The 288,358-nt window shown below is 40.6% G+C and overlaps 2 protein-coding genes and 2 non-coding genes across 8 annotated transcripts; 3 read left to right on the top strand and 1 right to left on the bottom strand.

Moving 5' to 3' along the window:
* Nucleotides 1-69,567: 69,567 nt before the first annotated feature.
* On the bottom strand, nucleotides 69,568-69,675 carry LOC125126641 (U6 spliceosomal RNA). The gene has a single exon (XR_007134736.1). It is a non-coding gene; the product is annotated as a U6 spliceosomal RNA (small nuclear RNA).
* Nucleotides 69,676-92,361: 22,686 nt separating this feature from the next.
* Nucleotides 92,362-239,650, top strand: HSD17B12 (hydroxysteroid 17-beta dehydrogenase 12). The gene is made up of 11 exons (XM_047775945.1): nucleotides 92,362-92,663; nucleotides 141,447-141,493; nucleotides 144,795-144,870; nucleotides 184,661-184,768; nucleotides 200,026-200,090; nucleotides 200,861-200,905; nucleotides 219,131-219,165; nucleotides 227,404-227,485; nucleotides 230,114-230,179; nucleotides 238,188-238,337; nucleotides 238,606-239,650. The coding sequence occupies exons 1-11, from the start codon at nucleotides 92,504-92,506 to the stop codon at nucleotides 238,708-238,710; spliced, it is 939 nt and encodes a 312-aa protein (XP_047631901.1). The 5' UTR covers nucleotides 92,362-92,503; the 3' UTR covers nucleotides 238,711-239,650.
* Nucleotides 212,921-213,024, top strand: LOC125126560 (U6 spliceosomal RNA). The gene has a single exon (XR_007134671.1). It is a non-coding gene; the product is annotated as a U6 spliceosomal RNA (small nuclear RNA).
* An 11,010-nt stretch (nucleotides 239,651-250,660) lies between the features above and the next one.
* ALKBH3 (alkB homolog 3, alpha-ketoglutarate dependent dioxygenase) lies at nucleotides 250,661-287,713 on the top strand. 5 transcript variants are annotated; one of them, XM_047775944.1, is made up of 10 exons: nucleotides 250,661-250,805; nucleotides 252,868-253,017; nucleotides 253,385-253,485; nucleotides 254,308-254,342; nucleotides 255,742-255,789; nucleotides 258,055-258,158; nucleotides 259,925-260,013; nucleotides 267,876-268,085; nucleotides 286,214-286,312; nucleotides 287,665-287,713. In XM_047775944.1, the coding sequence occupies exons 2-10, from the start codon at nucleotides 252,939-252,941 to the stop codon at nucleotides 287,671-287,673; spliced, it is 774 nt and encodes a 257-aa protein (XP_047631900.1). In that variant the 5' UTR covers nucleotides 250,661-250,805; nucleotides 252,868-252,938; the 3' UTR covers nucleotides 287,674-287,713. The 5 variants fall into 5 exon arrangements, with proteins under 5 accessions (XP_047631900.1, XP_047631896.1, XP_047631898.1 ...); XM_047775940.1 differs by having other exon boundaries at nucleotides 287,343-287,713; XM_047775942.1 differs by having other exon boundaries at nucleotides 250,661-250,830; nucleotides 287,343-287,713.
* The last annotated feature ends 645 nt before the right edge of the window (nucleotides 287,714-288,358 follow it).

Below are 288,358 nucleotides of genomic sequence, written 5' to 3'. Positions count from 1 at the left end.
AGATTTTCTTATGTTAGGTCTTTTAATACTTTTTCCCACTTTATTTGTTGAGTTTGCTGCTTTAAAGATACCAATTATTATTATTTTTATTATTATTAATCTTTACCCCCCATGTTTATTGGCTTCTCCCTGACTTGCTTTAATTTGTCTTTTCCACATACATTTACTTTGATTATTTCAACCTTAATTCTATAACTGTGATTTATTTTCAGCTCTGTCTATTCCATCCCTTTGGTATTTTCATCTATCTGTATTTTTTTAATGATATTGTTTTAGCATTCATTTGTGCCCTTTGATCTGCTGTTTTCTTTTTACATCTCATTCTGGTTTTCTCTTAACTTTTCAAAAACAGCTTTATTGAGGTATAATTGACCTAAAATGAACCACACATGTTATATTATAGTTGATTTACAATGTTCTGTCAATTTCTGCTGTACAGCAAAGTGGCCCAGTTATATATATATATATATATATATATATATATATATATATATATTTCTTCACATTAGCCTCCATCATGCTCCATCACAAATGATCAGATATAGTTCCCTGGGCTATGCAGCAGAAGCTCATGTCTTAACCATTCCAAATGCAATAATTTGCATCAAACCATGCATATTTTAAGTGTGTGATTTGAGAAGGCAGAGATTTTATATATATGTATGTGTGTGTATATATAACCATCAACATTGTCAGGATAATGAACATATCTAAAGTTTCTTTGTGTGCCTTTGTAATCATCCTCTCCTGCTCAGACCATTCTCTGGATAACCACTGATCTATTTCCTGTCATTATACGTTAGTTTGTCTGACCTAGAGTCCTATATAAATGGAAACATATGATATACTCTGTCTTCTTTCATTCAATATTGCTTTGATAGTCTTCAATAGTATAACAGGTATAAATTATTTGTTAGCTTTTTCCTTAGTAAGCAGTACTACATTATATGAATCTGCTACACTTTGTCTATTCCTATGTAGACGATGTTTAGTTTCTTTCCAGTTTTTGGCTATAACAAAGAAAACCTTTCTGAACATACTGGAGAAGTATTTATATGCATATCTCTGTGGGTTTTCATTTCTCTTGAGTAAATAGCTAGGACAGGAGTGACTGGATCACATGGTAGGTGTAATAGTTCATTTTTTAAAAAGAAATTGCCATTTTTCCAAAGTAGTCTACTACTATACATTCCTCTATCATTCTGGTGTCTTCGTTTTTTTATTTTCTTTCTTTCTTTCTTTCTTTCTTTCTTTCTTTCTTTCTTTCTTTCTTTCTTTCTTTTTTTTTTTTGGCCACCTGTGGCGGCATATGAGTTCCCAGGCCAGGGATCAGATCTGGATCATATTTGTGACCTATGCCACAGATATGGCAAAGCCAGATCCTTTAACTCACTGTGCTGGGCTGGGGATTGAACCTGCATCGTGGTGCTGCAGAGATGCCACTGATCCTGTTACAGCACTGGGGGAGCTCCTCATTCTGCTGCTTTTGGTCATCTTTATTTTATTGGGGTATAGTTGATTTGCAGTATTGTATTAGCTTTAGGTTTACAGCTAAGTGAATCAATTATACATATACATATATCAGTTCTTTTTTCCCATGTAGATTATTACAGGCCATTAAGTAGAACCCCCTGTGCTAGTAGGTCCCTGTTAGTTATCTACCCGGTATATGGTAGTGTGCATATACCAATCTCACCCTCCCAATTTATCCCTCCCTCCTCAGTTTCCCCTTTGATAACCCTAAGTTTGACCTCAAAATCTTTGAGTCTATTTCTATCCTACAAACAAGTTCTTTTGTGTCATTTTTAATTAGATTCCACATATAAGTGATATCATATGATATTTGTCTTTCTCTACCTGGCTTACTTCACTTAATATGATAATCTCTACTTCCATCTATTTTGCTGAAAATGGCATTATTTCATTCCTTTTTATGGCTGAGTAGTATTCCATTGTAGATCTGTACCACATTTTCTTTATCCATGTCTCTGTTGATGGACATTTAGGTTTCCTCCGTGTCTTGGCTATTGTGAATATGGATCCTATGAACATTGGGAACACATGTATCTTTCCGAACTATGCCTTTCTCCAGATATATGCCCAGGAGAGGCATTGCTGGGTTATATGGTAGTTCTATATTTAGGTTTTTGAGGGACCTCCATACTGTTCTCCATAGTGGTTGTACCAATTTACATTCCCACCAAATGTGTAGGAGGGTTCCTTTGATCATCTTTGAACTCGTGTTCTTATTCAGTTATTCTTTAGTTAAATGCACATGTGAGAAATTTTTCTTTTCTTACTTGAGTTATATTTTCTAGGTTGATTATTTGCATGCCGTATGGTATGTGTGTCTCTGTGTGTGTCTTGTATAGACTTGTCTTGTTGCCATTCCATTTCCTTTTTATCTTGGTCATGCTTTGGGAGTTCTATCTATATTATATTTTCTCTTTACTTTTACAGTGTTAGTGATATCTTGACTCTCATCTCACAGTATCATTTATTTTTTCCTTAAGGTCTACACTTTAAGAGCTATTCAGTTCTGTTTTTTTTTTTTTTCCTATAGCCTGAGAGCAAGGGAACAGAGAGGACTCACCTAAGGCAGGCTTTGTTAAAAGATAGCTTGGGCTCTGCTGTCCCTTCAGAAGTTTTATTAGTTGTCCCAGACAAGTGTTCACACCACCTCGTTTGGGTGGAGGATAGGTCTCTTTTTGCTGGATAGGTAACTTCTGGCCTCTGAGCCATGCCACATTCAGAACATACCATGAAGTCTGCAGTTCTGCCAGAGGCAGCCTCCTTGTCCACTTCCTCTGTTTCTTTCAAGCAGCTTGTGGCTATTTCCATTACTTCCCAGTAAAGAAGGAAAACGCTAGGACAGCTTCAACCTTCTTCTTACCAGGTTTGGAATTTTAGGTGAGAATTCTCATGATTTCTGTGACTTATCACCAGAGATTTTGAGAAATCAGGATGTAGTTAATGGCCTTGCCATTCTGCTGCTCAGTTCCATCCCAGAATTGACTTCCTTTTCTAGCTGTCACTTTTTTTTAAATTGCCACACCCATAGCATATGTAAGTTCCAGGGATTGAATCCCAGCCACCACTGCAACCTACACACACCAGTGGCAACATTGGATCCTTTAACCCACTGCGCCAGTTAAGAATCGAACCCGTGCCTCTGCAGCAACCTGACACACTGAAGTCAGATTCTTAACCCATTGCAGCCACAGCTGGAACTCCTTAGCTGTCACTTTTTGAGGCTTGCTTCCTGTATTGGCTGTGCCCCTACACTTGTTAGTTGCTAGTAGCAAACGTTGTTGTTATTGCATTAGATACTGGGGAAGGCGTTTATGCGAGGCAGTTCTTTTCTCATAACTCAGGGTCTTTCTCTGGACCTCATTCATTTCCATCCGTCTTGCTTTTGTCTCTCTGGAATATTGAAGGATTGATGGTAAAGTTTAAAAAAACTTCTATGGAATTATATTTAGTTACAAAACAAATACATGTTCATTTAAACTAGTTAAATAATACAAAGATGTATAAATACAAAGTTCATAGTTCCTCCCAGCAAGTGCCCATTTCCATTTCTGTGAGATGACAGCTTGGGTGTGGGAGGTAATGTCTTTAGAACATGCCTTTAGAATCAAGGTACAGTGTGAATCTGCTTACCAATGATGTGCACACACAAATTTGGTCCTTTTGTAAAACTAGCTAATTTGGTGGGATATTCCCAGTGTGGTCTTGGGAGACAACATGGAGAAGGATAGAAACTCCATGACAGCAGGGATTTGGGCTTTCCTAACCTGACACACACTGCAAATCCTCCATGCCTATAGCAGCACCTGGCCCATTACAGCACCCAGTTCATTTTTATTCAATAAATAAGAGAGTGGATGCATAACAGTCCTCAGATGTTTTTGTTTAGAAAGGCATTTATGCCATTTGTCTCAGTCAACATAAGCTGCTATAACAAAATCCACAGACTGGGGTGGCTTAAGAAGCAAACATTTATTTCCCATAGTCCGGGAGGCTTAATGTCCAAAATCAAGGTTCTGATAGATTCAGTTCCTGGGGAGAGCTAGCTTCCTGGCTTGTGGACAACCCCCTTCCTCTGTGTGCTCCCATGGCCTTTCCTCAGCAGGTGCGCATGGAGAGAACAGGCTCTGGCTTTCTTCCTCTTCTTATGCCATCATGGAGCTCTACTCTCATGACCTCATCTAGACCTAATTACCTCTGAAAGGCCCTGCCTCCTAACACCATCACATCAGGGGTTAAGGCTACAATATATGAATTGTGGGGGAACACAAATATTCAGCCCATAATACCATTTGAGAGCAATAGGTAAGGACTGGAAAATATGGCTCTAGGCTATTTGAGTTAATATATGTCATATGGCTGTGTCATCTTTTTAGTATTTATTTTTTTAAATTAAAGTGTAGTTGGAGTTCCCGTGGTGGCTCAGTGGTTAATGAATCCGACTAGGAACCATGAGGTTGTGGGTTCGATCCCTGGCCTTGCTCAGTGGGTTAAGGATCCGGCGTTGCCGTGAGCTGTGGTGTAGGTCACAGACGCGGCTCGGATCCTGCGTTGCTGTGGCTCTGGCGTAGGCTGGTGGCTACAGCTCCAATTCCACCCCTAGCCTGGGAACCTCCATATGCCGTGGGAGCAGCCCAAGAAATGGCAAGAAAAATAAAAAAATAAAGTGTAGTTGATTTATGCTGTTGTGCCAATTTCCACTGTGTGTGTGTGTATGTGTATAATGTCTTTTCTTGTATTATCTTTCATCATGTTCTATCTCAAGAGATTGGATGTAGTTCCCTGCACTGTATAGTAGAACCTTATTGCTCATCTATCGTAAATGTAGCAGTTTGCTTCTGCCAACCCCAAACCCCCAGTTCATCCCATTCCTTCCCCCTCCCCCTTGGCAACCACAAGTCTGTTCTCTATGTCTTTGAGTCTATTTCTATTTTGTAGATAGACTCATTTGTGCCATATTTTAAGTTCCACATATAATTGCTATCATATGGTATTTGTCTCTCTGCCTGGCTTACTTCACCTAGTACGAGAATCTCTAGTTGCATCCATGTTGCTATAAATGGCATTATTTTATTCTTTTTAATGGCTTAGTAGTATTCCATTGCATATATGTGCCACATCTTCTTAATCCCTTCATCTGTCTTTGTATACTTAGGTTGTTCCCACATCTTGGCTATTGTGAATAGTGCTGCAGTGAACATAGAAGTGCATGTGTCTTTTTGAATTATAGTTTTGTCTGGATACATGCCCAGGAGTGGGATTGCTGGATTGATTATTCTAATTGTGGTTTTGCATCAAGAGATGGATGGGAAGAAGCACAGGACATGGATCTAGGAAGAGAGTTGAGTCTGGGTATGGGTTTTCCCTTGTCGAGCAGAAAGGATTATTTCTTCTCCGGGCTAACCTTAGGGTTCACTATGTTCCAATCCTCTCGTTAAGGGTCAGGATTACAGATGAACCCTAGACAGGATGTTTTATTTCAAAGACAAGACTTTCATCATAGAAGCTTCCAGAAAGCTGTATTGCAGACACATTGAGGGTGGGGGTGAGATTGTGGAAGGTTTTGTGCCCACCCAGCTCCTGACAGAAAAGCTCCATGCATCAAGACTGGCAGAATTCTAGTTTGGTCAGTTTAAGAAGGCGGGAGTTCCCGTTGTGGCTCAGTGGTAATGAACCTGACTAGTATCCATGAGGATGTGGGCTTGATCCCCAGCCTCATTCAGTGAGTTAAGGATCCAGCATTGCCATGAGCTGTGGTGTAGGTCACAGACACTGCTGGGATCCCACATTGCTGTGGCTGTGGTGTAGGCCAGCAGCTGCAGCTCTGATTTGACCTCCATATGCTGAAGGTGTGGCCCTAAAAAAAGACAAAAAAAAATTAGAAGGTGAAGCTGCAATTGACTCCACTTGACGTTTTCTTCTGAGGATTCTTTTCAATTTTTTAGTCCAAAAGGACAGTACAATTGGAAGTATACTTTTGCTGTTAATCACGTTCCACATTTCCTCCGCAGGGATGAACACACATCAGTAATGAGTGAAACGAATCTTAGTTTGGTAAATTTTAAAATCCTTTTGAGTGAAAAGATGCTGTAAAATGTGACTGTGTTTTTATTAAAAGTTTTAGTGTTAAAAAAAACTTAAGATGTAATTTTACTTTGTGTGTATGTGGTTTCCAAGCATCTTGTCTTATTAGGATGCTGTCTTTTAAAAAAAAAAAAAAATATATATATATATATATAAGAATCAGCATTTCCATTGTGGGTCAATGGGTTAAGAACCTGACTAGTGTCCATGAGGATGAGAGTTCAATCCCTGGTCTGCTCAGTGGGTTAAGGACTTGGTATTGTCACAAGCTGCAGCATAAGTTGCAGATGTGGCTCAGATCTGGCGTGGCTGTGGCTGTGGTGTAGGCCGGCAGCTGCAGCTCCAATTTGACCCCTAGCCTAGGAACTTCCAAATGTAGATTTGGCCCTAAAATAGAAAAAGAAAAAAGGAAAAGAAAAATATAAAAAATTTATGTTAATTTGAGAAGAAATTCATTCCAAGTGGAAGAGTGGTACAGAGGAGACATATAAATTTGCTGGTATTTGTAAAGGACACTTTTGTTGGCCAGTTTGAAAAAAGATACTGTAAATGATGGGTTTTAGAAATGAATTTGGAATAATTATTATTTATAATTTAAAATTCCTTGGCTTCATCTTTCAAAAGATCTTATTTTGTTTTTATTTTATTTTATTTTGGTTTTGGTTTTTGGTGATTGAGTTTTTGTTTGGGGGAGTACATAAATCTATGCCCCGATTATGCCGAATTAAGTTTACATAAAGCTTTATTTTAATATGTTATTTCTAATTAAAAAAATCCTTCAAAGAATTGGGCCAATATTTTCTCATATTTATTTTTAGCTCAGTGGTAAAGTTATATAAGAATTTAATCCAAAATTGTCTCTGAAAATGTAGATGTAATCTGTTAACACAGAGGAAGACATATAAAATTGATGTACCAACCTGATAATTTTGTAGCCAACATTTAAAAATTGTGATGCTGTTTGAGCAATATTTGAAATAAATGAGATAACATGGAGCTTTTGTGTTTAAAAGTCATTATTATGTAACATAGGCTTATTTTGCATTATAATATCTCAACTACATGCTTTCATTCTCCTTATTAATTCCCAGATATATTTTACCTTATAATATGCACTGTGTATGAATAAAATGTGTATTATTTAAAAATAAACCATAATTGCAAATATTGAATAATTTCTTATTTCTCTTTGTTCCATTATTGAGAATTTATTATATGGAGATACATACTCATTTTGGCCTAGACTGGTTGAGTTCTTTGATGCTCAAAATTTGCCAGGCAAAAAAATCTTTGATTGAAGTAGAGATCCTTTATTCTATAAAGAATGGCAATGTTAAAACAGCATTAAGGGGCTTATATGGGTCAAGGTCCATTTTATTTAGATTTACTGTTGGTGAAAGTTGGCGATTTTGTCAATGTACACCTATCTGAAAATTCTATACTTTATCTGGGTTTTGTGATTTTTAATATGCTTTAATGTTTAAGTGCCCCAAACATCATCTGAAGGTAGCTACTATTGTTAATAAAATAATGGTGTCGAAAAAAATTGAAACACAAAACAAGAGAAACAGTTAAAGCCAAGGTTGCCATCATGATCTGTTACCCGTAGCAGATACAGGATTCTTCTAATGAGTTAGTCTCTGTCATGGATCCACAGCCCCCTGAATCTGGGTTGTGTACCAGCTCACATTGTAAGACAAATCTCAGCTTCCTATGTTGTATGTAGTTATGTGATCTTCCTTCTACCTCTTAAATGTGATTTGAAAATTGCTTAAAGTTGAGGAGTTCCCATCGTGGCTCAGTGGTAACGAACCCAACTAGTATCCATGAGGATGCGGGTTCAATCCCTGGCCTCCCTCAGTGGGTTAAGGTTACGGCGTTGTGGTGAGCTGTGGTGTGGGTCGCAGACACAGCTAGGATCTGACGTTGCTGTGTCTGTGGCGTAGGCTGGCAGCTGTAGCTCCAACTGGATCCCTAGCCTGGGAACTTCCATATGCCGAGGGTGTGACCCTAAAAAGACAAAAAAAAAAAAGAAAGAAAGAAAAAGTTGCTTACAGTTGAGAACTTTCCAATAACTTCTTAGAAGTTCTCATGTACTCCGCAATGACGCCGTTTTCTACTTTCTGTCACATTGCAACTGCCCTTCTGCAACCCTCGCCAGCTGTTAATTCTGTGTTTAGGCAGGGTGGAAACTTGGGCTTCCTGGAGTTAGGTCCTCCATCCTGGAGTGTCTTTGCAAGAAGATTCCAGGATTTGCTGTTAGGAGCTGCTATGTATGGGAGATTCCCATATACACAAGAGTAATACTTAGGTTTTCTGTGGTCAGAGTGGGTAGAATATCTAATTCCAGAAAAGCAGGTCTAGCTTAGAGAGAATTACCTGGGATGGGATGAGTAAATACCTATGTGAAGACTGGCCTGGAATTCCTTGTCCTGTCTTAGCTGTTTCTATTGTAGGTGGTCCATGGAATGAAAGTGGATTTTTTTTTTTCTGTGAGTGCTGGAAAATGCTCTGGATCTAGACGTTAGCTCAGCTACTAACTGACTGTGTGGCCTCAGGCAGCTTGCTAAACCTCTGTCTTCAATTTGTCTTTTGTAAAATAGAGTGTAATAATTGCTTATCTGAAAGTTCCCATTGTGGCTCAGTGGAAACAAATTAGACTAGTGTCCATAAGGATGCGGGTTCAATCCCTGGCCTTGCTCAGTGGGTTAAGGATCCAGTGTTGCCGTGAACCATAGGGTGGGTCACAGACTTGGCTTGGATCTGGCATTGCTGTGGCTATGGCCTGGGAGCCTCCATATGTCAAGGGTGTGGCCCTAAAAAAAAAAAAGGAACTGCTTATCCGTATTACAATAGTATCTCTAAAATCTAATGAAATGGAGTAGACTGGAAGGTATAAAGCACTATACAAACATGATATTTATTATCATCATAAGTGTTAATTACAGACTTTTCTGGAGAAATTTAGTGCCATAGTACCTTGTACTCTGAGGTATGTAAGAGTCAACATGTGTTCTTTGGAGACTGTGCTTGAAAACACACCAAAGAAATTAGACAGTCCTAATGAGTTACCTTTGGTATTGTGGATGCAGCTGATTTCATGGACAAGGAGCCCAGAACATCTAAATGAGGATGCTTGGCCACACCAAGGAAAGGGGTCTGATGCTGGAGCATCAGGGCCACACAGAAGTAGAAAAGATCTTAGGAGGTCATTTCATCCAAGCCTCTACCTCTAGTCAGGCCAATTCTCAAAACATTCAAGGGAGAAGGATCTATTATATTTTAAAATATCTCTCAAATGGAGTTCTCAGAGTCATCTACTTAGTGTAGTTCTTCCTGGTGTCCGACTATGCCCGTTACTGCTACAATTCAAGCACATCTCTGTACACTGGGTGCTTTGAAGATATGGGGGATGGCATAGCTGCATCCTGATGAAATCTGACTCTGGGCACATCACTCCCAGCGCCACCCAACTCAGATGTTCTCCGAGTGGCATGGATGGCTAAGGTTGCTGTTCGTGGAAGTGGAATCAAGCATCACTATGCATTTATAGCTGGGGTTCCTCAGTAGGACATTTTAGGAGTTCCCTTCGTGGCTCAGCGGTTAACGAATCCCACTAAGAACCATGAGGTTGTGGGTTCGATCCCTAGCCTTGCTCAGTGGGTTAAGGGTCCGGCGTTGATGTGAGCTGTGGTGTAGGTTGCAGACTCAGCTTGGATCTGGTGTTGCTGTGGCTGTGGTGTAGGCCAGCAGCAACAGCTCCGATTAGACCCCTAGCCTGGGAACCTCCATATGCTGCGAATAGGGCCCTGAAAAAGACAAAAAAAAAAAAAAAGAAGGACATTAAAAAATTATTTTATTATAGTTGATTTACCATGTTTTATGTTAGTTTCTGGTATACTGCAAATTTCAGTTATACCTATATATACATATTCTTTTCCATATTCTTTTCCATCATGGTTTATTACAGGATATTGAGTAGAGTTCCCTGTGCTATACAGTAGAACCTTGTTTATCTATTCTGTATATGAGTTTGCATTTGCTAATCCCAAACTCCCAATCCAATCCTCCCTAACCCCCTCCCCCTTGGCAACGACAAGTCTGTTCTCTGTGTCTGTAACAGGAGGACATTTTTTTCAATAAACAATCATCCTACCTCCTGTCTGTGGTTCATTATGGTTTACAGGACACTTTCTCAAACATTAGTACATTTAGCCCTAACAGCAAACTTCTCTGTCACTCTTTCCACTTTGACTATAAAGGACGTGATGCTTGAAGAGTTTAAATCAAATCACTGTGTTCACCCAGCAGCAAAGGATGAGAAGGCAGGAATCAAACACAGGACTTTCACCTCCAAGTGCAGAGCAGTAATTAGGGTTCCCTGGGGAAGATTCTCCTGTCCCCAGTAATTCCTGAAACAAATTAGGAAAGCCAGTGCTCTATGCAAAAGAGAGAGGAAGTAAAACTGGGACCACCAGTGTCTTCTAGTTTGAGACCAAGCAATTAATGCTCATTCTTCTAGAGATTACTCCCCTCTGGGAATTACACGCACCCACATAACAATAGAATGACTTGAAAATGCATATCTTCCCAGGACTGCCTTGGGAGTCAGTGGGAATAGTGCTGTGTGACCTTGGGCAAATTACTTAGCTTCCCCAGACCTATTTTCTGTATCTGTAGGCAGGGAATCTCAAGAGTTGCTATTTCAGATAATTCTTGTAGAAGTTAAATGAGTTAATATACATAAAGTGTTTTACTCAGATGAGAGCATATTCAAGGCATAGTATGTATTATCTTAGTTACTATTGCACTGAGACATTTTCTTTCATTCTAGAAATGTCCTAGTTATATCTTAAATCATATTGCCTTCTTCTGCAATTTTTTTTTCTTTTTAGGGCTGCACCTGCAGCATATGGAAGTTCCCAGGCTGGGGGTCAAATCAGAGCTATAGCTGTTGGCCTACGCCACAGCCACAGCAATGCCAGATCCAAGCCTACACTACAGCTCATGGCAAGGCTGGATCCTTAACCCACTGAGCAAGGCCAGGGATCCAACCCTCATCCTCATAGATATTGGTAGAGTTCGTTTCCACTGAGCCAAAATAGGAACTCCCTTTTGTGACTTTTTGATGATGAGAGTTCAGGGAATCAGAGGAGAGAAGAGGAAGGTGATGGATGAACTGACACGTATGAAGTGTGTGAGTGTGTGTGTGCGCGTGTGTGCGCATGCATGCATGTGCGCATGCTTGTGCACACACATGTACGTGTGCACCATCAGGTATAAAAGGCCTGAGAACCACCAATTAAACCAGGAAAGTTTCCAAGAACAGAAGATAGATGTCAAAGATCATTCCATAAAGCTCAGGCACTTTGTTCATGTCAAAGCCCTTCAAACTCTGATTCAGAACCCACTTGTTTTTAATTAACTCTAATAATTTTTCATTTTTCTTTAATAAGCACTTACTCATTACTTTATATGTGCCAGACCCTGGTCTATGTGCCTTACAAATAATAAGACCTTTGATTGTCACAACAAGAGTATGAGGTAGGTACATTAATATTCCCACTTCCCAGATGAGGAAACTGAAAGAGAAATCCTATAAATGTAAATCCATTCATAAAATAATAGAAAAAGCATAAAATAATTGGAGCATATATATTTTCAGAGTACTACATGCTTTCTAGATGGTTTTCATATGCATTTCATATGATGATTAATTTCCCACCCCACTTCAGATTAGAAGGTGTGGGCTAGAAGTTGAGGGGAGGGTGGCACTGGTGGTGACAGGACAAAAGAGCTGATCTTGAGATAGCAATTGATGGTGACAGGATGGAAAAGCTGAATTTGAGATAACCCACAGAAAGACTATAAAGGCAGTCTTGAGAACTCAAAGAGCACACTGGTCCAAGACTGTTTAATGTAGTGGAAACAAACACGCCACATTCCAGTACATCTCGAGTACATACCTCCTGTCTGGGGCAGTTACAGGGTCATGCTGATGACTGAGCCCTCAGGAAGGTGAAGCGACATTCCTCTGAAGATGAAGGGAATATATATATATATATACACACACTTTTTAGTTTGTCAACGTGACTTTTAAAAATTGAGCTATAATTGACATATAGCATTAGATTAGTGTCAGGTGTACATGATTTGCTCTATGTCTATGTTGTGAAATCATCACCACAATAAGTCTAGTTAACATCCATCAACACATAGGAATTTTTTTTCTTGTGATGAGAACATTTAAGAGCTAGGCTCTCAGCAAATTTCAAACCTACCACATGTTATTAACTGTAGTTACTATGCTATATATTGCACCCCAGGACTTATTTACAGTTGACCCTACAGTTGGCAGGGGGCAGGGGTGTTAACCCTCTGTGCAGTGGAAAACCCACAGAACTTTACAGACTGCCCTCTGTACCCATGGTTCTGCATCTGTGTGTACAGCCAGCTGTGGATTTGTAGTGCTGTAATATTTACCACTGAAAAGAATCTGTGTAAAAATGGACCTAGGCAGTTCAAACCCATGTGGTCCAAGGGTCAGCTGTATTTTATAATTGCTAATTTGTACCTTTTAACCACCTTCACCCATTTTTTTGCCCACCCCCACATCCCATTTCTGTATGTCTGAGTTGGTTGCTATTATTTTAGTTTGGATTCCACACATAAGAGAAGCCATACAGTCTTTGTCTTTCCTTGACTTACTTCACTCAGCATAATACCCTCTAGTTCCATCAATGTTGTCCCAGATAGCAAGATTTACTTCCTTTATGATTGGATTATATATGTATTTTTCTTTATTCGTTTATCCATAGATGGACACTTAGGTTGCTTCTGATATTGACTATTGTAAATAATGCCGCAGTGAACATAGGGGTGCACATATCTTTTCAAGTTAGTGTTTTTCATTTCCTGAAGATAAATGCCCAGAGGTGGAATTGCTAGATCATATGGTAGTTCTATTTTAAAATTTTTTTGTAATTTTTTTTATGGCTGCCCTGGTGGCACATGGAAGTTCCTGAGCCAGGGATTGAATCCAAGCTGCAGCTGTGATAAAGCCAGATCCTTTAACCAACTGCACTGGGCCAGGGGTCAAACCCACACCTCTGCAGCAACCCAAGCCACTGCAGTCAGAGTTTTAACTCACTGCACCACAGTAGGAACTCCTATTTTTTTTTTCGTCTTTTGTCTGTTGTTGTTGTTGTTGTTGCTATTTCTTGGGCCGCTCCCGTGGCATATGGAGGTTCCCAGGCTAGGGGTCGAATCGGAGCCGTAGCCACCGGCCTACGCCAGAGCCACAGCAACAGGGGATCCAAGCCGCGTCTGCAACCTACACCACAGCTCACGGCAATGCCGGATCGTTAACCCACTGAGCAAGGGCAGGGACCGAACCTGCCACCTCATGGTTCCTAGTCGGATTCGTTAACCACTGCACCACGACGGGAACTCCAGGAACTCCTATTTTTAATTTTTAAAAGAAGCCATACTGTTTTTGAGAGTGGTTGCACCAATTTGCTTTCCACCAACAATGCACAAACATTCCCTTCTCTCCACATCTTTGCCAACACTTATTATTTCTTATCCTTTTTAATAACTGTTCTAACAGGTGCAAGGTGATAGCTCATTGTGATTTTGATTTATACTTCCCTGACGATTGGAGATGTTGCACATATTTTCATGTACCCGTTGGCTATTGTACGTCTTCTTTGGAAAATATCTGCCCATTTTTAAATCAGGTTGTTTGGTTTTTTACTGTTGAGTTGCATGATATATGCATTTTTAAAATGTGACAATAGCATTTTCTTAATTTAAAGAGCAATTTATTTTCTTTGGAAAAAAATTAGAATGCACACTCAACCAAAAAGAAGAAAATATACCCATCATCCTAACACTGAAAGAATCTTAGGGTGTGCATCTGTGTATGTATAGTTTAGTTTTACAAAAACAAGCTTATGTATAGATTTTTCACATAGCATATTGAAAGCAGGTTTTCATGTAATATCTATTCACTATAACATAATTTTTAAATGGCTGAATAGGGAGTTCCCGTCGTGGCTCAGTGGTTAGCGAATCAGACTAGGAACCATGAGGTTGCGGGTTCGATCCCTGGCCTTGCTCAGTGGGTTAAGGATCCGGCGTTGCCGTGAGCTGTGGTGTAGGTCACAGACGTGGCTTGGATCCCGTGTTGCTGTGGCTCTGGTGTAGGCTGGTGGCAACAGCTCTGATTCGACCCCTAGCCTGGGAACCTCCACATGCTGTGGGAGTGGCCCAAGAAATGGCAAAAAAAAAAGGACAAAATAAATAAATAAAATGGCTAAATAGAACTCCAATACATGCATGTTATCATGATGTAATTAACCAATCCCTTATTGTTAAAAAATTTTTCAACTTAAAATTGGTGGGGGAGAGTTCCTGACGTGGCTCAGGGGGTTAAGAATCTGCCTAGTATCCATGAGGATGCAGGTTTGATCCCTGGCCTTGTTCAGTGGGTTAAGGATCTGGCATTGCCTTGAGCTATGGTGTAGGTCGCTGTTGTGGCGCAGATCTGGCATTGCTGTGGCTGGGGCTGGGGCCAGCAGCTACAGCTCTAGTTCAACCCCTACCCTGAGAACTTCCTATATGCTGCAGGTACGGCCCTAAAAAGAAAAAAATATATATATATTGTTGGGGCAGCGGGGGCGGGGGGGGGGGCAGGGTGATTGTAGGTAATGCAGCAATGAAAATATTTGTAGCTAAATTTGTGTGAACATTCCTGACCATTTCTTAGACCAAATTATTGACAAATTGCTTTTCAGGAAAGTTGTTTCAAATAGTGAAGCACTTTGGAAGGTCTTAGGTGAATAGCAGTTGAAATGAGAGTTAAAGCAAGGGGGGCAGGGAGGCTGCATAAATGGCTGTGCTTCAGTTAACTGGGAAAGTCCCTCTATTGAGACATGTCTCATTTCTAAATTAAGCCAGATACCTAAGGTCCTGCTACTTTTCTAAGGCCTCAAAGAGCAGGAGTTTCTTGGTATATTATTCTGTTTCTCTGCCTGCCTCACACTCAGTGGGTAGGAGTTGTAAGATAGTAGATCGGAAAAACCCAGATAGATGTTCTGTCTCTGCCAAGTGCTGTGTGACATTGAGAAAATAGTAATATTCTGCTGAGTCTCACTTTGCTCATCAGCAAAGTGGGAATAGTAGTTTCTCCCCTCACTGCCTCATAGGGGTCTTCTGAGATTTTAAAAATCTCAAAATGATAACGTTCGTGTATCCCCTTTTTTAAAAAATGAAAACCTTTACACATGTAAGATATGATGGATGTAATTTAGTAGATATTAATCTCCTGCAGACCCTGCACCCCTGTTGAAGGAGGAGAACCCCCAACCTAACAAGGAGGCATGGGTTCTGATCCCACTTCTGCCATTAGATAGCCCTGACAGTTACTTTAAGCAAGTCACTTTCTCTCTTGGGGACTATTTCCCCGTTTGTGAAAAGAAGGGGTTGTACCAAATAGCTTCCATCAGCAAGATTTTGATAGGATCCCTATCAGTGAGTCTGATATATATTATGGACAGGAAATATTAGTCCCATAAAGAAAACAAGATCTAGAAAGGTTAAATCTATTATCTATGGTTGCATAGTTTATGTTTTCATCTGCTCCTTCCTGGAAGGCTAGTATCAAGAGCTAAAATGAAGGTGATTTTCCCTAAATATTACTAGAAAGAAAAATTTGGAATATCGTTTTCCCACCCCTTTTCCCTAAAGAATTCCTTTTTCATTGTATTTTTTCTCTTTTAGCCACTTGGATTGTCCATTACCACTTGGCTAAATTCAGATATAAACGGTTCAAAAATATATTTGGTTGCAAACATGTTGCTGCAAATGGCGTTATTTTGTTCTTTTTACGGCTGAGTAGAATAAATGTATCACATTTATATGGTATATATGTACTACATCTTCTTAATCCAGTCATCTGTCAATGCACATTTAGGTTGTTTCCATGTTTTGGCTCTTGTGAATAGTGCTGCAATGAACATAGCGGTGCAAAAATTCAGTCGTTTTGAATTACAGTTTTGTCCAGCTACATACCCAGGAGTGGGATGGCTGAATCATATGGTAGTTCTATATTTAGTTTTCTGAGGAACCTCCATAATGTTTTCCATAGTGTTTGTACCAATTTACATTCCCGCCAATAGTGTAAGAGGGTTCCCTTTTCTCCATACCCTCTCTAGCATTTGTTGTTTATAGACTTGTTAATGATGGCCATTCTGACCAGTGTGAAGTTGTACCTCACTGTAATTTTGACTTGCATTTCTCTAATAATTAGTGATGTTGAGCATTTCTCATGCCTACTCACCATTTGTCTGTCTTTGGAGAAATGTCTGTTTAGGTCTCATACTTAGTAAATGAAGTCAGAAAGAGGAAGACAAATACCATATGATATCACTTGTACGTGGAATCTAAAATATGGCACAAATGAACTATCTTCAAAACAGAAGCAGTCTCATGGACGTAGAGAACAAACCTGTGGTTGTCAAGGGGGAGGGGGGAGGAAGTGGGATGGACGGGCAGTTTGTGGTTGGTAGATGCAAACTATTACATTTAGAATGGATAAGCAAAGGGAACTCTAATCTCGTGGGATAGACCATTATGGAAGATAGTATGAGAAAAAGAATGTATGTATATGTATGACTGGGTCACTATGCTGTACAGCAAAAATGGACACAACACTGTAAATCAACTATATTCTAATAAAAATAAAATATATGTGGTGTTCAGGTACCCAACATAAAACTGACTTCCTTAATACGTGATGAGATCTTTGAGACCAGAGATGCCTTATACATTTTCATATCCCCAGCATCTGATATAACGTTTGGCACATAATTGGTGATTAGTGATGATTGTTATTAAAGGCAGGGTGATGGGCAGACAGGAGTCCGGACAGAATACAAGGTATCTGGCTTCTAGTGGATTCTTGGTTTCTGACAACTAGCTCAGGAGGTGTCTTAGGACATATGTAGAAGGTACAGGAACTTAGGAGGAAGCCAAGTGAAGATGAGGATGTGGACTGAAATTCTGACTCTGTCACTTACTAGCTGAGTGGCCTGAACCTCAGTTTCCTCATATGGAAAATATCGGTAATATTGCCTACCTCACTGTCATGGTTATTTATAGTAGGAGGATATAGTAAGGGCTCATTACAGAAGGGTAAATATGCTTTGGTGGGGGACTATGAACAGCAGGAGATCTTTGGAAAATTTTGTTCTTGGGCATCTTCAAACTAATACCACTAAAAAATGGTGTTTTTCATCATTGCTCCACTCACCAGTGGAATGCATGCATGAACCTGCATGAATACACTGATGGGTGCACCTACTCTTCAATCTCATGGATAAAATGATACCTGGGGAACAGATAAGGTCTTCTGAAGGAACCTGATATTTTTCCTCCTGTGGGCATACTTTTAGCACTTCAGAGATTGCTACTCGGCAGACAATGAGCACATTTTCTTGGAAATCATTAGGAAAGTCCAGTGTTTCAAGAGCTTTAAATCTGGTCCTTCCTCAAACCCAGTGTATTTGATTTTCTGTTATCTGCATGTGGACTGCCTATTTCAGCTGTAGTAAACTCGGCCAGGCATCCAGCCCGTCTTCTTTCTGACACGTTAAATAACTCCAACAAAAACCCTGGATAGGAGTTCCCATCGTGGCTCAGTGGTTAAGGAATCTGACTAGTATCCATGAGGATGCAGGTTTGATCCCTGGCCTCTCTCAGTGGGTTAAGGATCCTGTGTTGTTGTGGCTGTGGTGTAGGCCAGCAGCTACAGCTCTGATTTGACCCCTAGCCTGGGAACCTCCACATGCCACGGGTGAAGCCCTAAAAAGCAAACAAACAAACAAATCCTTGATATCTTTAATTGAGTTGCTCAGGGAACATGTTATTTTATTTTATTTTATTTTATTTTATTTTACTTTATTTTACTTTATTTTGCTTTTTAGGGCTGCATCCATGGCATATGGAAGTTCCCAGGCTGGGGGTCGAATCGGAGCTATAGCTGTCAGCCTACACCACAGCCACAGCCACAACCACGACAGATCCAAGCCATGTCTGCGACCTACACCACAGCTCACGGCAACGCTGGATCCTTAACCCACTGAGCAAGGCCAGGGATTGAATTCACATCCTCATGGATCCTAGTCGGGTTTGTTAACTGCTGAGCCATGAACGGAACTCCTGGGAACATGTTATTTTAATATAATTTTTTTTTAAGGAGAGCAACAACAAAGAAAATAGTACCACAAAGAAAATCTTACTTTAAAAATGTGTAGATGGGATCCCAAATATTTGGGGCTACCCTATGCTTCTGAATTACTCATCCCCTAGCTGAAATCTCATTACCCCACAGGAGAATGTTACCCGTCCTTCCAGATCTAGCTTGAATGACACTTCCTGTATGAAGACTTCCCTTCCCCCAACTCCAGAGTGGTCAATTAATTCTTGCTTAGGGCCAGTTTTGTAGCAACTCAGAGACTTTAATTTGTTTAATGTGAATAAAATATTACAAATAAAAATTTACAGAAAAGGAGGGTGAGTTGTTCCCTGGTGGCTCCTGGATTAAGGATCCAGCATTGTCACTGCCGTGGCTCTGGTTGCTACTGTGGTGCAGATTTGATACCTGGCCTGGGAACTTCTGCATGCCAAGCATGCATCCAAAAAAAAAAGAATTTACTATATAAAATTTATGTTTGAGTTGTTAGTGCTTTATTTTGTTTTGTTTTTGTTCTTCAAAACAGCAGACTCCCAGATTGCTTATGGAGCCTCACTGGTTCTGGCCTAAGAAGGATATAGTTTCCTCAGTGATCAAAAAAGCTCTGGACATGAGTTTCCTTGTGGTACAGTGGGTTAAGGATCCAGCATTGTCACTGCAGGGCTCAGGTCACTGTTGGGGCAACAATTTAGTCCCTGCCCCTGGAAATTCCACATGCCATGGGTGTGGCCAAAAAAACCCCAATAGTTAATATTTTCAGTTCCTTCTTATCGTATACTAGCTACCCATTGTATATTATTTCAAATTCTGACAAAAACTGTGTAGTAAATTTTCACCATTTCAGGGACAAGAAAGTGAGGTCTAAAGAGGCTAGGTTATTGCTGTACAGCAGAAATTGCCACAACACTGTAAATCAACTATACTTTAATAATAAAAAAAGTCTCAAAAAATACAGAGAGGCTAGGTTGCTTTCCCAAAGTTACCTCGTATATACTGATTCTGAGTTAATTGTCTGGCATAACTTAGTCTTGCTTGGGCTCATAATAAGTTATTAGTAAATAGTGGTTGTTTTGATTATATTTTAAAGTGATGAACATAGGTCTTCCAGAGAATTCCAAATCCCATGTTCTTTCCACAATGTCAGGGTAATGCTGTTGCTTTCCTATGTCTGACTCCTTTCTGGAGAAAATAACAACAGAAAAAGATGGCTCATCTCTTGGTATCGGATGATATAATTCATAGGAAAGTGCTTTGAAAACTAGAAATTTTAGGTATTAAAATGACAACTAATAATTACAAGACTATTACAATGGTTTAATTATTATTATTGGTCTATCTTTATCGTTATTAGATTGTGAGTCCTGCTTGCGTAGGAATCTTGCTTCATTCTCTGCATCCACAGAGCGAGTAGTTACGTGATGCTTAGTATATTGTGCATGATCCATGCATTTTACTTGCTTTAGGATGTAGGCTGGGATCTGTGGACAAGTCTAAGTTTGGTTTGGGCTGATGGAGAGGTAGGCTGGTTCAGTGGCCTGATGGGCTCATTCACTCCTTCAAAAAGGTATATTGAGCATCTCATCCCTGCCAGGTATAGCTCCAGACGAAGGGAAACAGTTGAGAACAAGAGAGAGAAAGTCTGGCGAAGGAAGCAGATAATGCATAAATGGGAAAATTACCCACTGCACTGAGGAGTGAAGAAAATGAAAATGGCTAAAGTGAAAGAGAGTTTTTGCAAAGTAGGGCAGAGGATGTGTCTACTTTAGATAGGGTGGTAGAGAGAGGCCCCTCTGACACCTGGGTGAGGAGAAAGTATCAACCACGTGCAGATCTGGGAGGACAGTGTCTCCGTCAACATTAAGACCAAGAAGCAGAGACTGGTTTTGCGCACTTGCGGGACAGTAAGGCCAGGGTGGCTGGAGTGTAGTGAGCAAAGTGAGACAGAGGCCATAAGATGGGTCAGGAAAGTAGTCAGGGAGTTCCCATTGTGGCTCAGCGGCAGTGAACCCTACTAGTAACGGTGAAGATGAGGGCTTGATCCCTGGCCTCACTCAGTGGGTCGGGGATCTGGTGTTGCGGTGAACTGTGGTGTAGGTCGCAGATGTGGCTTGGATCCCGCATTGCTGTGGCTGTGGTATAGGCTGGCAGCTGAATCTCCAATTTGACCCCTCACTTGGGAACCTCCATATGTCACCGGTACGACCCTAAAAGGCCAAATAATAATAATAAAATAAAACAAGAATTAAAAAAAAAAAGTAGTCAGGAGCCATGCCATTTAGACCTTGTTAGTCCCAGTCAGGAACTGGGGTTTAATTCCAAGATCAATGAGAAAGCCAGTGGAGGGATTGAAGTGGGAGAATGACGTGCTCTGACTGACTTATTCTTAAAAATATCTCTTTGGTGACTGGTGGAGGATGGATTGAAGGAAGGCAAAATGTAAACAGGAGGACCAGGTAAAAGGCTTTTGCAGGTGAGAGAGGACAGTGGGAGATGGTGAGGAGCATATGTGTCTTTGGTCTTTTTTTTTTTTTTTTTTTTTTTGGTACGACTCACGGAGTGCAGGCTCTCCGGAACCTGGGATGGCGCATGGCTCCCACTACCCTAATTTTCTCTAAGGCTTAATGAACAAATATCTGCCTATTCAGGGCAAAAATTGGACTCTTAGGATGGAAAATGATTAACTTTCCCATTTTACAGATGGAGATAGATGATGGTAAAGTGACCCGTCAAAATCGCAAGGTTTTTTACTGGTGAATCAGGCAATAGGGCACTTGTCTCCCAGAGCTCTTCCCATAGCAGAAAACGATTCCTCCAGAGCAGTGCTCTTTGTCTCTGTTTTGGCCTAAACCTGAAAGGTCAGGGGATATTAGGGGGATTTCCTGGCAGTTGTCTACATGGTTATGTGGCTTGGTGACTGGTGATGCAGTCAGCAACCTCACTGGTCCTGATCCTGTTTCTAGTACAAATGTCACCCAGGAATAAAAATAGTTTTGCTGCTGCTTTTTTTTCCTCTCTCTTAAACTTTATGGATTCTGTTTCTTTTTTCTTTCTTTCCTTCTTACCCTGCCTAGGACATTCGGTACAAGGTTGAGAAATGGAGAAAGCAGACATTTTCACCTTGTTCCTGAACTTAATGGGGTGGGGGAAGTTATCCGTAAATGCCCTTTATCAGGTGAAATAGGTTCCCGACAGTCCTCGTTCACGAAAACTGTTTTTGTTTTTTCTCGATTGGTCATTGTAAGTTCTTTTTCTACATATGTTGAAATGATTGTGTTAGTGTTCTCCATTATTTTGGAGATGTGACCAATTACACTGATTTACAAATATTAAGCCAACATTGTTCCTGAAATAAGTTTTACTTTGTCATGATATATTATGATTTTTATGTATTGTTGGATTTGGTTCGCTAATATTTTATTAACTATTTTTGTCTAGGTTCACGAGAGATATTTATTATAATTTTATTTCTATATAATGTCCATGACTATTATCAGTGGCATTATAATGCCTCATAAAGTAAATTGGGAAATAGTTCCTCCTCCTCTGTTTTCCGAAAGAATTTATATAAAATTGTTATCATTTCTTTTTTAAGTGTTGGTTAGAATTCACCAGTGAAACCATCTCAGCCTGGAGTTTTGTTTTTTTTTTTTTTGTCTTTTTTGTTGTTGTTGCTATTTCTTGGGCCGCTCCCGCGGCATATGGAGGTTCCCAGGCTAGGGGTCGAATTGGAGCTGTAGCCCCCTGCCTACGCCAGAGCCACAGCAACGCGGGATCCGAGCCGCGTCTGCAACCTACACCACAGCTCACGGCAACGCCGGATCGTTAACCCACTGAGCAAGGGCAGGGACCGAACCCGCAACCTCATGGTTCCTAGTCTGATTCGTTAACCACTGTGCCACGACAGGAACTCCCTGGAGTTTTCTTATAAAAGGTTTTTAATCCCTTCCCAGAGGTAAAAGATACAGAATTATTTGGATTTTCTATTTCTTCTTATATCAGTGTCTAAGACACGAATTCTATTTCAACTAAATTCTCAAATTTATTGGCATAAAGTTGCTCATAATCTTTTATTATCCTTTTAATGTTTGAAAGATCTGTAATGATATCCTACTTTTATTCTTTATATTGTTACTTTGTATTTTCTTTCTCTTTTTATTTCTTTCTTTTTTTTTGTCTTTCTAGGGCTGCACCCAAGGCATATGGAGGTTCCCAGGCTAGGGATCCAGTTGGAAGTGTAGCCACCGGCCTACACCAGAGCCACAACAGGGCAGGATCTAAGTCATGTCTGCAGCCTACGCCACAGCACTCACGGCAACGTCAGATCCTTAAGTGAGGCCAGGGATCGAACCTGTGTCCTCATGGATTCTAGTCAGGTTTGTTAACCGCTGAGCTACAATGGGAACTCCCTCTTTCTCTTTTTCTTTATCAGTCTCCATAGCAAAATATTAATTTTACTGATCTTTCTCAAAGAATCAATTTTTGATATTGTTGCTTATGTTTTTCTGTTTGATCTATTATGATTTATGCTCTTTATCATTATTTTTATGACATATTTTGGCCTAATTTCCTCTTTTTCCAGCTTCTTGTATTGTTTATTTCAGTTTATTTATTTTTTACTAAAGTATAGTTGATTTGAAATTGGCAGTAATACTGTGCCAATTTCTGCTGTACAGCAAAGTGACTGAGTCATACATGTATACATTCCTTTTCTTTTATTATCTTCCATCATGGTCTATCCCAAGAGATGGATATAGTTCCCTGTGCTATACTGTTGGACCTCATTGCTTATCCATTCTCAATGTATAATTCCATCCCACTCCCTTCCCCCTTCTCTTTGGCAACCAGTCTGTTCTCTATGTCTGTTAGTCTGTTTCTGATTTGTAGATAGACTAATTTGTGCCATATTTTAGACTCCACATATAAGTGATATCATATGGCATTTGTCTTTTCCCTTTCTGACTTAACTTCACTTAGTATGATAATCTCTAGTTGCATTCACATTGCTGCAAATGGCATTATTTCATTCTTTTTTACAGCTGAGTAGTATTCCATTGTACATATGTACCACATCTTTTTTTTTTTTTTTTTCGTACCACATCTTTTTAATCCATTCATCTGTACATGGACATTTAGGTTGTTTCCATGAAATAGTGCTGCTATGTGGGAGTGCATGTATCTTTTCGAATTACAGTTTTGTCCGGAGCGAATGTGTCTTTTCTAATTATAGTTTTGTCTGGATATATGCCCAGGAGTGGGATTGCTGGATTATATGGTAGTTCTATAGTTAGTTTTCTGAGGAAACTTCGTACTGTTTCCCATAGTAGTTTTTCAAATTTACACCCCTGCCAATAATGTAGGAGGGTTCCCTTTTCTCCACACCCTCTCCAGCATTTGTTATTTGCTGACATATTAATGATGGCCATTCTGACCAGTGTGAGATAGTACCTCACTGTAGTTTTTTTTAATTTGCATATCTCTAATACTTAGTGATATTGAGCATTTTTTCATGTGCCTACTGGCCATCCATATGTCCTCTGTGGAGAGATGTCTATTTAGGTCTTCTGCCCATTTTTCAATTGGTTTGTTTGGTTTTTGTTATTAAATTGTATGAGTTGTTTATATATTTTGGAGATTAAGGTCTTGTTGGTTGCATCATTTGCAACAATTTTCTTCCATTCCATAGGTTGTCTTTTCATTTTGTTTATGACTTCCACTGATGCGCAAAAGCTTATAAGTTTGATTAGGTCCCATTTTTTTTTTAAATTCAGCTAAGACAGCAGATAATTTATTGTACATGTGTTATATTCAGCCACAACTGAGAATAGAACTAGTCCAGAATGTCACAGGTCCAGGGCAAAAAACTAAAAGGGACCATTTTGATATGAGCAAGGTGGGTCTCAAAATGGTTGAGGCCATCAGAATGGCAAAAAGTTGTTCTAGATCCATTGAGAAAAGTTCTAGACAGAAGGCATGCAGTCCAACAAATTGTACCAGCGTCCCTGGCCTCTGGGGTTTTCTGGTTTCTGCTCCTGTGGCTTCCATGGGTGTACAGGTTTCCTTGGACCTCTGCCTCATTGTTCGTTTTTTGTGTACATTTGCTTCTTCCTCCACTTCACTCTCATGGAGCAGAGGTTTCTCAGAAGATGGCACTAAGGCCGAACAGGTCCCATTTTTTAATTTTTGTTTTTATTTCTATTTCCTTGGGAGACTGACCTAAGAAAACATTTATACAGTTTATGTCAGAGAATGTTTTGCCGATGTCCTCTTCTAGGAGTTTTATGGTGTCTTGTCTTATGTTTAAGTCTTTAAGCCCTCTTGAGCTTACTTTTGTGCATTGTGTGAGGGTGCGTTCTAGTTTCATTGATTTACATGCAGCTGTCCAGTTTTCCTAGCACCACTTGCTGAAGGGACTCTTCCCTATTTTATTTTCTTGCTCCTTATTTGAAAATTAGTTGATCATAGCAACTGGGTTTATAACTGGCTCTCTATTCTGTTCCATTTATCTATATGCCTGTTACACACTGTCTTGATTATTATAGCTTTGTAATATTGTCTGAAGTCTGGGACAGTTATGCCTCCTGCTTTGCTTTTTTACCCCACCTCAGGATTGCTTCCCCCTCACTCTGGGTCCTCTATGGTTCCATACAAATTTTTGGATTATTTGTTCTAGTTCTGTGAAAAATGTCATGGGTGATTTGATAGGCATCACATTAAATCTGTAGATTGCTTTGGGTAGCATGGCCATTTTAACAATATGAATTCTTCCAATCCAGGAGCATGGGATATTTTTCCATTTCTTTGAATTCTCTTTAATTTCCTTGATTAATTTTTTCCCCAATATTTAGGGCTGCACCCACAGAATATGGAAGTTCCTAGGCTAGGTGTTGAATGGGAGCTACAGCTGTTGGCCTACACCATAGCAACAGGAATGCAGGATCTGAGCCATGTCTGCAACTACACCATAGCTCAATGGCAATGCCAGGTCCTTGACCCACTGAGTGAGGCCAGGGATCAAGCCTGCGTCTTCGTGGATACTATTTGGGTTCATTTCCTCTGCACTACAATGGGAACTCCTTGATTAATGTTTTATACTTCTCAGCATATAATACTTTCACCTCCTTGGTCAGGTTTATTCCTAGGTATTTTAATTTTTTGGTGCGATTTTAAAAGGTACTGTTTTTTTAATATTCTTTTTCTAATATTTCATTCTTAGTATACAGAAGTGCAACTGATTTCTGAATGTTAAGCTTGTATCCTGCTACTTTTCTGGATTTGTTGATCAGTTCAGTGGTTTTTGTGTGGAGTCCTTAGGGTTTTCTATGTATAGTATCATGTCATCTGCATGTAGTAACAATTTTACATCTTCTCTTCCAATTTGGATACCTTTACTTTCTTTCTCTCCTTCTCGATTTCTCTCTCCCTTTCTCTCTCTCTTTCTTTCTTTCTTTCTTTCTTTCTTTCTTTCTTTCTTTCTTTCTTTCTTTCTTTCTTTCTTCCTTTCTTCCTTTCTTCCTTTCTTCCTTTCTTCCTTTCTTCCTTTCTTCCTTTCTTCCTTTCTTCCTTCCTTCCTTCCTTCCTTCCTTCCTCCTTCCTTCCTTCCTTCCTTCCTTCCTTCCTTTCTTTTTTCTGTCTGATTGGTGTGGCTAGGACTTCCAATACTATACTGAATAAAAGTGGTGAGAGTGGGAATCCTTGTCTTGTTCCAGATTAGGGTGGGAAAGCTTTCACCTTTTCTCCACTGAGTATTACATTGGCTGTGGGTTTGTCATAAATGGCTTTTATTATGTTGAGATATGTTCCCTCTATGTCCACTTAGATAAGAGTTTTATCATGAATAGCTATTGAATTATGTGAAATGCTTATTCTGCATCTGTTAAGAAAACCATGTGTTTTCTTCCTTTGTTAATGTGATGTATCACACTGATTGAGTTACATATGTTGAACCATTCTTGTGTACTTGGGATGAATCCCACTTGGTTGTGGTGTACAGTATTTTTTATGTGTTCTTGGATTTGGTTGGCTAAAATTTTGCTGAGAAATTTTGTGTATATATTCATCAAAGATATTGGCCTCTAATTTTCTTTTTTTGGTAGTATCTTTGTCTGTTTTTGGTATTAGTGTTATGGAGGCTTCATAGAATGTCTTTGGAAGTGTGCCTTCTTTTTTCAATCTTTTGGAATAGTTTAAGAAAGATTGGTATAAGCTCTTTGTATGTTTGGTAGAATTAACCTATGAAGCCATCTGGTCCTGGACTTTTGTTTTTAGGGAGTATACTATTATTATTATTACATATTCAATTTAATTTCTAGTGATTGGTCTGTTCAAATGACCTATTTCTTCTTGATTCAGTTTTGGCGGACTGTATGTTTCTACAAAGGTGTCCATTTCTTCTGGGTTGTCAAACGTATTGGCATATAATTGTTAATAGTATTCTCTTACAGTTTTGTGTGTGTGTGTGTGTATTTCTTCAGTATATGTTGAGATTTATCCTTTTTAATTTCTTATTTTCTGGGGGGGTTTGCACTGTTTATTTTAAATCATTCTTCTTTTCTAGTAAAGAAAAATATATAACATCCTAAATTTCCCTCTGAGCACTGCTTTAGCTGATTCTCATAGATTTTCAGATGATATTTTAAAAATTATTATTTATTTCAAATTCAGTTTAGGAACAGCTTACAACTCTTCTTGCTAATGATTTATAATTTAATTCTTTTGTGGTCAGATAACATACCATATGTGGCTTTAATCCTTTGAAAATTATTGAAAATGGTTTTATATCCCTATATATGTTCTATCTTGTTGAGCATTCCCTGTGCACTTGGGGGAAAAAAAGTGTATTCTTCAGTTGTTGAGTGGTGTTAATTAGGCTAAGGTGTTGATAGTATTGTTCCAAATCATATATTCTCACTAATATTTTGTCTGCTTGTTTTTTCAGTTACTGAGACAGGAGAGTGAACATCCTACAGTAATTGTGGATTTGTCTGTTCCTCCCCTTAGTTCTGTTTGTTTTGGTTTATGTATTTTGAATCACTGTTATTAGGTGCATACTCAATTAGGATTGTTATTTCTTCTTGATAAAGTCACTCATCATTATGAAATAATGATTATGTTTATGCATTATATCTTTTCCCACTTTTTTGTGTGTGTGTGTATGTGTGTGTTTTCTAGGGCCGCTCCTGCGGCATATGGAGGTTCCCAGGCTAGGGGTCTAATCAGAACTGTTGCTGCAGGCCTAAGCCAGAGCCACAGCAATGCAGGATCCAAGCCGAGTCTGCAACCTACATCACAGCTACATCACAGCAACGCCAGATCCTTAATCCACTAAGCAAGGCCAGGGATCGAACCTGCAACTTCATGGTTCCTAGTTGGCTTTGTTAACCACTGAGCCATGACAGGAACTCCTCTTTTCCCACTTTTTAACTCGCCTGTTTGTTATGTTTAAAGTTCAACTCTTGGGAGTTCCAGTGATGGCTCAGTGGTTAACGAACCCAACTAGGATCCATGAGGATGTGAGTTTGATCCCCAGCCTTGCTTAGTGGGTTAAAGATCTGGCATTGCTGTGAGCGGTGGTATAGGTCACAGATGCAGCTCAAATCCCGCATTGCTGTGGCTTGTGGTGTAGGCTGGCAGCTGTAGCTCCCATTTGATCCCTAACCTGGGAACTTCCATATGCTGCAGGTGCAGCCCTAAATATAGAAAAGACAAAAAAAAAAAAAAAAAAAAAAAACAAAGTTCAACTCTTTAGCATAAAGTTAGGTGTTGCTTTCTTATGTGGCCTGATAACAACTGCCTTTAATTGGAGTGTTTAATACATTTACATTTAACATAATTGTTAATATAGTTGGATTTAAGTCTACCATCTTATTTGTCTTCTATTTGTTCCATCAGTCTTTGGCCTTTTTTTTTCTTTCTTTCACAGTAATTTAGTATTCTATAGCACTGTTTTATATCCCCTATTAGCTTTTAACTATTTCTATTTTGTTGGGGTTTTTTCCTTGTTGGTTTAGGAAGTATTATTTGCATTTTTAACTTATCAAAACCTTCCATGAATTTGCGTCATGCCATTTCATGTGTATTGTAAGATGCTTACAATGTGGTATTTTCATGTATTTTACTTTTTCATGTATTATAAACCTTACTTTCACACAATTACTTTTAAGGAAATTATAAAATCAGGAAATAAAAATTCTTATATTTACCTACATATATAATGATGTTCCACTTTGTGCAATTTTTCCTTCAGCTCAATGGACTTCTGATATTTCTTATACTATTCTAATATTTCATACTGTTAGTGATGAATTGTCTCACTTTTTTTGTTTATCTTAAAAAGGCTTTATTTTGCCTTCACTTTTTGAAGGAGATGAAATTCTCAGTTGGCAAGTTTTTCTTTTTTCTTTTTTTTTCTTTCAGCATCTAAAAGAGATCATTCCATTTTCTTCTGGCTTTCATAGTTTCTGATGAGAAGTCAGTATTTAAATTTTTGTTCCTCTGTATGTGATTGCCTAATTATTTAACTTTTTCTATTTATTTTTGTCTCAGAAATATAACTACAATGTGTCTAGGTGTTGGTTTGCTAGTACTTTTGCTTCTTGAGAGTGACTGAATTTCTAGGAACTGTGGGTTAATATGTTTCTTCAATAATAGAGGAAAAGTCAGCCGTTGTGTCTTCAGATAATTTCTCTGACTCAATCTGGCTTCTCTTTCCTTCTGGGACTCCAGTTACACTTACGTTAGACCATTTTATATTGTCCCTCAGATCCATGGTATCTATTCATTTGTTCAGCCTTTTTGCTTTCTGTACTTCAAGTTGTTTGATCTCTTCTTCTGCAATGTCCAATCTGCAGTTTAGGCCATTTGATAAAATTTTAATTTCAGATACCATAATTTTTACTTTTGGGATTTCCATTTGGTTCATTTTATAATGTCTACTTTTATATTAATATTTCATATCTCCTCACCTTTATGTCTAGTCTTTGCTTAAAGTTCTTGTTATGTTTTAAAGTCCTTCTCTACTAATTCTAATATCTGTGTTATCTCTGGGTCTGTTTCTTTTGATTGTTTTTCCCCCTTGGTTATAGGTCACATTTTTAAAATTTCCTTACATCACTAGTGATTTTTTTCATTGTATATTGGAAATTGTGGTTTTACATTTTTGCAAATGGTTTATTTGTCTTCTTTTGAAGAGTGCTGACTTTTGTTCTATCAAGCAGCTAGCTAATTTACTCACAGATTAGCTTGATCCTTTCAAGACTTGTTTTTAATTTTTATTTGTTTTTTGTTTTGTTTTGTTTTTAATTTTTTAAGAAGAGTATAGAGTAATTCTTTTTCTATAGCTAGAATAGACTTACTCCTAAGTCTTTGCCCTTTCACAATCTGAAATGAATTCCCAGTATGTACAGCGAAGTCTTTCTATTCTGGCTTGTCAGATGTCGAGTTTCTCCAAGCACTATGCGATGTCTAGTATCTTTGTATGGTTCACAGTTTCTCTGAAATTATTCTCTGCCATGGCTCACAGAGCCTTTTTCTGTACATGAACAATTTAGTGTCCAGTGAAAGTTTCAGGGAGAATTATGCATATTTCAGGGTTATCTCTCAATATACAGCCTCTTTCTCTCTGGTAATCAACACACAAATTTTGGCCTCCTAAGCAAACCTAAACTGCAATCGTTATCTGATCAGCTGTGTGGTATCATTGTGTTTTCAGTTACCCCTTCAGAAGGTGCTTTTAGGCAAGAAACTGAAGGTAATTATGGGGCTAACATCGTGTGTTTTCTTTCTCTTGGGGATAACATTCCTTCTCTGATTGTTGTCTAAAGTGTTAAAACTTCTGTTTCAGTTTTATATATTTTTTGTATCAGGAGAACTCATCTGCTACTAATTATTCCATAATAGCTGAAGATGGAAGTCTGCGAATATGACTGGTTCATATTCAATTGTTCATACACCTCCATCTTAGATGGCTCTAGTTTGTTTTGTTTTGTTTTAGTCGTACTTGATTTACAATACTGTGTTAATTTCAGGTATACAGCAAAGTGATTCAGTTTTACGTGTATATATATTTTTCAGATTCTTTTATATTACATGTAAGATGTATTATTCTTTTATATTATGTATTATTCTTTTATATTACATGTAAGATACATGTAAGATACTGAATATAGTTCCCTGTGCTATATAATAAATCCTTGTAGTTTATCTACTTTATGTATAGTAGTATCTGTTAATCTCATACTCCTGATTTATCCTTCCCCACCTTCTTTGCCCTTTGATAACCATAAGTTTGTTTTCTACATCTGTAAATCTCTTTCTGTTTTGTAAATAAATTCATTGTGTTGTTTTTTAGATTCCATACATAAGTGCTATCATTTAATATTTGTCTTTCTTTGACCTACTTCACTCAGTATGATAATTTCTAAGTCCATCCATGTTGCTGCAAATGGCAATATTTCATTCCTTTTTATGGCTAAGTAATATTCCACTGTATATTCCATATACACATGTAAGTGTATTCCATATATATATACTACATCTACTTTATCCATACATCTGTTGATAGACATTTAGGTTGCTTCCATATCTTGGCTATTGTAAATAGTGCTGTTATGACCACTGGGGTGCATGTATCTTTTCAAATTAGCTTTTGTATTTTCTAGATATATGCCCAGGAGTGGGATTGCTGGATCATGCAGTAATTCTATTTTTAGTTTTTTAAGGAACTTACACGCCGCTCTCCACAGTGGTTGCAGTAATTTATATTCCCACAACAGTGTAGTTCATTTTTCTCCATACCCTCTCCAACATCTATTATTTGTAGACTTTTTGATGATGGCCATTCTGAGCAGTGTAAGGTGATACTTGAATATAGTTTTGATTTGTGTTTCTCTAATAATTAACAATTTTACAGGTGGCTCTATTTTTACCTTTGAGAAATGGGATGTCTCTGAAAATGCATGTGAAGCTGTATATATTTTACAGACAAAGAGCATGGCCAAGGTGATATGTGGAATTCAAGATGTTGTTTACAAGTTCTTGTTTAATGTTTTTCTTGTAAGTGATTTTGTATATTTGTGTGTGATAAAGTAAGTGTTCGAGAAAATGAGTATTAGAAGAAGAAAAAGAAATCAAGTAAATATAAAAGTAGGGAAGACACACTGGAAAGTTCAAACTCTTTATATATATAAAAAATAGGAGTTCCCTGGTGGCTCAGCAGGTTAGAGATCTGGCGTTGTCACTGCTGTGGCTCGGGTTTGGCCCAAGAACTTCCGCAATTGTGGGCATGGCCAAAACGAACAAAGAAAATGCTATGTTTTAAACCTGTGTACTCCTCTCAGACCAGAGAAGGATCTTGTTACTCTTTCTTCCCTTTCCCTCCTTCAAGTCCATGTTCCCAAACTAAAAAAAAAAAAAAAAAATCCATGTTAGGTTTTAGTGAACTATGAAAACCTCACTAGGATTTGGTGCTGATGAGAGAGGCTTGACAACTGAAGAGACAAGCATTCTGTTGGTCCACACATTTTTCACTCTGGACTCTGAGCATCTTCTGTTTCATCAGCTTCAGTAACCAATATCTCTTTTGATATTTAAGTGACCTTCAAATATGGGCAAACATTGATGAGTGACTCAGTGAGATTTTTTAGTGCCTTATTTCTTAATGTGGACTGCTTGAGAAACCAGGTGCCGATTGCCATGACCCATCTTTCTTAAGATATAGGAAGTTGTTGGGGAAAAATCACTTCCCTAAATCATTAGTAATTCAGATCTGGAGACTTTGACTCTGCTTCTGACAGGGATGGTGAGATTGGGAGGGTGGGTTGGGATCCTGATCCAGACTCGAGGCTCTGAGGCTCTCTTGGATTTTGGTTCCACTTTTCTACCTGAGAGTTGATATCTTCCTGGGATGAGTTCATCCTCTGATCTTTGAGATTTCAGGAAGGAAGAGGATAGCAGATTGCAGGCTATTATTATGGCGAGATCAGTTCTCTTAGGCCACCAAACAGTTGTTCCCTGAGTCATAAACCACTCCGTTCTGTGTCTGTCAAACTAAACTGCCTTTGAAATTTAGAGGAGAAAGTCTGTGTGTGCCGAAACGAAGCCCCTGAGTCACCCAGCACCCAGCAGGAAGACAGCAATGGATAGGGTTGGAAGGAGTGCCAGGAACCACGCCTTGCATCTAGCGGGGACCTTCGAGTGCCTACTCCATAGATGTGGAGGATTTCCAGGTCACAAAATCTCAGGTCCTCACAGACATGAGGTGCCATTGTCTACTCTCTGTGCTGTCTGGAAGGGTCCTGATTAATGAATCATCTCCCTAAGTATCTTTTTACACGGATTGAGTCGTGTACCAGGGAGATCATATTTTATTTGTAATGTCTAAGGAAACTGCATTAGACATTACAGTTTATGAAACAAAATAAGGGGAGTTTGTGTTCGGAAACATAACATTTTATATACTAGGAAGACCTGAATTTGGACAGATCTACCTGGGCCCATTTGAAAACCAGAAAACTAGTGTCCTTTTTCTCTTGTCAACCAGAGTTCTGCAATTATTCTATATAATTGTTATTTTTCTTTTCTTTTCGGAAGGAGTCTCCTGCTGAAGAAAGAATCTAAAGAGATGCCTAAGTTCCAGGGAATTTTCCTCTAAGACTAATAACATCAAGATAGCTTTGATTTTATTTATTTATGTTCATTATTTTTTTTCCACGAGAGAAATATATGTCATCTTCAGAGATCCTGGGTTAGATTTTTTAATTGTCCTTGTGCTGATTGAAGACGAATCTCAAACCCTGATGCTGTTTTTTGTTTCTTTCATGAAGAATTTCAGATGGTGCATGACAACTGATGCCTCCTATAAAACCAAGAAAAATTTTCTTACATTATGTGTATTAAAGAGGTCTTCCAAGTGTCTTTTCATCAAGCAAAGAAATGGAACCACCTTGCACTATACATTTTTGGTTAAATATTTAAAAACTATTATTTTAAAAGTTACCTATAGTAATCATAGCCAAGTCAAAAAAAATGCCCCACAGAAGGGTCAATTAAATTTGGGCTCTACTTCTACATTTATACCCCATCTTCTCCCTCTTTATTCTTCTGGAAACAAAACAGAATAGCCCTCCTCCAGCAAACCACTTGCAAAATTCCACGTAAGAAAATGCCAAACTTCAAACTGTGAAACATCCTCATCAGTTTCTGAGGATTGCAGGACTAGAACTCAACCAGAAACTTTGTAATTTAGGATTCAAGAACCTAGAACATTAACTTCTGAGTTGAATGGTATTGGCTCCAAGGTTAAAAATAGAGACCACAGTTTATTGCGTGTGATCATGACAAACTCCCCATGAACCTCAGTAGGGCTCAAACGTGTACTGAAGACAACCAAAGGGTAAATAAATTAAACAGAAGTGACTCAGAAAGCACCTATGGGGCTGGGAAATGCTGTGGCAATATGGGACTTTGTTCTTGAGAACAGCCCTTCTCAGAACTCAAGGAAGGAGTTCCCACTGTGGCTCAGGGGTTAATGAATCTGACTAGGAACCATTAGGTTGCGGGTTCAATCCCTGGCCTCGCTCAGTGGGTTAAGGATCCGGCGTTGCCATAAGCTGTGGTGTAGGTCGAAGACGCAGCTTGGATCTGGCCCCGGTGAAGGCTGGCGGCTACAGCTCCGATTAGACCCCTAGCCTGGGAACCTCCATATGCTGTGGGTGCAGCCCTAGGGAAAAAAAAAAAAAAAAAAAAAAAAAAGAACTCAAGGGAGAGAGACTCCCTAGAAACCTCAAAGAACTATAGTACTAAAATGAGTTTCATTTATAAGCTTTTTCTACAGATATGGAAAAATATATATATATGATGACTTAAGGGGAAGACTATTATGTTTGGAAGTAATAGGCATTTCCCTACATTCAAGTCAATGCACTTTTCCTTTTAACCCAACAGAATAACTAGATCACACACACTGTGAATGTCTGCTAAAGAAGAGAGACTAAAATATGTTATGTTAAGACCTTGAGACTTTCTTCAATTCCTCTTACCAGCTTGCTTCTTGAAATACAATGAGCTACTCCTGAAGCTCATCTTTGTAGCATTATTTTTTTTTCTCAGTGAGTTGCCTTTATGACTTAACCTTGCTACATTTTTCTATACCAAGACAAGACCCTAGTCGTCCATGGACTTTGATGAAGGCATCTGTGGAAGGTTTGAAGTCCACTGGTTAAGAGGAAAAAGTGCTTTTGTGTTTGATCAGTAAGTGGGCAGAAGGTGGTTGGGAACAATGCTGAGTCACACTTTAAAACTGCTGCATTGCAAACAAAGTGAGAAGACTCCGTCGTAGGCTTTGAAGGCCGCATGCCTGGGTACTGCTCTGTGTCGCATCAAGGGCATGCCTCTCAATGTCTCTCAGCTTCGTTTACCTTTTTGTTAAATACCAACATTTACTGAGCACTTACTCTCTGCCAACCACTGTACTCAGCACTTTTATTCATTTAAACCTCACAACAATCCTGTGTAGTAAATGTTATCATCACCCCCATTTTACAGATAAGTAAACCAAGGCTCAGAAAGTTTATGAAGCTTATTCGGCATTATATAGTTAGAAAACTAAGAGGACCAAGATTCAAATTCCCATCAGTCTCATTTCAGAGTCTGAGCTTTCAACCATCCTGAAATGGATCTAATAATAACATCATTATTGATGCTGTGAGGATCAAAAGAGAGAATGTTTGTAAAAGCACCAAATTCTTATAAACACAAGTAAGGTGTTATAATTATTACAATGAGGTCGTTTAAGAACTAAGACATAGTTGTATGACATGGTTATGGAAAAGTCCTTTCAACTGTCTATAAACCAGAGCTTACCTGTTCTACATAAAGCAAATTAGAATTTCCTAAATACATTATTTTTCTTGACTGTACCCCATCAAAATATTAAATATGATATGTTACATAAATCAGGTATGATGAATAACCATTCCACCTTAGATTGTATCTGTTTTTAGAAATCTGGGCAACCCAAAAGGCGAAGAGAAGCATCTCTGGTCCATTTGTTACCTCCGAGCCAAGCTGCACTAGTTTGCTTATTTGTTTAAGTTATGAACATTTGCACAGAAATTCAGCCCCAAACACCCCAGGAGCAGTAATGTAGGTTACCAAAAGTGCTATTTGTTTGCTTATAGGACATAAGAGGATCAGAGTATATGGGACAGAGACATGGTGCTCCTTAAAACACCACCACAATAAAATATACAAAATACCAAGTTCTTTTACTTTCAAATAGAAATTTAAATGGGAGTTCCCATCATGGCACAGCGGAAATGAATCTGACTAGTATCCACGAAGATGCGGGTTTGATCCCTGGCCTTGCCCATTGGGTTGGAGATCTGGCATTGCTATGAGCTGTGGTGTAGGTCACAGAGGCAGCTCAGATCCCTAGTTGCTCTGGCTGTGGTGTAGGCTGGCAGCTGTAGCTCTGATCTGACCCTTAGCCTGGGAACTTTCATATGCTGTGGGTATGGCCCTAAAAAGCAAAAAAAAAAAAAAAAAACAAGAAGAAGAAGAAGAAATTTAAATGGACTCTTAAAAATAGTAAATTTAGAGACAGAGTGATCAAAAATGTTTTGTAGATTTTCGGTTTAAAACAACCCAAATGGGAGTTCCCTTGTGGTCTAGGGATTGGGATTTGGCACTTTCCCCTTTATGGCCTAGGTTCGATCTTTGCCCTGGTCTGGGTACTGAGATCCCACATCAAGCTGCTGTATGCTGGGACCAAAAGAAATTTAAAAAAAAAACAAAACCAAAATCCACAACCACATTTACAACCCAAAGAAACAACAACACAAAATCCCAAGGATTTTGAAAAAATTTATTTGGGTTCCATATGCTCTTTCTCAGAAATTTATAAAACCCAAGTGTTTGGGCCACAGAGCCAAAATATACTCTCTCCTCTGTGGGATCCGTTGGTTCCTCAGATCCAACAAGCCCTCGGCTTCTGCTGTCTGGGCCTGTCTTCGGCGCTCAGAGCTCTGTTGACGTGTGGCCTGTGAGGTGGAAGAGAAGGCTCAGGTCCTTCCTTCCCTTCCTCTGTTGACTGCGTCAGGGACTCAACAGAACCCTTCAGTCATCGGGAGGAGGTCACGGCTGCATGGGCCAACCAGGAGTCTCTAGTGCAAACTGCCTTTCAGAGTCAAACTACTGACTTGCCTTTTTCTAGTTCCTACAGTCCTGATGGAATTGATTAAAGTGACTGGTTATTTTAGGGTTATGTAAACAGATATGAATGGATAATAGGTGGTCATGAGTATGTTTCAAAATAAAAATATAAACCCAGGAGTTCCCATCATGGTGCAGCGGAAATGAATCCAACTAGGAACTATGAGGTTGTGGGTTCGATCCCTGGCCTTGCTCAGTGGGGTAAGGATCTGATGTGGCTGTGGCTGTGGTATAGGCCAGCAGCTATAGCTCTATTGAACCCCTAGCCTTGGAAACCTCCATATGCCACGGGTATGGCCATAAAAAGCAATATATATATATATAAACCCATACCCTTTGGGGAGCCAAAGACTGAAAACTTAGAATTCACGCTTATGTCCTTTATAAAGATTTTTTTGTTCCAAATTTTTAATCTTGATGGTGACAATAATTCTCCAACTAGAAATGGGGATTATTTTATCTGATTGATGTCTTTTTCCCGAATTATGGGTCTGTTGATAGAAAAACTCTTTCAGAATTATAAATTTGCATCCCATTTCGTGCATGTTTAAGAATTCACTTTTACTGAAAAGAATAACATGTTCTGAAATTGGGGCTGTACCAGAAAAGCCACACAGAATGAATGGTCTCCATACTTATGGGTTATGTTAGCTGATCTCCATCTGCTGGGTTGTAGAGGCTTCTCTTCTGAAAACCAAAGCTGCCTATAGCTGAAGGTTTAGTTGAGTCATAGCTCCATAGCTGGTGCTCCAATCTTACCCTTTTTGTCCAAAAATAGGAAAGGGTTTGCCCCCTAAACAAGCTGAAGTGGTTTTGTAAAGTTTCATGAGCACTGTCCTTGGAGAAGGTGAATCAGAGGTGGATTATCCTAGGAAAGAAGATAAAGGATGAGATAATTGAATGTACTGTATGAAGTTTGAAGGACAGGGAATTTTTCTCAGTGTTTTGATCCCTATGGGACCCTGCTGTCTTCCAGAGCCCTCGGCTCCCAACCATTCAATAATAGCTGTTATTATCTGAGGTTGGACCCTCACTTTCATTGCATCAGGCAGAATATTGAAAATTACTTTTAGGAGTTCCCATGGTGGCTCGGTGGGTGAAGAACCCAACTAGTGGGAGTTCCCATTGTGGCAGAGCAGAAAAGAATCTGACTAGTATCTACGAGAATTCAGGTTCAATCCCTGGCCTCGTTCAGTGGGTCGGGGATCCAGCGTTGCGGTGAGCTGTGGTGTAGATTGCAGACGCGGCTGGCAGCTTGCAGCTCTGATTTGACCCCTAGCCTGGGAATTTCCATATGCCATGGAAGGAAAGAGAGAGAGAGAGAGGGAGAGAGAGGAGGAGAGAGAAAGAAAGAAGGAAAGGAAAAAAAGAAAGAAGGAAGGAAGGAAGGAAGAAGGAAGGAAGGAAGGAAGGAAGGAAGGAAGGAAGGAAAGAAAGAAAGAAAGAAAGAAAGAAAGAAAGAAAGAAAGAAAGAAAGAAAGAAAGAAAGAAAGAAAGAAAGAACTTTCAGAGTCAATAGGAGAGGATATGTGATAAAGAAGGTGACCAGATTTTACAAAGACAAGATTTGCAGCCAATCGATGAAATTTGCAATTTAGGGGGAAGGTGATTGTGTAGACTCAGTAGCCCAGTCTCCTCTCTCCTTAATTTGACTAGTTCATGCACTTTAAGAAAAGATGGCATAGGTAAGGAACCATCACAGGAAAAATGAAGAAGTCAATCCCCTAGGGAAATTTTTTTTTTTGGGGGGGGGAAGGGAAAGTCCTATGAGAATTTATCTAGTGCACCCAGACCAAAATGGCTTAAGAAAGGACCATTTTCAAAAGGTAATCTCATGAATTTTAACATCGGGATAGAATCTAACAGTTCCATAAGGTTTGTGATGAAATCCTTTTTTGCTTTGCATATGTTTTGTCCATTTGTCAACTTAAGCTCAACTTGTTAATAGTGAGGAGGTACCCAGAGTTCCTGTTGTGGCTCATTGGGTTAAGAACCCAACATAGTATCCATGAGGATGTGGGTTTGATCCCTGGTCTTGCTTGGTGGACTAAGGATCTGGCGCAAGCTTCGGTGTAACCGCAGGTGCAGCTTGGATCTGTCATTGCCGGCTGCAGCTCCCATTCAGCCCCTAGCCCAAGAACTTCATGTGTCACAGGCGTGGCAGTAAAAAGAAAAAAAAGAAAAAAAATAGTGAGCAGGTACCCTTTGTGATGTTAAAGAGCTACCTTATGGGTTTCAACAATAACGACAAGGAAAAAGAATATTGCTAGAGTAACTTGTTAAGCCTAATTGATTAACAAAGTTCAAGTGGTTGTATAGTTTGGGACTTTGTGGCTAATGCTCTACTCCCAGGTTTTAATCTGGAGGGAGAAGGATTAATTTTTTAAAATGGCTGAAAATAGAGAGTTCCCATTTTGGCTTAGCAGAACTGGAACCCAAGTAGTATCCATGAGGATGTGAGTTCTATCCCTGGCCTGGCTCAGAGGGTTGAGGATCCATCGTTGTAGTGACCTGTGGTGTAAACACAGACACAGCTCAGATCTGGAGTTGCTGTTGCTCTGGCTGTGCTATAGGTCGGCAGATGCACCTCTGATTCAACCCTTAGCCTGGAAACTTCCATATGCCCCACCCATGGGCCTAAAAAGCAATAAAAATAAAATAAAATAAAAATAAAATGCTTAAAATGAAGGATTCCATGCAAGCTCTTGTTCTGTCAATATAGCAATAGCAATTATTGGAGCCCTAAGCTGACAATTATTAGAGCTTCCAAATTGATCATGTTTTTAAATTTTTTATTTCTTTTTATTATTTTTATTTTTCAGTTTTATTGAGTTATAATTAACATACAGCACTGTATAAATTTAAGGTGTACCAGCATAATGATTGACCTACATATATTGCAAAATGATTAACACAATAAGCTCAGTTAACATCTATTACCTCATAGTTATAAAAACTTTTTTTCTTGTGATGAGAAACTTTTGAATTTATTCCCTTCGCAACTTTCAAATGTACCATATAGCAGTTAACTACAGTCATCAGGTTGTGCATTAATTCCCAATAATTATTTATCTTATAACTGGAAGTTTGTGCATTTTGACCATTTTCATTCAATCCCATTTTAAACTCTTTCCAATCTGCTTTTAGCCATTTGAAAAAGCAATGACTCGGAGTTCCCACCATGGCACAGTGGAAAAGAATCCGACTAGGAACCATGAGGTTGTGGGTTCGATCCCTGGCCTCTCTCAGTGGGTTAAGGAAATGTGGTGTAGGTCACAGACTTGGCTCAGATCTGGCGTTGCTGTGGCTGTGGCGTAGGCTGGCAGCTGTAGCTCCGATTTGACCCCCAGCCTGGGAACCTCCATATGCTGCAAGTCTGGCCCTAAAAAGAAAAAAAAAAAAAAAAAAAGCCACAATGATTAAAACTTCAGACTTTTTTGCTTATTCTTCAAACAACATCATTTTTTAAGTAGCCTATTTTTTCTTATGAAATGATCAATAAAGTTTTAAAAAAGGTTTTCAGCAAAATGTAACTGAACAAATCTAACAAATTAAACCGTTGCTACATTTAGGTTTTTTTTTTTTTTTCTAAAAAAGAGTTACCTTTAAATAGCCTTTTAGCAATGTGTTTAAAAAACCCCACAAATATAGATTTTTTTTTCCATTTGTATAAAAAGGTAAAATACTTGTATTTGTTCATGAAAACGGGTAGGGAGGAGAGATGATTTATGTTTTCCTGCATATATATCCCTCATATACATGCATATATATTTCTGGATGACTGTTTAAAACATCACGAGATTACGAGATTTTCGGAAGGCCTCAGACAGTGAGGTTGCGTATGGGAGATAGTAAGAAATAGAATGCAAAATGCAATTTCAAAAAAAAAAAAAAAAGGCAGTTTCAAAAATCATAGTCCTTCCAAGCCTTATTCAGTGTAGTTTCCTGTCTAGACATGCAAATTGAACTGAAGAGTTGAAGCAATTATTCAGATAATTCAAAGGAAAAAAAAAATCTCCTCCCTGAAAAAAGAAGATTTTGAGGAGCCTCAACTAAGTGAATTGTTTGTCCTCACTGATCAATTCACCAGATAATTGTACTTCGCCCTGAGAGTTTGAAAAAGGCCATAGGATTTGAGCCAGAAAGAAATTTCATGAGCATTTCTTTTTTTTTTTCCTATGCATTCAACCTCAATGAAATGTGTATAATTTATAGGAAAAGAAAATAAAGCTCTTGGAATATCCTTTTTCAAGAAAATCTGAGGTTATTTTGTATTGATAATGATATCCCTCTCCCCTCAAAATTTTTTTTTCTTTCAGGTCTAACCTTCTAAGTACCTTTCTTTTTCAGATGAGATGACAAGATTTAACGAGAAGACAAAAAGAAACTCATTACTCTATCTTCACCTGGGTGTGATACCCTTTGGTTCTGTTCATGTGGTATTTGTATGTTCTTGTGAATTACACGATTTAAATAAAGGAAGGAATTATTACCAGCATCTAGTACACATCAAGATTTTTATTGATAGATGCTAAAATAACAGCCAAGCCATGTAATTATAAAGGTTCAGAAATTCAAAAGTAATTGCCTTAATCTGGTCAGCTAAAGAAAGATGATCTTTTAAAAAATATTTTAAAAAATACATGATCAGTATATTTTAAAAATTTAAAGAAAATGTACACATAAAACTGAACTGGGCTGCAAATTTCAAGGTAAAAATAGTCCATGAAATATATCAGATATTTAAATTAAAACAAAATTCAAAACCCATTTATGCCAGAAATTACTCCTGCCAAAGCCTGTGTATGTCCTATTAGAAAATTAGACGTATAATATTTAAACCAGGAATAGTTAAATAAGTATTAAAAGGAAGCTTATTATTCATCTCACTGTTCTTCAAATATAGATAAATGGAATATAGTCAACAGAATCACACTAATTCTAATACTGGTTTAAAGAAAGGTTCAGGCATACAAAATTTCAAAAACAGTTCTGCTACAAACAAAAGGATCAAAACAGTGATTTCAAATATCAGACATGAAATGGCTGTTATCTGTTTGCAAAAAGCCTAAATTATATAGATTGACGAAATATAAAAAGCGAACAGGACCAAAAATTAAAATTTCTCCAGAATTAACTTTTAGGATCTTTCATTACAATTTTGTAACATTTGAAGTTTTTTTCAAGATGGCCTAATTGTTTTAAACCCTTAACATAAAGCTCTTATAAAGCCTGCGGCCAATACTGACCTTAATCACTAAATGTTAAACTCATATTTCCTGTTAAAAACTATGTGCATATTTTTTTTAAACTTCATGTATTTTCAGGATTAAAGTAAAAATAGATAATTCTAAAATAATCTGAAAAACTAAATTTTGTTTATTAACAATCAATTTGACAACTGATTTATAGTTTAGAATAAAAGAAGATATGATTAAAATATGTTTTCTTGGGAATAAAAATCTTATAATCATGTTGTAAGCATGTCTAGGTGAACCTTATTTTAAAAGAAACAATCAAATCATAGAAAAAGGATGTTATCTTTATAAGTTACATTGTTTAAATTTTTGCCAAGTTGGAACATTTTGATGAAGGCATAATTGATAACTATAGAAATTCATTGTCAGCACAGTCCTGAAATCTGTCTTTAATAATTCAAAAAAATTATAAAGACCAAAACAAACAATTTTGGACAAATAGTTAACAGATGAACAGATGATACTGTTAAAAACCAATATAATTCTCTATCTTTTCCCATAAGAAATCACTGACAATTTCTAAATTTTAATATGAATTATTTTAAATTCACAAATATTTTTACTTAGGAATAAAAATTGTGAATATTGAAAACCCTTCTCATGTTTTTAAAAGCTAAAGCTTAAATTCTTGATATTTGAAATACTAATATTTGAAAATCTAAAAGGAAGATAGCTTAATTTCATTAAAGTTTTATTTCCATGAAAAGCAGAGTTGCTAAGAAAGTATTAATTGCTTAAAATTTTTTTAATTTAAATTTTTGAAAAATTGAATTTAAAAACTCTGCATTATATCTATTTGTAAAACAATGGAAAAGTATACATTCCGGGTAAAAAATTCTATTTAAAAACATTTGCTAAAAACCAAAAGTACTTTCAACTAAATAGTAACAATTTTTAATTATTTTAGCTAAGCTCTTTTTAGATTTGTAAAGCAGAATAACAAAATTTAATTTTGATTGCCAAACATTTAATTAAGTTGGGATTTTATTGCCCAGATTTTTGTACCCTTTAGTTGGAATATGAACCTTCTACTTACTTCAGTTTACTTATAAATTCTAAAGATAAAGTATATATTTTAGAATTAGCCACATATTTTTTTTACTGGTTTTAAAAATGCATGTAAAAATAAGGCAATTTTGTTTTTACAAATAAATGAACTAGTAGCCAGAAACAGAAACCATATGGCATATCAGAGATTTCTTACATTTTATTTTTTTTTTAAGTTACTAAAACAATTATTTCAGAAGAAGGATTATTTTTATCTGAGACCTATGGTAAAATAAGTAACATTTACAAAGGAAAATAATACCATTCTTTCTAAACTTTCCATTTTGCCAACTATTAAATGATGCAGCAGATTACAATTTCGATGCAAAACATAACTCAAAACATGGTTCGTAATCATATCTAATAAAACTAAGTTTTTACATTGATATAGTAATAAATATTACATGTTGTAGGGTATAAAAAAAATAAAATGGGTATTACCCAGCACGTAAGAACTACTATAGAAAGAATCCATGAGGAGGGAGATTGTAATGCAGTTTTAGAACCTTCAAATCCAGGACTAACCAGTTGCATTTACTTTGCTTTACTTTCTTAATGAATTATCTTACAATTTTGAAAGCTACAGAGGGATAGCTTGGCTTTAGAAGGTACACAAACGTTATATGACTCTGTTCTAGCAACTGAGGTTTATACACATCCAGTTCTTAGGCAACAGAGTCCTGTGCAGATTTTTGGTTTTCATACAGACATACTGACATTATAAAAACACAGTAATGGGTTTTCTAATGATTATATGGAACTATATCAACATTAAGAGAAATGTGAGGGATAAGCCCTACTATCTCCCGAATGTGCTATTTAAATGTTTAGGTATTAGTCCTTGATTTAAAAAAAAAATCAACTCAATTGCAATGAACTGCATTTAAGAAAAAAATATATATATATTTAAGTTAAAACAAAAGGATATGATTTAACAAAAAATGTATAATGATATTAAATAGGAATCATAGATGAAAACCACAATGGCATTTTACTGTTTTACTATTTACTATTATGCATTCCCTAGATATTAAAAACATTCAAAAAATAGTGATATTGTATCTGTTAGCATGTAATTTTTAATTAATTTTTTAAAATTTCATAGTATTAAAAAACTATATTCTGATCTCAAAGTAGTTACCAATATCAATGGAAGCTTATAAGTAAATTGTTTCTATTTCTAAAACATATTTTCAGATATTCTAAATGATAATCCTCTCTTTAGTTTTTGATCAAAGTCGGATCTAAAGCTAACCTTTAGAATCTTAAATATGATAAATAAATATTTAAGAAGTTTCATTTTACCTAATGTAAAAAACTTTTATCTGTATTTTAAAAGTATTTTTAGAAAAAAATTGAAAAGCAGTGGTAAATTTTTTTTGCCAGTTTTAATGGAGGGAAAAATAATGTTTTAAAATTCTCAGTATTCGTCCAGAAGTTTTTGTCCTTATGACTTTTTTTTTTTTACAAAATATCACATAAGAAGAAATATAAACAATAAGGATTTACTATATAACACAGGGAACAATATTCAATATCTTTTAATAACCTATAATAGAAATAACCTGAAAAAAAAATGTATACAGAACTGAAATCACCTTGCTATACGCCTGAAACTAACACAAATTGTAAATCAACTATACTTTTAAAAAAGGAAGTAGTATATAATTATGGTTTAAAATGTTTGCAACATGCCACATAAAGTAAGTATTACAAAGCAATATTTTTTTAATTACTAGAGAAATTGGGTCCCATTTTAATGAAACTTTCTTTCCTTTTTTTAAATAATTTTTTTTTAATTTTCTTTTTTGGGGTCAGCTTCTCACGTTTTGTTTTTATATAAATATCTCAATTTCCTAAAGAACTTTCTGTTTGAAACTTAACCCCCCAAAAAATCAATGTGAGCTTTCTCTGCGACATTATTGGTTCAAGCTTGGCAGCCAGGGACTACGTTTCTTTTGCTATCCAAATGTTAACAAAAACAACAACAAACAAAACCTCTGGGCTTGATCACTTTTCACTGTCACTATTGACTAGAATTTCAGAAGCATTTTTAATTCTCAAGATTTGTTATATATTCAGGTGAGCACCGGCTCACAACTCAGATGAAAAAGAAATCTGCTACCCAAAAAGAATATGCCGTGCAAATACAAACATTAATGAAAATGGACAAGCAGATCACTTCCCCCCTCACAATTTTTTATGATTTGCTGTAAAAACATTGTATCCTAATACACATTTGGCTGGGTTAGAACTAGTCTCTAGAGCCGTGTTAACTTTCTAAAACTTTTTTTTTTTTTTTAAATCTGCATTATAGGCATAGCCAAAAAAAACAAGAAATGAATGGATGTATATGTATAGGCTCCCCAAACGTACCTCTATGGTCCCCAAAGAATATAGACTTTTGTTTTTATATATTTATTGTATTCATGGTTCTAACTCAACTGTCATAGAGCTATCCCGAAACTCTCTTAAAAAGCTCTGAGATTCATCTAAGTCATTTTCAAACAAGTCCTGTTGACTTTTGCCATGTCTTTTGACTGGCTTAATCAAATGCGTTATGAGCTATTCAAGTGAGCATTTAAGAATGTCAATCATCTTTACTGATAATCTATATCATTAATTGCAGGACTACATTTCACCCATTGCCTGGGTCTATATTTTAAATGATGCAAAGCAGTTACATGGCCAAACATGATACTACCCCAGCTATTTTTTTTTTTTCATGTTGATGGAATTGGAAGTTGATTTATTACCTAGGCCTATTTTTCCAGGGAAACATAGATGAGGAGTGGGGAAGAGGAAGAAGAAACATCTTTATTCCTCTCTGTCTACAAACCTGGAAAGACCTAGTTCATTGCCAATTTTGCAACCCCTTTGCATTGAACACATTATCTGGACTTCCTGACAAAATATAATCATTTTTATAATATCATAATTTTCCAAATGAGCAGCGTCAAATCATTCTAATGCGGTCCTGTAACGTCTTGGTATTTCAAGTTGTGGTCACACGTGGCATTTCTCTTCATAAGAGGAGTAAGTCTAGTTCCTTATTTCTGAATGTACCTTGAGAAAGCTACTATTATATCTTTGTTTGTCCTTGGTATCTGTTCCATTTTCTCTCTTTCTAAGCTTTAAATGTATTGAATGATGTTAACCAACATAGATTATGGTGTCCTTAGAAGAGCCCACTGGCAGATGGTTCAAATCTCTGACGGTCCCATTCATGGAGTTTATTGAACCTACCTGGTGAGATTGCCTCTGCAGTTGTCAATGCTCTCTAGCTCCAAACAGGAATTGCTACCTCGACCATAGGCTCAATGGGCTTTACACCAATTTAATTTGGTAAATTCCTGGTGACCACACTTTCTTTTTTTGTGTTAAATGATTGCTGTGAAATAGGAAAGCCATAGGATTGGACTTCCCTCCCAGGTATGGCAAAACCAGACGTTAGGCCAGAAGGTAATTTACAAATCAATACATTCTCCATAAGTGTTCAGTGGGTAGGAGGCAGTGTTGAAATTCATTTTCTTTCTTTTTTTTTTTGCTTTTTAGGGCTGCACCTGCGGCATATGGAGGTTCCCAGGCTAGGGGTCTAACAGGAGCTACAGCTGCCAGCCTACGCCACAGCCACAGCAACATGGGATCCAAGCCACATCTGTGGCCTACACCATAGCTCACGGCAATGCCGGATCCTTAACCCACTGATCGAGGCCAGGGATTGAACCCATAACTTCATGGTTCCTAGTCGGATTCCTTTCCACTGCGCCACAACAGGAACTCCTGAAATTCATTTTCTTGAGGGAACTATTTGTATTTAGCCTGATCTCCAATTCAAACAGGATGGGTTTAATTGTGCTTGCTTTTTTTAAAATTGCTTTTTTAAAAATCATAATATACAAAGTAGGAATGTAGACCCTAAATAAACAGAAACTATTGTTTTCAGACCTCAGTTAAGGAGAACATCTGATTCAATGTCTAGGAGATCTGACTTTAATTATGATTCTGGCAGTGACTTTTAGTATAAACTTCTATGGTAATTTCTCTGTCTGGAAAATAGGGATAACTCTATAACAGAGATTTCCTTACAGGATGAAATGAGGTCATGAATGGTTAAATATTTTGGGAAGGTGAAATCCGGTGCAGAGAAAGCAAACAGAATTGGATGGGCAGGCGGAAGTCCTGGATTTTTCGACCTGTTGGTTGTATGACTTTGAGTCCTTTCCCTCTTCGGATCCCAGTTTCCTTATTTACAAAATGTGAAAGCTGAACTAGAAGAGCTTTAAGTCCTCTCATAGCTTTGACAACCTGTCTTAGAGGATGACAAGGAACATGAGGGCAAAGGTCTGTTGACAAGATAGCAAGGTTCCAAACTACTCCCCAAATGGGGGTTGCCAGGGTGCTTTTTAATTTTCCCTGGGCTCAGGTTAATAACACCCTACATTTCTGTTTGCTTCTCGTGCCTCCAACCTGTTTAGGGGATACGGCCCTGGAGGGTATTAGAAACCATGACAAGCCCATGGGCATCCAGGTATCTGTGAAAAGCAGAAGAACTTTGGTCCAAATGCCCCACATTGGGGTATCTTGCCACAGACTGAACTGTGGACGAAGGCTGGCTATTCAGCCACCTCAACTTTTGTGTCTCTGTGACGTTCATCTCGTTGTAACCACCTGACTAGATGGCTCACTGAATGGGTAGAGAGGATGAAGGTTCCAGATGGTTGAGTTGTTACTGCCTTAATTAATACATCACCTCTATCAAGCTTCCCCAGCATTGGCCTTCATGCCCCCTAAATGGAATCTTAATAGTCCAAGAGGTTTCCTTTCTTTAGAAAAAATAATGTACCTTTGTCTGTCTAAAGTCATTTGCTCAGACACATGACTTAGACTACAAAGGAGATTTAGGTTTGATGCAGTTCGAAAACAGATGGTGGATGGTGTGGCCAGGGGTTAAGAAAAAAAAAACCTATAAAATGTTCTTGAACAGATACAGATTGGGTAGAAAGTAAGAGATCTCAAGTGTCTCTTTATATGTATTTAACAAGAGAGCTCCTCTTATTGTAAGAGGATGTTCTAAAATATATTTTAGAAATAAACACAATATACTTGTTAAACTTTCATTGTTATTGGCAAGTACTTTAAGAAGCCAGACTCTAAGTTTTTAATACTATAAAAAATTAAGTTAATTAAAAGTTATCCCATGTCAGGAGACTGAATGAACCACCACCAGAAAAAAAAAAAAAAAGAAAAAAAAAGAAAGTTTCTCTTCTTTCCCCTTCCTTTCTTTCATTTGTTAAGAACTGTCCTCTATTAACCCTGAGCTGCTTGGCCCTCAAGGTACCATGCAATGAGCTATGGAATCTCACAGAAAGAACCCACCTTATCAATATTTGATTTGCTGCTGACTCTGTAGGGATCCTGACATTCTCTGAACCGTGGCTTGGACTGTGTATCAGGTAGCCTGGATGTCCTATAGCCAGGTCCTGCTTCCCCCGCCCCGTCCCCCCATCTCTCCCTCTCACCACACCTGGGCTGGAGAGGATTCTGGGAGGCAGCTGGTTGACCCCTCCACAGCAGGGTGTGTAGGTGAGGGAGCGGGAAGCGAGAAAGGAGGGATGGGGAAAATGGTCAGAACCTTTCCTTCTTCTGAAAAGCTGTCAGAAAGGACAATTCTTCATGTTTGAGCTTTGCCAGCTCTTCTCTAACATGCCCCTGGCTGTTCCTTCCTTTGAGCTCTCGGCTATCCTTTGAAGACAACGAACGGTTCGGGAAGCCGTGTGACCTTGGTCAGTCATTTTACCCCTCTTGGCTTCCTCTGGAGAGCACGGACATTGAATTAGATGATCCTATGGACCCTTCCATCTTCAAAGACCAATCTTTCTATTACCAGGCATGTAGAGGTAATCAATAAGGATTTATTAGATGAGTAAGTGATGCCAATATTCTGTTTCTTGGACATTCTGTAAAGGACGGTATAATACAGGATTACTTATACTGTAAATTTCACTTAGGAAGTGACTTTGTAGAGGGAAATAAACTCCTTTCTTGTGAGGCATTTAAAGTCTTCTGGGGGGTGTGTGTGTGTGTGTGTGCGGAGGTTGTTTCTTGTAACATCCTGTTGAGTGAGGGCAGGAAGGCATCCATAGGGATGACCACAGGGCAAGTGTGGTCACGTGGGCAGAGCCCGTCTGTCCATCCGTCCGTGTGTACATTGAGTGGCTCTGCAGGCAGTGTCACTGGTCAGGGATGGATTTCTGAATTTTAAATCTCCACACATCCTTTACACCTTTTTTCTTTTTCTTAACTTTGTGTGTATTTGCCATTTTCCTTGCCTTACAGCCTTTATTCAGGAGAGTGGTGAGGGGAGGTAGCCAATAAGTAAGTTATTTATTGTTTTTTCTGAAAAGCTTTGTGTAGCCAAAGGAGAAGACTGAGGACTGTCTTTGGATTCTGTTTTCCCAAACTGGTTTTTGGTCCCATTTTTGGAAACAGTTCACTCTGGTGTTGTCCACTTAAATTATCATATCAGATGTAAACGTATCCACACATATATTTTTGTAAATGTACACATAGGCATGTTGGCATGCCTAAAAGAACGAGGTTCTGGGAGTTCCTCTCGTGGCTCAGTCGTCAGGAATCCGACTAGTATTCATGAGGCTGCGGGTTCAATCCCTGGCCTCGCTCAGTGGGTTAAGGATCCGGCGTTGCTGTGGCTGTGGCATAGGCCAGCAGCTGCAGCTCCTATTCCACCCCTAGCCTTTGGACTCCCATATGCCACAGGTGCAGCCCTAAAAAGACAAAAAAAGAAGGAGGTTCTTCAGAGAGCAACACATGGCTCAGTGCTAATGTGCACACCTCACTCATTTCTGATTTTATCTAAATAGCATAGTAAATACTATTTAGTATACTAAATCCTAAATTTTTCTGCCTCATACTTTTCTTATAGTTCCCTTATTGAAAAAGAAAAAAGAGAGAAAAAGAGTACTATGCTTTTGATTACATGGGAAAAGGAAGCTATCTTTATCTTTTTCCCACAGTTTTACCTCAGTGAACAAACCAAAATCTGTTATTTCCTTAACCAGTTCAGTCAGTCATAGGTAAACCAACAAAAAGGCGAATTTAAAAATAATAGGGAAGGGAGTTCCCTGGTGGTCCAGTAATTAAGATTTGGTACTTTCACCGAAGCATCTTGTGTGGATTGGGCCATAAAGACCTGTACAGAATGATCAGGCAAAACAACCCCATTTTAAACTGTGTGACTGTATTTAGGGTTTGTGGTCCTCTGTCTCACTCTCTTTGCTCCCCAGTGCTCACTGATTATTGAGGGGAAGCATATGTCTGTGATTCCACAGGATTTTTTTATCTGGTTCTCATCAATGTTTGATTTAATGTGACATCCCCACAGGCCAAAGAGCAAGAGGAGAAGGTGCCTGCCTGATGGTTCACCAGATAACAAGCTTGGAGCAGTTTAGGGTGGGCACTGCTTCCTTAGAAGAACTGATTGAAATTAGCCACTTTAGAGGTGGCTTTTATTTAAGACATGTGTATACTGTCACTGATGACAGAATAGAGACTTAAGGATATTATCAAGAAAATTAGATTTCAAGTGGAGAAATTAGAATATGGCCTGGGTAATAGGGAATTATTTTTAATTTTGTAGGAGTGGTAATGGCATTCTGGTTATGTAGGAAAATGTCCTTACTTTTTAGAGGCGTACGATGAAGTATTTGGAAGTGAAATGCCATGATGTCTGTAATTTCCTTTAGATTACCTCAGCAAAGAAAAAAAAGGAGGTGGGGTTAAAGATGAAGCAAATATGCCTAAATGTTAATAGGTATTAACATTTAAATAGAAATGATGTATGCATGGACATTTATTATACTCTGTTTTTCATTGTTTGAAAATTTCCATAAGAAATAGTTTAACACAAGCCAACAAACAAAAAACCCTCAGGATCCAATATTTTAATGTTACAAAAATTCCATATAAAATCTTACTGAGATAATATTTTTGCACATATGCAAGAAGGGAGCATGGACTTAAAATTTCTGTGAACTAACTGATAGGCAAAGGCAAATTTAAGGTTCTGAGATGGGGCTTCAGTTCTGAGAGTATGGTTAGTAACACATAAACTAGTGTAAAAGGAAAATCCCAGGTCGTTCCCATGGTGGCTCAGCAGTAATGACTCAGATTAGTATCCACAAGCATGTTGGTTCCATCCCTGGCCTCACTTAGTGGGTTACGAATCTGGCATTGCCACGAGCTGTGGTACAGGTCGCAGACAAGGCTTGGATCCCGTGTTGCTGTGGCTGTGGCTCTGATTCAACCCCTAGCCTGGGAACTTCCATATGCTGCAGGTACAGCCCTAGGAAAAGAAAAAAAAAAAAGAAAGAAAGAAAAGAAAGAACAAAAGAAAATCCTGGGCAAGAATGCTATTTATTGAATTTTCTTAATGCATTTAAAATTCAAGAATTGAAACTATACAAAAAGCACAGTAGCCATTTAAAAATGAAGAGATGTTTGTTTTTATTTACCTGAGCTAAATGATGAAAAGTGTGGGATTCTGACCTCAGGGCATGGTAGAATGTTGCTTGAAGAAGGTCACAGAAGTAAAAGGGATTGAGGAACTTGGATTCTTGGATAAGAACTTGAGAAGAAATCAGAGTAGCCAGTATCATGGCCATATAAGCTAACTGAGAGTCTGATGCTAATGATATAAATTATGAAATGATAAACTGTACCGATATGATTTCTTTCGAATTACCAGATTTCTGTGCTTCTTAAAAATGCTTCCTTTATTTTTTGAACAGTAATTTTATTTTTTGAACACAGTAACCACAGTAGCTGTGTTCTACCCAAGTAATGTAATACCTTTTTGGTATGTTAGTATAGCACTTGTTTGGCACAAAATGTGTATGTTTATTTACTGCCATGAGGACACAAAAAGAAAACATACCTCCAGCAGCAAAAGGGTTGTTTCTACATAAAATTCTAGAGTACAGAGCTCAGCTTCAGCTGTGTTGACATCAAGCCCTTTGATTCTTTGCTGTACACAAACGCATGTCCGAAACTACAGGCATCATAATTAATATGTCACATTGATTTAAAAACATAAATATTACCCGCACAACCTTTGCAAGTCCTGGTTTTGTTTATACAGGGAAGGAGATCTATCCTTCTGAGTACATTTTTTTTTTTCAGTTGATAAATATAAAATGGGCTCATTTTCAAGTATGGGGCCTCTGGTGAGAAATACATTTCACCAAATCAATATCACCATTTGAAAAGACTTTAAACCCATAGTCAAGATGGAGGTCATTTGTAAAAGATACAAAGCCTCTGGTGAGCTTGCTCATCCAAAAACTGTTAGCTGCTGCTGACTTACAGGTTAGCAAAGCCTAGCTGTGCACTAAGAGGTGAAGACAGGCAAATCCAGACGCTTCGAGTCCCTGGAATTTGCCTTTTAGCAAGAGCAGTGTGGTTCAATAGCTAAAGCCCTGGACTAAGAAATATCAGTCGTGGGATATTTTAAAGTCTTAAAATTTAAGTGAGTCTCTGTGGTTAGCCTTGCATTAGGCAAATGGTATTTTTCAAAAAGAAGCAGGTGCATTACTCCGGGGTTCCAGTCCTAGATTTTCCACTAATTTCTGACCTCGGTGTCTTAATTTGCCAAGTGAGAGCTCCCCCATTAAATAATTGCTGATGTTTTTCAAACCATTTACTCTGTGCCAGGCACTGTTTTGCGTGCATTACGTTACATGTCCCCAATTCTCACAACTCTATAAAAGTAGATATTCTGACTATGCCTCAATCATCAGTTAAAAGATTAGATATTCTGAGATAGTTAATGCTGGGTAATCAGAAGCTTTTAGAGTGGGACCACCCAGGGCCGTTATTTACGCAGAGAGGCGGTGCATCGTGGTGGTTAAGGGTGCAAGTTCTGTCCCCAAAATGTGTGGTTTTCCAACATGGATCCTTCACTCATTAGGAATACGCCTTGGGCACATGCCTTTGTTTACCTCAAGTTCTTCATCTGTATCCTGGGGATGATAATAGCATCTTCATTCTAAGGTCGTGAGGGTTAAATGTGCAGTGCTTAGAACAGTCATTTGTCTTCTAGGAAGCTGTCATAAATGTTGTAGATGAGGAGGAGGAGGATGATAGTAAATACACAATATTGGTTGACTTAGATATGTTACAGTGTTATTAGGAGAACCTCAATCAAGTCAGAAAAAGGCTGCCGGTGGTAGTGATGGTCTTGATGGGAAGGATGGCGTTATCACTATCAGTGATACGGATGGTTTCTTAGAGAAAGAAAATCATTACAATTTGAAGAAGCAAGGAGAAGAGCCCAGAGGGGCAGGAACATGTGTGTTATATTGTAATTCAGCAAAAAGTTTATAGAAACATAGTGACAGCAGGAACACACATAGAAAGGAGGCCCAAATTTGGGTGCTTGTATGGAGTTGTTCCAGTTTCTCTGGATCATCAGAGACACATATAGAATGTTAGAGCTAAATGGGACCTTGGAGATGGTCCTGGACAACCCCCTCATTTTCCAGCTTACATTTCTATGAGAACAGAGTTTGCAGAAATTTGGCCAGGAGTGCTGTACAGTGAAGCCAGGGAAATTTGTGGTATGTTTAAAGAGGGATGTCAAGTAAGGATGAAGGGAAAGAGGGAGGAAGTTTTTTAGTTTTAAAGGGATCACCAGGTAGAAGAGCAAAGTAGAGAAGGGAGTGAATTTTCCCAAATTAAGTAGAAGAGAGAGGGAAAGAAAGAGGAAAGGAGGGAAGGAGAGACAGAGAGAGACTCTAATTTTATGCTAAACAGTGTTAGACTGGATTCGTGGTTAATGTTTAAAAGCCCATGATAAAGAAAATTTAAAAAAAATTATTTCTAGGAACGTGGTTTCTAAAAGGAAAAGGAAGTTTGGAGGAGAGTTTTGCAGCATTGATGCTTCCAGCAAATGAAGAATCAATCCATTTGCAGCTGGTGTTGAAACTGCTAAGCAGTTCATGTTCATCTGTTACTATTTAGGATGAATCTCTCGTGGCTTTTTTTTTTTTTTTTAAATCACTTTTAACTAAGTTTAAGCTTAGTGCTTTCTCTTAAATAATGGAGTGTCTCAATAGGAGCTAATGAATCAGATTAATCTGGCGTGGAGTTCTGAACAGGGGAGAGGGCAGGAATCCTCCTAAACACTCATAATGCTTTGCTGAGTTTCCTTACAATTCGCTCAAGCCAGGGTTGGGTTGGAGGGAGTTTCTCTGAGGGGTTTAAATGCTCCCCACTGCGTGTGCTCCCCCAGTTACAATAGCGTTGGTTACTGAATGAGGACTGGTTTGCCTGTTTACATGGAGAAAAAGAAGCCAACAGCCCTGAGGCTGAAGCAAAGATAAAGGTTTTTAATGGCTCTGAACCCACTTGTAGATTCTTCTTTACAGAAAGCATTTACCTTCCATGTCAGTATTTTAGACAGAGGTTTTTGGTCTGAATTTTTTTAATTAAAAAAAGAAAAACATTACTGTTATTTCTGATCATAGTATTGTCTGCACTGTTGTAGGGTTTAGAGATATTGGTGGCTCTCCATTTTGTACCCTTCAACCTCAACCAAACCACAGACCACCTCCGTTGCTGGGAAGCTTCAGGAAAATGGGTGGAGCTGAGAAGTAAGGCCAGATTAGTTTAAGTCTGTCTTCTTTTGATGCTGCCTTCCCTGGCTTGTCCCACTGCAGCATCTGCTTATTGTCCTGGGTCAGGAAATCAAGTTGGAGATGAAGAAACTGAGGCTCAGTGTAGTTATATGCTTATCTGCAATCCCTCAGGAGCACAGGACACGCAAAATGAGGGGCAGAACTCAAGCTTTTATTAGGCTGGGTGGAGACCTCATAGGTCACGTTGCTTCTGCCCTAGAAACTGGTTGGACCTGTGAATGGCCGATTCACCTGCCCTCAAAAGAAATCTTGGCTTTGCAGGTGCACGTTATACCACGAAGGTGACATCCTTTGAAAAGATGGCCAAGAGTAACATAAGGAAAGGAATTTTCTAGTGCTTTTGCATGTGAATTTTTAAAGCTCTAAAGCATCAAGGTAATTATGAGCAAGACACTTTCAGAGATGTGACTAGTGATGTCTGTGGTTGGCATTCTTTCTTGAGGCTCTAACTCATCCATGCTCTCCAATAACTTCATTCATCCATATGTGAATCCCAAATGGGATGTCCTGGTGAAGAACAAGAAATTGCTAGGGTTGGAGTTCCCCTTGTGGCTCAGCGGAAACAAATCTGACTCGCATCCATGAGTAGGCAGGTTCGATCCCTGGCCTTGCTAAGTGGGTTAAGGATCCAGCATTGCCACAAGCTGTGGTGTAGGTTGCAAATGCGGCTCGGATCTGGCATTGCTGTGGCTGTGGTGTAGAGGCCAATGGCTACAGCTCCAATTTCACCCCTAGCTTGGGAACCTCCATATGCCATGGACGCGACGCTAAAAAGACAAAGAAAGAGAGAAAGAGAGAAAGAGAGAAAGAGAGAAAGAGAGAAAGAGAGAAAGAGAGAAAGAAGAGAAGAAGAGAAAAAAAAGAAAAGAAAGAAAGAAAGAAAGAAAGAAAGAAAGAAAGAAAGAAAAAAAAAAAGAAAGAAAAGGAGAGAGAAAGAAAGAAAGGGAAAGAAATTGCTAGGATATGGTAAATGAAAGCCCATAAGTCCCTAGTGGGGAAGGAAAATATTTATATTTGGAGTGTGAAGACGTACCATTAGCCAGACTGTGATACATGCATCAAAACACAAAAACAAAATTAGAATATGTCCTCGAATGTTGGGGAAAGAATTGTTAGACAAATCTTGTTAGTGTTTAAAAAAAACTAAGTAGGGGTTTTTTGGAACAATACAGAAGGAAGAATTAGAAAACAGGCCTAGGAAAAGAAATTCAGGGGAGAAACGCATAATTAATACTCATTAGTACTCACTTTGAAATAGTAGATCCTTATGTGAAAATAAGGGAAAATGCAAGGAACCTGAAAGTTTTCCAAGCAGAAGGTAATTTTTTTTCTTTGGAGAGAAGGCATGTGAGTTAATGAATGTAATCCTGAATTAAAGTGGAGAGAAAATTATGAGCACAAAGAAGAGAAGGAGGAGCAGGATAATTGTTTTTTAAAAGTTCAGCCTAATCTTACTCTGTCTTAGAGTAATAGTATATCAGCCACAGAGCATGTAGCATTTAAACGTCTCTTTGGGGGGGAATTGATTTGAAACTAGAAGAAGCCTTTTGAAAGTTAGAAAATGTAGCATTTGGATTTTTTTTTCTTTCACATATTTATTTGAAATTTAGACAAGAGAAACTACATATAAAGCAAGCATTATTATGAACTAGAAAACATCTTAAAACAGATAAGGATAGCTAGTGACTTCAATATATTGAAAGAGAATTTAAAATACTGAGTCTTACATAAGAACTACAAAATATTTCAATGGCAGAATTAAATGCAGAACAACGAAGCATAAGAAACTATTACCTTGTGATAGTTCTGTGATGAAGTTTTGTAAAATCACAAAAATTTTTATCACAAAAATTACAAAACAAGACGATTTTGAAATGGATGGCATTGATTTAATTAAATTCTATTAAGGCCCTGCTTTCTAAAACCAAGACTCAAAAAATCCAAATACCCATCACATTATTATGACTTTTCACAGAGTAGAAGTGATCATAATCATTAACCTGTATCTTTTTTATTTCCGCAGGAAAATAAAAGTTTTATCTCCTGAGGAACCTTGAAGATTCTTTTAAAGGTGAAACGTTTCGTCTTTCGGTAAGGAAATATTTTCCATTATCTATCCACCTGTTGAAAAGAGAGCATTTGGACTAGAGGAAAGAAGTAACATGTATTTAACCTTTGCTCATCCTAACTGATGTCAAACATTATGACGAGGAGGGAAAGCAAGGTTTTTAAGTTAAATAAAACAAGTTAGGTGGACAAGTTTCATTTAAAAAGGTCAATTTGTTGGGGAAAAAAAAAAGAGAGACCCTTTTTTGCACTTTCTCATAGACTGATATAATAGGATTCCCATCATCCAGCTTTTCTAAATAGTTAAGACATAAATTTAAAATTATATTTAGCAAAATCAGAAACTCGAGATTTTTCAGACAACAAGAATACTCCTAAACATAAATGTAAATGTATGGTGATAATAAAAAGTAGACTATTTTGAAAAATTTGAGAAACTGGTCACTGCTTTAAAAGCAGGTCAATGAATTAAAGTTAATTAAGGTTTCAGCAGTAACAGAGAAGCTTAAACGCTGGGATAGACTCACAATATTGCTTTGTAGGATTATAACGTAAATGTAAACAATTAGTTTAATCAGGCAAGAACCTATCCTTTGTGTGTGACCTCTTTTCAGTTTTTGCTTGTGTCATACCGGTAATGTAAGAAAAGATAAGAAAAGATGAGACAGGCTAACTTTTTGAGCATAATAGAGTATTAGCAAAGTCATTCTATTTTTGGCAGTAATTCTATTAGTGAGTTTACTTGCATGAACAGTATAAATTACATATATGAAAGTCAGATGTTTTAAAGCAGATAAATTAAAAATACAGTTAAAACGTCTAAACAAGCATTTAGAGATGCTTTGAAGTATGTTATGAAGTTTAAAGAATAAAAGAAGCAGTTACTGAAATTATATATAGAATCTTTTATAAGGTCTACAAGTCTGTACATTCTAGCTTTGTCACCAATATCACATTTGGAAAAAGAAATAGATTGCAATGTTTATCTTCTGTTAACATGTATTCTCAAGATTTAACAAGATTTCTCCTAATTTTAAAAACGATAATACAATTACATATGAATATTTTAAAAAACTGTAGTAGAGAGCTTTAGGTTTTTAAGAAATAGATGTAAAAATTCATGTGATATAATATAAAAATTTGGGAAGAAAAATACTAAAATTTTGGTATGAATTTGAAGATTTCATTTCTAGAATACCTTTGTTTTCTCCTTATAAAGAAACTTATTATTAATATTAAGTATATGGATTAAGACGTGCTTAAATTACTTAATTAGGGTATACCTAACTTTTCAGGTTATTTTTAAAAGAAAAATTATGGTAACCTGGAAAAAAATAAAATTACTTTATTGTAATCTTTAAATGAAGCTTTTTATATATTATACCAATATTTAAATCTTATATTTAGAAGGATAAAAGAAAAAGATGACTAACCTCCTAATGGAAAATATAATTTCATAGCACTGAGGAGAGAGTTGTAAGCCTGTGGTAAATAGACGAGGAGTTCAGTTTCATTTCTGACTTGCTTTTGAGCCTTTCTTTATGAATCATATATTTTAACATCAGAAGACTAATATATAAAACATGCATTAAATTTTTATGGTCCGGAAGCTATTTTTAAAATGGGGGGAAAAACAATGAAATTTTTCCTAACTAAATTCTAACTAAAATGTTAAATGAAAATTAGAAAAATACAGAAGCTAAAATACTACAATGAACTAAAATTCAAAATATATTTGTATGTATAATTTTTTAAGTCTCGGTATGTAGCATTTACCTTAATTGTTAAGGAAACGACATGCTGTAACATGAGTGAAAAAAATGATGGAGAAGTATTTTGCTCATTGTAGTTTGCTAGATCAAAAAATTTAGCAATAAGCTAAAGCAATATTACGGGACACATTTAAAATAGAATACTGTAGAATAGAGTTTTGCTGAAGACGTTATCTTTCCACAATGTTTTGGGGGTTTTTATGTGTATTAGGATTTCTGTGGTCTGTGATTCGAAATTCCTGATACATTTTGACTGCTCTTTCAAATGGCAAAATGTTTCAGTGGAAAAACCAGACACTGCGTGCATTTTATTTTATATTTGGGCATGAGAAAAATAGCAGATACTTTAGGAGAATTCTAGAGGTTTTTTTAGTGCATGCATCAAATACCAGACAATTATTTTGCCTGTCAGTCAGATAAACGTCTGAGCAAGTTAGTTTGTGTACGTACAGCTTAGATATTTAATTTATAGTGATGATACAGTGATCTCTAAATGTGATTGTCATCCTTACTGAAATTATGGGCAATATATTTAAAAGCAATGTATTTTAAACCTTATTTTTAATTAAAATAAGAAAGACTTTGAAGGAGTTCTTCGTGAGTAAAATGTGCTTGTGCAGTTTTCTGAAAGAATGAAGTCTTTAGTTTATTTCTCAAATTATATTAAAATGTTTCTTTACCTATTGTTTGCTGATATTTTAAAGTCGGAAAGGAATAAATTAGCAGTAAGTTATATCGGATTATCCATAGAGAAAAAAGAAAGCAAAGTATGTTGGCACAGAGGGTTTTCCCTTAAAAAAAATTAACTTGAAATTCAAAAGATATATTGCCCATAACTAATTTGTCTTATTAGGACTTATTTGGAGTTTCATGAATTATCTGAGTCAGATATTTGAGGAAATTCATCTTATAAAGTGGAGAGATGTGGAATATTGTGGTCAGTTATAGGATAGTCTTTCTCTCTTGTAACATGCCAGAACTTTAAAAACAGATTTTAAATTAATAAAGTTAGTACCAAAACCTCTAGGCTATAATAACTTAGAAAAATGCCAGAAAATTATAAAGGCGACAGGGAAGATTAATTGAAGTGAAATATCCCCTTAAATGATAAACATTTGGTACTGTAAGGCGAGCTCTGGAGATAACAAAAAGTTCTCTGTCAGGGATAATTCTCTCGGCAGCTGAGGTTGCTTATGAGATAGAAGGAGGCGCCGAGATAGCATAATTGTAGTTGCTGGACAAAACTTCCAAAGTTAGTTTCGGATCGTGAAGATAAAAGTAAGTGCAACAATTGGGTGTCAGGAGGGGGAGGGAGCAGCGCCAAACCCGGCGCCACGACAGGGTTAACGGCGGCGCCGCCCGGTGCACTCTGGGAGTTGTAGGCCGCGGGCATTGTGGGAGTTGTCGTAAAAGTTCGCTTTCTTGCTGTGATGGCCGCCAGGGAGGCAGGAGTTGGAGGGTTTTGCCTTTTTGGACGGCTTGGGGGGCTCTCTGTACCGTTAGAGGGCCACCAGCAGCCCCCAGGTTGCCATGGACCTGTTAGTCGTGTGCTTGGGAGGTGGGAGAGCGGCCTGACGAGTTAATTTGGGGCCCTATTGCCGTTAGAAAGGCCAGGGGGCCTTTGGCGGCTACCGGCTAGGTGAGGGGCCTCAGCCTTCTGGATCCTGACTTTCTGGCCTTTTGCCTCTGGAATATCTGTTTAGCTAGCACCTAAGCGTTTTGGAGTCTGCATTATTTTGTTGTGGTTTGTGACCTGAGCCCCTACCCCCTTTCTTACAGCGTTCGACTCTGTCCCTGTAGTTGTTGATGCTCACTATCCTGTTTGGGGTTGGGTTGGGTTCGTTTTCTTGGGTCTGGTGGGCTTCTTTACAAGAGCTGGGATTTTGGAAAGTGTAGACAGAATATCAGGGTGCTGTGTTTCTTGTTTTAGGTGTGGGAGATTGCATGAGTTATCAGCCTGCGTGTAATTCGCTTTCTTTTCCAAGTAGTGAACTTGCCCTTGTTTGCCAATGCTGAGAAACAGTGGCAGGCAGTTTCTGCTTGTGAAATGCTTTTCTGTTAACTTGGATGTGTTCTGAAGTTTTTGGAGCCTTCAGAAAAGTGTTTTGCAGTTGTTTGTAGAAAGGTATTGTGTGCAAAAATGAGTTTAAAACAAATGCCAGCTTCACAAGTACATGTAGTTCTAGGGAGTAAGCCTCTTTGGCTGCTCAGATGCTGTAAAGTTGTTTGGAAACTTTTGTGGGAATCAGACTTGCTTGTAGGTGTGTTACCTTACTCTTGGCTCACAGGTTTTTCTGCATGTCAGGACACTTTGATCTTTGTTATTGAGTACTTTCTCATGGTGTGGCAAAAATGCAACACTGTACAATGACATGCGTCAGCATCTCAAGATAACACCAGATTGCCAAGCAGCTCAGTACCTATCTTACCGGTGATTTCCAAACAGGTCAGCACCTGCCTTACTTATATACTTGGACCTCACTCTTTCTCCTGCCAGGTATTGCTCCATAAATTTTGCCTTATTTCAGTAGTCTGGTTGTTGTCTATGTAACTGAGGCCAACCTGGCCATGAAAAGGCATTTCTCGGACAGAGTTATTTAAAAGCTCCCCTACTCCCCGCCCCCCAAGTAGAACTGGTGTCTAGAAAGGTTTTACACTCAAGTTTGGTGAAGTAGGGATTTGAAATAATGCACAGTAGGTGTTTTGGAAATCAGCCATCAGTTTTTAGTTTGGGCCTAATGACAGAAATGATTTATAGAGAGAGAGTAAAGAAAATTGTGTTCCATTTTTTTCTGGTATTTTGGTGTCTAAAACCTATTTCTGTGTTATTGCCTTGGACTACTTCATATATCATTGAAAAGCCATTTGATGCTTTGTGGTGAAGTGAGTTTTCATAATTCTCTTGCTTAGGTTTCCTTAGCACTTGACAATTTGAGAGTATAACAATGGTAGAAAAAGGAGCAAAGCTGGATGGATTTGTATGTGCATTTCTATTGAATGTGATTTCAGGTATTAATTGATAGACTGACATTGTTGCTTGCTGATCAGGTCACTTCCTTTCTGCTGCTGGTATAAAATGTGTTTTATAATACATATAAGTCATTTCCTTTCCTCTGACCTGACCCTAGTGTATCTCAGAATATTTACCAGTTTTCCAGTTGAAAAAAAATTGGGAAACATTTTTAAATGATCTATATTGTCCATATTTGTTATGGTTTGGTGATGTAGTAGAGTAACTGGTGAGATGGTTCTATATCTCAAGAAGACTGGATAGCTGGAAGCTGTGGATTTTAGAATCATTCAGGATCATTCAAAACCCACCATAATCACAATTTGCTTTGAAAGAAGGTGCATAAATTTTGAATTGCCAAGTTACCTCTGACTTAAGCAGAACAAATGGTTCATAAGAAAATGCTTTGAGAAAGGATGAGTATATATAAGTTTAGAGGCAAACTTATCAATGCATTTGCAGAGCCCTTCTGGACATGTATAAGTAGACATATCTCTTGACAAAATGGTGACGTTTTACACCCCAAAATTCTGACATTTGATCTCTGAGGCCTTTATTGTGTACTCTGCTTTCTGTCTCCAACACTTCAGTTCTGCTGCTGGTGTAAAATGTGTTTTGTAATGCATAAAGTCAACAGTAGTTTTAGGAAGGATTAAAAACAAAACCGAAAAAACATGACAAAGTCCACTACCTTTTGGAGAAGATGATCCCTGAGATTATGTATTGCCTACATGTGTCAAAAGCTGTCTTTTTGAAACTTAGACTTCCCATAGTTTGATGAAACTCCTTTCAATGAGATAAAGCAAAGAGAAACTTTCCTGACCTAGGTGTTATAAGTGAAAGCCTTTGGTTCTGCTGTTCTTTCAAAAAAGAAACACAAACTTAGTTCCAAATATAGGCATACTTTGTTTTATTGTGCTTCACTTTATTGCACTTTGCAAATGCTGAGGTTTTTTGTGGGGTTTTCTTTGTTTTTTTTGTTTTTTTTTTTTTTTTTTTTTTTACAAATTGAAGATTTGTTGCAACCATGCATTTAGCAAGGCTGTCAGTACCATTTTTCCAAATGCATTTGCTTGCTTTGTGTCTTCGTGTCACACTTTTATAATTCTCACAGTATTTCAGACTTTTTTAATGATCGTTATGTTTGTTATGGTAATCAGTGATCTTTGATGTTACTGCTGTGACTGACTGAAGGCTAAGACGATGGTTAGCATTTTTTAGCAATCAAATATTTTTTAGTTAAGGTCTATACATTTTTTAGACATGTTGCTATTGCACATGTAATTGACTACAGTACAGTGTGAACATTACTTTTATGTGCACTAAGGAACCAAAAAAATTTGTGTGACTTGCTTTATTATAATATTCTCTTTATTACGGTGGCCTGAAACCAAACCTGCAATATGTTCGAGGTATGCTATAATAGAATTTGGAAGATAATAAAAACTTAAGATTTCATTTTAGATTGTAGCCAAAATTTGGTAATACTTGGCGGGGGGAAGGAATATTTGTTTGAGGCTTTTACTCAAGTCCTTTCTAATTATTTCCTATACAGAATTGTTCATTTTGCTGAAAGTAAGCTCTCCCTTTTTTTTTTTTTTTTTTGTCTTTTTTGCCTTGGGTTCCCAGGCCAGGGGTCCAATCGGAGCTGTAGCTGCTTTCCTACACCAGAGCCACAGCAACTCGGGATCCAAGCCGCATCTGTGACCTACACCACAGCACTCAGCAACGCTGGATCCTTCACCCACTGAGTAAGCTCTCTTATTAATGTATTTCTGTATCTGTGAACATTTAGGAGAGGCAAAACTGCATATAAAAGACAACAAATCACTGATTCAGAATTTGCCCTTATTTTTCATTTACATTATTTGAAGAGGAAGAATTATTGATTGTAGTTTATGCCCTTGAATGTGTATGTTGTTTTTTGAGTTTAATACATTTGTTTTTAGATTGCAAGACTCTTAAACATAGAGTATATCTCCACTGCTCACCTCCATTTTCTTGAAGGATTATAATGTTTCTGGGAGAAAGAGGAAAGGTATTTAAATTTTTTCCATGCCCGTCAATGAGTTTTATTTTTTGATTCTTCTTCCTATATATATTTCCAGGACAGAATATATTATCTCTGCTCTCCTGGACCTTATTTTTTTTTTAAGCCAGAGTGTTAGGCACATGATTTGTATGGGCAAGACACAGCAAACCCAACAATTACTTGAAAATACTGTGTCTAGGGGTTCCCGTCGTGGCTCAGTGGTTAATGAATCCTACTAGGAACCATGAGGTTGCCAGTTCGATCCCTGGCCTTGCTCAGTGGGTTATGGATGCGGCGTTGCCGTGAGCTGTGGTGTAGGTCACAGACATGGCTTGGAGCTGGTGTGGCTGTGGCTGTGTCGTAGGACAGCAGCTACAGCTTCGATTGGACCCCTAGCCTGGGAATCTCCACATGCCCCAGGCGCAGCCCTAGAAAAGACCAAAAAAAAAAAAAACAAAAAAACAAAATACCTGTGTCTAAATGTTAAAATACTAATTCATTTCAGTTGGGAAGAAAACAAGATCATGCGCGTACATGGTCATATATCCTGCCACTTAAAAGCATTCTAGCTACATGTTAAAGCTTCAGAAAACCTTAAGAGATCATTTGCTCTGTCCTCTGTCTGCCTTGTTTTTCTTTTTGTTTAACTTTCTGTCTCCGTGTGCCTTTCGGTTCCACACTTAAATGACACTTTAGTTTGGAATTTGTTTTTCCAAATTAATTTGCTTCAACTTTAAAAGCGATTTTTTTATCTGAAATAGTCATAATAAGGACATTTTCATAAAGGATTCTTGTCATATTACAGTTTTTTAATAAAAATGCTATACATATTATATTTTCTGTGCTGGGGAAAAGTGAGTTAATAACTACCTTAAACCTGAGCACAAAGTGCCTGAATTTGGCCTGCAAAAAAGTCCAGGGCATATGACTTTAATTTGCTTTTCTGTAATTAATAGTCTTTAGTTAAATGAAGAGATGCATGACTTGTATTTCAAACAAGTTTATCTGAAAACATTATTACTTCTTGCTTGACACTCATGAAATACATATTTGTGAGAAGTTTTACTGAGACTATTAGAAGTCTTTGAATTCACATAACAGAATAATGCAATTCTGTGTGTTTACTAACCCCCCAAAAAACTATTTGTATACGTCTTTCATAGTTTGCTTTTTTAAAATAAGTTTTTTGAGGGGGTGAGAGCCATATTGTCAATGAAATTGTATTAAAAGAGTGGGCGACGTGTTCCTTTTTATTTTAGTATTGTCCAAAGGTATAAAGTATATGCAGTTTATGAGGGAAAAGAAAAGGCCCATTGTACTAGAAAGTTAAAATGAAGACATCAGTGATTTTAAACTTTTTGTGCCATTTCTTATAATTACTCTGTTGTAGAATTTGAATTTTTAATGCAATAGGGTTAATCTAAAGTTTTTTTGGTTTTTTTTCCGGGTCTTTTTAAGGCCACACCCACAGCATATGGAGATTCGCAGGCAAGGGGGCGAATTGGAGCTACAGCTGCTAGCCTACAGCCATAGCAACGCCAGATCCTTAACCCACTGAGCAAAGCCAGGGATCAAACCTGCATCCTCATGGATGCTAGTCAGATTTGTTTCCACTGAGCCACAACGGGAACTCCCCTTAAAGATATTTAGGAAATGGCTTATTCCTTGGTAAGATCCTATAAGATGTAGCATTAATTTTTTGACACACACAGATTGAAGTAATTTTTTTTTTATCATAACAAAAGGTTTTTGAGAGTTCCCATTGTGGCTGTGCGGGTTAAGGTCCCGACGTTGTCTCTTTGTGGGTGTGGGTTTGATCCTGGCCTTGTTCAGTGGATTAAGGATCCAGTGTTGCTGCAAGCTGCAGTGTAGGTCATAAGTGCAACTGTGATCTGGTGTTACCGTGCCGTGGCTGTAGTATAGGCTGCAGCTGCAGCTCCAGTTTGACCCCTGACCTGGAAACTTGCGTATGCCATGTGGCTGTAAAAAGAAGAAAAGGCGGGGGCTGTTTAGAGGGAAACTAATGGTGAAGTAAATGAAGCTGTTATATTTTGCTACCTGAGGAGAAAAACTTGGAAAAAACGTAATTTTTATAAATGAGAAGTTTTGCGATATGTGACGTAAGTGTTTATAAATCAGTAGGAAAAGATGGAAAGGCTAAGCCATGGTTTGACAATTCACAAAAGAAAAAAAATCAATTAGTAATGTGGCAGACTGTTTTCCAAAGTTGGCCACAACATCTTCCAGCTCGCATGCTCTTCTGCAGTGTGATATCACTCTTTCATCAAAAGGTAGCATCTCTCTACTTCCTTGATTTTGGGTAGGGCCTTTGACTACTTAGACCAGGAGAATATGGTAGAAGTGATAATGTGCCAGTTCCAGTTGTTGCTTTTATCTCGCCTGACAACTTCTGCTTCCTGTCTTATGGAAGCCAGCCACTATGTAAGAAATGTAATTACCCTGAAAGCACTACATTGTCAGAAGCCAAAGGTCATGAAAAGAGGCCCTGGAGGATGAGATAACAAGTAGAGAATTGAAGGAGCACCAAGAAACCAGAAGTGAAGTGTAAGTGAAGAAGACATTTTGGAAATGGATCCTCCAGCCCCATTGCCTTGACTATTGCTGCGCAAATCAGGTGAACTGCCCAGTTGGAGCCCCTCCCAATTTTTGACCAATGACGTGATGGGCAAAATAAAATGGTTTTTTTTTAAACTTCTGAGGTTTTGAGTGCTTCATTATGCATCTGTAGATAACTGTAAAAATACTGAGAAACAAATTTCATAATTTATGATAGAAAAGAGTATTGAATACATTTGCAAGTCAATCCAATAAGGAACTAGTATCTGTGATACAACAAGGAATGCCTAGATCATCAAACAAAAAAACAAGACCAATAGAAAAATGCACCAAGATTACAACGTAGAAAGATGTACTCAAACTCATTAGTAATCATAGGTGTTCAGAAAAAAAGCCACAGTAAAATATCTCTATACCCAGAAGACTAAAAAAGTTTGAAGAGTAAATAAATCAAGTGTTGATAGAGATGAGAAGGTAGGAACCCACGTACACTGGTGCTGAGAATATAAAGTGGTAGGACCATTCTGGAGAGCAACCTGGTGGAGTTCAGTTAAATGAATACAGATATTAATAAACTGTTTCTGGGTATGTATGACTTAACACAGGGCTCCAAAGGGACAAAATTGTGAATATTGATCTCATTGTTTTTGGTGGCAGATGCTTAGAGCCAACCTGGAATGCTTAATCCCTTTGGGGAAGTGGGAGAATAGGTAAAATACGGAGAGAGCACATATATAGAACTATGCTTTAGATAGAAGCAAAGTACTATGTGTACCCACCATGTAACATATTTTTTTGAAAATACGGTATTTAGTGAAAGTAATAATGAAATCTATAATGTAATAGCATTTGTATGCATTTAAAAACATGTGGACAGGTGTTCCCCTTGTGGTGCAGCAGAAACAAATACGATTAGTATTCATGAGGCGGTGGGTTCAACCCCTGGACTCACTCAGTGGCTCAAAGATCCCACGTGGCTGTGGCTATGGTGTAGGCTGGCTGCTACAGCTCCAACTTGGCCCCTAGTCTGGGAACTTCCATATGCTATGAGTGTGGCCCTAAAAAGCAAAAAAATAACAAAACACATGGACACAAAAATGTCTTATAAGAAAATATTCAAAAACATGTCATACATATGATGGTTTCCTAAGGATGACGGAAAAGTTGCCCATAGAAGGATAAGGAGAGAGAACAGGAGTGGGAAATGAGGTGAAAGAAACTAAAAGACCAACCATTGCATACGATCAGACTTTCTGTGCCTGAGGTCCAACAATAAATCTTCCCCAAAAGAAAACATAATTCTCCAATAGTTAAAGTAAATTGAAAGAGTAGAACTATCTTTTAAGTCTATCACACTTGGAAAAAATTTAAACGAGATCAGCACTTAAAAAAGTGTGGTCAAACAGGCATTCTCATATGTTGTTGGGTATACAAATTGGTATGACCTTTATAAAGGACAATATTTAGCAATAGCCTTAAAAATGCTTGTGTCCTAGCAACAAATTGTAAGTTGAAATTAAGAAATAAAAACATTTAAGTATCACCAGTAAACATGAAATACTTAAGGATATATTTAACAAGGTGTGTGCAAGACCAATATGCTCAAGTTGCTGAGAGAAACTGAAGAATATCTAAATAATGAGAAAGTTACCATGTTCGTGGAATACCCAATATTGTTAAGATTTCACCTCTTGTCTGCAGATCTAAAGAAATCCCAATTACAATACCAGTAGGGGTGAGGCCTCTCCCCCCTCCCCACATAGATAATTCAACAGGCTAAAATTTATATGGACGTACAAAGGCTCTAGAGCAGCTAAGACAAGAAGAACAGAGAATCTGCACTATGTGATTTTAAGAGACTTACTTTAAAACTACAGTAATCTAAGTATAATTTTAACATAATGAAAAGTCAATGAGACAAAGTGGAAATGTACACAAGTAACATTGAGTAACTCTCAATAAAAGTATCAGGCTAAGTCATTCAACAAAAATAATCTTTTCAACAAACAGTGCTGGAACAGTTGGGTATCCATATGCAAAATGATGAGCCTTGTTCCTAGCCTCATTCTACTCACAAAAATTAATTTGAAGTGGGTCATACATCTAAACATAAGAGAAAATTGCTAGGAGAAAACAGAAGAAAAATCTTTGTGATCTTGGGTAATTCAAAGACATCTTAGATAAGACAAAAAGTAGGAAGCATAAAAGAAAAAAATTGATAAATTGTATTTCATCAAAATTAAAAACTTCCTCATCAGAATACACTCTGAAGAAATTCTCTTGTGACACAGGGGGTTAAGGATCTGGCATCACTGCAGCAGCTTGGGTCACTGCTGTGGCGCGGGTTTGATCCCTGGTCCTGGAACTTCCACATGCTGCAAGTGCAGCCAATAATTATAATAATAATACACTTTTAAAAAATGAAAAGGTAAGCCAAAGTCTGGGAAAAAATATTTGCGACACATCTCAGTAGTTGTATTTCTAAGAATTTAATATAAAGAAATAATCAGATGTGTATAAAGATGTACTAGAGTGTTGGTTTCAGCATTATTTATTATTTTTTAAATGATTTTTTATTTTTTCCATTCTAGCTGGTTTACAGTGGTCTGTCAATTTTCTACTGTACAGCAAAGTGACTATATATATTTCCCAGTGCTATAGAGCAGGATCTCATTGCTTATCCATTCCAAATGCAAAACTTTGCATCTATTAACCCCAGATTCCCAGTCCATCCCACTCCCTCCCCCTCCCCCTTGGCAACCACAAGTCTGTTCTTGAAATCCATGGGTTTCTTTTCTGTGGAAAGGTTTATTTGTGCCATATATTAGATTCCAGATATAAGTGACTTCACTTATTATGAGAGTTTCTGGTTCCATCCATGTTGCTGCAAATATCATTAATTTCGTTCTTTTTTATGGCTGCGGAGTATTCCATTGTCTATATATACCACTTTTTCTTAATCCATTCATCTGTTGATGGACATTTAGGTTGTTTTCAGGTCTTGACTATTGTGAATAGTGCTGCATTGAACATACAGGTGCATATATCTTTTTCAAGGAAATTTTTGTCCAGATATATGTCCAAGAGTGGGATTGCTGGGTCATGTGGTAGTTCTATGTTTAGTTTTCTGATTTACTTCCATACTATTTTCCATAGTGGTTATACCAATTTACATTCCCACCAACAATGTAGTAGGGTTCCATTTTCACCACACCCCCTCCAGTATTTGTTATTTGTGGACTTGTTAATGATGGCCATTCTGATTGGTGTGAGGTGGTACCTCATAGAGGTTTTGATTTGCATTTCTCTAATAATTAGTGATGTTGAGCATTTTTTCATGTGTTGTTGGCCATCTATATATCTTCTTTGGAGAAATGTCTGTTCAGGTCTTTTGCCCATTTTTCCATTGGGTTGTTGCTTTTTTTGCTGTTGAGTTGTATAAGTTGTTTATATAGTTTAAAGATTAAGCCCTTGTCAGTTGCATCATTTGAAACTATTCTCTCCCATTCCAAAAATATAGAACGCTTCATAACTTTACGTGTCATCCTTACATAGGGGCCATGCTAATCTTCTCTGTATCGCTCCAATTTTAGTATATTGTACTGCAGAAGCAAGCACGAGAATATTGTTTAGAACTATCTATGGTATATCCATACATAGAATCTGTCAAGCCATTAAAATTATATAGAAAATAGAACTTGTTTACTCTTTTAAGTGCAAAAGCAGATTACAATAGAGTATACACTAATTTTCTTGCTTTTTTTTGAAACTGGCAGTTAAAAGAATAAATTATTCACTATCTCATTGATAAATGAGGGGTGAAGGGGATTTTTGTGATCTTGTGCAAATGAGATCTAAAAATCTACCACCTCCATGTCTGTTTTCTTCTCATCAGAGATGGAAGTGATTAAAATTTAAGACCAGTGTTCTTTAGCACCAAGGTAGACTAAGTTCACCATTTCCTTTTACTATAAAACAGGGATTATACTCACCCTGAAGGATATTGACTAATGTTTACAAATCCCCAAACTGACACCCTTCGGCTTGACTTATTTAAAAAATCTCTCTAAATCAGATTAGGAGGACTGTTACTCATTTGTATCTCAAATCAGAAGAGAGTTGAAACGAGGTGTCAACAAGGGCAAAGTTATAATTAAACATGGATCCACAGTACATTCCCTGATGTACGGGAAGGGTCAGAATATCTCCTCTCAGGTATAGCCTGCACATAAAATTTCCCATCTTATTGGTTGAGTAGCCCCAGAGCAGGAGTTCAGGGCCGCTTAGACTCTTGAATATTTCCACCTTGAGGCAGGGAGGATAATACAGGTCTTCTGATTAGTGTTTGAACCCATATTCCATAGGGAATAAAGAGCCTATGAAATTCTTTCATTCATCTCTATCTTGGTGCCCTGAAATTTTCATTTCATGATTAAAAGAAAGAATGGGAGTTCCCGTCGTGGCGCAGTGGTTAACGAATCCGACTAGGAACCATGAGGTTGCGGGTTCGGTCCCTGCCCTTGCTCAGTGGGTTAACGATCCAGCGTTGCCGTGAGCTTGTGGTGTAGGTTGCAGACGCGGCTCGGATCCCGCGTTGCTGTGGCTCTGGCGTAGGCCGGTGGCTACAGCTCTGATTCGACCCCTAGCCTGGGAACTTCCATATGCCGCGGGAGCGGCCCAAGAAAGAGCAACAACAACAACAACAACAACAACAACAACAGACAAAAAGACAAAAAAAGACAAAAGACAAAAAAAAAAAAGAAAGAATGAGTTAACTCCGAGGTCTCCAACTTTGCACTTCCAAATTTGACCAACCCTTAAAACATCAAGGAAGTATCCAAACAGGAAAAAGAATTATTAAAATAATTGTATAGATTTTCAGTATCAGTTAACTTTTTGAAAGTAAAGTATAAAAATGTTAGAGGTAGTGTTCAAACATTTTAAAACCATGTCTTCTATATACTTGGAACCTGGATTCAAAAATTATATTCTTGGGGGTTCCCGTGGTGGCTCAGTGGAAATGAATCCAACTAGTATCCATGAGGATGAGGGTTCAATCCCTGGCCTCAATCACTGGGTTAAGCATCCAGTGTTGCCGTGAGCTGGTGTAGGTTGCAGAAGCAGCTTGGATCTGGTGTTGCTGTGGCTGTGGTGTAAGCTGGCAGCTATAGCTCCAATTCGACCCCTAGCCTGGGAACCTCCATATGCTGTGGGTGTGGCCCTAAAAAGCAAACAAAACAAAACAAAAATTATATTCTTGGAGTTCCCTTGGTGGCTCAGCGGTAACAAATCCAAATTGGATCCATGAGGATGCAGGTTGAATCCCTGGCCTCACTTATTGAGTTAAGGATCCAGCATGGCTGTGGCCTGGGGTGTGGGTTACAGATGAGGCTTGGATCTGGTGCTGTGGCTGTGGTGTAGGCTGGCAGCTAGAGCTCCGATTCAACCCCTAGGTGTGGCCCTTAATAAAAGACAAAAAAAATTTATAATCTTGTCCACGATTTTTTTGTTTTCCTCTATAATATACAATTAATTGGATTTTTAAAAACAAGGTCTTTTATGTTCAGCCCAGTTTATTAAACACTTTACATGAATAATATATATTCTTAGTTTTAGAAATCATCTTTTTCATATTCCCATTAAAGGATTAAAATACCTCATTCATGAAATGATGAATGAAGTTTTGTTTGGTGTTTTGCTTTTTGGGGCCACACCTGTGGCATATGGAAGTTCCCAGTCGAGGGGTTGAATTGGAGCTACAGCTGCTGGCCCACACCACAGCCACAGCAATTTGGGATCTGAGCCTCGTCTGTGATCTACACCACAGCTCAACACAATGCCAGATCCTTAACCTACTGAGCAAGGCCAGGGATCGAAATCTCATCCTCATGGATCCTAACTGGGTTCATTAACTCTGAGCCACAAAGGGAATTCCCTGAGTAGCTTATTTATGAGGGACTTGTGAAAATATTAAAACTGAGCCCTTTGGTCTCCCTACGAATTCAAACTAAAAAGAGACCTATGTTAAGTAACTTATAGAAAGAGTGAGCATTTGTGCATATCTTTTTTAAACACACGCACATATATATGTATGACAAAGTGCAGAATATTGTTACAGTTTTTTGTTTGTTTTTTTTAGGGCTGCACCTGCGGCATATGGAGGTTCCCAGGCTAGGGGTCTAATCAGAGCTGTAGCTGCCGACCTACACCACAGCCACAGCAATTTGGGATCCGAGCCTCATCCTCGACCTACGCGACAGCTCACGGCAAAGCCAGATCCTTAACCCACTGAGCGAAGCCAGGGATTGAACCCACATCCGCATGGACACTAGTCGGATTTGTTAGCCACTGAGCCACAGTGGGAACTCCAGAAAATATAAATAAGACAATTCGAAGGAAAAAAAAGTCTAAGGGACAGTGAGTGTATGATTTGGTAATAAAAAAAACAGAACCCTAAGGACTACACATGATCTCGCACAAGGATTATTTATTTATCCCTAACAAAAAACTCAAGTTTCTTTTCTTTTTCTTTTTTTAATTTATTTTTATTTTATTTTTTTGCTTTTTAGAGCTGCACCTGCGGCACATGGAGGTTCCCAGGCTAGGGGTCAAATCAGAGCTACAGCTGCTGGCCTACGCCAGAGCCACAGCAACGCAGGAACTGAGTCTTGTCTGGAACCTACACCACAGCTCATGGCAATGCCGGATCCCCGACCCAGTGAACGAGGCCAGGGATGGAACCTGCATCGTCATGGATCCTAGTCAGGTTCCTTTCCTCTGTGCCACATTGGGAACTCCCCAAAACTGAAGTTTCAAAATTTTATTTTCAGATAATTGGCGTCAAAGAGCTATTCTCATTTGCACCCATATTTTCCCTTCCCCTCTGAATTTCATTTAAGACAAGTGTGCTTGAACCAAGCGCAGTTTTTTCCCTTTGTGTCTAACTATAAACAAAGTGCTCCAAGAAGGAAGCTATTTCACCATAAGAATATTCACATTTTCTATTTCTTTTTTTGTCTCCCTGGTGGTATTCAGAAAGTGGAATATTTTCTCCTAAACGGACCTGGTTTACACATATTTCTCATGACTTCTTTGTGGTCAGTCTCGTGGCTGATTTTACATACATTTTTAGCAGTAGTAGTTCTTTGGGTAGTTACCTCAATAGCCATTTTCGCAGCTTGTAAACTTTTTTCATGTAATTCTACTTTCTTGTCTATTTTTCCTGGTCATAAAAGTGTTCTCAATTTGATGAATCTTCCATGTATGTATGCTTGAAAATTTCAAAGATAAAAAACATTTGTGCTGTGTGATTTAGTAGCATTATAGTTTTCAAAAGAGCTGTTCCAAACGCCAGGTTCATGTGCCAGAGGCACAGTGAGGCCAAACAAAAACATCAGCATTTGGAGCAGAGAAAGGTTTATTGCACAGCCAAGCAAGGAGAATGGGTGACGAATGCTCAAAAAAACCGGGTTTTCATGGAGGAGTTCTTATAGGCAAAGTTAGGAGTGAGGACTGCAGGGTGTGAGACTTTCTTCGGATTGATTGACTGTGAGGTGACAGGATGGTGATCCAGGATTGTGCTCAGCCTGCTGTACCATCTTCCACCTAGGTGGGGCCTTGGTTTTGGTAGAAGCGCTCAAAGATATTGTATATCCCTTGAGGAGGAACCAGGACTTAATTGCTGCACTATTGTTTATTTTTTTTTTATTTTAAAAAGTTTTTTGTGTGTCTTTTTAGGGCCACACCCTTGGCATATGGAGGTGCCCAGGCTAGGGGTTGAATCAGAGCTGTAGCTGCTGGCCTACACCATAGCAACAGCAACGCCAGATCCCAGCCATGTCTGCGCTTACCCCACAGCTCAGGACAATGCCGAATCCTTAACCCACTGAGTGAGGCCTGGGATTGAACCTGCGTTCTCATGGATACTAGTCAGATTCATATCCACTGAACCATGATGGGAACTCCTGTTGTTTCTTTCTTTCTTTCTTTTTTTTTTTTTTGTCTTTTTGCTCTTTCTTGGGCCGCTCCCGCGGCATATGGAAGTTCCCAGGCTAGGGGTCGAATCAGAGCTGTAGCCACCGGCCTACGCCAGAGCCACAGCAACTCGGGATCCGAGCCGCGTCTGCAACCTACACCACAGCTCACAGCAACGCCGGATCCTTAACCCACTGAGCAAGGGCAGGGACTGAAGCTGCAACCTCATGGTTCCTAGTTGGATTTGTTAACCACTGTGCCACGACAGGAACTCCTGTTGTTTCTTTTTTAAAAAAAAAAAAATTTATGGCTGCGCGCCTGGCACATGGAAGTTCCTGGACCAGAGACTGAATCCAACCTATAGCTGTGACCTACACTGCAGCTGCCGAAACGCTAGATCCTTTAACCCACCTCACCAGGCTGGGGATTGAACCCTCTCATCAGCAGAGAACTGAGCCACTACAATTGTATTCATTTTTTTGTTTGTTTTTTGTTTTCCTAATGGAAAGGAAATTTCCCAGGAAGTTCCCAGACTAGGGGTCAGAATCCGAGCTGCAGCAACCAGCCTATGGTGTAGCCACAGCAACGCCAGACCCTTTCACCCACTGAGTGGCCTCACCAGGGGTGGAACTCACATGCTCCTGGATGCTAGCTGGGTTCTTAACCTGTTGAGATACAGTGGGAACTCCTGCAGTCAGATTCTTAACCCACCCTGCCACAGTGGGAACTCCCACACTATTATTTCCTGATTTCTTCTCCTTTGTTTCTGCATTCCCTCACTTCCCGGATTAGTAACTATTTGGATCTGCCCCTTGGAACTCAGGGAAGGTCTTAGGAGGCTGAATGAAGCCTATTTCCTACAAACAAGAAACGGGGGACACAGAAAAATTTGTATTTGGGTGGGACCCTTCTCAGTTTCAGAGCCAGTATAATTTTAGATATACATGCTGAAATACTTGACAGATAAAATGATGTTTCCTGTGATTTGCTTCAAAATAATTCAGGAAAGGGGATGTGGATAGTGGTATAGATGAAACAAGAGTGGACATGAGTTATGGAAGTTCATATTCTGTCTTTTCACATGTTTGAAATTATCCATGCTACACCAGTAAATGTATTTTGAGAAGGGTTAATCACTGTATACTAATAACCTTGTAATAACATTTTACAGATTATTAAAATAAAAAGAATTATACCTGTGAGCAAAGACATGAACAGGCAATGCACAAAAGCAAAACGTATAAATGGCAAATAAACATTGGAAAAAAAACTTCAGCCTCAAAAAAAATCCAAATTAAAACTGTTGCAGGAGAAGGGAGAACAAGAGAATTGTCATACTCCAGGTCTTGGGCGAATTCCTGAGACAGGCCCCCAAGTGAGGGTCCTTGGCTTAGCACAGGAAAGAATTCAAGAGCCAGCCATAGCAAAGTGAGAGAGAGTTTATTTAAAGAGATAGAGGGAGTTCCTGTTTGGCTCAGCGGTAATGAGCCCAAATGGTGACCATGGGGATGGAGGTTCGATCCCTGGCCCTGCTCAATGAGTTAAGGATCTAGTGTTGCCATGAGCTGTGCTGTAGGTCACAGATACGGCTTGGGATCCTGTGTTGCTGTGGCTGTGGCATAGGTCAGCAGCTATGGCTGCAATTTGATCCCTAGCCTGGGAACTTCCGTATGCCATGGATGTGGCCCTAAAAAAATAAAGAGATACACATTTGGAGTTCCCATTGTGGCTCAGCAGGTTATGAAACTGACTAGTACTCATGAGGATGAAGGTTGATCTCCGGCCTTCTCTTATTGGCTTAAGGACCCAGCATTGCCATGGCTAGCTCCCCCACTTTGACCCCTAGCCTGGGAACTTTCAGGTGTGGCCCTTAAAAAAAAAAAAAAAGCAGGGAATTCCCGTCGTGGTGCAGCAGAAACAAATCTGACTAGGAACCATGAGGTTTCGGGTTCCATCCCTGGCCTCGCTCAGCGGGTTAAGGATCCGGCATTGCCATGGGCTGTGGTGTAGGTCTCAGATGTGGCTTGGATCTGACCTTGCTGTGGCTGTGGCTTAGGCCGGCAACAACAGCTCCAATTAGACCCCCAGCCTGGGAAGCTCCATGTGCCACAGGTGCGGCCCTAAAAAGACAAAAAAAAAAAAAAAAAAAGAAAGAAAAGAGGAGTTCCTGTCGTGGCGCAGTGGTTAACGAATCCAACTAGGAACCATGAGGTTGCAAGTTCGATCCCTGCCCTTGCTCAGTGGGTTGATGATCTGGCGTTGCCCTGAGCTGTGGGGTAAGTTGCAGATGCGGCTCGGATCCCGCGTTGCTGTGGCTCTGGCGTAGGACAGTGGCTACAGCTCTGATTCGACCCCTGGCCTGGGAACCTCCATATGCCTCGGGAGCGGCCCAAGAAATAGCAAAAAGACAAAAAAAGTAGTAATAATAATAATAAAATAAAAGAAAAAGAAACAAATGAACAAACAAATAAATAAATGAAATAAATAGAGAAACATTCCATGGGCAGAATATGACCATCTTAGAAAGTAAGTGAGGCCCTGAGATGTGGGCGTTGTTAGATTTTATTTATCCATTTACCTATGGGTAATTTCATAGGCTAACAAGTGGGCAGATTATTCCAATTATTTTCGGGAAGGGGTGAAAATTTATAAGAATGGGGCCACTGCCCACTTTTTGGCCCTTTATGATCAGCCTCAGAACGGTCAAGGCTCCTGTAAATGTGTATTTAACATGCTAATATATTACAATGGATGTATAATGAGGCTCAAAGTCTACTGGAAGTCCAACCCTCCGCCACCGTGGGCCTACTACCCCATTTTGAGGGGGTATCCCCATCAGCTCTGTCATTCTTCTAAATGTTCTGCCCAGACCCCTTCCTGCCTCAAAACAATGCATGATATTGTGATTTACAATGAGAAACATATGTTTTGTCTTCCTCCGCTGTTCCTGGTTCACTGATTTCCAAGCTGTTGGAATTTCCTAGTTGAAAAAAACAATGGGAGGGGGCATCGTTTGTTGTAATATCCACTCTTTCGTGATCAGTTCCTGAAATAGCTCCAGAGGCATAAAGGTGAAAGGAGTGTCTGGTTATTCAGGCCAAGCCCCATTCAGCCACTGCCGAGTTTATGTTAATGAAGTGGCTTTTGGAAAACTCCTAAAGATGGGTGCTGGTTGCCAGCAGAACCAACCATGACTAGAGTGTTGAAACGTTCAGTCGCAACCCTCTGCCCACTTCTGGGGAGGAGAGAGGGCTGAAGGTTGTGTCAGTTGTCAGTGGCCTGTGGTTTTTTTTTTTTCTCCTTTTTCAGCCACCCCATGGGCATATAGAGCTGCCAGGAACCTCAGTTGTAACCTATGCTACAGCTTAGGCAATGCCAGATCCTTAACTCACTGTCCCTATCAACACCATCTACTGGCAGATAGCATCAGGCCCCACAGACTGAGTCCCACAAGACAGCCCCCACTTCGGATACCAAATACAAGTCCAGGTTGTTACTTCTCTTCTGACCACCTAGTTACAAATTGGAGGTTCCTATTGATAGGGATGGAGTAGGATAGTTACACAGGTAGTGGTAGAAGTCCCAGTAAGGGACCACAGATAGAGAGGGAAACCTAGGGAACTTTGGAAGACCATTGTAAGTAAATAATTGCTCGAGCCATCAGAATGAGGCAGGCTCGCTTGACTAGTGGAGGTGCCAGATATGCCTCAGATCATTGGGTAGAGGATGGGGTGAGGCCAGCATTTAGGGTCAGACCAAGGGCAGGAGTTTTTGGGGGGGTTTTTTTAGGGCTGCTTTCATGGCATATGGAAGTCCCCAGGCTAGGGATCTGAGGCATGTCTGTGACCTACACCACAGCTCAGGGTGATGCCGAATCCTTAACCCAGTGAGCCAAGGCCAAGGATCAAACCTGCATCCTCATGGATACGAGAAGGATTCGTTCCTGCTGAGCCACAAGGGGAACTTCAAGGGTGGGAGTTTAAGGACCACCCTTCTGCTGATTTGAATAAGCACTCTGCACTCCTAGTTTGACCTTACAGAGTCAAATACTCTCTTAACATATACCAAGAAGGAGCTACCAGTCAAAGAAAAAAGAAGAGGCAATCTTTTCCCACCCCAACTCCCCCTTGGATGATAAAACTGTAGCCCACCTAATCCTCAGGGCAGAGCCTTCTTGCCTGCCCACTTGCATCTTTCACGAGTGTCCTACCTTAATAAGCCTATTTCTTACCTATTACTTTGTCTCTCACTGACTTCCTTCTGCACTGAGGCACAAAGAACCTGAACCCCAGTAAGTCCAGACAGTGGGTGAGTGATTCTAATTTAAAACCGTGGGTTCAAGTCCCAATCTGGCTGGGTTCAAGTCATAGTGCTGTCAGTTTCAGCGTCAGGGTTGAGTTAATCTAATTGCTTATTGGTGTTAGTAAACACACATTTGGAAATGTGAGACTTTTTTCACTTGTAGGATTTAGACATGCGTTGAATAATGACAAGGGCTGTTGACAAGGGTGAGGTGAAGCCAATAATCCACCCACCCCTAGTGGGCATGGGAATCCAGTGGGCACCCCAGGTTGTCATCTCTATCTTGTCAGGAAAGTAGGCATTATTTGCCATCCCCAATGTACATGGAAGCTAAGTACTAGAAAGGCTCAAGGTCACACAACTTAGGGCTTGTTCTTTTCCTCATACCACTGAAAAAGGAGACCCTTTTGATGAAATATTTTTTCAATATATATGATAATGAGTTGTTTTCTGACCTGGGTGATCCAAGAGGATTGTGAAACAGAGCAAACATAAGCCCAGCCCATGGGCTGGAGCCAAACCTTGTCCCCCCAGGGATATGAGAGTGAGACATCTGTGTAGTTAATCACACACCCAGGAGGCATTGTGGGTTTTTCGCCTCACCTCCCTTTCATACCCTTTCCTGCCCTAAGTCCCTTGCACACCAGTGACCTACTCTCTCTTCCCTGAACTCTTCAGACCTACAGCCTTAGGAATAGAAGGGAGCTAGAAATAGGAAAATATTTTAAGTCCCCTTTCTAGAAAATGTGAACACAGTTCCCTCATGATGAACAGAGTCATAACCACTCTTCTGATGTCTCCACCTCCCCTGTAAACTGGGTAGCAGGGTGGAGGTGGTATGCCTAAGATCTAGTCACCTTGGGTAAGAGGTGACAGTGAAGTTGGTAGACCTACCGGAGGAGCCTAAAATGAATCTGGCTAGTATCCATGAGGACGCAGTGTCACTCTCTCTCTCTCTCTCTCTCTCTCTCTCTCTCGAGAGATACACACACAGAGAATTTTTTTCTTAAAAAAATTGAAACGAAGGAACAAACAATAATACTGTATCCCAAAACAGCTCTTTTTGGCCAAGGATAATTCCCATAGAAGGAAACAGCTATGAGCCCTCAGCATCTGTTTCTCTCTGCAAATGCAAGTGTTGGTCCTGGGGTGGGTATCTGGGTTTCATGTGCTAGCATTTGTTTACACTGTGGGTTTTTTTGCTTTTTTGTTTTTTTGTTTTGGTTTGGGCTTACTTTGGCCAGGCCTACTGCATGCAAAAGTTCCTGGACCAGGGATCAAAGCTGCACCACAGCAGCAACCCAAGCCACTGCAGTGACAATGCCCAATCCTTAGCATGTTATGCCACAAGGGAACTCCCTCACTATCATCTTTTTAAAGGTATGTTGAGTGGAGAAAGGAAGTGGTTGGCTTATGTTTGCATGATCTCAGCTTTTACTTTTCCCCCCTTTTTTTATTGAAATGTAATTGGTGTACAGCATTTTAGTAGTTTTAGATGTTCTACAGAGTGATTTGCCAATTGCATATATTATGAAATGATCACCCCAATAAATCTAATATCCATCTGTCCCCACACAAAGTTACTGCAAAATTATCGAGCATATCCCTTATGCTGTATATTAAATGCCTGTGGCTGATTCATTTTATAGTAGAGTTTTGTACCTCTTAACTCCCTTCCTCTATTTTCACCCACCATACTCTCCTCTGGCAAACACCCATTTGTTCTCTGTATCTGAGTATCTTTTCATTTTGTTTTATTTTTTGTTTAGTTTCTTAGATTCCACATTTAAGTGATATCATACCTATTTATCTTTGTGTGACTTGTTTCATTAAGCATAATACCCTCTGGGTCCACTCATGCTGTTGCAAATGGTAAGATTTCACTATTTTTTATGGATGAGTAATTCTTATATATATGTTATGTATATCACACCATCTTCATTCATTCATCTGTTGCTGGATACTTAAGTTCCGTATCTTGGCTTTTGCAAATAATGCTGCTATAAATATTGGTGTGCATGTATCTATTTGAATTGTTTTCATTTTCTTCAGATAAATACCAGGAGTGGAATTGCTGGGTCATATGGTAGTTCTATTTTTAATTTTTTTTTTGAGGAACCTCCATACTCTTTCCTATACTGGCTGCACTGATTTATAATCTCACCAACAATGTATGAGGGTTCCCTTTTCCCCACGTTTTCACGACACATGTCATTTGTGGTCTTTTAGTTGATAGCCATTCCGAGGGAGTAAGGTGTTTCTCATTGTGGTGTTGATTCAAATTTCTTTCCCTGATGACTAGTGATGTTGAGCATCTTTTCAATTTCATTTGCCTGTAAAAATGTCTATTTAGGTCCTCTGCCCATTTTTTTAATCGGGTGTTTGTTTTGTTTTGTTTTGTTTTGCTGTTGAGTTGTATGAGTTCCTTACATATTTTAGATATTAACACCTTATTGCACGTATTGTTTGCAAAGATGCTCTCCCATTCGGTAAGAAGCCTTTTTGGTTTTGATAATTTCCTTTGCTGTGCAAGAGCATTTTAGTTTTCTTTTTCTTTTGCCTTTTAGGGCCACACCCTTGGCATATGGAAGTTCCCGGGCTAGGGGTCAAATTGGAGCCACAGGTGCCAGCCTACACCACAGACACAGCAATGCTGGATCCGAGCTGCTTCTGTGACCTACACCGAAGCTCATGGCGACACCAGATCCTTAACTCAGCGAGTGAGGCCAGGAATTAAACCCGCATCCTCATGGATACTAGTCAGATTCATTTCTGATGCACCACAACAGAACTCCCAAGAGCATTTTAGTTTGATGTAGTCCCATTTGTTTATTTTTGCTTTTGTTTCCCTTGCCTGAGGAGACATTAAAAAAAAAAAAAAAAAGGGTACAAAGATCAATGTCAAAGAGCACACTTTGTCTGTGTTATCTTCTAGAACTTTTATGCTTTCATTGCAGGAAGATGGGGTGCAAGAGGATGGTCATGTCCCAGGTCTCTGGAGAGGTCAGGATGCCACCAGGTGAGGATCCTTGGCTTCGGACAGGAAAAAATCCAAAAGTGAAAGCTGGTTTCTTTAGAGAGATACACACCCCATAGGCAGAGTGTGGTCTGTCTCAGAAGGTAAGAGTGGCCTTGAAATATGGAGTAGTTAGTTTTCATGGGCTGAGTAATTTCATAGGCTAACAAGTGGGAGGATTATTCCAATTATTTTGGCAAGAGGTGGGGATTTCCAAGAACTGGGCTATCACACTTATTTTTCTTTTTTCTTTTGGTCGTCTTAGGGCCACACTCACGGCATATGAAGTTCCCAGGCTAGGGGTCGAATAGGAGCTGTAGCTGCCCACCTACATATACCACAGTCACAGCCATGCAGGATCCAAGCAGCATCTGTGACCTACACCACAGGTCATGGCAATGCCAGATCCTTAACTCACTGAGCAAGGTCAGGGATCAAACCTGAGTCCTCATGGATACTAGTCGGGTTCTTAACCTGTTCAGCCATGGTGGGAACTCCCCATTGCCCATTTTTTTGACCTTTAATGGTCAGCCTAGGAGCTGTCATGCCTGTGGTTAAGTCATTTAGCATGCTAATGTATTATAATGAGTGTGTAATTAGGCTCAAGGTCTACTGGAAGTTGAATCTCAGGCCATCTTGGGCCTAGCATGTTCTACCAGATTTGGTTGTGCCCTCAAGGGCTAATGGTTGTGCCCTTCCAGCTTCGCTCCTGTCTCAGTTTCAAGCCTTACGTTTAAGTCTTTAATCCAGAGTTAGAAGTGCCTCAGTGGAAACGAATCTGACTAGTATCCATGAGGACGCAGGTTCTATCCCTGGCCTCGTTCAGTGGGTGAAGGGTCTGTGTTGCCGTGAGCTGTGGTGTAGGTCACAGATGCGGCTCGGATCTGGAGTTGCTGAGGCTGTGATGCAGGCCAGCAGCTACAGCTCCTATTTGACCCCTAGCCTGGGAACCTCCCTATGCCGCAGGTGCGGCCCTAAAAAAGACCAAAAATACATACATACATACATAAAATAAATCTTTAATCTACTTTGAGTTTATTTTTGTATATGGTGTGAGAAAGTCGTCCAGTTTGATTCTTATGTATGCAGCTCTTTGGGGCTTGGTAGCACGCTCCTCTCTGGGCAACAGACCTATGTGCTCTAGGGGTGCCCCTTATGTGAGCTGTGTGCACCCTTCTGCTGTGATCTGGTGGACTCCTGTGAGCTTGCTGGTGGGGGGCTGGCCCCTAACCAGACTGGCTTCAAGGCCATGCCTCCTGCTGTGGGTGTGGGCTTGCTGGGGAGTGGATATGAGGCAGGAGGTACATGGGCCCCTGGGCTGAGAACAGCTGGGACTTGTTAGGCCAAGTAAATTGGGCCTTGCTTCTCTTCGGCACTTCAAGGAAAAATGCAATGATGGAAGCTGAGCTCTGCTGGCATAGAAAGATAAGATGACCCCTTCAGTCACTCTGGGGGTCAAGGAGACCTCCCTTTCACACATGCGCAGTAAGACTCCTAGGGGTCCAAAAGGGAGGGGTGCCAGGACGCGATAATCCTGATACTGTCCCGGCACACGTGGCTCCGGAATCCATCTTTGCCAAAATTGTGCACACACATATCGGGGAAGGTCCTGTGTCATCAGGTGTGAGAAATAAAACAAGGTAATTGGCCAAAGGAAAGCAGAGACGTGCAAGAACTGTGCCATATGAGTGATTTAAATCACTTCTCTGGCACGCTCCTCATTGGGGGCGGGCACCTGCCCCCACACACCTCTTTAGGGTACGTATTACTTTTTTGCTTCTGACTTAAACTGCTTCTCTGCGTGCTCTCCCATGTGTGGTGCTCTGTCTCCAACCATAAACTTCATACCTGTTTTCACAGTCTTTGCCTCCTTGAAACATTCTTGCTTTCAACAGGGGGCTAGAATCAGGGCAATTCTGCTTTAAGCCTCAAGCTAGTCTAGTGGTTGGGATTCCTGGTTTTCATCCAGGCTGCCCAGGTTCAATTCCTGAGCAGAGAATTAAGATCTTACTCCAAGCCATCACTCACTGCTGTCTCTCCGAGATCAGGTAGGCTTCCCTTGAGGCTGTCTGCGTAGCCTGGGGTCTTGGGGCCTGGGGCCTGGTGCTCATAGGCATATAATGGAGAGTTACAGAATGGCACTTACCAGCACCAGTGTTACTGAAATAGAGTAAGCTTCTCAAAATAGCTGCCACCAATGTCTCTTTTCCCCGGGGGAATTCCAGTTGCCTCCTGCCTCTCTTGAAAGTGCTCCAAGATCAGCCCAAGGGTCTGACCCAGGCTCTTTTCAAACTCCTGCCTCTTTGCTGGGGCTTGGGGCATGTGAGGTTTTGCACACATCCTTAAGAACAGAGTCTCTGGAGTTCCCGTTGTGGCTCAGTGGTTAACGAATCTTACTAGGAACCATAAGGTTGAGGGTTCGATCCCTGGCCTTGCTCAGTGGGTTAAGTATCTTGCGCTGCCGTGAGCTGTGGTGTAGGTTGCAGATGCGGCTCAGATCCCGCGTTGCTGTGGCTCTGGTGTAGGCTGGTGGCTACACTCTGATTCAACCCCTTGCCTGGGAACCTCCATATGCCTCGGGAGCGGCCCAAGAAAGAGCAAAAAGACCAAAAAATAATAATAATAATAATAATAATAATAAATAAAAAAGTAAAAATAAATAAATAAAAACCAGAGTCTCTGTTTCCCGTAGGTCCCTGGCTCCCCCAAACATAAGCCCTGCTGGTTTCCAAAGCCAGATGTTCTGGAGGCTTTGTTTCTGTTTTTTTTAGGGCCACACCGGCAGCATATGGAAATTCCCAGGCTAGGCAGTTGGAGCTGAATCAGAGCTACAGCTGCAGGCCTACACCAGAGCCACAGCAATGCCAGATCCAAGCCACATCTGTGACCTGCATTGCAGTTTGCGGCAATGCTGGATCCTTAACCCATTGAGTAGGGCCAGTAATCAAACCCGCATCCTCATGAATCCTAGTCAGGTTCGTTACTTTTGAGCCACAACAGGAACTTCTGGAGGCTTATTTTTCTGGTGCGCCACCCCTGGCTGGGGAGCTGGATGCGGGGTTTGGACTGTTCACTTCGTGGAGAGGACGGCTGTGATGTGCTGCTTCTGCCGTTTGTGGGGTGCCCAAGCAGGGGTGTGGATAGTGACTATACAGTGTCTCCACTCTTGCCATCTCTCTCATTTTGTTTCCTTCTTTATGTTTTCCGTTGTGAAAAATCTTTTCTGCTAGCATTCAGGTCATTCAAATAGGCAGTTGCTTTGTAAATAGTTGTAATTTTGGTGTGTCTTAGGCAAGAGGTGAGTTCAGAGTCTTTTTACTCCACAATCTAGGCTACCTCCTCATCGTTTTTACTTAAAAAAAAAAAGTATGTTGTATATATCATATACACAGAAAAAGAAATGGAAGCCTGCACTCCAAACTGCCAGCTGCAATTAATGGGAATAAGAAATAGGATGGGATACTTTTTCATTGTATGTAGTTCTGTGAGCTTTTGAAACTTAACAGTGAAATACTAAAACATATTTTTAAAAATCCCTTTTTTCAAAATGATTGATTTCATTTTACATGTTTACAGAAGATTGAATGAAATGTGAGCAGAAGTTCGCTTATAGGAGTTCCTGTTATGGTTAAGTGGTTAACGAACCGGACTAGTATCCATGAGGATGCTGATTCAATCCCTGGCCTTGTTTAGTGGGTTAAGGATCTGGTGTTGCCATGAGCTGTGGTATAAGTTGCAGCCATCTGGAACTCAGATCCCACGTTGCTGTGGCTGTGGTGTAGGCCTGCAGCTACAGCTCTGATTCAACCCCTAGCCTGGGAACCTCCATATGCCGAGGGTGCAGCCTTAAAAAGACTAAAAAAAAAAAAGTTCTCTTATAAAGTAGGTGATACAGTAGGAAGAGCCCTGGATTTTTAGCAAAACATCTTGGCTCTAGAAATAGGCCCATTGCACCAGTGTGGTTCTTAGGCAAGAAGTTCACCTCAAAGAGTTTGCTTGTTGGGAAAATGAGTGCTGTTGTGATATTTGAATGCATGATGTGTGTGACATCACTTTGAACATGATAATGCAACATCGAAGGGTATAAATGTTCACGTTCATATTCTATGGTGATACTGTTTGTTAAAGAAATTAACTTTTAACTTTTTGGAAACCTCAATTTCTAATGTCAAAGGTTTGTTTATCATTGCATTTTTTTCCCCTGGAATTGCACACCTTCTCATCTGAGCTTAAAGGAGACGTTAAGTGCGATATTTTGAACTATGTTTAAATGAAGATGAGATAGAAGACAATAGAACTGTTAGAAATACGTAAGTTTTATTGTACAGCCAAATGAAGGATTCAGCTGTTGTAGCATGTTCTTTAAAATTCCTAGTTTCTATGTAATTCTCTAATTTTGTTTCATTCTATTGAACTACTCCTGATTTCACCCTGAAAATCTGACCTGAAACTCAATTACAGAAATACTGCCAATGAATTTAAAATCAAACGGGAACATTTGTATATTAATACGATACAATATTGTTGATTCACATTTTTTTTTCCATATTAAAGACTATTCTGAACTCTAAATCTTTTAAATAAATGAGACTGAAATCCAGTGTGGTGGTGTCTAAACATGTTATTTGTGTAATCAAATATTTCTAGAGACTATTCTGTTCTCCCTTAAGCACTTTTTTATTTTTATTTAAAAAATTTTTATTTTATTTTATTTATTTTTTGTTTTTTGTCTTTATAGGGCCGCATCCATGGCATATGGAATTTCGAAGGCTGGGGTCGAATGGGAGCCACAGCTGCTGGCCTACACCATAGCTCACCACAAAGCCGGATCCTTAACCCACTGATTGAGGTCAGGGCTCAAAACCACGTCCTCCTGGACCCTACCTGGGTTCATTAACCGCTGAACCACTAAGGAAATTCTAAATGTGTTCATTTTAAATAAGTACTCCTGTTGGTTTCACGGCTAGTGCCCAGTCTTTATAGAAAAATTATTAATACCAAAATGAGGTGGTTTCAATCTTCAGTGTTCCTTGAGTTAAAACAATATACTTAACATGAGTTCTAACAGCAAGGGTACCTGTCCTTATTTATTAAAAAAAAACAACAACAATTATTTTTTAATGCCTGATTCATTTTATGTCAAGTGCTATGGTAGGTGCTAGAGGCATCTGTATGTATTCTTTATTTTATTTTTTTGTCTTTTTGCCTTTTCTAGGGCCGCTCTCGTGGCATATGGAGATTCCCAGGCTAGGGGTCTAATCAAAGCCGTAGCCACTGGCCCATGCCAGAGCCACAGCAACGCTGGATCCAAGCCTCATCTGCAACCTACACCACAGCTCACGACAATGCCGGATCCTTAACCCACTGAGTAAGGCCAGGGATTGAACCCTCAACCTCATGGTTCCTAGTCAGGTTCATTTCCGCTGTGTCATGTGGTGGAACTCCTAATGCTCTATTCCTTTCTTTTTTGTATTTATTATAGTTTTTATCATGTATTTAGTTGGACTTTGCCTAATGTTGTCTCTCCTGCTAGACTGTTTTCCTTTATTCATTCATCATTCATTCATTCAACAGGTTTTTATTGAATACCTACTAAGTGTTAGGTACTCTCAGGTACACATCTGAGGTGGAGAGATACAGTGGTAAATAAGAAAATGTCACCGTCCTTAGGAACTTAATGTTCTATTGGCAAGATAGACAAAAATTAAACAAAAAATTTGAAGGCATTAAATATAAGGAAAGCGAATTAAGGCAAAAGGACAAGCAGTGACAGGGCAAAGGAGATGAGGCCATTTGGTCTGTTTATGCAGGACAGTCAGCGAAAACTACTCTTAAGTGGGAGGATGCGTGAGCAAAAGCATAAACGATGTAAAGGAGTGAATCTTGGGAAATGGAGGGTAAGAGATGCCAGATAGAGGGAACAGAATATAGAACTGTTTTGAAGCTGCAATGAACATGACATTTGAGGAACTGCAAAGAATGTGGCTGGAGTCAAGTGAGCACAGGAGGGGTAGTGATATTTTTGTAACCACCAGGGCAGATAAACTAGTATTGGAGGATTTTCTTTTTCATGTGATATAAAGTCCTGGAAGGGATTTGAGCAAAAGAAATATCTAACTATTGTTTGTTTGTTTGTTTGCTTTTTAGGGCCGCACTCACAGCATATGGAGGTTCCCAGGTTACGGGTGGAATTGGAGCTGTAGCCGCTGGCCTATTCCAGAGCCACAGCAATGCCAGATCCGAGCCGAGTCTGCGATCTACTCCACAGCTCATGGCAATGCCAGATCCTTAACCCACTCACTGAGCGAGGCCAGGAATCGAACCTGTGCCCTCATGGATGCTAGTCAGATTCATTTCCGCTGAGCCATGATAGGAACTCCAGTATCTAACTAGTTTTAAAAAAATTCTAGTTGCTTCATGTAGAACAAACTTCCAGAGAGGCTTCAGGGAGACCAGTTAGGAGGCTATTGCTATACTTTAGGTAAGGAATGCTTGTAACTCGCATTAAGTTGGTGGTAGCAGAAGTGAGGAGAGTTGGCCCATCGAGATGTATTTTGGACGTAGAGTGAACAAGACTTGCTGAAGATTTGCATATGGGAATGAATGGAAAGAAAAGAATTAAATTGAGGTGGACCTCTAGGTTTTGGGCCTTAGAAAGAGGGCATATAGTGGTACCTTTAACACAGATGGGACAAAGAGGGGAAAGGAGGTGTGTGTGTGGTGGGGGTAGAGTTCTGTTTGGAAGATGTGAAGTTTGAGATGTGCATTTTTGTTGTACATCTGAGTGGAGATGTTGAGTAACTACTCAATGTAAGAAAAGGTCACTGACCTCAGGAACTTAATGTTCTATTGAGAAGACAGACAGAACTTAATTTGAGAGTTCCCCTTGTGACACAGCAGAAATGAATCCGACTAGGAACCATGAAGTCGAGGGTTTGATCCCTGGCCTCGCTCAGTGGGTTAAGGATCTGGCGTTGCTGTGAGCTGTGGTGTAGATGGCAGAAGTGGCTTGGATCTGATGTGGCTGTGGCTGTGGCAGAGGCCGGCCAGCTGTAGTTCCGATGGGACCCCTAGCCTGGGAACCTCCATATGCTGGGGGTTTGGCCCTGAAAAAAATAAATAAATAAAATTTAAAAATAAATAAAATTAAAAATAAACAATTTGAAAGTGTTAAATATAAGGAAAACAAATTAGGGCAAAAAGATAAGCAGTGATAGGGCAAAGGAGATGAGGCTATTTGGTCTATTTATGTAGGATAGTCAGCGAAAACTACTCTTAAGTGGGAGGATGTGTGAGAAAAAACTAGGTGGAGATAATGTATGTGGGGTGTGTGTGTGTGGGTGTGTGTGTGTCTGTCCAGAGACATTTAGAAGTTATCTGCTTACAGTTGATATTTCAAAATATTTTAAATATTTAAATATTTAAAAATAAGGAATCTGGAGTTCTCATTGTGGGGCAGCGTATGTGAATCTGACTGGTTCCACGAAGAGGCGGGTTTGATCCCTGGCCTCACTTGCTGGGTTGGTGATCCTATAGGGCCCCATCCAAAGCTCGGGGTGGACTTGGAGCTGTAGCTGCCGGACTAGGCGAAAGTCACAACAACGCGGGACCCCAGCCACATCTTCGACCTACACCACAGCTCATGGCAACGCAGGATCCCCAACCCACTGAGCAAGGCCAGGGATCGAACCTGCGTCCTCATGGATGCTGGGCAGATTTGTTTCCACTGAGCCATGACGGGAACCCTGAAAAAAGATATTTAAAAATAAGAGACTAAGAGTTCCCTGGTGGCACAACAAGTTAAAGATCCAGCATTGTCACTGCTGTGGCTTGGGTTGCAGCTGTGGTGAGGGTTTGATCTCTGGCCCCATAATTCTGCATGCTGTGGGCGTGGCCAATAAAATAAAAACAAGAGACGAGATAATGTAGGTAGACTGTATTGCAAAGTAAAGAGAGCTGGGATCTGAGACCAAAGGCACTGCATCATTTAGAGGCCAGCAAGAGCATTGACCAGCAAAGGACACTGTGAGGGAGCAGCTGGAGAGGAAGTAAATAAAACTATTATTAAAAAAATAGGTAAAAGAAAAAATAAACTGTTTGAAAGCATTAAATATAAGGAAAACAAATTAGGGCAAAAAGATAAGCAGTGACAGGGCAAAGGCCACCTACTGTCGAATGGTAAAATTGTTCACTATTGTATACCTGGTACCTAGCTCAGTTACTGGCACATAATTAGAGCAGGATAATATTTGTTGAATGAGTGAGTCTTTACTTCTACTTACTTGGTAGCCATTTATTGAGTGGCTCTAGTTTCCAGATACTGTTCTAGGTCCTATGGATTCACTGCCTAGTGTTCCCAATTTAATCATAAATCCTAGTGCAGGCTGTACATACATACATACAAATGCAGCAGAATATGTATTTTTAGTTTACATAACTCACTCCTTCTCCTTCCACCCTCTTCTAAGAAGAATGGGATTGAATATCTGGAGGGCCCTTTGTTGGTGAGCAGTGATGAATAGGGATATATACATTTGGGGCTGAACGGAGGCAGAAATCTCGACAAGAGAGAGAAGAGGAAGGTGAGGTGGAGGGAGAGGAGTGATGAGACTTCGGCTGAATTGGACAGAATAAGATATTAAATTCAAATAAAATAAAATATGAGATTTCCTGTCGTGGTTCAGTGGAAACGGATCCACAGGTACACAGGTTCAATCCCTGGCCTTGCTCAGTGGGTTAAGGATCCTGTGTTGCTGTGAGCTGTCATGTAGGTCACAGATGTAGCTCAGATCTGGCATTGACCCCTAGCCTGAGAACCTGCATATGCCATGGGTGCAGCCCTACAAAAGACAAGCCCCTCCACCCCCCAAAAAATACACACCAGCTCAACTCACATGGCTGAATTTTGCTGGACAATTGACAGTTTATGAATAAGTAACAGACCTAGGGGCATATCCAATTTATCCTATAAGAGGAAGTGGAGAAAGAGGGAAGGGGTTGGGCAGGGAGAGGGAAGTCTCTTTAAATGTTAGAAAAATTTGAATTTAGCTGCAAGATATGTTGAATTGTTGACCCTTAGAATTATTACCCTTAAAATTTATTACCCTAATTGTTGCCCTGCCTTTTAAGAAACTTTCTCAAGTCTTGAATCAGCAGCCGCTACTGACTAAGATAAAATTTTAGGTATCTTTCTATGAGCCCAAATCCCTGCCAGAAAGGAAACAAAAAGGAAACAAAAACTCTTGATGGGCGTACGAAAGAATATGTGTGAAGCACTTTAGGGCATTACACAATTTCTTTAAAAAATTCTTTTTTTTTTTCTTTTTGCCCTTTTAAGGCCACATCCACAGCATAAGGAAGTTCGCAGGCTAGGGGTCGAATTGGAGCTGCAGCTGCTGGCCACAGCCACGCTGGATCCAAGCTGTGTCTGTGACCTATACCATAGCCCACAGCAACTCTGGATCCTTAACCCACTGAGTGGGGTCAGGGATTGCCCCAGTCCTCATGGATTCTATTGGGTTCATTACCGCTGAGTGACGACAGGAACTCCTAAAATTTTTAAAAATTAGAGTGTAGTTGGTTTATGTTGTGCCAATTCCTGCTGCATGACAAAGTGACCCACGTAGATATACATTTCTTTTCTTATATTATCTTCCATCATGGTCTATCTCAAGAGACTGGATATAGTTCCCTGTGCTGTACAGTAGGACCTCATTGCTTATCCATTCTAAACATAGTAATTTACATCTACTAACCCCAAATTCCCAGTCCATCCCACTCCACACCTCCCTGCAACCACGAGTCTGTTCTATATGTTTGTGAGTCTGTTTCTGTTTTGTAGATAGGTTCACTTGTGCCATATTTTAGATTCTACATATAAGTGATATATATCATACAGTATTTGTCTTTCTCTTCCTGACTTCACTTAGTATGATATCTCTAGTTGCATCCATGTTACTACAAATTTCATTCTTTTTAATGGCCGAGTAGTATTCCATTGTGTATATACACCACATCATCTTAATCCAACCATCTGTCAATGTACATTTGGGTTGTTTCCATGTCTTGCCTATTGTGAGTAGTGCTACAGTGAACATAGGGGTGCGTGAATCCTTTTGAAATATAGTTTTGTCTGGATATAAGTCATTAGACAATTTCTTAAACTTACCTTGGACTCTACTCCTCTGGAACTTTGGCGAGGTGGTTATACATCTACTTGGACTGTACACTTTTGTGTGCCTTCATCATTCCTCCCTCTATAGCCCTTTAAATCCCAGTTAAAACATGGAGTCCTCCAAACTAATTGTTCATCAAGCTGTGTTCCCATAATCTATTTTTCATTCATTTTATAGATCTAAAACCGTTGGGTATTATAGTCATTTAACTCTGTGATCCCTCTTATTTACCTTTCAGTCTAAGACATTGGGAACTATGTTGTTTAATGCCCAGTGAGGGAGGGAGTCTGACACTTAGAAAGCCCTCCATTAGGATGTGTAACCGGAGCGAAGGTGTGCTGTGGGGACCGTACAGAAACAGGAAATGAAAACATTTATTCGGAAAAGCTTATGGGAAAAACGACACCACACTTAATGATGCACAATTGTTTAATAAAGACATGAAAATAAAACCGAGGCTCCCCGTCCACTTCTTACTACAATATTTCCTTCCATTCACCCATTTCCTCCTCAAACCCAGCTCAAAGCAGGTTGGATCTGATTGGCCAATCCGAGCACACGCTACCGCTGTGGCCAGGACTCTCCAGCAATGAGAGACCCGGGCAATTTGGTGAGGGTGAGATGTCCTGCGCTCTGGCGGAATCCTGCGGCGCGTTGCCGCGATGCACAGGGCTGAAGCTTGATTGGCAGGTGAGCGATCAGCCGCCTTAGGACGGAAACGCCAGTGGGCGACAGCTAAGGGGAGTCTGGGCGGGGCAGCGCAACTAGAATCAGCCAATGGCTGATGAAGTACGCGCAGCGAGACCCACAGATCCACCAATGGCGGCACGGAAATGGTGCCATAGGCGGGGTTTAGGCCAAAATCTTTGTAGGAGCAGCGCCTATTGCTGTAGTCTTCACCGTCACGGCCGGCGCTTCTTCTTGGATTCATTCATTCGTCTTTTTCATTCGCGAAGGTAGTGAGGCCCGGTTGAAAGCCATGGAGACAGCTCTGCCTGCAGCGGGCTTCCTGTACTGGGTGGGCGCGAGCACCGTGGCCTACCTGGCTCTGCGCATCTCGTGCTGGTTCTTCACGGCCCTTCGGGTCTGGGGTTTGGGTCACGAGGCGGGGGTCGGCCCGTGGCTCGGTGAATGGGCAGGTGAGTCGGCTCCAGCGCCGCCATCCCCCTCGCTCCTTCGGCGGCCCGCGCGGCTCCCGGCTGGGCCTGGTCTGCGCTGACCAGGTCCTGGCCCAGCGCTTGGCCTTCTGGTTCCCAGCTCCCCTCTCCTCCTTACTGAGACTCCTTGGTTCCGCGTACCCGCCTGTTCCCTGAGCCATCTTCCGGCTTGCTTAGACTTGTGGAGTTTTTAAGTACTTAATACATTGCTGGCCTAACTCAGAGAATCTGAAGGGCCACTTGGTGGGTGCGGGAGAAATCTGACCCCAGCTCCCTGGATCTTGTGACCTTTAAACCTTTTCCGGCTTCACCGACTGGAGTTCGTCGCCCGGCTGCTTGCTCGGTCACACTCTCTCCACATGGCTAGTCCCTTATGAGTATTTTTAAAATAAAGTTTTTGGCTTGAACACTTGCCTTGTGCTAAAGATGAAAAGCATTCTGTTGCTTGTTTGGGGTGAGGGTGAAGGAAGAGGACAGAGAATTTCAGAAGACTTTCTGCTCTTTGGAGCCTTGGGTTTGGTCTATTTCATATAATTTACTTTTTTTTTTTTTTTTTAATCTTTGCTAAATTGGTCTGGAGTTCTAATGGGTGGCAAGAACTGTTGCTTTTGCAAAAACGGTAACTCTTCAAGTAGAATTCAGAATTTTTTTTTTTTCAGGACATTTGCAGGAAAAAGTATTCCCATAAAGAGTGAGCTAAACAAATGGATCTTGTTTATCTAGTTAGAGGAAAATGGAAGGGAAAGGTCAGATTAGAGAAGTTGAGAAAATTATCTGCAGGGAAGTTTTGCGTGTGCCTTTTTTCTTTCTCTGCCTTTTTTTGTTGATTTTCTTTCCTTATTTTTCTTTTCTTTTAGGTTTTTTTGTTTTTGTTTTTGTTTTGTTTTAACTGAGTGAGGTACAGATCAAAGATGTGATTATGTGTTCTTCAGTTTTGTTTTTTTTTTTTTTTAGGGCCTCCCACAGCGGCTTCTGGAAGTTCCCAGCTAGGGGGTCGAATCAGAGCTATAGCTGCTGGCTTACACCATAGCCACAGCAACGCCAGATCCCAGCAGTGTTTGCGACCTACAGCGCAGCTCAAGGCAATGTGGGATCCTTAACCCACTGAGGGAGGCCAGGGCGAACCCACGTCCCAATGGATACTAGTTGGGTTCATTACTGCTGAGCCATGATGGGAACTCCTGTTCTTCAGTTTTATAATAAAATGTTCACAAAGCATTTTATGGAATGCTGGGTGGTTCGGGGTTGCATTCAGACTAGGCTCAAATAAGATGTGCAAATAATGGTACTCTATATTCTTTATTCACTTGAAAACATTTCAACAACTTGGTAGGAAAAGCAAGATAAGTTACACTTTGGGGATAGCAACATAAAGAGAAAACATCTCAAGTAGGAATGAATCTGTGAAGCAGCTATTAACATTATAATATGTATTTTAAAAAGTCACTGATTTTCTTTTTTTTTGGTCTTTTTTTTGTTGTTGTTATTGTTGCTATTTCTTGGGCCGCTCCCGCGGCATATGGAGGTTCCCAGGCTAGGGGTTGAATCGGAGCTGTAGCCTACGCCAGAGCCACAGCAATGCGGGATCCGAGCTGTGTCTGCAACCTACACCACAGCTCACAGCAACGCCGGATCCTTAACCCACTGAGCAAGGGCAGGGACCGAACCCGCAACCTCATGGTTCCTAGTTGGATTCGTTAACCACTGCGCCAGGACGGGAACTCCAAAAAGTCACTGATTTTCTAATCGTTGAGAAAGCAAGTGATGTGTAATCAATTATAATTTCACAGTTGGTTTGCTCAAGTTCTTAGTTGTTTGGCTTGGAAAACTTGCTTGTCGACTTTCAAAATAGTTGCATAAAACTCCAGTGCCTTAGGAAATTATATATTAAGATGGATTAGTTTTGTAATTTATAAGTAAAACTCTTGGCAGTCCCTGTTGTGGTACAGCGGAAATGACTCCGACTAGTATCCATGAGGACTCGGGTTCCATCCCTGGCCTCGCTCAGTCAGTTGATCCTGCATTGCCATGAGCTGTGGTGTAGGTTGTAGATGCGGCTCAGATCCCAAGTTGCTGTGGCTGTGCTATAGGCCGGCAGCTGTATGTAGCTCTGATTCGACCCCTAGCCTGGGAACTTCCATATGCTGAAAGTGTGGCCCTAAAAAGCAAAAAAGACTCTTGGGAATAACTTTTTTTTTTTCAGCTATCTAAAATTGACTGTAGTTGCTGATAACTCAAATGGTCCAAGTTGTTTCTATATGAATCCATAGTAAAAGCCAAGTGATGTGACATTGTCATTTTATGAGTAATACTTATATTGAAAAGATTTGGCCCCAGAGGAAAGATGTTTGATGAATTAAGGGAAATACTGACAAGATTTATAAGTAACATTTAACCTAGAACAATAGGATATAGCAGAGAGGCTCACAGTGTGGTAAAGTGAAATATTGTTCAGTTTGTGTTTTGGGGAATCTCTTTTCAAGTATGGAAGCAGAAGAAATGATCAAGTTATTTGTAACACTACACACGTGTGGTGGCCTGGATATTAAAAGAAACTACTTCTTGCTTTCTCTCTCCCAATTCAGGGACTCTTTGAATAACAAAGAAAAACTGAAATTTTTGGAAAACAAACCAGCGGAGATAACACTTGCATAATTACGGTTAAATTTTGATTAAAAGTAGGTAATTTGTTCAACCAAAGTTTTGGGATTTTAGAATTAATGTTTGTATGTAATACTGCTAAGTTTTCTCCTACAAACGCCCTACAAAACTTTTATCATAATCTTGTGCAACCTTTGAATAATTGCTAGTTGCAGGCCATATTAATGAAACCAAGCCAGGATCTTGTGCCTGTGGCGCTGAACTCCGACAACTGGAGTGGGAGACAAGTCTCAGATCCATTCCAACTTGGTCTCGAAGTTAGGATTTTTGTTTTTTGTTTCTTAACGGGGAAGAATAGGAGTTCCCATTGTGGCTCAGCAGATTAAGAACCCAACTCTACAGGAGGATTCAGGATTGATCCCTGTTCTCACTCAGTGGGTTAAGGGTCAGGCTGCGTTGCTGCGAGATGTGGGCGTAGGCTGGCGGCTGCCGCTCCCATTCAACCCTTAGCCCGGAAACTTCCATATGTTGCAGGTGTGGCCCTTAAAAGACAAAAATAAATAAATAGGAAGAAAGAGACTGGGATGATCATCATCTACTTACATTTCTATGATTTTTTTTTTTTTTTTTTTTGCCGCATCTGCTGCATATGGAAGTTTCCTGGCCAGGGATTGACCTATGCCACAGCTTCAGCAATGCCAGACACTTAACCCACTGTGTGGTACTAGAGATTGATTCCAAGTCTCAGAAGCAACCTGAGATGCTGCAGAGACAATGCCAGATCCTAAGCCCGTTACACCACAGCAGGAATTCCCCTGTGACATTTCTTAATTACAGTTTCAGGAATCAGGATATCTCTGGTTTATGATTCTTAGGCCAAGTGGTCCATGGCTTGGGGGTCTGTGAGCTCAGCGTGCCCTGGAGAAACAGCCTGAGTTGGTATGTTAATGACACCTACAACAGCAATTTTAGTACTTTAATGATGTTATTGGCAATGGCAGTTTTAGTCACCTGGCTCTGGTTGATTATTGTTCAATTAGCACAGGATTGAGGTCAATGGGAAAAAGGGGATAAAGTTTTGGATAGAGAGAGAATAATCATAAACTCTATCAGGGAACTCAGTTTTAGGGGGACTTGGTGTCATTAGGGAAGCACTGCCTCTTTTTTTTTGATGGCTGCACTTGCGGCATATGGAAGTTACCAGGCTGGGGCCTATGTCACAGGCACAGCAACTTGGGATCTGAGCCACATCTTTGATTTACGCCACAGCTTGCAGAAGCATCGGATCCTTAACCCCACTGAGCGAGGCTAGGGATCGAACCTGTATCCTCATGGATACTAGTCAGGTTCTTAACCCACTGAGCCACAGCAGGAACTCTGGCATTGCCTACTTTCTAATACTGATGTTCATTTAACATCTTCCTGTCCATAACCAATTAGTTTTAGCATTATACAATAATGTTAAAGTGTGTTTGACTTGGTAGTATCTTTTTATATCAGTAATTTCTTCCCCTCAGATTTTAGAATCTGAGAGGCAGGGACTGTGGGTCCTCATTTTTTGTCTTTTCCCACAGTAACTGGCACTTTTATCAAAAAAAAGCTTGGAAAATCTCTGAAATACAGTTGTGCTTTGCAGTCTGTAAAAATATTCCAGACCATAGAGTCCTTAGTCTAGCGGGTTTTTCAGACCAGCCTTAACATGGCCCATCCTCTAATTTATCTACATCTTATCAGGACCTGTGTCAGCCCTTCCCTAGTTTTCTCCAGTAATCATTCAAGTGAATTACGCTGATTTCACTAGGCCCCTAGCAGGTGGATTTAGCCAATTTAGTAGGTAAGGGTCTCTTGCCAGCCCATTGTCATGCAATGCTTTGTGCATTTCTTCTGAGAGCAAAGAGATCCCGCTAAAGAGGATCTTCAAGTTGTTTGCGGGTCACTGTAGGAAGTAATGAACAGAAGATTGCGAATGAAGTTGGTCAATTTGTTCCAAGAGAACCATCATTGGTGTGGAGGAACAAAGAATGTAATCTGTAGACTTTGGTTGGAGTATAGACACATTTTGCATTTATCTGAGCTAGTTTCCATCATTGGAGTTCATCTTAAATGATTGGTATTGAAATAAAGTGGAGATGACAGGTGCAAGGGCAAGGTAAGCGAACTACCAAAGTCATGGTATTTTCTCTTTAAATCTCAGATGGCAGTCCGAGCTCTTGGTTTTTAAAGGAAAGGATATTGCTTCAGGCAGCGAAGAATAAAGGATCCACTAAGAAGTTAATGAGTTACATTTTTAAAAAATCTTTCTTAGGGCCGCATGCTCAGCATAGGGACGTTCCCAGGCTAGGGATCAAATTGGACCTATAGCTGCTGGCTTTCACCACAGCCACAGCAATGTGGGATCTGAGCCACATCTGTGACCTACACCACAGCTCATGGCAACACTGTATCCTTAACCCACTAGGCAAGGCCAAGGATCAAAGCCTCATCCTCCAACAGTGGAGTAAGTTAGATTTTTAAAATCTGCTTTATTGGACTATAATTCATATACCGTACAGTTTACCCATTGAGAGTGTACAATTCAAGGTTTTCATGTATTCTAAATGGTTGTGCAAACACCACTGCAACCTAAATTTAGAACATTTTCATCTTCCTTAAAGAACCATGAACTGATCAGCTGTCACTCCCTAATTCCCATCCCTTTGAACCCTCCTCAACCGTTAATCTACTGTCTATATACATTTCCTTATTCCGGATATTTCATGCAGGTGGAATGCTACAGTATGAAGTTTTTGGCAGCTGGCTTTGATTTAGCCCTGTATTTTCCAAGTTCATTCATGTGGCATATTTCAGGGCTTCCTTCCTTTTTATGGCTGAGTAATATTCCATTCTGTGGAGCGAGTTCTTGCAAAGCGTCTTTACCTTTGCATTTTGCCCTCTGCACATCTGCATTAGCAGATTCCTGAGATTTTCCAAAGCTCATGAAACTCATTTGGCTCTGTAGTGTTCTAGGGTTTCCCTAATTCAGTGAGGCCTTAAAAAGAGTATGAGGTGCTGGTGTTCTCTTGTGGAAAGGCCATCCATCCACATGGGCCCGATTTAGCCAAGCTTTGGGAATCAAAGGATTCTCAAAATCAGGTGTGGTTCATAATTTCTGTTTTTACGTTGGACAGCTATGCAGGAGTGGACTAGTTACCTCAGATACTTGAAGGCTCTTCGAGGGACCAGGGCCCATTGACAGCAGGTCTGTTTCTTTAATTGGGCTTTGAGGTATCTCATGAACTATATAGGTACATATGAATGTATGAAATGTGAATTACTTAATTTGGAAAATCCAGAAGAAATATTGATCACTACCCTTTATTGAATGAATGAATTGTTCCAGGTACTTGACTTAGATTATCTTTAATTTCTCCTTGAACTGTGCTGCATTATCCATAGTGTATAGAGGAGGAAATAGAGGCTTCCGTAAATGACTTCTCTTGTCTGCAGTTCCACACCTCGTGAGTTACAGAATCAAGATTCGAAGCCAAGTTGTCCCTTATGCCACATCTACAGGCTGTGTGTGGTGGTGATTGGCTTACAGACTGCATGGGTACTTGGGGGTGGATTTCTTTATACCTTAGGAACTTAATTGCTTTTTGATTTAAGGCACACTTTCAAGTTTGGACGTGATTGGTATTTCTGGAAGCATTGCATAATAGGTAGCACATTTTAGAATCGGATAGCTCAGGATTTTCTTCAGATTTGCAACAATGAATCTTGATGCGTGGGAACACACTGCAAAACCACTCAGGGTGCTTAACAAAGGAAAGGGTTTGACTGTCACCAGTATGGCTGAGTCTGACCTTGACTGCTATTTTCTGTTTATCCCTCTGACATCCTCCAGTGGTTTTAGCGACTTTCTGGAGGTCCAGCTTGGCAAGCGTAATATGCTCCCTGTTGACGTTCAGGAAACTAGTAGACCTATTCTTGCTGGTGAGTTTGTTCTTGATGTTGATCACAATAGTGCTGTATTTTTTTTTTTTAAACTGGATTTTGTGTGTATGTGTGTGAGTTTATTTTTTTTTTTCTTTTTAGGTCCGTACTTGCAGTATGTGGAAGTTCCCAGGCTAGGGGTCAGATCAGAGCTACAGCTGCAGGCCTACACCAGAGCCATAGCAACTTGGGATCCGAGCCGCTTCTGTGACCTACACCACAGCTCACAGCAACACCGGATCCCCAACCCACTGAGAGAGGCCAGGGATAGAACCTGTGTCCTCATGGATACTAGTTGGATTTGTTTCCACTCCGCTGTGAAGGGAACTCCATGTACTTTGTGTGTGTGTGTGTTTGTTTTAAAGATGGGCAGGTGGTAGAGGGTAGAGAAACAGATGAACTTGGTCATAAAAGTTCTTGAAGATATTTCTGCACTTCAGCCCTGAAAAGGGAGTCCATAGGCCTGAATGGAACAAGTTCTCCAGACTGGAGTTTGCAGGGCAACCCTAAAGCACTGTTGCTAGAGCTGTGTGAGAGGAGGCAGATGCAACTGGAGAATCGGACCTAAACGTATGTCCTGATCTTATCTGGAGGGAAAAACCAAAGGGGGTGGTTTCTTGGAATTAGAAGTACAGCCTCTGTGCTCTGAGCTGGAATATCTCCCCATTCCCTCAGACCAGTCCCCATTGTTTCCTGCTTCCTCCTTTTATTCTCCCCCGTACCCCGTTCTTCCTCTTTCTTTGCAATATTGTTTCCTATTTAAGGATCAAACCTGAGACCTTGGAGACTCAAACCAAGACTTGGATTCTAGTTCCTCTACTTAATTAGAGTGTGACCTTGAGTAAGGCAGTAAACAGCTGTGAGCCTCACTTTCTGCATCTGCAAAATGGGGATCATACCATGTGTGTCCCACAGGATTGCTGCAAAGGGTAAATGAGAATCCTCATTCTGTGTGAAACAAATGGAGCAGTGCCTGGTACATAAATGCTTAATAACTTCTTAGTGATAGTGTTAGCCTCCGTAGCATCATACGCTAATCACTTCAGCTAATTGACAAGGTAAAGCTCAGTAAGAAAAAGTTACTGCTTGGGTGGCTTCATCGTCAGAAAACTGAGATTATCTTCGCTAGTGCAGTTGAGAGTGATGAGCTTCAAGACGAATTTTTTGTTTGTTTTTGTTGGTTGAGAATAATTTGTTTCAGTTTCAGAAAAAAATTTATTGAAAGATTTAATGAGCAGAATCCATGGGTAAGTGGATTTGAACAGATCAGTTCCAGTGCCATTAAATGCCATTCGTAGATAAGGGTAAGTTTTAAAAAATTTTTTAAAAATAGTATGTCTTAGTGCACTTGGGCTGCATAACAAAAATACTATAGACTAGGTGGCTTTAATAACAAACATTTGGAGTTCCTGCTGTGCAGCAGTTGGTTAAGATATAGGACTGCAGTGGCTTGGGTTTTTGCAGACATGTGCCACCTGGTGCATTGGGTTAAAGGATCCACCGTTGATGCAGCTGCAGAGTGGGTTGCAGCTATGGCTTGGATTCAATCACTGGCCATATGCCATGGGTACGACCACAAAATAAAAATACAAAATAAATAAAAAGAAACATTTATCTCTCACAGTTCTGGAGTCAGATCACGGTGTTGGCAGATTCTGGTGAGGACCTGCTTCCTGGTTTACAGATTGCTGTCTTGCTCCGTCTTCACATGACAGAAGGGGCCAGAGATCTCCAGGGTCTCTTACGAGGGCACCGATGTTGTTTGTTAGGGTTCCATCCTCATGACCTGATCACCTCCCAAAGACCCCACCTCCTAAAACCATCACACTGGGGGTTAGAATTTCAACATATAAATGTCGCCTCTAGCAAATGAATTCAGTTTGTAGCACAGTGGGCCCTTTATTCCATCTCTCTCTTGCTCTTCCTTCATGAAAATAACAATATTAAAATGTCACAGCCATTTGTATCTATCTCTGCCTTCTGGGATCGATCACGATTAAGGCTGAGAGGCAGGGAGGGTAGAGTCTTCACGTTCTTGGTGGAGAGTGTGATCCAGCACCGTCCGTGTGTCTACCCACCATCCAGATCCTCCTGAGCACTGGCTGTGGCCTTGCAACAGACCGGTGGGAGGGAAAACGGGGGTCAGGTACCAGCTGCCCTGTTAAGGGGTGGGAAGCAGACACACTTGGTTCTATGAGAGCTTGTGATGACTCAGCTGAGGTCTGAAGGGAAGTGAATGAAGAGCAGCAGACAGAGCAGAAGGAACAGCAGGTGCGAAGCTCCTGAGATGGGGAAGAGCAGGGCCCCCTTAAAGCAAGGCCTGAGGGCCTGGAGCCCAGAAGGGGAAGGCCTGATGTCAGATGGGAGTGGAGCCGGGAGAAGGAGCCAGGGAGCAGGGCTGTTTAATGGAAGAACATCAAAAACAATTGTCAGGGATTTTAAGCAGAAGGGTAATGCTGAGTTGAGCTTTAAACAGAAGTCTTTGTTTCCTCCTGAAGTTGTTGCATTGCCACAGAGATACACCAGTGCATGTTATTCATATAATTTCAGTTAAAATTGCCTTTTAAAAAATTGCAACTTTATACTTGATAGTAAAGGGAGGCCATTTTTGTGCACTTTCTGGTTATCATCTTTCAGAGACTGCTTCTCTCTGGGGTAAAATCTAATCACTGTGGTGTGGGAATTTTTACTCTTAACTAGGGACTGGGTAATAGCATTGCTGAGTGACCCCTGAAACTGGGTATCGCTTTCTCGAGGTCACTCCGTAAAACCACGGTGTGATAGTTGAAAAGCCGCCATACATTGCTTATCAGAGGCAATGCGTTGTTTCATGATTCATTTTGTCTGGTGCAACAGTGTGTTTGCCTGGTCTCTCACCAGCAATTCCAGGGAGACGATCCAGTCTCTGAGAAGCTATCCTTACCACTTTTAAGCGAAGTTATTTCTCTTCAAGTGATCTAGTCTTTGGCAGAAGGGATGAAAGGCTAGAAACGACAAAGTTTTGAACCAATTACTGCCTCTCAAGAGTGTGACATTGGGGACAGGAGTGCTAATGGGAAGACTGGCTTTGGGGTCAGTGCAGCAAATGTGAGCTTTGCTACTTGCTAAGCTGCTCGACCTTGGGTGAAGATCGCTAACCTCTGAGCATAATTTCCTTCAATTATCAAATAGGGTGATACTTTTCAGGATTATTATGATAGTGATAGGAGGTTTTCGTGTGCCCTTTTGTGTGTTCTTATGGATACCAAGTAACATATATTTAAGAACTTTTTTTTAATTTGTAGACATTGCTCTTATTGGATGCAAAGGATTGTTGAAACCAAGAAATAATGTCATGGAGTTCCCGTTGTGGCGCAGTGGTTAACAAATCTGACTAGGAACCGTGAGGTTGCAGGTTTGATCCCTGGCCTTGCTCAGTGGGTTAAAGATCTGGTGTTGCCGTGAGCTGTGGTGTAGGTTGCAGATGCGGCTCAGATCCCGCTTTGTTGTGGCTCTGGTGTAGACTGTTGGCTGCAGCTCCGATTTGACCCCTAGCCTGGGAACCCCATGTGCCGAGGGAGCGGCCCTAGAAAAGGCAAAAAGACCAAAAAAAAAAAAAAAAAAGAAAAGAAATAATGTCATTCACTCAGTAAGTAAACTGTTGGAAATCTGAAGTTAGGAACAGATTGATTAGGAGGCGATATATGCGACCGCAGGAGAACTTCTTGCTTTGTGAAAGGACTTATTACTAAGTGGCTCCTTGAAATAGAGTTTTCCGTAATGAACCTAAGATATGATAGACTTAGAAAAATTGGGTTCTATGCAGCGTTTCAATGACATGGGTCAAAACCTTGGGTCATCTTCACCTCTTCTTCTTTTACCCCATATACCAACCCTTAGGAACTCTTCTTGACTAACTTCAAAATATCTAGAATCCAGTCCCTTCTCCCATTCTAGTGTAAGCCACCAAAATCTCATGTCTTCATATTATAACAGCCTTCTGTCACTCTGATTCCACCTTGGCTCCCCTGCAATTGATTCTTAGAGAGCAGCCAGTGGTCCTTGAAAAACTCTAGTAAGATCGCGGGATCCTTTGCTCAGATCCCTCCAGTGTCTTCTCTTCCTGTTCAGATGGAAACCCCCGCTCTTCCTGTGGTTGATGAGGCCTTTAGCTACCTGCCCCCTGCCTTCTTTTACCTCTGATCTCCTCTCTGTCCATGACTCGCCTCCCTCTCTCCCTCCCTCCGAGCCACACTCCCCTTGTCCTTGAACTCGCTTCCTTGAACATGCTTGGCATTGCTGCCCTGGCTTTTGGTCATTCCCTCTTCCTGAGCGCTCTTCCCCCAGAAATGCAAGAGGCTAAGTCTTCTTACTTCCTTCGAGTCTTTGCTCAGAAATCACCTTCTCAATGAAACCTTCCCTCCAATCTCCTCCTCCCCTCTTCTGATTCCTCTTACCTTGCCCTGCTTGTCCCTCTTGTCATAGCACTTGTCACCATCTCCCGTACTGTATACTCTGCTCCTTTATGATATTTTTTGTTTATTTCCCTGTTAGAAGGGAAGCACCCTAAAGCCAATATCTGTCTTCTTTGTTCACTTATGTATCTCAAGCACCTAGATCAGAGCCTGCCTGTAATAAGTGCTCATACATAACTGTTGAATGAATGAAAATATTTAGGAATTCCAGTATTTTTGAGGGATCATATTTTTTTTTTTGAGGGCAATTATCTTCTCTTTCTACATCCTCTTAAATCATGAGTTAAAAATCTAAGATATATTAGCAGTCTCCCCACCTCAAAAAATGAAATTATTTAGTCTAAAAACAGGAGTTCCCATTGTGGCTCCATGGGTTAAGAAACTGACATAGTGTCTGTGAGGATGTGGGTTTGATCCCAGGCCTTGCTGAGTAGGTTAAAGATCCGGTGTTGCCACAAGATGTGTAGGTGGACCATGTGGCCCAAGTCCGGTGGTGCTGCGGCCGTGGTGTAGGCCTGCAGCTGCAGCTCCGATTTGACCCTTAGCCCTGGATGACTTTATGTGTCCCAGACATGCCTGTAGTTGCCCGCTTCTTTCTGCCTCTGTGTCTCTTTGCTTGTGCAGAGATATTTAAAAGTTTCAGTGCTTGTTGAATGTTGATCTCATTCTGCCTGGCATTCTCTTTCTTCTGTTGCTCACTCTTTACTCCTTCTGTTCATGAAATTCTACCTGCTTTTCAGAGTCCAGATTATGAATTTTTCCAGGCAGCTGCCCAGCTGGAAGTCGTCATGTTCTCATGGAAACTCTGATAGTGCTTGTTTTGTTCTTTTTCGTGGGCTTTTTCACACTTTACCGTTTCAGTCGTGCGTGTGTGTGTGTGTGTGTGTGTGTGTGTGTATGTGCACGTGTATGACTTTGCTCTAAACTGTAAGCCCCTCCAGAGTTTACAATAAATAATATGTAGTGAATGAATATATTTCCTTTGAATTATATGGGGTGGGGTGTTCAGCTTTGGTTTTATAATTTCTTGGTTATATTTCACAAAATAATTTGTAAGCTGTCTTCCTCTTTGTTTTAAAACCTCAAGTGACACTCAAAAAGCTAGATTCAAATTAAACCAAGGTTGGTTCAACAAAGACTGATTACAGGACTTTTATAGTGAGGCTGGGATAATAGTTTTGAAAGTGTGAAATGCAGTGGTAGAAATCTTTGCATAGCAAGGGTAATAAGTTAATCTTCCTTCATACACATGTGAGGAAATTGCTGTAGGAAACCGAACACTTTGCCGGATTTAATAAATATTTTGGTAATATATTTACTATTCATCCTCAAGTCTTTGTAAAATTGTTACAAGTAGACTTTCTTATAGTAAGAAAGACTTCCAATGAAAGTTTCAGTAAAGCTTTTTAATTAGTAAGGCTGAGGTAAACTGGTGAAAAGAATTGAATTCTAGGATGTGTTGACAGAAATGGAGTTTTGTTGTCTTAAAGGCCTGATAGAATGAACCCATGCCTTCTAGAGCCTTTGGGGTTTTTGAATCGTTGGGGACATTGAACTGAATTCCTTGGAAAATCTTTGGTAGTAAAGGCATCGAATGGTCAAGGGGTATAGTGAATAACTGCTCTAGCTAACCATGCAGCATTGAATATATGGTTTGTTTTGCTATATGGAAAGAGAATGAATACTATGATTGGTTGATAATCTACAAAAGTTTAGTTGGCCATCTTGTAAGGACCTTGAGAAAACTGAAAACTCATTAGGAGGCAGAAGAAACTAATGATAGACTAACAAAACTGGAAGAGCTGTTGGTGTCCTCTTCAGTGGACCCATCTGGGGAACATGCTGGAAGAGGGACTGACTTGAAGTTCATGCATCCAGTTAGAGCATGGCTAGGCAAGAAGGTCGGTGGCAAAGGACAGGAAGTGGGGGAGATGCATCTGTGATGGGGCTGATTAAAAGCCCTGGGAGGAGTGATGAGCAGCAGGCTCTGACCGCAGAATAGAGATTTGTCAGGGATGAATTAAGAGAGGAAAACCCGTGAGAGGGACAGGCAGAGGTGATAAGTGGTCACTGTGAGGAGCTGGCAGAACTGGACTTCATCACACATTTCCACAACTGGTATGGGACAGAAGCCCTCTGTTCAAGAGCCTGAACTCCTGAAGACATGCCATTCATCTCTGTAGCCCCCTAGAGTAGCAGTGTGCCATGCTCTTGGTACAGTCCTACGTGGACATTAAGACTTTTTCAATGTGTTACAAGCTAAGTGGCTCGATCCAACATCTCTTACCTATAGTCGTGGCTGTTCCTATAGCCCTAACTACAGATGATGTTGAGAACACTTAATGGCCAAGGAAATAATGCACAGTTTTAGGATCTGCTCCTCAAGATGGCCCGGAAAGGGTATAGTATCCTTTAGAAGTTTCAATTCCAGTTAAAATTCCTTTAACCTTCCTAATATGTAGAACCTCATTCTCCAGATTGGTTTTACTGTAATGCCTGGCAGTAACAGCTCACCACCAAGCTCACTTCCAGTAGAAATATTGCCAGGCTTGCTTTAATGATCACTAAAACTCCTGTCTTGTCACATAAGCAGAGCTAATAAAGTAAACAAGCTCCCCTAATCTTGCACATTCAGTCCAATGATTCCACCATGGAACAGGGAGCCGCTGTGGATCTGTGTGTTCCAATACGTATCATTGCCTGTCATGTGAAAGGGATGATCTCTTTCTAGATAATGTGAAGAAAACACAACGGGTTAGACAATGATGTTCACGCCTTCCGAACTAGAGGAGGCCGAAGTAATGAAATTTTACTGTAACGATGACATCTTCATTTACAAATTGCTTTCGCAAGTATTCTCAAGTGGTTTCCACAACCACCCTGCGGTTGTTACTTCCACGTCCTATACCGAGACCAGAGGGAGCTGCAGTGACTGGTGTAAGGGTTGGTTACACAGCTAGTAAATAACAGAAGAAATTGAATCTGGGTTTTCTGACTCCAGGTTCCTGCCAAATTTCCTGCCAAAGCCTTCTGATAAGGGTTATTTTAAGGCAATTTGCTATACCTGTACCAGAGCTTATGTGTCAGAGAGTCCCTCAAATACTGTCTGAAAGCGAAAGGTCTCTTTATGCCATGACAATATCCATGGGATGTAAGAATCAGTCGGATGTTCTTGTTAAAAATAGGGTCTAGGGCTTCACTACAGACCCACTAGATCAAAATCTTTAAGAAAAGAACATGGGAAAATGTGTTTTTAACAAATTAAGTTGAAGATCACGCATTTGGGGAAACACTGGGCTGTGGTCAGGCCAGCCCTCGAAAAAGGCAGTGGACTATACATTCAGGCTTTCTAGCCAGATAGCTATTCTGGGTACCAGGGTTTGGTTTATAATAGTGTTAAGACTTCCCATGATTTCTCTACTAAATATTTACTTATAATTTTGACAGTTAAATAGAGATTCTATTTTAGGCTAGTTCTGTGTTTGTGCATTTGAAATAGATTAGAAAAAAAGAGAGAGAGAGAGAGAGAGAACATTTGAAGCTTCCCTATGTTGCTATGCAGTGAGCACCACAAGCAGCACATCCAGTGTCGCCCAGTTTTGACTAATTGGAGGTCAGGGGGTGAGGGTAGGGGAGTCAAAGAAGAATGGTTTTTGGAAGAGGCAAATCATGGGAAATTTGCTTTGCTTTTGGTAAAACCATAGGAAGGATAGCCTATGAAATAAGTAACATTTAATACAAGGTGTGGGAAGATATAACATTTGATCTAAGGTATGGGAAGAGAGCCTATGAAATAAGTAACATTTAAGCCAAGTAGACACAAGATGATGTTAATAATGGTAATAAGACACAATGTTTATTGAAAAGCTTACCATGCACCAAATACTCTTAAATACCTCAGTGGATTCTTTACTCCTCACATGATCCAATGAGATAGATCCTGTTAATATCCTCATTTTACTGAAAGAAAGCTAAGATAATAGAGAGGTCAGCACTTTGTCTGAAGTCACATATGAGTAAATGGAGGAGGCCCTGGGATTCAAACTCCTGTGAACTCCCTGCAGACTGCATTGATGCGTGAGAAACAGGTGCAGGTGAAGGGGGTGGAGGGAGGACAGGGGAGTTTTTGCAGCAGAGAGGACCCTCTGGGTGAAGACCTTGAGGAAAGTGAAAACCTTCGGGAACTTTGGGCAGACAGTCCTTGGGAGGAGGGAGGCAAGAGAGAAGACTAGAGAAATGGGCAGAGGGCCAGTCCTAAGGGCCTTTGAGGCTGTGTGGGGGTCTCGTTTTATCCTAAGGGCAGTGGAAAGTTGATTTGAAGCAGTAGATGTTATGATCAAGTTTGTAATTTCGGATAGTTTCCTTTGGCATTTTGGAGGTGGAGCGAGCAACCCAGGAGGTTGGGAGACCAGCAGGAGATGGGTGTGGAAAGCTAGGCGTGGGATGACGGCTCCGATCAAGGCCATAGGCAGGGAATGAATGAGGGGGTCAGACATGGGAGAGGTGGGAGCTGGAAGTCGTGGGCCCTCGTCTTACTGATAGGCTGTGAGAATGAAGGCAGTGGCAAAGTCAAGGACTGCAAGGTGTCTGGGCAGATGCTGGCACTGGTCACTGACTTTGGGAAAAAAAAGGTGGAGCAGGGTTTGGGAGGAAAATAATAACTTCTGTGTGGTTCTCTGTGGGTGTCAGGCAACCTTCCTGTCGATGAGCATCGGGCTGAGCCTGATGTGCTAAGTCCCTTTCCAGAACCCTTTGGCTCAGCAATCATTTATGGTTGTCGCAATTATATGCTCCATCTTATAGTCCACAGAAAATTTGGAGCCCCAGCATGTGATGTTTCAGGAAAAGGAGCGCATTATTTTTGAGTGGTTTGAGTGTATTCCATGCAGTGCCTGAGTTTGGTAAAGGTTTGTTATTTCCATTTTAGGCAGAAAAGCAGGGAAGCAGACTCAGAAGACCTGAGTTCATAGACCATCTTCCCACCTTTGACAGTTACTAGCTGTGGAATCGTTAGTCAACCACTCCGTTTATCTCATCTATCAAATATGTCTAAAAATACCCACTTTGTCTATCAACAGGGATACTGAGTCTCTGAATTGTGTTTAGAAGCATGTGTACAAAGTACAAAGCGGTTATGGACAAACAAGACATCAGGCCTTCCCCCCCTCCCCTTCCATTTTCAATTAGAAACCTAGAAGTAGAATTGCCTCCTGAGTTGATCAGATCCTTTGTGTGAGGTTCAAATTGCTTCAGAGATTTATTTTGGGGTCTGTTGCACCTTTATCGGGACCAACACCTAAGTCTCTTTTGATGTGATTATCTAATGCATGTCCATTTTAGAATGTACCTAAAACTGTTTGTTTGTTTGTTTTGGTCGTACCCATGGCATGTGGAAGTTTCCAGGCCAGGAATGGAACCCGTGCCACAGCAGCAACCCAAGCCCCTACAGGGGCAATGCTGGATCCTGAACCTGCTGTGCCACAAGAGAACTCCTAGATGGTCTTTTTTGAAGACTTAATCCCACCCAAGTTATTTTGTCCCATTTGCTACTTTAAAAAGTTAATTTGGTCTATCTATAATAAAAAAAACTATCATCCTTTGTTATTTGACCTAATAAAACATGACTCCCTGGGTAATATCCATAGAGTTGTTCTCTATCACTTTACTTTCAACACAATAAAAGCTTGGAAAGCTTACTGATAAGTTGAAGCCTAGAAATGGTTTTATTCAAAAGCAATTTTTAAAACTACAAAAGACTGTTGTTTTATAATCTCCTTTGAAAGCTGTACATTTATTGACTTTATCTAGAAGTGCAGTTTTTAATGTGTCTTTTTACTAATCTTCCTAAGCATATTGAAACTGCACCCTCCTCATTGATTAGGTTTGTAAAGCAAAGGCAGCTATAAATGAATTGCTGACTAGCATCCCCTATTGGCTTATCTCTAAAATGATAATGCAAAAAATAAAAAATAAAAATAAACTGGTTTCGCTGAGCATATGATTTATGTTATCACAAAAGAACGGAGTGATTCACGACCTCACCGTGATGCCTTGTTGAGGCCGCAGGAGTCGTGTATATGCTTGTCGAAGAGGAGAATTTCTGTTTGCACTTACTCGTTAGATTATTCTGTACCTAAAGTGGGTCATTTTCACCATTTATTTTTAAAAAATCATTCTTTGCTTTCTGGCTCATCTTTTATTTATACTTTATAGACAGGGGTGTTTGGGCCATAGTTTTTTGTTTTAGCTGTTAACCAATTAGTGATTCTCTTTTATAACGGCTTTCAAGAAGAAGGAGTTCCCGTCATGGCGCAGTGGAAACGAATCCAACTAGGAACCATGAGGTTGCAGGTTTGATCCCTGGCCTCGTGTGGCCAGCAGCTACAGCTCGAATTAGACCCCTAGCCTGGGAACCTCCATATGCCATGGGTGTGGCCCTAAAAAGACAAAAGACCAAAAAAAAAAAAAAAGAAAAAAAGAGAGAGAGAAGTCAAATTCAGAAATACTACTGAAACATCCTTTATGAGAGCAGCTTTAACCTCATTTACCACCCATACTTTTTCTGGAACTGTAGAACAGACCAAATTAGGTTTCACCAAATTTTCTTTTAGCTAACTGTGCCCTCCAGTGGAGAAAACACAGGGCAGTGAAGTAGCTCAGGTAATAAGCAGCAGAGAGGAGATGATGTAACATCCAGGTAAAATCCGAGGTGCATAGCTAGTTTCTACAATGAAAGAAAGAGCTTATTTTCACACCTCGTAAGCAGGAATACTGTACATAAGTTCTCCTTTTTATGAGTCTGTTGAAGATCCAAAAAGAGAATTATTACTAGTGCTTTGACGTCATTGCTTTAACAAAGTGGTTGGTGCAATTCTTTTTCTTTTGTCCCCTCCATGATGACGTATTCAGTTTATGAGACATCAGGCAAGTTTAGAAAGAGTTGAGAGAGGGAGTAAGAATTAACTCAGTGACTTTTTTTTTTTTTTTGCTTTTTTTTAAGGGCTGCACCTGTGGCAAATGGAAGTTCTCTGGCTAGGGGTCGAATCGGAGCTACAGCTGCCACAGCTAATGCCAGATCAGAGCCATGTCTGCAACCCACATCATGGCTCACAGCAATGCCACATCCTTAACCCACTGAGCGAGACCAGGGATCAAACACGCATCCTCATGGATACTAGTCAGGCTCATTACCACGGAGCCTCAACAGGAACTTCCAAAATGGAGGCTTTAAAAAAAAATTTTTTTTAAGAGGCAAAAGTAAAACTCCAAGTTAGTTTAGTGGGTGTAAACAATAAACATTATGCCTCTGTATAGCTATGAATATTTAAAGCAAAATAATTTAGTGGGTGATAGCTAAGAAATAGTAGAAACTATTATTCTATTCATAGTCTTTTTCTTGACTGCTAAAAAACCTGGTCCTTACAATGAATTGCCATTTGAAATTTTCAACGTATTCAAAAAATATAAGCTTCCTTTACCTTATTCTAATGGAGTATATATTGTGTGAACTTTTTTTACACAGACTGGTTCTTAAAATTTAGGCATAAGGAGGACAACTAGAAATAAAGCATGTGACTTAAAAATCTTAATATATGTTTTGAGTAAAGATCTTTGCATAGTATCTTTCTTCAAACTTCAAAAGGCATAGTATCTTTCAGTTGAACCTTTTTTTTTTTTTTTGCAAAACAGTGACTGAAGAGGCACTGCCAGACTGAGCTCAATTTTTTTTTGTCTTTTTGTCTTTTCTAGGGCTGCACCCATGGCATATGGAGGTTCCCAGGCTAAGTACAGGTCTAATCGGAGCTGTTGCCGCCAGCCTACTCCAGAGCAATAGCATCCTGGGATCTGAGCCGTGTCTGTCACCTACACCACAGCTCACTCACAGCAACGCCGGTCCTTAACCCACTGAGTGAGGCCAGGGATTGAACCCGAAACCTCGTGGTTCCTAGTCGGATTCATTTCCGCTGTGCCGACAGGAACTCCTGAACACATTTTTTAAAAAAGCACACGTGCACTTTTAGAGGGGAACTTTGAAAATGTTGGGGGGAAATTATGCTATGACTGTGATTTAAGTTCTTTAAAAATTCTTTACCTTTATCACATTTATTTTAAATAGTGAATTACTATGTTTTAAGATCTGGTTCACGTTGAAATGTAATAATGGACTCTAGAGGGCGTTGTTGAGCACAAACACTTTCTGAAAATTTGTATTGAAGGTGATATTTATTAAAGTTTCCTTTGTTTTTTAATTTTGCACTTGAACATAAATATATTTTTGCCTCCCAAGAAAGCCCAAAGCAAATAATTACCATTATACTTTGAAAGTCTTTGAAAATTCCATTCAATTTGTACACTTTCTGTAAACTGCTTTGCATCCAGGTTTTAAAAGTTTAATGTGTCAAAAGAAATATTTGTATTTAATAGCCTACTTAATGGATATAAAATACAAATTTTAGTACTAGATAAATTTTTCATCTTTTAAATTCGGATACAGAGACATTTATTTTTATTTTTATTTTCAATTTAATTTTATTTCTTTGTCTTTTGTCTTTTTAGGGCTGCACGCGAGGCATATGGAGGTTCCCAGGCTAGGGGTCTAATCGGAGCTGTAGCTGCCGGGCTACTCCACAGCCACAGCCACACCAGATCTGAGCCTCGCCTCCGAACTGCTCCACAGCTCACGGCACTGCCTTAACCCACTAAACCAGGCCAGGGATTGAACCCTCAACCTCATGGTTCCTAGTTGGATTCGTTTCGCTGCGCCAAGACGGGAACTCGCTATGTTTTTATTTTTTAAAAATGATTTTTATTTTTTGCATTATAGTTGGTTTACAATGTTCTGTGAGATATTTATTTTAGCTTTAGCAAGAAGCCATTAAAAACATGTATCTAAAATTGTATTTTATAGAATTAACACTTAAGCTATTAGAGTCCCAAATAAAATATGCTTTATATATTTTAGCAGATAAAATACTTTAAAACTATAGTGTGATATATTAAAAATATGAAGAAAATGATCTTTTAAGATGGGAAGGTTTTTAGAAGTTTGCTCCTTTTACCTGAACTCCAAAAGTGATGGTGTTGAACATGTATCTTAAGAAAAAGATCTATGTTACAGGGAAAAAATTTTGCTAAACAGAATGAATTGTCATTGATGGAAGAGTAGTCACTTCAAAGAATGAATTTTTATGGAAACTTCTGCATCCTATCAACATATGAAAAAAATATATTTCCTTATTTCCTTTTTTCCTGACTACCTCTTCTGAAATATCACACTGTTTTCATTACTTTAGTCCGAAAGCCATGCTGAAAGAATTCTCTCACTAATCTGATATGAAACTTTCTTTCACTGAAGGCAGTGTTGTCCAATAGAATTTTCCATGACAATGGGGACATCCTATGTCTGCACCCTATGATTTGGTAGCCACCAACTGCATGTGACTTTTGAGCATTGAAATGTGGCTAGTGTGACTGAGGGACTGAATTTTTAATTTTATCTAATTGAAATTTCATTTAAATGAATAGCCATGTGGTTAGTGACTGCTGTGGTCAACAGTGTAGATTTAAAATGCCTCTGCTGTTGGAGTTCCCTTGTGGTGCAGTGGGTTAAGGATCTGGCATTTTCAATGCAGTGGCTCTGTTTATAGCTGTGACATGGGTTTGATCCCTGGCTGGGGAACTTCTCCAAGCTGCAGGCGTGGCCTAAATAAATAAAGAATAAATAAGTATCTCTGCTGGGTGATAGATGTATATCAGGGATTGAATTATGACTCTGATGGTATGTATCTTTATCTGTTCAGTCCTCTGCATTTTTATAATCTTGTCCGAGATACTATAATATGTGAACATCTTGCTTTCAAATAAGCACATTTAATGTGGAAAGAAGAGGAACTGTGTCCTGAAAACTAAGCTGATGCTTCTATTTAGGTCTAGAATTCTGTGCCTCTGAAAAACCCACAAACTAAAGTTTTTTTGCCCTTTGGATGTAGCACAAATCATGAAGCTTTTCTTCATGTTAAATACAATTACATGTTAAAATAGAGTTACACAGGCTATGGCAGCTGACTGGAAAATGGAGTGACTGATCAAAACAAAGCAAAAAACATAGAAAACCCGAACAAACCAGAATTCACATGAACCTGCATAAGAACTTGAGTTTTGGAAAGAGGAGATTTGTGTTCATGTCTGGTAAATAATGTTAAAAAGTTTGAATGATGCTTTATATCTTCCCAGGCAGTTGCAATTCTGTCTTCTCCTTGTATTATTAGCCCCATTTTACAAGTGAGGGAACCATGATTTAATCAAAGTTTTAAGGCTCATTCATTCAGTAGACATTTATTGTTCCTTTACAATTATATATAGATTTCTAGGACAGAAATGGAAGGAACAGTCCTTCCCTGGAGGAACTACCAATTTAGTGGGGGCAATTAAATGAATGAGTAAGAAATTATAATATGGTATGTTCAATACTATGCTCTATATATGCAAAGGATGCAGTGAAAGAGCAGGAGAAGCACCTGACTGATGGGGGCATCAGGAGTCATCCAGGTGAAGAATGTGAGAGAAGGGCACTCCACAGAGAGGAGACAGACAGCAGGAGCAAAGGTGTGAAAGTGCGCATGGTCTAATCAGGAAATAAATTTAGTACATTGAAGATACCTGAAAACTCAGGTGTATAAAATTTACCAGTGGTATTGCATCATCTTGACCTTGTTTTTCTTCTATCTCAGCCTGAAGAAGGTCTGGGCTAAAAATAGCTCCTGATACAGTGATAAAGCATCTAAGTAACAATTTCAAGGAGAAAGTTAAAACTCGATTTAGTTATTTGACAAACAGTAACTTATAATATTGATGTGCTAACTAGGATAATTTTATTTATTAAAGCAGATCCCTAAAGGGCTCTCCTTGTTCCCACTTTTCAGACCTTTGCATCTGCTTTCTCCACAGGGCTTTAATTCACTGCTGTTTTCCAAGGGCCTAGAACAGTGCCTGGCACTTATTAGATACTCAGTAAATATTTCGTGAGTGAATAAATGAATCCTAGGTTATTATCCTAAAGTTCACTGTGAATGTTTAATGGCATTAAAATGTGTTTTTTCAAAATTGAAAAATTCAGACATTTCCATTATTCAGACTGCCCCTCCCCTAATTTTCACCTACCTATTGTATACGATGAACTATCCTAAAACTCAGACGTTTAAGAAAACAACTAGCTATGTTATTGCTAATGATTTGTGAATCAGAATTCAGGCAGGGATCAGTGGATACAACTTGATTGCATATAATATTGGCTGGGGCAGCTTCACTGGGGCTAGAAGGTTCAAGATAGTCCCACCTGCATATCTGGGGCTCTGGTACTGACTGAGGAGCACCTCACTTCTCTATGTGGCCTCTCTAGATGGTCTCTCATCATTCACTAGACTGGGTTGAGCTTCCTTACATGGCACTGAGATTGTCCCATGAAGGTAAAAACAGAAGTTGTGGGGTATCTTAAGGCCTTGACCTGGATGTCATACAGTGTCACTTATGCCACATTCTTTTAGTTAGAACAAGTCACAGGATCCTCCCAGAATCAAGTGGAGGGGAAGTGATTCCACCTTATGATGGAAGAATGGCAGATTCCTATAGCAAAGTGGCATAAGGTGGGAGGTATTGTTGCAGCCATCTTTGGAAATGATCTACTACTGTCGGCCCTCTGAACATAAGAATTCACATCTGTTCCACATGCGAAGTACACTTACCCTTCTCCCAGAGGGGCCTGTGAACTCAGACCTCTGGAAGTCTGTGAACCAAGAAGACTAGTTGCCCACCCGACCCACACCCAGCATACCCTTGTGGGACAGGGACAGAAAAAGTGCTATAGGTACTCCTATTCGAAAAAAAAGAAGGGGAGTTCCTGTCGTGGCTCAGTGGTTAAGGAACCCAACTAGTATCCATGAGGATGCAGGTTCAGTGGAGTTAAGGGGTTAAGGATCTGGCATTGCCATGAGCTATGGTGTAGGTGGCAGATGCAGCTTGGATCCCACATTGCTGTGGCTGTGGCATAGGCCGGCAGCTACAGCTCCGATTCGACCCCTAGCCTGGGAACCTCCATATGCTGTGGGTGTGGCCCTGAGAAGACAAAAGATAAAAGCCAAAAAAAAAAAAAAAAGGAAGGCTGAAAAGAACATAGCCTTCACTGGTCCATAGCAATTTTGAAATCCAGCTGGGCATTATGTTGCCAGTTTTCTTAACTGTACATATTGACCATGTTCCTTGATTTTTGCCCATTTCTGCTTGGTGGGAGTTGTTCCCCACTGTATTGTTTTCTGAGGCTTTTAGCCCCACTCTTTGGTCTTTTGGTTTTCTCCTCTGCTGCTTTTGTTTTTCATAATGAATGAGTTATATTTGCAACTGAGTAGCATTTCCAACCTGCTTCCTATGTATATATGAAGTTGGGACCCTCAGACACTTCTTTTTCATTTTGAACTGTTTCTTTCTCTTTTAGTTCAAGATGGTAGTACTTTTAGCATTACAGTCCTCTTAAAAACTTTGAGGGTTTTCTATAAATTTTATTAAGAGTTGATTTTGTGTCCCCAAAGTTACATCCGTAATTTTTTTCCAAGACAGACTTGTCTTTGCTTTGCATCTTTAAGACAAGTTCTTTAAGATTCTTAGAAGTTCCTTTGTATAGGTGAGAAGAGTCTTCTAGGCAATACCTTACATCTTTCCAAGGTCTCAACAAAAGATTTTAGGGACAAACCCTTGATTTTAGGGACAAACCATCTCTTAATTCAAGAATCTTTTGCCAATTGGAGAGTCTGTCCCATGCCCTCTATATCCTTGGTAAATTTAGCTTGAAAATTAAACACGTCCCTATTTAGTTTATGTCTTTCTGGAAAATTTCATCCAGGAAGTTGTATATCTGACCCCTCTTCAACAATAGTAAGCTATTGTACTGTGCCTGCATTTCCACTGGAAATTGCCTGCTTTACTCACTTAGGCCACCTGCCTGCTTCTTTGGTATTTGAGTTTGTATTCTTTGCTGCTGTAGATGATTGATTTATATGGTAGGTTGTTAGGAGGTACAGTGATGTGTAAGACAGACATAGAGATTATATTCAAGAAGGGAAAGTTGGGTAATAATAAGCTCCATAAATAATAGAATCACAGATGTGATAAGTGCTTTCATAGAATAAAGCAAGGATAAAGAGGATAGAAAGTAACTGGTGTGTGAATGGTGGGACTATTTTAGATAGAGTGGTAGTCGAGGAGGCCCTCTGAAGACATGATATTGAGTGGAGACCTTAGTGATGAGAAGGAGCCAGTCTTGTGAAGCTCTACAGTAAGGATGTTCCGAAGGGAACGGCAAAGTAAGAAGACCCAGGCATGAGACCGGGCTTGGTGTGTTTGAGAAAAGGCAAAGCCTTTGGCTGAGTTATGTGAAGAGGTGGGGTGTGAAAGGTGGGGAAATGGTAGTAGGAGAGGTAGGCATGGATGAAGTCATGAAAGATCCCATAGGACCTGGAAAGGACGTTGGGTTTTATTCATTCTGAGGAATGAGACGTCATGGAGGAATTCAAGAAAGGTAGGGCTGTAATGTGATGTCATTCCTTTGTGTAAAGATGACTCCGGCCGATGTATGGTGAGTAGGCTGGAGTGGCCAAGGGTGCATTTGTTTAGGGGAGCTATGAAGCGTGGTGCCTAGGACTAAGGTGTGGTGCTTTAGGGAATGAGAGGTACTCATACATGGTGTGTGTATATATATATATGGCAGAGAGCAGACAAATCTTGTGGGTGGATTGGGTGTGGGATATGGGAAGGAGAAATCAAACCTGACTTCTGGGCTTTTGGCTTGAGCATCTGAACAGGTGGTCCCATGGGGAATCTGAAAAAGGAGCAAGCTTGGAGTAGGAATCAAGAGTTTTACTTTGATCACTATGCAGTTTGTGGTAACTACTATGAAAATAATATTGCTTGTAATAAAAACTCCTAAAAATGAATTTTTTATAGCTGTTTATATGTGCTTTTTTTCCCCTTCTTATTCATTAGGAAACCTTGCTGTTAATTTAGATTGAGAGGCAAGCTGCAATGGAGCATATGGATGTGTATTGGAGGATGTATACTTTTTTGTTGTTGTTGTTGTTGTTGCTATTTCTTGGGCTGCTCCCGAGGCATATAGAGGTTCCCAGGCTAGGGGTTGAATCGGAGCTGTAGCCACCGGCCTACGCCAGAGCCACAGCAACGCGGGATCCGAGCCGCGTCTGCAACCTACACCACAGCTCACGGCAACGCTGGATCGTTAACCCACTGAGCAAGGGCAGGGACCGAACCCGCAACCTCATGGTTCCTAGTCAGATTCGTTAACCACTGCGCCACGACGGGAACTCCAGAGGATGTATACTTTTTAATGTGAAGCCATCAGTTGACTGAAATGAGTAGCACAACTGAATACCTTCAAGAGTTAGGCATTGTTTGTTGTACTTTGTTGTGAAAACTTCATTGATCCCTGAAGAAATGTCAATTTCTTTTTTTCCCACCTATTTATTCCAGCTGGGTATGGTCGTAAAGGATCATGTGTCGTTTTTGTAAAATTCTTTTTGCCTTTCTTTTTTAGGGCCACACCCATGGCATAGGAGGTTCCCAGGCTAGGGGTTGAATTGGAGCTACAGGTGCCAGCCTCCTTCACAGCCACAGCGATGTGGGATCTGAGCTGCGTCTGCAATCTACACCACAGCTCACAGCAACGCCAGATCCTTAACCCACTGAGCGAGGCCAGGGATTGAACCTGCAACCTCATGGTTGCTAGTTGGATTCATTTCCACTGCACAACAGCAACTCCTTTGTGTTGTTTGTTGTTCATGTTTAGTGTATGGGGAATTCATTCATCTTTACTATTAAAAATGGTGGCATGATAGTTCTGGGAGAGCCTTCCAGAGATTTGCAACTCTTAGCATTGAAACCAGCATTTAGCTGAGACCAGAATCATAACTATATAAGGCAGGATTGAGGAAGGTGAATGGATTTGATGAATTAAAGTGCTGCTTGTGAAGGACAGTAACTTCACTTTTCCGTTTGAGCTAATAGCTTTTTATTGTGGAATTCAGATGCAAAATGAGATAATAGGTTTCTCACCCCATCTCCAGAGTCATTTGGAGATAGCATTTTGACTAGATCTGCCATTGAAGTCAGCATGCTTTAGAAATAATTCATGATTTTATTTTATAATTGCGATTTTAGGCTCTTATCATGAGATGGCCATGATGCCCCTCTATTTCACTGTAATTGGTCTGGGAGGAAATACTCTTTTATATAAGGTACATTAATGGTTTATTGCTATTACCACTTATTTTACTCTTTTTAGTAAATGAGAATCATTTAAACTTCAAATTCAAATGTATATTCTATAAGTGCATAACTGATTGAAAACCACATAAAATGTGTTCTCTTGCTAAAAAAATGAGGTTTTTCCAACCCTGAGTCAAAATGTACTAGTGAGTGAGGGTGTTTTTATTCCAGTGGTGTAGCTGAACCAGACAGGTCTGCAGTGCAAAGGGTTATTTTTAGACACTGGGTTGCCATTTTTATCCTGCAAAAATATTCATCAGTATCTTGCTGACAGGCCTTCAGTTTTATAAATGTGTCACACAGACCAGATTTTACTCTTTGTCTCATTTTCCCTCCAACTCTTTTCTTTTCCCTTTGCTTTGTTCATACAACTGTTTAGAGAATTTTTTTTTTAAATTTCAATTCATGTATCAGATACTTCAAGTCACAGATTTTCAGCATCACATCATTCATTCATCTGTCTGCAGCTGCTTATGCATCTCTGCTTATTATCTAGTACAGGAAAATGGTTCCAGATCACTGAGCTGTAGGCAAAGGAAAGAGGAACATATGGGTTGGAGGCTCTCTTCATGGCTCCACTCAATTGTTGGCTGCCTTTGCCAGATATGTTACTTTATGTATGTATTTGTATGCAGTGTGGGTGTTTATTTACTTGTCCCATCCAATTTGGGACTAGCATTATTTTTGCATGAGCAGCAGCCGCCTGAGGGCCTAGGGGTCACCATATGTGGCAGAAAGCCTATTGATATGTGTTGAAAAAAGTCCATCATTATCTCTAAATACATACAACACCAATCATTTAATTTGTTAGGAGGCCCTTTTTATAGTTGAGATAGTTGAGTGGCAGATGCAACCACAGCAGAAAGAGAATCCCTGTAATCAAGAGAGAGCAAGGGGAAACTCATAAATAGAGAACATTCATTTTTTAAAAATTATTTAATTTTTATTTTTACGGTTGCACCTGTGGCATATGGAAATTCCTGGGCCAGGGATTGAATCAGAGCTGCAGCTAAGGCCTATCACACAGCCATAGCAAGGCTGGATCCGAGCCGCATCTTGAGACTTATGCTGCAGCTCACGGCAATGCTGGATCCTTAACCCACTGAGCCAGGCCAGGGATTGAACCCACATCTTCACAGAGACAATGTTGGGTCCTTAACCTGCTAAGCCACAGCAGGAACTCTCACCCCCCCTTTTTTAATTAAAACAGGCTATATTTATGTTTCATTGTTATGAAAGTTTAGCTTTCCAAAGTGGGTGTGGTATTTACTTGTCCATCTTTCTAACAAATGTTTACCAAGTATATTCTTCAGATCCTAACACATTAATTGTCCTGGTAGATACCAAGGCTTGGAAAACAGGCTTCTTGACATGTAGAGCTTCTAGTTATTTATTTATTTTTAATTAAAGTACAGTTGATTTACAGTGTTGTGGAGCTTATAGTTATTTTAAGGAACGAAGATATTTCACAGACATGGCTTGTTGACCGGGTAAGAATGTAGGTGCAGGAGCCAGAAATTTAGGTTTACAGCTTGTGCTTGTCATTTCGTAATTCTCTTATCTTGGGCACATTGTTTAGTTTCTCAGAGCCTCAGTTTCTTCCCTTAGAAGTGTTTGACTGTAAAAGTTAAAGAAGCTGGAGCTTATTTAGCAGTGTGCTAAGAATATGGACCATCTTGCCTAGAATATAGTAAGCACATAAATGCTATTTAATTTATAATAACAGTAATGGCAACAACAAGGATAATAACACATAATTGATGAGTATTATAGTGCTTTTTAAAAAAATTTAATTTTATTGGCGTAAGGTTGATTAATAACATTGTATTGGTTTTAGGTGTACAGCAAAGGGACCCAGCTCGCAGCAACCTTAACCCATCCTTAATCACATCCTTAACCCATTGACACAGGCTAGGGATCAAACCCTCATCCTCATGGACACTATATCCAATTCTTAACCCGCTGAGCCACAACAGGAACTCCCTTTTTCTTTCTTTCTTTCTTTTTTTTTCTTGTAAGAGTTCTAAATTTAAAAGTTTTTCTGGGAGTTCTTGTTGTGGCTCAGCGAGTTAAGAACCCGACATAGTGGCCGTGAGGATGTGGGTTCCTCCCTGGCCTCATACCGTGGATGAAAGGTCCGGTGTTGCTGCAAGCCGCAGCTCAGTTCTGATCCCTGGTCTGGGAACTCCATGTGCCGTGGGGCGGCCAAAAGAGAGGAAAAAAAAAAGTTTTTCTGTGTTATTGTTATTATTCTCACTTAATGTAACCATTAGCCATCAGATACTTCAGACAACAATAATGATCCTATTATAATAATGGACTTTGATGTCAAACACTCTTCTAAACAATAATGCTCATAAAAGATCAGGGCTGACACGTATGATTAGCACATATAATGCTCATTATGTGCCAGGAACTAGTGTAAGGATTTGATACCCACATTCATGCTCTAATTCTCTGAGTTAAGTACTATTACTTTTGCCATTGTATAGACGGATGCATTGAAGTGATTTAGGAACTTGGACCAAGATTATTCGTCTTTGAGAACGAGGAACGAGGCCGCCAGAGAGATGGCATCTCATTAATGCTAATGGGGTACAAGTAGGTTAATCCCTAAATCCTGAGCAAAGGAACAAAGGAGAAATTGAGGGCATGAGTTGGCCTGAGATGGCTCGCACAGACACTGCTACCCCTGATTTCTACACTTCAGCTTACAAAGTTGGATGCTATTTGGTCCAGGACACTTCATCATTCGCAGGTAGTCTTCCCACTGCTAAGCCTCAAGCTCATACCTTTATCAACAGGTACCATTAGCATCCTTTGCTCATAGAGTGTCTTTTTTTGTTTGTTTCTTTACTTGGTTATGTCTTGAATTAAAGGAAAAAGGAAATTTCCTAGCTTCAACGTTGGCCTTCTGATGGACTGCATTTCCAAAATTAATTAAGTACATTTAGGTAGTATTTGAATAGCTCTTATAGAACAAATGTTATGACATGGCTTGTCTCTTAAATTTTCCGTCTGTTTCTTATACACATTGTCCTAAATTAGAAGCTGCCAGTCTGTCAGAGTACAGGTGTAGTTAGTTCACTCTTAAGAAAATCTGGTGTAAGGAAATATAAATTTACAAAAATAGCTGAAGTAGGAGGGGATGTTTGCCTTCCAAAAAAGATTCTTAAGGCTTCTATTAAGTTAATTGGGGAGTTTCGCTTTACATAATGATTCGAGGCACAGATTTTATTTAGACAGTGTATAAATATGAGACCACAGTTATTACCTAAAGGGTAAACGTATGTGTACTTCATATTGAGGACTCGGTTGTGATACAATGTCAGGCTTATTCTCAGGGGAAGGGACCGTTGTGTAGCCAGGTAGGTCATGCAGAGAAGACTGTGGCCTGTCAAAGGCCAAGAGGCAACAGATTCAATGTGAAATATTACAGCCGTCAGTCCTTGCTATTTTCCGTGGATGTTTCCTTAATCATTCTTATGTTATATGGTATCAGATAACTCACCAAAAGTGGCTTTGTTGCCTTTTTTTTTTTTTTTTTTCCTTTTGGCTGCCCAGTGGCATATGGAGTTCCCTGGTCAGGGATCAGATTTGAGCCACCGCTGCAACCTGTGCTGCAGCTGTTGGCCTCGCTCAGTGGATTAAGGATCCAGTGTTGCCCTGAACTGTGGTGTAGGTCGCAGATGTGGCTCGGATCCTGTGTTGCTGTGGCTGTGGCGTAGGCTGGTAGCTGGAGCTCTCAATGGCCCTCTAGCCTGGGAACCGCCATATGACACAGGTTCAGCCCTAAAAACCAAACTAGAGAAAGAAAGAAAAAGAAATCTGAGTAGAAGACTCCAGGCCTGAAACATCCAGTTTAGAGGCAACTTTGTCGGAACTTCGGGTCTGCGTCTTCCGCATGCTGGAAAAGTCACTCATGACTGTAAGGCACTTTGTTGGTATAAATTACCTTACAGAAGAAACCATCATCTCTTAATGCTGAATTTTATGACTCTCTTTCTTCAAGGACTTGGTATTGTGGTAAAATACTAGAAAGCCCACAGTAATTACCTTCTCTCTACCCTCTTACCCTCTGACCTTTGGCCAGTCCTGCTTCTCCGTATTTTCCGTGCTATACCTCTTTGGGTCTCAAGTCGAGAGAGATGGACTGAAGTAAAGAGTTTCCAGTGGGTGATGGCTCTTTACTTCGTTAGAAGTGGTAGGATAGGTTCAGTTCTTTATTTTGTTTCATTTCTAGAAAGCCTGAGTTTATTCAGTGCTTTCTTATCCTAGGCTTTAAATGCTAACTGAATCGAACAGACCATTTCACTGTGGTAATAACCACGCAGGAGCTTCCATAGTGCAGGTCTGTTTAAGTTGACACTTACAGAATATAATTTTATTTTGAATTTTAAACTTTATAAAAAATTATATAAGGAAGTTCCCATTTTGGCTCAGCGGTTAACGAACCCAACTAGTATCCATGAGAACATGGGTTCGACCCCTGGCCTCGCTCAGTGGATTAAGGATCCAGTGTTGCCGTGAGCTGTGGTGTAGGTCGAAGATGAGGCTTGGATCCCGTGTTGCTGTGGCTGCGGTGTAGGCTGGAAGCTACAGCTCTGATTTGACCCCTAGCCTGAGCACCTCCATATGCTGCAGGTGTGACCCTAAAGAGAAAAGACAAAAAAATTGTATAAGAAATATATTTAATTATTGTAGAATAATCAGAAAATACAGCTAAGTAAAAAGAAGAAGATAAAAATTAGTCTTCTACCTAGAGGTACCTGCTGCCAACTTCTGGGTCTATGTATGACTTTCTAGACTTTTCCCAACATAGACACACATTTTTACAGCTGCACTTGTGGCATATGGACATTCCTGGGCTAGCGGTTGAATCGGAGCTGCAGCTGCCAGTCTACACCACAGCCACAGCAAAGCAGGATCTGAGCCGCATCTTCGACCTATACCACAGCTTGAAGGAACACCAGATCCTGAATCCACTGAGCGAGGCCAGGGATCGAACCCACATCTTCATGAACGCTATGTCATTTTCTTAACCCGCTGAGTTACAACAGGAACTCCTAAGCTAGGTTTTTGATAAGCTTTTGTTGGCTCATCATTAGATAATGATCATCAGAAATTCTAATTTCTCTTTAGGAGAAATAAATAGCATTAAAAAAAATAGCCTTTTTTTGTTCCTCATGGTTTTTTCCAATTTGTCTTCACTCAGGAGTATATCATAGGTACTTTCCACTGTCAATAGCTGTTCTTTGGTGCTAGAATTTTTGATAGCTGTATTGTGTTTCCACTGTATTGATATTCTGTCATATATAATATAGATACTGTATATTTAATATATATAGTATACATATATGTGGATATACTGCATGTTACTATGTATACTGTAGTTATATACTATATATATGCTATATGCATATACTCTATATCTATTCTTCAATTATATATTATATGTAATTTATTTAGTGCTCCCTTATTGTCGAATGGTTTCAATTTTGCTCTTGCAAACAATGCTGCAGTATACTAGCATCTTAAAAGTCATGTTCATTCTGAAAAACTAAAAAGCAAAGGCAATAGAGCATTAAGTTAATAAGGGCCAGCCGATAGCAGGGGAAGGCGTGACATTTAAAGAATTGCTTCAGATGCCCTCATTTCTTAAGGATCAATGACCAATTAGGAAAAACAAGGGCTACTGTAGATCTATCAGAATCTAGTAGAACACTGACATTCGTGAGTTTAACCGGGAGGACTCCTAATCCAGTGAGGAACTGAAGGTGTTTTCAAAACATTAAAGAGCAGATAGTATTAATTCTTCCATCATACCTGTAAGGTAGGTGAGTTTTCACATCAGGCATCCTTTTTTCTTTTCAGCTCTAGTTCAGATAGTGAGACTTTGTCGAATAATTTACATTCAAAAAAGTGGAAACTTTCACTAGAGACCAGTGAGTTTCCACAATCCCTATGCAGAATAAAAACAGGTAAAAGTAAATAAAGGCTGCTGAAAAGTACATAAGATGGCATTTTAATCACCCTTCTGTTAGAAGGTCTTTATTTATGTAAGAGGAAGCTTTCTGAAGGGAGGAGAGCGTGCTTCCTTTGATTCCGTAATGCTCCCAGACAGCTGTCCGTGCCACCTAACCATTGCATCTGGGACAAGGACCTACACCACAGCTCATGGTGATGCCAGATCCCTAACCCACTGAGTGAGACCAAGGATCGAACCCACATCCTCATGGACACTAGTTGGGTTTGTTAGCAGTGGGCCGCAACGGGAACCCCTTGAAGTTCTTGACCAGGCCTGGGTCAGGCATGACAAGTAGATGAACTTGATTTCTCCTAGGGGTAAATTACCTAGGAATGTGGTGAGGCCTCTTTGGCTGAAGCACTAACATTTAGGCCTAGGAGGAGTTCCCACTGTGGCTCAGCAGGTTAAGAACCCGACATAGTGTCCAGAAGGATGTGGGTTGGATCCTTGGCCTCACTCAGTGGGTTAAGGATCTGGCATTACTGCAGGCTGTGATGTAGGCCCCAGATGTGGCTCAGATCTGCCCTGCTGTGGCTGTGGGTGCTGCTATAAAAAAAAAAAAAAAAAAAAGAGAAAAGCAAAAAAGCATTTAGACCTGGGGAAGTATTTGGTCCTTGAATTAGAAATTATTCACTGGGAGACTCTGGCTCAAAGTACAACTTTATTGTAGTGTTACTGTGATAAACCTGTGGCTTGAAAGCAGAATAGCTTCTTAGTGGGGAAGACTTATTTAATCAGTGTGACTAAAATCCAAGGTGTTTTTGTTGTGGAGGAAACGATCCACTTCTTATCTGAAGGATATTGTTCAGAGCTTAAAACTGGATGAGTTAGGTTGAAATAAACCAAGTAATCTTCACTAGACCCTCCTTATATATATTTACCTTGGTAGATAAAAATTTGACCATTCACAAGAAGTTAATTATTGCAATTACCAAGTAGACATCATTGTTAACTTTCACCTTTATCAGACCTGAGTTATATATTATATGAGGACACTTGTGTGATAGACACTGTTGTCCTACTAGTGTGTTTGCTTGCTGTTTGTAAGCTAAGGAAATGTTTGATTTAGTTATTACTCTACCAGTTAAATGTATGTAATCATGAGATATGTTATATTTGGGAAACACTGGAGAGATTGGCTGGAGTTAATAGACTGGTTAAGGACTTTCCTGGTCTAGCTTTTGGTGAGAGTCTAATTTTTATTAACTTTTTTTTCAAAAGAGATTTTTAAAAATTGAGGTAAGGTTCTCATAACAAAAAATTAACCATTGACTTTTTTTTTTTTTTGGTCTTTTTAGGGCCGCATCCACGGCATTTGGAGGTTCCCAGGCTAGGGGTCGAATTGGAGCTGTAGCCACTGGCCTATGCCACGGCCACAGCAACGTGGGATCTGAGCTGCATCTGCGACCTACACCACAGCTCATGGCAACACCAGATCCTTAACCCACTGAGCGAGGCTAGGAATTGAACTTGCATCCTCATGGATACATGGATACTAGTTGGGTTCGTCAACTGCTGAGCCATGAGGGGAACGCCCACCATTAACTATGTTAAAGTGAACACTTCAGTGGGATCTTGTATGTTCACAGTGTTGTGCAACCTTCACTTTTGTCTAGTTTCAACATATTTTTCTCATCCTAAAAGGAAACACCATACCAAGTAAGCATTCACTCTTTATCCCTCTTTCCCTGGCTCCTGGAAACCACTAATCTTTCTTTTCTGTGGATTTACCTATTCTGGATGTTTCATGTAAATGCAGTCATATAGTGTGTGAAATTTTTTTTTCTTCTCTCTCTTTTTAAAAAAATTTTTTGATAGAAATATAGTCAATTTACAATGTGCTAGTTTCAGGTGTACAGCAAGTGATTCAATTATACATATAGGTTCTTTTTTACATTCTCTGCCATTATAGGTTATTATAAGATATTGAGAATAGCTCCCTGTGCTATACAGTAGGTCTTTGTGGATTATCTATTTTATATACAGTTGTGTGTATATTTCAATCCAAAATTCCTAATTTATCCTCACCCCCGCAAGAGTTTGACCTTCGTATCAGGCTTCTTTCACTTTGCAAAGTGTTTGTACTTCATTCCTTTTCATGGCTGAGTAATGTTCCATTGTATGGATAGATCACATTTTGTTTATCCATTCATCAGTTGATAGACATTTGAGTTGTTTCCACCTTTTGTCTATTGTGAATAGTGCTGCTATTAATGTACAAATTTCTGTTCCAGTGCCAGTTTTCACTTTAGGTATATATATTTGAGTATATACCTAGGAGTGGAATTAACGGGTCACATGGTAAATCTGGGTTTTATCTTTTTGAGGAACCATAAGCAGTTTTCCTCAGTGTTTGCACCATTTTGCTTTCCCACCAGCAATGTATGAGGGCTCTGCTTTTTTGACATCCTCACAAACACTTGTTATTTTCCATTTTCTTTTTTAAACTATGGCCAAAGTTGTTTATCATTTTGGATATTGGTCCCTTATTAGATATATGATTTGCAAATATTCTCTCTCATTCTTTGGTTTGTCTTTTCACTCTCTGATATTGCCCTTTAATGTACAAAAAAAGGTGTTTTGGTTTTTTTTTGGTATTTTTTTTTTTTAGGGCCGCACGTATGGCATATGGAGGTTCCCAGAATAGGGGTCAAATAGGAGCTGTAGCCCACTGCCTACGCCAGAGCCACAGCAACGCAGGATCCAAGGCGTGTCTGCAACCTCCACCACAGCTCACGGCAACGCTGGATCCTTAACCCCCTGAGCAAGGTCAGGGATTGAACCCGAATCCTCATGGATACTAGTGGGGTTTGCTAACTGCTGAGCCACGATGGGAACTCCAAAAAAGTTTCAGTTTTGATGAGGTCCAACTTACCTTTTTTTTTTTTCTTTTGTTGAATATACTTTTGGTGAACTTTTGGTAGCTTCTTAATTTTCCTCTCTATACCGGCATATGGAGGTTCTAGTACTCCTTGTCTATAGCTAACATTTGTTGAGAATTTACAATGCGTTAAATTCCATGCTAAGTACATTGTATTCATTGGCGCTGTTTAATTCTCAAGCAATCCAGTATGGTGGGTACTATTACTAATATTGTTTTTGGGTCTTTACAATAGCTCTGTGGGACGGATGATGTTTTCACCTCACAGAGAAAGAATCTGAGATGATAGAGGTTAACTAGCTTTTGTGGTAGATGTCAGAATTGCATTTGAACCTAAGCTTGAACCTTGATGGTCTGAGTTTAGCACCCTGGTTCTTAACCACTTCACATATTTCCTTTGTATTAAAATGGAAACAGCCTAAAGACTTTCTGCTGTGGTTTCTCACTAGGCCTGTGATCCAGAAATGGTAGGCCCTTTCTTCCCACTCAGAATTCCAGGACCTCCCCTCCTGTGTTACCCTCACATTTTGGGTATTCTCAAAGGAAGCCACAAAGCAGTTTGAATCCACTAAATCACACTGAGGCATAAGGATTGATAGCCTTTTAATTCTTATACAAGGGTTTGCATTTTTAAAGAGGTTGTGGTATTAGCCGAAATGAATCATTATCTGGAAAGGTTTTCAGTTAACCAAGTAAAGTGAAAAAATCAAGGCAGAAGGTATTTTCAGGTTTTGGTGCCACCAGAATGTATTACATGGCCTTGCCTGGAAGTCAGCCCACAGGATGAGCTGCTTTAAGTGGATCCTGCTTTTATGCAGTTTCTTCCTTTTCTCTATTCGGAACCTGTAGGTGCTTTGAATGTTGTTTTGTTCTGTTTTGGTTTTGTTAGTTTTTTAAGTGACAAATGATCCCTGTCTGTAATATTTGGTTGGGTTAAGAGAAGAGGAGGACAAGATAAGAGGGAGGGCTGTTCAATAGGGAACCCAAGAGGACTTCCTGGGAGAGCTAGCACATACGACACTGGGACAGCATGTGTATAAATGGGGCTTTTTCCTTCCATAGTAATATACTTCCCATGAGGTTGTGGGAAATGCCCACCCTATCAGGGTCGATGCATAATTGATTTTTTTCCTGTAAATTATTTTTTATTAAAATAAGATAGGGGAGTATGTTGGAATTGTCTTTTCTAATTTGCATCACTTTTACACTTCTCTTTAATCAAAATGCAGGAAGTTGCCACGGTTTTATTAACTTGCAGGCTGCATGCCTTCTCTTCTTTGTTCTTTGTTAAATATGAGCTGGCATGTGTTTGACTGCCTTAGCATTTGCTCTCTGGGACTTCAGTGGTTTCTAAATTCAGCCCAGCTAAGCCAGTTCCCTGTTTGCCTGAATCAATTGAGACTGCTATTTTTAGCAACAAAAGGGAATTGAAATAGCAATTTTCTTTCCATGTAATAGATCCCCAAGAGGAATACTGATGCAAGCTCTCTATCATTTTCCATTCTCCCCACCCCCAAAAGCACTCAGAGGAAAGGCAGCTGTCATGGTTTGCGGCAGTATTAATCTTTAATCAATCGAGTGTTTTCTGCATTCAAGTGTTCAGGGCCAAAAAAAAAAAAAAAGGGGGGGGGGTCACAAGAAGGTACCTGCCTGGAATAACTAAGCTCTTATGCATAGGCTCTGCAGTCAGAATTTGGTGGGTAGTGGCAGGGAATAGACAGAGGAGCTAAAAATAGCATGTTTGCTTCTAGTGTTCCTCTAGTCTATTTTTGATGTTTGCTTTTGATAAGGTTGATTGGATTCTTACTAAATATATCTGTTCCTAGCAAGTTGAGGACAAAAAGAGTAGAATATTTTTAACCTACACAAACCAAAGCATTTTTGTCGACTGTATAAAATCTGGAAGCCGAGCCCTGGTCAGTTGCCAGTATTTTATATAATCTGTACCAAGCTAGACACTTCTGGATGCCAAATTGGGATATTCTTTATGGTTGTCAGTTTCCATCTTCTCAAAGGCTTGCAAATGTGGTTTCTGGTGTTATATTTATATATGAAAACATGAGCCTTTTTAAAGCTCTCCTCCCCTCCCTCCCTTCTCTTCTTCCTCTACTTCCATTCTGGTCCTGGCCGTCTTAAACACTCTCCCAGCCTGTAGGGTTGTAGGTAATACCCAAGGCCATTGGGTTATGAGCGGCCGTCCCTGTGGCTTTTTCCTGTGTACTGAAAACTCCTTTAACTTTGCCACTCGCTTATTCCATAGCAAAATGGAATCTGAGAAGGGTACGTGTTAACTGAAGAAGCCCATCTCCATGACAAGAACCCCAAGCTGTCACTACTTTGGTCATTTGGCACACTTGGTAAACCAAAAGGATTCACCTCCCCTTCCCCTAATTCTGCTGTGGATTCATTCCCTTCCCATCCAGCCTGGCACCTGAGCAGGGAAGTAGTTTTCGCTAGCATTGAAAGTCGTCTCTTTTTAGGGACAGTCTCCGAATCGTGGGAAAACGTGTATCTACAAATGCGTCATAAACGAAGTTAAACTTCTCTCTGTAAGATTTCCTTAATTTCTTTTTTTACGTATTGAACTGCACCCGCGGCATGTGGAAATTCCCCGGCCAGGGACTGAACCCGCGCCAGAGTCACAATCCGAACCGCAGCCGGGGCAACGCCGAATCCTTAACCTGCTGCCCCCCAAGGAAAGTTCCTCTTACTTTTTACTTTAGATCACTGATTCTTGATGTCAAGAGGGGCTGAAGAGTATGTGGGGTTGTGTACAGTGGGTGATGAGGTAGTATTTCTAAAAAAAAGTGTGGTGAAAACCATGGGGGGTGTCACAAGAGGCTAGTTTTCCATTCCTAATCTCTTTCCATTCCTTGACTCCTGTATTCAGCCCACAAAACCTCATTCACCATCTACTTTTTGCCGGGCCCCAGGAGAGCACTTAGAGGGTGGTGACCCAGACGCTTCCGGAAACCTACAAGATGAATGTCACATGGGAGAAGTACAACAGAGTGCCATGGGGCCAGGCAGCTACGAGAGCCTGTTAGGCTAGAGGTCAAGGAAGGGTTAAGGGAGAGGAGATGTCAAGTGAAGACCTCAAGGATGAGGGACAGACACAGGTGGAAGTGAAACTGGGAGTAGAGGGAACAGCATTGGTGAAAAGAGAGCATGTTACCTTGTAGGAACTGTGAAAAGGTCAGCATGACCTGGACAGTGGGTGGTAGGAGGAAAGTGATGGACTGTAAGGTCCGCTCAGGAAAGACCTTGTAAAGAATAAGGGCAGTGGGAAACCAAGGACAGATTTTTGAGCAGGGACCTGATGGCAGATTTGCCCATGGGAGTGATCACTTGGGCTGCAGTGTGGAGGGTGAATTGGAGAAGAATAAGAAAGGGAAGAGGTGATGTGTTAGAAGAAGACTGTCGCAGTAGTTCTTGGGGGAGATGAATGCTGGTCGCCCTGGGTGGTGGCGGTGGGGAGACATGGATGGATGTGTGTTCCAGGTTTAATGTAATTGGCCATAGGAAAATATCGTCACTTCTCGGCAGAAGAATGAGATCATAAAAACGGCGTTTGAGAAAGATAGGTCTCAGCTGTGTATTGCATGAATCGAGCGAGAAAGAGCTGAAAGGGTCATTGCACAAGTCCTTGTGTGTTGGGGTGATGGCTTACACTGTGGTGAGAGCTGTGGGGAGAATTAACTGGATGAAATCAATGAAGCACCTTGAGCCAACATTCCTATAATGACGTGAATATTCTTGATGAAGATAATCAATAGACAATCACTAGTAAGATTAGAAACAGAGTTTTATTTGAACCAAACTGAGGACTATAACCCAGAAAACAGCCTCTCAGATAACTCTTGAGAAACTGCTCTGGAGAGCATGGTTTTCGGCAAGGTTAATTTTTTTTTTTTTTTTTTGCCATGCCCATGACATGGGAAAGTTCCTGGGACAGGGATCAGACTGGAGACACAGCAGTGACAATCCCAGGTCCTTAACTGCTAGGCCACCAGGGAACTCCTCAGCACAGTTTTATAACTTGTCAGAAGAGAGAACATTAAACAGGTCAGAGATACATTTTGTCAAAGTTTCCAAAAAAACAGACTAGCACATCCACAGGGAGTCAGTGCGGCCTGGGCACCTGCGAAGGAGCCTTATCTTCAAAGGAGAACTAGCCCTGGTGTCCCAGGAAGGGAGGCATTTCATCTTTATTTTTAACATGGACATTTTTGCTTCTGGTCAATGCGCCCTTTTCTTTAATAATTAAAGCAGATGTACAGTGTATGCTTGATAGGCCACAAACGGGCTGTTTTAGTTAATGTAGAATTCAAGTTAACTCATATAAAAGCCAGAATGGCTCCCTCATACCTCAGTATGTGAAAGTTTGTTTTAACAGTGCTAAATATTTTATTTTAATAATTTTACTTCACTGACCGCTTCCTCCTGCTTTTCTGGGTCTATACCCGTGACTTTAACAGTGCAGTTGTTTATTTTTCACTCAATTTAAAGAAGACTAGAGAGACTTTGTGTATGTTTGATTCTCCATAGTAAGCAGTAAACAAAAGAAATGATTGGTTGATAAAAATCAGCATAGACATTCCATCGAGTCATTGGAAACGTTGATTTCCATGAGTCTGTTCCTTCATTTTAGCCCATGGCTTCTACCGTCAAGGTTACTTCATGGTTTCAAGACTGCTGGAGCTACAGCCATCGCTTTTGAATTGACTAGATGGAGGGCAAAAGGGGCCTTCCTTCTGCTGAGTCATCCTTTAAGCAGCATTTCTTAAAGCCTCTCACAACACTGCCCGCATCTTATTGCCAGGGTTTAGTCACATGGCCACACCTAGCTGCAGGGAAGTTGTATTTCAGGTTGCAATTGCTGCAAAGAAGGAAGGGGAAGAATGAGGACTGAGGAAGGCAGTTAGCAGGCTCTGGCCCATGTGTGGATTTAACGTAAGAAGGACGGGTCCCCAGGGTTGTTTTTGCACATTGCATCTTTCGGTGTGGCTGTGAGTGCCTGATTTTTTTCATTTTAAGAAACCACGAAAAACAAGCAGTACTTCTAATTTGGATAGTTTGGAAGCTGGTCTTTTGGGTGCAAGCTGGTAGGTATATGAGGGTGATGGTACCTAGACACAGTTTCCCAAAAGACCAACCAAGAGGTGATCTTAGGTACTGCACTGATGAATAAATTTTCTATATACATAGTTTACATTAATATTCTATTTATATTAATTGAAACTGGTGGTCTTTTACAGTAATCAGAGAAATAAAGAGTAATCTAGAAATAAAGAGTAACTTTCCTATTAAATATTATTTCTGAAAAATCGGTTTTAAGGAAGTAGTAAGTGACTTTAGGGCAACACTGATTTAAGCAAAGCTACACTGATTTTGGGGAAACTGGCATAGATGAAGAGTCTGCTAGATCAGTTTACACCACCTCTCTGTTCTTACTAGGAAAGGATTTGGTTTTTGTTTTTTTTTTTGGAAAGGCAATACATGCACATGGTTAAAAAATACCACCGGTAAGAAGAATAAAAAATAGTAACCTCTTTCCTGTATGTCCCCAATGTCTCAGAAGCAGCTGCCAAAAGACTTTTGATTAAAGAGGATATGCTTGGAGTTCCTATTGTGCTGCAGTGGAAATGAATCTGACTAGGAATCATGAGGTGCAGGTTTGATCCCTGGCCTCACTCAGTGGGGTAAAGATCCGGTGTTGCCCTGAGCTGTGGTGTAGGTCGCAGATGTGGCTTGGATCTGGTGTTGCTGTGGCTGTGGTGTAGGCCAGTGGCTACAGCTCCGATTAGACCCCTAGCCTGGGAACCTCCATATGCCGCGAATAAATAAGAGGATATGCTTTAATTAGTCTTCCTAAAGACTAAAGTTAATGATGAAGGGTTGACTACCTGGACAATAGAGTATCATCTTAATAGCAGAATCACACAAATAAATAAAATTTATTTGATTTAATAAATTAAGTACAAAAAATTATTGAACTTGATTAAGGGATTTTTTTTTTCTGTCCAACTACAAGTTGCTGTGTCTGCTGCTACTGTTGGAAGATATGTAGCTTTAAAGCAAAGAAAATATCTTCATTTATTTTTATTATTATTATTTTTTTGTCTTTCTGGGGCCGCACATGTGGCATATGGAGATTCCCAGGCTAGGGGTCCAGTCGGAGCTGTGGCCGCCAGCCTGCGCCACAGCCATAGCAGTGGCAGATCCAAGCCACATCTGCGACCTATACCACAGCTCATGGCAACGCCAGATCCTTAACCCACTGAGCAAGGCCAGGGATCGAACCGCAACCTCATGGTTCCTAGTTGGATTCGTTTCCACTGCGCCACAACGGGAACTCCAAAAGCAAAGAATGTATCTTTAAAAGCAAGGCAGAACAATCCTTGACCCCATCCTCCCTGTCTTGGGGTTTTTTGTGGGGAGGGGCATCAAGTAAAACGTTTATCCTTGACTACGTTTGACAGATGACTGATGGCCATGTTTGGACATTACTACAAACACATTACCTACCATTTGACTTAGAGAACTCAAGAATTTGTCATTTCCTTCTATGGGGAAATGATACTCCATCCCCCATTGCCTAGCCATTGTAGATGACTCTGATTGTTATAGAACTGCAGTGGTGCCTATAGAGATGACGAAGAGAGGCTCTGGGTTTCTAATTTTATTCTTTATTCCTTTGTGTCCATAAAAATAATTTTTGTACTTTTCTATTTTCTCAGAAAAAAACGTATTCGTGAAGCAGGATCTAACTTATGTGTAACTCTACAGTGCTGGATTCGGTGTTGAGAATTATTAAAATATGGAGGAATGAATTTGTATCTATCTAAAAAGATCAGAGGCTAAATTTTTAATATTTATACAATTTAAAGTCATTGTTTCTGCTTCATATTTAAAGTCCTAACCACGAAATGGGCAATTTATGGAATGCCTTATATCCGCAGTGGATCTTATTCATCATTGTATTCTGTAGTTGTGCACATAATAGTTTCTAAAAACTGTTAGTTTGATTTAAATTTGATAGTAATGGGAAATGATAGAGAAAAAAATGTTCTTGCTAGGAGCATAAAGCTCAATCCTTTTGAGAAACGGGCTTAGTATCTTAGTCTCAACTAAAGGTAGTCCACTTTAACATATGTTTAAGAGGGACCTTAGGGAACTTGCAGTTTTAAAATGGACAAGTAAGAGTGTTTCTGGCTTTAGTCTCTTGGAAGTCCTTTCAAATAATTAGGAGAATAAGAAACAGAAAGCATCATCTGATGAAGCTTGGGAACTTCTGAAACCGCTCATTCCCAGTCACAGCACATGAAGTTGGAAGAGTGGTAACTGACCTCACAGAGCAGACACCTTGGTGGTCCCAGATGGTCCACAATGGGAAGCAAGCAGGTTTGCCTTGGGCCCCAGAAAAGCACAGGCGTTTGAAGTACCTCAAAAGACACGGATAGGGAAGGGCCCTGAGCCAGATGTGCTTGAGATCCTGGAAAACTGGGCACAGACGAGGCCCGACGTGAAATACTTGACTGAGAACAGGGATTAAGTGGAAAGTCTATGAACTAATTGCGGCCCAACTACCCAGCAGTGGGAAGACTGGAAATTGGAAACTGCTGAAGAGATGGGAAGGTTCCCAGAAACAATACAGATAATGACTTTTGTGGATTTCCTACCCAATGAGCTGGTTTGCGCTTTGATTATCCTATGGTGAGGGTCGCAGTATCGCTGTCCCACCCAGACGCACTAATCGCACTAATCGCCAAGTTATTGCCTCCAAGATGAGACAGATCGAGACAACCAAAAGGAACTTAGAGGAGACAGAATAAAAGAATACAATAAAGTGTAACTAAGTCTAATTAATGGGCTCAGAGATAGGAGAAGATAATGGATTTATAGGAAGAACAAGATGCTGCTTTAAAAAGAGAGAGTAAGAACAATCAGAATAGAGAAGAGCTCTTCAAAATTAAAAAAATTGACAACCTAAGTTTCAGAAGTCAAGAGAATGTTTGGAAGATGAAAGTTGAAGAAATTGCCAGGAAAGTAAACAAGAAGAAAAATAAGATTAATAGAGAAACTGTTATGTCCAAAGTCTGATTAATAAGAAATTTTAGGGAAAAATGTGGGGATTAATTATCAAAGAAATAATACATTAAGAAAATTGCCAGGGAGTTCCGTTGTGGTGCAGTGGAAAAATGAATCCAACTAGGAACCATGAGGTTGCGGGTTCAATCCCTGGCCTTGCTCAGTGGGTTAAGGATCCAGCGTTGTCATGAGCTGTGGTGTAGGTCGCAGACGAGGCTCGGATCCTGTGGTGCTCTGGCTGTGGTGTAGGCTGGCAGCTGTAGCTCTGATTGGACCCCTAGCCTGGGAACCTCCATATGTTGCAGGTGTGGCTCTAAAAAGCAAAAAAAAAACCCCAAAAAACAAAAAAGAAGAAAATTGCCAAGATTGAAGATCATGAATTTTAAGGTCCTTCAGTGCCTGGCACCAATGAATGGAAAAACACCCCCTGCAAGGTCTATTATCATGACAGAGTACTAAAAATTAAGCAGAAATCCTAAAAGCCTCAGTGACCAAAAAGCAAGTCATTTGCACATTGTCTGAAATCAGAATGATGAAACTTTTTAAAGCAATACTGGTGCTAGAAAGCAATGGAGAGTTGTTTTTACTTTTTTGTTAAAAGTGGTCTCCTGTGCCTAGTGTCATCTGGAAAAAAAGGCACAACGTAAAATTTGAGAGTTATGTTTTATTCAGTGGTTATACTGAGCACCTAAGCCTGGGAGACAGCCTCTCAGATAGCTCAGAGGGACAAGGGGGGAGCCAGGATATATAGGCGTTTTTGCCACAAAAATCAAGTAATCACATGATTACTATTAATTAAAGAAAACCAGATAACTCAAGTTAATGAATATGATATATGGGAAGTTGCAAGAGTGGGCTTACCAAAATACTTTGAAATGTACCCTACCTGGCCAGCATCCTCTTTTTCTCCACCCTGAATCCCCTCGGGGTGCACAGTCAGGGGTGGCTGTAGCGCATGGCTTGATGTACACAACATCCTTTGTCCACACTAGCTAAACTCTTACATGTGAGGTTAGACTATAGACTTTGTTTTTAAAGATATACACAATTTTAAAAAATTTGTGTCTTACCACACGAAGAGATGTGATAACTAAATTTAATATGATATTCTGGAGGGCATCCTAGAACAGGATATTCAGTAACAAGACAGTCTGAAAAAAAAATAGTAACTTTAGTTAATCATCATGTATCATTATTGCTTCATTAATTGTGGCAAAGTTACCCTACTCATGTTAGGAGGTTAGTAATAGAAACTGACTTGGCGTATAGGGAACACGCTATATTAGCTTCACTTTTTTAAAAAAATGAGTCTCAAACTTTTAAAATTTAAAAGATTTTTTTTTTCTTTTGTCTTTTTAGGGCTGCACCTGTGGCATATGGAGGTTCCCAGGCTAGGGGTCCAATCAGAACTACAGCTGCCGGTCTACACCACAGCAACTCGGGCTCTGAGCCGTGTCTGCCACCTACACCATCCCTCATGGCAATGCCAGATCCTTAGCCCACTGAGCAAGGCCAGGGATCGAACCCATGTCCTCATGGTTAGCAGTTGGGCTCGCCATCCCCTGAGCCATGACAGGAGCTCCTAAAATTGAAAAGATTTCTTAAAAAAGGTACACAAAGTGTGTCTTCACACATCCTATCTTGGAAGCTGCTGGTGGATGCACCCTGTGATGAGGGAATAGAACGTGGTCTGGAGAACAAGAGCTTCAGCATGAGAGTCCCAGGGAGTTCCCAAGATTTTGTCTAGAAGAATAGCTGTGCCACAGAATATCCACTCCAGATTGGAGTAGGATAAAAGCTGGCGTGCTCTGTGACGGTGATTGCTGAGGGGGAACAAAACAACAAAGAAAGGGAACAAACTGATGGGGTTGATTGTGCGGAAAGTTGTTTTGCGAGGCTGTTGGAGAGTGGGGGAAAATTTTAAAAGAAAACTACACAAGTGCAAGAAAAAGGCAATTTTAACTGCAGGAAAAGAAAAATGTTGATTAGGAAAGGAAATGTGATTCTATACTCTTTGGTTCAGTAGTGGGTAATGTATTTTTCTAGCCACAGCGATTGTTGTATATTAAAGAACTTGACTGGCTTTTGTCCCTGGTTCCTGGGAGAGAACATCTAAATCCTTTGAATTTAGAGATTGATTGGAGTGTCTTTTTTATTCATGGTGGGCCCTGATAATTTATGTTAGGATCACTCAAGGTGGGTGGGACGCCATGGAGCTTCAAGTTGGGACTGGTCCTGCCAGAAACACCAGTGAAGACTGGAGGTGTGTGATAACCAGCTCATCCTTCCATCCTCTGGGGAGGGAAATGAAGGAGGGAGATTGGGTTCAGTCACGTGGCCAATGATTCAATCAACCACACCAGGGTTGTAATGAAACCCTGTAAAAAGTCTAGACCCTGGAGCTCCAAGTAGCTTCTTCCTCGTGGGTGAACACATCCCTGTGCTGGGGGGAGGGGTGACACACCCTGATTCAGAGAGGGTGTGGCAGCTCTGCCTTTCGGACCCTCCTAGACCTCACCCTGATTGGCTATTCATTGGATTGGCCCTGATTTGCAGCCTTTATTACAAAGCTGTAATCATGAATTTAAGTTCTCTGGAGTTATCTAAGTTATCCTGAGTCATTCTAGTTAATTACTTATTATACCTGAGGTGGTATGGGAACCTGGAACTTGGTAGCCAATTAGTCGTAAGTGTGGGTGGCCTGGGGACCTCCGAACTTGCAGCTGGTGCCCACATGGTGGGCAGTTTTGCTGGGGACTGTCTTTAACCTGGGGGATCTGCTGTCACTCTGGGTGGTTAATGCAGAATTGAGTTGCAGTATTATAGTGTTGTGAACATTGACTGTTGACACACCTTGTGCTGTAACATCATTGGAAGATGGGGGAAAGGAAGAGGGGAGTGAAAGTTCTCATCAACCCGAATGAGTCAAGTAATATAAAAATTGATGAACCAGGAAATCACAGTGTAACGTGGGATTTAGAAAATGGATGTACAGATAAAGAAAAATAGTTAAAAGCAATGAAAATGGTTGCTTTCTGGGGTTAGACTAGGAAGGTGCGGAAAAATGGGGTAAAGGACTCCGGGGGTTGTTTTCGATGTTTTGGTTTTGGTTTTGGGTTTTGGCCATGCCCAGGGCATGCAGAAGCGTCCGGGACCCGAACCACAGCAGTGACACAATGCCAGATCCTTACCCTGCTGAGCCACAAGGGAACTCCAGTGTTGCTGTTTTTTGGTCTAAAGCTTTTATAACTATTTTCTTTTTCAAACTAAATTATGTATTACTTAGATATAAGTACAATCTCTTTAAAAAGAAAGGAGCTTGACTACAGGCTCTTCCATCAGAAAACGGACTCAGACAGTGAGATGTGCGTATGTGGGGTATTTGGGAGATGCTCTCAGGAATGACACTTGGGAGGAAGCAAAGGAAGCAGAGGAGGGCAGAGGGACAAGTTGAACTGTGATGCAGGAGTCACAGCTAATGCCATGGGCAGCTCTGAACCTGGGACGGCCCTTCAGAGAGGCTTAAGTGAGGTAAGGGAGCTGGATCTTTGTGTGGACCAGTCACACAAAGGCAGCTCCCTTTGGCTGCGGGCAGCTCCTGGGAGAGTGTCTCTTGTGAGCTGACCACACTTGACACTCCTGGCAGTTGCATGAAGGTCTCTGTCCTGGAAAGGAGGATATGGTTGGTGCTCTAACAGTGCTCACTGCAAACTAAAATCTGGGGAATCTGGAAGAGGAAGATTTGATATCCATTAGGCAAATTTTATAATCTTTAGTCTTGGTATATTCTGGGCTTTCCAGGACTTATTTTTTTGGCCTTGCTTGAGGCATATGGAAGTTCCCAGGACAGGGATCAAACCTGTGCCACATTGGTAACATGAGCCACAGCAGTTACGATACTGGATCCTTAACCTGCTAAACAGTGGAGTTGGTTGGTGGAGTTTGAACAAGACCTTGAAAGGAGAGCGAAGGAGGTGAGGTTCTGGGGATTTTGGAGCGAGCAGAAAAGTTTAACACAGGAGGAGGAAATGAGAATTAGAAACAGAAAATGTTTATCCTTCATGTATGAAACATTAGTGCATCGGTAACAGGAATACAGTATAAAATTTGAGTCTCCATACTTCCAAAATACTCAGGAGATGAAAAGTTACAGAAATGTGCAACTGAGTTGACCCTGAGGCTGGAGGAACTTTCCTAGGATACTTAATTTCCTATAGATGGCTTCTGCTACAAATGTTCAAATCCATAATGTTTCTTGTAAACAAAACCACAATCATAAAAACAGGTGGGTTATTTTTGGGAGATGCCAGAGAACCAATTTATTTTGAAAATTGGTAAATAAAGGAGAAAAAAACCCAAACATTTATCTTGTGTTCCTGTGCAAACTCTGTATCATTGTAAATAAACAGCTGATGAGGAGTCATTTCTCTATGGAAATATTCCATAGATGAAATGATGCTGGGATTCAAATCAAACATCACCATTTTGCATCCATGTTGCTGCAAATGGCTTTATGGCTGAGTAGTATTCTATTGTATATATGTACCACATCTTCTTAATCTGTTCATCTGTGAGTCTTATTTCTAATTTGTAAATAAGCTCAATGTATAATTTTAAAAAATTCCACATAAAAGCGATATCACGTATTTGTCTTTGACTTACTTCACTTGGTATGATCATCTCTAGGTCTGTCTGTGTTGCTGCAAATGGCATTATTTCATTCCTTTCTATGTTTGATTAATATTCTGTTGTGTACATTGACTTGTATATCATTGTCTTGTAGATTAATATTTTGGCATGTTTACCAGCTATGGATAAATAAAGCTAACATGGACATGCTTTTGGTAGACATGGTGTTTTTAACTTCTTGGGAATTATTAAGTCATAGATAGGTACAAGTTTATTACTGGACATACTGCAAAATAATTTCCCCAAAATGATTGTCAGTTTACAGTACTTTCCAGCAATGTATAAGAGTTTCAGTCGCTCCACGTCCTTGTCAACACTTGGTTTTGCAGCCTTTAATTTTAGCCATTGGGATATTCATTCCTAAATTTGAACCTCTGGCAATTGCTTCAGATTTTATATCAAAGTACAGTTGATCCTTGAACAACTCAGGGACTGGGACACTGACCTTCCACGTAGTTGAAAATCGAAGTATGATTTTACACTTGGCTCTTTGTGTCTGAGGTCCACATCCACTGATTCAACCAACCTCAGATTGTGTGGTACCGTCGCATATTTTTATTGGAAAAAATCCTTATATAAATGGATCCGTGCATTTCAAACCTGTGTCGTTCAAGGGTCACCTGTTTTACACGGGTCCTCTTATGTCTAATAGGTGAGTCCTAACTATGATCAGTTCTACATTGTAATTCCTAAACTAAACTGTTACCTTTTCCTTTTCTCAGTTGTCACAGGTGGTACTGATGGAATTGGAAAATCATATGCAGAAGAGGTAGGTAATTTTCAAATCGTTTCTTTTTGGTATAAAAATATAGGAACATATATAAAATGATCTCTTACACTTGTTTTGATTTTCAAAATTAAAAACGCAAATACAGTGTTATACAATATAATAGATGTACTTTGTTTCTCTCTTGCTGGAACTACTATGCTTGCTTAAACACAATTTTAAAACAAATTTTTGTGCGAAGTACGTGTAAAACTTTTTATCCTGGTAAGTTGGAATTGTCAAAAATTTAGTGTAATTTTATTTTAGATTGTGTAACCGTGGACAGTCCTCAGTTTTTAAAGTTAATCGTTTTGAATTATTTTCTGAAAGGTAGATAGATTATTAAAGAGTGGTTACACTCTCCAGATAAGTCCATGGCCTCATTTTCACAAGGATCATGATTGACAGACTCTGACAGACAGAGACAAAGGATTCTAGTTCTCTGTCATGTAATTGAAAGATAGGAAACCATAGTAGTTTGATGATTATTATACAAAGCAGGAGCCTTGGCAGAGCTGTTAAGGCGAGCTTCCCTGCCTTCCAGCTCCACAGAGGTACCTGTAGCCTCTGAGCTTGCTCGGTTGTGTTGAAGATCCTGGCAGAGATCCGCTGAATCTCTCCTTTGTCCTTTCAAAAGAGTGTTTTTGTTTTTTTGTTTGTTTTTTTGTTTTGTTTTTTTTAAGAAAATCCTTTATTTCCCCATCTTTTCATTTTGAATATTAAAAACTGCAGAAAAGTTGCAAGAAGAATTCAGTGACTATCCATATATCTTTCACCTGAATTTACCAGTTGTTAACATTTTGCCATGTTAAACTTTATCATTATAATTACTCTTTGGCTGGACCATTTAGGAGTTATGGATATTGTAACAATTCACTCCTATATATTGCAGCACAAATCCTCTAAGGATTAGAACATTCACCCTTATAACCGCAGTACAGTGGTCACACATAGAAAGTTTAACTTCACACAATACTATTATGCAATATACAGCCCTTGTGGAAATTTCCCAGCTGTCCCCATTGTAGACTTGTCAGTTAGGATATGTCTGGTCATTTCCTTATGATTAGATTCAAGTTTAACATTTTTTAGTAGGAATGTTATACAGGGCATCCTGTTTCCTTTCGAGTTAATATCTTATAAGGAGCCACAAAAAGTCCATTTGTTGCTTCATTGATTATGTTGAGATAAATCACTTATTAAGATGCTGTCTCCTACAAGTTTCTGTTTAAAAGGTACCTTCCCCCCTTTGTAATTAATAAGGAATCTGTGGGATGATACTTTGAGACTGCATGAATATCTTGTTCCCCAATAATTTTCCACTCAACATCTGTTGCTCATTTTTGCCTAAATTAGTTATGACTGGGTGGTTTAAAATGGTGATTTTCTAATGATATCTTTCCTTCTACATTTATGTTAGTTGCTATTTTTCTATAAATAGAAGCTTTTCCTTTTTCTTCCTCCCCCATTCATTTTTAAAAAGATAATAAGGGAGTTCCTGTCGTGGCTCAGTGGTTAACGAATCCAACTAGGAACCATGAGGTTGCAGGTTCGATTCCCTGGCCTTGCTCAGTGGGTTAAGGATCTGTCATTGCCGTGAGCTGTGGTGGAGGTTGCAGATGTGGCTTTGATCCCGTGTTGCTGTGGCTGTGGCGAAGGCTGGCGGCTATAGCTCCAATTAGACCCCTAGCCTGGGAACCTCTATATGCTGTGGGTGCGGCCCTAGAAAATAAAAAATAAAAAAATAATCAGTATATTTTCATGAGTTCTTTAGTGGGTTTTTTTTTTTTTTTTTTTTTAGCAATTTAGCAAATTATTACCAACCTTATTATGTTTTTATTAAAAAATTCTTCCTTCTCATTTGCAGTAGCACTCTTTATTTAATAAAGGTTGACTTTAGGATTTAAGACTGGAAAATTAGTTTACTAAATCACTTATAGTTCATAGCACCTAATTTATTTCCATTTACATACCGTCTGGAATGGTTCACTGAAAAGTTTTGTATATATCAGTGGTTCTTTTTCCTCTCTATCTATTTTTAGGGGTTTCTGGGGTAGAAAACCCATTCATGTAAATCTTACTCATTCTCGATAATGCTTATAGAGGGGAAGCACAGAGAGGTACTCCTCAGGAAATCGCTATGAATTCATCCAGTTAACTTTCTTAGTTTGCCTTTCTTGTCATAAAGTGTGATGTATAAACATTTAGTTTATTTTGATTTTTATCTGTTTAGGGCCTCACCCATGGCATATGGAGGTTCCCAGGCTAGTGGTCTAATTGGAGCTACAGCTGCCGACCTGCACCAGAGCCACAGCAATGCCAGATCCGAGCCACATCTGCGACCTACACCACAGCTCACGGCCACACTGGATACTCAACCCACTGAGCGAGGCCCAGGATCAAACCTGCGTCCTCATGGATAGTAGTCAGATTCGTTTCCGCTGAGCCACGATGGGAACTCCAAACATTTTTAAATCAATTCTGTTTTTAGGAATTTCTAACATTTTAGCATTTTAACGGGCACTCCCTTATTTATTTTTAAAATTTATTCTATTTTTTATTTTGGGCCTCATCTGTGGCCTATGGAAATTTCTGGGCCAGGGATCAAATCTGAGTCACAGCTTCGACCTACCTAGGCCATAGCCGTGGCAACATGGGATCCTTAACCCATGGCACCACTGAAGGAAGTCCTAAAGTTTTAATTTTAATTTTAAAATTAAAGAAATGGAGTTCCCGTCGTTAACGAATCCGACTAGGAACCATGAGGTTGCGGGTTTGGTCCCTGCCCTTGCTCAGTGGGTTAACAATCCGGCGTTGCCGTGAGCTGTGGTGTAGATTGCAGACGCGGCTCAGATCCCGCGTTGCTGTGGCTCTGGTGTAGGCTGGCAGCTACAGCTCCGATTGGACCCCCAGCCTGGGAACCTCCATATGCCGCAGGAGCGGCCCAAAGAAATAGCAAAAAGACAAAAAAAAAAGACAAAAAAAAATTAAAGAAATGATAGATGATACTGACAATGAAAAAAACTATGTATGTAGACAGGTACAAAATAAAAGTAAGTCTTCCTTCTTCTAAAACCCTTTGACTTTTAAATACTAGCTTCATTTAGAAAGATAACCCTTTGGTGAATATTTTTGTAAAGTCTTAATTTTGGCTTGCCCGTTCATTACACTTGGGTTTATTTGTCTTTTAACTTGGATTGTCATATGGTCAGGTTTTCTTAAAATGGGACTGTGTCTAATTTATGTTTTCAAGTGAAACGTGCGGGTGTGATGCAGCTGTTTGGTGTCTCTTTTATTGTTTTAGTTAGCAAAGCGTGGCATGAAGATTGTCCTTATCAGCAGATCCCAGGACAAACTGGACCAGGTTTCCAGTGAAATAAGTAAGTTCTTATTATCCCTGTCCATTACTTTTATGACCGCAAAAGGAATACAGCTCATCTAAATTTAATGTTTCCAAGCAGATATCTAGTACTGATACATTTATTTATAGTTCAGAAAGCTGCTTTTTCCTGCCAGTAATGGGATGTTTCAAAGATGGATCATCAATTTTTTTCAAATTAATACAGGACTATTGTCATTTCCTTAAAATGTCTTTTACTGACTCATTTCGGTTCTTTTGTGAGGAATCCAATTCCTGATTGTTTTATCACGTGCTCTTTAAACATCTGAACTCCTTTTCTGTTGCTTCTTTTAAATACTTTCATTTTTTCTCTTTGACTTCTTGTCTTTGAATATCTATCATATATGATTGAGGAAAAAATGCAAAACGGAGCATGTATATGTGGGACAGGGAAACTATTTTGAACTGTCTTCTTAGACTGCTGTGCTGGAGATGTGAATTCTCATATGGCCAAAACTCTTTCAAGTGATATCCAATTAACCAACCAGGTGGATAAACCAGTGCTGTCCATTTCCTTGGTAAAATGTGCTGACTGATATCCCCAGTATGCTGACCATTTGTGGCCGAAAGGCTTCTCAGAATGATACTTATGTACTTTTATTCCTATAAGTCAAACGGTTTACTTATTACCAGTCAGCTTTGCTAATTTCCAAATGTACTTATTCTTGGTGCATTCGTTACTAAATATTCTGTAAATTGATGCAATATTATTGTAAAAAGGGGAGTAGAAATACTAAGTTAAGCACTTTGAACAAAATGAGAAAAGGGAGTTCTTTTAGAAATTGGCTGTCAACTTTGGGGTAAACAAGAGAAAAAGCAAAATATTGGGAAAAACTGTGAAAGGTAAGAAGAAGTTTGTTTTGGTTGCTTCGTATGTGTTGAAGTTTTTGTTGCTTATTGTAAGAACTGAAACTGCACTAATAATGTATTAACGGGGTGGTTCATGTAAGAAGGACTGGAATTCCAGGCTGCAGATCTAAACTCAGATGAAGCCTTGGCCCTACACAGAGGGTGAGTGGATGAATTACCCTTATTCATGGTTTAAAGGAAAATAAAATGGTTGCAATGTGTAGGTATCATTTTCTAGGATTCCTTGCTTTAACTGACTGCTCTGAGTAGCCGGCTAACAAACTGCCCTAATTCTTTCAGAGGAAAGAGGATTTCAACCGTATTCTTCTCTTATTTTTTTCCCCAGCGTAATTGAGATGTAATTGACATATAAGTTTAAGGTACACAACATGCTTTACGATTAACGTTACCCCTGACTCCTCACATTTATACAGTGTGTTATTATCTGTTTATTCCCTCACAGGTATTGTCCTCTTTGATCCTCCAGACATCCTTGTGAGGTGTATATTTTTGTTATTATTTCTACCCATAGCTGGTCCTGCTGCACAGATTACACATTGATGTACTTCATCTTTAGGTGAAAAATAGATCTTCATAGATTCTTAATGTAAAATGTTAAATTTTTTTTCTAACCCTCTTGAGAGCACAAATCTTTACAAAGGGGAGACATACAATAAGCTTTTGGCATATAAGGATTTTAAGTTTCAAGATTTCAACCATGCAAATGCAACCCTGAGGTTCAAGACATATGATATCTTGCAGATTTGCTAAGGTGTGAATTTGAATTAAGCTGTGACACTAATGAGCCTGAAGTAGGTAGGTAATAGGTCAACTTAACCTACTGCCAGGATCTTAGTGCTGTTCCTCTCAGTTACTTGTAGTCATGTGCATAATAACTTACAGGTTAAAAATGTTGCGTGTGTGTGTGTGTGTGTGTGCGCGCGCGTGTGTGTGTAAAGCTGACTGTTAATGAAAACACTAGTTGCTAGGCATAGAGGTTCATAGGCAGAAAATAGAAGCTTTTGATTAAACAGAACATTGATTTTGAAATGCTGTGCTATGAATGAATCCACCATCTGATACAGAAACAAGAAAAGCTACCTCATGACACTCACAGCAAGTGCTCCAGCCTGTGTGAAAATTGCCCAATGAGTCAGAAGATATACTTTAATGATATTTGAGAATTTGGTTAACTTGTGATACAAGGTGACACATGACTGTGGGCAGAAATGTGATTCTGGAGAAAGACAGGATCCTGTTCAAACATTTTTCATGAAGGAACAGATGGTGAAGGCACTGAATTGACCTTTATTATGAGCAAAAAAACCAAACAAACCTGTTTTTAGTTGTTGAAAATTTTGAGAAATGTTTTTCTGGGCATAATATAAATTTAATGGAAGAGGATATCAGCAGACTAGGTCATCCATTCTAAGCTGAAAAAATAAATACGCAAAGGAGATTTATAAGTTTGTACAAGTTTTCAACTCAGATGTAAATCATCTTTGGGAGGGTAATGTTTTCATGAACATACCTATTCGAGGAGAAGGAAGGACCAGAAGTGAATGTTGGTGAAGCTTCGGCCCTCTCTATGGAATGCCTGTGTACCAGGTACCTGCTAGGCAGTCCAGATGCAGCAGTCCTTGCCCTCAGGGAATGGATATGCAGGTGGAGGAGACAGGAAACGAATAGGTTAAAAAAATAAATTAACCCCCCCCCCAAAAAAAGACAAATAAGTTAAATAATTGCAGTTGGTAGTAAGTGCCAGGAAAGAAACAAATCAGAAGCCAGAGAGAAATCGGGGAGGTTCTTAACTCATAGCAACATGTTTAATTTTATAACTGGCAGAGTGCTAAAGGGCCAGACTAATGATCTTGCCCATGTGATGGACAAGCTGGCGCCTTGGTGAAGAGCTATGTGCAGGGTCTGCTTGGGGGTGTAGTGGTAGAGGGATTGTGCGTGCAAGTTGCAATGATAAAGGCACTCTAGCATTTCTATTTTCTTGTGCCTCTGGGTCCTTGACCCTACATTATGCTGTGGGAAGTAGTGGCTTCCCTGGTTTATTAACTGGGCTATCATGGCATCCAAGTTTAAGTCAGCCAACCAAGTTAACTCTTAGAGCCCCTTCTAGCTGTCTAAGCTAACTATTAAACCCTAAATCTCTACTAAGTGACTCATATAAAATACGGTGGTCCAATCTGCTGTTATATTTTGTTTCCCTCAGTCTAACACTCTTGGAATCTGTTCTCACACAGATTTTTCCAGGTTTCTACCAGCACAAATTAGCAAAATTTTACAGTTATTCTTGTGTCTTAAGTTATTACTGCAGAGATCAGACCTTGTACCTGTACCCCAGAGAATGCCAGTACCTGACCCTGTTGTGAGGGGTGATAAGACATGGCCCAGCACCGTCTTGAGGAGAAGCGGAATTGCCTTGTAAGCAAATCGCCCTTATATTTATGGTGATGTTATTACCGGATTTTCAAGCCAGGGAAAGCTAATCTCTTCGGACACAGACAGCGGACTATTTCTGTTTCCCCAGGCAAGGAGTAGCAAGGGGGGCAGTATCCAAGATTCTTAGCTTCGGCAGAGTCCCCTCAGACATCCTTGTCCCCGGTCTCGGGGTCTCATTCTTCCTCCTTTGGTTTCACTTTCATGTGTGACATGTGGTGGGTCTGGGATTCAACATCCATTGTAATTCTGCAAGTGGCACAGTTAAATCTGATGTTAGCCAGGTGAGCTCTGTGGCTGGAAGACATAGAAGTTTTTATTGCGGTTGCCGTAGATGCTCTCTGGATCCTGATCATAACCCTAATTGTGAAAGCTTAAAGACCCAAGCTTGTCATTTTCTTTTGGTAAGAGCTCCAGTGTGTTCAGAAGAAGCCACAAACTACAGTCTATTTATTGTGTGTTTGTTTTTCATTGAAGTATAGCTGATGTCCAATATTATATGTTCCAGATGTACAGTACAGTGATTCACAATTTTTAAAAGTTATCCTCCATTTATAGTTGTTATAAAATATTGGCTGTATTCCCTGTGTTATGCAGTATATCCTTGTAGCTTTTTTTTTGGGTTTTCTTTGTTTTCGTAGCTTCTTTTATATATAATAATTTGTATGTCTTTATTCCCTACCCCTGTCTCACCCCTCCCCTCTTCCCTTTCCCCACTGGTAACCACTGGTTTGTTCTCTATATCTGTGAGTCTGCTTCTTTTTTGTAATCTTCACTACTTTGTTGTATTTTTTAGATTCCACATACAAGTGATAACATACAGTATTTGTCTTTCTCTATCTGACTTATTTCACCTAGCATAATAGCCTCCAAGTCCATGCATGTTGTTGCAAATGGCAGAATTTCAGGGTTTTTTTTTTTTTCATAGCTGAGCCGTATTCCATTATATATATATGCATATAATACATATATATTTCTTCTTTTTTGTCCACTCATCCGTTGATGGATACTTAGGTTGTTTCCATATCTTGGCAATTGTAAATAATGTTTCTATGAACATGGGGGTGCATGTATCTTTTCAAATTAGTATTTTTGTTTTACTGGATATACACTCAGGAGTGGAATTGCTGTTTTTGGTCTTTTGAGAAATTCATACTGTTTTCCACAGTGGACCACACCAATTTACATTCCCACCAACAGTGTAGGAGGGTTCCCTTTTCTCCACACCCTCACCAAGATTTTTTGTGTTCTTTTTGATGATGATCTTTCTCTTAGGTGTGAGGTGCTATCTCATTGTGGTTTTGATTTGCATTTCCAGTCCTTGTATTCATCATTTCTTCCAAATTCAAATGAAGCCGTTTACTGGGTCCCTTAAGGCCCTTCAATAGATTCTTTGCTATAATCAGCAACTACCATTAATTTGATTACTAATGCTGCGGCGTTAAATCAAACCAAGATAGAAAGATTTGAGGTCTCTATTTTGGGCTTTCACTCCCAATACCAGTTTCCCTATCAGCCAGAGTTCAGTCAGGAGACAGAGGTCAAGCAAGTTTGTTTAACGGGACCAATTTGTGTCTCCTAGTCCAGCCCTTAAAACTCACCACAGTGGGTTAAACTCATCCCTCTTTCTTCCCTATCTCATTGAAAGGAGAAAAGGGGAAAGGAGGAGATTGAAAAGGAAACAAAGTGCCAACCCAAGAAAAATAGACTCCTCTCACCTTCTCTCTACTCTCATGGCCTAAACTTGGGGACTCTGGCCTTGAGAAGTAATTCCTTGTGATTGAGGGGGGTAGCCTCCTCATCAAAGTTCTTCAAAAAAAGGTTAAAAGGATACAACTTCGTAGAGAACTAAATGGTTTGCCAACCATGGATAAATGCTTTCTCAGGATTGACGGCTTTGATGAAATTTCGCTTCTTTGTAAGGATACCTGTCACCCATTGAATTAAGACAAGCTGAAAGTCATCACACATATAATAAGCTTATTTTACTATCATTGTTAGCCAGGATTATGAACATGTTAATTGTTTTGATCAATTTTGATTTGTCAAAGAAAAACACTCCTGGAAAACTTTTGAGCTCTGAATTTTTACTTGCAAAAAAGCACAATGCAAAGGAGGCTGGCTTTCAGAACAACCCATTCTGAGTAGAGTATAGAGATGGGGATGTATTGTTATGTGACAGAAATTCTGATTGCGTACAGTTTAATCAGCTTTGATTTTAAAAACACATTTCTGTCTTCGATTTAAAAAAACAAACATGATGTTTCTCTTTTCTATAACTTATGCCAAGGAGAGAACCATTAGGATGGCCCTGAAATTCTATGGCTTTATCTCTTGAAATGCAAAGCTTTGAGAAATGTCAATCTTACCGGTCTATAGTTGACAGAGGAATAAGTTAAGATGAAAAATACCAGTTTTACTTCTTCAGTCTTTACCTGTGATCATGTCTGTGCAGTTAAGATGTGGCTTTGACCAAAGGGGTTTGTTCCACAGTTTTCTGATGCCCTCTTGGTAGTGTTCATATGATGCTTTGTTGTATTTAGCTTATTTTATCTACATAAGGACAAGGAGGCATTATTGAACCACATGAAGATCTTTTTGTTCTATGTTTAATAAAATTAAAACCACATGATAGTAGGATCAGCGAATTAATCTCATGCAGCCCTAGAGGCATATCTTTTGGGGGGTTATTTCTATAGTATTAGAAATGTTCTTATTGCTCTTAGAATACATATATTTCAAGGTCGGGAACCAGGAAACCATCTGAGTACCTCTACTGACTTTGCCTGTGGTACTTATGACTATGGAGGTATCTTTTACTTCAAGATCCCCAAATTCTTCAATGTTTCTGGCCTTCCAGAAAGTGACCTTCTATGCTCCCTGTAAGACTGAGACTCCTCAAGCCGTAGAGCAGGAACCAGGAGAGTTACCTGCAAAGTCTTTGCAGACATTGTTTCTCCATGTGGGAGTGTAATCCTTGTTCCTCACTGGTGAGCTTGTCATGCCTAATTAAGTGAGATTTACCATTAAATGAAACATTTCTGCCATGGTCATAGTTACAGATTTGTTTTATGTAATTATATCTTGGTTGGGAGAAGGATAGATTCTTACTGAGCCTATGCAAATAATTATATTGTCATGTAAAGTAAAAGAACTCAGTAAAGACATGTTTTTTAATCATTTAACTATTGTTCTGAAGGCTAATCAATATGTGTTGTATTTTCTACCCAATTTCCCTCTTTAAAGTGACCTAACTGTTTACTAGTTATGATCCAGTTATTCTCGCTGCATAACAAACACCCTGGACTTATGAATGTAAAATAATAACCATTTTAGGTGCTTATAAATTCTGCTATGAAGGAATTTTGCTAAGGCTCAAGGTGACAATTCTTTTGCCCAGCAGGGCATGCCCAAGGGCACTCAGTGATACTCAGAAGGTGGATTATCTGGCCTGGAAGATCTGAGATGGCTTGTTTCACAGTTGGGTGCCATGGCGGGGAGGGACCAGAAGACTAGACTTGGCTGGAGATGTTGACCACCATGTGTCTGCGTCGCTTCTCCAGCATGTCCATCTCAGGATAGTTGGATTTTTAACATGGTAGCTGCCTTCTCCCAGAGTGAACGTTCTAAGAGAACCAAGCAGAAGCTGATGTATTTTAGTGAGCTACTCTTAGAATTCAGATGGTGTTGCTTTTACCATACTCAATTGGTCAAAGCAGTGATTAGCCTGCTCAGATTCAAGGGGAAAGGAAAATACACCTTTTTTGTGTGTGTGTGTGGCTATGTCCTTGACAGCCAGGGATCAAACCCACAGCAGTGGCAATGTTGGATCCTTAACCTGCCAAGGCATCAGGGGACTCCGAAAGGGTGCCACCTCGCCGCCCCCCCCACACTTTTTTTTTTGGCCATTCAGCAGCATTTGGAGTTCATGGGGCAGGGATCAGATCTGAGCCACACTTGCAAACTATATGGCAGCTGTGGCAATGCTGGATCTTTAACCACCATGGAAGGCCAGGGATCAAACCTGCGTCCTGACGCTGCAGAGACGCTACTGATCCTATTGCGCTGCAGGGGAATCTCCCCGTTGATGAGGGAGTGACATGGTAACTTTGGGAAATATGTGGGAAGGGAGGTTTTTTGTTTTTTTTTTAAAAGAAATAAAATCTGGGGAGTTCCCATAGTGGCTTACTGGTTAACGAATCCGACTAGGAACCATGAGGTTGCGGGTTCGATCCCTAGCCTTGCTCAGTGGGTTAAGGACCCAGCGTTGCCATGAGCTGTGGTGTAGGTCGCAGACGTGGCTTGGATCTGGCCTTGCTGTGGCTCTGGCGTAGGCCGGGGGCTACAGCTCCAATTCGATCCCTAGCCTGGGAACTTCCATATGCCCTGGGAGTGGCCCCAGAAAAGGCAAAAAAAAAAAAAAAAAAGAAAGAAAGAAAGAAAGAAAGAAAATCTGGATTTGGAAAATACTTTCTACCACATTTTATCAGCTATATTAGGATTTCCCAGAGAATATTTTTCCTGAATTCAGAGGGATTGTAGGAACAATGTATCATTCGAAGAGTGCTTCACTCCAGTTTGCCCAAGTATAGCCAGCCACCAGAAGACTTTGGAAGATTAAGGAGAAAGATGTTTTCTCAAAGCCGCTATTAAATTTCCCTCATTGGCTCCATTCTGTCTTGCAATTTTTTTTTTTTTTTTGGTTTTTAGGGGGATATGGAGGTTCCCAGGCTAGGGGTCAAATTGGAGCTACAGCTGCCAGCACATGCCACAGCCACAGCAATGTGAGATCCGAGCTGCGTCTGTGACCTACACCACAGCTCACAGCAACGCCAGATCCCCAACCCACTGAGCAAGGCCAGGGATCGAACCTGCAACCTCAGGGTTACTAGTCGGATTCATTTCTGCTGTGCCACAATGGGAACTCCCTCTCTTGCAAAATTAATTCTTGTTCCCACGATCTAACTCTGGATCCTGGGTCAGCAGCGTGAATTTACAAAGTGATTTTCAAATAAGAGTCTTGTAAATACTGACTCAGTTTCCTGGTACAGTCTGTCTAGTAGTCTTCTCTTTGATGGCACTGTTGGGTTACACTGGGAAGGAAGCCTGACCCATGTGTCAATAAGTTACGAGTACTGATGCAGGTCTTCAGAGACTTTATTTTTCAAATGTTTCTTCCTAAAGACTCAGTTTTCTCACCTGCAGCTTATGGCTTGGCCTTTTAGCATACTTGAAAGAAAAGTAAAAACCATGTGTTAATAAGATTGATAGTCTCTGGTTAATATATTACAGTAATTAACAGTGTCAGGATGAATTCCCCTATTGGGGTACAATATAGAGCTAATTAATGATTTAGTCAATGATTATCCTTATGGCATGAGCCTTATGATGGACACTAAAGGCATTGGTAAGTAAATTTCTAGGGGCTTTTATAAAGTATGTGTTAAACCTGCCCCCAATTAACCAGAGTATTTAATACTTAGAAACAATCTTAGAAATCATTTTGTTTGCATTGTTGTGCGGTCTTTGCACAGGATCACGAGACTGTTCCATTTACCTTGAAAGGTAAACCAATGTGGAACCATATTCGTTATTAGTTACACCATGGGTCTACCCATATTATGGGCTTGATAAACAGGGCAGCTCTCCTAATAGAGATGAACTAATTAGAGCTGTGGAGAATACACTATGTCTAGTTCTTCCTAATATCCTCTTTGCTTAATAGTGCTACCTAGTGGCTGTCTTGGAAATACCAGAGGTAGTTTGAGTGTAAAATATACCTTAATAATTTTATTATTTTTAATCTGTGACCCAAATTTGCAAAGACAGTATCATAAAAAGTTCCATTCTACCCAAAAAGTTGCCAGAATACTAGTGATTACAGCAAATTATAAGCATAAGTCATAGGTGCCCAAGACAAGAAATGATCACCATCTTGGTTTAGAGTGACAGTAATGAAAACACAGCATGGCTTCGGGAAACAGTAATTATTATGAAATCCAGCTCTTTAAGAAACAAGAAACTTTTGTTAAAAAATGAGTCAAGGGCATGGCAAAAGTCTACACTAAAGCTCAATAAGTTAACTGTATTAGGAAGTGAAATTGTTCCGGGAAGAAAAGGAACCTTTGCTGGCCAGGTTAAGTACTGGCACAGAATAATTTTTTTTATAGCTTTCTTGTTATGTGAAGACTATATTATCAAAGATCAAGTTTCTTAACAACTGGTTTTAAGCTGTTTAACTCATAAACTTTCTTTGTAGATTTTAATAAATTTTATACACCCACTTACATGTATATTTAGATAAGTTAACACTTTCACCTATAACTTAAAATGTATTAACTTTGTGTCCTCTTATTACAAGATGATGCACATTCCACAATGAATTTGCTATCCTATTTGGAATTTTCTTTAAGAATTTTAGTCTTTAGAAATTGGCCAGGTAACCAAAGATTCTTCCTTATTTAACTATAATATTAGCGTGGCATCTTAAGGCCAGGTAAGAATTAGAGAAATTTAGAGTTCCCGCTGTGGTACAGTGGGTTAATGATCCACCATTATCTCTGTGGCAGCTCCGCATTCCATCCCTGGCCTGGAAACTTCCATATGCCGTGGGTGCAGCTGAAAAAGGAAAAAAAAAAAAAAAAAAGAATTAGAGAAGTTTATTTACCATGATGTTGCAGAACAATGCAGGTATTATTGATACCAAATTTATCAGTGGTGGCATTTGAAAGGTTTACCCAGAAGATAGGAAGAGTGATTAAAACAAATGATTTGTGGCATTGTCTGTAATTTAGAAGAGCTAATTGCCCTTTAATAAAGACATTGATTTTTAAAACATTAGTTTGCCAAAGCAGTGGTGATACATCTAACTGGTGAAACCTATATAGAACATTTAAAAATTCAAAGAATGAAATGTTTCAGTGTATTATATTTTGTACTGTGATATGATAATTAGAAAGAAGACATGGAGCTATTTTAAAAATTAAAGTGATCAAACCATTTCTAATTTAGCCAAGGATTTACCTTAATTAGGAGTTATGTACAAGTTGGAGTCTTAACAGTTGTTAAAAATATCTCAAAGAATTATATTAGTGCAGTTCTAAATAACTATTAATTACTAGCTAAATGTCTGTTTGACTTTTTAAACTATCACTGCTTAAGCTGATCATTTCTTTGAGAATACTTTTTCTGAAATTTCCTGCACGTATAAACATTAGAAGTTTTGTGTGTCCTTGTTTGGTAAGTTTTGAGTCTTCTCAGATGTGAGTGAGCACTTATTCGTCTCTCTAAGCCAGTAAGAACAGGTACTCTTTAAAATTTAAAACAGACTTGCTTGGTAGTATTGTTCCTTGCACAGAAATCTACTGTGTCCACCTTTCTTTTGATCAGTGTTAGCATGGTTTATCTTTTTCTGTATTTATTGTTGGTCTATATGCACTTTATCTTTAAAGTGGGTTTCTTGTAGACCACATATATTTGGTCTTTGGTCTTACTTTTTATCCCATTTGATGATTTCTGCTGTTTAATAATATGTTCAGGCCATTACATTTAATGTCATGATTGGGTTGAAATTTACCAATTTACCCTTTGATTTGTTTGTCCCATCTTTTCATTTCCTTTTTTTTTCCTGCCCATAATTGGATGAATAGCACAGTTTTCACTACTCCATATCATTTTCTTCCTTGGCTTACTGGCTGTCCATCTTTTTTGTTTCCTTGTTTTTAGCGATTGCTTTTGATTTTGCTGGGTACATCTTTAACACATCACAGGGTTGTACTTCGTGTGTAGCATACGAACCTGATAACCCTATACTTCCATTGCGTATGTTCTATTTCTCTGTTAGGAACTATATAACATACAACTTTTGATTTAGTCAGCTATATTTTAAAGAACATTTAAATTTATTTTTTAAGTCTTTTATATTTACACACGTATTACCATTTTTGATGCTCTTCGTTCCTTTGTGTAAATAAACACTTCAATTAGGATTTTTTTTTTTCCTGTCCGAAAGATGTCCTTTAACACCTCCTGTAGTGCTGTTCTGCTGGCGATGAATTCTTCTTGTATATCTGGGGAAAAAAAAAAAACCAAACCTTAATTTTTGAAATATATTTTCTCTGGGTATAAAATTTTAAGTCGACAGGCTCCCCCACCCCCACCTTTTTCCCCTCCTCTAGTTATTTAAAGATTTTCCTCTTTACCACTGGCTTTGCATAATTTAGTATTTTTGTCTCAGCATAGTTTTTGTTTGTTTCTGCTTCTTGGAGCTTGTTGAGCTTAAATGTATGTATTTGTAGTTATCATATTAGGAAAAATTTTGGCCATTAGTTCATCAAATTTTTTTCTGTCCTTCATCCTTTTCCTGGGACTCCAGTTATGCATATATTAAACCAGTTGAAATTGTCCCTCAACTCACTGATACTGTGCTCTATTTTTTTTCAGTCTTTTTCTCTGTATTACATTTTGGATGGTGTCTTTGCTCTGTCTTCACATTCACTCACTTTTGTCTGCAGCATCTAATCTGCTGTTAATTGTGATAGTGTATTTTTTCTTGTAAATCCGGTCGTTGTATTTTCCCTCTATATAAAAATTTAGGTCTTTTTTATATCTTCCTTACCTCTTTTTAAAATGTTCACTCCTTACATTCTTGACTACATAGAATGTAGCACGTTCTCTCTCTCTGCCTATCACCCTTGAACAACACTCGTTTGAACTGCATGGGTCCACCTACAGGTGGATTGTTGTCAGTGCCATACTCCATGATCTACAGATGCACAACCATGGTTACGGAGGGCTGACTGTAGAGTTGTATGTGGATTTTCAACCATGCAGGTGCCCCGACCCCCGAATTGTTCAAGGGTCAACTCTATGTATATGTGCCTGTTTTTCTTGCTCTTGTTCACTCTCTCTCTCTTTAGTCCGTCTGCTAATTCTACAGACTCTGTCTCCCCCAAATGCTCAAGTCTGTTTCCTCAACTCAGGGGTACTGTTAATCTCCATGTGAATTCTTCCCTCTTCATCCCAGTTTAGAAAATAGAAAACCTAACTGGGCAATACGCTAGGGCAAGCATAGGGGTCACTGTATTTCCCTTCTAGTAAGTGTTGTTCTCCTGAACTGTATTGTCCAGTGTCTAAAAACCATTGTTTCATATATTTTGTCAGTTTTTGTTTGTTTGTTTGTTTGTTTTTTAGTTTAAAGTGAGAGTAAATCTGGTTTCTGTATCACCATCATGGCTGCAAGCACAAGGCTCCCCTCCCTGCCTTTTTTTTTTTTTTTTTTTTTTACAATTATAGATGTCCTGGTAAATATAATTACTGTCTTTACACATGTCTGGTCTGCATTCGACTTCAAAGAGAGAAAAGGACTCAATTCTTCTGCAAATGTTTGCAAGGGGCCTGCCATGATTAAGGGGAGGTGCCCATTTAGCAAGTATTGTTTTGGTGACTGAAGAGTCATTATGAAACCTCATCGTATTCTTAATATTGCACAGAAAGATGCTTTTGACATTTAGCGGGTGTTCCAATTTTGGCACAAGTGTTTTTCTAAGCTAACTCGGGATCCTGTTGTAAAGCTGTCCAACCAAGCAATTTCACCAAGTGTAGCTTATTTCAACTTCATTACTGTTTGTTACCAGTCGTTTACTCTGACAGAGAACAACATCTGTAATATGGGTGGATATTTTGTTAGAAATGTAGCATACCTACCAATTAGTTGGCCCAGCCAAATTAGCATGTGTTGGTCTGCATCTCCAATTAAGGCAGCTGCTTGAATATTGTTATTCTACAGCTGGCATCAGGCATGTGGGAGTAGACTGCACCATGGCCAGACACTAGCTATACCTCTTAATTAAGATATTTGCTTATGTTTGTATGGTTTCTTTAAAACAGTAAGTGGTCTTTCCAATTGGATTATTGATGGTTCAGTGACTTTTGTGTAAAACACTTTTTTTCTTTGGTTGGGGAGATGTGGGACCAAGGTGTTCTGCAATGGCTTTCTTTTAAATAGATGATTGGCGTTTCTCCTCTCACTTTTAAATTGTTAGTTGTTGTTTTAAGTGGATAATTGTAATTTGGGGTACAGCCTTCAGCTTTGGTAAAAGAATTTGTAGAAAGGCATATTCTTTGAAACATTTATAAAAGTTCACTGGTTTTATAGGGGGATTGCTTTCTTTTATATGGGGATTGCAAAGTGTTTTTGAAAGTTCTATAGCAAAGTTCCACTTTATCTTGATTTTTCCATCGGTGAAGTTATATGTTTACTTAGCAATTACCCATTGTTTTAATAATCACTTTAAGCCATCACTTGTTACTAAATGCTTACTTTATGTTATATGCTAATATTTACAATACCTTCAAGTCAACCAATTTAAATGGCATGCTGTTGTATCTAACCCTAGAATCTAAGAGAAGATGAATCCATTAAAATTGACAGGAAATTTCACAAATTTTGAATTATTTTATTCCTTTCCTATTAAAAAACAATGGAATTAATATTTAATGAGAGCAGGCTACTAGTAATAGAAAGAATATTGATAGAGTCAGCTATTATTGTGGTTCCATTCTTTTTGTTGTTGTTGTTGTTTTAGAGCCACACCCACGGCATATGGGGGTTCCCAGGCCAGGGGGTCTAATCGGAGCCACAGCCACAGCAACGCCAGATCCGAGCCATGTCTGCGACCTACACCACAGCTCATGGCAACGCTGGATCCTCAACCCACTGAGTGAGGCCTGGGATCGAACCTGCAACCTCACGGTTGCTAGTCGAATTTGTTTCTGCTGTGCCACGATGGGAACTCAGACAAATATAAATATTTTCACTTTTGTAGAATACATAGAATCATGTAGGCATGTGTAGTTTGAAAAGCACACTCCACGCAATTTTAAAAGGGCCTCTCTCTTTAGGAACTACTGATGGACTAAAAGTCTCAATTTATAAATAATGAAAACGAAGTCTGAGAAGCCAAGTCATACCTCGTTAATGGCAGAGGTGGGCAGAGTTCAGATCTTTGGCTTACTGTGCTGTGTTTTCTGTTAACCCCATCCTCTTACATATACTGGACATATTATAGTTGGGTAATGGAATAACTTTTGAGGAGGAACATTCCAGAAACGTAGTGTCAGAATTAGCATCAAGAGAGTAAGGAACTAAGTGAAATTTGTGCTATGACTATTTTTTTGATTATTTTTGAATGCAGTTGCCTATTGCAGTTATTATCATTGGATCATTTAAAGGACATTTGAGCATTTGGATTAAATGGATGTACTTGTTCTTTTCCTTATTTTAAGATGACTGTGTCCAACAGTGTTAAGGAGGACTTCAAATTAGTAAAACTCTTATGTAACTAAAAGTATTTACACTAAAACAAGCTTTGATTGAAAGCAAATAGGAGTTCCCATCGTGGCTCAGTGGTTAATGAACTTGACTTGAGGACATGGGTTCAATCCCAGGCTTTGCTTAGTGGGTTAAGGATCCCTCATTGCCATGAGCTGTGGTGTAGGTCATAGATGCCACTTGGATCCTGCATTGTTGTGGTTGTGGCATAGGCCAGACTCTACACCTCTGATTGGACCCCTAGCCTGGGAACCTCCATGTGCTGAGGGTGCGGCCCTAAAGAGACAAAAAAAAAAAAAGAGGAAAGAAAACAAATAGTCTTCTAGTAATATGTGAGATAGTCCCTGAATAGATAATGAAATAAATATTCATAGTTGATCCTTAGAACAATTATGAGGATGACCTGGCAAGGTTACCCAAGATGGCATCGTAGGCAATATGATCTTTAATTTCAGGCCATCTATCTATAGATCTAGTTCTCCTTCCACTCCTAGGTGATACTTCTCATTATTCATCCCTCTTCCCCCAAGTTATCCTTTATGGTGTTAATCGAGATTCCCAAGGTGTCTTTTTTTTTGTCTTTTGTATTTTTAGGGCCGCACACATGGCATATGGAGGTTCCCAGGCCAGAGGTCTAAATTGGAGCTACAGCTGCTGACCTACCCCATAGCCACAGCAACACAGATCCTTAACCCACTGAGCGAGGCCAGGGATCAAACCCACAACTTCATGGTTCCTAATCGGATTCGTTTCCACTGCACCACCATGGGAACTCTACAAGGCATCTCAAGCGTGTGCCTTTTTTTCCAGTCTTGAATCACTTAGAATCTGTGTTTTAGACTCCATTTCTGAATGGCATGGAGGAATGCTGCCGTCACACTCAATTCTAGAAGGCCATTATTCATCCTTTGTGTGTATTTCGGTAGTGGTCTGCGTGATTGGATGTTGGACCTCTGCCAAGGTAGGGGGGGCACTCTGATGGGTTGGACTCCTGCTTTCATTCTGCTTTAGTATTGGCCAGTCTGCCTTGATTGGTTTTGTACATGGAGTTTTGCAGTCTTTTGATAAAAGGGCCTGTTGCTGTGAAGTTTGGGAACCATTGCTATAGAGATCTCCCCACGTTTTCTCTCTGCCATTCTTTATTGTTTCCTTCCAACAAGGGACCCGTTTTACTCAGCGTATGTCTCAATATGCCTAGACTTTTTTAAATTTATTTTTTATTAAAGTATAGTTGATTTATAATGTTGTGCCAATTTCCTCTGTACATCATAGGAATCCAGTCATATATATGGAATATATAGCCAGGAATATATATATATATATATTCCTTTTGTTATATTATCTTCCATCATGTTCTATCCCAAGAGATGGTATATAGTTCCCTGTGCTGTGCAGTAGGACCTCATTGCTTCTCCGTTCTAAATGTAATAGTTTGCATCTACTAACCCCAAACTCCCCATCCATCCCTCTCCCTTCCCCCTTGGCAACCACAAGCCTGTTCTCTGTATCTGTGAGTCTGTTTCTATTGTGTAGACAGGTTTGTTTGTGCTGTATTTTAGATTCCACACATAAGTGATATCATATGGTACTAGGACTTTGTCTTTCTGACTTACTTCGCTTAGTATGATCGTCTCTAGTTGCATCCGTGTTGCTGCAGATGTATACTCCTAGATTTTTATCCTCTTTAGAGGAAGAAGTGTTATCTTCTCTAAAAGCCAACCTTTTGCTGATATCTTGAATCCCAGTCTCTTGCTGGTATCTTAAGGGCTCCTTCCCATAGCAGTCTTCTCCTGTGATATCTCAAATATGTATCTTTTAGGTAAGTTTTATGAGGCTGCCTTTTCTTTTAAGAACAGCATGTATCCCTTAATTATGTAAACCTTCATTTGTGTCTTCTTTTGAAAATCCAAATGATCTATTAACCCTAAGTCCCACATTCCTCTAAGGCGTCAATGAGCCGATGCGACCCACTTGCCGTTTAGGTAGGGACTGTCCTGTCAGGGGTGTCCCAGCCCCTCCCCCTTGCACAGTCTATGCAGATACACTTTTATTAGGCCCTCTTCACATATGTGAGCAACATACTTGGCCCCTGAGGACATTTGAGTTTGCAACTTCTCTTACCTGTTATCGTCTTTCTAAAGCAAGCACATCCAGAGAGACATTCTCTTTTATTTGCGGGGTGTTGCAGAACGTTTGCAAGACGTGGAGAACATTTGCATCACGTGGCTCTGCCTTACTGTCAATAAAATATATTTCTTGTAGTAAGGTATAGGTACACCCTGTAAATAGTCTCTGTATTAATTTTGCTTGTGTCTTGTAAAGAAACATACCTATAAATGTGAGTACTGGAAACAACATAAACTTAGGATGTAGGCAAACCATCAGATATACTCACATAAAGGCCAGTGAGTGATCAAAACATTGAGGGTGTCACACGCTCCTTCCCAATTACTATGCCTTCTTTCCTCCCCTGAAGGAACCACTCTCTTAATTTCTCATATTATCATTCAATTTTGACGTCGTTGGGCTTTATGTACCTTGCATAATACAGTATGTGTTTTTTCGAGTTTTGTCATCAACTCAGCATTATGTTTGTGCGTGTCGTCCAGATGTTTACACGTAGCTCGAGTTCTTTCATTTTCTTTCATTATTGATGGACATTTGGGTTATTCATACCAATAACGTTACAGTGAACAATCCTGCGCATGTTTTTGGAGCACACGTGCATGTATTTCTGTTGGATCTATACCACAGCAGACCCGTATTCTTGACAGCCTCTTTGTCGTACATAAGGCATAGCTATTTATTTCAAGGTCTTTGGTAAAGCGGTATCAAATACATTTCTTAAGATTTTATGTTGCAAATACAGCTGCAGACTCAAAGCACTGAAGACCTTGATTCCTTCTGTGCACTACCACCTTAAAAACAAAAAAAAGAAGGAGTTCTGATTGTGGCTCAGCAGGTTAAGAACCTGACATAGTATCCATGAGGATGCAGGTTTGATCCCGGACCTCACTCAGTGGGTTAAGGATCTGTGGGTTAAGGATCTGGCGTTGACGTGAGCTGTGGCTCAGATCCTGTGCGGCCATGGCTGTGGTGTAGGCTGGCAGCTGCAGCTCCCATTCAACCCCTAGCCTGATTCAGCCCCTAGCCTGGGAGCTTCCATATGCCTCAGGTGCAGCCATTAAAAGAAAAACAAAAACAAAAGTGAAACAAACCAAAAAACATCTAATGAGAACACAAAGAGCACCTCTTTATTTTTATTTCTTTAGTTTGGGTACGTTTTATGAATACACACACACACACACACACGTATATACATATAAAGCTTGAACATCTAGCCATTTTACTGAATTGCTTTAAAACTTCTGAAACCTAGAAGGATTTTATAAGTTGGTTCATCTGGCAGTTTGCCGTCATAAGGCATGGCTCCAGGTACTCAGAAGTTACAGTGAGGAGCTTAAAGTGCATTTTAAAGATCATGCTAGTGATAATGGAGCCCGACTATGTGGTAAATTACTGCCTTGAATGAAAGATAAGAGTTGTAAGCTCTCCACCCCCGCCCCATGCCTCACCCGTTTTCTCTTAAAAGTTCATTCTTAAAAATGTTGCAGGACAGATATGTGTATTCATATAATTTCGCATGTACCATCCTAATCAAATCATGAATTAAAATACTTTTATTTTTCGGCTTTGCCTTTCCATCACCCTTTCACACACAGAGCTGAAACGTTATTAATTGAATTTTCTCTTGGCACAACTACAAGATGATTTCTGCAAGAAGGGCTTAATGTTATTTAAATCACCATTTTACACAGCAGCATTGCCTCTGGGGCTTTTGTACAATGCAGCTGCTTTTGGTAGATGGAGGAAACCAAGTACTGCTGCACAGACTTTTAGGAATATTAATGTGTTTTTAAAAGCAAGTAAAATAGCCTGTGTACTAGCTTGTGGACCTTTATGAGTGGAGACTACATCCATAGGACTGGTTACTTTTTCTTGAAGAGCAGAGAGCATCCTGGGAATGTGGACTGTTTCCAATCTTTTTTTTTTTTTTTTTTTTTTGTGAAGGGGTTTTAAGTTATCAGATTCTTAGGAAGGATTTGGGGAGGAAAGAAAATACTTTCCAACCATTTTGACGATGTTGAGAAAAATTGAAGATTATTTTATGAAGCAGACATTATCTTACTAGATTTAAAAAAATTGTAGTTTATTTTTTAAAATAGGCGTCATTCTTTAGAGATGGTTTTGGAGTCACAAACTGAATGGATGGTACAGAGATTTCTTATGTACACATAGCCTTCCCCACTATCAAAATCCTACTCCAGTGGTAGCATTGTTACAGGTAATCAATCTGTGTGTTGATACAGCATTATAATACCAAATCCATAGTGCAGTATAAGTTTTTCATAATCTTGGAAGGAAGAAATTTAAATCTCAAATTTGTGTTGTTATATACTGCCTATAAAATGTTTCTCTTAGATGTCTGTGTTTGGATTCCTAGGCTTATCTTTGGCTTAAAAAAAGGGGGGGTATGGAAAGCAAATTTTTTGCTTTTCACTGTTTTATATTTTTGTAAGTTCAACATTTAATGTTTTCAAAATAAATATTTTACTATGTGCCTCTTTTCTGCTTGTATATTGTACACTGGGCATAGGCTGAAAGGGATCAAGTTTAGACCCCAGGTCACTAATACAGATGCTTATGGAAACCAGGAAGGGGTGGAAAATGAATCGAGTGGTCTAAAATGAGGCAAGAGGGAGTGGTGAGGCCTGGAGAACCAGAGAGCGCTTGCTCCACAAAGATGTTGGTGCTCGATAGTTGTTACTATGTGCCAGTGCCACATTTTCTATTATTTAAAAAGACTTTTTTTTTTTTCCTTTTTTCTTTTTTGGGCTATACTTGCAAGGTATGGAGGCTCCTAGGGGGTTGAATTGGAGCTGCAGCTGCTGGCCTACACCACAGCCACAGCAGTGCAGGATCCAAATTGCATCTGCAACCTATACCACATCTCATGGCAACGGCCAGATACTTAACCCACTGAGTGAAGGCCAGGGGATCGAAGCCACATCCTCATGGATACTAGTCAGGTTCTTTACCACTGAGCCACAGTGGGAACTCCTAAAAAGAATTTTAAAAGGGAACTAAGATTTCTTACATAATAAAATTTTACAATTTTACATCAACGTAGCCCTAACAGGGACCAAACAAAATTGAAGAGGCCCCCTACAGTCAATGGGCCACTGTTTTCATTTATTTATTTTTACCAAAATACTATTTGTGTGATCATTAAATGTACTGGTGACTATTTCAAGAGCTTTGTCGAAATTAGCTCATTGAATCAAACAGCTCTCTGAGATTGGTACTTTCATTGTCCCCATTTGAAAGGCAACAGAAGTCAGATACAGAGGGGTAACTGTCTGTGAGGAGCAAACTTCTAAGATGCTCCTGTCGATTTGTGCCATATCCCCCATGGTGTCCATCCTCCATCTCATTCCCTCCCCTTGAGCAGGGCAGGACAAGGCAGGACATCTTGTGATTAGGTTCCCTTATATGGCAAAGGTGAAAGGAGTTTGCAAGTAGACGTAAAGTCTCTCATCAGTTGCCTTTGAGTTCATCAAAAGGGAGATTATCCTTGGTGGGCCTGAGCTCATTAGGTGAGCTCTTTAAAAGCTGCCTCAAGCCTTCCCTGAGGTTAAGAGAGTGGAAGCTGGAATCCATGCCTTTTAGAAAATGTCCCATTTGGAATGTGACATCAACTGACAACATTGTTTTTAGCCAGCACGCTCTATTAAATACCAAGAACTGCTAACAGCGTATGTATGATCCCCTAACCATGGATTAGCCTTAGGTGACCTGGATCCATCTCTGGTTTTCCCCTGAGGACCTTTGTCCCCTGAGGCACCTGGTTGCCTATTGCACTTTGCTAGGACAGGTATATTCCCATCTATGATATTGATATAAGAGCTGCTTTCTGTAACTTAGAGGATTGTTGTAAGGATCAAACAAGATACTATACTTGAGAAAATTTTGCTTGTAAGGGGAAAGCTTAAATTACAGTCTTTGCCTTTCTAGGTATAATATGTTAATTGATTTCCTGGAGCAGAATGAGAAATATATCTGCTGTTTACCCAGGACCGTCTGCAAAATGTCTTCCACATGATCCACTACTGCCTTCCCTTTGGGCAGGATGCTCAAGGAAAGCTCATGAACTTTTGCTTATCTTTCTGCTTTTCATCATCCTGATCTCCAGTACCTATAGAAGAAGAAAACTTTATCCCATTTGTGATCCCAATTGGCTGCCACCTTAAGAGTTGTTGGAAACTGACGTTAGAAAAATAATTTTGCTGACTTGGATATTTGAGAGAATAAAGGTTAGTGTCTCTGTCACTTCCTGGGAGACTTTGGTAGCAGGATATGGGTGCTCCATCCCCCGGTCCTCTCCCTACTTCCTTCTGCCCCATATTCTATGCTCCACACTCTCCATACTCTGCCCCATACTCTCTGGTACATTTGTGACATATCATACATATGTTGCCTAATGATATATTAAGGATATGATCTCATTTGTATCGTCTTAGTCTTTGTAAGGAAGATGCAGAAATTTCTTTCCCTCCTCCTCCTCCTTTAACAAAATTCTGCAGGGAACTGGTTTTCATGACTTTCCACTGTAATGTAATTCATTTACATAGCTCTTTCTTTAAAGTTTTATTGACGTATGATATATGATTGATTTACAATTTTGTATTAGTTTCAGATATATAGCAAAGTGATTCATTTATACGCATTATATATACACCTATTCTTTTGCATATTCTTTTTTTCTTTTTCATATTCTTTTCCATTATAGGTTATTATAAGATATTGAGTATACTTCTGTGTGCTATATAGTAGAACCTTTTTTATTGCTCTTAATTCTTGTTTATTGGTGGCATTTGATAATGAGGAATAGGAGAGGATAAAAGAAAGATAAAAGATGTTGGCCCTTGCCCTTCAAGTTAACTTTTCATGGCAGTGGCACTGTGGTCATTATTGAATCCTATAAAGGAAAAAGGAAATGGTGCTGCAGAAGGATAGTGACTGCGGGACCAGTTCAGTGACTCCCAAGCATCTGGCTGGGTTTATTACCTTTAGGATTTATGAATTGGTTTCCTCAAAATTGCAGGTTAGACTTCCACAAAATTCAACTGGAAATGCGTATATCAAAGCATGAAATTATTGTTATTATTATTTTTTTTGGTCTTTTTGTCTTTTTAGGGCCACACCGGCAGCACATGGAGGTTCCCAGGCTAGGGGTCTAACCAGAGCTACAACTACCGGCCTATATCACAGCCACAGCAGTGCCAGATCCGAGCCACATCTGCAACCTACACCACAGCTCATGGCAACGCCAGATCTTTAACCCACTGAGCAAGGCCTGGGATCGAACTCGCAACCTCATGGCTCCTAGTCGGATTCGTTTCCACTCCACCATGACGGGAACTCTGAAATTATTAGTGATAGATACATTGTGCTTTATATTTTACATTAAATTGTATAACATTTATCAGTTGGAAAAATTTCAAGCACTCAGTTTTTGCTTAGAAATAATCAAAAGGTATAGCAAATACAAGTGAATAGAAACTACTTCTTGAGGATTTCGCATTCAATCAGTTGTATAATTTGATCCATTAATTACCTGTGATACTACAAATCTGTTGCACAGTCAGGATTGGCACAGAAATTTAAACAGAATGTTGTACCAGTTTAATATATTTGGAATAGACAGTTTCTTAGCTTCCAAAAGCATGCTCATTTTTGAAGAATTGTTGTTTTGTCATTCCTTTTCCCTCTTACCTAGGTTTTTTTTTTTTTTTTTTTTTTTTCCTTCATGACATTTATTACCAAACTTGATGCATTGTATTTTTACCTGTTTCTTTCCTGGTTCCCTTCCCACCTCCCCCCACTCTCTGGCAATAGATAAGTTTCAAGATAAGCAGATTGGTTTGAGTCGTGGCTGATGTTCCCACACATTGCAGGCACTCAGTAAATATGTGTTGAGTGAATGAATAACTGTCCATAGCAGCAACTGCCTTATAGAGAAACGTTGGAGGGTATGCTTTTTAGGTGCCGAGACTATCCAGCTTTGAAGTAGACTAGCCCGACTCAAGGTGTTCAGGGCCATGTTTTCAGATATTCGTACCCTGAGAGTTTCAAAAGTGAATTTATGGGTAATTTAAATGTATGGGTTCCCTGTAGCAGTAACCCTCAGCAAGGCAAGAGTAATTCTGAAACTGAAAACCTTGTTCATTTTGTTCCTCGCCAAAATTTGGATCTAAACGTAAGGCTGCCGGCCTCGGGAAATAAGGAAGCCACGCTGGACATCATCAAGCGAGAGCGGGCTGTGGGTAAGGTGCCTTCTCCAGCGCCGGATGCCTGGCTTCCCCTCTGGTCTCCAACAGAACTTTCTGATGTGAGACAAGCTATTTCCCTCCGTTTAACGTGGAGATAATCCTAGCACTGTTTTAGGATTGCCCTGAGAACTCAATTAGATGATTCATGGAAAACACTTGGCACAGTGCCTGGCACGTGCGAAGGACTCAGAGGTTGCCATTGTGATTTTTTTTTTTTTTTTAAGAAGCGCACTGAGAGATGAGAGAAATTTTACATCAGAAATAGAACAAGAGAGTTCCAAATTGTAAGAGGCATCTGGCTGTGGGCGGGCTGCTGTGGCCGAGGGGCCGTGTGCCTGGAGTGGCACAGTATCGGTTGCTGCCAGAGCTGGGGTGGAGAGAGTCCATGTGCCTGCGTGCCGAAGACTGAGAGCTTACATTCCACAATGTTTCGTGCAAAAGGAAACTCCTGCAGAATTGGTGAAGATTTAGAAATTGGCACATGCATTTGTCGACCCCGAAACCTGATTTTGTCCGAATGAATGTGCCTTTCAAGGGTAAATGACCTGAAACCGAGTTTAGTAGCTGATAAACAAAATCAAATGCCCAGCTTTATTTTTTTATTTATTTACTTATTTATTTAAAGGAAGTATAACTACGGTAGAGGCTCTCATACTCATCAGTGTACCTACTCCCTGTGGGCAGATGTACAGAGGAAGGCAAAATAAAAACAGAAGTTCCCTTCATTGGCATACCGTCTATCGCGCAGAGAATTTGTGTGCGTAGGGGCATCAGGTGAAGAGAGTCTGGTGTCTCTGTTTCCACAATGGGAGCGGCCTTGCCCGGAGACCTAACTCTTTGCTGCCTCTGGCTGATTCCCCTCAGCCTGTGCCTGGGTGAACATTTCTCTGACTTGCCTAAGTGACTCTCATTGTTCCTACCATTCAGATCTTTCCAGCATTCCCCTCTTTCTCCTCAACACTTCGTTTCTTTCTGTATTTGACGGCTTGCAGCCCGGGTCTCTTAAGAGCTGTGGTACACCTGGGAGCCAGTCTTAACCAAAGGAAATATTTTCTCTTTTAAAGTAAGAGACGCGCCCCTGGCTTTCTGAAATTCATCAGCTAATTAATTCAAACTGTAAATAGTGAGAGTTGATTCCCCTTTCTTCTGTACTCAATCTAAAAACACATATACCCTTTGATCTGACTGTTCTACATCTAGGAATTTATCCTGTGGAAAAGCTTAAGTAGCTGCACAAAGATTTATGTACAGGCTATTGAACACAGTATTATTTACAGTAGTGAAAAATGAAAAACTATCTAAATGTCTATCAGTGCCTCCCTCATCCATTCTCCTGTGTGAGCAGAGGCAGGGCCCAACCTCTCGATGGAGATAGTAAGAGCTAGATTGCTCCGTGTTAACAGACCAGCTTAAACACAGGGCAGTGGAAGCATAAGCCACCTCCTCTTGGTCCACAGTTCCTTCCAGAACTGCAGCCACGTGATTTGTCTTGACCAGAGTTACGAGGGTAAAACTGGTGATCAGAAAGTCCACAAGTACCCTTTGAATGCTTTGTCTCAGTGTAGCTTTTTAATATATGACTCAGTTTTTTTTCCTTTATGACTTCATGCCTTTGTTACCTTTTTGGTACAGCCTTTCCCCAATTCTAACCCAGACCATTCGTCCAGGTGGCCTTAACTAGACTATAAGTAGCCCTGCCTTGAATTATGATTTATTTTCCATACTTAGTATATGTATTTTTTTTTTCTCTTTTATTATCACGACTTTGGCCCGGGGCAGGGTCTCGAAAGCTGTGGTGGGTGTGTGTAAGGAGAGCAGCCTTGGTTGCAGCCATAATTCCTTTTGGCCAAACTGCTTTCAGCTTTGGTGTTAACAAATGCAGACATTCTGTAGTTTCCTGGGTTCTTATTTTGTCTTTTTGTACACGCACGTATGCACACACAGGTACAAGATCCTGGTGACCTACCAAAAATCCCTCTGAATTCCCTGACTTTTCACATTCTGTTATTATAACTTGCCAGGATACATTCTCCTTCCATGATACAATGAATTCTTCCTTTGATCTGTGCTGGCTCATATGATGTTTTGAATGGCTGATTAAATTATGGCTTAGCAATTAGATGCAATTAAAAATGTCTCTCCGTATGTCCTGACATGGAAGGCCATCTTTAATGAAAAAAACAAGGTGCATAGTAGCATTTTTTTTTTTTTTGTCTTTTTAGGGCCACGCCTGTGGCACATGGAGGTTCCCAGGCTAGGGGTCCAATCAGAGCTGTAGCCGCCAGCCTACGCCGGAGCCACAGCAACGTGGGATCTGAGCCACGTCTGCAACCTACACCACAGCTCATGGCAACGCAAGATCCTTAACCTACTGAGCAAGGCCAAGGATCGAACCCATGTTCTCATGGATACTAGTCGGGTTTGTTAACTGTTGAGCCACGATGGGTGCTCCTAGTAGCATGTTTATAGAAAGTTTGGTCTTAACTTTAAAAAAAAAATGCCACATACGTACAAATACTAAACTCATGAACCAACTCTGTGTGTCTGTAAGTTGATATGCATCAAAAAGGTCTGTAAGATCACAGCTCAGACTGTTCACGGTGATTATTTCTGGGGAGCAGTTATACCAAAAATGTTTACTCTTTTGAGGGTCATGGACCATTTGGTGATTCCAAATGATAAAAACCGTATTCCTATAAAAGTATTTTTATATACAGAGTACTTTGCCTACAATTTTAGGGAGTTTAGGGACTCTTCTGGTAACTGCTTTTGAGTCAACCAGTGCATATTGGTATTACAGTCTAATATCCATCTTAGTTTGTCTGTTTTTAAGTACTGAGAAAACTCCTGCTTTTTGCCTTTGTGATACCCACATTCTAATAATATCTGTTGAGGTTCTGTTATAAGGGCAACTATAAGGTCAATGGAAATGACACTGCCTCTGTCTGCTACAGAGACATGTGTTAATTAATTTGTTAATCGAGCTCATATTTCTGTGACCTTTTTTTTAAAGGCCCATACTGCCCAAATCATTTTTGCAGATTCTAAGAAGGCAGTTTTTATTGTATATTAAGTGGGACTCACTAACATGTTTTAAGGCCAAATTTATGATATGATATTTACTTTTTTATATGCTAAATATATCCTTTTAAATTGGGTCCCTAAGACAGTCAGTAATTGGGAGCATAACTGTACTGTTTTAAATTATTATGGGGGCTAATGGTATTATATGTTTATGTATTTATGTTACATTATTGGGCTTAGCTACGATTGACTGCAGTAACAGAAATTCCAATTACAAAATTGTTTTTGTGGGCAAATAGGATCGACTTTTCAATAGCTATTTGGTATACTTTCTGGAAATGCTTTGAGCAAAGTGTGAAGTGGTGTATATATATCTTTAGCCTGGAATTCCATAAGTAACCAAGAGCTTGTTTGCCCTATACAGCTCAATATGTTTTTAGACTTAACTATCAAGTGAAGGCCACAAATAAAGCTATTCCTTCTTAAACTAAGGCTTAGATTCCAGTGTTTTATCAGCCTTTATTACACATTAAATATCAAATCCATTTACATATGTAGTATCTAAGATGATTTACAATGTTCCAAGCTCTGGAGAAGAACCCCCAGGCCTAAGCACTGCATCTTTGCCTCCTCCCTCGAAGCCTCGTAGGTTGTGTCTCTCAGCGGCAATTAAGTCCTCTGTGGGACGCTACCCGATATGTGCGACACTGCACAAAGCTGGTTGCCAAAGCTTATGGTCTTTCCTGGGAGCAGCAAGACCCCACTCACAACAAGCAAACTTAGGACCCAGATTTTAGTTTCTAGACACTGTTTTCTAATAAAGGATCCAGGGCTCCTGAGAGAAGTGGCTAGTTCCAGGGCTGGGGCAAGGAGCATAGAAAGTGAGCCTGGAAGATCTTCGTGTGCCAGAAAGCAAGAACGTATTCAAAGAATCATGGGGACATGTCAGAAAGACACAGAAGCCAGCTTGAGGGGGTTCCTTCCCATTATTTGAATCTGGGATACAGTGAACATTAAACTTAAAATGATAGAAAGAAATTATAATCTGCTGAATAAAATAGGAAATTATAAGCCTATACTAATAGTGAGAAAGGAATACATTGAAATTTTGACGAGAAATGGGATTTTACGTAGCCTCAAAATGGCTCTCTGCAAATTTCCAAAACACTTGTTAATTACCTAGGAGAAAACAGTAACCTTACAGTGGAGAACCAGGCAGACACCACCTTAAAGAGAGCAAGCGTCATCTTCACTGGAAAAGGAACAACTGATAGGATACAATGAAACACAATTTCATGTGTGCGATCCTCCCACCAAGGATGTACGTATAACCTGAATCGGGTCATGAGGCAACATACAAGTCTCAACTGAAGGCTATTCTACAAGACACTGGCCTGTGACCTTCAAAGTGTGAAAGTCATAGAGGTCAGGAAAAGACTGGAAAACTGTTCTCAATTGAAAGAGACTAAACAACCATGGCAGTTAAGTGCGACGGGTGATTCTGATTTGAATCCTTCTGCTCTAAGGACATTGTTGGGACAATTGATGAAATTTGAACAGACTCCAAGAATTAGAAGATGGGAATGTAGCAAGGTAAATTTTTTGATTTGATGGTTATAGAATATACAGGAGACCAGCTTTGTGGGAAATATTACCAAAGGAACACTCTCAAGTGTTTTTAGTCTCAGGACCCCTTTATACTCTTAAAAACTATTGAGCACCCCAAAGAGCTTTTTTTAAATATCGATACAGCTGTCATTGTTTGTTGTGTTAGAAATTCAAACTAATTTTTAAAAATATTTAGTTCATATAAAAATAGTAGCACTGACTCATTCTATGGCAACATTATACACACACATACATATATATATATTTATTTTATTTATTTTTTTTTGTCTTTTTAGGGCTGCACCTGCGGCCTATGGAGGTTCCCAGGCTAGGGGTCTAATCGGAGCTGTAGCTGCCGGCCTGCGTCAGAGCCACAGCAACGCCAGATCCGAGCCATGTCTGCAACGTACACTGTACACTGCAGTTCACGGCAACGCCGGATCCTTAGCCCACTGATCGAGGCCAGGGATCAAACCTGCAACCTCTCGGTTCCTAGTCAGATTTGTTTCCGCTGCACCATGACAGGAACCCCAACATGATATATTTTATAAGAAAAATAACTGTGTATTCTGAAACAAAACAAGATTCAGCGAGAAGATGGCATTATTTTACATTTTGGCAAATCTCTTTAATATCTGGCATAGAAGATAGTTGCATTTGCAGATCTGATACTGCATTCAGTTTCCCAAGATATTTTGGTTGAAGTATAGGAAGAAAGTCTGATTTTACAGATATGTAATTGGAAAAGAGAAAATAATTTTATTTAGTAGCCTCTTCAGCTAAGTGTGGATGTTTTTCTTTGATACTACATCAAAACTCCTTAAGTGGAGTTTTCTTGAAAGTTAGATGCAGTATGGAGTCTGAAAATGTATTAATGAATTTTTTATACAATTACCTTTTTTTTTTTTTTTCTTTTAACAGCCGCACCCGTGGCATTTGGAAGTTCCAGGGCTAGGAGTCGGAACTGCAGCTTAGGCCTATGCCATAGCCACAGCAATGACAACACCAGATCTGAGCTGCCATCTGTGACCTATGCCGCAGCTTGAAGCCACACCAGATCCTTAACCCACTAAGAGAGGCAAGGGATCGAACCCGCATCCTTACAGACTATGTCATGTTCTTAACCTGCTGAGCTACAATGGGAACTCCTCATACAATTACCTGAACATCCATTTGTCTACCTCATATTTTGAATCGATTTTTCGGTCCAGCATATGAATTGGTCATTGGAAAATATTGGTTCTTGAGTTTTGCAGATCTTAACACATGTTGACACAGTACCAGAAACATTACAATTATTTATATTTCCCCTAATCTTATCAGAAAAATCTTTTCCTTCAGGCTCATAATGGTAGATACAGATTTTCCAAAATCCTAATTTTCACCTAAAATCTCAAATTTTATCATGGACAACAACTACTGTTGCTTTTTTTTTCTTGAAGTGACAGTCTCACTTCATTCATTTTTTAGGATTTGTCTGCCAAATTTGAATAAGCATAATTTTTCTGTCAGCTGTTCTTTGAAGTAAAATGATGCTCCATTAAGAAAAGGGGGGGGGGGGCGCTCATTCAGCTGACGAATTAGTTGCACATGCTTTTTCTCAAGAAGGCCATTGTATTAGGTACACAGAAAAAGTGCTTCATGCATTTTGTCACACAGAACATTAAAAAGAGGAGTTCCTGTCGGGGTTCAGCAGTAACGAACCCGACTATGAGGATGCAGGTTCAATCCCTGGCCCCACTCAGTGGGCTAAGGATTTGCCATTGCTGTGAGCTGTGCTGTAGGTCGCAGATGCTGCTCGGATCTGGTGTTGCTGTGGTCTCTGGTGTAGGCTGGAGCTGGAGCTCCAGTTCGACCCCTGGCCTGGGAACTTCCATATGCTGCGGGTGTGGCCCTAAAAAGACAAAAAGGAAAAGAAAAAAAAGAGAGAACATTAAAAAGACATGTACACAAGGGTAGAGATTTAATAAAATTAATTCTTTTACTTCATCAGGAGACATTCTTAAAGGAAAAGGACATTTTTTCTTTTTTACTGCCATTATGTGAAGAATACAGGGACTTTTAATATAGTTGGGTGCTACTACTTTGCTTCCTGTTACAATTCTAGCAGTTCTACCCACCGTTGCTTTTGTATCATTGGTGCAGTTGTCCCCACACTAAGAAGCCAAATCATGTCTTAGTACTTTTGACTCTCAGGAACCCTCAGGGTCCTGGACTGCAGTTTGAGAGCTGCTGCACTGAAGTCTTAATGGGTGATGGTGTCTTCTTAGTAAAGGAATGAAATATAGTTCAGGAGAAAGAGTTAGTTCCTTGTACAACATTTGCAACTTTTCTTGAGATTATTTTAAAAATTAAAAAAACCATAAGTAAATGATGATCTTTTACATGATGAAAACTGAAATTTACGAGCATAATCATTTGCAAGTTTCAGCAGGATACCACTAAATTCTTGGGCCGATTAGGTGACATGATGTCATTTAGTAGACTTTTTGGCATCTAATTGATTTTCAGTAATTGATAACTACAATAGTTATTTCTTCTGTTTAGTTGGTAGAATGTCAACTGCAACCTATGCATTTTACATGGTACCTCTCAGTTCTTTTGGCCATCCTCGAGTCAGGATGATTTGTGTCAGGTTCTTATCCTTAGTTCCAAGAGTATTGGAGGAAACTTTGGAGTTTCCATTGTGGCTCGGTGGTAATAAACCCGAGTGGTATCCATGAAGATGTGGGTTTGATCCCTGGCCTCACTCAGTGGGTTAAGGATCTGGCGTTGCCATGAGCTGTGGTGTAGGTCGCAGACACGACTTGGATCCTGCATTGCTGTGGCTGTGGCATTGGCTGGCAGCTGTAGCTCTGATTTGACCTGGGAACCTCCATATGCTGCACATGTGGCCCTAAAAAGCAAAACAAACAAACAAACCAAAAAAACCCCCCAAAAACCAAAACAGTATTGGAGGAAGCTCTAAATCAAGCACTTTTGCTTTTTACTTTGGTATAATGTGTGAAAACTGGATCCTTAACCCACTGATCGAGGTCAGGGATCGAACCTGTATCCTCATGGATGCCAGACAGATTTGTTTCTGCTGAGCCATGATGGGAACTTCTCTTTTAACATTTTAAAAGAGGTGTGTGTGTTGAACAGAAAAATGGTTCTACTCATGGCAAAATGTTGAACTATATTGATCTTTAAATCATGAATTGCCATTAAATAAATACTCATTTCAATACTGATATTTTGAATCTATGGTAACTTTTTTCAAAAGTTCCTAGTTTTATTTTGTCTTTAAAGAAATAAAAGTGACTGTTAAGCTTCCCTTTTTTTTAAATACCAAAGTGAGAGACCCAGATCACGAAAAGAATACTTTTCCTTGTGGCAAGATTTCACAAAGCCAGAGTGGAATCTTGTAAGAACAAAGTGACAGGTTGAATATAAAAAGAGGTCATTTTTTTAAAAAAAGTAACGTAATCAGCATTTTTAGAAGAAAGGTACTGTGAGATGTTTGACCTCTAATTAATTCTAGCTATCGTTCTCTTTGTAAGAAGAAAGGAGAAATATTATGGAAAGTTGGGTTCCAAAAATATCACTTTTGATTTTCAACTTGATTTTTAGTTCATGGTTTTCCTGCGTGGAAAATTGGTCAACTGTGGCCCGGATCTTATTGGTAGTATCCCTGGACCTCTGTATCCACAGGTTCCGTATCGTGGATTCAACCAGCCACAGCATCATGTATTGACTGGTTGAATCCGTAGATACAGAGGGCTGACCACGGACTTGAGCCTCTGTGGATCCTCTCTGGGTACCAAGAGAAGGGCTACAACTTCATTTCTCAAGCCAACAAAGAGAAGTAAGCCACCTCTAGAAAAAGTTTCTTGGAGTTCCTGCTGTGGTGCAGCAGGTTAAGGATCTGGCATTGCCACACCTATGGCCTAGGTTACAGAGTTGGCTTGGTTTCTACCCCTGGCTTGGGAACTTCCATATGCCGCAGGGGTGGCCAAAAAAGAAAAAAAAAGAAAAAAGTTGCTTTACTAAAAAACAAACAAAAAACCCCAGAGAAGCATTTTATGTGATTTTAAAAATTCTGAGACATCATCATAGGCATGGTTTCGTACGCGAAACCAGCAAAGACTGTTTCAGCTAAGATATGACAGTTCATAAACTAGGCAGAGCAAATGGATAAGAACCATGAGTCCTCTCTCTCCCTAACTCAGACTCTAACTCCAACATCTCCCGTTTCCCCTGCCGCCCATTACTTTTGCTCACAGGCTCTGTGTCCTCTCCTCCACCCCAGCATTTGCTTCCTAAACACAAATGTGCTCAAGTCACTTCCCAGCCTGAGAACCTCTGCCACGTACTCGTAACACACAGGACGACTTGTCAGCCTGTTACAGGGCTGCCTTCACAGGTTTATATCCTGTGCGTCTGCCCAAGGCCCCTTGGTTTAATGCTCTGCTGTCGCCATCTTGCAATTCTTCATATTTGAACCAGGGGCCCTGCATTTCTGTTTTGCACTGGGCCCCCAAGCATTATGTAGCTGCTCCTGCTTGTTGTCTTGGTGCATACAGCCCCTACTAGTGTCCTTCTATAGATCTTTTTTTCTACTTCCCCCTGTGTACCACCTGCTCTGTCCATGTGCTGTTTCTTTTCCCCACTCTCTTCCTTTGCCTGCTTCTGCTTCTCTGCCCAGCCCGTTCCTACTCAAGGACGCAACACCAATGTTACCTCCTATTTAAAACCCCATTCTGCAAGAAGAAGGATTGCTTTCTCTTTGTACGTTTTGTTTCTATTTATCAGCACATCGGTTGGGTTCTTCACCAAACCATGACCTGTTTGAGGGTATCTGCTGTTATCTTCTAGGTAAAATCTGACATGTGGACACTACTCAGTGTGTGCTTCTTGAATTTAATCAGTCCAAATGTGTTTATTGAGCTCCTATCATGTACCAGGTACTCTTGGGCTCTGGGTGTATAATGGTAAAGAAAAAAAACGGACATGGCCCCTGCCTGATGATTTAGGGAATGAGATGCTTTGCATTGACTCCATGAGTGATACAAGTAATAAATAAATCTTTTTGTTTTTTTTTTTGTTTTTTTTTTTAGGGCGGCACCTGTGGCATATGATGGTTCCCAGGCTAGAGGTGGAATTGGAGCTGTAGCTGCCGGCCACAGCCACAGCCACAGCAACGCCGGATCCTTTACCCACTGATCCAGGCCTGGGATCAAACCCGCATCCTCATGGATACTGGTCAGGTTTGTTACCACTAAGCCACGATGGAAACTCCACAGATTGAATCTGACAAATTTAAATTTAAGAAGCTAAGCTTGTTAGGCACTGAGTATAGTACTATTTCCCCAACATTCTCTCTTCTCCCCCTGTTTATCTCTTTTCAGGACTGGGGAGAGGCCGAGTAGTCCCAGGACTGAGATATCTTAAACCTTCGTCTCTGGGCCCCTGAGCTGGGGTCCTGGAATACGTCATTCATGAGAGTGGGTGGTTTCTAATATCTCTAAAATGTTTCTGCTCCCATGTGGACTACAGTCCAAATCACGCAGGACACATGCAAGACCGGGGTTTTTTCTCAGTTTCCTTAATGCTTTAAAATGCCTAATAAGTACCTTACGTTGTTATGGCTCACAACGGCATCTCTTATCAGCGTGTAGTTTTATTTCTATAGAGAGGAGTTCAAGACGTATTGCGAAGATGATTTCGCTAAATCAGCTGGGTTGGCCTAGATATATTTATTCACTCAACAAACATTTGGGTGACCTCTGCTATATGCCAGACATTGTGCTAGGTGCTGGGAGTACAAAGATAACGAAGAATGTGTTTGTTAGGACGTAGAGACTCTTTGCATAATATATTACGGGAAGTGCTTTATGGGGTTAGGTAGAAATCATCCAGGAGCACTTTCGAGAGAAAGTTAAGTAGCTTTACCTTGGAGGTAATGGGAAATCATGAAAATTCAGTCAACAGAGGTGGTGACACAACTTGAATCTTAAATGATGATATATTTCTAATATGGAAAAGATGAGGAAGGATGAATGTAACAGGAATTACTTTTCTTTCTTTTTTTCTTTTTCTTTTTTTTTTGTCTTTTTAGCGCCGCATTCATGGCAAATGGAGGTTCCCAGGCTAGTGGTCGAATCGGAGCTGTAGCCTCTGGCCTACACCACAGCCACAGCAACGCCAGATCTGAGCCACATCCTGGCCTACACCACAGCTCATGGCGACGCCGGAGCCTTAACCCACTGAGGGAGGCCAGGGATCGAACCTGTGTCCTCATGGACACTGGCCAGATTTGTTTCTGCTGAGGCACAACAGGAACTCCAGGAATTTCATAAATAGTACCTGAAACTTAGGGAGAAAGGCAGATTGTTTATTTAGAGCAGATGTGGAGACAAAGAAGAATCAATATACTGTTTTGGGTTGTTATTAATAGAAAAATTATAACTAATACATGTGTTTCTGTGGATTAGACTTCTTTTCTAGCATTCTCAGACCTAATATCCCCAGATACCCAGTGGGGAAAATGAGGAAGGTCTTTCCAAGACTTAGGAAATTATTCTTAGAGAAAAACTGTTAGATTTGAAAGATGTCAATTTGTTGAACAAAATGAAAAGTGACATCTAGACCTCACAGTGAATGAAACATAAGGCTCTTATGAATATGTTCAGGACCTTTCTAGGTTTGAACCTAAACTCATGTTAGTTTTAATACCGAGAGGTGTTTTAGCAGCATCTTGACCCTACCGTAGGGGTGAAGTTCCTTCTCTGTCAATTCCTGACCTGACCTTGACCACATTCAGGCTGCTTTCAATGAAAATCAGTTGTGTGAGAGCAAGAGTAGGGCATTCATGCTTGGAAGTGACGGACTGACTCAAGGCAGTGAGGACACCCACTGCTATAACTCTGTATTTATGAATAATACTTGCTTTCTGTTATTCCACCATTGTTATTCCGCCATTGGGGTTATATGGTTCGGTGGAATAATAGATAAAAGGGGATGAATAGAATTAGCCCAGGTATTTCTTAGCTTCATTGCCCACTTTTTAAGCCAGAACCGATTTTCTGCCCCCATTTCTAATGAGTTGACTGCCTTGAACAGATCACATCTGTCATCAAAGAGTCTTTTGCTTCTTAGTGTTTGGTTTTAGCCACTAGGTGAAGAGATAGTGGGCCCAGACTTTATCAGAATCATATCAGAATCAGATCAATCTGCAAAAAGGGAGGGGGCGCATGGTTGTATTTGACTACAGCTGGTAGCTAGGATGCTAGGCTATCCAATTTCAATCATTAAATGGTTTCAGTCAGTACAAATATTCAGTAGTATGGAGTGTCGTTGCATAATGGTGTGTCGTATTCTAATAATGGAGTTCTTTAGTTCTTTAATTATTTATTCTTTAATTTTTTTTTTTCTTTTTCTTTTTAGGGCTGCACACATGGCCTATGGAAGTTCCCAGGCTAGGGGTTGAATCAGAGCTGTAGCTGGCAGCCTACACCACAGCTCACAGCAACACCAGATACTTAACCCACTGAGTGAGGCCAGGGATCAAACCTGAATCCTCATGGATACTAGTCGGATTCGCTACTGCTAAGCCGCAGTGGGAACTCCCTGGTTCTTTAATTTCTTTAAGAATTTATATTTATTTATTTATTATTTGTCTTTTGGCTATTTCTTGGGCCGCTCCCGCGGCATATGGAGATTCCCAGGCTAGGGGTCTAATCGGAGCTGTAGCCACCGGCCTACGCCAGAGCCACAGCAACGCGGGATCCGAGCCACGTCTGCAATCTACACCCCAGCTCACGGCAACGCCGGATCATTAACCCACTGAGCAAGGGCAGGGACCGAACCCGCAACCTCATGGTTCCTAGTTGGATTTGTCAACCACTGCGCCACGACGGGACCTCCTAATTTCTTTAAGAATTTATAATGCTGGATTTTACTACGAGACACTGAATAAACAGAACGAGCCTGGAGGGAAAGCTACATTGTCATTCTTCATATATTTAATTGAAGTGTGGAATGTAAGCCCAGTGAAAACCAAGACTAGACAAGGAAGGATAATCAATAAACTTTTGAAAAAGAGTAATAGTAAAGGCACATTGCACCTCTAGAAATAGTGAAACATAAAGTTAGAACAATTAAAACTGGAACATTTTGAAAGAACAAGAAAATAGGAAATAGACTGTACTTTTGGAATCAGAACCTGGTTAGTAAAAGCTGTCCAATGGTTTTATTTTCACCTTAATCACTTATTGGATGTGGACATCTTGAGGGAGACATGCTCTTGGTTCAGACAACTCTCTGAGGCTGAGGCAGTTCCCTAAAGGGGCTGATATCTGAAAGCTGTCTCCTGATGATACCCCAGCAGCTGGGCCAACTAGGAGTTCCTTGAAGGGGCAATTGAGATGCTCATCTCTTTTCAGTGCAGCCTTCAAATTCACTTGTTTGTGTATCGCTATCCCACACACACTTGTAGGGTATTGATTTTAATTTAGCACAGCTCCTGTCCTAGAGGAAACATCTCATGGAAGCTGTCATCTCAAGGGCCTTTGTGGTGAGCAAGGATCGGAGTATTCAAAAGTATGTCTCTGAAGGGTTTGGTAAAGTTCTTACTCTTCCCCAGCAGTGGGCAGTTGCTGAGTTGTGGACTGATGGTCTTATGAAGAGCCTTGGGTAGGGGAGGTGGTGAAGGTGAAAATGGAGTCTGTGTTATGAGTATGTGGTCCCCACTTTTGTTCCAGGTGCTTCTTACATCTTTGTACTGATGTTTAACATTGAGGATTCTTGTTCATCTGTGTTGGCTTCTTTTGGCAGGGTCAGAGGAGGGCCGATGGGCTCTGGGAAGGGAGAAGATGCCTGGATTTATTTTCCCAGTTCCCGAGGAAGCCAGCTATTGCCCACCTCAGCCTTTTAGAACATCCAGCATAATCTCTTCCAATTGCCTTAGCCCAGAGAGAGGCATCTCCTGTCTTCTTCTTACCTATTTTTGACTCGCCCACCTTGGTGGTAGTGGTGGGCGCAGTTCATGAAGTCCAGTTCATATTAGCCTTTCCCAGAATATTTCCCATAATCCTGTGGAAAGAAAATGTGAGGGAACTCTGCTGGATTCTCCTGGGGAAGTTTTCTTCACTATGAAAGGGACATATTACAAGCTGGATTTCTGCCTCTGAACATTGGTGCATGGATGCTTGAAATGGGAGTGGCCCTCTTGAAGCCAAGAGAGGAGCCAGCCTAGGGGAATAAGAGAGGAGGGAAGAAAGGCCCTGGAGCCTCGGTGACATTGTTGAGCCACTGACTAAAACAGATCCAAGCCCTTATCTTCACAAAGTGTCATTCTAGTGGGAGCAGTTGACAGACAACAAACACATGCATGATTAAAATACATAGTGGTAAGTGTGATGGAATGAAATAAAGCAAGAAAGGGGAACAAGGAGAGCTGGGAAGGAGTGGTTACATTTTTTGAAAGGTGATCAGTGAAGTCTTCTCTCAGATGGTGACATTTGCTTGAAGACTCAGCAAAGACAAAGGATGCGGAAGAGCATTCCAGGGAGAGGGTACAGTAAGTGCCAAAGCCTTGAGTGTATCTGGAGAACATTCTGTATTTTAAGAACTGCTAGGACTCCTGGGAGCAACTGGACATAAGTAGGTAGAGGTGTGTTCAGTATCAGGCTGTTGCTGAAGACTTTGGTTCTTACTGTAAGTGAGATGGAATCCTCTGGAGATTTGTAAGGAGGGGGTGACAGGATCCGACTTAATGTTAAAAGGAAAAAAAAAAAACCAACAAAAACTCTTGTTAACTGGAATAGAACATGATTCAGGGTAATTTAGGTATAAGTTCAGATTTTTAAATTTATCTTGAAAAACGTGCATCAGAAGCCATTCTACTTATCCTAATGTGAAGACAGGAGAAAGAGCTTACTGAAGGGTTCTTCTTCAGTAATGTTCTTTCCAAAAGGATCTCTGAAATTTTTTTTAGCCACGTATCTATATAACACTGTGCCATATAAGTACATTCACCAAATCCTGTGAGATCTAAAAGTAAATTTGATTCAGTAGTTGTGAAGTAGCTTTTATTGCTAGAGAGAAATTTTCCTAAATGTCAGTATGCTCGTGTGGAAACAGACTTTGCTTTTCTCAAATAAATAGATGCATTTTATCTTATTTTATCCTTGGAATAAGGTTTAACATTTAATAAAAGTTATCCTTCAGTCTTTTGATTTTGGTCTTTTTTCTTGTGAATTGGTGACTCTAATAAAGAAAGGCAGAGCTCTTCACTTACTTGTGGTGAATTCCGTAGGACATGTTGGACCATGACAGCGCTGTGTCTGGCTGGCCATTACGTGAACACATAAAATAACTCATTTATATGGGAGTGGTAGGTATACCTTTAACACCAGAGAAGGTATTTTCCAAGTCAGTTATTATCCTCTCTAGTTTATTCAAGGATTCTTATCTAGAGTTGATACTTTTCATTGAGTCCAACTGAGAATCAAATCTCTTGTGAACCAGCTCTTTAGTTTTAGACATAAGTCCTTTTAGATCAGGAATGGAAACCTCCTGTGTGAGTTAATGCTGCATATTCTAGGATGAGCCAGGATTGACTTCGAATGAAGAAGATGTTATTTTTGAAGCTGGATTTTTAAATTAATTCCTTTGCATTCTCATCAAGTTCCAAAGAATAAGCATCCTTAGCCAAGGGAACTTCACTAAGTGAAGGGAGAGTAGGGTTCGCTGAGGAGAGAGAGACTTTCTGAAGTGCCTCCTGGATGCCCGCACATGGTAGTGTTGATGGTGCTAAAGGTAGTATTTTGATACCTTCCTGCTGACAGCCCTCAGGTGAATATTATCACCCTCGTTTTCACAGGAGGATGCGGAGGTCCAGAAAGGATACATGACTTGCTCAAAGTCATTTAGCAAATAAGTGTGGAAGTGACACTGGTACCCATATTTGGGTGACCTCGCAGTCCATGCCGTCTTCTCAAAGCGTCTCCCTAGTGAAGACAGAAGTCAGCATGACACGTTCCTGCAGATGAGTTTGGGTTCTCTAGGGTCTCATTTCTTTTTCTCTTTCTTTCTTTTTCTTTTTCTTTTTTTTTTTGGCTTTTTAGGGCCGCACCCACATCATACGAAGGTTCCCAGGCTTAGGGGTCGAATTGAAGCTACAGCTGCCCACTTAACACTACAGCCACAGCCACACCAGATCCAAGCCACATCTATGACCTACACTACAGGTCACGCAAGGCCGGATCCATAACCCGCTGAAGGAGGCCAGGAATTGAATCTGCGTCTTCATGGATCCTAGTCAGATTTGTTTCCTCTGAGTCATGGTGGGAACCACCTCCAGGGTCTCATTTCTGGATCTGTGGTTTCCCTTAGCTCTGTTTGGACCCGAATAGCCCTGTATGAAGTAGAACACTGAGGTCTTTCTTGTGTCACTTTGTAACTCTGTTACTGCGCATTTTGTGTGGCTTTTTTCAATGTAGTGACTATTCACTGTTAACCAAGCTGCTAAATTCCAATATGATCATATTCATTTTATTTCTATTTTAATAAGATGGATTTTTTTGTTTTAATAGATCACTCTTCAAAATTTTTGATGACATAGACTTCTTGAAATTATGAAGTATCAGTTTGCAATTAAAAGTCACAAAACCAGTGATATTTAAAGAGTATAGAACATTATGGTATGAACCATGTTTTATTATTTGTACCTAATGGTTTAAAAAGTAGTCATTATTGATTTATAGGAGAACTGATTAAGACACATTCAGCCAGCTCTGATAACATTGAAATTTTTATTGCAGGACTCTTGTGTTGACTCTGGATCACCTCTTAAATGGTCTCATGATTGCTTAAAATTACCCTGGGCTACATTTCTTTTTTGGTTTTGGCCATGCCTGCAGCATGTGGACATTCCTGGGCTAGGGATCGGGCCCACGCCACTACAATGACAACGCTGGATCCTTAACCTGCTGTGCCGCAAGAGAACTCTCTAGTCTAAATTTCATATCAAACTGGGGAGAAAAAGTGTTTGAAAGGATAATATCATTGAATGCTTTCATCCGAGTTACTATCTATTAATTTTTCCTCTCTCCATTTTTTTTTTCTCCTAGGTGAAAAATTCAAAGTGGAAACAAAGACCATTGCTGTTGACTTTACATCAGAAGATATTTATGATAAAATTAAAGCAAGCTTGGCAGGTCTTAATATTGGTGTTTTAGGTTTGTATCTTTGTCACATTTATAGATGTTTCTCACATTTATTGACAGACTGTTTTCTTTTTGGATGTTAGATGTTCAGTTGGTGAAATGACTAGTGAGAAGAAAATTGTCTTGTTAATGCAATTGATCATTAGATGATCATTAGATGATATAAATCTGCACACGTTGGAATCTGTTTGGGGTTGTATCTTAATGACGATTCTACAATTTGGGTTGTTATGTTAGAGTGTAAGAAAAATCTAGACATTATATTTATGGCTGTCCCATATAAACTGAGGATGAGAGACACCCAAGGCGAACTAGAGCAAGATGACCAATGCTGGGCACATGTGGCTACTGAACACTTAAAATGTAGCTAGCCTGAATGGAAATCTATTATAGTTGTAAAATACATGCTTGACTTGAAGGCTTAGTATGAGAAAAAGGATACAAAATATTTCAAAGAATTTTATGTGAATTAATGGTAAGGTGATACTATTTTGGATATAGTGGGCTAAAATAAAGGACATCATGGAGTTCCCTTGTGGTGCAGCAGGTTAAGGCCCTGTTGTCACTGCAGTGGCTCGGGTCACTGCTGTGGCACGGGTTTGATCCCTAGCCTGGGAATGTCCATGTGCTGTGGGGACAGCCAGGAAAAAAAAAGACATTATGCAAATTAGTTTATTTTCTTTCTTTCTTTCTTTTTTTTTTTGCTTTAAAAAAATGTGGCTACTAGAAAGATGAAAATTACGTGTGTGGCTTGCATTATATTTGTGGGGGCAGTGCTGAACTTGTGCAAAAAATTATTCCTCCTTCACGCTCTACTTTCCAGGCAGCCTTTGATGACAGAGAGCTCTCTCCTTAGCTTTCTCTTTCCCTTCTCTCCATTCTCCTTGGATCATGTCCAGTGTCCTCTCTTCAGTGGGATTACCACTCAGAGATGACTTACCTCCAAACTCTAGTGCAGAGCTCTGTTAAAATGTAGACCCGTATGTCCAGCTGTCATCTTAACAACCCCACACTCGGACATCCTAGAGGCACGCCAAACTTGAATGATCCTCATTCCCAAAAAAGGCTCCTTCTCCAGCATGCCCCATCTTAGTCGATGGCACTATCGATAAAGATGCTCAAGCCAAAAACCTGAACGTCATTAAGAGGTCCACCTTCTCCTAAGGTGGACCCAACTGCAGTTTCACACAGTTGCACTTTCACACACGTAAAGTCCTGCTGCCTCCACTCCCTCAATATTTCTGGACTCATGCTTTTTCCTACCCCACGGGCTAGGCCAGGTCACCATTATCTCACCCCGTATCGATTCCCTCTTCCCTTCGAATGTGCTTATTACACCCTGCCCTTCCCTTCTCAACACTTATCCCACAGGTAAGTATTTTTGCTCAGGGCTCTCTTTCCTATTAGAACATTATATGACCTAAAGTCAGGTGCTTTTTTGTTCATTGGTGTAGTTCCCGTTCACTGACTGATGAATGAATGAAGAGGGTTTAAACTGCTGACTCACAGGTAGCAACTTACTAAGGAGCTGGACGATGAAAACAGTGGTTCCCTTAGCATAGGTGGCCCAGGAAAAGCTCAATCCTTATGTCTAATCATCAGTGCCTATGTACTGACACAAGTCCTAGGATTCTAGAAGTGGGGAAAACGTGCTTGGGTACCATGTACACTGTACCCTTATCTGCAGCAGATCTATCTGTTGTGCCTAAACTCACCCTGCAGACTTTCTCTACTGGGTCCGGAAAGAACAGCTGAAGAGTGCCTTTTATAGCCCTCGAGCCCTGCAGCGACCTGATGCCAACATCTTCCATCTTCAGCAGCACAGTCTCAGAGTAGTTCTCGTTTCAAAGTTACCCAATGAAAAGCAGCTGAAATTTATCCAAAGCTAAGAACTGTGGTGATTAACTGAACTACTTCTGAGAGAAGGTTATTCTCCAAGAACAGAAGTTCAAGATATGTCTCCTCTCGTTAGGGTTCCTGGATCCATCTCCTTGCTTAAGCCCGCCTTCACTTCCCAGTCCATTGCTAGTTTGAAAGGGGTTTGGAGTGAACCATAGCAGCGTCTATCCTCACCAGTAAGTGAGAGCTGCTTCTGATGTGGAAGTTCAAAAAGTCAAGAACTTTATGGATTTGGAAGTTTAAAAAGTCAAGAATTTTATGGATGTTAGTGGTGCGTAACCTTAAGCTGAAGGAAGAAGAGCTTGGGGAAGATTCCAGGCATATTAGAGAAGAGCCCAAGGCAAAACAGACCTGAGTGTTCATTCCTCTTTTGCTGCTGGTTTTCCCGTAAGTGTGGGAGTAGCTGCAGGTGTAGGTGGGGCATGGGGGTGTGTGATAGGGACCAGGCAGGAGCTGAAAAATAGCAGGTCAAAGCCAGGGTTCACCTCAGGCCCAAGAGTACTGCGTAAGCCTCTATGTGGTTACTTTTTAAAAATTGCTGTATCAAGAAATTATATGAGATCATTCTTTTATGGTGTGTGGAAGAAAGGGGTCTTGACTAAAGAAATGTTAGGAAACATTTTTTTAAGTATTTTCTCTTTATTATTCCTCTTTTTTTTTTTTTTTTATCTTTTTGCTATTTCTTAGGCCGTTCCTGCAGCATATGGAAGTTCCCAGGCTAGGGGTCGAATCGGAGCTGTAGTCTCCGGCCTACGCCAGAGCCACAGCAACGCGGGATCCGAGCCGCGTCTGCAACCTATAACACAGCTCATGGCAACGCCGGATCGTTAACCCACTGAGCAGGGGCAGGGACGGAACCCACAACCTCATGGTTCCTAGTCGGATTCGTTAACCACTGCGCCACGACGGGAACTCCTGTTGTTCCTCCTTTTAAAGTCCAATAAAGAAAACAATGGCAGTTAGCAGGTTCACAGCAACCTGCAGTGGGATAAGGAGATTTGGTAAAGAAGTGACATTTTTCTAGAAGAAAACTGGAAGAGAACCAGATGCTCTTTGTCTTTCTAGAAATGACTCAGAATCCTGGGTAACTTTTTGAAGGCTGTTTTTGTTTGTGTGTTTGTTTAAGATCTGGTGAATCTTTCATAACACGGTCCAATACTGCCACATCTCAGCAAAAGCATCAGTTTTTGGTAATAAGAATAAGGCATCTGAAATGTAACACAAAGGAGTAGTAGACACGGAAAAAACAGACAGTGGCGAAGTCCCAGGTGTGGTGCTCAGTCTCTGTGTGAACTTAGGCCAGTCGCTTATCTCTCTGAGCCAGGCCTTCTCTTCTGGATGACAGCTCCTCCAAGGGGTCAAAAATTGGTTCAGGGGTGTGGTGTGAGATCCTATCCTTTTTATGTTTAAAGCACAGATAGACATACAGCAGGGAAACAAGATAGGCAGTGTATCTGTGGTTTTACAATTTCATGGGAGGGAGGATCAGGGGAAAATAATACCCAAAAAGGCTCCTTGTGCAGGAAGGGGTAATACTGAACAAAAGGCTAAGAAACACCTTTCTAAGCTTTCATTTCCTCAGCTGTGAAAACAGGTAGTAGGAGTTCCCACTGTGGCTCAGTGGATTAAAATCTCAACATAGTGTCCACGAGGATGCAGGTTTGATCCCTGGCCTTGCTGAGCGGGTCAAGGATCCATCCGACCTTGCCCCAGTCTGTGGCATGTGTAGGTTGCAGATGCCGCTCAGATCTGGCGTTGCTGTGGCTATGGTGTAGGCCAGCAGTTGCAGCTCCAGTTCGACCCCTAGCCTGGGAACATCCAATAAAAAATGGGTCAGTATCACCCACCGTAAAGGATTGTTATGCTATAACTGTATCTGGGAGTTCCTGCTGTGGTACAAGGGGTTAAGAATCTGGCTGCAGTGGCTCGGGAGAGGTGTCGGTTCAATACCTGACCTGGCTCAGTGGATTGTAGGATCAGGCACTGCCGTAGCTGTGGTGTAGGTCACAGCCGAGGCTTGGATTTAGTCCTGGCCTGGGAACTTCTGAAATATGCCGTGAGTACAGCCATTAAAAACCACCACCACCACCACAGCAATATCTAAATATATACAGAGAAAATGAGAGACTGGAAATAAAGCAGACGGGGGAAATATGGTTTCCACCAGGGACAATTTTGCAATGTCTGGCAGTGTCCAGACGCGTTTCTGGTTGTCACTAATTGGGGGGAGAGGGGGGAGGAAGTGCATCCAGCCCCGAGTGGGTAAAGGCGAGGGACACTGCGAAACATCCTACAGTGAGGAGGACAGACTCCCACAGCCAAGAGTCGTCGCTCTGAAATCGCAACAGTGCTGAGGCTGAGAAACCCTTCTTGAAGCTGGTCTCCGATTAAACAGTGCTGATGGAGTACTTGCGGAGAAACGCACGCACAGACAACTTTTTTTTTTTTTTTTGTCTTTTTGCTATTTCGTGGGCAGCTCTCGCGGCATATGGAGGTTCCCAGGCTAGGGGTCGAATCGGAGCTGTAGCCACAGGCCTACGCCAGAGCCACAGCAACGTGGGATCCGAGCCAGGTCTGCAACCTACACCACAGCTCACGGCAACGCCGGATCCTTAACCCACTGAGCAAGGGCAGGGACCGAACCCGAAACCTCATGGTTCCTAGTCGGATTCCTTAACCACTGCGCCACGACGGGAACTCCACAACTTAATTTTTGATGTCTGGGTCGGTTACAGGTCAATAATAAAAATGATCACAGCTCATGTTTACATAATCCTTTAACGTTTATAGCAGCACTTTTACATACATTTTACTGTTCACTGGCTATACATTTCCTTTTCTTCCGAATCTACTGGAAGACAGAACTGTCTCCTTAATCACAAGCTTGGTATAATTATTATTGACATTATTAGCAGATACCACGTACTTGCATTGTGATTTTAATTTGTCAAGATTTTATTTATTATTTATTTATTTTGATTTTTAGGGCCGCACCCGCGGCATATGGAAGTTCCTAGGCTAGGGGTCGTATCAGAGCCACACGGGCTCTGATCTGTGTCTGCAACCTACACCACAGCTCATGGCAATGCCGGATCCTTAACCCACTGAGCAAGGCCAGGGATCAAACCTGCAACGTCGTGGTTCCCAGTCAGGTTTGTTTCCACTGTGCCACAATGGGAACTCCTATGTTTTCTTTTTTGATTATTTGGGCCTACAGCCCCCTCACTTAACTTCCCTCTCTCCTCCCCACCGAGATCCCACATATCCCCAACCTTTGTTAATAAGAGGAAAACAGCCTATTTCTTCTCCTTCCTCCCATGCTCAATGTCAGTCTCACCTTTATAACAATCCTTAAAATAACCGATGTGTACCCTGATTTCTAGCAAGATGGACCAAGCAATCCATATTAAGTCATAGGAAGGATTTTTTTTTTTAACCAAGTGTTAATGAAACCAGTAAAGATAAAAAGGAATATGAATTATCCCCAAGGTCATTCCATTGTTTGAATAGCATTAGCCACCAAAGCATAGGCAGTGCTTAATAAAGAACATTAGTATTTTCAGAATTACAAAGAAAAATGCTGAAGTGCTTTGTCATGAAAGAACCATGGGGTTTTCAATAAGATAAGCAGGAAGAAAATGGCCATGAGTTGTGTGAATTTGTACTGAAAGGTCACCGTAACTCAATAAGACTATACGTGCGTAAGGTTGAGCCAATGGACTGTTAACTCTGTTGTGTAAAGCAAGCAAGCATCTGCTGTCTTCTCACAGGCAAATGCCTGGAACCACAGATTTGAGAAAGCTTCAAACCCTGTTGAGGGAAAATGACAGCAGTCCTGCTTTTAGTAAGCACACAATCATGACTGCTATAATGCGTACTTGATTCCTCAGGAGAGACTCATGTGGGTTCCAAATTGGTTTGGGGACTTCATACAATACATTACAGGAGGTGTCGTTTAGCAAGTCGCGAGAAGTAGCCTGGGATTTTCTGTGCCACAGAAAATACTTTTATCAAATTCTGCTATGTGACTTTTTTAACTTTTAAAAACTGGCATTCTTGCCGTTCCCTGGGGGCTCAGCAGGGTAGGATCTGGCGTTGTCACTGCAGTAGCTCTGGCTGCTGTTGTGGCACAGGTTTGATCACTGGCCCAGGAACGCCTGTATGCCAAGGGTGTGGCCAAGATTTTTTTTTTTTTAAGTGGCATTCTTTATTCTAGAATCAAAAATAGAAAGGTCCTCCTGGAGAAAGATGGTTACTTAATTAGCGATTCATTAAAAAAAAATCAACTATAGGGTTATTCAGGCTTTTACTGCATCCTGGACCAAGAAGATCCCCGTGCCAAATGCTGTGAAGTTCTTCTCCACCCACATTGTCATTTTTTATGTAAGTGTATTCAAGAGAATCAGTTGGTACAGGGTGACTTGTGATGGCTTAGTTCTTCAGGCCTATTTATTACCAATCACCTTTTTTTCTATCTGTACACACTGCCCATAATTTTATTAAGAAGCAGCATTTAAATAACAATATGTAGAGATAACAAAAGTCGGCTGATTGCAAAGAATCATTGATTGCAAAAGCTGGAATGGACCTTTATTATTCTCTTTTTTTTTTCCTATGCCCTTCATAAATGAATACTTGCTCCATTAATGTATTGGGTGAGTTATTTTTTAATTAGTATCCTTCCCTTCTCAGCTGAATGAGAAAATATCTCAATTATTTTTGCCCAGGCAACCTTATGGATGGGAAATAGTTGGAAAGCATTTGTGTTCTGTTTTTCTTCCCTGCAGCCCAATATTTCCCAGAATGTTCTGGGGTAGAGAATAGTCAAGTGTTGGAAATAAATATCTTAAAATATAGTTTGAGCGGAGATGAATAGTTCAGATCAGTCAACTCTATGTCGGTTTATACTTAATTTTCTAAGCTTCTTAACAAAAGACTCAAGAGTATTATTAGTTACTTGGGGGAAGGAGCATTTAGCTTCAAAACAGCAAACTCCCAGATCATTAATTTGGTTGAGATCCAGAGATGGCTTCCTTCTAGTTGAGTCCGCAAGTGTCAAAGGAAGAGGAAATAGATGGAGGCCTAGGAGAGGGAGCCATAGGGCTGCAGGAACTGGGTTGAGGAAGACTTTTCCAGGAGCCCTGGGGAGGGAGAAAACTTGAGCACACTGGGAAGTTAGGTGACTTTCCAGTCCTAACTGATGAAGGAGTTTACAAGCAGAAGAGTCTTGCTTCTTCTTCAGAGGTTTAAACATATATAAAGCTACAGATTATCTTCTTGGCATTCTCAAGAATGTTACTAATTAGAAATTAGTTTAAATCACCTTCTTTTGAAACATAAATATCTCTGAAAGAGCAATGACGTCTTCATTTACATCTTATTGGGATTCGTGCTTTCAGTTTATTACCTGTCTACGTGCTGGATCAGTCCCCTGAGGAAGTGGTTATTTTAGTTGATGAAAGACATGGAGAAATCACTTTGAAATGGAGAATATTATTCTAAGTACACCGGAAGGGTTTCTAGGAGCATGGTAGGGTGATAGTTTGCAGAGTGTGTGGAGTTGATTATGACAGGATATGAGATGCGTGCCTTCTACGGGGTTAGGATACTTGCAAAATTTCCCTTTTATAATGCAATCGAATTCTGTCCCTCACCACTCAGAGTTAGTGTAGACTCCACAAGTTCAAGGACACAGTCCCCAATAAGACCGCCCTCATATCAGACACCAGCTGCAAGTATAGGGGTCCCCAGGCCACCTGCACTTGTGACCAACTGGCTACAAATTTGGGGGTTCCCATGACTACTTAGGCTGGGATAATTTGCTCTGTGTAAAATTACAGTTTTATTAGGAAGGATACAAATCAAGACCAGCCAGATGAAGAGACACAACGGACAAGGTCTGAGAGGGTTTCAAACTCAGAGCTTCTCTGCCCTCTTCTTGTGGAGTCAGGACTCATCACCCTTTCTGCACATCTGTGTGTTTACCAACCAGAAAGCTCCACTGAACTCAGTGTCCAGAGTTTTTACTGGGGTTTCCTATGCAATGTGATGAATCAAATCATTAGCCAAATGATTCAGCTCAATTTCTAGCCCCCTCCCTCTTCCAGAGGTTGGGCTGGCTCAAAGCCCCAGCTCTGGTCACACAGTTGGTCTTCCTGCTGACCAGCCCTTATCCTGATATGTCTTGTGAGCATAAACTCAGGTGTGTGCCAGAGGCCTGCCCTGAATAACAAAGACGTTTGCATGACCCTTGAAATTCCCAGAGTTTAGAACCTCTGCAGGGATCTAGGACAAAGGCCAGGCAAATTCTTTGTTATACGGCCCTTTTCTTTCCTATTTGTTGATTGGTTCCTTCCATCAGTCATCCACTATTCATTCAACAAGTAAGATTCCAGAGATATAAAGCCGTAAATGTAACTGATAATTGTTTTTGCTATTATGCAAGACAGACACTGAACAGGTCGCTGGGAGCGTGTTGGGAGCGTAATTAGAGGTTATGCTACTGAGAAGGTGAAAAGTGTCCGAGATGATCCTTCTGGGAAAGTAATGTTTAAGTTGAGACCTGAAGGCTGATGAACGCTGGGAGAAGAGAGGTTTCCAGATAGAAGAAATAGGAAGTACCAAAGCCCTGAGGTGAATGTGCTTTGCAGGTTGGAGGCACTGACCAAAGATCTGTAAATCGAGAGCCTGGACTGCAAAGGGGACAGTGACTAGAGTCTGAGGATGAAGCAGCGCCACATCGCAAAAGGCTTAGAAAACCGGGTTGATACAGGTTGGATTTGACTGGAAGGACAATAGACACTGTAGAGCTTTAAGCAGTAAATTGATATCAGACCAGAATTTTAGAGAGTGCGTTCAGGCCCCCAAGTGGAAGAGGCAAGAATTGGTACAGGAGCCCAGTAAGGCCGTATCAGCAATGAAATATAAAATGAGGATGGCTTATATTAGGATAATGGCAGTAGGAATGGGTAGAAATGAATTGACGAGAGTGATGTGTAGGAAACAGAAACAGGACTAATTTGTGATGAGGTCTTGTCTGACAGAGGGAGTGAAGTGTAGTCATAGGAGTTTGTTTTTAATTACTATTGCCAAGATTCATGAAGGGTTTTTTATGTGCCAGGCCATGCCATGCTAGTGAATCTCATTTAATCTTCAACAGTCCAACAAGACAGACATGAATATTTCTATGCCCATTTTACAGACAAGAAACAGACTGACAGTGGTGAAATGCACTATTCAGGATTATACAGTTACTAATTAGCAACTTCCACATCAACTTGAGCAACTGGGTGCTATCTGCCTACGACAAGAGACCCTGGACCAGGAGCAGTTCTGTAGAGAAAAAAATGAGAATTTCCTTAGGCGATATGTGAAACACGAGAGAGCTTTGAGCAATCCAAGAAGAGATTCAAGTAGGCAGAGGGATCTGGCATAAGTCCCCTCTTTGTGTTGATGAAGCCGGAGCCTGGTATAGCCAATCACGGGGAGCAGAATAGGTATGTGGAATTTTTTTGTTGGTGTTTAATATACTAGGAGACTCATCAGGAACATTATTAGACTAAGTATAGGGCTTTATAGTTCCATTCGATGCATTGAATGAGATTGGATTTCTAAAGTGAGAATAAGACTGAATTCCAATGTATTTCCTTTTACTTGAAAACCACTCATGGTCTTAATTATAGCAAAACCTTTACCTTAAAACTGGGTAATTAGCTGTGGTTTCAGAAATGTAAGTGGAACCATCATTCATGGAATTGATACCTCTTTCTGCTGTTTGCTGATGTTTAACCACCAACCTCCTGCCCTGCTTCTTTCCTCATCCTCTCTTCCAATGTTGCGTATGGCAGATCTTACATGGTTTTGTAATGAGCATCACGTAGCAGTTTATAATTAAACAGTGGAAATGAAAGGTTCTGTTGTGTTGCTTCTGACTCAATCTTAATTTTTCAATTTCTGAGTAAAAGTGCTGCAAATTTAAAGCCTTGTAAACTCTCTTTTATTTAGAAATTGCTACTCACAAGTGTATGAAAACTGTAAAGTTTGCAAAATGTTTTACTTGGTGTTCCAAATATCATCTGTCAGAGTAGGAACATGTGCTAGCTACAGCAATATGTTAAATAAGGCAAGGAAGGAATTTTCTTTGCATCACTTTCCAAACTCCGCAGACTGTAAGATCAGATCTACTCGACTGAAGAGAGTAGGGGAGCAATTAGGATAAATTCAATCGGTAGAAACCATTATTCTGGTGAACTGTTGCCTAGAAAACTCTTTCCGAAGGGTCTCTCCACTTCGATGCTGGACCCATACAATAAAAGCAGAGACCTTGGCTGTCCTGCTGCCACCTCAGTACCTACCTTTCAGTAGTGTTGAGTGCAAAATAGGAGTTCAGTGAATCCTTGTTAAATAAATGACCTTGCAACAATGACAACTCTTTCTCCTCCATTTATTAACATAGTAGTGTGTTCTAGACATTGGGGTAAAGATTTTATGCCCATCATCTCCTCCTTTAATTCTGAAATGGATGTTCCCATTTTGTATATAAAGGTGATGAGGAAACTGAGGCTTATTGGGGTGAAATCACTCCCCCTTGTTAGGATTTGGTCATAGTAGAATAGGACTGAGCCCCAGGGTCTATTGGACTGCAAGATCCATCCCCTTCTAGTTGAAAAGCTTAAGAGAGGAGAGGTTTCTCCCCACTTGTGGTATTAATTAGGTCTACATTTAAAATTTGTAGTGTATTTGGAAATATAGTGAGGTGGCAGCGTTTTTTAAATTCGTTTTTATTAATAAACTCTAACAGGCTTCCCTTTTCTCTAGTCTTAGCTTTGGATGCTTGCACTGCATCAGTGTATCTAACTACCAATGTGAACAAAATGTAAACGTAATGTTTTCTACTTCGATATGATGGGAAAGAAGTGGAGGACCCTTGGCTTATTTGATATCTTTATTAGGAAGCCCAATGTATTGTTAAACCACCTTAATTTCTTATCTGGTTAATTTGGGAAAGGCAGCAGGTTGAAGGTGGTCTGTCTTTACTATCGTGTTTGTTCAAATGGACTTTTATTCTCTAGTAATTTATTGTTATTTGCTCCTCCCTCATGCCCAACCCAGATACCAAGAATCTAATTTCCTAATGACATCATTATCTCTATAGCAGCTGGTTTTGATAAAGGAGTCTTAAGTCTATAAGGTCAGAGGCAGCAGCAAATGAATTTAGAAGAAACAAATCTTGTGGGTGTTCTCATCATTTTTTTTTTTTAATAGTGTGAGATGTGGAAATGATTTTAAAACAGGAGCACGATGTAATTTAGAATCTTTATGTAACATTCAGAAATACGCTGGATTTTCTGAATTTGAAACTACTACCCTTATCGGTATTGGTGCTTTTGAAACTTCGGGATGGTGGGCGTGGAGAGCAGCCCTGCCCATGGTGAACTGACCTTTTGTCTCTTCGAGGATCCCGCCACCTCCTTTTCTTTCCATGGACCTTGTCCTTGTCCTTGTCCTTGGTCTGTCTCCACCTCTCTTCTCTGCCTCATCTGTTCTCTTGAGCTCTTCCCAACCTTAGAACGCCATTGAGAAGGTGATGGGAAAGATTTTGTATCTGTTCATGGTCCTGTGGTGATTACTGGGGTAGAGGCTGGAATTCTGAGATTACGTGGACCACCTTCATTTTCTGAAGGACATGATGAGTTGCATGAGTTTAAAGGGTTTTTCAGCTCATTGAATAAAAAATGTTAAATCTGCCTCTGGTGCCTCACTTGAAGAATTCAAGAAAACTCACTCATGAACAGATACTTAATGCCAATTTTTAATGCTCCCATTTAAAAGAGATTTTCTACTATCTGAATCATGTTGGAATATCTTGTAGCATTGTTTGGTTTGGTGAATCCTATAATGAATCCTGTAATATATGAAGATGGCATTGCCTGCACCCATTCTTAATGAGATTAAATTATAATGGAAGTATTTCCATCCTTCACTTCCCTACCCAAAGCCTCTTCCAAGTCCCTGAAAGCTTTCTGCCTGCCATTTGGCGATTGCTGCCACCTAATGTCTCAAAATAAAATTGCAGTGAGTTTACCTTTTGCAAAAGATTCGCCGCATTGTGCGATTTATGGAAATAACTATTTGAGAGCAACAGCTGTTTTTCTCTAACTCTGAAATAATAGCGCTCTGAAGTGATTACTTATTGTGGAGAGATTATGAGTAGCATCTATTCTACCAGTAAAAGATGCAGCTAATAAAGCAGCAAGGAATTTAAGAGTCCTAATCCCCAGTAAAGGACAATTTGCCAGTGTGACCTTGGCGTGCTTGTATTTCCCCTCGTAAAGTCAGGCTCAGTGCTCTGAAACATCTATTCTGGCTTTCACACTTTTTTTTTCCTGGGTGTATTTTTGGTTATAAAAGCATAGCCCTTATACATGATATTGTTTATTTCTTTGGGCTAAACTTCTCAGGGTTGACTGTGTTTTCTTGTATGGCTGTGTTAAATAGATGGTCATGTTTTCATTGTGTGAGTACATAGCTTTGATAGCTTTCCTTCGATCTATTAGTAGAGACAGATCTAAAGACTTTCGGTTATAAATACAGCCTTGACCAGTGTATCACTTCCTTGCTCACTTACCTGTGGGCTTCCTTAGTTCAACTTTGGCCTTGTAGCACAAGTTGCAAAGATCGCAGTTAACTACTGCTTACAAAGTTCCTGGATTTTTTTTTTTTTAATCCAAATCCGGATTTTTAAAGATTCGTAATTCCACGATTTCATTTTCTTTAGGATTTTGAAGTTGAGTATGAGTATCTCCATGAGGTAGGAAGAGATCTGAAAATAGAAAGTTTTCTAGGTGTAGGATAATGAAGGAAGATAAGAGTTCCCTGTATGGGACACAATTTTCTTTCTTTCTTCTCGTTTTTTGTCTTTTGTCTTTTTAGGGCCACACCCACGGCATCCCAGGCTAGGGGTCTAATCAGAGCTGTAGCTGCCGGCCTACGCCAGAGCCACAGCAATGCCAGATCCAAGCTGCGTCTGTGACCTACACCACAGCTCAGGGCAACACCGGATCCTTAACCCACTGAGCAAGACCAGGGATCAAACCCGAAACCTAATGGTTCCTAGTTAGATTCATTTCCGCTGCACCACAACGGGAACTCCGAGACACAATTTTCTTAGATCTTGAAGAATATCATAATTTGGTAAAACCTTTCCTTGAGGATTTTGTAATCTCAAACTGCCTTTGTAAAGAATATTTTGTGTACGTGTATTTTAAGAGATGTTTAAGGGTAACATGTTTTGGTTGTTACTACTTAGTAACACTATAACGTTCATTCTTTGTAACTGAAGATGGTTAAGGCAAAGTCAGAAGAACATAAACCCTCACCTTCCGCTAGTTTCGGCTTAGTTGGTAACAGATCTTTTATAGAAGTGATTCCTAGAAGCTCTAGTGCGTGGAGAACCTTTTGAATAAAATAAAAATGGATTCCAACCTGCTATCATTTTTTTTTTGTTTAGACACCGTCCCTGTTCAGATGGGCATGAATCCTAATTAAATACCATTTGCTTTGCCCCTGTCCTTTGCTTCCAGCTTTTCAGACGGGTTTCAATGAACTTGTTCAAGCCATCCTGACCGAATTGTGCCAGTAAAATCTTGAGACTCACAGCCTCAAGTGACTGGCTTACTGCTAAATATAGAAGCCTTCTTGAGTTCCTTTGAACTACTAATTGTGTTCGTCTATTGAAAAAGTTACTGTTACTACTATCAGGTTTATCTGGAACAGCTCTTTATAAGCTTGAGCAGACTGATCAGAATTTCATTATCTTTTTGCTACTGAAACCTTTCTTTTCTAATACTTTACAGTTTTATTAAATGTTGCTATCAGATTTCTGTTTATTATCCATGGATTTCTGACATTTTTCCCTGAACTGAATACTGAATGTTGACATAAGATGGCTTTAAAATAGTGGTTAAGAAGAGCCTAGTCTCTCAAGTCAAATTTCCTGAGCTGGAATCCCAGCCTTACTTTGCTCGGTACGCTTGGGCAGGTCGTTTGTTTCACTGCTGTGAACTTCAATTTTCTAATATATAAAAGAAAGATAATAATAGGAAATACCTAATAGGGATGTCATTATGATTAAATGTAGATAGGTGATCCAATTCATTAACAGTTACAGTAAATTCTGAGATGGGAGTTCCCTGGTGGTCTAGTGATTAGGACTTGGTGCTTTCACTGCTGTGGCCCAGGTTCAGGCTTGGTCTGGGAACTGAGATCCCATATCAAACCACTGCACACTGGGGCCAAAAAAAAAAAAAAAAATCCTGAAAAACAAAAAAACCCCACTGAGGCTCATTCATTAAAAATAAATGAGTAAATAAAATAACATTCCAAGATAGTTTATTCTTGTTTGATGCTTACAAATATTCCTTATTCTGGGTTTATCTTTGTCTTTCCAGGGCTAGGGAAAACTGTAGGATATCTGGGCATTAATCATGTGACTAATTACATATAAATTATTCATGGCTTCTCGATTGTCTTATAGCCCCAAACTGAGGTTAAATTATTGTGGAGAGAGGATAACAAAGAAGACTTAAGACATGACCTTGACTTTCAGGGCTTATGGTCTAGTAGGGCCAGATGAATCACTGGAGATAGTAGGTCCACTCTCTTGGCCTCCACAGAGAAGCTTTCCCTCACGTCCCAGATGAGGATGGGGACAGGCTTCCCTGGCCTCTGTCCTTGATGGTGAAATAATTGCTTAATCCTTTCTGTTTAGTGCCTTTCTCTTCCCACTGGTTAGTTTGCTCCATGATGCCAGAAACTGCCTTTTTTCTTTCTGGTTTTCTTTTTTTTTTTCTGATGTGTCTTGCACGTGAGTGTATGGCAAATTCTTGTTGACTGGTCAAATGAGCTCATCTTAAAGATGAGGAAACGGAGATGCGAATCCTGTGTGCCTTAATCCCAAGTCTTGTTTTCTGAAACAGTTATAAGCAGAACTCAAGTTTCCGGTCTCCCACACTATATATAGCACTACCTGCTTTTTCTACTACACTGTGGAAATTAAAGATCTAGGGTTAAGCGATGTCTACCAATTGTATTGCAGAGGCAGAATACACACGTGGGGCTGTAGAAATTGAGAGGCAAATAAAAAGTCCTATTGCCTGGGGTTGGGTAGTAGGTAGAGGAAGGCTTAAGGAAGGAAGAAACTTCTGAACTGTCCATGAATTCCTGGTAGATTTTGGATAGAAAGTTCACTCAAGGCATAAACAGCATTTTATGTAATTGTTTCATCTTAGTCTTCCTATCTTTAATCTCTGTATTTCAATAAATCTATAAAATGTGCATGCTAGCCAGCTCATGATCTTGTTTTATTTCAGTGAACAATGTGGGAATGTCATACGAATATCCAGAATACTTTTTGGACATTCCTGACTTGGACAATGTAAGTCTTTCCTTGTAAATTATGGTGACAAAAAGGATGCTTACAGGAGTTCCCTGGTGGCTCAGCCGGCTAAGGATCTGGCATTGTCATTGCTGTGGTGTGGGTTTGATCCCTGGCCTGGGAACTCCTCCATGCTACAGACATAGCCAAAAAACCCCCAAAAAACAAAAAAAATTACAGGAGCTCCCATTATGGTACAGTGGAAACAAATCCGACTAGTATCCATGAGGATGTGGGTTCGATCCCTGGCTTTGCTCAGCGGGTTGGGTATCTGGCATTGCTGGCAGCTGTGGTGTAGGTCGCAGATGTGGCTCAGATCTGGCGTTGCTGTGGCTGTGGCACAGGCTGGCAGCTGTAGCTCTGAGTCGACCCCTAGCCTGGGAACTCCCATATGCCGTGAGTGTGGCCCTAAAAAGAAAAAATGAAAAAATAAAAAAATAAAGAATACATGCAGGTATGGGCGAGGCAAAATGGTGTAGTGTGCAGTGTTCAGATTGTGGGCACTAGAGTCCATCAACTAACTGCCCAGATTCACACCCTGATCCTTCTGCTTGGATTTGGTACGTTAGCATGAATTGCTGCATTTGGTGGAAAGGCACTATATAACACAGAGTAAAATAAAGTCTGCCTCTTTACCCCAACTCGTGTCCTCTTCCAAGGTCTCTACTTGGAAAACTTTCAATGCATCTCTGGATCACTTATATGTGTATATCTAATACAGTTACTTCCACGATCAAATCTATATAAAATCATTAATCCTTCTGTTGCAGACCATCAAGAAACTGATAACGGTCAATGCTCTTTCTGTTTGTAAGGTAAGCAGCTTCTTTATAAATAATGCCATCTTTTGGGGGTTCTTTCTGTTTAAAAACACTGAACTAATTGGTGTATTCACTTCAGTCAGCTCTTGTTTTGATAGAAGTATGTATTTCAGATGAATGCGGCTATTTCCTTATGTCTTCAGGAAGTAGAAAGCATTAAATACCAGACAGGTGTCTGTACAATTTTACTTTTTAACAACTGAACATTTATTAAATGCCTCCTGTACGCACACCCTGGGACTTTACACACTCACTTGGGCTGACGGTTGCTTTTTCACAAAGCCCTCCCCTGTATGTAATTCATCCATTCCATATCCTCTGTGGTCCATGTGCATTGATGAGCTAAATGTGGTGGGAAAGCTTTATGTGGGGAGTGTGGTACCAAAGAGTAATGAGGATGATTTTTATGAGCCCGCACATAAAAACTACTCTTGTTTCCAGTTGTTATGCGTGCATTCTAGCCCTGTCACTTGTATATGCCGACAAAGGATACCACGGCTAATATGTGCTAAAAGGAAGGACAGTTGGCAAGTATGAGCAACTGAGCACCATTTCCCTTCTATTTTAACAGTAACCACAATGAGGTATTATACCTTGATTATACACACCAGACCAGCAGAAAATATTGCCTCAGGCAGAATTTCCATACCTAATGCTGGATGCTTTAAATTTGAACACACACATTTGGTCACAGACACAGAGAACAGACTTGTTGTTGCCGAGGGGGAGGTGGGAGGAAGTGGGATGGATGGGGAGTTTCAGGTTGGCAGATGCAAATTATTGCATTTAGAGTGGATAGGCCATGACATCCTACTGTATAGCACAGGGAATTATGTCCAATCTCTTGGGATAGAACATAATGGAATACAGTATGGGAAAAAGAATGTATATTATTAATTTTCACTTTGTGGCGTAGTATTTATTTAGCTTTTTCTCTATTGTGAGTGTTTAAGGGAAGGTTCTTCTTGTGTTTTCATGTCGCGAGGAATCATAAGCCTTACAAAGGTGGATTTCAAGTTCAAGGACCCTAAAATCGTACGCCTTGTTCAATTTTTCCTATATGGCTGTGCTTCTTCCTGGGTAATGTAGATACTGCTTTTAAAGCATGTAGTTAATTCAGTCTCTATGATTTTAGCAATATGGTTGATTCAGGTAAACCAGCTCTTCAAAAAGAACTCTCTGTCATTGATGCATCATAACATTTGGCAGCTTGTTACTTAAAGGAACTCCAATGAATCAGACTGTAGTATGACAAATAATTTTATAAAACAAATAGTCACTCTCTTTTTTATTGTTGTTATTATTTATTTATTTATTTATTTTTGTCTTTTTGCCATTTCTTGGGCCGCTCTCGTGGCATATGGAGGTTCCCAGGCTAGGTAGGGGTCGAATCAGAGCTGTAGCTGCCAGCCTACACCAGAGCCACAGCAACGCAGGATCCGAGCCGCGTCTGCGACCCACACCACAGCTCACGGCAACGCCGGATCCTTAACCCACTGAGCAAGGCCAGGGATCGAACCCAAAACCTCATGGTTCCTAGTTGGATTTGTTAACCACTGAGCCAAGACGGGAACTCCTCACTGTTGCTATTAAGCAATATTTTTTCTCAAGTTAAGTGTCCATGTAAGTGAGACAAACTACAAACAGGTGGATTTGTGAGTAGATTCAGAGCAAGACCCACATCCAGAAAATTGTTGCTTTTAAAACATGGTTATCTGTATAGTTTTAAAGGTATTTTCTTTGGCATCCTTATGTAAATGTAATCCTTCTCCAATAATCTGTATGAAGTTTCAAGTTAATTAAATAACTCCATCCTTTACTAATCATGTGATCTTGAGCAAAGTACTTACCCTCTGCTTCAGTGTTTTACCTGTAAATTGAGGATGATCATTCTCTTTACCTCACAGAGTTGTTTTAGGAAATAAACACGGTAATGTGTGCAAACCTCTTAGAAGAGGGCCCAGATCAGAACGGGGCTCTAAAAAATGTTACTGTTACTTTGTGAAACTCAGAGGTGATAACGATTCTTAGTAAATTTGTGCAGCTATGACTGTTTTTTAGCAGGCAAAGGTTTTTGATCACAATTAATATCCCTTCTAGTCTCTAATTTGCTTGTTTTGTGGTTTTGCCTTTTGAAATGACACGTGTGTACGGTTGGTGTGATAATCTTGTCCAATACATTTGGCCACATTCTTAAAAATAAGGAGTGTGAAAAAATAAGGAGTGTTGTATGGTGTACATGTGTTTCCTAATATATTGTGAGGAGTTAATGAGAAATATGTTCAAGTATTTAAATTGCCTTTTTTAGAATTGTTCGTGCGTGCTCCCAACTAGTGTCCTGATAATTTTAATTCCTCTGTCAGGTAAACTGTGTAAAGCTTTTACTCTAGATGCATCTTTGTTTTCTCCTGTCACCTCCTGCTTGTCAGTACTTTTGTGTTTGTATACCCTTATAGTGTAACACCCAGGTCTCCTCATGTTGGGCTGCATTTGGGGCTGGGAGTCTACAGAATAGTAATGATGAAAGGCCAAGGTCCTGACCTTGATCTGTTGAGAGCTGGTCAACTTGCTATGCTCCACGGTCACCCACGGCACCCTCCAGGCGGCATCTGAGCCCAGACCAGGATGTGCTGGTGGCAAGCGCCTTCTGGTCCTGCTGAAAGATGAGTAGTACAGTGGGTGAAGCAGCGGCAACCCCACAGCACCACGGAGTACCTTTCAGCTTTTACGAAATGACAATGAAATAATAAGGGGCACCCGTCCTAGTATCTTGACAAGTTATAAAGTGCTTCTCCCACCTCTTCATTCTTCCTCTCCTACTTTCTTTTTTTTCCTGTGTACACAGATACTCTCTCCCACGAAATGAGTTAGTAGAGATCAGTGCCAATTTACTCACCATCAAACCCTATCCTCTTGTGAGCCCTACAGATGGAAAGTATCACCCGCAGAAGAGCCGGGTATATGCTTAAAGTGTTGGTACGTAAACCTCTCTTTGCGAGTCACATCCCATTCACAAAGTACTAAGGGAGTTTGTGTGCTATTGAAAACGCTTCTTCATTAAACCACATAATCATCCTCTAATTTATCTTTAGTGTGGGTATGCCTTTTTCTTGTCCCTTTGTGACATGCCCTTTTAGGGAAAAACAGTACAGAACTCTTGATTTATTTGTCATGGAATTCATAATGTCTGGAGGACAGCCTTTTAGTCTTCGCTGTCCTGAAGGCTGGAGCTGTGTTGTTATCATCTTTGTAGCACAGGTGACTGGTGACCGTGCAGGGATAGACACGGTTTGGCTCTGACAGCAGGCGGGGCCTGGTGTGCAGTGACCGACGAGAAGGCCAGAAAAGTAGTTAGGCCATGATGGTGCGGCTCCCTGAGTGCTGTGCTCAAGAGGGCAGAGAGCCTGAAGGCAGAAGTAGGGTGTGACCTGGAGTAGCTCGTAGAAAGGCAGTTCTTGCGGCAGAGTGGCCTGGCGATGTGTGTTTTATGGTAGATGTGTTGATCTTGTTTGTGCTGAGAAGAGGGCATTCACCTTGATGGAATTCTGTGTCTGACGCTCCCGGGTTTAGTGTTCTTTTGTGCTGCTGTGATTTGCCCTATAGTATATTTTGATGAATTGTGCCTATTGTCCTTCGGTTGACTGTTATGTCACAGGCCAAGGCAACATTTTCCATTGCAGTGGCCGTTTGGAGCCCTGGGGTAACTTCAAAGAAGATGAAGGAGTTCCCGTCATGGTGCAGCGGAAACGAATCCGGCTAGGAACCATGAGGTCGCGGGTTCGGTCCCTGGCCTCGCTCAGTGGGTTAAGGATCTGGCATTGCCATGCTCTGTGGTGTAGGTTGCAGACAAGGCTCCGATCTGGCATTGCTGTGGCTGTGGCGCAGGCCGGCAGCAACAGCTCCGATTACATCCCTAACCTGGGAACTTCCATGTGCCGCTGGCGCAGCCCTGAAAGGACAAAAGACAAAAGACAAAAAAAAAAAAAGATGGAAATTGGTCTGGCTCCAGCATCCTACAAGATTTTATGGTGGCTGGACATCAGGGGACCCAGGGTGTGGATGTCTACAGCCTAAAACCTTAATAAATGTATTGAAAAAGGCTTCTATGGAAAAGAAAACCACCTCTTCTCAATTTCATTATAGGTCCAAGTTTGAACTTCTCACCAAACTACATGATAGGGAGTGACTGACTGAGAAGCATGCCAGGAAAAACTGGAGAAATCAGCCTGCTCTTGCGAGCTTGGGTTTGTGCCCCTCATTTGCAGACACTGGGTGCACAAGGCCCAGCATCTAGTTGTAAGCCCTGTGCTGCACCATGAGCGTTGAATGACCTAGCTTGTCATTCCTTCAGGTCCAGGATTAGTGCTTGATCTACATGTTCCTGTCCTGTATCAGTAGGTCAGATGATAAAAATCATGTAAGTCCCCCAGTCCGGTAGAGGAATAATAAAAGGGAAGTATCCCAACCGAAGGAATTAAAGGTCATCACACCAGATGTGGTGGCGGTGAGGGGTCCCCAGGATATCAGGGAAGAAATATTAACAAGAATAGTTGTGACTCTCGACCCCTGATGTTTAATCTTCAAGTTCACTTTTGCTTCCCCAGGCCTTTATCCCTCCAGTTCCATCTGATTATTTCAATTTTCACCTTACGCAATAATTTGGGAGTATTCCTATCTTCTCTTTCAGTGACTTGCTCAACTGGACTTTCCCTTTACCAGGTTAGTTGAGATAACCCAAGGGGTACAGAGAAGCCTGCGGCCAATTTTGCTCTCAAAACCTTCAGGGAAAGAAAAGTCCTCCTCCTCCTAGCCAGGGCTTCTTCTTTTTTTTTTTTTTTTTTTTTTTCCTTGTGACTTCAGATGTTCTGTGACTAAAATCTAAGAAGGCTTATTTTTCCTGAAGAACAATGACCTTCAGACCAGACATGGTGGAGTTTACAGGTAATTAAACCTCCAGCTCTGCTACAGTAGTTCCGGGTTTTTGTGCCTGGAGGGGTTTCCGTCTCAGAGTCCTGAGATGGAAATTGTTGCATTGCTCATGGTTTTTCTTAGAGAAATCACGGGAGGTGGAAAACGTGCCACAACTCCAGAGGCAGGTCAGTACAAGTCCAGTTCCAAATCGGCACTGAGTGCCACTTGTCCAAAGACAAGTTCTGAAACAGATCTGATCTTCTTTGCATTCAATCAACTGCAGTTTGTTACCGCTTCAAGGTCACTTGTTTTAACATCTGCCAAATTCGGAGTTGGCTTCCTTCTTTACACCTGGCTGTTCTTTGATTCCTTTAATAACAGTCTTAGGACTCAAGACACCCCAGATTCTTTCACTCCTTTTCAGACGAACATGGCCTAAACAATATTATCTGCACTGCCCACAGCTAACCTAAGGGTGAGAAAACCATCCCTTCTGAAGGCACTGGGCCCTGAAGCGCCCAGTAGCAAATACAGAGGACAATAGGGAGTGGCCCTGCCCGCACCTGGATCCCTTAGGAAGTTCCCAGACTATCTTTCTGACAAATGGAGGGGATATCCCAACCTTATTTATGATCTTTCTGACAGCAGAGAAGGAGGTTGGTGGAGATGTGACCCAAGGTAAAATTTATTAACAATTTCCACTGATAGCGAAGTATTGCTGAGTTTTGTTTGTTTTGTTTGGGGATAGGGAGGAGGAGATAAGCAGGGGATCAGAATGTAGTTCTTCTTTCATCAGATTATCTGAGCCAAAGTGGAGATTTGAAACCATGTCCTACTAGGAGTGGTTGAAACAACTAGTGATGTTTAGCATGGAGAAGGGGAGCATGACGTCACACACACACACACACACACACACACACACACACATCCTAATCAATGCCAGTCAGTTCTACCTCCTAAGTGTTTTGTAGATCAACTCGCTTCATTTTATTCCCAGTGATTCCTTCCAGATTCCAAGCCCATAGATGTCTCAGGGGGATGCATTAGAATAGCCCCGCCAGCCTTTTTCATCCAGCTGGTCTTCCTCCAGTCCAGTGTCCGTGCTCCAGCCGGAGTGTTATTTCATTTCAAGTCTTATCATGCGCCTGTTAAATCCCTCTGTGACTTCTTTCCCTCACATCCAGAGTCTTTAGTGTGACCTGCAGGAATGACCCCACTGAATGGGCCCCACTTGCCTCTCCCTCCCGCTTCGAGTCTCTCTGCCCCTGTGCTCAGTCTCCTGAAGCTACTGTCCCCCTGAGCTTTCCCTCTCCTCGGAAAGCTCCTGCATCCCCCACTTTACAAAGTCTACTCACCCTTTAGTTCCCAGCTAAAGGGTTACACAGTTGGTGGGGAGGGGCTGGGAGGCTTCCCGACCAGACTAAGTGTCTCAGCCAAGCAGTTTCATCACACGCTGCGTGTCTTCCTTTCATTTTTAAGTTACTGTCTTGCTACAGGTTCCAAGCCCTGCAAGGGCTGGGACCATGTCCTTTTTGTCCTCTGCCATTTCCTAGCCCCAGTCCTCACCTATGGCAGGTATGCAACAAATGCTTTTTGAATGCATAAATGAATTTAAAAAAAACAGAAAATTCCAGTCCTTTAGAAATAAGGATCACACTTACTGTGTGTGGCCCTGGAGGGCTGGCCTGAGGTCAGTTATTGATATTTGCACTGAAGTAAGTTGAAAGAACTTCCTAAACTTTGGACCTGCCAGAAGTAGAATGGGCAGAAGGTGAGTTCTAGGTCAGAGGGTGCAAACCAAGAGTCTGGGATGGATGTGCCCTGCAGCATATTTTGGTTGCAGTTCCAGCAGTGTTTTCAAAATGGGACATTTCACACCTTAGCTTCTCTTGGGAAAAATCTGAAAACAGGGTAACATAGGCCCGAACTCCTGCACAGCAACAAGTGATTCAAGCTGAGTAACAGCTGAGCATGCTCAATAGCTAGGCCTGCACACTCTAGGTTACCACAGTCCCCACTGGCCCCTATTGTCTGACTTATGACACTCATTTATATTAACGTCACCTACCTGGTGGCCCTTTTAGGCATTTGAGTTCATGTTCCCCGTTCAGTGACTCCAAGTATTCAGTCAACTCAAACTGAATAAATGCTTTCTTGGTGGAGCGGAAGGATTAGAATGGCTTTGACTAAATCAATCAAATCCCTTGGAGTATGAGGCCTCTGCAGGCTTTTGAGAAGCCAGTTTCTTTCCTTATAATACCACTATGTATTCATTCTATGCCACTTGGCCATAATGCTCTACTCTGCCTATGAAGTAGATAACAAATGTATGGATGGATGGACAGATGGATGAAAAGGCACAGGAGAAGCATTTGTTTCCTTTTTGGTTTTTTTTTTTTTACATGGATTTGCCTCTGGCATGTGACATAGTGCCAGCAGGGGGAGCCCTCTATTAATCTGGAAATCCATCAGAAGAATCTGTTCAGCAGTCTAGTTGTATTTAATTTAGGGATTATGCTAAGAATTTATCCCCCCACTCTGCCCCAAGCATTCAGATTAACAATATTAGGGGAGTTCCTGTCACGGCTCAGCAGAAACGAATTTGACTAGCTTCCACGAGGATGCAGTTTTGATCCCTGGCCTCGCTCAGTGGGTTAAGGATCCGGCATTGCCATGAGCTGTGTGGTGTAGGTTACAGAGGTGGTTCAGATCTGGCGTTGCTGTGGCTGTGGTGTAGGCCAGCCGCTTAGAGCCCTAGCCTGGGAACCTCCATATGCCACAGGTATGGCCCTAAAAACAAAACAATATTAGGAAATTGATAAATTGTAGGCAGAAGAGTATGGCCCTCCCTACTGCCCCTCCCAGGGCTTTTCAGGATCAAGACATTCCAGGTTAATATCTAGAGCCTTTGAATTCCTTTGAAAGCAGCTATTATTAAGCTCTTAAAAATTTCCCAATGTGGGGGCACATTTTAGCCCTTAGGGTCTCGCGGTAATAGGCTGTTTCAGGCACAGCTATAAAATGATGGGTTTGCCAAACTATTTGATGACCACTCTTTCCAGAGTGTGCATCTTTAAGAAACGAGGGAGTAGTTGGAGATTGGTTCTAAGATTCTTTCCAACTAGTTTTTAGGAAAAATGCTTTATAAATGGATGAAGATGTAAAAGTCTCTTTGAGAACTTTAGCAATTATTTTTTCCTGCCCCAAACTGTCACTTTTGGAGAAGTCAGCTTATTTGGGGAAAATGTGAGCATTGGAAACACAAAGCATATTATAGAATGCTAAACTTGGAAACTGTGTGATTGTATTTGCGTTCTTTTTATTTTCATTTTTGTTTAGAGTTTATAAATGATGGCTTCAGTTTCATTGTTAATTGGCATCCAGTTCTCTGTTCTGGAACGTTCTTTTCTTTTTGTTAACTTATTTTAACAAAATCAAGCCAGCATTTATGACAAGAGGAAAGGCTTTGTTTTTTATGGTGTGGGGGTGAAATTTCAGGTGTCGTTCAATGCGGGAGGGAGGAAATGGCCAGGAGGGCTCATAACTTCCACAAAGACCTGAACGTTAGTACAGAGGAAAACCGTATAATACTCAGAGATCTCAAAGCACTCTAAAAACTTTAGCTAATTAAGCTTTTCACCCCCTGTGCAGTAAATATTCTGTTAGCCATCCAGGTGAGATTCTAAGAATTTCTCATTAAGTTGTATTCTCAGTACCACAGAGCTCAAATTATACAGTTTGTCAAAGGAAATGTGTGCTGTGTCATTCTAGTACGACTTCCAGTGGAGTTACTACCTAATTTTTCCAAAACAGGCATTGTGTAACATCGTTGCTACTTCATGCAATTCTTTTTGCTATTATACTGTGATTTTTAAAGTTATTGTTAATGATTCCAATGGAAAATGTGCTTAAGGCATTTGCATCTATTTCCTTCTAATTTTGTGCGGGTTCATTTTTTCAGTTGCTTGAATTCAGATCCTGTTTACTCGGAGCAGCCTTCTCTGGAGTAGAAAGCAAGGCAGAAGTGGACCAAGTGGCTATTTGTGGTGTCCTAATTATTTGTAGGAATAGCCTGGATTCTCGAGGCTTTGCTCAGATTCTAGGGCAAGTTGTTACACTTTATTTCCTACTTATATGTAATGGTGATACAGGTGGCAAGATTTATTTTCTTATTTTACGAAAGTATCTTGAATTTTAATTGATTTTTTGATTGTGTCTTTTGAGCGTTATGCCATAGTGTTTTATATTTATACAGTTCTCTCCAAAAATGACCAAATGCCAGAAGTTACATGATACAAAAATAATTTGCTTGTAAAAAGAAATTACTTCCTGGAGTTCCCGTCATGGCTCAGTGGTTAGCGAATCCGACTAGGAGGTTGCGGGTTCAATCCCTGGCCTTGCTTGGTGGGTTAAGGATCCGGCGTTGCCATGAGCTATGGCATAGGTCGCAGACGCAGCTCGGATTCCGCATTGCTGTGGCTCTGGCATAGGCCAGTGGCTACAGCTCCGATTGGACCCCTAGCCTGGGAACCTCCATATTTCTTGGGAGTGGCCCAAGAAATGGCAAAAAGACAAAAAAAAAAAAAAAGAAAAAGAAAGAAAAAATTACTTGCTTGTAAAATAATTTTCATAATTTGTATAATTTGCTTGTGTTATCAGTTTTCATACCAAACCAAAAAGTGGGAAACTTAGACTGGCTTTTGAGTATAAGATGCGGTTCCTTTTTCCAACTCTTGATTACTGATGCCAGAGGAGTAAAAAGAAAAAGAAATTCACGTTAATTTCTTTAAGAAATGACATTAATTGTGGAGGCTTTTCTAATTGTGAAAGCAATGCAGTTGCCAAAAATAAAATTATTTCAGAATACTAAAATGGTTACAGCTTAATATAACATTTTCAAGGATTTTCTAGGCCAGCCAAGGCATTTTTGAGTTAGATATCTCAACCGAATGATCTAATAATACAGATTTTGATTTTATATGAACTAATTCAGCTTCGTATTCATTTTATTTCTCAGCCGGACTATTCATAGTTGTGGCAATAAATGCCAGTAAATATTTCACTCTTGAAATAGAATATGTGGTGTCCCCAAGAGGAATTCTTTTTTGTTTTTTCTTTTTTAGGGCTGCACCTGTGGCATATGGAAGTTCCCAGGCCAGGGGATGAATTGGAGCTTCAGCTGCCAGCCTAAGCCACAGCCACTGCAACACCAGATCCAAGCCATATCTGGAACCTACACCGCAGTGTGCGGCAACGCCAGATCCTTAACCCCCTGATTGAGGCCGGGGGTCGAACCGGAATCCTCATGGATACTAGTTAGGTTCTTTTGTTGTTGTTGTTGTTGTTGTTGTTGTTGTTGCTATTTCTTGGGCCGCTCCCACGGCATATGGAGGTTCCCAGGCTAGGGGTTGAATCGGAGCTGTAGCCCCCGGCCTACGCCAGAGCCACAGCAACGCGGGATCCGAGCCGCGTCTGCAACCTACACCACAGCTCACGGCAACGCCGGATCCTTAACCCACTGAGCAAGGGCAGGGACCGAACCCGCAACCTCATGGTTCCTAGTCGGATTCGTTAACCACTGCGCCACGACGGGAACTCCCGTAGTTAGGTTCTTAACCCACTGAGCCACAATGAGAACTCCCTCAAGAGAAGTTTGAAACTGAACTATCATTGGTGAAGACTCATGCATCTTTGTATATGTGTATGTTCTGTGGGCAGCTTGCATACAAAGTGTAATATCTAGGTGTAATATAACATCTATTGACTTTTCTCCCTTTGACTTTAGGCTTCTGGGTCTTTTTTATGGTAAGGATTGATGAAATTCACTAAAAATATATATCTATAAATAGGAAACGTTTTTTTTCTGCAAAGATTTAAAGCTTCTATTGTTGTAGAGGTGCTAGTACAGGACTTTTATCTACCTTTTAGGAAAGACATTTAAGTTGTTTGCTATATACTTTTGGAAACAGTTTCAACATAGAAGAAAACAAGTGCAGAAATCATGTTTCCTACTATGTTTCTACTATTCTTAACCACGGAACTTACACGAGTTCTGGTAATCTTATTTTAGCAATATCTTAAGAGGAACAAAAAATTTCCTGGTATAGCAATTATCACCTGCAGATGGCCTAAAATTAGCATAGTGAGTTAACTCCAGAAACAGCTTGTGAGCTGTGAAATGGAGTTAGGATAGATAGTGCGATTTCACAGAAACACTTGGTATATGGTATAAATAACCAGATATCAAGATACCAATCGATGCATATAAAAAAAATGAGACTACTAATAGCTTAGTTTAAATAGCCTATGTAAAACTTGATGTTAAAGAGAATTTAATTCAATATTAACATATTAGTGAAGCCTTCCTACTTATATGCAGAATATTAAGAATTATTTGTATACACATACCCAAACAAAGAAGGCTTGAAATTGAATTTATTATGATATCAAATCTGATTAGAAGGAAAGATAAGTACAGGTAAAAAGCATTACTTGATTTTATAAAAGCCTGCAGATTTCAGGTTAACTCTTCTTAGGCTTTTTCAGTGTTGTTATATTTGACAGATATAAGAAGATATTTGATTTTATGAGGAGAAATAATTTAGAGTCAGAATTTAAAAGGAGAAGCTGATGAATAATACAAAAGAATTTAACTTTTTCATGAGTGGATTTCTGTCTGCTGGTGAATCATTTGGTCATTGAGCACTCCAAAGAGTTTTTCTGGCCCTTTAATAGGCAGGCATTGAAAATATTACCTCTTCCTTGTGTTAAATTATTAAAACTCAAGTTTTTGGAGTTCAAACTTGAGTTTTTGGAGTTCAAACTCGAGTTTTAGGAGTTCCCCTTGTTGGCTCAGCAGTAACAAACCAGACTGGTATCCATGAGGATGAGGTTTTGATCCTTGGCCTCGCTTGTGGGTTCAAGATCCGGTGTTGTCATGAGCTGTGGTGTAGGCCACAGACAAGACCCCGATCCCGATTGCTGTGGCTGTGATGTAGGCTGGTGGCTCTAGGTCCAATTTGACCTAGCCTGGGAAACTCCATATGCCGTGGGTGCGGCCCTAAAAAGACACACACACACACAGAAGAATATGTTTTAATGCTCTTTTCAGCAGCACATATTTTAGAAATTGGAATATACAGAGATTAGCATAGTCTCTGTGCAAGGATGACATGCCAATTTGTGAAGCATTCCATATTTGGGGGGTGGACACTGACAGCATATGGAAGTTCATGGGCCAGGGATCAAATCTGAGCTGGAGCTGCAACCTACATCACAGCTGCAGCAAAGCGGGTTCCTTAACCCAATGCGCCAGGTTGGAATCAAACCCCAGGCTGGGATCAAACTGGTGTCTCCAGAGAAATAAGCAGGATCATTAACCCACTGCATCATAGCAGGAACTCCTAAGCATTCCATATTTTTGATATTAACTAAACTGATTGTGGTAATCATTTCACAGTATCTACATATATCAAATCATTATATTGTGTACTTTAAACTTATAAAACGTTGTGATCCTAACTACAAAACAGAAACAGATCATGGCCAAGGAGAGCAGACTTGTGGTTCCCAGTGGAGAGGGAGGAGGGTGGGCGATGGATAGGGAGTTTGAGGTTTGGGGATTCAAACTCTTATATTTGAAATGGATGGGCAATAGGCCCTACTGTACAGCACAGGGAACTGTGTGTGATTGGGTCACTTTGCTGTACAACAGAAATTGAATGAGCATTGTAAATCAACTATACTTTAATTTAAAAAAAAAGATAAAAAAGAAAAGTAGGTGACACTTGTAGCCACATATAGTGTAAGGCGGGAGAGCTTCTGTTAATTCATTCAAACTCCATTATATCTGTCAAAGATAGGGGCTTGCTCATCACTGGTCTCTGGTCTCATTCAACAGAAAAAGCCAGGAGATGCTCTGAGTTACATTATTTTGCGTTTAAACTTTATTTGTTTATTGCCGATGTCTTGACTTTTTTGGCGTGTTATTGAACAAAAACAAATATAAAGTCAGTTTGTCAGGGCTTACAGAGTCTGGTAAATGCTTACCAAACTTTTTGGCAGTTGTGAATATTATATAAAGGCGCATCCTGAAGTAAGATGTGTCCCAAGAAAACTTATATGTCAATTATATCTCAACAAAACTGAGAAGAAAAAATAATAGATTTCAAAGGTGTCTAAGCATCAAGACCGATTTATTGTTTAGCATGCCGATGATATAATTTTGTAAGTAAGATTGTATCTTATGGGGGGTCTCAGATCATTTTCTGGATAATTTTTGCTGTTTCAGAAAGGAGACATTTAATATATGACATGCACACAATGTAAGGAAAAAATAGCTCCCAATGTGTACATTTGTATTTCCTTAATATCCAAGCTTAAAGTGATATTTCTTATTGGACTATATCTGAATGTGTAAATTTATGTCTTGGGAAAAAAAACCTAAATTGAACTTTAAAACTCTGCAGGACCACTTATTAAACACTTATATGTGTACTGAGATACCCTGGTCAGAATAAAGGAATCCATCAGCGGACCTTGTAGACTTTCCTGGTTGTTCTCTAGATCAATGCCTACAAGTCCTACCCCTCTTCCTCTCCTTTCTTGTAATAAAGCTAAAAGTCAGTGGCTACTCCACTAGCTACTTTGCAGTTAACAAGTCTCTTTCTTTCTTGCAAATGTGCATCTGCGCGCACATGTGTATACACACACACACACACACACACACACACACACATGCACACCTACCTCTGGGTGAGGACATTTTTATTACTAGTCTTCTCCTTCCTCATCCTATTCCTGGTGATCTCAGAACTTTGGGGAACTACATAAAAGATTCTCTTCACAAAATGCTTGGGGACCTCTTTATTATACAGTAGCTGTGCATTGTGGTCCCCTGATGAAATGTACTAAATAAAAAATGTTTTCAGATACAGCAGAATGCATATCATCTATCCTTACAAAGAAAATCCTCCATAACAGTTACTATGCCTGATGTACTTCTGTTTGAACCAGCATGGGCAGCTGTCCGTGATGCAGTCTGATATGCAGGTTATGTGCCATGTATAAGAGGATGCCAATATATTTACTTCTTTGTATACTTCACCCATCCCACAGAAAGTTTTAAAAAATGCACCAGTTTTCTAGCGTACATTGTAACTTCTTGCAGCCGTTTGCGTTATGTATTCTGTTCCTTTGTAGAATGGTTTTTTCTGCCTAGTCAACACTTACTTATGCTTTCAAAACTTATCTGAAATGTAATCTGTGAAACTCTACCTGGATTCCCCACACATAACTAGACCCTCTCCCAAGCCTTAGTGCCCTCTGACCTTCCTGCTATTGTACTACTCATGGCATTGTCTTGTAATGATTAATTTATTCAAATATCTGTTCTCCTGCTCGATCGTGAGTCTCCATTGCCCAGCCCTAGCTCATGTGCATGACGTGCCCTCTGCTGGGTAGGGAAGAATGCCTCTATTGCTTAAAGTCACTCCAGGCCATGAGTTGATATGCAGAGAGCATTCTGAGAGCTCTTTTGTTTCCTGTGTTTGATAAAGTTACATCAGATATATTTTGTGATTCCAGTTTATTCTGATCCAAAGATTATTGAAGTGTTCTCTTAAAAAATAGCTTTACGAGAGTTCCCATTGTGGTTCAGCAGGTTATGAATCCAACTAGTAACCATAAGTATGTGAGTTCAATCCTGGGGACTTCCCTATGCCACAGGTGCAACCCTAAAAAGATAAATAAATAAATAAATTTTTAAAAAAAGAGGCAGGATCCCTGGAGTTCCTGTTGTGGCACAGCAGAAACAAATCCGACTAGGAACCACAAGGTTGCGGGTTTGATCCTTGGCCTCCATCAGTGGATTAAGGATCCGGCATTGCCGTGAGCTTTGGTGTAGGTCACAGACGCATCTCAGATCCTGAGTTGCTGTGGCTGTGGTGTAGGCTGGCAGCTGTAGCAATGATTTGACCCCTAGCCGGAAACCACCATATGCCATGGGCGGGGCCCTAAAAAGCAAAAAAAAAAAAAAAAAAGAGGCAGGATCCCTAATGATTGTGGAGCTACTATACCAAATCTTGATTACCTACCTGGCTTTTTATCTGACAGAGAAAGAAATTTCTATTTTGTTTAAGCCATTACGAGATCTCTGTCACGGCAGCCAGTATTCTAGTCAACATATTTGACCATTCAGGTTGCTAAAGACCAACCAAGGTTAACATTTTAAGACTTAGAAGAGAAACAATCCCCACAGCAAACCAAATCAGAAATTCTGCTGACAGCCCAAATGGCTTCAATATTTTAGTTTGTTAAAACACGACCCTGTTTCTTCACTGTTCTGTGTCTGTTTGACTCAAGTCAGAATGCACCCGCTTGGCCTTAGACCAAATTGTATAGAACCAAGGCAGAGAAAAGGCTGATTTCAAAATTTATTCTTTCAACAGTCACCTCATCTCAGATTAAATAACTCTTCAAATTTGCCCGCATGTTTTCTAAGATTTGTCTTTTTTATGGGAGTATAATCATTGCTCAACACGTACATAGCTACTGAACGTTTAAGGCCATGTGGTATGGAGTCAGGCTATAGTGCTAATTCTGGCTCTTTCACTTACTGATGGTGTGGCCTTGAGTTTGTTCCTTATCTTCCTCTGCAGAGTCCTTCTGTACTAAATAAAGAAAGTATCTATAGCACAGCTTATTATATTCTGCATCTCAAATAAGATAATGGACCTAGCACAGAGCACACCACAGAGCAAGCCCCTGAAAGGAAATTAGTGTTCCTTATTGCCAGCATGCACTATGCTTTCAGGATGCAGCACCGCTAAGTATCTAGGCCTCCCCTAAGCATGCTGGGCCCTTTGCAATTTAGAGCCAAACACAGTGACACATTTAGAGGTTATCTAGTTCAACTCACCCCACAGAAGTTTCTGGATAGTTCCAGCAATATTTTAAAATACCTCAGTTAGGAGCTTCTTCGGGTAAAAGAATTGTTCTAAAATTAGATTGTAGTGGTCACACAATTCTATAAATTTACTAAAAACCATACAGTTGTACACTTAAAATGGATGAGGTTTATGGTATGTACATTATCCCTCCATAAAGCTTTTTTTTTTTCTTTTTCTTTTTTCTTTTTAGGGCCAAACCCGCAGCATATGTAAGGTCTCAGGCTAGGGGTCAAATTGGAGCTGCAGCTGCTGGCCTACGCCACAGCCACAGCAGCGCTGCATCCTTAACCCACTGAAAGAGGCCAGGGATCGAACCCACATCCTCATGGATACTAGTTGGGTTCTTAACCTGCTGAGCCACAATGGAAGCTCTTTTTTTTTTTTTTTTTTTTTAAATTATAGTTGACTTACAGTGTTATGCCAATTTCTGTCTCTTTTTATCTCATTGCTCTGCTACCAACAGCACATGGCTTTCACCTTGGGGTCTAGGGTGACTAACTCTTTCCATCACATCTAACCATCAAGAGGAGGAACAAGCAAAGAGAAGGACATGTATTTTTTTTTTTTTTTCTGCTTTAATGGCATGACCAAGAAGTTACATACATTACATGTATTCACATCTTATTAGGTAGAACATATTCATGGGGCCACATGCACTATGAGAGAATAATGCAGGATGTAGTTTTTTTATGGAAGGCAGCAAGGATAGGAACAAGGACATACATCCAAGTGAGAAGTCAATTGTTATATTAAAGAAAGGGTGAATGTCGGGGGGCACGTGGCACTCTGTGCCCAACTGTTCTATGAAGAAGAGTTTAACATGAAAAGTGTAGATTATATGTAAAAAGGAGGGAACTATGGAGGCTTCAGGCTGAACTTTTCTAATAGTCGCTCCTTTTTCATCTGGGCCAGAAGATTGAGCCAAATCTGGATACTTCTGTGGAAATGATTCCTCTAGGCTTTGAAGACACCACGTGGTCTGTTTCAAAGTGGGAGGTGTGTTAGTCTATATTTTACGATGCAGAGTCAGTTTGAAATCTTGTTTTTCCTGGAAGAGTGTATGCAATGGTTATCTGGGTTGGAAGTACCGCAGAGCAGATTCTGTGTTTGGGTAAAGTGTGGATGTGTTTCCTTCCTTCCTTTGTCCTTTCTTTCTTTCTTTCCTTCCTTCCTTCTTTCTTTTGTCTTTTTTAGGGCCACATCCATGGCATATGGAAATTTCCAAGCTAGGGGCTGAATCAGAGCTGTAGCTGCTGGCCTACACCACAGCCACAGTAACGCAGCAGGATCAGAGCCGCATCTGCAAGGTACACCATAGCTCATGCCAACAACAGATCTTAACCTACTGAGCGAGGCCAGGAATGGAGCCTGCGTCCTCATGGATTCGTTACCACTGAGCCATGATGGGCACTCCCGGATGTGTTTTCTTTCTCTGAAATATTTCTAGGAAGAAATGCTCATCAGAATGACAATTTAATCAATACAATGCTATTTTAATTAAGACACGGTATCATTCAAGATAGAAGGCTTAACGTTGCTATGCTTGGGGTACACACAAAATTTTCTGTAACAAAATGGCATTTATTTCTCAGAGAATTGTTGAGATGTGGGAGTCCAGAGTTCACGTACCAACCTCAGTACTTAACTGTGATGTGACTTTGATTTGTGGATGTCTTAACTTTTCTTAGTTAATATCTTAGAGTTTAGAAGTGGTTTCTCTCGTCAGAGTATACATGTTTAGCCAACGATTATGAAGTCCTTTAAAAATGCAGGTGTCATTTTTTGTTGTTGTTGTTGGCCACTTGAGATCACAGGTTTCTTCAGCTTTCTCAAAGAATGAGTTTTACTCTCAGCTAGCTGGAGCAACCCGAGAAATAAGTGTGGAGATAGACTTGGTCTTTGCCAGCCTGTCACTTGATGGCATTCTTCTAAAGGCTTTTTTGATAGGAAAAGATTATTTGAGCCCTTGAGATTAGAAAGCTTAAGTAAGCTCTGTAGGCAGGGTATTTCTTGTTGATAACATATGTCCTTTTCTGAGAATGCATTTTGGGAGACATGGATTTCACCATAAATCCTTAATTCTTTGAAGATTTCGGTGCCAGTATTACGTTTCAGGCAGGACTAATTTCAGCCAAGTTCGCTGCAGGTGTTTCCAGTGTTATTGCCAGTAATTTCATGATTCCTTTTTATGTGTGCTGGCCACAGCCAAATTGTAGAGGGTATGTGAAGTCAACGACTGTCTGCCGAAGTGGCGAGCGGTTTCGGGATTCTCTCCTTGTTTGTGTGGGTGACTTCTCTCTACTCTCTCTCTCGCCTGCATCCTCAGTCATCACGGATGTTTTGTTTTTCTCTTTTGCAGATGACACGGTTGGTACTGCCTGGCATGGTAGAAAGGTGAGTCATAAGCTCACACACAAGCACTAGAGTGACAAGCTCATGATTATTTATAGGGAGAATCCTTTCTTTGAAAAATTCATTAAAGTGACTAATGAACCTCTCCTCCGTGTCTTAGCGACAGAGTAATGTGCCAGGCGAGTCACAGGGTGCAGCGTGAGTCATCTGGTGGTGGAGGCCTTTTCCACTCGATTCCCTTTTTATTTCCCTCTCCAGGGTTGTGGTGGTTCCTTTAGATCAGGATTAAAAAGTCTGCCTGAGTCACCATCACTAACTCAATTGCCTGCTCTTCTGAGGGGGCGGACAGAGTTCCCGGGATATTCCCTGGAATGCCTTCTTAAAGTCCTAGGCTCTCAGAGCCCAATCAGTGGAGTTTCATGAAGCGAGACCCCCATCCTCTGGTTGTTCTGTTCTTACTTGGAGAACAGATGTGCAAGGAACTTAGGTGTGTTGTAAAATGATTATAAGATGTCAAACCACTCCCGCCCCGCCCTATCTGTGTTCCAGTTTGAATTGGGTTCCACTGGGATACACAAGGTATCTTCATCTTTATTGATAAAGGGGTTGCACGTCCTTACTTTTGAAATGGAAGTACGTGTAAGAAGGAAATGAAGCTCTGGTTCTCCCTTGGAGAGGCCTGGGTGAGGGCTAGACTGTCAAAGAGAACCTGCTGCACAGAGCTGGGCTTGCTCAGTCATTTGCTAAATTTAGGGCTTCATAGTCATCCTTCCTCTGCAAAATAGCTTTGAGTTTGGAAGGGAGCCAAAGGAATCAGGTTTGCTAAGGGAAGACCCAAGGACCCTGCCTCTCTCTCTCTCTCTTTTTTTTTTTTTGTTACAAGTTAAATACATAGTTTATTTAAACTGCAGACATCACAGTTCAAGAATACGATTTGATTCACAAAAGTTTTCTTCACCCACTTTCCCGAGGACCCTGCTTCTGTGAAGAAACCTCCATGACCAGCTTCAGGCAGGAATTACAAGCCATGTTTATTGAGTACATATTATGTGCAGGGGTTGGACTGAGGACTCAGTATGAGTTTGCTGATTTAATTCTGATAGCCTCCCGCCATAGCACAGATGAGGAAACTGAGGTTACGAATCCATTTTGTGGAGTTCCCGTCGTGGTGCAGTGGAAACGAATCCGACGAGGGACCCATGAGGTTGCTATTTTGCAGAGGAAGGATCGATCCCTGGCCTCACTCAGTGGGTTAAGGATCTAGCATTGCCGTGAGCTGTGGTGTAGGCCAGCAGGTGCAGCTCTGGTTCGACCTCTAGCCTGGGAACCTCCATATGCCGTGGGTGCGGCCCTGAAAAGACCAAAAAAAAAAAAAAAAAGAATCCATTTTGTTTGGCATCTACTTCTTAGCAAGTCTCTTTGTAACTGCACTTTATATGTGGTTTTTGTATATTTTAGTCGCTTTATTTTATTTGCTTTAATTCCCTTTATGAAGTTCCCTTACAGCGCAGTGGGTTAAGGATCTGGCATTGTCACGGCAGTAGTTTGGGTCACTGCTGTGTTACAGGAACTTCCACATGCCACTGGCACAACCAGTGGGAATGTGCCCCTGATGATCAGATATGGAAGTGACAGTGGTCAAACCAGACCAGAACCCTGGAAGATTACAGAGAATTAGGGCAGACTCAAAAAGGATGCAATTTGGGCCATTAACTTAATTCTAGTTTTGATATCTGTAAGTGACACGGTATTAATTCAGGATAGTAAGTTCCACCCATTAAAAAAGAAACACTTATATACCACAAAGGAATTTTTAAATGTGTTGGTAAAAGCCATATCAAGAGAGGTATTGGTTATTAAATCATTTTGCAGACCATGAAGTATTAGATTTGAAGAGTTGTAGAATTTCAGTAGTTTGAATTAATTGAAACCAAGCCCCATCATTTGACATAAAAAGACCCAAAGAAGTTATATTATTAGAAATTATATAATTAGTTAGTAAATGATACCAACATTAGGTGCTCACCCCTCTCTCTGTAGACCTAGCGGCTCTTATCACAGTTATAGCTGGAGCATTAGGTAAAGACAAAGAATGCAAGGATCCATCCATTTAACAGGCGTTCACTGAATAATTCATCAGAAGATGAATTGGATCCTTGCCTTTAAGAAATCAAATTGGGAGTTCCCGTCATGGCTCAGTGGTTAGCAAACCCGACTAGTATCCATGAGGACTCGGGTTCAATTCCTGACCCCACTCAGTGAGTTAAGGATCTAGCGTTGCTGTGAGCTGTGGCGTAGGTCGCAGATGTGGTTCGGATCTGGCATTGCTGCGGCTGTGGTGTAGGTTGGCAGCTATAGCTGTGATTCCACCCCCTAGCCTGGGAACCTCCAAATGCCTTGGGTGCGGACCTAAAAAAAGAAAGGAAAGAAAGAAAAGAAATCAAATTGACTTTACACTGAGTCTGCAAAATGATCTGGTGGAAAGCCATCAGAGACTATGGATTGAAACTGATGTCAGAGGGGTGCTAAGAACTAGTAAGAAGTGTAAGTGGGTTTTATGAATGGGCACTTTTGGATAGGAGAAGGACCAGCTATGTCTGCCAGAATTAAAGGAGTTACTAGTTGCATTAGTCAGGGTGGGCTGACTGTAACAGACCCCCCAGACCCTCAGTGGCTTCACACCCTACAGGTCGATTTTTCCCTCACATCCCAATCCAGTGTGGGTCCGGGGTCCGGGTTCTGCTCTACGCAGTCATTCAGGGATCTCAGATTCCTTCCGTCCGGGGCGGGGGTCCACTCTTCCCTCAGGCTTTGCAGTCCTTTCTAGAATCCTCTGCATCCAGCCAAGCAGGTGGAGGAAGAGAGAGGAAGGATGGTTTTATGGGAATTTTCACGGGCCAGGCCTGTGAGTGACATACCTGACTTCTGCCGTCGTTCCATTGTCCAGAACTCAGACACAGGCGACAGCTAACTGCAAGGGAGGCCAGAAATGTTAGCTGTGTGCCCAAGAGGAAAGAAAAACTCCCAAGATCACAGATGATCTAGCCCATTATAAGTGATTTGATTATAGCCTGCCCTTTAGCCCATCCCCAAGTGGCATATTTCTATGGTTGGTTACCATAGGTTTCGTATCTCCATTGAGGAACAGCAGAGTTCTTTATAAAGGTCCTTTGCTGTTGCTGTTGTTTTTTTCCCTTTCACTGATTCTACCTCTGATGTATGCGATTTTCCAGACCCTCTAGAATGATACCCTACGGCCAACTAACTATCACTAAACAAGTCTCTGTAATCAAACTAAGGTGTTATTGCCATAGAAGTAGAGAGTGCATAATTACATTATAGAGGAAACTTGCTCTTTCCACTTCCCTGGAATTATAAACATTGTGTACAGCTGGAGCCAGAAGGTGGTTGCCATAACAACCATGGAAAAGCTAAAAATAGCCTCTTTCATACTGTATTGCTTAAGGTGGAATTATGACATGTTATGGTGTTTTAGGACAGGCAGTTCCCTTTCCTGTGGGAAAATGTTTGCAAACTTTCTTCAACAAAGCAATATTTGGATAATGTGTAGAGATTGCTGGTTCTAATTATGTACCTGACCCCCATGATCCAGGATTCTTTTCGACATAGAAAAAAATGTTTTGATGCCTTTCTCAAGTCCTTCTTGAGAATCTGTTAAGAGAACCATCTGTACCAGTTTCCGTGTTAGATTTAAGCTTAAGAAAGAAAGTAATGACCCTCCAAGAGCACACTTATATACTCCCTGACAAGAGACTTGGGATGTAGTCTTTGTTTTTATTCTTGCTTTTTTTTTTTTGCACAATCTTTCTGGTCTGTAGTCACACTCTGTAGCCAGGTAGCTCTCCACATTAGGACTGATCCTATGTTCCCATGCTTCCCAGCAATATTTATGCCTCCCCTTCTTGTTCTCCACACCTGCAGTGTGGGGTGGTGATGAGGATTCCCCGGGAAGACAGAAATCAGTGACTTGTTTAATGGAAGACCTATCACTTCCCCTACGACAGCGGTATTTTAATAAGCGCTGTGCACAAGGACACTACAGAGGAGGCTGATAGAATAGTGGCGCGTGTATGGAAGGAAAAAGGCGTGGTAATTCTTTTATCCAAGTGATCATTAAGGAGAGTTTTCTAATTGGGAATGTCAACAGGACTGAGGAAATTCTAGGGAGCGTACCTATAGGAAGATACCGAATTGTGTAGGGTCGGGTGTGTTTAGTGTTTGGCTTGTGGGAGGGCTAGTAATTGAAGAGAATATTTTTATACAAAAAGGTGCTTCCTTATCAGCTGTGGTGTCTTCTGCTTTGTTTTTGCAGTATTTAGTTCTAGTAGAGCCTCGGTAACTTACACCACTGAGACACCGTGGCGTGGCTGTTAGCAAGTAAGCAGTGTGATGAATTAAGAATGCTGGCATTGCAGAGAATATTACTTGACTTGTTTATTTGGATGTCTGTCATCACAAACTGGAAATGTGCAGAAGTATGAGCAACATGAGTCTTCATTATGGAGCTTCAGCAAATATTCTTAATGTGCCTTTGAATCTTAGAATTGTTCCCCAAGTCCCCTGAAAATGAGAGATTAACCAGGGTTTGGTTTTATGTTTGTTTCTGCGTGCAATTAAGCATGGCCCATTTTGTGCTTCTGCATGATAGAACAGAGTTGTCCTGAGTCTGGCTGTGCCATGGAAACTGGTTTGACGTCACTAATTCTGCTTAGATGGTGGATTAGTGCTAGATGAAGTAGTTGATTTTAAAGACGACTCCTTTGTGCCCCCCAGTCCCAAATGTTCAGCCCTATCTCTCCGTAAAGAATAGATACTGTAGACAGTGCAAGGATTAGGATGGCTATGCAAGTGTATTCTTTATGATTCAGACAAAACTAAGTTGAATATCATCATCCTTGGAGAAAAGGAGAGAGGCTTATATGCTATTGGGAGTGGGTGTGGGAGGAAGGGTTTTTGCTAGACAAATACGCATGCTTCTGTGTATCACAGCGTTTTTTGGCTGAAGGGGTGTTTTCTCTGCTATCATTTGGGTTCAGTGATAAATTCCTTTAGTGTTTACTTAGGTCTAGTGCATTCTCACTTTATGCTCCGTTGGCGTTGGATTTGTTTTACTGCATTTTAGGGTACACATAGGGTGTTTTGCATAAAGTATCTTGCAATTCTGCCTTTTTACTTAACTCTCTCTCCCCTCTAGAAATTTTAAATTAGGGTAGAATATTTGAGAAACAAAAATCTCTATTGCCTCAAGGAGGAAACAATTCAAAGCATATGCTTGCATGATTGTGGCATATTTGATTATTGGTCTGTATTAATTTTGCAAACAGGAACGAGTTTATTATCTTTAAATGAATTTTCCTGTATTGAAATCCTTGCTTTGGTGAGTGAAGGTTTAGGAATCTATTTTGGTGAGGATAAAATTTAATTTTTAGAAGGTTTTTGATAACATTAAAACTTTGATTTTGGAAGACTTTTTTGGGGGGCTGCACCTGCGGCATGTGGCAGTTCCCAGATCAGGGATCGAATCCAGCTGCAGCTGCAACCTGCGCCTCATAGGCAGCAACACCAGATCCTTACTCAGCAATCCTGGATCCTAAACACACTGCACTGGCTGGGGAATGAACTTGCGCTGCCACAGAGACAGTGCCTGATCCTTAAACCACTGTGCCACAGCAGGAACTCCCGGAAGACATTTACACTGTATTTCATTTGTGAGGAATGAGATAAAAAAAGTGAGATTTTTGTTCAAGGGCACACGCAACCACCTGAGCCGATTTAAGTATAATGGAGCACAGAGTGCAGCTGATAAAACCAGCAGTGATAGGCTACAGGGAAAAACAACGTCTTCTACAACTACTTCAAACCGGCTTTTCTTCACTTGCTGTGAATGGCTGAGGACATCTCAAGTCCTGGTTATATTAGAAAAGGGTAAAATAAAACACCCCCTAAACCTACAAGGATGCTCGGGGCTCAGGTGGAGTGCAACTTGTCAGGATTTGAGGTCACTTCTCAGAAAGCATGTTGTATTGCAGAAGATAGAATAGCTCTCTTAGCTTCTACTGGATTGGGATCTGCTCTGAGCTTAAAGGTGATACATTCAGATATGTCATAAATGTATTTTGCGTTCTCTCCCTTTAATAGACTTATTGAGATATATTTCACATATTATAAAATCCACACATTTTAAGGCATACAATTTGGTGGTTACTAGTATAGTCACAGAGTGTGTCATCACTGCAATGTAATCTCAGAACATTTTTAACATTCTAAAAAGATAAAGCGATTTTAAACATCATAAATTAGTGACATATTAAAAGTCTCCAACAGTGGTTTTTAACCCATTTTCATCAAAGGAATTTCTCACAAATACCAATAAAATGAAATTGCTAGATAATCATTACTAATTCACCAGTTTTTATCGTAGAGCAGTTGGGTTCTAACTTCTGATAGGCAGTCTTACTCTTAAAATATAAAAAGAAAGCCTATTCTGTCTGAGAGACACAAGCAAAAAATACAAGAAATATGTCCAACTTTCTTCAAAACAGTAATAGAAGAAGTTTGAGATTTGATTTCTGTGATGAACGTGTTAATAGATTTCACTGCAAATGAAAGTGTATATTGCTAACAACTCGGTTTCAGGGACTTTTTAAACTGAGGGTCCAGACTTGCATTTGATGGTTGAAGTGGCGTCTTTGCCTAGAGGCTGGCAGATGGACTGGGTGTCCTTCGTGGATTCTTTCGTTTCAGATTTATGTCTGAAGTAACTGAAATGCCATTTAATCATGTTTCTTTTAAAATTTGGCCTAAGAAGTGTCTATTTAGTCCCTTATTTTAATACCAAACAAACAAACAAACAAACAAACCCAAAGGCCTTGGGAAGTAAATTCAGATAAAGAATAATGAGAAAGTTAAGTCAAAGGAAAGGATCTGGAGGGCAGGAGGTAGGTGCGGCCAAGTTTCAGTAGCTTAATCCAGAGACTGGCTTCCCTGAGAAGAATGGATTTGAGGGGGAAAAGTGGTGTTAATTCTGTCTAAAATTCCTAAAACCCTGATTTCACACCCAAGCCATATACAACTAACAACTTGTATATGTACAGAATTGCTTTTCTCAAACTAATTTCCATTTATTTCTAGAACTAATAATTTCTGGTAACTTTCTGACTTCGAGCTTTCAGTAGTCTCTAAAAGTTACAGTGGAAGTTGAGCTTTGCCTTTTGGCAAAAGAATATGTTTTGATAAACCCCAGTGTCACATGATTTTATTTTTATTTTATTTTTTGCTTTTTAGGGCTGTACCTGAGGCATATGGAAGTTCTCAGGCTAGGGGTTGAACTGGAGCTGCAGCTGCATGCCTACACCACAGCCACAGTAATGCAGGATCTGAGCCATGTCTGCAACCTATACCACAGTACACAGCAACGCTGGATCCTTAACCCACTGAGGGAGGCCAGGGATCGAACCCGAATCATCATGGATACTAGTCGGATTTGTTACCACTGAGCCACAATGGGAACTTCAAGTCACATGATTTTAGAGTCAACTCTTCATGTAGTACCTGAAAGGCTATAACCCAGGGAAAACAGGAGGCAGTACATAACCATTCATCCATGTAAGTACTGTTCTATCCTCAGAGTGCTTTGAAGAAAAGCATAAGACAAGGGCTGTGATGTCCAGAAGCGTATTTTTTTTTGAAGGAGAAAAATGTTTATACTCATAGAACAATCAATTACTATATGTAATGTGATGATATGCCAAATTAAAACCATATAAGGAATATGAGTGTTTTTATGAGTGAGAATTCTTCGTGCTATAGCCAGAGAAGACCTCAGAGGAGAGAAGTCAGTTTTAGGGAGTTCTCCTGTGGCAGCGGGTTAAGGATGCTGCAGTGTCACTACAGTGGCTTGAGTCACTGCTGTGGTGTGGGTTCGATCCCTGGCCTGGGGAACTTCTACGTGTCACACCACAGGGGTGGCAAAAAAAAGAAAAAAGAAATCAACTCAAGGAGACTGAAGATCTAATCTGGTCCTGCCCCAGATTGCCAAACCTCAGAAATGAGCTAAGTGCAAAGAAGAGCTATTTTCAGTTGAGTTATGCCTCATTCATTGATCAAGCATATCCCATGCTAATGAAAGGTAAGGAAAGATACGTGTTAGAAAAACAGCAGCCAGGTTATTCTGCTTCAAATAATTATACATCTTGATCTATAATTTGCAAACAATTGTATACATGATTTCATTCTGTTTACTTGAATCTTCCTTTTTAGATCTAAAGGGGCAATTCTGAACATCTCCTCTGCCAGTGGCATGTACCCAGTTCCACTGCTGACCATCTACTCTGCAACCAAGGTGAACAATTTTTTTAGTAAATCATGTCAGATTAAAAACAAGGAATGGAATAGAATATGTATATATATATATATATTATATATACACACACACACGTTTGTGTGTGTCTGTATGTATAACTGAATCACTTTTCTGTACATCTGTATCTAACACAACATTGCAAATAAACTACACTTCAATTAAAAAAAAAGAAGGAATAATTTACAGTCTGAGAAATAAACATGGAATTTTCTTTTCTTTTCTTTTCTTTTTTGGCTTTTTGGCTTTTTGCTATTTCTTGGGCCACTCCCGCGGCATATGGAGGTTCCCAGGCTAGGGGTCGAATTGGAGCTGTAGCCACCGGCCTACACCAGAGCCACAGCAACTCAGGATCCGAGCCGCATCTGCGACCTACACCACAGCTCACGGCAACGCCGGATCGTTAACCCACTGAGCAAGGGCAGGGACCGAACCTGCAACCTCATGTTCCTAGTCAGATTCGTTAACCACTGCGCCACGACGGGAACTCCGGAATTAAAGTTCTATTCTTGGGGTTCCTGTTGTGGTGCAGCAGAAACGAATCTGACTAGTATCCATGAGGATATGGATTTGATCCCTGGCCTCAATTAGTGATCCAGCATTGCCATGAGGCTCGGATGTCGTGTGGCTGTGGCCAGCAGCTGCAGCTCTGATTTGACCCCTAGCCTGGGAACTTCCATATGCCTGGGGTGTGGCCCTAAAAAGCAAATATATATATATTATATTCTTAGCAATTTCAGATAAACTGGGAAGAAAAGGAAAATAGGCAACACTAGTTTCAGAGGAGCCAGAGCTGGAGATACACTGATTGGTATCACATTTACAAGCGAGGCACCGAGATCTTGGATCCACAAATGCTTTTTTCCTCCCAGTGGTTTACGGGTTTTAAAATTGGTATTTGTGCTTTCAGAGAGAGCTGGTCCAGGCCAGTTAGCTCAGTTGATCAGAATGATGTTAACGAGTCTAAGACTGGGGGTGATGATTCATGAATGACTCAGCATACAGCTTAAGTTCTGCGTGTGCAGAGCTGAGTAGAAGGCTCACAGCCAATCAGCACATGGGCACAGATAGTAGGCACAGGATAGCCGGGGGAGAGTGTGCGAGTGTTTTGCCACCTTATTGAAAATTCACAGACATTTATTGTCACTTCTGAAGTGAGACAGGAATTTCCCAGAGCTCTCTGTAAGATGTCGGTTGTACACAACCTCACCATTCACCTTTTCACATTACTGCTAGGATGATAATTTAGAATGTATTCGGTATCGCCTGCAGGTCAATAGCATCATTTTCAAATACATTCTTGACGCCTAGGATACGTCTCTGAAATAAAAAATGACCACTGAGAAACTGAAATTAAACAAGCTTTCAGGAGGAAATGAGCAAAATAAAATGTACAATAAGAACTTGCACTATGGCAGGGAAGGAAAAGAACAAAACACCTGCCTTTTTCACTTGGCTCTGTGTCCCCTGGAAAAATTTAAAGGAACTACCTACTGTATTTTGAAATAAGCTTGGCACCACCCCCCACCCCCGCAATCTACTTGCTTTCTTTGAAACATACAGTCGGCATGTTTAAAATGAACACCATCTTTCTTTTCTTTCTCTTTTCTTTCTTTCTTTTTTCTTTCTTTCTTTCCTTCCTTCCTTCTTTCTTTCTTTCTTCCTTCCTTCCTTCCTTTCTTTTCTTTCTTTCTTGGCTGCACGGGTGGCTTATGGACATTCCCAGGCTAGGGGTCAAATCGGAGCTTCAGCCTCCACCTTACACCGCAACAGCAACATGGGATCTGAACTGCATCTGAGGTCTACACCACAGCCCACGGCAATGCCAGATCCTTAACCCATTGAGCAAGGTCAGGGATCGAACCTGCATCCTCATGGATGCTAGTCAGGTTCTTTACCACTGAGCCACAGCAGAACTCCAACACCATGTTTCTTGAAGCAGTTGGCAAATTTGACTTCTTTCTGCCTGTTCTCCTCCACATACACAAGTCTCTTACTGATGGATCCTGGTAGAGTCATCACTGATGCTTTACATTTCAGGCCTGAGGTTGAGTCAGCACATAGGCACATTTGAAAAAACGGTACATTCGATTTTACAAATAGATTTAAAGTTGTTTTGGAAGATGATGATCACATTCGTCTCTCCACTTCTTGGATCTTGCTGTCCTAAAGGACCAAGAAGAGGCTTGCTCTCTCTTTTCTTTACTGACAACAAAAAATCCCTGTAGAACAGATTTGAGCAAAATTTATATTGTGTCTCTGTTTGAATGGCAAGTGGGGAGGAGGAACACATCCTTTGTTATATAATAAGACATTTCTTCTTGGAAAGTAATTTTCTGAAAAAAGACAAGACATACCTCTTCCAATTAAGTTAAAATTTGATCTAGATATTACAGTTGGTAAAAGAATACTTAATTGAGTGGCAGATACAGAAAACTTCAGGTTTTAAGGGTTTTTTTTAAGGTCTGTTCTGTATTTGAAATGAAAAGAATGATTAGAAACTATAGTGTTAAATGGTTAGTTGATTATTTCTGTTTCCATGGCTACGGACTACAGATCAGGCTGATGGATGTAATGTACATGTGTGTTCTCCTTCCTACCCCCTCCCAGGCTTTTGTAGATTTCTTCTCTCAGTGCCTCCATGAGGAATATAAGAGCAAGGGCATCATTGTGCAGGTGAGTGGAGTTTGTTTCAGTTAAGTATCCCTGTTTTTGTGAGGTTTCCACAGCAACCATTGCTGTCTTGGCAACGAAAGAAAATCACATTCCTAAGTAAGTGAATGTGACGTTAGCACACCATTAAAGACACAGTTTCTTTTCCTTTATGCATTTAAGTCTAGGTTTTAAACAATCACTCCCTAGAATTTTTAAGTGGTTAACACCTTAAAAAGTAGAACAGCGTAAATGGTTGGTGCATAATAATTGTAAGTTCTTATGATTTTATTTTGAGAGAATTAGACTCTCCATATCTCTCAGCTGTCAGGTATGTAAGGAGCACCGTGGTTATTCCAAAGCCACTGTGTAATAATCACAAGAGAGGAGAGAGCTGACTAAAGCTAACTTTTACTAGAGTGAGGATGACCGCATACACCAGGAAGACGTATGTGCGGTAGTGATTTTTTTACTTTTTAAAATTTTGGTTAAAATATATATAACCGAAAACACCATCTAAGTAACTTTTAAGTATTCAGTTCAGCGGCATTAAGTATATTCACATTGTTGGGCAACTCTCACTACCTTCCATCTGCAGGACTTTTTTCATCTTCCAAAACTGAAGCTCTGTATCCATTCAATAGTAACTTTGCATTTCCCCCTCTTGCAGCCCCTGATAACCACCATTCTACTTTCTGTCTCTCTCAGTCTGACTACACTAAGTACTGTGGAATTGGATAGTATTTGTCTTTTTGTGACTGTCTTGTTTCACTTAGCATATTGTCCTCGAGGTTCATCCCTATTGTAGCATGTGTCAGAATTTCCTTTTTAAGGCTGAATCCCATTGTGTTTATTCATTCATCTATTGATGGATATTTGGGTTGCTGCTGCCTTTTTTTTTTTTTTTTTTCTTTTTAGGGCCAAACCCGTAGCATATGGAGGTTCCCAGTCTAGGGGTCAAATTGGGGCTACAGCTGCCAGCCTACACCACAGCCACAGCCACGCCAGATCTGAGCTGTATCTTTGACCTACACAGCAGCTCACAGCAATGCCAGATCCTTAACCCACTGATCGAGGCCAGGGACCAAATCCTCATCTTCATGGATCCTAGTCAGGATCGTTAACTGTTGAGCCACAATGGGAATTCTGAGTTGCTGTTCCCTCTTGACTGCTATGAATAATGCTGCTGTGACCATGGGTGTACACCTGTTTTTTTGAGACCCTGCTTGCAGTTCTTTTGGATGTGTATCCAGAAATGGAAGTGCTGGATCATGTCATAATTCTTTTTTTTAAGGATCGCATTAATGCTTTTCACAGTAGCTACCCTATTTTACATTCCCATCAACAATGCATAAGGGTTCCATTTTCTCCACATCCTCCCCAATACTTCTTTTCTTTTCTGTTTGTTTTTAATAATAGCCATCGTAATGAGTGGGAAGTGGCATCACATTGTGGTTTTGATTTTGATTTGATTTCCTTAATGATTAGTGATATTGAGCATCTTTTCAAATGTTGATTGGCCCTTTGATTATCTAAATGTCTATTCACATTCTTTGCCCATTTTTTTCATTGGGTTGTTTACTATTTAGTTTTGAATTGTAGGAGTTCTTTATGTATTCTGGATATTAACCCTTTATTAGATACATGATTTGCAAATGTTTTCTCCCACCCCATGGGTTACCTTTTCTCGCTATGGCTAGCGTCCTTTGTAGCCCAAAAGTTTTAATTTTGATGTAGTCCAATTTGTCTATTTTCTGTGGTTGTCACCTGCGCTTTTGGTGTCTTTTCTAAGCAATCATTGCAAAATTAAATGTCATAAGGCTTTTCCCCATGTTTTCTTTCAAGTGGTTTATAGTTTTAGCTCATAAGATCCATTAGACCTTCAATCCATTTTGACTTAATTTTTATAGAGACTTTGGATTTCTTTTTTTAATGTAGCTAACAAAATACAAGAGAAAGCAAATGTAGGAGTTTTATGGGTATTTATCTCAAATCAGTTACTGTTCCACACAAAGAAATAACAGTTCACGGTATTTTCGTGCTTAGGCACATTTTAAACAATGTCTTGGGAGAAGCTGCAAGTCTTTCCCTTTCCCGCTCATGCCCACAGCCTTTAGCCACCTCTTTACACGTCTGGTATTCACTATGGCTTTCAACTCTGTGACCCTCGGATTTTCCATTTTGTACCCTGATGCCCCAAATGATCAATCATAATAACAATAGCTACTATTTAAGGGGGTACTTTTCGGGCACAGTGCTGAGCACTTCTTATGTTTCCATGTATTTCATTGCATGTCATATTGATTCCCCTAAGATGGTGTGAGCCTCATCTTTAAATTTATGGAAGTCGGGGTTCAGAGAGGTTAAGCCCAGACTGAGGTCCGAGTCTGTTTGGCACCAAAGCCTTTGCTTTTAACCACTGGGTGACCTGCTCCAGGCCTTTGGGACAACACTGAACACTCATTGGATCCATTCATGCTCAGGCAGCCACGAGCCAGAAGGTGCTGGTCTGCTTAGTTCCGTTTCCTCCCTTATGTCCAGAAGGTAAATGTTTCCTCATTTTCCAGGGTCAATTTTGAGCCTCCTTCCTCTAAATCCTTCCCTGGGGATCCTTCCCCCCCAGGGATCCTTCAATGTCATAGCCCTTTGGTGTTAGTCTGAGTCTCAGCTTCCCATAAATATAAGGTACCCTGGGGAGGACGGAGTTGTCGAGACTCCTGAATTTGAAATGGAGCTGCCATACTCTCTCCTTTCCCCCTTCCCTCACACGAGTTACTTTAATGCTAACAGCTTGAACCTGCTGCGTGGCATGTGTTGTATTTTGGTAAAAAGGAAATTAGCAAAACCCTTGAGGGAGGTCGGGCGTCACGTGCCACCCAGTGTTGTACCATTTTCTCACTCTGATGAATGTATTATATTCAAGCTATTAATTTAATAATTTTTAAACACTACTGAGACCAACCGGGAACCTTAAAGGTCCATTAGTGGGTGACCTGGAGGCAGAGTGACCAGAAGCTGCAAATATTTCAGTGACAAAAGGGAGCCTTAGGCCTTGTGAGCATAGACTAGAGATTTCTAAAATTCCATGAACAGATAAGACTGTCTCTCTCTCATCTCCACGTCTGGCTTCCCTCAAGAGATCCTTTCTGCATATTCTGCCCATTGACCTGATGTGGCTAGCAGCTACTACGAAAATGTGATAGCATTTGTTTTCTGAAATATTTTGCTTTGATAAACTTTTCTTTTTCCCTAAAATCGAGTTGTACGTGATTGATGTAATGCCATTGACGCCTGTATTCCTTCATAGGTATTCATTCAAGGTTTAAACTTACAATGAATTTGGTGAACAAAAACTAAAAAGATTTGTGAGGAAAAGTACTGCTGTCATTTCTATGTGAACACATCAGAATGCTGAAGTAGAAGAGAATCTCATGCTAATTCTGACCAGGGATTTAAAAAAAAAAAAAAGAAAGAAAAAAATCTGCTCCAAATGAAGCTCAGTTAAAAATTATTGGTTTTTCTCTGGTGCTACATTATGTCTGCCTGCTTTTTTGGTCTGGGAGTGTTTATCAGCTGGTTTCCCCTTCCACTCCATCCCACGTACTCTTTTCTGGGTGATCTTATTAAAAACAAGTCAGATGGGAGTTCCCTGGTGGCCTAGTGGCTAAGGATCTGGCATCTTCACCTTTCCTCTGGTTAGGAAAATGAAACCTTAAGGGATGGTTTTGGTTAGCAAATGATCTCCTTGTTGAGAGCATTTCCAGAGACATGCTTCCCAGCTCAAAGGAAGAAAACTATGGTGTAGAGTCGCACCCTGGGGAGAAGCAGGAGGACACCCCCAGAAAGAGCACAGACCTTGGTGGTATTCAAACCCACATGACCAATCCGGATGGCCTAGTGGGTAAGGATTTGGCGTTGTCACTGCTGTGGCTCAAATCACCAGTGTGGCACGAGTTCTGTCCCTGGCCCTGTAACCTCCACATGCCACAGGAGTGGCCCAAAAAAGAGTCAGATGACGTCGTCGCTTTTCTTCATCGTCCTAAAATGTCCTTTAGTCCTTCAAACCACATTAAATCTGTATCCAGAAAGGACTCAGATATTCTGGTGGTTACGTCAGTCACTTTCTATAGAAAATGGTGTTCTTACACCTCTTATAGGATATAGAAATTCAGCCAAGTTTTTCTTTTATTTATTTATTTTTTGCTTTTTCTTTTTTTTTTTGGTCTTTTTGTTGTTGTTGCTATTTCTTGGGCTGCTCCCGCAGCATATGGAGGTTCCCAGGCGAGGGGTCGAATCAGAGCTGTAGCCACGGGCCTACGCCAGAGCCACAGCAACGCGGGATCCGAGCCGCGTCTGCAACCTACACCACAGCTCACGGCAACGCCGGATCGTTAACCCACTGAGCAAGGGCAGGGACCGAACCCGCCACCACATGGTTCCTAGTCGGATTCGTTAACCACTGCGCCAGGACGGGAACTCCTATTTTTTGCTTTTTTGAGGGCTGCACCCGCAGTATGTGGAAGTTCCCAGGCTAGGGGTCGAATCGGAGCTATAGCTGAAAAGAAAAAAGGTACCAGGTTTGGCTCCAGGGATTTTTTAAATAGGCTAAGCAAGGGCAAAATATCACCAGCTTTGCTTTATGGCCTAGTTAATTATTTTCAGTTTGGGATTCTAAGTGCAAAGACCAGGGCACTTGCCTGCATCTGTGGCTGTCAAGGTTCAGGTTGTTTCCAAGCTGGCAATATTTTTTGATGGCAAATTGTCGAGTTTAAGCAACTTTGAAATTTGTTCTGCCCCAAATACTTCCTGCAAAAGTACAAGTATCTTCTTGACCTGTTCACTCTAATAGTTCCCTGAGTAGACAGGAAAAGTGGATTAATGATCATTCACTGGGTTTTTGTTGAACTGTTTATGGATATGCCTAGACGACACTGACAGATAAGACATTTCTTTATTTCTACATAACTTGAAATACTCCTTTTAAAATTCTGGGCAAGTAACTGAGACCTGTAAGTTTGCCTTTGTTTAGATAATCTTGCTTATTTAAGCTTCGGAATGTGTAGAATTTTGGTTTAAACTCTTATATTACACTGTCATTTTCCTGGTAGCATTGATTTTCTGGACTGCAGTAGAAGAAAGGGACACTACAACTCTATTCAGTGTTGCTATAATGAAGTGCTCTGTTGCTAATTCATTCAGTAGATCTTTGTGCCGTTCCTGCATGCTAGGCTAGGGCCATGTCATCACAGAGCTTATGCTGTGAGGTACTGTGATGTACTGGTGGCGACTGGATTTCGTTATCAGCACTGTCTAGCCTTCCTCTCACCACTGCTTCACACATTTCCAATGTTGGAACCGCACTGAGCTACTCATATCCCTGAGAACATCCTGCTCCCTGTATCCCCTTTGCTTTGCTCCCGCTGTTCCTATTACTCACCATGTTCTTCCCTTCTGTTTACCTGGCGAACTCTTCCACTTTATTAAGACTTAGCTCAAAAGTAATTTCATCTCTGAATCCTTTCCATCCTCTGCTAGGCCATGTTAACTGCCTTGATTCTAAACCACTGTGCAAACAAATACCCTTTCCAGAATAGAATTTCCTTGTGCATCTGGTCCCCTCCTCCAGAGACAGGACCTTGTCTAGACCAACTGGATGCTTGAGCTGAATGATGAGTTAACCTGTGGCACCATCAAGTGGTTCAGCCAGGCAGTGCGACTTAATTCTTCTATGAGATCAAAACAGTCCAACGTTACGCCACAGAGAGAAAAGGAGGGAGGATTATAACATAATTATGTGATTGGGAGGTATAATTATTAGACCATTTTTATCCTGAGAAGCTCAAAACTATGCAGGCAATACTCTTGGCAGACTTATCTATATATGGAGAGGTTTTTAAAAAAATTTTTTTTCCCTTTTTTGAGGCATAGATGTGTGCCATGGTTCACTTATATTCCTTTGCTATTTGAATCAGAGTATATGCACGCTCTCTTTACTTTGTTTGCTACTCAGCTCAATGAACCAACTTTTCTTTCCCTACCCACTATTAGAGCCTCATTGAGCCCTGCATTTCATACTCTGTGTTAGTCTGAGATCTGTCTTTGGTTTGGGCTTTCATATACTGGATCCTTGTAGCAACATGATTTTAAAAATAAAGACCTGGCGTTCCCGTCGTGGCGCAGTGGTTAACGAATCCGACTAGGAACCATGAGGTTGCGGGTTCGATCCCTGGCCTTGCTCAGTGGGTTAAGGACCCAGCGTTGCCCTGAGCTGTGGTGTAGGTCGCAGATGCAGCTCGGATCCCGCGTTGCTGTGGCTTTGGTGTAAGCTGGCAGCTATAGCTCCGATTCGACCCCTAGCCTGGGAACCTCCATGTGCTGTGGGAGCGGCCTTAAAAAAGGCAAAAAGACAAAAAAATAAATAAAATAAAAATAAAGACCCGTTTGACAAAAAAGTTTTCCTTTTTTTTAGGGAGGAATAAGTGTATAGCACTAATTCCAATAAACAAATTCTAAAAATCCAAAGTCACCTAATCAAAGTTGGCCCAGGTATTGAAGTACTTTGGGGAAGTTAGTTTACTTCGTGTAGGTTTGTGGCTGCAGGGATTAAGAGAAAGCGAGTGACAGTCGTAGGTCCTTGGGGTTCATGGTTCTAACAGGTGAGCTGAAGTTACATGAGGCGGACTCATACCTGGGAGTGGGAAGAATACAAAAGAGATAAGGGAACGGCCCAGCTCTCAGCAGGAAGACAATCTATGGTCTGGAGCACATCTGTATCTTATTGCTCCCTCAATTAATGAAGTTTCTGATGGGGCCCACCATGCGTTGAAATAGATCCTCTTCCTTGATAGAAGTTTCATTGTAGTTTACACCTTTTCCTTTCACACATGTCAGATAAACAGCGTCCATTCACTCCTTGGTATACAACTATGTCTCACTATAGAAGCAGCCTCTTGTGTCATGACCCAAGCCTTGCTGCCATAGAGTTTCCTTACTTTCTGTGTTGAAGCATATCCAAAATGCAGCAAGTATAAGCAATAAAGAACCTAACCTGGTTAAATTCCTCTAAAAGGTAGTATTCAGATATTTCATCCCACATCAGTCCTGTCTAGAGTCTGTTAGTTACCCAAGTTGTTTCCATACTGTTATCCTGTCTCCCTGAAACAAATAAAGAAAAGGGGGGGGGGGGGGGAGATGGTCCTATCCTGTCACTGGCAAAGTTTATAAAACTCAGAAGCAGAATAGTAAGAAACTAGGGAAGAAAAGTGGTGACCAAGGAGTTCCTGTTGTGGCTCAGTGGGTTAAGAACCTAACTAGTATCCACCAAGATGAGGACTCTTATCTGTGGCCTCCCTCAGTGGGCTAAAGGATCCCATGTTGCCTAGAGCAGTGTAGGTTGCAGATGTGCCTTGGATCTGGTGTTGCTGTGGTATAAGCTGACAGCGGTACCTCTGATTCGACCTCTAGCCTGGGAACCTCCATATGCCGTGGGTGCTGCCCTAAAAAGAAAATGAAAAAAGAAAATGGTGGTAGCCCAAAGCGGAGAATGGGAAATATTTATTTTAGAGGGACCAAAGCTAATCAAGTTTATTAACCATAAATGATAGAGAAAATTAATGTTATCTCTTTAGAGGGATAAAATGTCAAAAATCTCCTATGTGGTGGTTCTCTAACTATGCTGTTTAGTCAGAGTAGAAAGCATTGTGCCCCCGAATCTTCACCCTCTAGATTTAATGCCTTCCTTTAAAAGGCTTAAAAAAAAATATATGTTTCTGCTTATTTCTAATACTTTCCCTAGTCTCAAACTGTTGTATTGATAGGTTGGTTTTTTATAATTTGTTTTATGCTGTCATATGTTCTATCCAGGTAGCTTCAGATAGCTGCTTCTCTTTTCTTCTCTCTCTGAAGATACAAAGTTTAGATTTCTTCAGAATATTTCTGCCACAAAGAACAGTCAAGCATCACCAAATTCTGAGTTTGTAGCCTTTCTAATCAATGGTATGCTTTTCTGGGGGCGGGTGTATCGCCTTTCTAGAGTGTCCTGCCCTACTATGTCGCCACAAAACTGGCTAAAATTAAAAGGCCAACTTGGGACAAGCCCTCTCCAGAGACGTTTGTGAAGTCTGCAATGAAAACCATCGGCGTGCAATCTCGAACCAACGGATACCCGATCCATTCTCTTATGGTATGTAGATTTTTTAAGTCCCAAATCAGTACTTTGGTTTGAGGTTTCTTTGCCATTGCATCCCAAAGTAGTATGTGATACATTAGCATATAGACATTGTCTAGACTTACTAACAAGACATCTGTGTTTTATTTTAAACTGTATTACCCAAGACTCTAAAATCTACCTATCAATAAAAACAACATAGAGTAAAACTATAAGATCCTATGTTTCAAATGAGTTCAAACTGTAGGCCTTAATTGCCAAATCTCCCCATTTCTTTCCCTAGGCCTCAGTAAGCGCAAGCCTGCCTTCCTGGCTGTATTTCAAAATCACCATGTATTCAGGCAACTCCATACGGGTTCGCTATCTGAAGAAAATGAAGAAGAACTAAGCATTGATAACTGCATTGAGTAACTTGGCCAGATGCTGCAGCCTAGGCATGTTCACAGCAAGGCACGCACCATCTCCAAATCTTCGGTTGTCATGTTAACAGTTACTGATAAAGTTAAATGTTGTCATAATTGGAAGGAAAGCAGAAGTTGCTCTCGGGAGTTCCTGACATGTATTCTGGATGCTACTAAGAGCAATTCGAAATTTAACATTAAAAGCTCATATAAAATGGCTATAAAACTTACATTAGCAAGACCTGCTTAACAGGAAGGAACATGATGACAGCAAATCACAGAACGAGAGTGTCAGACATAAGGCTTCAGAGCTTCATCTGGTCCACCTGCCAGTGATAGCTATCCTTGTATTTTCTCTGAAACATACTCTAAAAAATAATAACCTGCTACCCCCCCTTTTTTAAATTTTTTAAGAGATTTTTTATTTTTTTGCTTTTAATACTTTGAAGGAGTGGAGATTAATTTATTCACTCATGGTAGGACACACTGCAATTTGCATAGCTCTCTGTTAAGGTTTTCTAAAAGTATGTCTCAGATCACACATTTATATGGAACTTGTCTTTCTCAAGGGGTAGCTGATGACGTAAACATGATGAAATATGAAGTTATTTTTGACTCATGAAGCCCACTGAAATATGCTTTCCTCTCATACATATTTCTTCTCAGTTTAAATGTATGCTTTATGGTGTGGTTTATAAAGGTAAACAGGCTAAAATGTACACTGAGAGGCCAAAATGTACATCCAGTGCCACCCAGGAAGGTGGCTTCTTTGGACCCCCGCTTCTTTGCTTTTGCATTGTACCAGTAGTGCTCACATGTGTGACAATAGGCTACTCCTCAAACAATAATGACATTAGAGAAGCTGCATTACAATTTTAAATTGGTACCCTATATAGCTAACTTTAATAAAAGATGAATATAACCATGGTGTTGATTGAAAATGTATTTCTTTGGTGCGGGAAATTATGGCCATGTTTATACTGCTTTAATATAAATTAAGACTTTCATCCTGCTACATAACTTGTCTGGGAAAATTGCTAAGAAACATGCAACATGGAAGGTAAGTCTTCACCTCGGCTGGCCCTGAGTTTTAAGCACTAGTAAATTTGCAGAAGACATTTTTTAAGTTGGGGTGTTTAAGCGTTTCTAGCTTTCTGACTTGCCAGCTAAGGACATAAAACAAAAACAGAAAAACCCAAGTTACCATCTGCTATTGGCATCATTATATAAAAGAAAAGACATTTTAGCACTCCCCAAATAGGAAGAGCATAATTTCAGAATAAAGAATAGTCACGTAAATTGAATAAATTTAGTCTGATGAAAAACGCATTGCCTTCTTTTCCCTCTTATTTTGTTGTAGTAATGGTGACACCACAGTGACCTGGGCAGTGTGTCATTTGCTCTCACACTTTTGTTGGTTGGTTGTGGTCGTGGTTTTGGTGGAGAGTTGGTAGTGAGGGAGAGGGATAAAGTACTTCTCTTTACATCCCATTTAGAAAATAGTTGTCTTCTGGCCGAGGGATCCCTTAGCACGCTCAAAACTTCTAAGCTATGGCTTTGACTGCTTCAGCCTAGCAAGTATCCTCTTGTATTTTACACTCCAAGTTGAAGATGACAACATGAAAAATCGATGTTTCCAGGCACATGAAAAATAGTACTGAAAGGGAAACCACTATTCCCAAAACCTACAAAACAGTGATGCATGATTTTTAGACTTAACTTTACACTGACTTGATTTGATAGTCTGATGTGCACTAGAAAGGGTTTGAACACTAGAGTAGAAGATAGTATTATTTATCTAGACTCAGCTTACCTCACGGCATAGAAAGCTGGATTTTAATTTATTATTCTTTCATTTTCTTTTCAGTATAATAGCATGAGGGGTGGAGTGGGGTGGGAGAGGCCTTGTCCTACACCCAGAATGATGTGTGCCATTCTGATTTGTCCTCAGGTCAAGCCCACATGCAGTGGGAATAAATAAAGATATTATTGGTCATCATTTCCTCAAAAGGGGCTCTACCCTAATGAGAAATTCTGAGTTCTCATTTGATATTTTGTTGCATTGAAATACAAGAGAACCTAACTTTATATAAACAGCAATGCCAATACCAATACAAATCGTGCTGATTCTGTGTGAAAGAGGAGATTTACTGTGATAATAGTGCCCAATGAGGAGGAAATGAGCTGAAGTAGTACTATAATTTCTGAAGCCTTTTGACACCAAAAACTGCCTGAGATTTTTGTAGTCCTGGATTCTGCGACTTCGCTCTGTAGATTACCAGTATCAAAACAAATAAATCTGGAGTTCTCTTGTGGCACAGTGGGTTAAGGATCTGGCATTGTCACTGCAGTGGCCCAGGTCACTGTTAAGGTGACAGGTTTGATTCCTAGCCCAGAAACTAACACATGCTGTGGGTGTAGCCAACAAACAAACAAAAAAACCCCACAAATTTAAGTTTTTGTAAATGTATTTCCTTTAAAAAAATTTGTATTCCTATCACCATTAAGACAATTTTACATTATGTGCGTTCTGATGTGATGAGCTAAGAAGCTACGACATCGCTTATGTGGTATTCCTAGCAAAAATGTGTAAACTGAATGTAATCAAGAAGAAAGGTAAAAATAAGCTGAAGGACATTCTACAGAATAACCAGTTTATGCTTGTCAAAAGTTTCAGATGAAAGAAGACAAAAGAAATGGGACAGGTAAAGGCAAAACACATGATCTTAGATTGAATCCTGGTTGAGAAAAATTTCTTTTTGCTATGAGGGACAATTTTGAGACAACTGGTGAGATTTGAATAAAGTCTGTAGATTACATAATAGGAATGGTATCCATGTTAATATCCCGAGTTTGAACACTGAGCTGTGGTTACTTAAGAAAAAGTCCTTGTTTTTTTAGCAAATCCACACTAGAGTACTGTAGGGATAATGGGACATTATATATGCAAGTTTCCAAAAACAGGTATACAGAAAATGATAAAGCAAATGTGTTAAAATAAGAAGGAAGCAGAGAGGAGTTCCCCTTGTCGCTCTTCGGAAATGAACCTGACTAGCATCCGTGAGGACGCAGGTTCAATCCCTGGCCTTGCTGAGTGGGTTAAAGATCTGTGCTGCCGTGAACTGTGGTGTAGGCTGCAGACACGGCTCAGATCTGGCATTGCTGTGGCTGTGGCAGAGGCCAGCAGTTGTGGTTCTGATTCCACTTCTAGCCTGGGAATCTCCATATGCCCTGGGTGCGGCCCTAAAAGGACCAAAAAAAAAAAAAAAAAAAAAGGTAAGCAGAGAAAGATCTCAAATAGAAGAGGAGAAAACAATGTGACCACAGAGGTAGAGACTGGAGTAATGGAGCCACAAGCCAAAGAACGCTATGAGCCACTAAAAGCCGTTAGGGGCCAGGAATGGATTCTCCCTGGACATTCCAGAGGAGGCAGGGCCCAGCCAACACTGACTTGGACTAGTAACTGAATTTGGACTTCTGGCCTCCCGAACTGTGAGAATAGTCTTATTTTAAGCCCCTAAGTTTGTGATACTGTTACAGCAGCCACAGGAAACTAATACAAATGTAAACTTTTTAAAAAGTACCTCTTAAAAAAAAATTTTTTTTTTTTTTGGTCTTTTTATGGCCGCACCTACAGCAGAGGAGGTTCCCAGGCTAGGGGTCTAATCAGAGCTGTAGCTGCCAGTCTATGCCACAGCCACAACAATGCCAGATTTAAGCCGAGTCTTCGACCTAAACGCTGGATCCTTAACCAGGGATAGAACCCACAACCTCATGGTTCCTAGTTGGATTCGTTAACCACTGAGCCACAATGGGAACTCCACCTCTTAGAAATTTTTGAGGCTTATTTTATGTCTAGGTATGACCAATTTTTTAAACGTGCCATATGTGCTTAAGAAGAATGTTTATTTTCTGTGATTTTTCAATGTATGTCCATTAATATATGTCCATTTTCATTGTGTTCAAATCTTCCAACTCTTTACTAACTTCTGTCTGCCTAACTGTCAATAACTGAGAGAAATATTTCGAATTCTCTCACTGTAAAGATGGATTTGTCAAGTTCCCCTATTTTATCAGTTTTCACTTTATACACTTTGAGTCTACTTTTTTAGGTGAATAAACTTTAGAATTCTGTTTTCCTGCTGAGTTGAACTCTTTTTCGGTCCTGTGCTGACAGCCTTGTTAAAAAACCTGTTTTCTATGATATCAAATTAGCTACCTCTGCTTTATTTTGGTTAGTCTTTAGTAGTATTTTAAAATTCTGTTCCCTTCTATCATCCTACATATTTATGTTTTGTAAGCCAAATAAACTTGGATTTGGGAGTGGGGTTTTTTAATTTGGTAGTCTTTGCTTTTTATAGGCAAGTTTACTCCACTTACATTTATCATAACTCTTAAAACATGAAGACTTCTTTCTATCATGTTATTTTATGCTATTTATCTTTTGTATGTTCCTTTTTTTCTCCATTTTTTATTGGCTCAAAAAAAGGTTTTTTTTTAGTCCATTTCTTCCCCTGTACTAGTTTGGAAGTTTTATACTCTATATTTTCCTTGTCTTTACTCCTGAACATTTTCAGTGCATATGCGATACAACCTAAAGTTGTCTGGGATCATGACCCCTTCTTTAATAACATATGGTCTTTAAAACACTATTATTCTAACTATTATTACCTAACTTACATGTTTCCTAAACACTATTATTTCCTAACTTACATGTTTTTTGTAGATCAGAATTTTAATTTCTGGGTTTTTTTAACCCTATAAATGAGAGGTTTTCATTATACAAACATGTTGGCATACAATAAATTACTATATGTTTATCACTTTGCACACCTCTCATATCTCAGAACTTTCTGGTGCATATAATAGTTAAATTGGCACTCTTTTTTTCCCCTTTGTTGGTGCCATATTTAAAACAACGGCATGATGTAGAATTGATAGCATTTTACTTTTTTTTTTTTTTTTTTTAAGGCTGCACCTGCAGCATATGGAAGTTCCCAGGCCAGGGGTCGAATCAGAGCTACAGCTGCTGGCCTACACCAGAGCCATGGCAACTTGGGACCCGAGCCTCATCTGTGACCTACACCACAGCTCACAGCAACACCAGATCCCCAACCCACTGAGCAAGGCCAGGGATCAAACCCAAATCCTCATGAATACTAGTTGGATTTGTTTCTGCTGTGCCATGATGGCAACTCCTAGAATTGACAGCATTTTAAAGTTAATGAAATACATGATCATTCCACTGACTCCTGGCATCTGTTGTCAGTGTTCAGAAGTATCTGTAGGGCATGGAGGCGATCTATCTCTGGCCAGTGTTTTTTTTGTGTGTGTGTGTCTTTTTGCCATTTCTTGGGCTGCTCCCGCAGCATATGGAGGTTCCCAGGCTAGGGGTCGAATAGGAGCTGTAGCCACCGGCCTACACCAGAGCCACAGCAACACAGGATCTGAGCCTCATCTGCAACCTACACCACAGCTCACGGCAATGCCGGATCCTTAACCCACTGAGCAACGCCAAGGATCAAACCTGAAACCTCACGGTTCCTAGTCAGATTCGTTAACCACTGAGCCACAACGGGAACTCCATCTGGCAGTTTTAAGATACCCTTTAACTTGGGGTTCCTTAGCATTATGACAATGCATCTAAGTGTGGAATTTTGAAAATTTATCCTATTCGGTTAACATTATGCTTCTTGTACCTAAGAATTCATGTCTCTTGCCATTTCTGAAAAGCCTTCATTCTCTCCATCCGAATCTCTTGTTATCTTTATTCTGTCTCTTACCCTCTCTTTCATATTTCCCATCCTTCCTGTCTCCCTGAGTTATGCAGGCTGCATAACTTCCTGACATCTACATTCCAGTTCCCCGATTCTCCCTTCATGTATTTTATCTGCTGTTAAAGCTTTCACTGCTATTTTAATTTCAGTTACATTTTTCATTTTTAAAAGTTCTTTTTAGTTCTTGTTTAAATCTGCCTGGTCATTCATGGTTTTTTAATGCAGGCTTATTTTAAAAATTCAGTTGTAAAGGTTAACAAAAGTGTTTCATACCTTGGCCTTTCACATTCCATATCTGGTGATTCTTCTATCTGAAATTCTTAGAAGTCAAGATACTTCTGCTCTTACCTGGGGTTTTGTTTGGTGTTTTTATTTTGAAGTCCTATGAGGTTGATTTTAAACCTGGAGAAGAATCCTGAATGGTTTGTGTCTGTCTATCTGTCAGCAGCCTGGGCCCTCTCCCAACGCAGCTCCAGTCTCACCTCCTTAGATCAGGTAAATCTATCATTTTCTTAAAACAAATGGACTTGACAACAGTTTCAAAGTATTCTACGAGATGGAAAGTAAGAAAGGGAGAGTGCATGTTTAATGTTAACCATATACTTCATCTCACATATAAATTAACATTTAATGTTTATTATGCTTCTGATGGCCTGTACCATCTGACTCCTTTCCACCTCATCTTAGAAAACTCTTTCCCTCATTCTCTGTTCCTATGTGAACTTTCTTTCCATTTCTCCAATGCTCCCACCACATGGTGTGGTAGAATGACTGCAAAAAAAAAAAGGCTCTAATACTCTACTCCTCCCAGTATCCACACCTGCATGTGACGTTGCAACAACTTCAATCAAGAAGTGAAGTCTATTTCCCCAATCCTTGAACCTGGGCCAGCCTGCTTTGGCCAATAAATGAAGAAGTGGTTCTCTGCCACTTACAAGCCTCAGCCTAGAGAGGTCTCCTGTATGTTTGTACACACCTCCCCTGACGCCACTATTAAAACGCACATGCTGAGCTTGTTCAAGGATGAGAGACTACATGGAGCTAAGGGGAGTCTAGACCAGCCAACCACCAGCTGCTAACCCGCCAGCTGAGTTGGGTCCAACTCACAACCAACCTAGGACTCAGCATACAATGGGGACATTACTCCACTAGGTTAGGTCTCCCTTTGATAGCCTTATATAAAATAGGACAAACGGAATATTTTTAAAATGTCCACCTCCCTGGCTAGACTACAACCTCCATGAGGGCAGGAACTAGGTCTGTTTTGATTAGTACTTTGTCCCTAGCATCTAGCACTGTGCTGGCTATAGGCAGTACTCATTATTAGTTGGTTAATTTAGTATATCAGTGAATGTACAAGTGAATCTTCACACAATCCAACAGATGAGGAAAACTAAGCTTGGGAGGGCTTAAGTAACTTTCCTGAAGCTATCCACCAAGAAAGCAGCGAGGCTGAGACACAGTTCATACACTTGAAATAATGCAGTTCACACCGCTCTGAGGACTGGCTAACGATAAAGAGGGATCTGCTAAGCCATCTAGACAAAGCCATCAGGAACAACTGGATCTGCTGGATTATATTGCTACCAACCCTTCACTTTTAAAGTCATTGAAGGACACTAGCTATGAGGTCCCAGGAAATGGCTCCATGTATCATTCCTGGAATGATCCTGTCTTTCCTAACTTGACTTTCATTTTGCCATGCAGTTGTAGAGAAGTGGCATGGTGGCATCATGGAGCAGAATAGTTCAGTTTTCTCCTTTGTAAATGGGACAGATATTTATATTACTATATCATAGCCTGCTCTGAAAATTACATCAGTGTATGCATGTAAGAATTGAAGCAGCACTTGGCATGCAAGAAGCTCTCACAAAATGTTAATTTATGATATTATTTGCTATTATTTAGAAACACGGATGTGGAACTGTAGCCTACTCTTTTTAGGGGTAGTGTAACTATCAGAGTATATTTGAACCATTTGAATGCTACATCTTTTTTTTGTTTTGTTTTTTATTTTTTTATTTTTAGGGCCGCACATGTGGCATATGGAAGTTCCCAGGCTAGGGGTTGAATTGGAGCTGCAGCTGCCAGCCTACACCACAGCCACAGCAATGCAGGATCCGAGCCGCATCTGTGACCTATACCACAGCTCACAGCAACACCGGATCCTTAACCCACTGAGCCAAGGCCTCATGGGTACTAGTCAGATTCATTACAAGCATATTCATGGGAACTCCCTGAATACTACATACTTTAAAACCCTACATAACTCCCTGTTTGCCATAAAGGTCTTTGCTGATGACCATTACCTCTAGTGGTCTCTCCTGTCCCGGATTTCTGCTTTCTATAATTTCATATCTCATGATACACTTCTTTCATTGTACCTCATATCATTTACACTCTGGTTCACCGGAAGGTTTTATTTTCAGCAGCATCTGCAAGCAAGCTGGGCAATGAACGGGAGGAGTTCCTGTCTGGAGCCTAGAGAAGCATCCCCTCTCCCTTAACACTGTTTAAAGTTGGCAGAGACGTGAAAACCTCCCGGCAAACACCCTCCTCCCTCGAGCCAGGAAACACCAAGCCTCTGGCAGTTGAGACATGAGCTGGGAATTTCTCCATGACACCTTAACTGAGAGCTATTAGCATGCTGGCCTTGGATTGGATTTTCTCAGGAATTCAGCATCTAGAGCTCCACAAGTAGCATATAACTGAATGTTTGGCAAGAACCTGGAGTGAAAATCAGCAAGTGAAAATAGGTTACGGTGTGTGTCTCACCAAGCATCATTTCTAAGATCTACCAGCACTGAAAGTATCTATCAGTTTTGCCATCCAGGGATGAGAAAACGGTTGGGTGAAAAATTAATCACCTGAAGGAAGCAGGCAGCTGGGAAGGGTAAAGTGAACTCTGAGAGCTTCTTGCAAAATGAAACAAGGCATGGAGTTCCCTTCCTGGCTCAGTGGAAATGAACCTGACTAGTAACCATGAGGACACAGGTTCAATCCCTGGCCTCGATCAGTGGGTGAAGGGTCTGACTTTGCCATAAGCTGTGGTGTAGGTCACCAACGCAGCTTTGATCTGACTTTGCTGTGGCTGTGGCGTAGGCCAGCAGCTACAGCTCTGATTCAACCCCCTAGCCTGGGAAACTCCATATGCCATGGGTGCAGCCCTAAAAAGACCTAAAAAAAAAAAAAAGAAGAAGAAGAAGAAGAAGAAAAAAAGAAGGCATCATTATTGCTGGGCCCTGCCTCATCCCACCTACGTCAGAATCTTGTTGGGGGCGTGGAAATTTCATATTTACAAGCAGTCCCTGCTGACTCCAGTGCAGATGGTCCTCCAACCACATGCTGAGAAATGCTGATTTTGCCGTAGAAGCTAGATAACAGATCCAGCAAAGCTGGTTTTGAACTAGAGACAAGACAACAGATCCAACAAAACCTATTGGGACTCCAGGGAGGTTGTCTCCGGTGAAGAGACTCAAGAAGGTATATAAGGAGTTAAGAGCCAGGGATAATAAGCACCCAAATCAGAGGCAAACACATTACTCACAGTTTAAAGCCCACCCTGGAGGCAGCCACTTGGTAGCCATTGCTATCACATGCTCACTGTACCAGTCAGGACTCGGAGTTCCCTCCGTGGCTGAGTGGTTAACAAATCCGACTGGGAACCATGAGGTTGCGGGTTCAATCCCTGGCCTTGCTCAGTGGGTTAAGGATCCCACGTTGCCGTGAGCTGCAGTATAGGTTGCAGACGCAGCTTGGATCCTGCGTTGCTGTTGCTCTGGCGTAGGCTGGTGGCTACAGCTCTAATTCGACCCCTAGCCTGGGAACCTCCATATGCCAAGGGGGCGGCCCAAGAAATGGCGAAAAGACAAAAAACAAACAAAAAAACCACACAGTCAGGACTCAAACACGAGACAGAAACCATGTAGTGATTCGAACAGGGAAGAGGAATAATTAACTATAATAGGGTATTACCTACAAGGGGGAAAGGAAAACTCTAATATACAGAACTAGCAGATATAGAGAGCAGCCCCTGCCTACCTCTATGCTGAAGCACAACAAAAAAGGAAGCACGAATCCAAAAGCACTCCCTCCCTTCAGCAAGCACAGACCTAGGCTGTACTTTTCAGGTCATCTGCTTCAGGTGAAGGTTTCACAGGGTTATCAAGAAAAGGACAACTAGTCTTCTCAGACACAGGAGAGCAAGTTGCTTCCACTGCCAAGGGAGGCTCGGGGTGCTCAAGTGGTCAGTTTCATCTGGGTTCAAGCAGATGTTCCCTATTTCAAGCTTAATAAGGGTGTAAATTCAACTCATTCAGCGCACAGAGAGGAGCCAACCACAGCTGGTCCCCAGGCACCTGCAAAGCCAGCTGAGACACGCACCCTGGAGTCAGGGAAAAGAGCCCTTTCTTCCTCTAATATTCCTCCAGTATCCTTCACTGATGAAGCTTAACCACGAGCCAAATGGCAAGAGAGAAATGTAATACCACTGCAAGCAGGGCAGTGAAGGATGGCATTGGAGCCGAGACTCAAAGAGCTAATGACTGGCAATACATCCATCTTCATTCTCTCTCCCATGGTTTCCACTACTGCCCCCTAACAAAAACACAAATACTGCAAATAGAAATGAGGAAACCCAGGATGCCAAGACCTATGGAGAACATCTTTCTAAAACTATACACTCACATGTTTACAGCGTGACCAACCATCTCAGTTTTCCCAGCACTGTTTCAGCTTTAGCACTTGATGTCCTGGGAAACCTAAGTCCCAGACAAACTGGAATAATTTGTCACCCTACATGCATCCCAAAGGTTTTCAAACATTCTCAGAATTACCTTGGGCACTTGGTAAAAAAAATACAGGTGATTCTATCAAATCTGTTAAAGGTGACGTGGTTATTTGGGGGTGCAAGCAGACCATGGACTGATTTTTAAGAAATGTTCTACTTTGAGGACAATCCAGGACTTCTTTGTTCCTGTTCCAAAACGATAATCATTGAAAAGAAAGAAATGACATCCTTTGGAAGATACAGATAAGTTCCTGAGTCAGGAGCAGACACTGAAACAGTATTAGTTGATGGCGGCAGGGGAGATAAAAATTACAGGCTGACCCTACCATTTTCCTCTCCTTTCAATTCAAGGATAAATCATTTCCCTTCAATGTCACAAAGTATAACAGAGAATAATGGATGCTATGAAATCAGACTTGATAGTTGCAACAATTGAGGGTTGTTGATGGGGTACACTGAGCTTCCTGAAGGTAGCACTATATAATATAAAGTATACTTCGAAGACTTCCACAGTGACTACCTACCCTTTGGTAGAGCTTAGAGAAAAACGTGCACAAAGTAGTTCATTTAGTGCTACTTTCGCTATTTTCACACTGTAAGGTACTTGGTTTAACATGGCTAATTTAAAGATGTTTCTCAAGAACTCGGGGTGAAGGGAAGACACTCTTCTATCAACCTTTACTGAGTATCCATTGCGTTCCAGGCATTGTGCTAAATTATTTAAATGCACTGTCTCATTTAAATCCTCCCAAGAGAGGCTAAGTCCACTTTATAAAGAAGCCGGGTACTCGACCTAGATTATACGCCTAGTAAATGATGGCATATAGACTCTAAAGCAAAATTTGTTAGCACTGTAGAACCATGATGAATAAGGCGTGGTCCCCAGTCCTGTGCTAAGTGCTATGACTGAGGTATGTACAGGCGGCAATTGGAAGATAAAGTAGGTGCACCCTAGACTATCAGTGGCTTTCAGGGTAAAAGTCAAATCCTTTCTCTCAGCACATTATGACCAAGTTCCCGAATGCCTCCGCCCTTCCACCAGCCCTCCCTAGTACTCAGTCGCTCTCTCGGCACAGACCGCAGAGGTGGGAGGGAGCTTGGACGTCTCCAGTTTGGGAGGAGGGAACGTGTGGGGGTGATGTTTAGAGGGACCTCGACCTTGGAAACACGTTTCATTCCTACCTTCGCCACTTCCCTGCCCCTCTCGGGGTTCCACCGCACCTTCAGTCTCTGTGCTCCCCTGGAAGCCCAGCCCTCCCATCTGCACCTTCAGCGACTCGGCCCTCTCGCCGCCGAGGATGCAGAGCTACCCGGATTTCGGGCGGTGGCGCCGGAAGTAGCGGCGGCGCATGACGTCAGAGGAAGTGCCTGTTGCCGCGGCCTGCGGTTGGAAGTTACTGGAGTCGGTGCTCCACTCTCAGGGTTCCCCCGACAGCAGGCGGCGGAGCAGGCTGAGGCAGCGGGGTTTGTTTTAGGACCAGCGGCTTTGAACCTGCGCGCCCGGCTCCAAGGGCAGGTGCGGTCTCCTGGCTTCCCGCAAGGTGCCCAGGGCTGCGAGTGTGGGGACTGCCCTTCACGGACGACCTCCGGGACGTGCAGGGTCGAAAATAGGGAAAGTTGCCAAACCTTAGTGAGAGGACCTGGCTCTTGCACCTGCGAGGATCGCTTAATACGCACTTCGACCGTGAGGAAAGTATTGCTTCCTCTGTTTACAGAGGAAGAAACAGGCTCAGAAAGGTGAAGTCATTTGCCCCAGGCCTGCAGCTGAGAACTGTCAAGATTCACAGCGAGTCCTTTGGTGCCAGAGCCCTTGCTCTGCACTGCCCCAGGTTCTCATGCATAATTTGGGTAAAGAATCCTGGCATGGACGGTGGGGTTAGGTAACAGTTTCTGGGACACTGAAAATGCAGTAGGTCATGAATGGGGCTCTGGAAGCTGTATTTTCAAAAGCCGTGGGAAGTATAACACATCGTTTCCTCGTGAACAGAGCAAGAGCGATAGATAATTGTCATGTTAAGCTTTTAAGGCCTCAGTTGAGAGAAAATGTCGAACGGCGGCTTCCTCTACAAATCTCGTGGGATTGGAAAGTTGGTTTTTGATTCTGTCATTCACTGTTGAGGCAGATGGCAGCCTCTGTCCTCTCCCCACCTATTAAACGAGAAGACTGACTTAGTACAAGGGGGGATTTGTTATACATAAACATTCCCGAGGCCAGCCTGTTTCTACTGAAATCAGAAGGTCTGGGGTGGGGCTGGGAATCTAGGCTAAATTAGCTATACAGTGAGCCTGTTACCTTTGAGAACTTGAGATGTAAAGCTGTCTTAGACCCATGAAGAAATGGATTTTAGGTTCAGAAGGTGCCCAGAACCTTCACGTTTTTGTTTTCTTTTGGCTGTGCATGCTCCTATATTTGCTGTAGGCTAAACTTTTATTAGTAAAAATGTTGAATTAGTGTTACTGGGCATTATGAGGTGGATTTTTTAATTAGCTGAATACTGAAACACAATAACATTTGAACTTTAATCTGCCTACTACTGATTGATTTCCTGGGTGACACAGGGTGAGCCACTTAACTTGTGGTCCTTATATACTTGTTTGTGATGCTCTCTTATGTCTTATAATCATGTCTTGTTACAAATACCTGTATCCATCCTACATCAGATCTCCTAAGACAGGCCATGGGTATTTTTAACAAGCTCCCATAGAAGCTTGATGCAGCCTGTGATAATGGAATATGGAAATGCCCTAGGAAACTGAGTCTTAGCCTATTTCTGAGTGTTCACGTAGGTGGAATTTTATAGTTTTCTAATATTCTGCTCTTGGGAGACTCACAAGAGTAATGTATTTTATGATAGATCCTGGGTTTAGTTTTTTTAGTTTTTGTTTGTTTATTTTTGCTTTTTTAGGGCTGCACCTGTGGCATATGGAAGGGGTCAAATTGGAGCTGCAGCTGCCAGCATGCACTACAGCTCATGGCAATGCAGGATCCTTAATCCACTGAGCAAGGTGAGGGATTGAACCTGCATCCTCAGGGACACTAGTTGGATTTGTAACCTGCTGAGCCACAACAGGAACTCCTTAGAATTTTTTAACATTTACTTTCTTGTGAATGAAATGAAAGTACTGTGCTAAGATAAGCATTACAAAAGATAAACATTAAAAACAACATCCCCAAGGAGTTCCCGTCGTGGCTCAGTGGTTGGCGAATCCGACTAGGAACCATGAGGTTGCGGGTTCGATCCCTGGCCTTGCTCAGTGGGTTGAGGATCCGGCGTTGCTGTGGCTCTGGCGTAGGCTGGCGGCTACAGCTCCGATTAGACCCCTAGCCTGGAAACTTTCATATGCTGCAGGATCGGCCCTAGAAAAGGCAAAAAGACCAAAAAAAAAAAAAAATCCCCAGGTGATTTAGTAGGCTCCTTGATTGAGGTATTGTGATGACAAGTTGATTTTATGTAGAAGCTATGATTGCCATTGAGCCATCTTGTCTGCGTGAAAAGATTATAATTACCTCTTGGTTGTCCAGGCCGTCACAACTCCAACTAAAAAGCATCTTTTTTTTTTTTTTTTTTTTTAAACAGATACTATTGTGTGATCTAAATCAGGCAATGAAATCTTCTGAAAGCTAAGAGCAGAAGCCTTTTTGGTCAACATGGAGGACAAAAGACGGCGAGCTCGAGTGCAGGGAGCCTGGGCTGGTCCTGCTAAGAGCCAGGCCATTGCTCAGCCAGGCAAGAACCTATGGGGATCTCATGTGTGGGGGTGTGTGTGTGTGTGTGTGGTCGAGTATCATCTTCTTTTATATATATCCTTTTGGTTGATAGTGGTCTCGCATTTCAGTGGATGTTATTTAAAATGAGGCTGATGTTTTTTTCTAATTCTGTTGACGATGAGCTAAGGCTGATCTTTAGTATTCTTCAGTTTAGTCACGGTGCTCAAAGCTTTCAGGTGTGTGTTGAGGTCTTCGATTGACTTTCCTAATTACTTTTTAGATGTCAGAGAGGTCATCTCCAAGTGGATGTCATTGGTCCTTGCTCAGTAGAGGGTGATGAGAGCACACTTTCCCCTGGTTTGAGTCTCCTCTCTCTCTTGCTTCAGCTACCACTACTGAGAACCGTCTCCCACAGAGACCTGGTCAGACCTGGATGAACAAGGAGCGTCTGTCTGACAGACAGTTTGTGTTCAAAGAACCCCAGGAGGTAAATTCTTTTTTCTTCTTCAACAGCAGCAAAGACTTCTTTGCAAATAACACTCATATAGTAGGTACTCAAATAGTGACTGAATAGAATCACTGGGAGGAGAGTTGAAAGGAATCTAGTAATAATGAAATGTGGAATATCAGTTTCTTAGTATGTCTGAGGAGTCTTTGTGTTCTGCCCCCAATGTATGGGAATATATAATTCCTGTTTCGTTTTGTTTTTTTTGACAACGAGGCACACCATGACTAGAGGTTAGAGGTTAGACCATGACCAGAGCTTGCATTAGTTATCTTGGTTCTGGCAGTCCTGAAAACATGCTAGTGCAGCAAATTGCTCTGGAATTTGAAATTTTAGCTACGACAATGCCTGATTTTTCTAAGCTCCCCTCCCCCACACCATGGGCAAAATGTAAGAAATGGTGAAGATTCACTTTTTTAATAACATAGGGAAAAAGAGCTAAAAATCAGTCATCTTGCTATAGTAATAACTGCATAAATAATGATTAACCCCCTTTTTCCTAGTATATTTTCTATTTTTAAAAATCTCTTGAAAAGAAGGTTTTTCCAGAGCTGCTGGCTGCTGGGAAAATGGATTAATTCTAATTTTTGTCATCGTTTACTGCCCACTAGCAACTATGAAGTGGCTCTAAGAAGAATAGAAACAAGAGTTTCTGGTGGCATAGTAAGAGCTTGGAATAACAAAGGGATAATTTTAACCCTGATTTATTTTGACTACAAATGAGAGGATACGGCAGTCCTGCAGGTAAACCTCCCTGGGGATTTGGGATCATTTCACAAGTAAGATCTGGCTGTTTTCCTGCAGGTGGTACGAAGAGCCCCAGAGCCAAGAGTGATCGAGTAAGTAATTTGCTGCCTTCCTGTAACTGTTGCCTACAATGAAATGAAGGGCCCAGGATCTATTCCTATCTCAGATGTCTTTAAACTTGGTCTTTTGAGAAGCCTTTCTGAATTTGCTGATGGTGTGGAAAATGCAGCAAGATATCTGTACATTAAACTCTGACTCTGGTGTTGATTTCCTGACCCTATTTCACTGATGTATCTGCAGAGAGTAAGCTAAAATATCTCCTAGGTAGAGACAGAGAGGCATTTTTCCTGAGTCATTGAAAGATGGCTCTTTGAAAAACCCTTAGGTACCATTTTACTAGCTGTGCTTATAAAAACTGCTGGAAATCTAGATGCTCTTTCAGTTCATTTATTAAAAGCACACAATTGTTCCAGAGCAATTAAATGAGAGTAAACTTTTCTCTTATGTTGATCTGTGTCTAAAGTATTCTTTTCCAAAATTGATGAAAGATGCTTTGACTCTTCTTTTCCTTCTTCTCATTTTCCATATGACGTAGATAAATTATCAGTAGAAAACATCCTTTTATTTTAGCAAATTAGCACTATTGCTAATGCTTATTAGCAATCTGTTATGTTGTCTGGTTGTTTGCAGATTGACATACCTATATCTTAGAAAAATTTGAAACTAACACAGATGTCATCGTACCTTCAAAGAGGGTATGTAGTTGTGGTCTTGCTACTAGTTAGCTACATAACTAGTTGTTAGGCAAGTTATTGCCATCGCTCTGGACTTCTGTTTCCTTGTCTGTAATATTTAAGGTTTGGACTACATAATCACTTAAGACGCAGGAAAGGTTTAGAGAAGATTATCCTGAGCTGAGATTTTGAAGGATGAATTAGAATTTTCTCCTGGACCAAAGTTGGGGGTGCTGGATGGCAGGGAGGCATTTCAGTAGGTAGAAGAAAGCATGGGGTACATGGTGGGTTGTATTCAGGGGATTCCAAGCAGTAATTACTGAGGATGATGAGTCCGTGGGAAGTGTTAGTAGGTGGAGCTAGATCGGGGGACCTTGTACCTGTCTACTGTATCTCTGTTCCAGGACTCTCCAAGGGGGTGCTCTATTTGGTGCCCCTTTGTGTGATAGTTTGTTGCACCATATCAGCCTCAATTATAAAGGGATGGAACCAGAGTTGATTTTATCCCAGTCTTTGTCTCTGTGGTCTGATTTTGTCAGATTCTATTCCCAGTGCCATTTATGATGTAACACCATCTCGCCACTTACCTCAGTGATAGAAGAAGGGGAGGCTGTGCTTGCCTCATAATGCACACTTACCATGGAATTATTTTGGTGAGCTAGCACTTTGTGAACTCCAAAGGACAGTCCTTCCTTCTTCTACATGGAGTATATTGATTTATCTGATACTAATAAGTCTGTTTTCTTTGTTTCTTTAGTAAAGAAGGTGTGTATGAAATCAGCCTGTCACCCACAGGCATATCTAGGTAAGTAAATCCTCTCTGGAAAGGGACTATAATTACCACTGAGTTATAGTCTCTTAAAATATTCTACTCCCTTGCTTAAAGTAGGTAATTTCTGCCCCTTAAATTCATGGGGAGCAAGTGTTTGGTAATATCTCCTTTTTTGTTCGTTTTTTTAGGGCCTCACCTACAGCTTATGGAAGAAGTTCCCAGGCTAGGAGATTGAATTGGAGCTACAGCTGCCGGCCTTTGCCACAGCTGCAGCAATGCGGGATCTGAGCCGAGTCAACAGGAACTCCCATTATATCTCCTTTTATACAGTATTTCTAGTTTCAAAACTTTTTTGTAGCCTCTCTGTCATGTATAGTAACCGTTACTTCCCCAGTTTTTCAGATGGGGAAATGAGTTCCAGAGAGATTGAGTACTTTTTCCTAGGGCCTAGAGTTGGGTCTAGCCTCAGCTTCAATGCTGAGAGTGATAGGTTATATCACTATTAGGTTACATAATATGCATCACTACATATATTATTTATATTAATCATATGTTATATATATTATATAATAAGTTATTGTTACATAAAGTTAGATTTCAATAGAATTAAAGCATATGTGATTTGGGGTATGTTAGGCATTAGTCATTGAAAAACACTTTGGGGAGCTCCTGTCGTGGCGCAGTGGAAATGAATCTGACTGGGAACCATGAGGTTGCGGCCTCGCTCAGTGGGTTAGGGATCTGGCATTGCTGTGAGCTGTGGTGTGAGTCGCAGACGCAGCTAGGATCTGGTGTTGCTGTGGCTGTGTCATAGGCCAGCTGCTTAGATCCCTAGCCTGGGAACCTCCATACGCCACGGGTGTGGCCCTCAAAAGACCAAAAAAAAAAATTTTTTTTTTGGAAGCATCACCTTAGTGCATGTCACTATAAAATAATGAGACATTTAAAACAAATAATCAGAAGTTACATATCTAAATGAATTGCTTAAGAAGAGTTGCAGTTGGACTTGTAGTCTCTGTAATTAGTCCAATGGCACTGCCATTGTTATAAACCTTTTTGGAACTTCCTTTTTAAAGCAAGTTTTAATAGTCGCACAAGAAAACCAGTTTGCATTATTTTGGTTACTGCTCATTTTTAACCTGGTATGGCTTCAGGTGATCTTTGGCTCTTTTAGTTTAGTTTAGTTTTTTAGGGCCACACCTGCAGCATATGGAGGTTCCCAGGCTGGGGATCGAATTGGAGCTGTAGCCACTGGTGTATGTCATAGCCACAGCAACACAGGATCCAAGCCATGTCTGCGATCTACACCACAGCTCAGAGCAATGCCAGATCCTTAACCCACTGAGCCAGGCCAGGGATCGATCCCACAACCTCACAGTTACTAGTCGGATTTGTTTCTGCTGCACCAAAGTGGGAACTCCAAGCTTTGGCTCTTTTAAAAAATCATTTCACAATATGTGTAAATCAACTCGCTGTGCTGTACCCTATAAACATATACAGTGCTCTGGGTCAATTATATCTCAGTAAAATTGGAAAAAATAATAATTCAGATATACACATTTTAAATTGGGCAACTGGTTAAAATTAATTAATAAACTACGTGTTATACTATTAAAAAATCAAATGCACCTTCAAAGAGTGAAATGTTACTACCAACAAGGCTGTTGAAGAGAATGTTCCATGAGCTTTCAGAACGTTTCTTAAGAAAGATGCCCAGAAAGATTTTGAGCTGACTTGGCATTGTTGAAATAAGTGCCTATTCAATGAGAGGAAGAACCCCCTCATTCGGATATATTTCTTTTGACGCAGTTATCAATGGTCACTTTGCCCTACAATTGGCATAGTCTCAGAAGACTACCAGTTGTTAAAGGAACACAGGGCCAAGTATTTTATTAGTTACTGTAATAGTCACTTTTCACAGTCACCCTATGAGGTGGAGATCATCTTTGTGTTACAGATGAGCACAACCAAATTTCAGAGAGGTTAAGTAACTTGCCTAAGGTTTCACAGCTAAGCAGTGCTGGAGCAATATTTGATTTATATCTGTGAAAGCTGCCATGTACCTCTTTATCCTTTATTGCCTCTTTTATTTATCTTAATATGAAGGAATTTATTGTACATCCAGAGCATTGTGACCTGGATGATATTAAGCTCTGCTTGCCACAGGAGGTGTGGTGAGATGATTTTATCCACCCACCAAAGGAAGCATCATCCAGATTAATTTATTCTGCCGATGGTTAGAGTCTAACCCATCTTGTTCTGTGCTCTTTAGTTAATAACTGTTCTTTCTGCATCAAGGGTGTGTTTGTATCCTGGCTTTGTTGACTTAAAAGAAGCCGACTGGGTATTGGAACAGCTTTGTCGGGAGGTTCCCTGGAAACAGAGGACCGGCGTCAGAGAGGGTAAGCAGATCTCTGAGATCACGGTTGTTGCTGCCTGGTCTCCCTTTCCAGGACGTTTTCCAGTACCATTGCTTCTTTGCACCACAGCATCCTAAATAGATTCAAGCTTAACTGGTACCCTAAGGATGAGTAGGAAGTAGCCTGTCAAAGGGGACAGGGAAGAGTGTTCTGGCAGAAGAAACAGCAAGTGGTTCTCAGAACATAGCAGGATATGGGAGTTCAGGGAACCAAAGGAGGTTTGGTTTGGCTGAACTGTGGTTGACACATTTATCTCCCTTTGTGTTTGCTCACTATTTACTCCTTCAAATGGTGCCAACCTTCCTCTTTCTTCGTAGAAACTTCCAGAGCTTTTTTTTCTGATTCTATTTGGCGTAGGCTCTTTTGTGGTACTTCTTACCAGCTTTTGATTCTCATTTTAGTGTCCCTTAGCTTCTGCATCTGTAGTATTCTCCTGAGCTTGTCCAGGTTACGTGACTTGGAACAAGCTCCTCCGTGGGCATCCACAAGTGACAGAACCTGCTATACCAGAGGTGGTCACTGGGGGGCGTCTGTGCTCTAGCATAGACTTTCCTTTCCGGCATATTGAGGAAGTTTAAATTTTCTGTGAGGAAAAAGGCAAAGAAAGTATACTGGCATCATTTTTGTGACTCAGGCATCAGAATGAGACTCTGCTCTTTCAGGGCAGCCTTCTCATAATTTCTAGCAGTATCTTTCGCAGAGCTTTTGGTGACAGACTTGGCTTTGATTGCTGGCTATGTCTTTCAAAGTAATTGTTAATTTTAGCAATTAAGTCATTTTCTGATCCTTAGTTTTCTGATCTATAAAATAGAGGTGATAATGATACCTATCTTAAAAGGTTATTGTGATAATTAAATGAGATAACACATGATAAGTACTTACCAGAATGCCTGGTATATAGTAAGCCTTCAATGGATGTTATCTGCTTTTACTCTTACTGTTTCTATTTGTAGTGGTTGATATCAGTTGTAGGAAAAATAGCATATCGATGAGTCACTCCCTCTCCAAATAAACTGCACATCAAAAACTTTTGACTAGGAGTTCCCGCTGTGACACAATGGGATTAATGGCATCTTTGCAGCACCAGGTTGCAGGTTCGATCCCCAGCTCAGCACAGTTGGTTAAAGGATCCAGCATTGCTATGATGTTAGTCAAAGTTGTGGCTCAGATCTGATCACTGGCCTGGGAACTCCATATGCTGTGGAGCAGCCAAAAAGAATTAAAAAAAAAAAACAAAAAACTCCAAACCCCAAAATAACTTCTAAAATTAGCTACATGCGCTGGTTGATCAGAGCACTTTTCTTCATTTGGGATCAAGAGGGCTTATACAGTGGTGGCACACGGGTGAACAGATTGTCTTATGTGGATGTTGGTGCCCCAGGTTCCTGCCTACAAGGGTTCAGACTCCATATCATACATTTTAGACCTTCGCTAATCTGAACCTGTCTGTTCCACAGTGTGACTCTCACTCTTGTTTATGTCAATCACTGATGCAAATAAGTCATACGCATCTTCACCTCAGAGCTTTACCTATACTGTCTCTGCCAGTGTACCTTCTCTCTTGTCACCCCCATTTTAGCTGTAAATCCCACGCCCTAGAGGAAGGTAGAAATTTGGGTCAGAGCTCATCCTTGCTCTTTTCTATTTCTCAAAGCTTCTTCTACATGGCAAGGCGTGGTGTTGCCACTCAGTAGGTACACCTTGAATAGCATTAAACCGTTTCAAAGGCCCTGTATTTTCTTTCTTAGATGTAACTTACCAGCAACCAAGACTTACAGCATGGTATGGAGAACTTCCTTACACTTACTCAAGAATCACTATGGAACCAAATCCTCACGTATGTTGGAGTGTTGTTGTTGGTATGACTTTATAGACTATATACTATAAATGTAGAGTACTATAAAATGATGAATTACCTTGCAGAGCTGCTCGATGGCTCCTAGCTCAAAAAATCCTCTGGGTTCAAACCCTGAGTCTTTGTGCTCATGCCCCTTGATGTGCTTTGGATCCACATCGAGTCAGAGGATGAGAAAAAAATGAACTAAAATAAACTAGAACCAGACTCAAGGGTTTCAGAAAAAAAATGAATCATTTCTTTTCCTAATCTCCCCCTTCACCAAGCTGTTCTGACTGTAGCCCTTCTGTGTACATCCTGGTACACATTTGCTGGGGGGCCAAATCCTTATGACTGGACAGTGAGGTCAGAATGTTTCTTTCCATTTCTCAGGCTCTTTTGCCATTTGTGAAAAAATCCAGTGCCTTTCTTGTTGACTTTGTATGCATTCTATGGCTGCAGTTCTCAGACTTCTAGCTTATCATTGCTTTGGCTTGTTTCTACTGCCTCTTTTGTTTTTAGAAATTTCCATGACAGACAAAGGATTGTAGTATATAAATTAAGCTTGTCCAGATGACAGAATTAAGATCCAAGAAATAGCTCTCTGTTTAGTCCCTGGAATCTTGCCTTTGGCAAATAATAATATGTTTTTACTGAAAGAGACTTTGAAGGAAATGGAGTTTCGCTTATGGCACTGGAATAAAGAGAAATGTGACACATGTAGAACCTCTGGTAATTTGTAATCATAAACTATTTTGCTAAGATGTTCAAGGATGAAATATTGACTGAAGGGAACGTGGCTTTTTCATGTGAATAGATAGTCGTATGCTTTGGTTTCTATGGCTGCATTTAAAATGTGATCCAGGGAAGTGTGAGACTCTTAATATCTGATTTGGGACCATGAAGAGAATTGAATGAGGTCCGTCCAGCATAGACTGCTGGCCGTGTTTCTGTCAGAATTAGTTGTCTTCTTGTCAACAGCCATAGCAGAGAAGTTGAGGATTAAACAGCCTGTGGGGAAGAAGTTCTTTCTTATTCAGTCTAGTTAATCTTTTAGAACAAGACTTCTCAACCTTGGTGTTACTGATAATATTATTACTTAAGCTGGATAATTCTGGCCTAATATTACTGATTATCATTTAAGCTGGATAATTCTTTCTTGTTGGAGTTGTCCTGTGCCCTGTAGGATGTTTAGCAATATTATCCATGAATTCTGCCACTAGATGCCAGAAGCAGCCCTCACCCAGTCATGACAACCAAAAGTGCCTCTAGACACCGCCACACATCTGCTGAGCATTGCCCTTGATCGAGAACTGCTTTAAGACACATAAGATTTGCTGAGTAGAGTGGCCACTTATGTTGAGGGACATTTTGACAATTCTTCAGAAGAATTTTTAAAATGACCATCCTTTTCTTATAATGTGAGTAGTAAGCATTTATTATCGAACATTTAGAAACTGTAGATAAACATGAAGAATATTAAATTTTTTTTGTCTTTTTTTAGGGCCACCCCTGCGGGATATGGAAGTTCCCAGGGTCGAATTGGAACTGCAGCTACTGGCTTACACCTCAGCCACAGCAACTCCAGATCTGAGCCGTGTCTGAGATCTACATCACAGCTCGTGGCAACCCTGGATCCTTAACCCACCAAATGAGGCCAGGGATCAAACCTGCATCCTCATGGATATGAGTCGGGTTCACTACCACTAAGCCACAATGGTAATGCCAAGAATATTAAAATTTTGGGTAACACTTCTGCCTCATGTTTTGGTTCCAATCTTTTTTTTTTTTTTTTTTAAGAGCCATACCCACAGCATATGGGAGTTCCCAGGCTGCAGTCAGATCACAGCTACACCCATAGCAACGCCAGATCCAAACCTCGCCTGCAACCTATACCACAGCTCATGACAACACCAGATCCTTTAACCCACTGAGCAAGGCCAGGTATCGAACCCGTGTCCTCATGGTTACTAGTCGTGTGCATTACCACAGAGCCTCAACTGGAACTCCCGAATCTTTTTTTTTTTTTTTAGACAATCATATGTAGAGAATTTTTCTATAAAAATAAAATCAATTATGTATATACTGCATTTTACTATATCATTAATATACTTTAGTGTCATTAAATGCCCTTTTACAACATTATATTGAATAGATAAGTAGTAGTCCATAATCTATGTATAATGTAGTTTATTCAAGCAGGCCTCTTTGTTGGATATTGAGGTAGTCAAATTAGAATTCTTTTTTTTTTTTTTTTTGTCTTTTTAGGGCCGCAACCACAGCATATGGAGGTTCCCAGGTTAGGGGTTGAATCAGAGGTGCAGCCACTCGCCTACACCACATCTTCCAAAATCCAATGCCAGATCCTTAACCCACCGAGCAAGGCCAGGGATCAAACTTGCATCCTCATGGATGCTGGTCAGATTTGTTTTCTGCTGAGCTCCCAAATTAGAATTCTTAATTTGAATTTGGCTGGTTCATAACTTTGTATTTATTATTTATTGCTAATAGATTGAGTTTTTATACCATCTGAAACAAAATTAAAAGAGATGCCCTTTTCTCAGATTTTTTAAGGGGGAATTTGCTAGTGCGTGTGTGTGTGTGTGTGTGTGTGTGTGTGTGTGTGTGTGTGTGTTGGGGTACTAATTTAATTTAAAATTTTTTATTACCTTCAGCCTAGTATCCCTTAGTATAGGGGCAGATTCAGTCACAGGAAATTAAACTTTTAGTCTTTGTTCAAACTAAATCTTATATGAACCCAGTGTATGAAAATGAAAATGTGCCTCGACTCCCTGGTTGGCCCGCCAGCTTGACCTCTCCTTTCTCCTGCTGTGATCCCAGAGGCATCTCTGTGGGACCTAGCTCTCTACAAAACACTGTTTGAAATCCACTGAATAGGTTCTTTTATTTTTGTGATTCATGTTTTCTCATACTCTTTTCCTCAAATGTCTTTTAAGGATAGAATGTCTTCACTACATGGTGAGATGACGCTGAATTTTAATGTAGACGTTTGGTTCAGAGGGATCTGTATATAGAGTATTGGTTGGAGAGTCTAAATTAATCCTCTAGATCATTATTCCCTTTTCACTCCTTTCCTCCTTACTTCACCACCAAAAATAACCAAGAAAAAATATATACCCACTTAGAAACATAATGCCAACTTGGTGTTATCACAGTGCTCTGTCCCTAAGCAAGTCAGGGAAGTGCTAATTAGTTTCTCAGTCACAGTTTGAAAAGCTATCATCCTCCTCTACATCCTTGCGATTCTTGCTAAGTGTATAATTCTAATAACATCTGATCCTTATCCCAATGAAGATAAGTTTAAAGCTGTAAAATAAATGGAAAATACATTTTGCTAACACTATGACGGAATTTCACTTTGAAATTTATTCTTGGGAGTTCCCGTCGTGGCGCAGTGGTTAACGAATCCGACTAGGAACCATGACGAATCCGACTAGGAACCATGAGGTTGCGGGTTCGGTCCCTGCCCTTGCTCAGTGGGTTAACGATCCGGCGTTGCCGTGAGCTGTGGTGTAGGTTGCAGATGCGGCTCGGATCCCGCGTTGCTGTGACTCTGGCGTAGGCCGGTGGCTACAGCTCCGATTTGACCCCTAGCCTGGGAACCTCCATATGCCGCGGGAGCAGCCCAAGAAATAGCAAAAAAAGACAAAAAAAAAATTTATTCTTTTGGGCATAGGTTAATTTAATAACATTTGTTTTATTTATTTAAGCTCTGCTTGTTGTTATGGCTTTTTATTTTTTAAAATCCTCTGCTTAGAGGAGCTGAATAGACATTTTTCCAAAAGAAGACATACACATGGACCACAGGGACATGAAAAGATGCTTAACATCATTAATTATTAGGGAAATGCAAATCAAAACCCCAGTGAGATATCACCTCACACCTGCTAGGACAGCCGTTATCAAAAAGGCAAGAAATAACAAATGCTGGTGAAGATATGGAGAAAAGGGAGCCCTCATACACTGTTGGTGGGAATTTTTTTTTTTTGTCTTTTTTGCTGTTGTTATTGTTGTTGTTGTTGTTGTTGCTATTTCTTGGGCCGCTCCTGCGGCATATGGAGGTTCCCAGGCTAGGGGTCGAATAGGAGCTGTAGCCACCGGCCTACACCAGAGCCACAGCAACGCAGGATCCGAGCCGCATCTGCAACCTACACCACAGCTCACGGCAACACCGGATCATTAACCCACTGAGCAAGGGCAGGGACTGAACCCGCAACCTCATGGTTCCTAGTCGGATTCGTTAACCGCTGCGCCACAACGGGAACTCCTTTTTTTTTTTTTTGTCTTTTTTGTTGGTGGGAATTTAAATTGGTATAGCCACTATGCAAAACAGTGTAGAGATTCATCATCAAAAAATTAAGAACGACCATATCCAGCTATCCCCCTTCTGGTTATCTACCCATGTTTGAAAAGATATGTGCACCCTTGTGTTCATTGCAGCGTTATTTACAGTAACCAACATGTGGAAACAGCCTAAGTGCCCATCAGTGGGCGAATGGATAAAGATACCGCCCCCCCCCCCACACACACCACATTAGAATACTACTCAGCCATAAAAAAGAAGAAATTTACCTTTTGTGAGACCATAGGTGGACCTTGAGTATATTCTGCTAACTGAAATAAGTCAGAAGGGAAAAGGACAAATACCATATATTTAACTCATGTGGAATATTTAAAAAAAAAAAACTAATAAAATAAATGAACAAACCAAACTTGTAGATGCAAAAGACAGAGTAGTAGGGGAAGGGACAGAAGGGAGGGCAAAATAGATGAAGGGGATCAACTGTATGATGATTGATGAAAATTAGATTTTTGAGGATGAGCTTGTTGCATATAGAGGTAGAAATATAATGCTATACACATGAAACTTCTATTGTTATAAACCAGTGTTACTTCAATTAAATAAAATTCTCTGCTTAGAATGTAATAATGATATCCATAACAAAGAATATCAGCTTTTCGTATGATTTCCACCTTACAGCAAAGCTGAGTGATTCCCACATATGCTCCCGGATTTTTTCCCTCACAGTAGTCATGGGATATACCTAATAGTAATAATACGCTTTCTTTTACTGAACATCCATTCCTTCACTGCCAAACGTAGGCCATGGACTTTGAGGGGGTTCTCTAAAGTAGCAGTTCTTACAAGTAGAATCTGTGGGATTTCCTGTGGGGGCTGGGCAGGTTACGAACCCAACTAATATCCATGAGGATGTGTGTTAGGTCTCTGTCCTCGCTCAGTGGGTTAAGGATCCGGCATTGCTGTGAGCTGTGGTGTAGGTTGTAGACGTGGCTCGGATCCTGAGTTGCTGTGGCTGTGACATAGGTTGGCAGCTGCAGCTCTGATTTGACCCCTATCCTGGGAACTAACTGCCACAAGAGCAGCCCTAAAAAGCAAAAACAAACAAACAAAAGTGGAATCTATGGATCCCTGGAGGAGGTCCATGAAATCCTTTTTTGGGAATCCACAAGGTCAGAATTACTTTTACGAAGTACTAAGGCTAGGTGACATTTTTCACTGTGTTGAATTTGCACTGGTGATGCAAAAGTAATGGTGGATAAAACTGGTGCCTTAGCATGAATCAAGCATTGTCACCAAACTACTATTAATCATTATTTTCTTTACCCCTGCACTTCCAGTAAAAGAAAATATATGTGTATATATTACACACACACACATGTTTCATTTAAGAATGACCCTTGATTTTATTAAATCTTGATCTTTTTCAATCATTTGATGAAATGGGAAGTATACATAACACACTCTTGCTATAAACCAAGTATGATGGTTGTTGAAAACCACTTGTTTGATTGTTTAAGCTGTAAGCTGAGCTAGCTACTTTTATCATGGACCATTCTACTTGTGAGAACAACCACTTGTAAGAACAAACTAATCATTCAGACCTGAGTATTTGGCAGACATTTTCTCATAAATGGATGAAAATGATGGATAGAATTTGTTACTTATGATAAAAGTTGAGGTTTCAAGGAAATAGGAATTTAAGAAAAATAAAGGAATCTTCTAATAAAGGAATTTTAGAAAAAATTCATACCCACCTCCTGAGCCTGAGCTCTTCCCATCACTTAGCTTTTTCCAAAGAGGTGAGGGGCCATGTTAATGGAGGTGATTTTGTTGATATTATATAATGAAATGTGTCAACAGTGAGGGCATATGCAGTGAACCAGTATTTTCCAAAAGACTAATGCTTGATGTTACAAAATCACGCGAGATTAAAAGATCCCTTCAAAGTGCAAGCTGGATCAGTGGATTTAGATGTGCTAATATGAAATGTTTATCGAGGGGAGTTCCCGTCATGGTGCAGCAGAAACGAATCCGACTAGGAACCATGAGCCTTTGATCCCTGGCCTCGCTCAGTGGGTTAAGGAGCTGGTGTTGCCGTGAGCTGTGGTGTAGGTCTCAGACGTGGCTCAGATCTAGTGTTGCTGTGACTGTGGTGTAGGTCAGCAGCTGCAGCTTCGATTGGACCCCTGGCCTGGGAACCTCCATATGCTGCAGGTGCAGCCCTAAAAAAAAAAGAAAAAAAGAAAAAGAAAAAGTTTATTGATATGGTTTCAGATTCCACATTGTATCTAACCTTTAAGAAGATAGTACCTGTTGAGTTTTGGTGTAATATCAAAGAATATCTACAATAATCTGAAAAGGCTATAAAAGGTTCTTCCTTTTTCTACTCTCTGTGTGAAGCCAGTTTTCTTCAAATGTTCAACAAAAACAACATGTTGTAACAGATTGAATGCAGAAGCAGATACTAAAGTCAACTCTCTTCTATTAAGCGAGACATTAAAGAGATTCGCAAAACAGTGCCACTGTTCTCACCAGTTTTTTGTATTGGAAAACAGTAAATTTTCATGAAATAATACTTAGGTTAACATGTAATGGGGTGTTACTTTTTAATGAATTAAGCAAAAAATTAAATTTTTTCAGTTTTATTTTTAATAATGGCAAATATCATAGCTATAGTGTATGTAAACAGAAGTTCTTTGGGGTCCTCAATTTTTGATAGCCATGTGAGAGCCACTGACCTACAGGAAGCTCTGTAAAGCACTTGAGGTTTCTCAGAGGCAAGAAATAGACTTCCATCAAGAGCCAGTACGAGCTATGCTGATTGTAGCTCCCAAGTACGACCTAGGGTCAGGGGTCATAGCTTCCCAGAGTATACGTGGCAAGATGATGAGTTCCGAATACCAACTACAGAAGTGAGCTCAGTACTCAGGAGGCAGGACTGTGCACTCTGTTTAAATCCATAATTCGCAGCCATGTTGTGTTCCATTCTATAGGTTGTTTTTCCCTCCAGGTTCTGTTTTTAGGAAGTTAGCCACTCTGGAAATATTAAATATCTTAAAGAGCAGTTCTGCCATTCAGAATAAAATAGGAATGGACCAGAGGGCCACCCAGAGAGTTGTTTCACTCCTCAGACCTCAGTCTGCATGGGCTAACTCTCAGGGCCCATCAGCTGTGATGGCAAACCAGGCTTGCTGCTCCACTTGCCACCCCAGTGACTTCCCCAGGTGACCATCCCAAGTGTATTGGCAGTTGTTTCTCTGCGAGGGTAATGTATTTAACATGGAAAGCGTGAGTTGGGTAGATAGGCCTGGTCCTCAGGACATTACTATACCAAATTTAGTACCTTAATAAAATTGCAGAGATCAGCTTGCTTCAAAGTAGAAATAGTCAGAGGGAATTAAACTACTCATTTCAGGTGGTTTGCTCCTTCCATGCCCTTGTTTATAAAGTGACTGATTTTGCACTTTCTATTTTTCCATGTGGCTGCCACCTTGTGTCTTGTGTGAACTGACTCTCCCTTTTTTTGGCTTGTTGATTGCAGTGGCATCCTCTGTTGCTCATGCTAAAGAACCAAATTGAGCAGAACACTGGCCACACCTTCAACTCCTTGCTCTGCAATCTTTACCGAAATGAGAAGGACAGCGTGGACTGGCATAGTGATGACGAGCCCTCGCTGGGGAGGTGCCCCATCATTGCTTCACTCAGTTTTGGTGCCACACGTATGTTTGAGATGAGAAAGAAGCCCCCACCAGTGAGTAGTCTCTTTACTTCTTTATTCTATGTTTTTCCTGCCTCCTAATATTCTGTGAAGAAAAACTGAGCTCTTAAAAGTCTCCTATTTTCAGATTTAGAGCACAGGAGTAAGGGTTTTGCTGCTGAAATGTTTTCAACTGGTTCCTTAGCCCGTGGTTAACCTTTGACTTCCAAAGAGGCCATTGGTTCATTTCCTTATGTGACAGAAATTGCCTGCCCATATGCTGGGTGCTGGGGGCTCATTTCCATTGGCTGGAAGGAAAGACATGGGCCCTGTCCTCATGGAGGCAGGCAGCAGACAGATTTTACTGATGACTCAAGTAATTGGAATTATGGTAAATGCCAGGAAGGAGGGCTTCTAAAGGCAGGGTTCAAGCTAGTGGGGGCAAGAAGGGAAAGGAAGGAGGCTCAAGGAAGATGCCCCAAAGGAGTCTTTAAGTCAGTGTTCTTCACGGCAGTGTCGCCTCTGTTCTGTGAGAAGCGTCACGTGCATCCTCAGTGCTTTCTTAGCCTACTCCAGAAATCCAGATGGATCTGTAGTTCTTTCAGAGAGAGGAAATTCATGCCAGATTCAGACAAGCAGTTACTAAACTGTATAATAACGTTAGTTATCCACCCCAGCTCTTACCTATATTATAAGACATTTGAGGGTTCTGAGGGCTATTAGTTTTTTTAAGTCAAAAAGTATAGACCTTTAGGATTAAAATAGGCAGAAAGACAATAGGAACGCTAAGCCAAGAGCAGACCTCTACCACAGTTTGTGTCTTTTTCTAACAGAGGTTCCTAGTCGTTCCGCTTATAACATCAAACCAGACCAGTCAGTGTGGAAGGCCCACAAGGCTGTGTTTTGAGTATGACCTAATCCAGACCACATAATTATCAGGCAGCCAGTGCTTGTGTCTGTTCTTCATCAGATATACTTCTTTGGGCTGTTTTCCTGACATGTATTTGGGTTTCCAGACATGGTATTTTGAAGCATAGTGTGTTGTTTTGCATTTATGCCATTGAGCCCCTTTCGTTGGTGTATTTTTCCATTGACTGGGTTTTCTTTTCTTTCTTTTTTTGGTCTTTTTGCCTTTTCTAGGGCCACACCCTGCGGCACATGGAAGTTCCCGGGCTAGGGTTCTAATCAGAGCTATAGCCACTGGCCTACGCCAGAGCCACAGCAACGAGGGATCCAAGCCGCGTCTGCCACCTACACCACAGCTCACAGCAATGCCTGATTCTTAACCCACTGATCGAGGCCAGGGATTGAAGCCACAAACTCATGGTTCCTACTCGGCTTCATTAACCACTGAGCCACGAAAGGAACTCCCCATGGGTTTTCTTTTCTTTTGTTTACCCAGAAACTTTTTTTTTGAAGACAATGTAACCATTTATTTATTTAAAATTATTTTTTATTGAAGTAGAGTTTATTTACAATATTGTGCCAATTTCTGCTGTACAGCAAAGTGACCCAGGCATACAAACATATACATTATTCTCATATTATCTTCCATCACGTTCCATCACAAATGATTGGATATATTCCCTGTGCTATACAGTAGGGTCTCATTGCCTATACATTCTAAATGCAGTAGTTTTCATCTACTCATCCCAACCTCCCAGTCTGTCCCACTCCTTTCCCCTTACCCGGAAATTTTCGTCTGTTAGTGGGGGATTGTCAGTTGCCAGCGACATACTGGGTGAACTCGCTCCCTGAGCACTTTGAATAGCCTTCACAGTTTCTTTGGCTGTCAGCCTTCTTGTGTACTGTGGTACCACTTAAGAAGCAGGCTCTCCAACCTTTGCCATATTCTTTTTAGGTATGGTTATGCCTTCATATGCAGATTTCCACTCAGTTAAATCCCAAGTTCACACATGTGAAGAATTCATCCTGCCGTTAATAAGTCTCCTGTTATATGAATAGTAGAGAAACACCACATGTCTGATTTTAAGTTGCGGACCTCAGAGTTCCCACTGTGGTGCGGTGGATTAATAATCCAACTCTAGTGGCTTGGGTCGCTGCAGAGGTGCAGATTCAATCGCCTCGCCGGCCCTGCACAGTGGGTTAAGGATCTGGAGTTGCCACAGCTGTGATGTAGGTAGCAGCTACAGCTCAGATTCAGTCCCCAGTCTGGGAACTTCCATATGCTGTGGGTGCGGCCATAAAAATAAATAAGTAAATAAAATTCAGACCCTCTTCTCAAGCCAGACATACAGAACACCAGCTTTTTGCCCAGGGTGGTCCTGGGAGCTGGGGCGATAGAGTGAATAAGTAAGGTGAAGTCATCTTTCCCCTCCTGGAGCTCATGAGCTAGCATGTGCTTGTGCTCCGCCTTCCTCCCAGCGTCATCCTTCCAGCTTTCTGATGGGCAAACTGTAATCTATCCAGTATAGCCTTTAGTATAATCCTGGTCTTTGGTTCTTTGCAGTTATTTCTATGTTGCCAAGTATTTAAATATTCAATTACTGCTCCTTTACACACGCGCATTCACCACTACCACCATCCCTTTTAAAAAACATTTTGGCCTATTTATTGATTTTAAGCGTAGGAATTCCCAAAGCATGCTTTCTGGATAATTAGTTTTACTGTACAAGCAGTTTCCAGCTATTAAGCATTAACAGTGTTTTGGTATCCAGAACACCCCCATTCCTTTTCGCTTCTAGCCGGCTGAAGGTCTTTGCTTTCTTAAATAAAAACATATTCATGGTGATTAAGAGCTATTTCTTGGTAATATAATTCAGTTATGCTACAGGTTAATGCATGGATGGAAAATATAAGTACCACGTAGTATTGTTTCTGAAGCCAGCCATTTGGAACAAAATCTCTATGTTAGAGGGAGACTGATGATATAAAACTGAAACTTTGTCTTTTCAAGGCTTCTTATTTTTAGTAGAAAGCACAGACCATGAAAGGTATGGTTAAATCCCTTTAATTGTCTGCCGGTAGCAGGAGAATCTGCACTATAACTATGGTAGCTGATTTGATGAAAATGCAGATCTGATAAATAAGAAAATTTGAGATCTTGAAACAAAGTTGGCTGAGGAAATAGATTTGGGAAGAAATATAAATGTATCAGTACTGCAGGTTACTGACTCTAGTAAGTGTCAGCTTCTGGCATAGTCTTAGCTGTGATTGAATTTGATGGAGTTGTATATTCTTTCAATTCTGGCTTTTGTTTAAGATGGGAAAATTGAAGGTTAATATATTTGGAATTATAATCATGTATGACTGAATATAGATTAAAATTATTTTTCCCCCAGTACCTATGAATTCCATTCTGGGTAAACAAGACCCAGGTTGAAACTTTTGGAAAGATTTCTTGAAGTTTCTTTAACAGGTTTAAAAAATCTCAGGCTCCACAAATCTAGCTAAACTACAAGTACAAAAGCCTTTCTTTGAGTTGACAGCCTTGGAAATGTACCTTAGAGTACATCAGCTTTATCTTAGGATAATGACTCCTTTTCTGAAGGAATGAAAGGAAATGGTTTTTGCAAATCTGTCTACTTTTTCAACTACGGTGATAGCTATGAGAACATGACTCATGATTCATACAACTCAAGGCAAAAGCATAAGTTAAAAAGTATAAATTAGGTTAGTCTTCTGTGTGGGATTGGTAGGAGCCTGAATTTCTGTATCTCCTAGTAACTTATCTTGCTGTGCCACTATAGATTGTAATTTTTGTGTCTGTCAACAAGACATTTGGAGTGTGCTGGAAGTTGTGGAAGGGAATCTCCTTCAAACTCCAGTTAGTTTTAACCTATCAGAGGGGAAGGTCATACCGTTTTGACTTAAATCAAAATTTCTCATCTAAAGCTGACATAGAAGGAAGAATCATGAGATTTCCTGTGCTTCATTTAAGTATGATGTTTTGAGATAGAAAATCATGTTTGGGGCCACTTTCAAAGAGAATTAGCCTTTTTTTTTTTTTTTTTTTAAACATTCAAACTCCTCCACCCCTGCAAAAGCTATTTGTTTTGCAGTCTGGCACCTTAAGCAGTTCTCTGTAGCTGCTGATCTTCTGGAAGCTGCCCCAGTTCCACACATCGCATTCCTAACAATTTCTCACTGTGCTGAGATGGTGAGGAGACCTTTGTTTCCTAAGCATCAGTGCCCCTCTGATTCATGTTATTGGCTCAGGAGCTTCATGCATGCATCATCCCGGGGATTAAACATTCACTCCTCCAAGATGCCAATCCTTGTTTCACTGTCCTCTAGTCCAGGTCTGTCAACTCCTGCTCATTCATTTTGACTTCAGCGTCAGCTCCTTTAAAGATATTGGTCCTTGGGGGCATAGTACACCTGCCTGATCTTGCTCTTCCATTCATCCCATTCCTTCTTTTGTTAATTCAGTTAAACCTGAGTGAATAGCATCATATCTGTCTTCTGGCCAACGTCAGGATATACCGTCTTAAGACAAAAGTAAAGCTTACCAAATATACCTCAGTAGACATTTTTTAGAAACCAAGAACCTTTTTTATTCTACCAAGCTGAGTTCATTAAAGCTTTTCTACACTCCTGTCCCAAACCCAGTTGTACTTTTCAAACTGTATCGTGTCCCTATTATAAAGATTAGTCTGATTCTTTTCCCAGGATAGCTTTAATTTTATACTGAAAAGCTGGAAAAGGAACTACAAAAGCCATTTGGCAGGCTGCTATTTCTCTGTCGGTTACCATGGAAACAGTGATGGCTGAGTGGGGGGGTATTAGATAATAGCAGGAAGTTTGTGATGCATTGGAGGTTTAGATGCCAAAAGCCCTGTTTTTCTAGAAAATTGCCCATGAATAAAGCTCTGTCCTTCATCAGATGAATCCTGAAAATGTGAGTGGCTTCTGTCCACCTCAAGGTGATTGAGTTGAGGCAAGCTGGGCATTTTTCTAACCATTCCTCTCTCTGGCATCTTCTAAAGGATGTGAACTCTGTTCATATCACCAGAAGAGATGGTTGTGAAAGCACTTGTAATGGTAGAGGTTCTGAGAGGTCCTAGCGCCTCCCTTGCTAACTGGTTTTTATATACTGCTGAGAAGAGTGAAGTAGGAAAAGGTCGGTTCGATCATAGATACCAACATTTTCCCAGGACCTTAGAAGAAATGAAGATATGGGAATCCAAAATAATACAAACTGACTAGCTTAAAGTTGAAAATTGGGTAAACTAGATGATATACTATTTCATGGAATGGTGGCTGAACCTTGACCTCAGCCAGAACCCCCACTGCGGCTCCTCCAGGCAGCCATGCTTCTTACTAGTCCGTCTTCTGTTACAGCATCTCTTCTGAAAACTGACAAGAACTACTTGAAAGAAACTGTGGATACCCATCATCTTTTTAATACATACCTTAATGAAATATAGGAAATCAGGTTTTGGTTCTTGTTTCTGTCATTGATGTTTGTAAAAAGCACTTATCTGCCTTATTTATACTTACTCCTTTTTTTTTGTAAATGGGGGTGATAATTAGAAGGTAATATTATGGGAGTAATAGAAAAGTTTTCCCATGAAAAACACTATGAAAGTTGTTGCAGTAATCAGTGAATTTTTAAGCTATTATAAATGGTGGATGCTGGGGTGACTTTTCTGATGTGGAAATTGAAAACGAAAATGAATAGCAGTGAAGCTAACCTTCAGGTTTCCCTTGGCCTGTAAATGGCATTCATTGAGAGAGTGCAGGGGAGACTCGGGGAAGGTAAAGTGGCCTGGGATTAGGAATGATGACTGTCTTTGAGCTCCTATCTCTAGGGTCTTGTGATGGTTTGGAGAGTGTGAGTGAGTGAGTGAGTAAATGATTGTGCATGTTTAAGTGGATAAAGATAAGTAGTCTGGGAGGACCTGGTTTCTCTGCAGATGAGATCTTTTGGGAGTTGGAATCAGCATTTGCTTCCTTGGAGCCTTGTCTCAGGCTAGAATCCATCCATGTCCTGACTGTCAGTGGAAATAGTTCATTTTTGTAAAAGGCTTCCCAGTTTTGTATTGCCACCAGGAGTAATTTCAATCTTGAGAGAGCAGTCTTTTCCCAAGTGATCTGTCAAGTCTGTGTGTACCCTGATCAGGTATGAGATCTGCCTGCAAACTTGGATTTTTTTTTTTTTAAACCTCTTTCAATGGTAGAGTTTTTTTTCCCTCTGCTTTGCCATATTCGAAAAAAACTACTCCTAAGCCTTCTGGTAATTTTCTCATTTTTCACAAGTCACATTTTCCTGGTGGATGACTGCTTAACTGAGGCAGAAAAGAGCTTAGTGAGTTTGAGGAAGGAGGAGGAGGCCCCACACTGGAGCAGAGGGAGCAAGCAGGAAAGTGAGTGGCAAGTGATGAGATCAGAAGAGTGGGCAGGGTCCGGATCAGGCAGAGACTTATGAGCCTCAGGAAGCAGCAGACTTTTAGTCCATCTAGAGGCCATTGAAGTGTGTTAAGCAGAAGAGTGACATGATCTGATTAAAATTTTATGAGATCAATTCCTTCTTTGTGGAACTCAGACTAGACAGGAGCAAGAATGGAAGCCAGGGACCAATTAGGAGGTTGTTAGATCTTGTATATTCCTGGGACCAAGATAGAGAAGAGAGGTGGACAGGTTCAATGATGTGAGCTCAAAGGAGCAAGCATCTTGAAGAGAGGCATGGGAATATGGTCTGAAAGTGTTGCTGAGGAATATAGATCTTAGAGACATGATCGTTTTCCACAGGGGAGGATTTCACAGAATCTGGAATCTTCTGGAGAGAGCTAGGTTTTGACTAGGTCAAGAAGTAGGGGGAATCTTCAGAGCACATGAGGTTGAAGATCTAGGGGTATTTGCTCATCACTGAGTGGGAATTCCAGTGGATACAGTGGAAGGCGGCAGGGGTGGGTGTGGGGAATTATGCCTGATCAGGTTATGTCCAGGAACAGTTTGGAAGAGTGTTCTGATGTAATGGATCAGAAAACCCTGCACTTTTTGCTGGTGACTGGGGTCAGTTGGATGTCAGGCTTCATGGAATTTGTATAATCTTCGAGGAGAGAGAGCTTTTATTTGTTTTCTTTTTCTTTGTTTTTCTTCTTTCACGGCAGCACCCAGAGCAGATGGAAGTTCCCAGGCCAGGGATTGAATCCAAGCCATAGCTGCAATCTATGCTGCAGCTGCAGCAGTGCTGTATCCTCTAACCCATTGTGCTGGGCCAGGGATCGAACTTGCACCTCCTCAGTGACCCGAGCCACTGAAGTCAGATTCTTAACCCACTGTGCCACAGTGGAAATTCCTTTTTTAAAATTGATTGATTGATTGATTTGAGAGCTTTTATTTCTGGTGCTACAGTCTTGAGTGGAAGCTCTTTCAAGATAGTAGTCCTCTAAGTTGCGTTTCTGGAAATTTATCAGCAAGAATGGAATCTTCATTACATTGTCCTCTGGTTTCAAAAGTACATTCAGTGTAGCTAGAATAACTATAACAGTAAGTGTAAAGCCAAGCTTGTTTTTTGCTTAAAATCAGTAAACTCCTTACCCCAATCCCACCCCTGGAACTTTATCAACAACAAATCTGAACTACAAAAGCCATAGGCAGGCAGGTGTTTCTCTGTAAACTGCATTCACCTTCTACCGTGTCCAGTCTAGAAGGAAAGGCAGGAGTCCTCATGCTAGTCTGGTCTGCGGTGCTAAGCTTGGGTGCCTGTGGAGAGAGCCTCTGCTGCACTGAACGACTGCCCAGACCTCCCAGACCCACCTCTCTGAGTGAGGTGTAGGTGAGGTCCTGCCTTACTGAGCTATGAGGATCACTGGGCGGCCCGTGTAGGTTGTTTGATTGCACTTGCCAGTCCCTCATGCTTGGTATTCTCACGCACCTCACCAGAACCTTCCGTTCCAGATCCAGGCCCAAAATCAGGGGAAAGGTTTGATAAAAATGCCAAGATTTCTGTGTGGCAAGTGAGCTCAAAACCATTTTGAACAGATAACCTCAGTCATTTCAAATTTATGCTTTTCCAGTTAGCCTCCTACTTTAGCAGATCTTATTTCAGAAACAGCTGCTTCCCTTTTTAAAGTAATGTTTTTCAGATCAATATTGAGGATGCCATCATTGGAAGTGTGGTTTGAGTCAGCAGAATAACTGTAGAGATGACTTTGTGGGGTTGTGGCTTTACTCTGTTTCCATAATTTCCATAACTAATGTGTTTTGTTTGTGTCAGATTTAAAAGATGTTACGGCCATGAACAAAAAGTCCAGCTGTGTTCTTATATCTGCGCTAGAGGAACAGCTTTGCCGTCCAAATATAGCCACATGCTTCGATGATCCATGAAGCCATCTAGAAGCCAGGTTCTCAAGGACAAGGCTACACCACAATTTGATTGGGAAACCAAGCTGGGAATAAAGGACTTAAAATGAGGAGCAGGCAGGAGTTCCTGTTGTAGCTCAGTGGGTTACCAAGCCAGCTAGTATCCATGAGGATGCAGGTTCAATCCCTGGCCTTGCTCAGTGGGTTAGGGATCCAGCGTTGCTGTGAACTGTGGTGCAGGTCGAAGACGTGGCTCAGATCCCGTGTGGCTGTGGTATAGGCTGGCAGCTGCAGCTCTGATTCAACCCCTAGCTTAGGAACTTCCATATGTCTTGGGTGCAGCCCTAAAAAGCAAAAAAAAAAAAAAAGAAAGAAAGAAAGAAAAGAGGAGAGGGGGACGTTATTGGCATAGTTATAAGTTGGGAGGTAGGGCGAGTAAAGGGACAGTTGGCTCCAGCAGGCTAAGTAGCTGTAGCACATGGTAGCATTTAATTTTCAGTATCACTTCAGTCTGCAAAAAAGCCTTGACCAGACCTGTCAACAGCTCTACCATGTAGCTGACTCTTGGACCAGAGAGCTGGGGAAATCCCTATTCTGGCTCTCACCATCTTGAGAAAACCCTTTGCTGGATTCTGCAGACACTCTAATATCTTGGGGGTTTCTTGATTTTGAAGCACAGATTCTGGAATACATTGTCTACATCTGCAGTTTCTCTTTCCTCTGACATAATTCACTTTTGTAATACCTGCTCTTTAGCGCCGTCCCTACTGCTTAATGTGCTGATACCACTGTTCTAAAGAGCGAGTACTCTGGCCTTTTCTCATTCTCCTCTGCCTTGTACTGCTCATCACCCAGTATCCAGCACCTCTCTGCCTGAAACTCAGCCACTTGTTAGCTGCTTTTGCTTTCTCCTATTGGCTTCTGAAATACTGTATTATCGTAGCTATTCCCACACTTATTGCTACTTTTCTGCCTCCTTTGAGATTTTTTCCTTTACATTCAATCCCTTAAATATGGCTGCTCAAGATTGTCTTTGATTCTGTTATCTTTGTCTACATTCCTCTTTTTTTTTTTTTTTTTTACTTTTTTGGCCATGCCTGCAGCATGTAGAAATTCCAGGTCCAGGGGTCAAACCTGCTCCACAATAACAACCCAAGCTGCTGTGGTGACAATGCTGGATCCTAAACCTGCTGTGCCACAAGAGAACTCCTATCTATATTACTTTTTAGGAATTATGAACCAGCAGTAGATTGTAAATGCTGTATAGGCAAGATCCATTTCTCTCTTGTGTATCATATGTCCCCAGCATTTAGCACTCTGTGTCTATTTTGATTGAATAAATAAGTAAATGAGATTTCATTTGTTCTTATAGCTTCAACCATTTCTTGTTTGGTGGAGCAACTTCTGAATCTTATTTCCATCTTTGACTTTTATCTCAGGTTCTAGTTACCACTTTGTACATGTTCCAGTTGCAACAGCATATGTAACTTCTAACCTGAAATTGAAAATTAGATTTATTATTGTTCTCTCGGAAAACTCCACAGTTTTAAGTCCCTTTATGTTCATGATGTCATCATTCTCTTGGTCAGGCTTACATCCTAAGTTATTTTCGGTTCTTCCCTATTCTCTCATTTTAATTGTTTCAATCCCCAACTCTTCTTTTTTTTTGTTTTTGTTTTTTTTTTTGTCTTTTTTGCTATTTCTTGGGCCGCTCCCGCGGCATATGGAGGTTCCCAGGCTAGGGGTCAAATCGGAGCTGTAGCCACCGGCCTACGCCAGAGCCACAGCAACGCAGGATCCGAGCCGCGTCTGCAACCTACACCACAGCTCACGGCAACACCGGATCGTTAACCCACTGAGCAAGGGCAGGGACCGAACCCGCAACCTCATGGTTCCTAGTCAGATTCGTTAACCACTGCGCCACGACAGGAACTTATCCCCAACTCTTAATTCCTTCTTGAAATGTCTGAAAAACTCATCCTTCTAACAGCGGCTTCATCCCAGGCTCTTTTTACCACGTCTGAAATACTAAAATGACCTTTTTCCACACTGATATCTTTAATTCCAGTAGTTTCTCCTTCAGTTCTGTCTGATACCCAGGTGCTAGGTATTTTCAGGAATAGCTCATTCATTTATTCTCTCCCCCCCAAAAAAAAATTAATTAAGCACCTACTATGTGTCCGGTACTACACTGAACTCTGGGGATATAGCAGTAACTATAGCACACATAGGCCCAGCCCTCACAGATGTTACAGGAACTAGAAAATAAATAAGCAGAGAGACGTAATTACAACTTGTTAGAGCTCTGAGTTTGGATTTTACTCTGAGTGCAATGGGAATAAATGAAGTTGTGACATGATCTGGTTTATAATTTTAAAAGAGCACTTTGGCTGCTGTGTGAAGAATAATTCAGGGAGAGGCAGGAGTGGGAGACTGAATAAAAGGTTGTTGCAGTATTTTTAGAGGGAAACTGTTGACTTGGATTCATATGGTGTCAGTGGAGAGGAATGCAGTGAATGAATTTGAGGTAGATTTTTGAGGGCGAACCAGGTTTCTGGCTTGAGCAGTTGGTGGATGGAGGTGCTGTTTACTCAGATGGAGGAGGAGCGGGGGACGGGGGCTGCATTTGATTGTGCTCATGTTTGGGGAGGATTTGTAGAGGGAATCTAGAGTTCCTGCCTCTACGTGCTGAGTTTGAGATGTTTGAGTCTTCCAAACATGAAGTTGGACGTTGGCTATGAAGTTCAGGGTTCAGATGTCAGGCCAGTTCTGGAGGTATATCTGGGAATTGTCAGGATAGGAACCACAGTAACAACAGGAAGCGGATAGTGGTAGATAACAAGTGTATAGGACTGACTGTGCCTGGCTGTGCGCCGAGTGCTTTACATGCAATCTTCCAGGAATCTTCCAGAGTCAGTACTGCTACTCTCCCCATCATACAGACGAGGCGGCTGAGGCACCTCATTGAATCACTTGCTCCACATGGCATAGACAACTCTTTGTTGAACTGAATTGAACCTAATAATCTAGATAGTATGTAAAGCTATGGAATTACACATTATCAATTCAGGGCAAAAGAATAGAGCAAGAGGAGCAGAGAGCCAAGATTGAGCTCACTGCTGTCATCACTTTGTTTTCCAACCCAGAAATCTTTATTTGCTCCTACTGGAACAAAGGATAAAATGTAAACTCCTCAGCCAGACTGTCAGATCTTTACATAACCTGTGCCCGACCTCCTTTGGTGTCTGACTGTTCCCTGTGTGATTGCCCCCTTCTTCCACATTCTCTCCTTGCTCCTCGGGCATGGACTCTGCCTTCTCATTCGCTTAAGTTCTCTCCATGCCTCAAGGGCCCACTGTTGCCTCGAAGCCTTTCCCAATGCCTCCAGTGAAGAAACTAATAACAGTTACTGCACGTCCAGTGCTACCCGTGAGCTTGGGGAATGAGAAACATATAGTGGGCTTCTACTTTGTTTTGTCCGACCTTTCTGGTCATTTGTGTTTTGTTTTTATGAGCATCTTCTTAGTAACAAGATGGACATTTTTCTAGGTAAGTAGTTCATCTAAGAGATCAGAGATGACTTGAAGAACCATTATTTCTCACTCTTGTTTGAGATCATTAATTTGAAAGCATCTTTTGCCTCCAAAAGGTGGCCTTTTATTTTATTTATTTATTTTATTTATTTATTTCCACTGTACAGCATGGGGACAAAGTTACACATACATGTATACATACTTTTTCCTCCCATTGTGCTCTTGGAATGGGTTTACAATGAGATCCTGCTGTGTGGCATTGAGAACTATGTCTAGATACAGCACAACACAGCAATGGCCTTTTCTAATTGCGTTGGGGTCACTGAGATTAAGAATATGACACTTGGAGTTTCTGTCGTGGCTCGGTGGAATCTGACTAGTATCCAAGAGGACACAGGTTCGATCCCTGGCCTTGCTCAGTGGGTTAAGTATTGGCCACTGCTGTGAGCTGTGGTGTAGGTCGAAGACACGGCTCAAATCCTGCGTTGCTGTGGCTGTGACGTAGGCCAGCGGCTATAGCTCCGCTTTGACCCCAAGTCTGGGAACCAACATATGCAGCAGGTGTGGCCCTCAAAAAAAAAAAAAAAAAAAAAAAGGATGACACTTGAAGTAGCATATGTGTCCTGAGCTTTCTGTCAGACACTACCATGTGGAATGCAAAAAAGGAGGATCAGAGAAGGCCAGCAGATAACACGTGGCCTTGCTCGGGAGCTGACATGGGACAACAGCCATGGGCATAAAAGGAGTCATGTGATGGGTCCACCAGCAGTGCAGTGGGACAGCTCTTAAGCTGAAACTTGTCCTCAGACTTGTTTTGGTTATACTTCCCAGTGTTTTTTGTTTTTGTTTTTGTTTTTCAATGGCCACACCCTTGGCATATGGAAGTTCCCAGACCGGGAATTGAATCCAAACTCTTGCCGTGACCTGTTCCACAGTTGTGGCAGTGCTGGATCCTTTAACCCACAGCACCAGTCTGGGGATCAAACCTGCGCCTCCACAGAGGCCCGAGATGCTGCAGTTGGATTCTTAACTGCCACGGCAGGAACTCCCACTTCGTGTTTTAAAGTTGCCAAAATTTATAACTCAGGAGATTTCACGTAAAAATCCCACTTATTGGTTTCCTGGAAAACTCAGAAGATTGGGCAACACCAGAGGAGCAGTGAGGGAGCTGCAGTGTGGCCACCACCTGTATGCAGGCCCCATGCTCTCTAGTTCTCTATGGTCCCCACTGTGTTGTACCTGGCCCCATCCCTTGTTTATGCTCCTTGCTGACATTTGTGACCCTTACAGAATAGTTAGGGTGCCATATAATTTAGGTGGGAAGTATTACAGGATTTAAGAAGGAAGAGCTACCACTTTAGAGAGCACTGCAAGGTGGAAAGAATGCAGGCTTTTGAGCCAAAGATCGAAGTCTAATACTTGCCTACCTGCCTTCTGCCAGCCTTTTGCCTTAGAAATGTACTTTCCCTCCAGTTCCCTTTGCTTATAATAAAATGAGGGATATCACATTCTTAACAGGGCTGTGGTGAGAATTAGCAATGGTGGGGACATATAGTCCCTAACATGCCTGGCACTTTAGCAGCATACACCATGGTTGACCGAGTGAGTCCACAAAGTCTAGCAGGATGCTTAGTTTGAGTACCTGGAAATTGTTGTGAAAAGAAGCCTGGGACAGAGGGTAGAAAGCCAGCGCCAGATGAGTTAAAGAGTTAAGTTTTAAAAATGTAGACTTTTTTTAACTAAAAGGAAATGGAGTTGTATATTTAACATCCTAAGGATGGGAAATGGCTTTCTAAGCATAAAAACTATGAAGGAGAGCCAAAGAAAGATAAGTAGAGTTAACTCTTAAAATTTTGGAGCTACTCTATGTTAAATATAAACAGTTAAAAAGCAAATAACAAATGAGAGAAAAATATTTACAGAAAGTATAACAAAGGGAAAATATCTTACTATCTATGGTTATAGATCAATAAGAAAAACATTAACACCCCGTAGAACAATGGACAAAGAACACGGACAGAGAGTTTACAATAGAAGAAATGCAAACAGCATGTGAAAAAAACAGTGAACTGGGTTAGTAATTAAAGAACTTTATGTTTGAAGAGTGAGTTGCCATTTCTCCCTCATTTTTTTCATCATTATCAGTTGATAACATTCCATGTTGGTGATATGGTCAGAAGATAGGTACTGTCATATTTTCTTGATGGAATTATAAATGGCTGTAACCTTCTTAATGAAGCAGTTTGTATTATAAATCAAAGTGCCTTAAAATTTATACTCTTAGATCCAGTTATTCTGTTTTAAAGAATATAATCTAAAAAATACTCAGAGATGTTTTGTCCAAGATCTACTTGCAGCAGCTTTTTCTTTCTTTTTCCTTTCTTTTCTTTTTTTTTTTTTTTTTGAAGTATTCCTCGTATATTAAAATCTTTGTTCCCAACCATGTACACATCACTGCTCTGTCCTTAGCACTAGCCCAGCACCTCACATACACAGGTGATCAAAAAATAACTTGTGAATTTAAAAAAGACAGAACGTATTCATACAAAGGAGTATTATATAACCATATTTTTAAAATACTGTATATCGAAGATGCAGAAAATGCTCACAATGTAATGTTAAAAATGAGTACATGATTGTGTGTATAGAATATTCACTATGTACATGTTGTATGAATTCCACGTGACAGGATTAAAAGTGATTTTTGTATTTTCTCAATGCTTTTCCTCAGTCATTTAGGACATATTTGTCAACATGTGTGATAGGCATTGAACGTATTTCAACAGGGAAAGACATGGCTCTCCCCTTATGAAGTTTGTCAGAGAGTAAGAAGGTAGACACTGCACAGGACATTGCAGTTGTGTCATTTACTCTGATGGACTTATGTTACTTTTATAGTAGGGAAAAGAAAAACGGTGCCAGTGATGATTTTCAAGTGTCAATGTTTGTAATTTCTAGGACACCTTTTTAGGTCAAGAAAGACACGATTACGTGAAAAATCCACAAAGATCTCATACAGGGTGAAGTTTCCTTTCCAAATGAAAAGAAAAATGTTTAGATTTCTTGTCTGTTGGGTGGTTAGTAATGATATAACAATAAATGCACCCAGGCTTCCCCACCCCCAAAGTAGCATTTTTCTAAAGGAAGCTGAATAGGTTCAGATCTTGGTGAGAGTTGTGGAACTTTGGAAAGCCCCAGCATTTGTTGGAGATTATAATTAAGCATTCAAATGAATTGGCTATGGTTGGAGAGGGAGTGAGAATGTTGATCAACATTAATATAAAAATATCATAGTTAGACCCCTAGCCTGGGAACCTCCATATGCCGCGGGTGCAGTCCTAGAAAAGACAAAAAAAAAATCATAGTTTTTGCTTTTCCCTTCTACTTGTGTGGTTTCAAGTCTGTGGACTGCCAAGAATATCAACAGCAAAGCCCACCTGGTAGACTGATTGTGACCCTAGAAGTTTCTTTAAACGGGGATCGGGAATGGAAAATTTTATCCTAAGGCGTGGCTCTTTTAGGAGTGTGTCTTGTTTTGTTTTGAAGAAAGACCTGAGTAAATCAGAAGGGTTGCAGAGCTGTGTTTTGGTAACTTAACCAGGCTTAATGGCTGTGAATGTTCTTCTCTAAACAGTCCGACCCAGCATCCCTGTCACTTCTCCATTTATCAACTCAGCCCTCATGCACAACCTTGCGAGCTTGCCTTTTATCTGCTTCCTCGGTGGAAAAAGTCCCTGTGCATCTTGGTGAAGTTAAAGGGAGGCGCTGTGGCCTGGTGCCACTCTGGTCTCAAGAGAAGGAAGCATTGCCTTGGTAGGATCCCTTGCTCTCTTCTCTGTCTGTCCTCTGTGAACTAGGAATACACTTCCTAAGCCAAGAGTGTCGGGAGGAACCAGTAAGAAGCAGCAGAGTAACAAGTCCCCTCTCGCTGTGGGTGCGCTGGTATCACCGTCTCCTTCAGGGACTGAACAGAGCAGCTCCCTCCAGAGTGAAAGCTCCCCCTCTCTTGCTCTTTGGTACAACTCATGGTGATACTGGATGTAATGTGTTTTATACCAACCCGAGGCTTTCTCTCATTTGAAAAACTCAGATCTTAGGAACAGGAAATGAAATGCGTCCCTCTCTGTCCGTGGCGATTTTTTCCCTCTTGCGCATGAATTCTCTTTCATGTGCGTCACGCCTCCAGGTAGAATTACAGTGCTCGCATCTTCTCTTCCATCCGCCCTAACGTGGGGTTTTTTCCTGTTTGGAAAACTGTTAAGTAGTTTCATTTATTTGGAGCACAGGGTGCCCATGAGAGAGATGTAGGAGGTGAAACTACAGAGAAAGGAAGGCAGGTCCTCAGGCTCTGTGGGTGCCAAGCTAAGGGATTTGAACCTCATCCTGAAACCTTTGGGGTGTCATGTAAGCATTTAAACAAGGGAGAGGCATTTGAAATTATATTTGCACTTTATCACAGCGGTTCTGGCAGAGCAACACCAGATTAGAAAATGCTGGCTTTTAATTTTTCCAGCGTCTTCTCCAAATCACTCCTCACACCTACTCTCTGTGTACACAGGATGAGCCTTGGTTTCTTGGCCTCTGGGTTGTTGCATAAACAATTCCTTCTTCTTAGAACATGCTTTTCCTCTTTAGAGTATTTTTTTCTTTTCTTTTTTTTAATTGAAGTGTAGTTGATGTACAGTATTATCCCAATAATGTTTTAATGTTCTACTTCCTCTCAGAATTGTCTTCATGTTGTGGTTAAGCGTTTTTCCTGTCTACTTCACTTGACTGTCCTGGCCTAGTGTCTGTGCTTGATGTAGCACCAAGTAAGGCCCTGCTGAACTTCCGGATTATGTAGAGGGCGGCAGCAGTTCTGTTTCTAGCTAAGCTTAACCCTGATCTGGTATGGACTTTACACCTTACCTCATGGAGCCTTGGGCCCTCTCATCTCGTGCGCAGTGCATTCCCTTGATACCTTTTCCTCAATAGAACATACACCTCTGCTGTCTGGAATCCTTTTTTCAGAGAGCAAACTTTTGCTTTTCTGAGATGGAGCTGGGCCGCCTGAGGACAGGGTCATCTTCCCATTGCTCTCTGGTCAGCTGAGGGGTCAGAGGTAAATGTTGTGGTGCTTACTTATGACTGGAAGACAGAAGGTGTCAGGCACAAAAATCAGTCACTGAGACCGAAAGTTGTTTCAAGCCTTGCTTTATCATCGGCTTGTAACCGTTATGACAGTGCTTGATAAAGTCACTGCCAAGGGTTGGGGCCTGGAACCTAGACTGTTTATGAAAGTTCATTACTGTTTTGATTTTGATTTTCCTGGGGGAAATTATTGTAAACAGTTACATTCTCAGAAGCACCCCTACAATAATAAACATAAACAGAGCACTGCAGTGAAATCAGTCCTGCAGTAACCCAAATGTAATCTCTTGCATTGGAAGCAAAGCAGATGAATGGACAGATCTGCCCAGAATGGAGGTGAAGAAATCAGGAAGCTTGGGTCTGTCCCCATCTCAATTCTTGAGTTGTTCTTTGTGGCTGTGAGCAAGCAAGTTGTTTAATGCACCCCTTTGTCAGCGGTGGAGGAGGAGTAATACCACCTGTTGGCCATATTGCAGCCTGTGCTGCGAAGCTTCATTCCGATAATGGACATGAACTGACATTGAGCTCTGGAAGACGGACATTGGTGTCCTAGGTCCTCAGGAGTTGCCATCCATTCTCCAAGGCTTACAACAGCCAGTCTCAGTACTGTTCTAGTCAAGGCAGAGCTCGCCTCTTTGAGAAAATCTTGCTGTTGACTGTTATGGAAAGAAACAGGAATCTGTCTCCAAAATACCAGAATAGCTCTTGGAAGAGTTGTGACTAGTTTTTAACATAGATACTGATTAGTGAATTAGCATAAATTGTGAAAAGGTGATCAAAACTCATCACACCGTGTCTTGTTTGAAAGCCTGTTCTCCTAATACTACGTCAAAACACAGGGCACAGCATAAAGCAGATGTAAAGAGTTCTTGTATAAATGACTGAATTCCTTCATAGGCCAGAATGTGCTTTTCTGCATTTTGGATGCTGATAATACTAATGCTAATAGCTGTTATCTGGTACTTAATATGTGCCAGTCTCCAGTGATTCACACATATATCGGTTGAGGCTCACATCAGCCCTATATGGCAGGTACTGTCATCATCCCATTTTACAAATGAGTAAAATCAGGAAGAGAGAGGTGAAATAACCCACCTAAGGTCAAACAGCCACCAAGTGACAGAGCCAGTAAATGAAGCCCTGAAGTCTGGCTGAGTGGAGGTTGACATTTCTTTGACCAGTGTCAGGTTCTGTTGAATCTCGATCATAGAAGCAAAACCATTCAGTACAATGAATGCTGTTTTCTAGGAAGAGAATGGAGACTACACATATGTGGACAGAGTGAAGATACCCTTGGATCACGGGACCTTGTTAATCATGGAAGGAGCCACACAAGCAGACTGGCAGGTGAGAACATGCAAGTCATGTGGCTTCATGGTCACGTGGAGGCAGTCTCCCAACTGGCTTACAATTATTCATCTCTGCAGCAAATGTGGTGAACAGCAAGTTGCTTTAATAATGAGCAAGAAGGAATAATATGACATCACTTACAAGGAATTTTGATGCTACTGACAGGCAGATGGCCTTCTACAGCAGCGGTGTCCTCTAGAACTCTCTGTAGTGAGGGAAATAGTCTGTGTCTGCGCAGCCCAGTGGAAAAGCCACTAGACACAGTGACTGTTGATGTCTTAAGATGTGACTAGTGTGCTCAAGAACTGAATTTTTAATTAATTTAAAGAGCCCCCCCCCTCCAAAAAAAATGGAATTCCCGCTTTGGCACAGTAGGTTAAGGATCCAGTGCTGTCTCTGCAGTGTCTCAGGTCGCTGCTGATGTATGGGTTTGATCCCCAATCTGGCGCAGTGGCTTAAGGATCCTGTTGCCGTAGCTGTGGTATAGGTTGTGGCTGCAGCTCGGATTCGATCCCTACCCCAGGAACTTCCATTCACTGTGGGTGCAGCCAAAATATAAATAAATGGATGGATGGATGGATGGATAGGTAAGTAGATAGGTAGATAATAGATAATATAGCTTTAAGCAGCCAGTGGCTGCCATTTGGGGCTGCACAGGCCATCTTTAAGGTGTGCAAACCAATGTGAGAACACTTAGCATGAGAGGGGAATCTGATGCCTTTCGGTGGTCTCAGCCATTTATGTGTTTTCTTATGAGCTTTGGGGAAATGGCAGGAGGCCAAGAGGAAGAGCAACACTTAGAAAAGATGAAAATATCTCCCCCTGAGGGTACTAGCATGTTGCAGTGAGGGTGGGAATGAGCATTTGTTTCGGAGACGATCTTTCTCCATAAGACTTTAAAGAGCTATTGCTGCTCATTCAAGGGGGATAACATTGTAATATGTCTGTCTTCATGAATAAGTTTTAAATTGCTTTGGAATAAAAGCATAAGTGTGTTTATGTCAGGGTTATTCATATTTCCATTTAGCATCGAGTGCCCAAAGAGTACCACTCTAGAGAGCCAAGAATAAACCTGACCTTTCGGACAGTTTATCCTGACCCCCGAGGGGCGCGCTGGTGATGGGAGATCTTGGAGAGAGAAGCTGTGCTGAGACTGAACAAACCTGCCACCATGAAGACACTTCCAGAGCTGGGCCAGCTGCTCTTGTGGTGTGGCTGTTTGGAAGATGAGGATGGGATTTGCTTCCCAGCTTGGAGTCCTATTGAAAGACAGCAGTTTGTGTTCATAATATGTTTACTGTGGAAACAGTAATCCCTAATCACATTTTGAAATCACATCTTTTCTTTAGGCAAATTAAAAACTGCTGTGGCTGTGTTCGCAGATGATTTTGTCCATAAGCGGTTTTTTCCTGCCCTCTCCTGCTTCATTTGAAGAAATATGAATGGACTTTGCGTCTGGCCTAAACCCGCACGTGTTTGTTCCTTGTGCCTTTAGCAAAGTGGAGAAATAAATATGCGTCAGTGACTCTGGAGCCTTCCGTGGGCAGACAGCTGCTGAAACCCAAACAGAGGTTTGTTGAAGTCTGCCTTGACTCCTGAGCATCTTGGCTGTGTGCTCTGTGATGGAAAGCTGCACACTCTGGGAGCACTGGATTTAACTGTGTCTCCTTGCTTGTCCGCCCCTCCCAGGACACCTCAGACAGGGGACAAGCCTCTGGATAAAGAGGGAAGGCGGAATTCTCCAGAATGTCTCCAAGCAGCCACCTGGACTACTTGCAATATGAGGGAAAACAGGCCCCTCAGAGGGAGGAAGAATTGAGTGATGTCATGAGAAATTTCCGGGGAAGAGCAGCAAATGCCCTGCTAGTGGCAGCTGTTCCACATAGATTAGTTTCCCCCGGAGAATTCCTTGAGTCATTTAAACCCAAGCCAGATAGGAGCGGGAGCAGTCCTGCAGGGCAGAGACTCAGTTACCTAATAGATTTTAGATTTCAGCAGCCCCATGACTAAGGCTTTCTTCTGACTCAGTGTTCTCTTCTGCAC

This window comes from Phacochoerus africanus, chromosome 4, assembly GCF_016906955.1.
Source record: "Phacochoerus africanus isolate WHEZ1 chromosome 4, ROS_Pafr_v1, whole genome shotgun sequence".
Classification (NCBI taxonomy): domain Eukaryota; kingdom Metazoa; phylum Chordata; class Mammalia; order Artiodactyla; family Suidae; genus Phacochoerus; species Phacochoerus africanus.
Note: the sequence above shows the minus strand (reverse complement) of the source record. Positions and strands in the feature narration are given on the sequence as shown.

Excerpts from the sequence above, each read along its gene's own strand:
- HSD17B12 (XM_047775945.1), top strand. The coding sequence starts at position 92,504 with ATGGAGACAGCTCTGCCTGCAGCGGGCTTCCTGTACTGGGTGGGCGCG. Across the intron at positions 184,769-200,025 it reads TCTTAATATTGGTGTTTTAG|TGAACAATGTGGGAATGTCA; the intron begins GTTTGTATCTTT and ends GTTTTATTTCAG. Across the intron at positions 230,180-238,187 it reads GCAAGGGCATCATTGTGCAG|AGTGTCCTGCCCTACTATGT; the intron begins GTGAGTGGAGTT and ends TCGCCTTTCTAG.
- ALKBH3 (XM_047775940.1), top strand. The coding sequence starts at position 252,939 with ATGGAGGACAAAAGACGGCGAGCTCGAGTGCAGGGAGCCTGGGCTGGT. Across the intron at positions 254,343-255,741 it reads CCAGAGCCAAGAGTGATCGA|TAAAGAAGGTGTGTATGAAA; the intron begins GTAAGTAATTTG and ends TTGTTTCTTTAG. Across the intron at positions 258,159-259,924 it reads GAGGACCGGCGTCAGAGAGG|ATGTAACTTACCAGCAACCA; the intron begins GTAAGCAGATCT and ends TTTCTTTCTTAG.